Here is a 288,358-nt window from a genome sequence, read left to right as displayed (position 1 = left end):
GTCTGGGTTTTTTTCTTTTTTTAATGTTTTCTTCACATTATTCTCCAGTTGTACTACATGTACTAGAAGTATAACTGAAAGAGAAGAACTTTCAGATCTCATTCTTTTTTTCCACAGTTCTCTGCTGAGGGCTGCAAGTTTTTTAAATGCCCATGTTTTGTAGGAAATAATAAAGGTATGTGATATAATCTGTGTGTTTTCAAATCCAGTCTTTCAGAGGCATTAGAAGTTGAACAGCATATTATTCAATGCTGTCCACATGGTTTCAATGGATTTAAAGAGCATAATTCTCAATGAAGATAGAGATGCTCACTTCCACCAGTAAACAATTTCCCTTCCCTTCCCTTCCCTTCCCTTCCCTTCCCTTCCCTTCCCTTCCCTTCCCTCCCCTCCCCTCCCCTCCCCCTCCCCCTCCCCCTCCCCTTCCCCTTCCCCTTCCCCTTCCCCTTCCCCTTCCCCTTCCCCTTCCCCTTTCCCCTTCCCCTTTCCCCTTCCCTTTCCCCTTCGCCTTCCCCTTCGCCTTCGCCTTCGCCTTCGCCTTCGCCTTCGCCTTCGCCTTCGCCTTTGCCTTGCTGGAACATTCCCAGAACCTTCCCTTCCCAGAACCTTCCCGGAACCTTCCCTTTCTCTTCTCTTTGTCCTCCTTTCAGGTGGTTTTGGCCCTCATATCCCTTATTCTACTTGTAATATTTTTAATATCAATTTTGGAAATTTTTCATCTCACATTAGTAGTTTGAGGTAAGGGAGTAATCCTGGAAAAAGCAGCTCCTGAGATGAAAGTATTTATAAGACAGGAAAGAAAGACCTGTGTAAAGATGACAATTCTCATTTTTTGTGATTTAAGCTCCTTGCAATATAAAACAAATGTACTGCAAGGAATTTAGGAAGAGCTTAGGAAGCTAGTGAAACTTGAAGGAAAGTACCATAATAGCAACTAAAATAAAAAATACATCTGAGTCCATGAGTTCTTTCTTTGCATGACTGCATATGTGTGTCCATTCTTGTTTGCACGCATATTTCTTTATATATGGATGAAAAAGAAGTCTAGCTCTCTATCAAAAGTATGTTTTGGAATGAAAAATTCTTGTGCAACATTTTTTAAATTCTATCTTTTTAAAGAACTTGTTGACTTCACTTCATCATGAAATTGTCAGGGACCCAAACCCATTGTTGGGAAATTAATTTAAGTATTCGGCCAGAGTAACTGATTCAGTCACTCAGAAAATGGCAAAAAGGCCATTTTCTTCTCTTTGAATCTTTTAGGATAAAGGTAGAAATAAACATTCATCTGTGAAAAATAAAAAATTAGAATAAATCCAAATACAATTAGTTTTTGTAAGCACTATAAAATGGTGTTCAAACTCTAAATGGTTAAATAAACAACAAGGATTGTGCTGAGCTGGGTATAAAAAAAAATATTTTCATTCTTTCCAAATTCCTTTGACTCCAAGCTCCAAATGAAACTTGAATCTTAAAAAAACAAAAACCATTTTGCAGCATTGGTTGAAAATCCATCAAGAGGATGTAGCCTAGCATTAACAGGCTAAGTCTGGCACCTGAGGTTAGACCTTCAAAGAATAAACTATTGACACTGACAGCAAGAATGCAAAAGTGAATTTTCTAGTGCACAGGGTTTGAATTACAATTATTTATAAGTATTTTACTTAAAAGAAAACAGAAGAAAAATAATTTTAAAAAATATACATGGTGGACACTTTCACATGTATGGCATTTCCACTAAAATCTATATTTGTTTTCTCTTATTATTTTTTTTCTTAACTTAAAAGATTAAAGATGTTTTCAAACTTGGAAGTCAAGCGGAAAAAATTTGCTGTTGTCATTTGTTTGCTTTCATTACTAGCTTATGATGTCAAAGAGATGAATTGTATGTTTCCTTGATTTTGCCTGTTTACTGAAGTTTATTTCCTTTTCTTCTACATAAAACTCTACTTTTAGGCACTAATAAATTCAAAGAAAGATGGTCTTCTTTTACATAACTAGAATATGTGTTCTGCAATGTACTAACTGTAGCTTGCCTATCATCTGAAGGCATTAAAGGACACTCTCAACTATTTGTGAGTTATTTGCGGTCCCCGTACAATTTCATAGAATCATAGAATAGTTTGGGTTGTAAGGGGTCTTAAAGAACATCCAGTTCCAATCCCCCTGCCCAGGGCAGGGACACCTTCTACCACACCAGTTTGCTGAAATCACTGTCTACCCTGGCCTGGAACACTTTCAAGGTTGGGACACTCACAGCTTCTCTGGGCAGCCTGTGTCAACGTCTCACCACTGTCACAATGTTTGTTATACCTCATCTAATTCCCCAGCTCCTCCCCAGCTTTCTTGTAGATCTCCTTTAGGTACTTGAAAGCTCATATGAAGTCTTCTGTGGAGCCTTCTCTTCTCCAGGCTGAACACCAAATGTCTCAGCCTATCTTCATGGGAGAGGTGCTCCAGTCCCCTGATCATCTTCATGGCCCTCCTCTGGGCCTGCTCCAGCAGATTCACATTCTTCTTATATTGTGGACCACAGAGTTGGACACAGGCTGTCCTTCAGACAGGGTCTCACAAAAGCAGAGCAGATGGGGAGAATCACCTCCTTCAACCCACTGGTCATTCTATTTTTGTTGCAGCCCAGAACATGTTTGGCTTTCTGGGCTGCCAGTGCACATTGTCGGCTCAGGTTGAGTTTCTGCAGAACTAACACCCTGAAGTCTTTCTCCTCAGAGCTTCTCTCTATATATTCCCTGACCAGCCTATATTTGACCAGCTTGGGATTGCCTGACCCAGAAGCAGGACCTTAGACTTGGCTTTGCTGAACTTCACAAGATTGCACAGATCCACCACTCAAGCTGGTTAAGGTCCCTCTGGATGACATCAAGTCATTGACCACAACTCTTAAGTGTGACCATCCAGCCTATTCTTATTCAGTGGGTGTTTAATTCATCAGATCCTTGTCTCTCCAGTGTAGAGACAAGGATGTTGTGCAGAACAATGTTAGATTTTAGGAATATGGCCAAGGTATACCACTACTGTGTGTTGTATCACATTAATTTCTGTATTTTTTCTGTTCTTCATCTTTTTTTTTTATCATTTATGCAGTGCTTGTACTGCAAGGATGACATGTGGAATTTTGTACCTGAGTATGCTCCAGGAGCAGTATGTCCCAAAACAGCAGAGATCTTATTCTAGGTGGAAAGCAGTGATAATTCGAAATATAGCAGCTTCTTCAGTCTGAAAGTAGGAAGCAGTTTTTGTGCTCTATTTCATTAAGAGATAGAGATGGGCATAGTATTGCATCAAAAAGGTATTTACAGTAGATTTAGATAGGGGATTAGCTCTGTGCCTTAGCAGTCACTCTTTTTCCCAGCATCTCAGCTGGACAGCTTAGAGGGTGGAGTGTGGATGACTGATGGTTTTTGATGGTAAGGGCTCAACATGCAGAAATAAGGACACCTTTACTTGTTGTTTCCAGAAGGAATCATATGAAACCTGGCAGCATATAAAAGTAATGTGATGATTCTCTTTTTTCAGACTAAAAATATGTTCATCTGCATGCCTTTCCACAAAAACATACCCCCAAATAGTGATGAAAGTTCTCCTGGGATCTTTGATCTTTGGATTGTGGAGGCTGCAGTCAATTTGAGTAGTAGTTTGAGGAGCTACTTTAACTGTGGTGATGTTGATGTATTTTCAAAAGAGTGGAGGGAGGAAAAGGAGAAGAACTGAGTGTTTCAAGATGTTGTCTTCAAGCACTACAGTCACCAGTTACAGATATGAATCTTATGTTACCCATGGGACTTATTCCTGAACAACATCTACAATCTAGACTCTAGTCTATTTAACATGCACCAACAATTTCCAAATGGCTAGGAGCTTTGCTTTGAGCTTCTGTGTGCTTGAGCCATAGTTTATCAGACACTTATAATACAGAGCAGTATAACATCCTTTGAGCTTACTGAGGCACATCAGTGACACTGCTGATAGAACTTAAATTTCTCCTCTTTTGGTAGTTTCTGTTAGGGACTGAAAGCTCCAGCCATACTGAAGTAAATAATAGCCAAAAGGCAGAAATATCTGAAAACATTCCAGCTGTTTTCAAAATGACTGTGTGACTATGCCCTGAGAGAGCTGAACACATGATGGCAATAGGATGCTACAGCTGACTATGGATGGTGGAAATCCTGGACCATAACAATATGACTATTTCGGGTAGTTTAGTTAACTTATAAAAGGGGGATATTTGTGGAGATCCACCATCTTCTAGGAACTGCTTCTAGTTCTAGATCACAAGAGTAAAAATTCACATTAAGTTCATTGCATCCATGGAGACTTATTTTTAGGCTTGCCACCTTGTCCAATTTCCTTTTAGGACTGGAAGGAGAAACTCCTTCTATCATAAATAATGTGACTAATCTGATTTTAAATATTACCTGTGGAATTTCACAGGTGCTTTTCACTTCTTCAGGAAAATGTTACAAGAAATGAAAAATCACCACTTAAATCACCTTTTCCATCAAGCACTAATGTACTTTCTTTGACAGTCCTAAGGAGTCCTAGGCAATTTAGTCACATGTTATACAGCATCTGAGGTTCTTTATACCTCAGAATAATTTTAAGATCTTTCTCTCTATCCTTTTTCCTATAATTCTACTTTACAGAAAATTCACCTCTTTAGAGTAGAGTAAGCAGCACTGCAAGGAACTTTCCACTAAAATTTAAAATACTATCAAAATTTTAAATATAGAGTGATGGCTCACCATTCTAAGTCATCACAACTGAAAACCAGTCTTGTTGACAGGATTTCTTAATCTGTAAACCTCTTATGTGCTTGCTAAAGGGTCTGCTGGAAAAGGAGGAATCTTTCTGCATGCCTCCAAATGCAAAATATTCAACATGAGGTGATTTTCAAAAACCAAATAATTCTTTGCATCTAGACTCCTGTCACTTAGTCTGTTGGCTTCTTAACCATAGATTTTCTGCCAGATGCAAGCATATTTTTATTACCTAAATACAAAGACAAGGTCAAATTTTCTCATATTTAGAGAAAAACTTTTTAGACTTTTGTAAGACAAAAGTTTAAAATTTCTACCTACCTAGAAATAGGCTGCAGAGTTTTAATTAACTAAACAATTCTATGATATCTTTAATTGTAGACCACACAGAATTATAAACTCTGAGGTAACAAAAAGAAAATATCAAGAAACATAGAATCATAGCATCATTAAGATTTGAAAAGACTTCAAGTACAACCATCAATCTAACACTGCCAGATTCACCACTGAACCGTGTCCCTAAGCACCCCATTTTCATGAATTTTTGCTCTAGAATCTGAGGATCTTGAAAGACTTTAAGATTTGAAAAATCCGAGTAAGATGTAGCAGGCAGATACTACCAGATAAGGTGGCTGATCTGTGAGGCGCTTATCTGTTGCTACCTTCAAACTATTGCTTCCATCATGCTCAAATAAGCTCTAGCCACCTAGTTTTGATCTGAGACTTGGCATCCCAAAAAACAGTCTATTTCAGCAATAAGGCCAAATGAGCACTCCAGCACCCACTATAAGGAACTGTTTGATTTCCTTCTAATGAGCTCTGTAATATTATCAGTTCGTGTAAATGCCTGCCCAAAAGGTTGTCATTCTGAATGGAGAAATAGGAGCTCCTGGTTGGAACTTTTTTTAGCTCTCAAGCAGACGCATATATCATCTGGATGATACACATATATCCTGCCTTAAGGAACAAATAGTTCCTTGAGGACTGGCACTCAGGATACTTTTTTCCTGTTAAACAAAAGCCTGAGTAATCCTTTGCCGGTTTACAGGGTTTGTCTCAAGTGTGTATTCTCTAGTGCTTAGAAAAGAAAATGGTCCTACATTCACAGGATTTGTAAGATTCTCCCCCTGGTGCCTTATTGCAGTATTTCCCACAGTTACAGAATAACCAGTCTTGCTGCTCTCTTCCAGTTTATTTATGGACCAGTAACTCTAAGAGTTTCATTTTCTTCCAAATTTCCACTGTTACTATTCTAATTTGGTTCAAAATTTACCAATTTTGTTTTAAATTCCTCTCTTAAAAAAGTTTTTGAAGGCAAGCTCAGTGATCCTACAGAACCTCTTTCCACAAAATAACAGAATAAAAAATAGCTTTCCTTTAAGTTTTAATTTGTGTCTTATGAAAGCAAGACCACAGTTACACAAAATAATTTTATAATAAGTACAAACATTCTGCTAAAGATTTGTACATGGATTTCCAAAGCTTTTGGAAAGGTCCTTCTCTAAATTCACTTGAAAGGAGCCAAATCACCATGGAAAGGGTTTTTTTTCTGTGTGTAATTACAAAGGAAAAGTTGGGATATAAAAGATAGTATTAAAAATATCTGGTTTTAAAGTGAAAAGTTATCCCCAGTATACCTAGAAATTACTGCTGAGACTCAGATACTGAATTGCACATACAGAATCTGAAGTAGTGACAAATTTTTCAAGTCATGGAAGTCATGAAGATTTTTCAAACAAACTGATCAAGAACTATCTGACAATAATGAATGATCAGACAATGGAATGGCAGGTACAACCTGATGGTGATAAATCTAAAAGAGGGTCATAATCCTACTTATATAATCCAAACAATGTTATATTGCTTAATTACCAATCAGGAAAGAGACCTTGGTGTAACAACAATATACCTCCTTATTAAACTTTATGTGCAATGTTGCCCACTTTATCCCAAAGAGAGGAAGTTTCCTTTGTAGAAAAAGGACAAAGAATACAGAGAAAAGATGACTTGAAAACTTGTATTCAAAAGAAATACAGAGAATATTATACTTTGCTTTTAATTTTTAATATATTGCTTTTCATGTCACTAAGATTCCTTAGAACACTTGCTCAATTTCAAATGCAAGCTTATACTCATTTTTTTTAAGCCAGATAAATGCTTCTCTCTTTTCTTGGTATCTTCTGAATTCAAATATCTTCTTACCACACCAAAACTCACATTGGACTGAAGAGAGTATTCTCAACATGATATAAATACTATGCTTGATTACTTTCAAATCTAAAACAGGAGGTTTTCTCAAGAGAAGATATTTTGCACCTTGCTTTAATGTACTTTACAATACTTGTCTGTGGAATGGATTACAAATGTGAGTTGCATGCTTGGTCTTAAAGTGAATTATATTTGGAATGACAGATTTGGCTGCACTGGAAAGGTGTAAGTGATGTATTTAGTCCCTTTGTTTTTCTTAGGAAAATGAGGCAGGGCATAATTCAAGAGTGCGGAAGAATCTTGTCAATAAACTACTTAAAATTCCAAGTTTCTCTGCCTTATTTTCCTGATGACTTATACAGTTCTTCCAGACAAGAAAGACAGATTTTGTTCTTATGATCAACAGGGCAGAATATGAATGTGTAGTTTCAAATCTTGCCTTTCCCTGACATTGTTTATTGAGACTTTTTGCACAGAAATAGAGAAATATTACATTGATTAGCCAACAATCACGTTACTGCTTACTTCAGTCTTATAGCTAGGCTTCTCATACGATATTACAATGGTGAATATGATATATTCAACTGTCAAAAGTTAGACACAAATTTACACACATTGGGAAAATCTGTATTTGACCTGTTTCAGTTGTCTACTTTTGTACAATATATTTTGCTTCCTGGAAGTATATCTTTCTCTTCAGTGATTATAAAGGAATTGTAATTCATCATTTACCATACTCAGTGCTGCTTTCTACATTTGGTCAGAAGAATACCACCTTTATTGTCACAATCCCAGTTACTGAGTTAGAATAAGCAATTTGCTTTGAAGTTCCTAGTTGTTCTTAATTTTTCTTCTTCCTTTCTTTTTCTATTTCTTCTTCTCCATTTTGCTTGGGTTTTTTGTCTCATTTCTGTCATGTCATGTTACCACGGAATGTATTATATATATATAGTAATGTAATTAATTAGTAATTAGTATATAGTAATACTATTAAATATTAATTACAAGTGTTTTCAATCCCCTTCAATGTATGTGGTGGTCTGGAGCCAACTGGCTTTCTAAATCAAAGTAATATTCTCAAAGAAGACACAAAACTGAGTTTCATTACTGGAGTATAGCAGCTTTTCCTACGTTAAATCAGTGTCAAGTCTATTAAATCTTTAAACACTTAAATCGTTAAGTGAGTACTATTCAGTGGACTTTGGAACTATGGGACTATGAACCCTTTCCCTTCTGATTAAGTAGCATCCTATCCTCACTCCACTCCAAGGTAGAAACAACATCATCTTACCTTTAATCTATAATTAAAGTATTCCAAAATAACAAAACCTACGTAGTCCTTTCTCTAGTGCACATTGTGAAAAAAGTTCACAATGTGATTTATGCTTTAAAAATAATTCAGTTGTGTTGACTCATAGGCCAAAAGCTAGCCCATTGAATCTTGAACAGTGTGCTTTCCTAAAGTAAGCATGCTTAGTCTGACCATCCTGTAGGGAGATTTACCAGAATGCAAGGACAAAAATGATTGCTTTGAAATACAGAATACAGAAGTATTTGATGGGCCACATATGAAAACACAAAAATGGAAGGACTTTTCTATTTTTCTAATAGAAATTATTTCCTAGCTAATTTGCTATTCACTGTTTCACTTGATATTTGCCTAAATCCTTTCCCCTATAAAGGGAGCATTACAACATCTAATTTTCAATGTCATTTTTGGAGCAAGACCCTTATTGCTCAAAATTTCATGTCGTTAGTGCGGAAACAAACTCTTGGCTCTAAGTATAGTACAAACACAAGGGCCTTCCTGTTTTCTGTGCTATGCCCATTGATCACAGACAATGTCCTTATTCCCAGGACTTGTGTATAGTACTCAGCATCTTAAGAGGAAGTGGCAAACATCTTATTGAGGCGTGTACTTACAATTGTAAGAACCTACATCCTGACCACTCCATATCCTTTGGAGTAAAGCTGTTACATAATTCTTACAATTTCTTTATATGCATTTTCTCTGGGTATATTAAAGAAGATTACTGAGGAACTATATGAGCATATTGAATATGGACAGAAACTATAGCTTCTGAGGTACTAAGACAGCTGTTAGGCAAGTTAGGGAAGATACATATCCCTCTCAGAATTACTAGGTGGCAAGGTTCAGAGACAGAAAAATATGTCAGAATTCCTACCCTTACCAGCAGGGCCTTGCTTTACAGAACAAGATTAAGGATACTGTTTAGGATACAAGATTAGGATAATGTTCTATAGGAAGAACATTAACAGATTACTAAGACTTATTTAAGTTACTAATAGTAACCATAGTATTATCGTTTTTTACTTATCAGCTTACTAAAAAATACACAGCTCCCTGCTCCCATTTGAATTTTGCATGACATTTTAGCTAGAATTTGTAGACTTGCTCAGTTGAATAGACTATCATAATTCAAAAATAATTTGGGGAAAAGGTGTAGAGGAATTTAAAAAAAAAGGCCATAGGACTTACCTACAACATTCAAATGCTTTAATTTTTGCAAGAATGTTTTCAGGCAAGGCCTAGGAACTTGCTATCAGCAATATGGAGTGAAACCTAAGTATTCAGTAATGAAGAACTGTTTAAATTACCCAATGGCCTCTATGCAATAGGAGTCTTTTTTCCTCCACCGGCCACAAGATCCAAGATCCATTGTTGTTGGATCTTCTCCAGCTTGAAGGAAGTAGGGTGGGGTGAGGGGTTTTTTTCAGAGAAAAGACTGATTATTTGGATTATATTCTGCAATTAAAACAAGAGATTCTTGGGAAGTTTGAACTTTTCCACCTGCAAGAGGAGACAGCCTATTCTCAGGATTCCTATTCAGCCTGGCTGTTATGTGGCAAGCAGTTAGCCTGGCAGACTGCCAAAGATTTTGTTCATTATGCAAATACCAGGAAGGAAATGGAGATTTTCAGAAGGATTTGAAAAAGAAAATGGGTATTGTTAATTCTCATCCGAATCCAGGCATCATTCTGTGGGACAAAAAGGAGGAACACCTCTGAATTTTGGCTTTCTATCTGCCAGATTCTAAAGCCTTTTTACACATGGAGTGATAGGGTTTATGAAATAAGGTTCACTGGGGTAATTACACTGGCTTATCCTAGAAAAACCAAAAAATAAATAATTATCATATTTTTGTGTATATATAAGAGGCTGTGTTCAAGTGAATCAAATCAGCGAGACCTGTGGACAGCTCAGAAGCATTGCCAACTGTTGTTGATAAAATTCTTGTGATATATGTTGTTTTTTCTTATACCTCATTATATGAACTATTATGTGAAAATGTTGGATTTTGTTTAAAAACAAATAGGTCTTGTCATTGTAGCTAAGAGATTAAGTATAAAATATAACATTCAAAAGGTGAACTTAAAACAAAGGCAAATTAAAGAAACATTTTTTTTTTATTCACAGTAACCCTATACATTGTGAAGAAAGAGGCCGACTCACAATTTTTCTGTTCTTAGAGTTGACTATTCCTGTTCTATCCTGTTGACAGAATACATTACACATATACAAATACAGTGCAAAGAGTGGAAATTTCAGAACCTTTGTCTATTGCTGGAAGGCAATATGTGTCAGAAAATTGTGCCTGCTTTGTTTTGAAGTTCTAGTTGCATTCAGTTGGAATCCCAGGTTTGAGACTTGGCTTACTTTATAATTCATGAAAGCATTAAAATGATTTTTTAAAACTCAGGCTGAAATTTGCCCTTATACGGATGTCAAGAAAAAGACTTGTGAGTCTCTTCTCAGGTGATATGCTAATGAAAACGTTCCAAAGGGAAAGAGCAGGAAATGCTTCTTATATTTAATGTAATTCAAAGTGCTCACAAGTTTGTTTCTTAGTCATATTTGAAGAGGCAGTTTTCAGGAAAGCATTGGAACAAAAAATTCTGCTACATGTTATAATATGAAGTAAGTGAGATATTTGCCATTGATTTTGAAGGGACTGTGCTTTCTCTACTTAGGCCAATGGAAAACCCTTTCTTTTTGCACCTGGCAGTATGAAGCAGGTGGTGTTTTTTTCCTTTTTACACAATAGAAATAGTACATAGTACAATTGGTTCAGAAGTTGGGTCCCCAGTAATCCACTCCTGTCTTTACTAATACTGCATAAATGCTTCTGATTTTGTTCAGGTTTAGGAGCTTCCAAATAAAAAACAAAAAAAGAAACAAAAAAAAACCAAACAAAAACTAATAGCGACAATACATGTAAAAGATATCAGGAATACTGAAAGAGTTACAGGTATGTTCTTTTGCACTAATAATAGATTCAAGTCTAGAAGGGGAGATTAAGAACAAGCTGGTGTTCATTTCATACTCTTTTAAACCATCAATTATGCAGCTCAGAAACTGTGGTAAAATATGTACTTTATATATTGCCATTGGGCATCTGCCAGTTAACATGGACTGTCTGAGTAATAGTTCTAAGAATCACATGAAAGAAATCAGTAGAGGCCAAAATATTGAAACTTTAATAATACCTTGGGATCAGAATTGCCTTTGGCCTAACACCATGTACTGTACTTCTTGAGAAGTCATTGCATTTTGAGTTTAATGATCAAATGCATATTAATTTTTCTTGGTGTACTTGAAAAACATGGGGACATTCTTCTCCCAAGTGCAGGCAGTTTGTTCATCTTCCAGCAGTATCCTATTATAGTCACAGGGTTAGATTTTGAGGAGTTATTACAGTCAGGTTCCTAAGCTGCTTGAGTGATGCACAGCAGTTGGTGTTAAGCCTGTTTGCCATTCAACTGTTTGCAGCTGTTGAATTAGACATCTTAAAATGGGAGCCAAAAATTCCTAGGAGTCTGCCAGGAGGAATTAGAACTTTAAACCACTGATACTAAGCCAGTAAGAAATACTGAAGACAGGTAGAGAGGCAACTCAGGATCCTTAGACTGGAGTGGGAAAATTCCCAGTTATGTGGTTTCCAGTACTCACCTGGGAAGAGGGAATATAAGATTTCAGTCCCAGCTCCAAGTAATGCCCGAGTATTTTATTCAGTCTGTTTTATTCAAAGTGCATAAAGAGTTATAGATTACTTCATCACCAGACATCTCACACACCCAAGCTACCTTAACTTATTTTGCAAAGCAGAGAAGCTTCCAAAGAAAATGGAAAAGTGTAATATCTATTTTACCTCCCTTCTCTTCTCAGGATCACACCAAGCATACACATGGTTAGGAGACTCCAGAGTGTCATACAGGAGCAATTACTCAGTCAACAATGTTGTGACCTTATATCCTACTAGTTACAGTCTTCTTCTAGTGTACTGTTTGAGATCTCCAGGCAGGCTCAGTGTTGCAAAATATCTCAGATACTTTTCAAAGTGATTGTCCCTGTTTCAAGCCTCCTTGCTGACACTGCATGTAGAGGTCTGATTTTTGGAAAGAAGTGGTAAGGGAGCAGCTAGTAAAAAAATTAATTTAAAAAGTCTGCATTTTCCCACAGTTTCTTCTGGCCACTTGGTGAACATATCTGCCTTTTAAACTCCTTCATTTATTCATGTCATAGCATGTGGTTCCCCCCTTCATTCAGCTTGTCTCAGAGTATCATTCCTGTATATTCTTGGTCTCCATCCTTCAGGAAGTCTTTTTACCCATTCTTCTGTCCCCTTTACAACTTACGTCACATTTGCAGGGTGATCTGTACTGAAGTTCCTTTTTAAATACACTTGCCAGGGGTGTGTTCTCACAAGAGAACACCCTTATTGGTAAACCATTTGCTGGCCTATAGATCAGGAAGTAGCTATAAGGATCATAGAGATAGCAGTGCTTCAGATCTGCAAGCATTTCCATCTGAAGGTTTATGACCAGGAAGTGATTATAAAGAAAATCCAAAAAAGTTTATTTGAAATTATTTTGCCCTCTCAAAACTGAGCCAAAATGAAGTTTAACTCATGTCCAGCTAATACTGAGAAAAATAAACACAAAATATCCTTGATAGCTTACAGCCAATATACATCCTACAGACTCTACGTCTCATGTTAAGCAATTAAATTTGAATCTGCGCAGATATATATCTGCAGCATTACCTGCCTTTGCCACATCAACCACCTGCTTAGTCTTTTGCACAGAGGTATCCATAAAGCAGCTGTTTGGGCATCTCAAGCAGCCACTGGATGCTATTTGTGCAAGCTGCTGCATAGTTTAGATTTGCTAGCAGTAATAAATCATACAGGCCTTCTATCACTGCCATAGGAAAAGAAAAAGTTCAGTTGTTCAACATCTACAGCTTTTCTTCCCTACTCTTGCATTCTACCCAATTTTAATACTAGGCAAGACTGATTAGGGAATTTTAGCAGCAGTTGAGGCCAAATCACATAATGTCCACTAATCACAATGAATTTTTAACAATCTCTGCTTTTATTTCTAGTGGAGTTCATTTACTGGTTCCTGAGCTGAAATGTTTGGAATGCAAAAGTTGAAAAAGAATGCTCAAATTCAAAGAAAACCTGTTTTTCTTGGATTAATAGCCATTATACAATATTAAAGTTTTTACTGAAGAGGTGACAAGATGCCATTAAATATAAGCCCTGAGATACCTGACAACTGCCTTTGAAGTAAAATATTTTCTGTACAGACAAAACAACTATGGCATGAAAAATCTCTGAATTTCCATCACTGGGCATTCCTTTCTGGTTTTAATAAATTATCCCATGTATCTTGTTACAGAAAATTTGAACCCGCATTATAGTTATCAAAAGAAATCTGACTTGGGAGTCTTTGGTGCATTTTTTCCAGCATGCCATGTCTTCAGCAGATCTGTGATTAAACAAGAATATTTCACTAAAATCTAGCAGAAACCTAAGATGATTAATAGCTGCAAATAAAAATTTAACAGCCCTTTTAAATCTAGTAGATAAACAACAGGCCCCTCCTGAATTAAGAAGCTGCTGGATGATAGATGCTGAAGTGACCCTTCTCCAGAAATCAGTTTTGCCGCTAGATACTTTCAAAGTCTTGTAGGCAGACTATATAATTAGGCAAAATTGGCAGTTAACACTGAGGATAAGGCAATACTGGAATAGCAAAGCTGTTGTGAAGGAAGTGTACTGACAGAAGGTGTATGAAGGGCAGGCTTTGTTATAACCGACTTTAACTAATACACCATCTTTTGCTATGAATTTGAAGGTGCTAAAGTTCAAAGGGAGGTCAGGTATTGGAACAAGTTGCTCAGGGGAGTGGTGGAATCAGTTAAAGAAGTGTTAAAGCAAGGTATGGCTATGGCACTGAGGTACACGGTTTAGTAGTGAACTTGACAGTGCTCTATTAACAGTTGGGCTTGAAGCTCTAAGAAGTATTTTTCAACCTTAATGATTTCCTTTTTTTTTTTAAATCACTTTATTTACACACACAAAAACCTCCTGTGCACAAGGCTGTACAACAGGTATTTTTAATCTAATATTCCTCAAGAAAACTCCATGAGGAAATATTCTTGCATTAACTTACTAGACTTCTAAGACTTTCCCAAAAGCAAACAATGTGGAATCTTCATTAAATTACTTTTAATAAATTACAAAATGTTTTTTTCCTTGCCTAGCTAAATATTAAGATTCTCTGGTACTTTTTATCTGGTCCTAATACAGAGACATTCTAATTTATCCAGGGTATAGGCAAAACTTCTATTTCTCCTACAGTTAACTAAGCATAATTAGTTAATAATTAAGCACCTGAATATGGCTAGTCTTCTTTTTGAGGAAGAAAAGCTATTTTGTGTTTCTAGAGTTCCTGTCTATGGCAGATACTTGCTGAGGGTCACTACTGCTGAGGGTCAAAGGTTCCACGAGCCTTTCTGGTCGGCTTCAGCATAGGGAGAGTATGAAAGAGATGTCTCTGATATTGCCCAAGGAGTACTGACTAACTCCCAACGATTGACAGCAGACAGTACATAACCATATGCCAGCAAATGAAGCCCTGTTACCCAGCTTTAAGCTCTCTTGGATTTTTGGGCCACAGTCAAAGGACTTGGTGATCAACATACCTTCAGTGCTTCCTTTGCACTGACCCTCATATATCTATACACACATATATACATGCTCACATAAATGTATATGCAGAAGTGTATCAATGTGTATCTATACATGTATGAGTGTGCATGTGTACATAAACATATACATATACATATACATATACATATACATATACATATACACATGCATATACTTTTTTCTTTCAAAAAAACAACCAGAAAAGAAAACGCATTTTAGGATTATAATTGCTGTAACAAGCATATTTGAAAGGATCCCATCAGTCAAATCTCATCCTCTGCTTCATACTAAATCACACGCTTTTTCCATTAGACTTTATACTCCCTGCTGCAGATGTGGTTTGGAGTTTTTTGAGCAAGCAGAAGCAGTGCAAACTATGTATAACAACTGAGAGAAATCTGGAGTGAGATTTTTATATTTCCATTGAACTCTAGCAATTTTGAGTTTTCACTCCCATTGTTGGTAAACTGATTTATTTCTTGGTCTTCACAGATCTTTAAAGCAGACCTGATTTGGGACTTTTTTCAGGAGGATACCTTTATAAATAATCAGCTATTGTAGCTAAAATATTTTAATAATTCAAGTCCTATAGAAGGCAAAAATGCTGAAGTCCCTTCATCTTGCTGAAGTGCTTTGTCTGGCTGAAACCACACCCATGCCATGATGTAGGTGGTAAGAAATAAAAAAGTGATTGAAACCCCACCAGTGATAGAAACCCCACCACTTGTCTCCATAACCATGACAACCATAAAGTTAGAAGATTGAATAGACCTACACTATTTCTGCAATTTTAACTAACTGAATCTACTATTTGATTTTGAGAAAGCATTATGGGGTGAGGGAGGAAGGAGAGGAAAAGAAAGAAAGAAAAAGGCTGTTTTCCTTCTGTTTTTAAAGAAGCCTCACTATTAAAAACTGTAATATCCAAATTCCCAGATGACTATCCCTCTGAACTCAATCATGCTCCCAGGAGCACAGTGTGGTTAGAAGAAGGTCAGGGTACCAGAACCACAGCTGTAGTGCAATGCCTGCCTTGTACAGGAGCATCAGACCAGGCAGAACAGACCACTTGCAGGAGTGGTTCAAACCCTGATACCTTCAAAAGCAGCTTTCAGGCTTAGATTTTGGCTACAATTCAAAAGCAACTTTTCTACAACCATTTCCATAGAAAGATGAAACAAATTTTTTCCCTGTGCTGGTTTTGGCTGGGTGAAATTACTTTTCTTCACAATGTCTAGTATGGACCTATGTTGTGGATTTGTGCTGAATACAATGTTCATAATATAGAAATGTTTTTGGTTTTCCTGAGTTGCGTGCAAAGAGCCAAGGCATTTTCTGCTTTTTGTACTGCCATGCTGGTGAAGAAGCTGGAGGTGAGTGAGGGGCTGGGAGGAGACAGAGGTGGGACAGGTGACCTTAAATGACCAAACAGATATTCCAGTCTGTGTGACATCATGCTCAGTATATAAAGTAGCAGAATAAAGGAGGAAGAGAAGGATGTTTGGACTGGGGGCAGTATTACATGTAATGGAGTAGAGCCCTGCTTTTCTGGAGATGGCTGGAGACTGGCCTGCCCATGGGAAGTAATAAATTAATTTCTTGATCTGCTCTGCTTGCATGTGTGGCTTTTGCTTTACCTACTGCTGTCTTTATGTCAATACACCAGTTTTCTAGATTTTAGTCTTTCAATTCTCTCCTCCATCCTGTTGGTGGGGTAGTGAGTGGGCAACTGCATGGGACTTGGTTGCTGTCTGGAGTTAAACTATGACACCCTGGCCAAATAACTTCTGTTGACTCATAAGTTGCAATTCAGACTCTTTCCCAAATTGTCTGAACTTCTGCTGAAAGGGGATGATAGGGGATGATCTTGGCACTGCTGGCTTTATAGGGTTAGGAGAATTTAAAATAAGTACTAAATTAAAGTAAAATTTTAAATTGAAAATGTAACATATATTGTCACTGACATAAATACAATAATGTCCCCAAAAACTCTCTTCCTATTTGCATTGTAGTAAACCCTTTCCCTCTATTAAAAAGAGTATCTCTAGGTTTTAAAAAAAACCAAACCAAAAAAACCTACATGCGCTTACAAAACAACCATGCACAAAACCATGAGTTTGACTGTAAGGACAAAAATCCATTTGACAATACGCAATTGTCAGTCAGCAAACCACAGTGCTAGTCTCATTAAATTTATCCTCCTTTTTAAAAGACACAAATCTTTCCATTTACACTTGGTCTGGAAAACTAGAATGGTGAAAAGGCACAAAGGTCAGCAGCTGAAGGTGGTTTGAAAATATTTATGAATATTTTCTACTAGCCAGGACCTTTAGAAAATATATTTTTCAAAGGGCATTCACGACTATTTTGATGACATATGTACATTTTGGAAAAACTGTTAAATCACTTTTTCTATGATACTGTGTTGCAAAATGGATTTTACTTTGACTTTATTTTTCTCCTGTGTTTACACAGTGATAATGTATGGTGATATAACAAGACTTGTGGCTATAATTTTTAATTTAAATTACACATACAGAACTGTTTAGTTACAACACAAATAACAAAAAAAATAATTTAGCAAAATAAGCAAGATATTTTAACATAATTTAGACTGAGTTCTTACCACTTTCCAAAGTAAAAGTACTATAAAATAAATAGAATCAATTGAATATTATAGCATACTGCTTGACATCTGTAGTATGACATATCTTAACACAGGATATATAGTCACCACATTAATAGAAATGAAAATTGCATTTTAGTATCTTAAAGATCTTTTCTAAACTGAAACATTGCAAATTTTTTTTTGTTTTGTTTTTTGTTTTTTTTTTTGTTGCCAAAATTCCTCTTTGCAAGAATTGTTCAAATTGGAACTCAGATGACAGTTTCTAAATGTCGGTATTCCATGAAACAGAAAGTCCAAAAGGTCCCAATTTGATTTTTTCTATTAAGAGAGTTTTGTACAGTCCAACTTTATGGTGGGTGTAGTGGATGGTAATTGTCTCCCTGTGCAGAGAAACACTTCCCAAAAAATTATTTCAGGGTTGACTTTGAAACTCCCTGCCAGACAAAGAAATTTTAATTCAAATGTGCCTTCAGAATTAAGCACTGATTAATAACTAGCAATGATTAGCAAGAGACAAGCTTTCAGAGAGGATATCAAACATAAAAAGGGTTAAAGGCAAAATGTAGAAACGTGGCATCCTTCCCCACAGACCTGTCCTGAGTTTCTTCTGGTACAGCCAGAACTACTCATTACAAAAGCAGATATTCTAAGACAACGTAATTGTCCCTAGCTATCTGGGACCATCAAAGTGACTACCAAGACTGAAGTAAGTTTTTCATTTGCAACAACTTTAATTTGATGCTTTTGTAATGATTTGAAAAAGCAAAATCAGGCTTCCTGAATAATGTAAAATTTAACTTTTGGTAAAGATTTAGCGTTTAGAAGAAACTGAATTTTGGCTGATGTGCACAGACAATCTGACTATATAGCTGTGCATAAAAGCCTAATAGTTTGATTGTGACATTTATGTTTCCTGTTTGTTGTTAAATGCCCATGTCTCACTGTTGTTCTGAATTTCAGGCAAAATTCACTACTTAAGCTTTGCTGAGGTCTTGATCAACCTCAGGTTATTTTATAATCAAAGACTACGTTCTTTCACTGCCTTTGGCTAAAGTTTATCTTGCAGTTGCCAGCAAGATAAGTTGCCAGCAACGTCCAAGAATTGGGATCCATGAGACTTTTCTGATACAAGAAATCAAGTTAATTTAATGCTTGTCACAAAGGAAATCCAGATGTTCTGTGGAATCTGTTTCCTAACTTACCTGTATGTCCACAGGCTTATACTAGAAACATTACTATTTCCCACTCTGCATGTTATTGAAAATTTTACCTGCACTCATTCCATTTTTTTTCATTTCATGAACTCATTTGCTTTCATAGCCTTGCACTATTTTGTGTATGTATGACAAAGTAAGAACTACAATTAGGTCAATTTCCCTGAAGGTTTTAGAATATCATCACCAAAACAATCAGAGAAGCCTCATCCCATCCTTTTTTCTATAACTAGGTTACAGTTCTCACTCCTTGAGTCACCCTCAGAGCCACCTAACTTTTGTTTCCATCAACTCCCTTTTGCTTCTCAGTCCATACATGTAATTGAGCTGATGACCCACTTTGCACTCCTCAGGGACTTGTTTTATGGTGGCTTTTTTTTTCTCTTCTGTTTCTTCTCAAAGTAGAATTTAATTGTAGTAGACTGTAATTGGTGTTTCTCTTTTGTTCCTCTTACACTTCTTTGACAACCTTGGAGTCACGCTTTCTTATTCCTTTACCAATTTTTACACAACTTGTCTGTGGTTTATTTGCTGTGTCTTTCTCAAGGTTTGTTAAATTTGGTCTAGGCTTCCCAACAGAACTGCAAACACATGCTCTGCCCATTGAATTTTTCCTCAATTTTTTCAGAAATAACAGCCACTGGCAGATTTCGATTTCTGATAATCCTGGAGCTTACAGAGAGTTCTTAATTACTGAGATCTTATAGATTTTTTTCCCCAGAAGTGAAGATACTTAATTTTTGTTTATGTCTTAAAAAATGAAACCCTTCCAAAAACATACATCTTAGCCAACTTCTCTTTCAGAAACTCATTCGCGCTAGTTCAAAATATAACATCGGCAAGCAAAATGTAACTAAAATGCATTTTTTTATTCCTTGGTGATCTACCTTTTTGAATGAATGCCCAGTGTAGCCTACCAACATTAAGAACTAATGGCTCTTAAACAGAAGCTTCCAGAAAGTTCTGCACTGACAGGATATCTCCCTCTTAGAGGCAAATATAAATTTGTGGCTGCTTTCAAGGTTTCTCAATGTTTCTACTCTGTGCTGGAACAGAAAGAAAAAAATTGAAAAGTTTGGCAAGAATTATATTGTAAAGCTAGGCATTTTTAAAATGAAAACTGTAATTTTTTACACTTTGAAAATTTGTCATTCTGAATTTGTAAATCAGAAACCTTGAGCGGTCCTTAGGAAGATAAAAAGATAATAGATCCTTTATATAACAGATCATTTTAATTAGAGCTAATGTAACATTCAGGCAAAAAATATAACTAAATTTAATATTGCTATGTGGATTAAATGCATGTGTAAATCTTCCTCCAAAGATTGATATTATTATGAAACAATGTTGCCTTTATTTGGAAAATAGAATGACAAAGCCTTAATGATTTCTGATCATTAAGGCTGGAAAGTACTTGGACTAATAGTTTTACAGCTCTGGTCCTTAGCCCCTGACAATTATGGACCAATTTTCAGGTCATTCTAAATATTGATTAAGCAATTCTGGTTCATATGTGACATTTTAAAATTCCTGCTTTTATTATTCTATGCAAATTTATATCTAAGAAAGTTTTAGGTAAGAAAAAGATATTAACTTGCTAAATTCTGAATGGAACTGATGACTGGAACTGATGGTAAAAAGTGAATTACAAATATTGGCAACTCTTGGTTAGGTTTTTTTAACTGTGGATCTTCAGAGATTCAGGTATTGCCCGAGCCACATATTGAAGGAAAACAGATAGCTATGACTTTCTTTCTTAAAGTGGTTCTGTTTATAATAAAAGGTAGTGTTTCAAATTACTTTTTTTTATAAATATGACATCAAATGTAAGTGCTTAATTGATCTAACTACATGTCATCTATCTTTTTTATATTCCTAAAAAGACAGTACTAAGTAGTCTTCTGCAATAGTATGTAATAGAAATGGTTTTGTTCCTGATTATTATTTAGCAGAAATAGAAATACAAAAATATTTTGCACAAATCTGGGCTACAGACTATGCATTTTTCAGTTAGAAATTAAGTTACTAGGAAAATATCAGAGCAGTCTCTAGAAGTCTAGAATCTTTCTCTTTGCCATGTTTTTGAAGATCAAAAGAAATTTACCTCTGGCCTCTGATTCAAGCCTACAGCTACAAGTGCAGTGCACAGAAAACTAGGAAATGTATTCCTCTTTCATATTATTCAGTGCTAGTGACATGTAGCAATTATGAGTTATTTTCTTTTAAAGTCTTAGGGAATCTACTTCTCCATAAAAATTATTTGTGATTTTTATTGTAGCTTAAGATATAATCATTAGGTTATTCACAAATATAGGATTAAAGACAGTGAATTCAGATTTAAATATACATGAAGAATGTACCTTTACATGTACAAAGAATTGGAAACTATATTCTGCCTTGAGGCAACATAATAAAACAAATGCATGATTACAACAGCTTTTTGTTTATAGGTCTAAAAAACCCCATTACTTCACAATTTTTACTGTAGAATATAAAATACTTGTTTTTTCTTCTTTTTACTCAGATTTTCAAATATGGAAGCTTATTTCCTTAACTATTCCCCATAAAACAATGTTTCGTTTGTCTTTAGCCCATTTAGTAATGTACAGTTGGTTTGTTGAATTTTGCAAGTAATTACTTAGCTTAGACTTTTGGGGGATTTTTATGACTGTCATTTGTTCTACTGAAATAAAATTAAATGAATTTTTTTTCAAAATTACATGAGCGGCACTTGAGTTACCTAAATGGATTGGAATAAGCTGTATTTAGAGTAAATGATGGCTTTTAAACTGTAGTAGGTAGTGTTATTGCCAAAATAGGTGTGGAATCCACTGGTGAGTTTCGAAGAGGGTAAATCATTATCACATTTTCTGAGGGTTATTTTCAGCTTTTCCTGAGAGATAAAATTTCAATTAAAAACATGAGAATGAAAGGAGTTATGATTTTTTTAAACTTTAACTACAGTTACATAGAAAATACTGAATAATCATTGGCTGTTTGAAGAACCCACCATTAAAGTAGCCAAAAAAGCAGACTTCATGCCAGACAGCAAATTGCTTAAAGGTAATATTTAACAAGCTTGTAGTTTTGTTGGTATATTTTTCAAAAGGATTCTGTTGCTAAGAACTACAGATAGTAATTTTGGTGAAATATGCTCCTTTTGTGATATAACACAATGTGAAAAATTTTGTCCTCCTTCTAGCTGTCAAGCCCACCCATGCTTGCTTAGTTAATAATCAGCACAGTTCTCTAACATGGAATTTGTGAGTGAGCAGATACTTGCATATACAGGTGCTCATTATATAGATCATTCCGTATACATTAATGAGCTTCCTATAAGCAAAAGGGCACAGAGTCTATCTGGATACGACTGTAAGGCAGGGCCAGCATGCAAAGCAAGAGCAAGGCATTATTGCACTAAGAACTTGAACTGATTTTCACTTATCCAAGGCATCAAAGATGGGCTACATGTGAAATGCTGAAATGCTTGTTTCAGTTCCAAGGCTTTGCACAACTGTGACTTTTGTTTACATTTCTTCTCTCATATTCCCTAGGGCACCAACATCTTTTCTACCTGAGGTAGAGGTCCATTCTTTATCTGCTCCTTTTTCACCCTTTCACTCCCAAGTTTGCATCTTTCTCTGAGTTGTCCAGTTGCCTTGGAGGAGGGCAAAAAAAGAAAAAAAGAAAACCTAACATAAAACCAAATCAAAACAAAACCACCACCAACAACAACAAAAAAAGGGCAAATAAAAACCCTTCCCAAAAATCATCTGTTAGCCCCTTCCTCTCCTTGCTTTTAAGGTCCATGAAGTCCACCCGCTCCATGCAGCATCCACCTTTCAGTGTCCGTACCTGAGCGCTGTGTTTGCCTGGCTCATCTCTGCACCATAGACATTGTGCTGACTTGCAGGCTGCACACCTCATATTGGGGATACAGTTCTCTTTGACTGAGATCCCTTTTCTTATGATGTCAAACCAGCAGATTACTGATATTAGGATGATCAGATGGAGAATAAATTCTCTGACATAATATTATGTTTTCCAGGAGAGAAAAAGAATGCCACATTTTCTCAATGCTCCTTGGCTAAAGACAAAGAATGTAGCAGTTTTGGGGAGTGCCTATTAGGGCACATTACTACCTCCCCAGCTTGCCATGGCATGCATGAAATTGCACGGTGGAAGTTGTATATTTGTTTGCAAGGCAAGATTTTATTTTGGTGCACAGGCCTAAATCTGGACATGCTGCTTTTTAGGCTCTTGTGGTACAGGTACATGGGAGAGAACACATGGCAACAGACTGCCTATCTTGAGCCTGGCTGTCCATAGTAATCCAACATTTTAATAGTCTTCCAATGTGCTCTGTAAAGACCACAGAAACTGTATTAAAATTCTTTCAAAGGATTGTTTTGAACTGCTTTGAATTGCATAGAAAACATCAGGAACAAGGACACACAGACTCACTTTTCTGTGTCTCAGCTTCTGATAAAAATTTTTTCATAATTAGCAAATTTTTGCCCCTCAATGTTTTTTACCTGTCCAGGTACAGAATTCCTAAAATTCAAGGAAACCTACCATGAAGGCAGATCTGTTCTCAAAGAGCCATTATCTTACTGAAAACAGATTTAGTCTGGCCCAGAAAGCTGCTGTTTTTAGCCATACAATTTAAAAGTACTTAAGTTTATGAGTTCCTAAACTGTGTTGAGAGGATCCATAGAAATCTCAAGAGGATACTGTCAGCACACCTCTCTCATGGTGTGCTTAGGGATCTTGGAGAGCCTCCTTTGACTGTGTCTGTGCCACATCTAGGCAGTTACCTCTTGCTCAAGCTCTTTGATGCTGTTTGCTCTACTTAAGTTCAAAGAGAGTGTGAAAGGCAAGATGGTATAGGAAGGAGTGGGAGTTACTGTTGTGGAAGGAAGAGAATTGCCATAAAGCAAGAATTTTAAAGTCTGGATATTTTATTTGGTCTGGTACCAAACAGTCCTTGAAGATTTGTCCATAGCTACTTGAGTATTACTGACTTACTTAGGTTCCCAACTATTAATGCTCTTCCACATTACTTTCCTTTTCATCTATTGGAGAGTATCAAAATTATGCCCTTTTGAAAAGAGTGAATTTGAAATGGCAGATTAAAAGCTACCCATTGAGCTTTTGCGTAGTTTTGAATAATTTATTCCTACAGAAAAATGTAACACTTTCCTATCATACATCCAATTAGCCTGCTAAAATACTCTGTCTTGGTATACTGCCCTAGCACATGATACATTTAACAATTTGGTTAATTTAATTACATATTCGGAACTCTGAAGAACAGCATTGCCACCGACTTAGAAGTTTTATGTGCCAATTTGTCAGGAAGAGACGAACACTTTTTACATTTTGTTTACCTTGGAGAGTGTCTTATTTATACACCAGATGAGTTCTATTGGCCCAGGTTCAGGTGTCAGATATGCTCTAAATGCTGCAGAACCCTCAGGACAGTATCTTAATGATATCTCTGTTAGTAACGATGAGCATGTGAAGACATGCTTATATGTGCAGGTTTGTCTGCACATGTTGTATATGTGAACTCACAGTCATTCTTTTAAAAAATCAGACTGTTAAAACATTTTATTTTGTCTGCAACACAAAAATATCTGTGTTCTGTTTAGTTTCCTTCTCCATGATTTCTGTATTTCCAAAGAAGATCTGTCAATGAGACTGTGGCTCCATGGTCTTTAGTATTGGATGTAAGTACTTCTAAAATCTGTAGCAGTGCAAGTTTGACCTCAACTTCATGGGAACGCCCAGTCATACCTTTTCCAAATTAGCATGACAATTTGTGTACAAAGCATTCATCAGGGACTAACGTCTTGTATCCTAGAGCATATTTCGTCTACTTTAGTTAACTAATTTTCTTGGCTGCTTATGCTTATGCATAGGAATGTACGTCTATTGCCCTGTAGTGATAATTTCCAAGGTAGATGGATTTTTGGTTTTAAAAGGTTACTGGGATCTGCCACTGTGCCTGCCAAATAAGAATTTACAATGTGGAGAAGGCAGGTGACTGGAGATGACAAGATGTGTAGACATGGTCCTTGAGAGGGTGAGTTGAGCAAGTAAAGATGATTATTGTTTGCAGATCAATATTGTGCTGGGTAGTAAGAAACCAACCCACCCCATTTCCAGTCCAAGAAATTTCCCCTTCAAGCCTAGGGACCCCTAAGTAAGCACAGTTCAATGCTTTCATTGCACATGATATTTGTGGATACAGCGGAATCATGGACTTGTGCGGTTTCAACATAAATGGAGTGCTATTTTCCTTGCTCATGCTTAGTTCTTTAATCCTTAATGCAACAGTTGAGTTTAGAAGCATGATTCATGCTTACCTGTTTTCTGGAAGTTGCCAGGGAAATGGACAAAAGTCATTGAAATTTTCATTAAAATATTTTTGGAGTAGCAAATGTCAGATTCATCATCAGTGCCACCATTGGCATTCTGAAAATTGCTACCATCTAGTCCAAGTATAAGTTTGGAAGATGCATCACATTCCAGGGAATAGGGGTTATGTGGAGAAAGGCCTACTGCCATGATGAGTTGGGCCATGTGTGTCAGCCCTTCAGGGTTATGTGCTGTACCAAATGGAGCACTTTCCAGCAATCCAAGAATGGTGTGCTCACATAAAATTACTTGTCACACATCTACTTTCTGACATTGACCACTCAGATGCAGTGGTCTGAGCACTGTACTCATGTTTTCCACATTTTAGGAGGAGTGTATTGTCATTACACAAAACACAATCACAGGTACTTCCCAGAAATCTATCTGCAATCTGTAATCTCCCACCTCAGGCTGCAGCTAGGCTCCCTGGGAGGCAGAGGGCACTGCCCACTACAGTCTAGACAGATCTCAGATTCTTACTCTTTTCTTTGTGCTTGGTAATGAGTTTATAATAGGTGGAATTTCTGCTTTTCACTGAGGCACCATGCATGGATGCTTTCTGCAGAATCTGAGCAGGCCCAGTGCCTTTGTGCAGGCCAGTGGAGATCATGGCAAAATTTCTGACTGATCAGTGATGTTGTGTTAACTTAAATGCAATCATTTTTCAGATTTTTTTGAAGATCTGCATATAGAGAAAGAAGGATTCAATATGAGTGATCAGACCAAACAAAAAGTATATTACGCCAAGACAGTACATCAGTGGCATCTAAGGACAATGGTCTTAGAGGCAATAACATTTAAAAGACTAGACCGTCTTGAAGATTATGAGATAAATGCTGATTCACACAGCAATGAAGAAATGTCATGCCTACTTGGAAATCAATTCTGATGGACTCTGAGTAGCAGATTCAGAATTTTAAAATAACCATGATGGCTCTGTATTGAATTTTCAGTTTGCAGTTCATGTAACAGAATCCAACCTAAGCATCTCTACTAATTACTTCATCAGTAATTCACCATAGTCTAAAAAGTTGATCTTACTTACTTACCAGTATCAAAGTGGGTGAAACTGTTACAAACTGCTAAAGTCATTGCATTTTCCTTAGAGCCACTACAGGAAATGTTTTGCAGCTAGTACACCCCTGAAGGACTTCAAGTGAGATTTTTTTACACCATTGTTTAGAAATCAGTGACTAGAAGTGTGATTTCTTGTCTCAGAGACTCATCCTCTACTACTGAAATGTAGGTTTTCACATAAAGTCTTCAATATGTAAAATGTATGAGTGTGGGGAACTTCAAGATAAACAAGGCCACTATGTTGTAGCTACACTTGATGATAACGGCTTGTCATTGTACATTCAGATGTATGTAGTCTACGCTTAGTCTTCCAAATTAAGAACATGTTAACTGTGCCCTAAAGCAAGTACAATTCTATCGCTTTCTAATTTAAAATCACTACTATGAATGTTGGGGTCACTCTGTTTTAGTTGAGAACTAAAACAGCGCAGCATAAATTGAAGAGCAGTTGAAGTCTTACCAAGGGAAGATATTAAGACATGTACACTACCACCTTGTCTGTCAGGTCACAGAAGGTACACTATGACTTAAGGAATCAGGGGAAGCATCCCAAGTTCTGTTTAATGATAGTTTCTCTACGAAATCTATTTTGCCCTCTACCCAACTGAAAAACATTTGTTAAGTAGTTAGAAAGGTGGCTTTAAGCTACCTACATCCATCCCTCTAATCCTGAGCCAGCTGGGGACTGTTTAGTCATCTCTATAACTCAAAGAAGCCTAAGGCTGTGCTTTCTGCCCTGTGCTGACATGTCTTCTTCAGAGAAGGTGAAGAGAGCAGGTGGTAGGGAGTAGGCATAGCTGTGTTTGAATTCTCCTGTGTCTGGAAGAGCAGAGCTGCAGGGCAGCTCTCTGCCTGCTTTTCTGCTGTTCAGGCAAATATTATATACTAAGTGTTGAGTCTGCTCTGCATGGAGCAATCAGTTAACTTCATAGATTTATTTATTTATTTAGCATAAAACATTCTTGAGGGCTTCTGATCTAGATGGGTCATGAGTCAACAAATGCTTTACTTGTTCTAGTATCATATTGTGTTGCTGCCCTGGGCTTGTTTCTGATCTTAGGCGCTTTAAGTGGAGTTTCGATAACTGGGCAACATTCAAAATTTGCAGCTCAGACAAAAGAAGAAAACTAATGGAGTTGCAGCACACTCATTCAGCATAATTGTCTGACATCTGTAGCTGTTAATTGTTGGAGAGGTAAATCTCTGTTTTATGACTACACAGAGATCAGCAGAATTACAAGGCAGGGTCTGTTTCACATAATGGCATGGAACAGGTTCAAATTGATTTTCATTTGCACTGCAAATAATCTTTCACTTCTTTCCATAGCTCTTGTAACACAAGAAGTTTGGCTCAGACCAAGATTCTTTCAGCTTTTCTTTCTCCAACTACATAGGTTCAAAGTGGAAAGAATGAATAACCTTTCAAAAGAACTCTGCTTTAGTCTCTGACCAGACACTCAACTCTGACCAACCATAGTAACAAAGTTTATTTACAAAATAAACTTTGTAGAAAAAGTTCAATGATCTTAGAAAGTCAAGCAGGAAAGAGTAAAAAATGTGTTAATAGGCCTTTGTAGGAAGAGAAGTGTTGAAGCAGTTGCTTTTCTCTCTGCAATTTTAAAAACATCAGTGGCACACAGAACAAAATTGTGTGCTTTTTACTTTGGCTAGACTTCCCTTAGTATTGTGAAGTCAGCAGTGCTACAGGGCTGAAATGGTGGAGTCTTATCTATTGAAATCAATGGGAGTCTGTTCATGTATGCAAGTAGACTTGAGTTTGAAGAAGAACCAGGCACCATGTCTTGGCTATTATTCTCCCTCTCTAAATATAGAGCCTCCTGCTGTTCAGAACCTATGTAATGGGCTCACACAAGCTGGACAACATTCCATCTGATGCCAGTTGACCCTTCCATTTCCCTGTGTATACTCTCCTGGAAGTAGGGGGCATCTTTCGCTATCATATTCAAGATCTCTTCTCATGGCTTTGCTTTCCCTTCCTGAAACAAGAGTATTCTAAGGGATGTTGGACTGCACTGGAAACCACTGGAACAGGAGGCACGCAAGCTAACAAAGGCAGTATGTTAGCTTCCCCAGCCCAGATGTCAGGGTATGTTCATTATATACTCCCTATCCCCCTCATAGAAATTCCTGTCAGGCAGAGAAGTTGGAAAGGGGCCCAAGCAATTCCTCCAAAGACTATTCACAGATTGGTGGTCCCAAGTGTTCACTACTTAGAAATTAAGCATATGAAACCATGCAGTTACTAAAAATAACCTGTCTGGGCATTTATTTGTTTTTCATTTGGGAAGCCATGGCAGGTATGTGTCAAATAACAATTTTTTTGGATAAGCAATCTTTTCTTCAAAAGAAAATAATATGAGTTCCTCACCTAATAACTTGACTCCAGAAGCTGAGATGCTAAAAAGCAACACTATTCCAGTTAGGTTTCTCACAGGGCTGTAAAAATTGATTACTATAGTCATGGCTAGTGCTTCAGTACAGTCTTCCTTTGCCAGGCAACATATTAGTAGCGATTTTGCTAATCAGAAGAACAGTAATAGGAAATTATTGACTGCCCTTTTTTTAGCTAAGGTCTTGCATGTAGGAGAGTAGTAGACATACTTAAGTCACCACTAAATAGTTCAGTTTATGGAGAAGCTACTCTTCAACCCATTGAAAAGCCTACAACATAAGATTCAAAAAGTTAGCCAGAGAAGTATCATGTGCCTGACATGGGACACAATCTCATGTATACAGTATGTATATCTGTTCTTACAAAAAAATGAATCTATCTCACACTTTTAAAAATTTGGATTTGCCTTTTTTTTTCTTTTTCTGCAATGTTCTTATAACACATATTTTAAAACAAGGCAACAAAACATTCTTAAGCTAGAAGCTTTCATGCCTAACACAGTGTAAATAGACCATAAGATGAAATCCTTGATCCTGCATTTATCCTCAATTTTCTGTGTCCCAGATACCCTGTATGTATAATAGGTGGACTTTTATGCCCTGGAACAGGATCTTATCTTGTGCCTTTTGTCAACAGTCAAGGAGAAAGAGAAGTCAGAGAATTATTTATCTTGTGCTACTTTAGGTATGAGAGTAGGAGGAGTTTTCCTTTCATGAACTTCATTTCAGTAAGATCTATCACGTTGTTTCACTTGAGAAAATTCAATGAACAAACACAGGCTTTAGCATCTAGTGCTTTGAATGCAATGCTGTGATCTCAGTTTGCTTCAGAAGGATGTGGTGGCTGTGGTAAGTCCCTGTGGGCAAACAGAAGAGCTACCAAAAAATGCAGAAAAGTGAAAATGGAATAGGAAAACTGTGGAGAAGATGCCCATGCATTGTGGAGAAAGTTGTGTAATTTATACCGAAATAAGCAAAACATGGATGGAACTGGAGGTGGCATGTTTTCAGATGTGAAGATTTGCAAAATCAAGCAATTCTTACTAATATGTGGTGAGAGATGAGCATATTTTGAGGATCGATATATTAAAAAAAAGTCTTAAAAGTTCTTCCCATTGCAACATTGCTAAGAGAGAAAAAGTCAGGGCTACATGTAGCCTAGGAGGAGAGAAGAAAAAAACTCCAAACAACAAAATGGTAGAAATGAATGTATGGGTTTGCCACTTTCATCCAGGAGAAGAAGCCATCTATATTGAAAATATCCTTAGGGATAATGGCGTTTGGTCAGCAATCAGGCCACTGGCAGAGTGCCACAGAACAAATGATTGAGAAAGAACTCTCCCACTGGTGGACTCTATTTTTCTGCATCATCAATATAACGTATGCAATATGTTATGTGATTTTTATGTGTATACACCATCAGTACTGATAGCTCAGTATCAAGTGATATGGGGAATGCTCTACTTTTACATATACTTTGATAGTCCTATCTGCTCCCCCTAAAACCATCTTCTGTTCCATGAGCTCTACCCCTTCACCACATAGCATTGTTGCCATCCTCTTGCACATTCACAGGTACAATAAAGGGTAAAAATATTTTTCATGCAGAGCACAAGTTCAGGTTCCGGAGTTTTTCATTCTCACTTTTGTTTCTGCCAGCACTTTTCTTTATTTTCCCTATTCATTTCCTGCCAAGCCTTTTTTTTTCACACAGCCTGTGCATTAATCATTTTACCCAGGAGGTCTGAGAGAGTCCAAGTGGATCACTCAAGGTGAGCAAGGCCAGTTTTACCTGAACCCTCTGTCTACAAGTGTCTTGACATCCTTGTAGATTAAAAGCAGCTTTCACCCCCTAACAGGATGAACAGTTATGGCTGAAAATAATCACTAAGCAGGAGGCACGCATGCAATTAACCAATTAATCAATTCTTCAGCTTGCTGACAAAAATGCTAAGTATTTTAATTTACTGTTTAAATATTGTGAAATGAGGAGGGAGTTTCAGCAACTCCTAGTCAGCAGGTCTTCTATCACACACATGAACAAAATGTCACAATTCCTTCTAATTGGCAAGATTTCCTTGTTGAAAATCTTAGGAACTGCTCCAGGTAACATGGGCAGAGGAACTTGACTGTTATTACAAGAATGTGATATCTTGGTAGAGACATGTGGAAAGCTGTAAGTTCTGTCATCCATGCTAGTCTTCACTTGTACTTAAAAATCTTCAACCTCCAAAACAAATAGTGGCACAGTGAGAGGAACTTGAAAAAAGAGAAGAGAAAAAAAAATTGAATGGGCTATTTTGTGCAAAATTCATTCATATACTTGAGCATTGTTTTTTTTTAGCAGAGCATAGTGTGCAGTGTGAGTGATATTTTAAAGCTTGAGTGCCGAGTTGGAACACTATGCATATTTATTAATTTATTTATTTAGTTATGTTTATATTGATATTTGCATTCACTAAGACTTTAGGGGTAACAATTACTGAGCACTTCTAGAAATTAAACTATTTACTTGGCCACATCTTAAAACATCACCCTGCAATGACAGCATACCAGGTTTGGCAGTTAACCACATCACTAGACTCAGGTGGGAATCCAAAATCTGCTTCAAAGCCCTTGAATTTTGGATCAGGCCTCAGTAAATCCCAGGGAATCCTACCTGATATAGCACCTTCTTCTGCCACACTCGGCATTTAAATTAAACTAGCTTAAACTTGCTTGGGATGGGTAAGAATCCCCAAGCTTTGCATCCACTCACTGATAGAGATCTTGCATCCACTTGTATGTTGCCTCTCAATTTGGCCATTGAGTCAAAAGTAGATGCTATCTGTTTTAGTCTTCTGCCTTCTGGGATACTGAAGATACCCTAACAGAAAAGCAACATAAGGGAGCATGTAAATTAACCTAATGCGTAACTCTCAGACAACCAAACCAGACAAACCTGTCTTTCTGGAAAGTGCAGTCAATTTTTTTTTTCCAAGCCTAGCCAAATGTCTCAGATTGAAAGTGAAAAAGACAGGTGATAATTTTTGAATAGCTTAGGAAATGTCTGGTGATGCTATCAATACACTTTCATGGCTGATATACAGCAGGACTGAAATAATCACATAAATTCTACACATTTTGTATAATATGCTGAAATTGTTTTTGTTTCCTGCCAGCGTGAGCAAAGGAGGGAAGGTGGGGGGAAAGGAGAGGAGGGAATGCTGACTCAAGGCTGTTTTCTCAAGCAGTAGAACATGACTCTCTGAGGATTTACTTTGATATGTTCCTGTGGAAGACAAGGTTGTTTACTGTTTCATTTGCATATGGATTACCCTAGAAGCAAAGTATTAATAAATGACAACACAAAATCATAGCTAGGAAACTCTATTGGAGTTATAATTTCTTTTCAGAATGCATGGCTGCATGATGAATTATTTATTCAGCCAGATTATCTGTGATTTTGTTGCACGTTATGTTCTTTGAAGTGAGGAGATAAATAGTGACATAAAGAGCATTGATGATATAAAGAGTCATCATAATTCAACATCTGACCTGGCTGTGAAACAAGTGTGATATCTTGACCTTAGTAAATTCTCACTGAGAATTACATTAAGCCATCTGGCCTCATCTTTTTTTGAAAACAGTTTTGCAGAAACTGGAAAAAAGAAATGAAATTATTAGCTTTGCAGAATCTTAACCACTTTTAAGAAAAATACCGCTGTTTTCATTTATTTCAGCATTTAGGCTTACTTCTAAAATTAGAGAAATTTGATTTTAAACAAATGGCTGTCATCTAGGATGGATTATACCTTCTTTTCATTGTTCTTGTAAATTAAATGAGGCTGGCATGAAGTTCAAAGAAAAAGTTCATGTGGCAAGCTACAATTACATTATGGAGTGCATTAGAATATCTCTTTCTTCTCATATATACAGTACTGATTTTCACATAATATATTTATTGGAGAGGTCTACTTCAAAATCAGTGGCAGGACAGGAATTGCCATCTCTGTGGCAGTAGGAAACAACACCAGTCTCTTTATATTTAAACTCAGATTCTGGTTCTCACTAGTAGACAAGAGGTTGTCAAAGCAGGTAAATATAATACTACACATTAAGAATGTAGAGCTCATTGATTCAAATAAATCTTTATTTTTCCACTGCTTCCACAGCATGAATGGCACTGCTAGTGGATATTATCGAATTATTATGGTCAAAGTTAATATTATAAAGAAAGGAAATTATCACTATGAAATGAAAAATTCTTGGTGTACATTTAGAAAAGGATATCCGTAGCTATAATTCAAAATGCATACTTGTAACCAAACGGTTATTGAATTACAGCAAAATTGTAATACTCCTTATACTGAATAATAATGAATCTCAAATCAGACTTGTTGAAATGAATGGGGTGAGTTGGAGTAAGAGAAATGTGATTAAGCTCTCAAGTGTCATTAAGACTCCATGCAATGAAGGACAAGAACACAGAACTCCCATCAGATGTCTTCAGGTTGATTTTTTTTTTTTTTTTTTCTCACAAGCTCATGCCAGCTTTCCACCATTTGCCTTTGTACCATCTTCATTTGTTGTTCTAAACTCCATGTCTATTCTTTAGGAACATTAGGAATTTATTCTACAGGAACAGCTAGGGATATGCACCGCTGCTATTGGGGTTTAGTGCTGCTGAGGATATTTGAAACATGAATAAGTCTGTGTACATGCATGAGCACACGTGATGGAGACAAAAGGATGCCATATAGATCTGGAAAATTTGCACATAATTATCACTGAGATCTATAAAATTCCTAAGAATTTCAACTTTACAAATAATGATAGAATTTATTGATAATTTAAAGGTGAAAAAAGTCCCTGGCTAGTGGGACTTCCCCCGGCAACTAGTGACAGGTGAAGAGGAAATGGCCTCAAAATGCACCAGGGGACCTTCAGATTAGACATTGCAAAGAACTTCTTTACTGAAAGGGTTGCCAAGCACTGGAACAGGCTGATGAGGGAGGTGGGGGAATCATCATCCTTGGGAGTACTCAAGAAACAATTGGACATGGCACTTAGTGCTATGGCTTAACTGGCATTGACATTTAGTGTTTTGCTAAAGGTTGGAATAGATGATCTTGAATGTCTTTTCCAACATGAATGATTCATTAATATAAATATAACAAAGTTATCTCTTTGACCATTACAGAAATGGTTCAGGTAGAAAAACAATAGTGAATTTTCTTGGTCCTACACAATTCAGGAGCATGTGAGGGTCCCTGAACATCAGAGAAATACAGAAAGTTACCAATAATTCTGATCATCCAGATGGCACAGATAACCTTGGCCTTCAAGATATGACTAATGTCCTTGAGAAAAGGAGGACAACATTATATATCATAAAGGGAAATGAAGATAAAAACACATAACACAGAAGAAACTTTTATGAAGCAGCATATACAATGCTGAGTTAGAGGGATATAAAGCAAAAGAAAAGATTTTTCAATTATGGTGCAAAACAAGTGACGTGCCCTCTCCTTTTTAGCTGTAACAAGACGCATTTCTTAACATAGTTGTCACAGTCAAGTTTGTTATTATAGATAAGTTTTCTCCTTATTCTTTTTACTAGCAAAATAAAACTGACAATCTGTTGGTCTAGTGCTTAAACGTTTATCTGAGGGAACTAGCTCTTAGCATAATGTTGCAAAGCACATCTGCCTTGGCTCACAAGTGAAAGGCATGTCACCATGATCACATTTATGTCCAATCCTACACTACTTCTTTTGTTGAAGAATCAAAAGAAGCTGCTGTCCAACAGAATAGTCTTGTACAGATTGCAGTAAAAGAAAATAAAATGTGAAATTATGCGGGGCTAAGCTGACCCCTGTGCAAATATGACTATATAATGACTATATGACAATATGCCTAAAATTCAAGGACCCACAACATGAGATCAGTTAGAAAACTGATACATTAAAAACTCTCCAGATAATTTTTAACATTTGCCTTAAGATTTGGGGCATTTAGGATTTTACTTCTTTCTATTTTCTTCATTATCCATACAGAATGCATAACTTACAAAAACAGAGGTCATGAGTATATATATATAATAACAGATAAATCTGGGATATGGAAATTCTAGAAAGTCATGAACATGCTATGATCGCAAATTTTGAATGTGATGGGTGATTGATTTCTCTGTTACTGAATTAATATAATGGTTCTAGCTGGGATCGAGTTAATCTTCTTCGTAAGAGCCCATGTGGTGCAGTCTTGGCTTTGTGCCTAAACCAACATAACACACCAGTGTTTTGTCTATTGCTGAGCAGCCCTTGCACAATGTCAAGGGGTTTTTTTCATGCTCTGAATGCACAAGTGAGCAGAGCAAGAGATAGTCAAGAAGCTGGGACAGGATACAGCCAACACACCTGACAAAAATGGCTAAAAGCATATTCCACACCATTCAAAATGGTGAGGGCGTGGATGCTTAGCTGCCCAAGTCAATGAGCTAACATGATTTCATACTTAACTTTATTTTGGAAAGCAATGTCTACCTTATAAAATACCTTTTCATAAAAGATAACACTGGACTCAAGCAACTGAATCAAATCACTCTGAGTTGTATATGACTATCACTTTGGGTTATATATGACAAACTGAATTTATAGTAGGGAGAAGTTTTGAGAATGATTAAAGGTGGAAAAGGTGACCTCCTACATACTAAATTGATACTTTAGTTCTCAGTAGAAATTAAGATCATGAGGGTAATAACAGGGTATCTAATCAGGAATGAAAGGAGGAATGGTATTTTCATTATCATATTCAAAGCAACAGCAGAGTTTGGGCTGCGGACTGTGTGAAAGAAACGAAGGAGGAGTTGGAGGGAAAAAGGGACCAGCTAAAACACTAGAAGAATTAAACATGAAAATGCAAGTTCAGTAGCAGACATTTTTAATGATTTTATCAGTTTGGAAATATGTGGTGGAAAGATAGAGAACCTGGCCTTGGACTAGAGATAGCATATCTAATTACAGAAAGTTTTCTGGGGATGAATTAGTGAAGTGATCTAGGTGGCTGCACTCCCATCAGTTTGGTCACTTCTAAAGGAGCCCTTAGCATGTATTTTCAAAGTCAAAGAACAAAAAGCTGTGAAGACCAATGGAAAGAGAGCTAAACTGTAATGGGGTTTTCTTTAACAGAGGTGCATACTAGGTTAGACTGATATAATTTACATTCATCAAGATAACTTTCTTGTAAGATAAGAGTAAATGTAATGTTTCCAAGAGTAGAGATTATGGTAAATAATTCTGTACTTTATCACACAGGAATTTACTGTTTAAGGAACTCAGGAGGGGTGTCAGCATATGAACTGGAAGTTCAGTAAATCAAAAACTAAGCAGAAAGCTAAAATGCGCACATACTGAAAAGGAAGTTCCCATGATGCAATTATCATCAGTGATGTTTCTTACCCATCTTATCTTAGGGACAGATACTGCACAGTGTTGTCATTAGTGAGACAACAAGGTGTGTGAGATTCTAGCTGACTGTAAAATTAAGGTACTGCTGAAGACTAACTACACAGAAAGCCTGACCTCTGATACCTCTAAGATAGAGCCACAACAACGGATTTGCATAGTACAAGTATTGTACTATTAACAGAAAGTATTGTACTGTTGACAAAAGCATTTCCTAAAAAGTAGATTTTTGTCAGCTAGAGGTGAAAGAGAAGCTATATGAAACAGAATAAAATAGCCAAGCAAAGGATGACAGGAAGCTTGCCAGTGTGAGACAGCAGTAGAAAGAGGAAAAAACAAGTCCTGCCTTCTACATTACACAAGGCACCAGCATGAGCCAGGGTACAATATTTCACATAGTTCTAGTAATTTGTACTCACAGAAATGTATCTTAAACTGAAATGGAAACAAAAAAGAGCTATCAGAATAATATGGATAATGAAGAATCCATGTTAAGAGAAGAATAGAAATCTGAAAAAGGGTTATTAAAAATTTAAAAACCAACACATACACATGTAAATATGAGAGTAAAAGCTGGAATACTTGTAATTTTCTAATCACAAATTAAAAAAAAAAAAAAAAAACAAAAAAAAAAAAACAGGAATGAAGAAAGAACTGTACTGGATCCAGTAGGGCCTATAGAAACATAGGCTCTGTGTGAAAGCTCTGTGTGACAGTAAAGGGTGAATTTAGACATAGAAATGAGTCAGCCAAGTCAGTAAGTTCCTGACACAATGGTACCATTACTTTCCTAAAAGCTCTAGTGCTCAGAGCACTGGGGCACCATGCCAAGATAATGGTTAAACTACATCTGGACCCATGCTGGCTCACTTTCAGACAGTGTCAATACTTGCTAGTGTATTTTCCTATTTCCAGAAGCGAGGCTAGGATAGGAAGAGAGAGATTAGGTGCATCTACAGGTGAGAGGGACATGCAAGAAATATAAAAGGGATCAACTTGGGTTGCAATGTCAATGCACATTTGTGTTCCACAACAAACATAGACACAGAACGAAAGTGCTTTAATCTGAGGTGCTTCAATTCACCACTAGATTTGAAAACACTGTAAGCATATCAATTTCACATATTTTTCTATTTATCTGTGCTTTCATGAGCATCTTTGCATCCTGGTTATAACAATCCTTTCTCAGGCCTCCAGAAACATTAGGAACACAAAAGATGCACAGATTTTTTCTAGTCTGTATCAGCTGTATTCTCTCTGCCCACTTTTTGACGAGACAGTTCAAGAGATCACAGATTTTCCAGTTCCATCTTTCAGTGGAGGAAGAAATAGGCATGTTTTATCCTATTCTTTATCCTGCCTTTGGGTTTCATAAATGTTAAAGGGATTCCTTCTGTGGCTGCTGCAGTGAAAAGGCACCAAAGATTTTTTGATCTCATAGTATCTTGCTAAGGATTACAACTTGACTGTCTTTTGATTTACCTCTTTGCGATCCATTATACATGTTCTGTAGAAGTGTTTGTCCAAATTGCTTATTTTAAATGTCTAAGACTTGTAAGTCAAGCTCTTCAGACACATGTTGGGATTAAAACAAGTGAAAAAGCAAAAAAGGAACCTGGAAGTATTTGCCTTTAGTTTCAGAGCCTCTGGAATTCTTCCAGGACACAACACCAAGACAAAAAAGCTATAGGTTTATTGTTGCTTTTCCCATTTTTTAAATAAAAATAGAGTCTTGGTTAATCACTTCTCTAGAGGAATGAACAGTTTCAAATACAACATTAGTACTGGGACATTTCCAGATCAAACTGCAAAAGGTGGTGCTGCCAATCTAAATATTCTGATATTTTCAAACAGAAGGGCGAAGGCAGAAAGCAGAAGCATTTAAATCACCCTTGTGACTCTAGAGGGTAACAGGCAAAAGAGTAGAAGGAACTTGCCTAAGATGACAGGCTCCAGGAATGCAGAGCAAAGCCACCTCCATTCCCTTTCCATCTTGGCAGACAGCTGAAGGCCACGTAAGGGGAGTAGGGGGTGTGGAGATCCTAATTTTAAGCTTGCCACTGTAAAGTTTTCCTCATCTGTGATTTCAATCACTGCTTTTGTGGGTTGGCATTGATATGCACAAGTTGTGCACATTTCCCTTTAACAGGAACTTTTTGTAAAGGTCAGGTAAAGAGGGGAAATTGACATTTATCTTCCTCTCAGTAGCCAAAGCTTTTTTCTTTTTCTGATAGAAACTCCTCCCCTTTTCAAAGTATTTATGCTGTTCTAAGTATATCGCGGATATTATTACAGTATAAATGACATGCCTCACAATAACTTTTACACCAGTCTCGGAAGTAGGCTTCCCATCAGACTAATGTAATATTATTCAAACCTAATCTCTCAAAGTCTTGACATTTGCCATCACTTGTATCTATCTTTCTACACAGAACTGAAGCAGCTTCTCTTTCAAAACTGTAAAATCAATAAACTGAGTATTCAATTTATTAAGAAAAATGGAAGGGAAAATGAAAAATCCCCTATCAGCTGAATATGGAGTTACAAATATGAAGTTACATTTCTTCTGTTAAAACACTTACCTTTTATACTCAAATATTTCTATTGCCTACTGAATTTTTTTTGAGACGATATAAAAAATATGCCAACAACAAATTAGTATAAAACTATATTAATATGAATGCATGATCTTTGCTTACCCAACTATGTAATCTAACACTATTTTTTGTCCACTGCCACTGAGGATCAAGTACACTATGACCAGGTCTTCAGTTTTTCTACTACAAATAATCTAAATCTTATCCCAGTATTTTTTCTGCAGAATGATTTTAAGTGATCATATTATCCAACTAGTTTCAGTTGTCTTGAGAACCAATAGGCTGTAAGATTGATCTTTGTTAGATCACTAAATAGATCTTTAATTATATAACTGAATTACCTTGATATTGTATTCAGCTGACTTTCTGTACTTACATATATTTCAGTTTCATCCAGCAAAGGGATAGAAATACAGTTTCACACTTTTTAGATACTCTTATGCAAGTGTCCATCCTTATCTCAGTGCCATTCTCTTAATGATTTTAGGATTATTAAAATTATTCTTTTAATGATTAATTCTTTTGAGTTAGGAGCAAGGGTTAATTGAAAGAAACATGTAATGCCAGAAGTGGAATGAGTGAAGGCAAAAGTATTAACAAATTTCAGAAATGTAGATTTTATTTGGGTAACTTCAGCAAATAAACTATTAGGAATTTAAAAATAAGGTTTCACAAAGTTATAATGCTAATCCGTGCTATATATCTAGTGAACTGTTTTATTTCCCTTGGAAAACAAAGATAGTGTTGCAAGCACTTATGACTAATAGGTTTCATTTACATACATCTCTAAATTTTGTGTTACTGAATTGCAAAGGTTTTGGGGACTTGTAACGACAACAAATAGACTGTACAACCTGCTGCTTCACAGATTAAGATGGGAGGGATATAACGCTTGCCTTTCAATGTCTCTGGATAGGGAAAGTATGACTGTTACTGATCAATCACTGATTGGCAGGTTTAGCATTGCATGGACAGGTATTCACTGGATTCTCACCAGCATACGGGAGGCTAGGCAACAAAGGCAAAATTCATGTTTGCAGAAAATTAATTTACCAAGCTTAGGATGTCTCAAAGACTTTGATAAAAATTAACTAGGGACAGCTCCACATTGTCTCTTGTTGCTTTACTCACCAATTTACTCACCAAAAAGGCTATATATGGTCTACTGTCCATTATAAACACAATAAACATTTGGAGAAGACAAAAGAAATACCTGTTCTTGTCCCCCCAGTTTGACTCTAAATGTTTCCTAAGTTCATGTCCAAGTAACATATTTTTAAAAACCTTATGTTAATGTGTAGTTTACATTATCGTTTGCAAAAAATATCTCAACAGGCCATTTGCTTTTTTTTGAAATTTCAAGAGTTTTCTGTGGTTTCTCCACACCCTGTAAATTTCACATATAAATAACGGGAAAAAAGGCCAATCTTCTGTTTTCCTGTTCAGTGTTCCAAAGAAAACTGTTAGGAAAAAAGTTACCAATCACTAAGATAAATTTCTATGCCAGCTCATTCCAATCACGTCAGCTGGTAGACCTATATCTAAAAATGGCAAATACTTGCTGATTGAAAATACAGTTTAACTTAAATGTTCTTATTTGTGTAGATTAAGTTTAGATGTGAAGGGGAAGTGTATAAACCTGAAGAGAAACATATAAACTTACTCAGATTCCATTAAAGTGCCTGTTCCTGCTTTTTCCTATTAGCTAGATGGCTGTAGCTCTCAACTTAGACTCAGCATTCATCATTGAAAGTTTTCAAGAAGAGTGAGCATGTGTATTTTCTGCCTTTGTTTCTCATTCTTGAGGAAGCAAAGGCAATGTGCCTCTTCATTTGACCTGTTAATACAGCACACCTAAAATCAGATACCTATAATTTGAAGAGGGAACAGGAAATCCAGAGGAAAATGTGGAGTGATCTTGTACTTCATGGGAGTGCAAGTTACTACATTGCTTTTTAAGAATCTGTAATCCACCTAGGGTGCAGGATCATCTTGCTCCGGAGGAAACTTACTCCATCAAGTGATTAAGTGGAGGACTTAATTGCATGTCTGGCATGTGATTATGACCCAAAAATCAGGTTTTTTTACAAACCTTTAGATTTGGACAATCCATAAGAAAAATTTACAAACTGCATATTTGCACCTTTACTTGCCAGAATATGTTCAAAATTCTGAATCTGAACATGAGATTCAGTTACCTACATGATTTAAATGCCCAACTTTCATATTTGTCAAGGAATAGGATGTTGGCGCTTTTAAAAATGTGGCTTTTCTCAGGAGCTTAAATTTAAGTTTAAATATCCAAGTTCGCAAATCTTGCCATCTGATCTGTAGACATGCACATATAGTCACACACACTTATCAGGGAGAATGCTTTTGTTTAGGGTGTACTTGTTGTGCAGTGTTATATTACATGAAAGTTGTCTTACTGGCTTGTCTAAACAAAGTTAGTGATAATTATATAAATCTTTTTCTGCTTTGAATAATCATGCTACACTGAAGGCAGTATTGAAAGTGCAGCTCAATAAAAATGAAAAGAGATTACAGTGTACAATTGTAACATAATACTTAACTTTTACTGGTATAACTAAAATCCTTTAGGATCATTCCAGTTCCTTAAGCATTTCAATTTCTGTTCTCTCTTCATTAGTGCAATATTATGGAGAGATATCACCCATTTTGGCTGGGTGATGTCTCTTAGGAGAATGATTTGTCACCTCCACTGTGAAGCTGAGCATGGTAAGCAGTTATTGTTGAAGAATAATCAGGGGACTGAATGGGGCAGCAGATGGCCAGCTCGCTTCTATTTCTTTGAAAAGTCTCACTTAAGGCTGTAGGCATCTGCACAGGACGTTATGGTGGTAGTGGTAGATGAGACTACTTTCAATAATTTCTCTCCATCTGCTTTTATAAGTGATGTAGTCAAGTAGTTCACTGATTCTTCAGTTCCTGGGGAGGAACACATAAGTATTCCTTAATTCACTTTTGCCAAAATGAACCTGGTTATATAATAACCAGTTCAAATAACCTGAATTATATACGTCTTTGCTCTGGCTTGTGTTAACTAAGGTGAATTGCTCTTAGTAAATGCGGGTTCCCTACCAGATGTAAGAGTTAGTGTTTTCAGTAAAATGCAACTTACTACTGCATATAGGAGCTATGTCCAGAAGGACATCTATTGAGAGCCAAAATGTCAAAAAATGCCATTAGTTTAGAATTTAGAGAGAAAAGGCAAACACGTATCTCATTTACTGTTATAAATTAAATACTCTTGACAGAATTTAGTATATCTTTTTTCTCCAAGAAAAAAACCTTTGAATCTAGCCTTTCTAAATATGACAGTGGAGTTAGTGGAGTCATTGCCATATAAAAGTGGTGCAAAATGAAAACATTGGTATGTAATCCCCCTTCTTACTACAGGAATGTTTCAGCTAGTGCTTAAAGACCTATTGGACATCTAAAGCATTGCAACTTATTTAAAAACTGCATATAACAAGTGCCTTAGTATTATCTGCCAATTGGATTGGAACTGTAACTAATGGAGCTGAGCAAAGAGAATTATTTTTTTCTGTTTTGATTGTAATCATTAAGTCAACATTCTTCTGCTAGCTGTAGCGTGGATAAAAAGTAGATATTCTTGTCTCCCCTGTTCCATCCCTCAAAGAGATGGAAATGTTCCTCCTCTTTCACTAAATTTAAATTCAACTCAAATTTCAATTCAGCTTCAAAGCTTTCACATAAAGAAGGCAGAATGTAAGAATTTGTACATAGAAATATATGCACTTATGCATCCTTCAATCAGATTATCTTGGCACATTCTCCTTTAATTTTTTTGTTGTCTCCTTGAATACCCCTCTGCTCTGCATATCTCCTGGGCTGTAAGAGCTAGGATTTATCAGTTATACTTTACCTGTTTTCACTTTTCCCTCTGACTTACTTCTATGAAAGTAAGTTAGCTGCTGAGATTTTTGTATGTATTTAATTTTATTTAATACCTTGAAACCCATAAATCTCAGATGTGACTCAAAGATTAATTCAACATCTTGCTTTCAAAATTATTAAAGGTGTTTTTATTTACTGTTTTCTGGAGTGATTGAATAGTGTTCTGGCTCATAAAGGTGTTGTCATTATATTACAAAGGTTCTATTGTCATTTTATTGCAAGGATTCCTTATTGCTAGGGAGCAATACCTAGCATACCTCCTTGATGTTTCTTGTAGGCAGTCCCTCTAGGCACTGACTCTTCATTGTTCTCACAGTAGCCAACTGACTCCAGCTCCCTTCAACCAACCAATCCACTCTTTTATAACACTCTTCTTACTATTGGTAACAGCTGCAGCTGTTAACATCAGGCCTGCTCCTAATCCTTAATAATTAGCTCAGCTGCAACTCCTTAAGGGGTAAGATTACTTTCTATACAACCTTATATTATCTCCCCCTACATAAAGGTACAATCCATTGTTTCATTAACTGTGGCAAATGAAAAGAGTTGCAGTAGACAGTCCTTAGTTTTGATGAAAGTGTAATGCCAGGGTTAAAGTTATGCTGGAATCAATTTACTCAGATTTAACAAAAGAAATAGGCAGGATATGAGTAAAGCATACACCTTTAATGCATAGGCAGAAGAGTTCTGTGTAGGATCAGAAAGGAATTCTGTGAATGCTCTGGTTCAGATGGCACTAGGGTTAAGGAGGTGTAAAGGGAAAAATTTTGACTGTTATAGAATAAAAGTTCAGAAGAGGCAAAAAGAAGCGTGTCTAGTGCTGACCACTACTAGACATGAAAAATAAAATAGCATTTTGTTTTCATAGACTATAAAGGCTAAGAGCTCATATGGAAAACATCTCTTGTTTTCAGAAGAAATCTGTCTTTAGTGTTTGCTAGGCAGTTCACAGGGCTCAAACAGAATCACAGAATGGTTGAAGTTGGAATGGACTTCTGGGGGTCATCTAGTCCAAGCCTCCTGCTCAAGCAGGACCACCTAGAGATGGTTGTCCAGGGCCAAGTCCATATGGCTTTTAAATATCTCCAGGAACAAAGACTCCACATTCTCCCTGAGCAGCCTGGGGCCATGCTCACAGTCAAAAAGTGCTTCCTGATTTTCAGAGGGAACTACTTGTGATCCACTTTGTGCTCATTGCCTATGGTCCTGTCAGTGGGCACAACTGAGCCTGGTTCCTGTAAGCCTGGCTCTGACATCTTTGCAATCTCCCTTCAGGTATTTATATATAAAAATAATATTATAAAATTCTATAAAGAGAGAATTATAAAATTCTCTCTGAGCCTTCTTTTCTCCAGGCTGAACACACTCAGCTCTTCCATCCTATTCTTCATAGATAATCATATCTCTGGCCCTTTACTGGAATATCTGGAGTCCAGAACCGAACACAGTAATCCAGATGTGGTCTTACCAGTGCTCAGTAAAGGGGAAGGAGAACCTCCCTCAACCTGCTAGCATTTCTTGGCCTAAGGCAGATGAGGATACCATTCGCCTTCTTTGCCACAAGGGTACACCATCGGCTCATGTCCAATATGGTGTTCATCAGGACTCCTTTCCATCTGGGTAAAAGTAGGTGGACAGATGAGGCAGACAGAATGATGCATCTGACTTTACTGATATCAGAAGGCTAATTAATTACTTTATTATACTATATTATTCTGTATTATATTACACTACATCTAAATTGAATCTGAACAAGCACCCAATTCAACTCAACTGCCCAGAATTTCGTGACTGTCAGCCAACAGTCCTGACACACACACTTAGCCCTGACAGGCCAAGGAAACAAAACACCATCACTTTGGGTAAACAATCTCCAGATTGCATTCTACTTGCGAACAACACAGGCACAGCAAATGACATAAGAAATGTTTTGATCATTCTTTTCTCTGCTTTTCTCATGGCTTCTCTCAGGTTCAGAGAATGTGAATCCCACATTCCCACCAGCATATACTGCCATGAGGGGCTGTTTTCTGCCAGATACAGGACTTTGCACTTCCTACTGTTGAATTTCATGAGGTCAGCCCATCTCTCCAGCCTGTCATCTCTCCTCCTGCACATGGCAGCAAAATCCTCTGGTCTGTCAGCTATTCCTGCCACTTTTGTGTCACCAGCAAACTTGCTGAGACTATGCTCTGCCACATCATATAGGTCATTAATAAAGATGTTAAACAGGATTGGATCCAGTATAGATGTCTGAGGTACACTGCTAGTTACTGGCCTCCAGCTCAGGCTCATGACACTAATTACCATGCTCAGGGCACAGATATTCAGCTGGTTTCCAATCTACCTCACCATCTCCCTATCAAACCCCTATTCAACATCTTCTGTATAAGGATCTTGTAGGAGATAGTCAGCCAGAAGTCTTGCTGAAACCAGGTAAGAAACATCTACTGCTTTCTCCTCACCTAAAAGACCACTCATTTTAATATAGAAGGCTGTCAGGTTGACCAAGTATGACTTTTCTTTGGTGAAGCCATACTGACTACTCCTTACAATTGTCTTGTCCTTCATGGGCCTGGAAATCGTTTCCAGGATTAGCTGCTCAACAACCATTCCAAGGCTCAAAGTAAGAGTGGCCTGCAGTTCCTTGGGTCTTTTTGCTTGCTCTTCTTGAAGATAGGAGTGATATTTGCTGTTTTCCTCAGTGCTCAGAGTTACCACAATCAATCAAAGATTATCAAGAGTGGCCTCACAATGGCCAGCTCCCTCAGTGCTTGTAGGTGCATCCCACCACAATCCATGGGATTTTGTATGTCTCATTCTATTCTCTGATGTGGTACTCTTTCACTAAAAGTACATTTTTCTTGCTTCACTCTTCTTTGTTCTCTGGGGCCTAGGATCCCTGAAGACCGATCTTCCAAATAAAGATGTAGACGAAGAATGCATGGAGTACCTGTGTCATCAGGACCTCTGTCCCATTCATCAATGTGCCCACATTTTCCCAAACCTTCATTTTGTCATCTATGTGCTTACAAAATCCCTTCCTGCTGCCTTTGACATCCCTGGCCAGATCCAATCTCAATTTGGCTTTGACTTTCCTAGCCACATTTTTGTATGCTTAGAAAACATCTCTATAGTGACTTACCCTGGCTTTCACCTTCTGAGGTTTTCCATAATTTTTTTTTCTGTTTTGTTTTGTCAGAAGCACATTGTTCATCACTAGGATGGATTGCTACTGAACTTGGACAAGGAGACTCTTGACTGTAAAGCAGCCTTCTTGGTCCCCTTCTCTCCCCAAGCCCCCATCCTGCAGGACTGTACCAAGTAGATCCCTAAAGAGGCCAAAGTCTGCTCTCTTGAAATCCAGCACTGGGATCTTGATTTTTTCCCAGTTTCCTTTTCTCGGCGTCTGATATTCAGCATGGTCACCGCATTCAACAGTCCTGTCAACCTTCACAGCCACAAGGAATCTCTCCTTTCCCATTGGTATGTCTGCCCAGAGCAGATACCCACTGCACTGCCATTAATGCCAGTCTGTTTTTAAATCCTTACTCAGAAGCATCCATCTCCATGGAAAGATCTATGCTCTCCAGATACTCTCTCACATAAAGGGAAACCTCCCCTTCATCATCTTCCTGGCGTCCAGGAAGTTTGTATTCCTCCACTGCTAAACTTCAGTCATGGGAGCCATCCTACCACATCTCCATGATCCCAAGAATATTAAGGTCCTGCAGCTGCACCGAGATCTAGAATTAATTTTTTTTTATTACCCACAATATGTATATGAGTGCATAGGTGCTTTAGAGAGGCACTCAGGCATGAGCAACATAAATTGATTTCCCAGAAAGAATTTTAGGAACTTCCTCAAAATGGTGCCTTTTAGACACTTCCTAGCTTCTATGCAAGTGCTAGAGGCAGCCTTCCTTCAGCCCCATTTTCCTGATTCTGTGATCTCTTTCTGTCACATCACTCCAGTCCTTCCCATCACTTCCACTAGGGCTTCTGGTAATTTTCTCCCTCCATATCATTGCTAGTTTAAAGCCCTCCTTACCAGGTCAGCAAGCTGGGTGGCAAGGATGCCCAGAAAACAGCTTGAGAGCTGGCTGCTGGGCTGTAGCTGCAGTTCTCATCACAGAGAGCAGCAAGCACAACCTTCCCAAAGATTTTTCCTGGGGAAGGCAGTGAGAAAGCTCAGAGAAGAAAGATGAAAACAATTCTTATCTCTATTTGCTGCTCCTGTTGTTTGGCACATGTGGAAGGTGGAGATTATGGAGATTGTTTACCAAGAGTGATTTGTTAATTGGACACTGGTGATGGTTGTTTGGATTGATTGACCAATTGGGTAAAAGCTCTGTCTTGACTGTCGGAAAGGGTCACAGGGTTTTCCTGAGTATCTCTTTAGTATAATATCTCTTTAATATAGTATAGTATTAGTGTAATATAGTATAGCTTAATAAGGCAATTGTTCAGCCTTCTGAAATCATTGGAGTAAGAGCACATTATTCCCTGGCTGGAGGTCATCTTTCTATGATACTGGGCTTTGAAATTGTTCTATCACTTAAGAGAAAGAATATTGTTCATATGAAAGGGATGTACATGGACTTTAAACAAAAGAAAACAATTTCTGCAAATACTTCAAAAGCTGTTATTTAAGCATGCATATGTTAAAATATGAGACAGAATGTTGTCGTAGAAAGGGGACCAGGACACCAGGTGGTTCATCACAGGTCCAGTTTATTAAAGAAAGTATCAAACACTTATACAGCAAATAATAAGCTTATGAATATTCTGTAAGCCAAGCAATCTATTGGTTAAACTATACCATGAACTCTTCCTCATTCCTTAGGGGTTACACCTCTCTTTTCTCATGTCTCTTTCACTATTTGTTATTATACTACAGCTAGGCCCAAGGACACGCTATCTCACAGGTGCAAAACTTGGAATTAGCCACTGTCTTGTACTTTTCCATTCTTTAGCCTGCTACTTTCTCAACAGACACCCTGCCTGCAAAAAGGCCTCTGCCCTAGTTAGGACATCTTTACCAAACTAATTCGGCTGTGTCCTCTCTCCTCGAGCCACTCTTTGACAAAACTCTCCACAGAATGTGAACCTTTGTCAACTACAATCTATTAAAACAATGATAGATCTAACTCCTGAAAGATAAATATTAATATCTTTGTGTCTTGCAAGTCTTTAATGTGTTTCAGTTTTTTTAATGAACATATTGCTATTATGAAAGTTATTTGTTATTTTCTTGATCTTGTTCAATTTCTTTCTCCACACCATAACAGACAAATATATATGGTTATTATTTTGTTGTTGCTACCTTGTTGTCAGCAGAAGCATCGCAAAAAGTTTGAGAAGATGAAGGCCATCTGCATTCTGGACCTGCCAGTAAGAAGGATAGTCAGGTCAGGGAGGCATACATCAGGGAGCAACATAAAAAAATTATACATGGTTGGGGACATTGTGCTAATCAAATAATGAAGTGAACTGCCCATCTACATAAAGCAGAAGTCAGGCTCCATCTCAGTATCTCAGAGGAAGTTTAGGAACTCCCATTTCATTTAATAGTCAATGTAACTATTTCATTGAAATAATTTTTACTTTATCTTTCACAAAGTGCTTTTGTAGCTAATGGCAAATAGAGCTCTATGAGGACATTCCTCACTCATGTGTGTTAGTTGTATTAAGCTCTAGCATCATTAAGAAATCTCTAGACCTTACCTTCAGAGTAATTTTTCAAAGGCAGAAATTAAATAATTAAAAATTACATTAATTCAAATATAATAATGAAAATAATTAAAACAATTAAATAATAAGTAAACAGTACCACAATTTTTCTAGATCCTGCATTAATGTTGTTCTCAGAAACCTGATTAAAAGTCCCAGACAAGTTTCCAGAACCCACTGTACACAGTTTAATTGATCGCTTACAAGGATTTTCTTACTAGTTTTATTACTCCTATCCTTAAGAAAGACTGCCTTCATGGGATAAATTTCAGAAATAGATTGACTCTCTGGACACAGAGGTTCCAGTCTGTGAGACTGACTCAGACCTTCTGCTTTCTGTGGCCAGTACATGTGCCCATCATGCAATTCATTCCATGTACAGATAAGTACTAACATATAGGACAGGTATTAATACTTTTAGGATTGCAAATCATTGTGTAGCAGTGCCTTGAAGAATAAAACCCTCTTCAAACCTGCCCACAAAACTCAGACTTGTTTTTAAATCACCATTCACATAATTTAGTGGCCATTATAAAAGAAATAAAAGGTACACATTGTTTAGTAGCCATAGAGAAATAAAAGGCACATGTTTGATCCAGCCTGCATGCAGGTGAACTCATGCTGCATCTGCACAGCACACTGGCCACAGAACCTCATGCAGAAAGGCAGTATGTGCCCTTGCTCCTCTCTGTCCGAGGGCACATTATAAATCACAGTAGCTCCATTCAGAGCAAAAGGTTTCCAGTGGTGTAAAAGGAAGAATAACCAGGACCTTTTTGTCTAAAAACACATCCAGAAAAATCACATGGCTTGGCATGAAGATTGCACCACAGCTCAAATCTGGAAAGATGCAGCATGTTTCCTGAAGAAAGTTGCCCTTTCTGTGTCAGAACTCCAAATCAGAACAACATAAGTTGCTCATGTGGGAAGCCATGCACTGGTTGCTCTTCATTGGGTCCACTTAATTATTGGTCACTTCAGCGGAGGGGACTCCAGGTTTATGGGCAAACTGGAACAGTGGGAGCGGGCAGGGTAGGACCACAAAGGAGCACACCACCAGTGAGCACAGTGGGTGTTGGACGCAGGCTGCTGGAGCCCTCAGCACCGCCGCCCTTTGTGCCCTCCGCCCGGGCCGGACGGTGACCGCACACTGTCCCGCTCCCCCGGCAACCTCCGGCATCCGGCCAGCAGGAGGAGAAGGAGAAGGAGAAGAAGGAGAAGGAGAAGGAGAAGGAGAAGGAGAAGGAGAAGGAGAAGGAGAAGGAGAAGGGCACGCTTGCCGCGGGCTGCCGTTGCTTCCCGCTGCCCGCCCGCAGCCGGGCAAGAGCACAGTGCCGGCGCTGTGCCCGTCTCGGCGCGGCACAGCTCGGCACGACTGGTCCGGACACGCACCCTCCCCGCCCACGGTGCTGCTTCGCTCATTTGCAGCCCTGCAGGGACTTCCCCAAATGGGCCCTCTCCCTCGCACTGTCACTGCTGGGAGAGCACCTGGCAATATGGCTGCTGTTCGTCTCCCTGAGAGTGATTTTCCCTCTTCAGGGAGAAAGGATCTCTGAAAACTCCTACGTGGTACCAAAAGTGGGAAAGGTGCATGAATCCTGTGTTATTAGATGAGTTTTTTCTTTGGGAGATGACTGGAAGAATAGTGTTTTGACAAATTAAATAAAACTCCTAAACCATGAAATTTTTCAAGTGGATCCTCATTCTTCCACTGTCTCCACTTTCATGTCATATTTCTCAGTGTTACCAAAACATGTAATTCCCTATCTTAATCTCAATTTGAATGTATTTTATCAGGCACCCTGCAAACTAAAGCTTGTATTGCAAAGAAGTGAAACATCCTGATGTACTCTCCATCTAATTAATGTGTAGGAAACTCAGGCTCAAAGTTTGGACACCAGGCTGCAGCTGGGTACGAAATGTCTGCTCTGGTATCTTCCTCTGAGACCACCTGCAGCTGAGGCTGCAGTGACAGCATAGCACTCCTGACATTTCAAGGTATCATTAGTGCGGTGGAGAAGATCTTCAAAAGTACCCCAAAAACCTCAAAGCAAATGCATCTGTATGTTTCTACATGTATGTGTAAAGATAAAGTCTCAGAAAGCTGAGCTCAGTGCAGGTCTCAGTGAGTCCTCAGAGCCTGAGAATATCTTTACTGGTGAGGACCAGAGGTCTGTCTGTGTGGTTTCTAAGACTAGAAATTGAGTTGATTCCCAGGAAAGAGTGAGAACAGAACAACTATATGTGACACATCTTCTGACTGTTCTAATCTCTGGCTGTTTTTAGCTCAGGGGATTTTCTGTAGCTCATGTGGTTTGGCTATTCAGCAGCCCTCAGTAGACCTAACTTCCAAGTGCTTGTCCGATCTGTCCTTGAACTCATGTAACCCTTTTGCATGCAGAAAAGTCTAAGTCTGTGTTTATACTATTAAACTAAACAGAGACAGTTCACAAGTCCAAGCCTTGTCCTGTGGTTCTTTATACTGTCAAATTGTTACTAAGGGCTGTGGTACAAGCTGTTCATTTCTCTACCAAAGACTAGGTAGTCCAAAACATCAGCACACTGGTCTCCCTCCTGTCTGGGGCAGCAAGGCAAGTGGGACCACTGGGACCACTCCTGAAACTGTAATTTCAATGAGGGTCTGTGGTTATGTGGTGATCTGAAGGAGATATATTTGGCAGTTTGGATGTGGCTACTCTGCTTGAGGTTATAGGAAAGCTTAGCACTGCAGACGTAAATCTTGTCATACTAGTTAATCCCAGAGACAGAAAATGGTTTCACTTTCTAGCACTGGTATAGCTAGAGACTGGCATCATCTTTTGGGCCACAAAGGTGCTTAGAAACTCTCTTGCCCTAGAGCCAGGAGCAGGATATATTGTCTTAGAAGAACACATGTATTGCAAGCATCCCAGTTTTCACCAAATCCCAGAGACCAGTTCTCTTGATTCTTTAAGGTAAATAAGAATAATTTCTTAATCTTAGTAACAAGCCCTTCCTGTTAAGAAATGAAATGAAATTGTCAGTGGCTCTAGTGCAAGGAAGGAGTGAGGTATCCTGCTCAGCTTTGTTGGTGTTTCTCCTTGCAGTAACACTTAGCTTCTCAGCCTCCAATCCCCTTAACTTTACTCTTGCAGTCCTCTGTGTGGGACCCCAAATAGGGGGTGTTAAAGAAGCAATCACTTGGCTTTCTTGTTGCATCTTTTAATTGTTTTATTAACCGAATGTTAATAAAATACATAGGCCTTCTTCATACCTTGGAGAGATTGAGACTATTGGTGGAGACTCTTGCATTTACAAAAGAAAGGAATCATCACAACACTTATGCCTGAGTGGTATGGGAAGTATCCTGTAGAAACCTGGGATCCCAGTGGCACAGGGCAAGTACCGCATATGGTAGCATCTCTTTTTTTTTTCTTTAACATGAGATCACAGCAAGAATGAGAAAAAAACCTCACTGTATGCATGCAATGTTTGTTCAGTGTTACGATATGCCAACAAAGATGCCTGTCAGTTTTTTGCTACATAGATGTTTCTTAACTAAAATCTGAACCTTGTTGAGCAGCAGCTCATACCCCATCTGGCTTCATGCTGCCATCAAATACTGTAGCTTTATGCCTGTCAGTGAAAGATTGTGCAAACAGAAGTCAGACTATGACACTGTGCTAATGTAAGACAGTATTTTTGTTTAATAAAAAAATTTCACACATTGTGGCCAATACAGCTTTGCTAAAGAGAACCCCTGCTCTCATCACAGCCATGCTGACAGAAGGCAGCTTTTGTCAAATCAGGTTAAGTCTTTGAGAGAGCTTGTGTAATTACACTAGCAAAAAAAATTCTGTTCTGGGTTGAGGCATTTTAAAAAATACATATATATATATACACCTACCTGCCTATATTTATATATGTATAAACTGAAGATGGATTTTAACATTGCAGTCCCCCTGGGAACAAAACCTCTTTATGAAGCTCCTACCCCAGCACCCACAGTACAGTTTGCTTCCCCTCACAGCTGTACTGTTGAAAATGATGGCAGCCCACCATGTAAATGGTACAGCTGCTTTGACTGAAGCTGAGTGCCTAGATAGTCTAATGCCCCCAATCTAGTCGAGCAAGATAATTTCACTAAGCCATTTTGTAGTGTGAAGGAACAATTGCATCTGTGCTTCTGACCTACTGACAATCCACTCTGCTCATATAGAAACAATGCCATGCTAAGAAATAGGTCAATTTTCATATAAGGAAGAAAAACTTTGCACAACTGTGCAAAACATTTACCCTCTGATTAAGAGTTTGGAGGACTCTTAAAATAGTGTACCACAGGCAACCTCTTTAACTTTTCTTCCTTTTGCTTGCAGAAGGAAGTAGAAAGCCCATGGCAAGGACTGTCTCTTTTCTTATGTTTATACATGCACCCATCAAAACCAGCCTGCCTGCTTCCATTTCAGAACTGTTATTGTTATGGGAATAATTATGATGCCATTATTACAATATCATGTACCTGGCATGATAAGATTAGGTTGAGCAAATTGCCTTCCTTTTAAATCTCTCTCTTGTTTATATGGAAGTCATAACAGACTCTTGTTAAAATAATCTTATATTTAAGATTATGCAATTTGTAAATAAAAGTTCCAAGGGTTCAAATTTTGGTACAAGTATGAAAATAATGTGGTGCAGAAATTCTGTCTGAGGAGTCAATTGTCTTTTTCTAATGATATTTGTGGGCAGGAGCTCTGGAGCTTGTGGCAGCAGCCACAATAAAGCATGAAGAAGGTAGTTCAGCAAATGCCATTTTATTTATCCTATTTTAAAGAATCCATGGACAAGAAACACTGACAGTTTCATCTTAATTACATTGATCACAAATAAGCTGGTCTAAACAGCACATGCTGACTTTTCACAGCTTTTTTTTTTTTTTTATGGTGTAGTAGTTCCAAACACAATGTAGGCAATGGAGGTTACTAACCAATTTCATCTGCACATTGGGTTAGAAATTCATGTGATTTTTCTTAACAAAATATTGTTATTCTCTCCGGAAATGTCATATGAAGTCGTCCAAATTCAAAGAGCCATCAGCAAATCCAAAATACATGAAGCAAGTGGCCTTAACATTAAGGAATTTCTCAAGAATTCTATATTTTGCCAGCTATTTATAGGCTTAAGCAGCAGAGAGATTGTTTAAAATTGGACCTTAGTGGGCCAACTCAGGGTGAGATTTGTTTAAATTTATGTAATGTGACCATAAAATTGTACACTCATCTCCATTTATGCCATATGCTTCTATTGATACCCAGTCTAAAATAAATTACATGCATGAATTACAGACCTATATCAATTTGATCAGAAGTCTTTCTAAATATCTTTCTGTATTTAGAAACATTACCATGGACTCAGAACTATCCACTTTCTTTGATTAAGAGAAAAGGGAAAGGCACAGCCTAACACAACCTAGGAAAGCCTGATCCCCCATCAAACAAATGTTTAAGTACTGATGCATTGTGGCAGGGAGGGGCTGATTTTGTAAAAGGAGTTAATGGGCTCTAGGAAAAATAAGATACAATTTTCAAGACATGAAATTAGTCACTTTTGAGTAGCTGATTATTTGGTAGAAGGTTAATTGGATTTGTGGGTTAGTGGTTTTTTGGCTGGCTGATGATTTTTATTTATGAGGCCCATGGAACTAAATCTTTTATTCTTTTGGAGTTTTTGCATACACTCCTGAAAAGAAGCAGAAAATACAATTTTGAAATAATCTGTCCTTCCACTCACTGTACCCAGTTTCCATACAGCATCATTTTCTGCCATTTAGGCTGCTTGTTTTGCTTCTGAGCACATGCCCAACTCATTTGTTTGTGTTAAGCTCCTGGAGAAATCCCTCCACCCACACAGCTAAGCATCTGACCAGCCATGCATGTGGCCCATGTTTTGGGTGGTGGCTCCCTATTACTCCAACAGTTTTGTGGACATTTAACTGCTCCTGGTGTGCACCCTGACAGAGGGTAACTGCTGCACTCAGCAGCTTTAGCTACATTTCATTCAGTGGTAACAGTATTTTCCATCGCAAGTAATGCAAGGATTATTTGATTTCTAATGCTTCAGCTTGTTGTTGGTCTTTTATAACAATGGAATTAAATGATACTAAAAGTTTAATCCAGCTCCCATTTATTTGGAGTAGTGTAAGCCTCTTTATTCTGTACTGAACTATTGCAGAGTATAAACAGTATTTATAGTATCTAATCTTTGCTATTTAAAGTAGTAGATTATTAAGAGGGCTATAATACAATAAATTAAGGAAGGCACAATTACTGTAGCAATCAGTATTATAGTATATCATAATTGAGTGAAAGGTATTGCACCATATGGAGATATTAATGCCTCCAGAAGACAAAATACTGCCTTCATATTACTACTACTAGCATATTTTTGATGCATGGTTGAAAATCATGGTGCTGTTGCTTTTGAAAGTGCAAAATTCACAGTTTAACAAATTATTTCCAAATGTAGATTTTTTCTAAGAATGTTGTGTTACTGTATCATCTGTTATTGCTACATCTTGTAGATCCTACAAGATCTACAATAGATGACGTAGTTCAAATGATTCTTTATTGTTTTTAATATTTTTAACATCCAAGGAGGGAGATGAGTGGTATTTAAATGTTTAATAATTTCCAGATTTCTAAGCTGCTAGTCTGTTCAGTTGTCTGGAAAAAAATCTAATGGCTATTATTCATCTTTTTCAGTCAAAGATGATTTTGGACCTCTGGTTAGATTATTAAAGCAAAACTGCTACATTTTGTAGAGGCATATTTCACTTTTTGCTTACCTCTAAGAATAATGGAAAAAATGTTTTTTAATAGTATTCCATTGAGATCTTTCTTTTGGTCAGACATGTGGATATGGAACTTGCTGTGTGACTCACATTTTCTCGTGGAAAGTTTAATATATGTGTCTAACTTGCATACATTTGTCAATATGGATTTTTCTATTATATATAATCATTAGTGTATTATATATAATAATATGCTATTCCAATAATAATAAATATTTTGTGTGTCAAGTCCTTAGATTTATAGAGAGGTAACCTAGCTTAGAAAACCTTAGAACCTAGTCTCTCTAAAAAGTGGCTTTTAATTAACTTCTATCTAAGCCAGTTCTCAGTGTAGATTATTATAAGGCATTTCAATCCTTAAGCAGATTTAATTTTTAAAAAGTCAGTTGTAAAGAAGAAAAATTAAAGTCATGCACCTCGTTCAGATGGATTTGTTTTGTGCAATGCTAAGAATTAGGAGGAGCAATGAAGATTTTCAGGAGAGTATATGCAGAATGAAACTGGTAGTGTTAGTGGAAGTCTTAAGCTATTTTGGAATATGTTATTAACAGCAGGACTGCAGTAGGTCTTTTCTTGAACTTAGTACTCTCATAATTTGAGAGACCTTGTCTGTCAATAAACATTTAACATTTGTTTTAATTATAAAATGCTGCAATTGTATATGGGGTCCATAGAAGGCAATTTTCAGGCTGTACTTTCCTTTGAGAGTAATTTATGAACTAGAAGCAATGTAAGGAAATTAATTAAGTCGGTTAAAATGAAGAGTAACATTTTAAATATGAACATAAATGAGACAGCCTTTATCTTTAGCTTCTTCTTCTTTAATTCAAAATAATAAGAATTCTTGCTAGGAAATTTGATTGTAGATGAAGCCAGAAATCTCAGGAAGCATCTGCTTTAAATCACTTTTTTAGCAGGTTGAAACAGTTGTACTCTGTAAAAAATGTACTTAGGAGAGACATAGCTGCAGAAATAGGACTATTACCTTTGTCAGTACAGCCCTTTCCATGTCCTACTGTGATAATAAAACTATATATGAGTATTTAAAAGTATATATATATATATATATATATATATATATATATATATATACATGTGTATATATCAGTAAAAACTGCTGCAATCATCATACTTCTGACCAATCTGGCTGAATTCAATGAAGATTTTTAGTGCAGAAATGGTCTTAAGTGTAGACTAAGATATAGAAGCCAATAAGGACAGGGATAGACTCATCTTTCTGCAAGTGTGGGAAATTTTTTTTGGGGTGGGGAACTGCTGTGCAATGAAAGAAGTTACATCAGATTCTGTCAGTTTTCATCCATAATTTAGAAGTTTTCTAAGTCAGACTTCAGAATTGAATTCTGGTTTCAAACCCAGCATCCCATACCTAACAAGTTCTTGAACAGGTTACATTTTGAATACCAACATATAATAATAATGCCTAATGTCCTTTACCTTTTCTAGTAGGGGGAGAGATGTATTCATTCCTTTAATCTCCTAGTGAAGAGTTATGTGTCAAGAGTTACTGCCAAGTAAGGTATGATATGCAGGACTTCATTCTGTTTCCCCTCCTGCCAACTTTCCAAAATTCTAGCTCCATTAATTCTTATCAATGCTATGAAAGGGCAATCAAACCAGTGGGAGTACAAGGTGAAATGGATTCCACAAGGGGCTGTCCTAGACTACCTTCCTAAAAGTAACTCCCCATGAGAGATTATTTAACTGAATGCCAGTAGTGTTTCTTGTAGATGTTCTCCACAATTACTTCTGTTCAGATATCATAGAATGATATAATCATTTAGGTTGGAAAAGACCCTTAAGATCATTGACTCCAACCATAAACCTAACACTGCAAAGTCCACTACTAAACCATGTCTCCTAAATGCTACATCTACATATTTTTTAAATGCTTCCATGGTGACTCACCACTTCCTTCATCAGCCTGTTCCAGTACTTAAGAACCCTTGTGGTGAAGAAATTTTTCCTAATATCGAATTTAAATCTCCCCTAGCACAACTTGTGGCCTTGTCCTCTCATCCTAAATTTTGAAGTGAACCCCAAAGGCCCATATTTTCAAATTACTTTAAATATGATGTTCAATAGTAAATAGACCACAGTCCTTTTCCTCTAGTAAACAGCATAACATCTACTGGGATGGTGTTGTTACTCTGGGTGCCTATAAAAATCTTCATGATCAAGTAGTTTGTTGAAGGGATATCAGATCAGTACGTTGAAGAAGTGAGCACAGAAGCTCCTGTTTCTACACTGAGTGCACTTCAAAACTCTGTTTTGTACTAGTCTGCTAAACCTAATTTTAAAGGGCCACTCATTTGTTCAGACTCAACCACTTCTAGGTCATCAGGAATATTGTCAATGAATTCAGCAGCAAGAAAGGGATTTGATTTAGTCCCCTTGTTTTCTGGTCACACCCATATGTATAAAAAGGAGATGCACATACCTTTCCAGCATAATTTGTGACATTTATCCTTCTGAGAAACTACTTTACACAGAATAAGCAGAATGTTTGTTTATATGCTGTGATTTGACTTTCAAGATTTTCCTAAAAACTGACTGAGTTTGTGACTCAGAGCCAAAACCAAGATAAACAACACTCTTGTGAATTGCAGAGATAGGCTTTGTGCAATGATAAATGTGTTGAAATTTTAACCAGACTTACCTAAGATCTGTTTAAAAAGTCACACTAAACTTCTAACTAACCCTCAGGGAGATGGAATTTTGAAAAACAGAAAAACAACAAGAAGCATTAGACAGCAGGTGATATTAAGCATGCATTAGCAAATATGTAGTATGTGTTTCTGTTCTCTTTCTAGGTATGAGTTTTTTTCAACAAAGTATTTTTCTGTCATTTTACTGTGAAATTCTTCCTTTCAGTCTATAGCAAATCTTAGGATATTTTTCTGCAGTTTCCACATCCCGAGGAGAAATTCATGCCCAAAACTATGCTCCAGCTAGAGACCCTAACTAATGGCTTCTAAAAGGACAGAGATTCCCATTATACTTGATGGATTTAGGATCAGATTGCTCGCAGTGGTATTACTGCACTGTGCCAATCTTCCGTCATCAAGAGATATTGCACTGTTATGAAATAATTTGAATTTTCTGGCAAGTATTGTTACCTATGGTTTGATTTTTTTATTCCTGTTCTGCTTTGGGACTAGGTAGAAATGCCCACTGAAGAGGTATTTACAAAACAGCAAACCATCTATCAAACAAAACCTTCTTGTGAGACAAGCAATTAAGAAACACTTACCCGTAAGAATTTCTCTTATATTTTCAAGTGACTACACTAATCCTAATAAATGCAGGAAAATGAAACAGGAAGTTACAGTTTTTGTACTCTGATTTTGCTCCTTTATAATTCTGTGCGTGGTCCTGCACAACTCTTTTTGGATGCCATTGTAAAGAAAATAGACTGAAAAACTAATGTTGTATTGCAGCAAATAGTTTATGTAGTTGTTGTTTTGCACTGGATCTTGGGAAATTTGTACTGAGTATGGTATGTCTTGTAGATAGTTATTTCCCCTCTCCCATGTCGTGGTGTTTCCCTCATGCATCCCTCTGCTGTACACCCTGGTGGTCTGTTCCCTGGTTACCCTCCCCTTGCCCCTCCTCAATGGTATCCCATTGACCGCGGTCCTCTTCCCCTGCCCCCATCCCCTCGGGTACAAAAGTCCACTGCAAGACTGTCACGCCCTTCTTCCCACCTGGGTGGTCACTGGAACTGGAAGTGTTCATTCCCAAGCCAATAAACAGGACACTCGTTCCCACGTGGAGAACAGCGCTTCTTATCTTTTATTTTGTCCATGTGGGCCAGAGTCCAGAGCTAGCTGGATTGGTCTCATACAACAGCCCGAGATACATGGATTCTTGCAACCTAACAGGCTGGTTGGGCACATATTGTGCAATATACATGGTGAAGTGCATAAAGCTTCTGAATATACAAATTAGTATATTTTGTTGAAATTATGCCCTGCACATCCAATAGAACAATACTATTTCTGAAGTCTTCTTAAAAATATGAGCCTACATTGTAGAAGAAAAAGAAAAACTGTGAGCCTACATTGTAGAAGAAAAAGAAAATTTTAGAGTTAATATCTGAGCCATTTTGAAAGGGTCTTGCTAATCAGAAATTATGTATTACTTGTTCTCTGTCAGTGTATCCATGATGGACATCAATTTTGTGTAATTAATTAGTAGAGGTGCTCAAAATTATGAATGGGTTATAAAATGGAAAGTATGACTACTACTGTCTTCCTAGAGATTAAAATCCTAGTTGAAGAAATGCAATAAGGAAGTAAATTGAAGCAAAGTGGGGACTGATGGCAAATAATGTGAGTTTCCTGGTACTAGTGGCGTATGTTAGTTACTTATAAAAATTATGTGTAATAATTGGTTATTTAAAGATTGTTTCACTTTCTTAGGCATTAGCAGCCAGAGGGTTGAGATGCATAACAGTAGGCATTCAGATGGACTTGCCCATTGTAATCAACAGAAAGCTGGACCTTAACACCCGTGAGACCAAAAAGGCTTTGGGTATTCAGTGCTGCCCAATACTGGACTAAGATGCATAGTCTGACATCCAAGATAAAACAAAACAAAAAACTAGAGTTGAAAATACAGAAGGTATGACAAATACTGACAATTTGCAATCAATAATTCATCAACTGGGGCAATATATAGGCTGTTAGAGATACCATTCTCACCTGGAAATGGTTGAAATGTGTGATTTGGACATGTGTAATGAATAAAATGGACTTCAGACTATCTATCATTTTTTGCACACAGATTGTCCCAGAGCATTTCATTCTTTTTGTTGGAGGAAACTTCTCAACACAACTCACAGCATATGCTTTTAGCTGTAACAGTAGTCTGTGATAGATGATTTTACAACTTCGTTGTGGGAACTCAGCACATCACTCCGGATGTCCAGAGTTACTGAGAGAACCCTTAGGGGGCTCGGAAATCCTGGAATGTTGCCAGAAGCGCCTGGTGGTTGGATTTTGACCCTGCAAGGGATGTGCCACCTGTTTGAGGACAAGAGAGTCACTTGGGGATGAATGGTGTAAGAATTAAGTATTTACAGGGTGAAATATACATTTTAGGTACAGGGGGGTTATGGAGACAAGATGGAGGGATCAGGGCGTGTCTTGCCCTTCTTCCTTCTTCTTGTCATCCATTTTCTGTGGTGATGTTGGCACTTTGGGATTGGTCCATGGTGAAGGTGCACTTGCTAATATGGGTGAAAGGTATTGGGAAATAAAGGTAAATATGATGTACGTAGTTTTTAGTATAAAAATAGACGACCGCCCAGTCGGAGGTCAGAGTGCCCTTGGCTGCCTTGCTGGTCAGACCTCTGTCAGGCAGAAAGAAAATTCTATAGATAAGAAATAATAAACAATCCGAAGACTGAAAATCTGAAGAGTCCAGACTCGTCCTTTGAAGCGTGGGCTGTCCCAGAGCCATCCTACACGTGACTGTGAAGAGACGAACAGCTGGAGAAGTCACTTGGTATTTTTCTTGCTTGACTTATATCCTGAGAAGTTTTTAGGAGTGTTTTTGTCCTATTCTGAAGGCCACCTGGTAACAAAGCATCTAGATTTACAGGTATTAAAATTACTGCCTTTTTTTCTATAATATATAGGTGACATTTTATAAATATGAGATATTCTTCTACTGAAACTTCATGTCCTCAAGTTGTGAGACTGAATAGAGAAAAGAATGCACTTGTGCTAAATTAATTTATCACATATTTTTTTACACTTTTTGTCTTCTGATCGTATGTAAATGTATCTTAACATGAGGTATGTTCATGTCCTTCTAATTTTTAGAATGACCTAAAACATAACCTATTTATTCAAAATCAAATATGCATAAAGGTCAGTTCTCCATTCAGTCCATTCACAGTTTTAGCTGTATTCTTCTTCCAGTAATCTAAAGTCTTTTCACTTCAACACATCACTGAGATTTTAAGGTAGGATATGATTTTTTATTAAGGTTGTTTTGGTTTTTTTTTTTTTTGTATTTGTTTTTGTTTTTTAACTTGTGGACAGAAGTTCAACAGTGTCAGTAAGTCTATCTCCAGCAGACAGAAGCAGCAGCATGTCTCCTTTAATCTCTTATGACATCTGCATTTTGGAACGTGCACAATACCCAGATTGCTGACTGCAGTGTAAGTGTGGAGAACATCTGGTCAAGCAGTAATCTCTTTTTATGAAGAAGTCCTGCAAGCTAGATATTTCCCTTCATTTCCTCCTCCTCTAATCTCCCTGTTATCTTTAAATTCTATAAGATTTTTATTGCCAGATCACTATATAATGTCTAACTAGTACATAAAAGATATGAGCACATCTCTGGGTAAGAGCTTCGTAAAAGGAAACCTATCAGCTATATACCTTTCCTCCAAGATGCCTTAGAAAAGGGAAGTGTTTGGTAACTGTTTCTGTAATACCATCAATATGTATTCTTTCATTATGTATGTCTCTAATAGCAAAGAAATGACTCAATTCAGTTGACTTCCCATCAAAGCGTTCATTATTTCTCCTTTGGTTTCCTAATTTTATCTGCTTTCAAATCCAGTTTGTTCCATCACACTCAGTTCAGATTGCCATACTCAGACAAGGAGCACAGTACCTGGTAGCTGGCTACCCTGGTAGCATTAGTGAGGAATCCATTAGAATTTGTTCTTTGTAAGCCTGCACACCCGGCATAAGAGTCTAAAGAGCTGGAAAACACCTGAAGTGTTCATGTCTAGCCCCAAACCAGAAGGAAGTCTGCAGGAAATTTTCATTAAGCTATGCTTTTACGGACAGTTGACAAATAATGCTGAGATTTTACTCCTTGCCTTTGAGAAAGCAGTGATTTGTGAAGTGGGTTTTCAATTAAGTATTATATCAGCTGGCATCATTGTAAATCTCAGTACTCTTCCTCTGAAGAGCAGGAACATATTTAGGATATCTGCTTTCTCTTTACTTCAAAAATTTATTGTACATAAAATTTCAAGGTTGGCAAAGAGAAGAGCAGAGATACCAAAATAAAGAGATGCTTTTTAAATGAGGACTTAGCCCTCAACCCAAGATGAGCCATGTATCTCTAGAGTTCTCTGAAGGTTTTTCATTTGATTGCTTTTGGTTTGTTTTTGTTTTTCTTTGTTTGTTTCATTTGGTTTTTGTTGTTGTTGTGGGTTTTTGTTTGTTGGTTTGGTTTTCTGTTTTGCTTTTAAAAGGAAAAGGGTTGTGAAGTAACAAAAGTTTTAAAATGGTATTATAAGGGAAGTTCACATTCTTGACAGTTACATTTTGGGTGCTATAACCACATGTACTACAAGGAATTACACTAAAAAGTTAGGATTGCTCCATAAAGTGACCATGAAGCTGAAAGTAGGGCTACTTCAACCACAGTTCTATTTTCCATTATTTGTCCCTGTAACAAGCACAGATACCACAAAAACATACCAAAAGGTATGAATTCAGCTAAGGCACTAGAGAAGAGAGCTGAATATGAAGAAGGTGTGAGGATGAAGTAGAGGGGGAAATAAAATACGTTCTTTTTGTGCTTCCATAATATGGGAGGACATGGAATTTGTTGAAGCAGTGCCTCTCAGTTGTTTCTCTTCTGCTTTCTGTTGTTTAGAATTGACTGTAGAGATTCAGTACATGACTTTTGTCTCTCCCTCTCCTCCCAGTAAAACTGAATAAGCAGGAAAAAAATGCAAAGCCTCTAGGATAAACAGTAGATGTAAATATGAATATTCAGATTCTGTACAGCTTTATAAACATCACTACTTTGCATATTTCGAGCTTGGTCTTTTTCAAGTAAAACAGTTCCATCAATAATAGTGAAGTTTGGGATGTAAGTGTAATTCAACTGTTAGCTATAGGTGCTGGGGTTTTACCTATAGGTGCACATTGAGGTTTTTAGTTTTGTCTTTTTTCTTCATAAATTTCTAATGTGGCTTTCCAGACATATTGGTATCCATCTTGTTATTTCCAAGTACAGCTCTGAACCAATTTCTGTCATTCATATCACTGTAGTGCCCATTGGTTAAGACAGTGCAAACTTCTATGTTTTTAGCAGAAGCTGTTAGACCCACCCGACCTCTGACAGATGACTGGCTTTCTCCTTGCAAAGGTGATCCAGGTACATATTTATTGTGGTTGATGTTTCATTTACAGTTCTTTTGGTCAAAGTGCCATGATGCTGCATTAATCTTCATTAATGCTATTCAAAAATATATACTAAGTTCAACAATTGTGTATTTTAAAAAGGGCATTTGCTTCTATTTTGTGACAATGAAGATATTTGGATTAACAGGACTTCAAAATGGTGCACCACAGCTTGTGGAACATCATTAAACAAAGAAGAGAAAGGAAAAAAAAGTCTTTCTGATTGTGAGAATAAAAATTCAGCTTGATGAAAATGCTCTTGCCACAGTCTGAAATACAAGTTACACTGATATTAGTGTGTGAGAGGTATACAACCCTGGTGAAAGAAAAGCTTGTTCTCTTTCATTCCTCCCATTCCCTTTACCCCATTTTACTTACATTCCCTCAGCATTTCCTATGCATTTTTGTTTCAGTTTTGAAAGTAGCATGCTATACAAGCTCACCCCAACTGAAAAAATACCTGTACACATACAGTGTGAACGAAGAAGGCCTCCTCTTCCTGCTAGACCTAATCTGATACATGCTGTCAAACAGCCCCAAGGAGTTTTGGACTTCATCACCTACAAACAGTTATTAAAACCAAAATTTACAAAAAAGTAACAGCAAGCTTTCCTGCAATAGTCTGGGGAAAACCCAAATCAAACCAAACCAAACTAAACCCAACCAAACCAATCCAAAAAACCAATCTGAAACAAAACCTAAAAATATCCAACCAACCAACCAAACAGAAAAAAACCAACCAAACAAAACAAACAAATAAACAAACAAACAAAAAAAACTACCCCAAAACCCCCCAAAAACCCCAGAAAACCCACCGTGAAACCAAACATGCAGGATATAGGGTTTGATCAATTCCCCCTTTGTAGATGGGCCCGTGCAGACAGGGAATCTGTAATTCAATCCTGGACAACCTGCGACCTCTTTTGGTCAATTAACAAAATGAGCACAAGGACAAAAGAATACTGAAAAGCCTTGATAGTCACCCATCGGGGAGTTAAGCAAGGCTGATCTCTCTTCTAAAGCATCTTTAGTTTCCCAAGGACAAGTGTCTACTCTTACACCAGTAGTAGTCATACTTTCCATATTATTCACATACAAAACCAGATATTTTTTATCCTGCTGAGTACTATGCTACTTTCAAGATGTTATTTGCAAGGTATAAGTACCGAATTAATAGAGAAAACTGAAAAGATGATTCTAATTATCTAAAAAACATGTCTTGTAAAAAGTACAGCTTTCAAGATTACCAGTATTATGGACAGTACCTTGAGCAATAACATGTATACTTCTCTCTTCCGCTTGAATTTTGACACATTTGAACAGCTGATGTATTGCTGAAAGATGAGCTTCAGTGTTACTGATGAAGGGGTTGAAAGTAGAACGGTAGTCTGGCTCATAATTCCCACCGCAGAACATATTTGTATGAATCAGTAACTGTGAGCATTGTTGTTTTTATTTTTCATGAGGAAAGCTTCTGACTGAAACACCATATATTTGTCTATGTATACACCTCACCCACCATCCTCTTCCTGAGAGTGCAGTAGAGCTTCAGAAAGAATGGTCACAAAATTTGGCACTGCCAATTCAGATTCTTTCAATCAAAGTTAAGCCAAGTTAACAGGGGGAGCAAAATATGCCTAGCAAAATGGAAAGAGAATTTGCAGTGGCCTGAAGACACATACATTGTGCAAAAATCCATGTAGAATTTCGATTATGGGAGTTTGGGGAGATGGATTGCTTGTCTTTTTTATCCTACATTTGTGAGGACATTCCAATGGAAACTGTTTTTATGTATGGAAGGAAACGTTTCAGGAGTACAAAGAACTCTTAAAAAAAAACGTTAAGGGAGGCACATCCAGGAAGATATGGGGCAAGATATGGACCGAGTGCCGGGCCAGAGAGCAACATCTGAAACGGGGCTGAGGTGCCTGACTGTGTGGGTGTGGTCTGCACATACATTTCCCCCCAGTTTTCCTCGGCAACGCAGCTGTCATGTGAGCTGTAAGCCGCTTTCAAGGTATGCCCCGAACCTACGGGCGGGCGGGTGCGAGCACATGCGCACCTCGCCAGGGCCGCGGCTCTCAGCACCAAAGTGGACAGGATTGTAGCTAGGAGTCCAAAAAAGGGCACTCTCCGCGAACTTCTCTCGCCTCTCTCGGTGCCAAGGAAACACACACGGTCACGGGGAAGCGCACACGCACAGAGAAACCACTTTTTCTTGAAACTAGAGACACACGACGTGGTCCTCTCGTCAGAGCCCTACCCCTCACGGCTGATTTCGAAGAAGTGCCTGTAAACCCCCGGCAGCGCGGCGTCCCCCGGCTACTCCCCCCGCACTGCACCGCCCTCACAAACCCTGCGTGACCGAACCCCGGATCCGCCGAGGGCCGGCTCTTCCTGCCGCGCCGCGCGTTATTCATGGCGCGGGGCGGGCCGGCGGCCGCGGCGCTATATAGGGCGTATGGGCGGCACGGGGGACAGCTGGGTGCGGAGTGGCGGGGAGTAGAGCAAAGCAGCGCGGCTGGCAGGCAGCACGGGGAATAAATCGAAGGGAACTTCGGTTTTTCTTTCCCCCACCTCTATTTTTCCCTTCTCGGTACTATCTCCTTTTCCGAAATGTTTTGGACTAAATTCTAAATTTTCTTCTGACCGTCTGGGCTCAGCTTTTTTTTTTTTTTTTTTTTTTTTTTTTTTCCAATTTAACTTTTGCAAAGGTTTTTTTTCCTTTTTTTTTCTGAGTGTTGTGTGTGGCAAAAAAAGAGAAAAGTTACTGTCGAGCCGAGTAATTCAAGCGCTCTGCAGGGAGGAGGGGGGAGAAGAGAAGGAAAAAGTTGCTTTTGTTGCTAGAGAGCTTTTGCTGCCTTGATGTGACTACGGGCAAGCGGCTGCAGAGAGGGCCGGCGTGCGAGTGCCGGCAGCGCGGCTCCCTGCCTCCTCACGCCGGCAGGCTCGCGAGCGCTCGGCAGCTCCGCTCGCCTCGGAGGCGGCTCGGGCTCCGCTCCCTCGGCCCGCAGCGGCGTGTGATTGCCCGCGCGGGATTCTGCCCGTCCTGGGCCCGCGCGGGGGCGGCTCCCGGCGGCCCCCTCCGCCGGTTGCTATGGTGCCGCGGCCCGGCGTGCTGTGGGCAGTGGCGGCGACGGCACTGGCGCTGCTGGTCCGGCGGGCGGCGGCGGCGCTGGCGGGGCCGGTGGTCCGCTGCGAGCCTTGCGACGCGCGGGCGCTGCAGCAGTGCAAGCCCCTGCAGCCCGACTGCGCCGAACGGGTGCGGGAGCCGGGCTGCGGCTGCTGCCTCACCTGCGCCCTGCGCCCGGGGCAACCCTGCGGCGTCTACACGGAACGCTGCGGCGCGGGTCTCAGCTGCCGGCCGCGGCGGGAAGAGGCGCGGCCGCTGCAGGCGCTGCTCGAGGGCCGCGGGCTCTGCACCAACGCTACGGCGGGCAGCAAGCTGCGGGCCTTCCTGCTGCCGGGACCGCACGCTGCAGGTAAGGGGCTGCGGCCGGGGTGGGGAAGCGAAGGGGTGGCTTTCCTGCGCGCCGCTCTCCCTCTTACCTGCTTTCTTGCTGGGATGTTTTTTTTTGTTTGTGCGTTTTTGTTTGGTTTTCTTTTGTTTTTGTTTTGTGTGTGCGTGTGTGTCGCTTTCTTTTGTTTTAAGTTACAAAGAGAGCAGCATGAGCGGGAGGCGTGGGCGAGCTCACGGCAGAGCTCTGTCTCCGGAAACGGCCCTCGCTCGCTGCCGGCCCGGGGGCGGGGGGCTCTGCCGGCAGCCACGTAGCCGAGCTTGGATCGTTTGGAAGGAGCCGTGCTTTGGCCGAAGGAAAGGACAATTTGCCTCTTATAACTTATTTATGTATATACTGGTTTTCTTCAACGCCGATGCTGAGAACTAGCTCCTCACAAAAGAGACGGAGCTGCTTTTTCTTTTTTTTTCTTTTTTTAAATAAAAAAACAGAGAGAGTGGGGGAGGGATTGTATGTGGCTTCTGCGGGCATGGGTCTGGCAGGCTACAGAGCCTGGATGGAGAGAGAGGGTGGAATCTTTGCCGTTTGTCCCCGGTGTACCTGGAAACAGAGTGAGCAAATATAGAGTGTCGTCTAACTGCTGCACTGCAGCGTGGGTAAGTCAGGGAAGTCTAAGCACAGAGAGAAGACAAAAATCCAGAAGACAAATTTAAATATCCCTTTGGCCTGGAAAAGTGGTTATTCAGAACAAAGCGTTTGTGCACAGTGCTCAGTTGTTTTTTTTTATCTATACTGCAAATAAATCCTTGGTCAAACGAAGATTTCTTGTACCTCTTCTATGCCTCGTAAGCGAGATGTTCACAGAATGGGTTTTGTTTGAAAAGGAAGGGATGGTTGAAAAAAATTCTGTTAGCATGCATATTTTAAAACTTAAGGAAATTTGGGATTCAAATCGAGAGGGCACAGTCCCTCTATGCAAGCATTTAATTAAATTGTTTGCTAACCATCAGCGAGTATGTTAACATTTGTTTAAAAGAAAAGTGTGTCAAAAGGCTTTCCACTGTTGGCATTTTTAAAAAGCTGGAAGATTTTCTGCCAGGTTGTAGGGACTCTTTGACTGGCCATTCCTTAGCTGAGAAAGAGGCACCAATACTCCAGTTAACTGCCTGTTAGAACAACAGAATAGAATAATGCCTTATTATAATTATTTATGTGCGGCTTCCAAGCTGTGACAATTTGAATGAGAGTTTGGAGGTATTAACTGAGATTTTTAATCTCCTTGGAACAACTAGTAGCTTCCTTCATCATGTGAGCTTGGCTCCCTGTTCATCCTTGGAGTAACGCTGGAAACAAGAATCATCTTCTCGGTGCTTAGGACTTGATGGCATTTAATCTAGGGGTAGTGCTTTCAACATTGACTGTTAGAGAAAAGGAAAGACAGAGTTGTACTTAGCTGAAAATCTTTCTATTTTCAGCTGAATTCTTATTTCTGTGTTCTTGGCTGAGGAAGAACTCTGATTTTGAAATTAGTAGGAGCTTTTGATTCCTTAAAAAGTGCATAGTAGGAGCCTTACAGTTCACATTCAGGGAGTGAAGCTTGCAGACCTGGTGTGCAAGAAAGAATCTACATGACACGTAGTGCTCACTTCCTCATGAGGACCGCTCCACTCCCAGCTCTCAAGCCAACACTCTCTGGTATACACTTCTCTGAGAAGAATCACGTAATTTCCTTTACATGCAGCTAGGTCCTGCATCACATGCTAATCTGCTAGTCCTTCCTAGTTCACAGAAATTGCTAGAAGTTTGTATAGGGTAGAGTGTATTACAGTAGCATTACAACAGAAACTGTAGTAGGCCACTGACTTTCCAGTTGTTGTTTTGGACACAAGTGTTGAATAGTAGTGTGCATTTGCAACTCTTTTAATCTCAAAAGAGAATGGGTAACTCTCATGGCAGTTCTGTTTCTCTTATGAGGATGTAAAGCTAGCATGGCACTAAGTTTTGTGAAACTGAGTTAATAAAATATGCTTTACAGTTTAGAATGTGGCAATATGACTGTTTTAATCTGAAGTGTAAGAAGTGCTATTGAGCTATAGTGGCCTTTCTGAACTGAAATGACCAGAAATGGTCATGGATACTCAATGCATGTTAAGACTATTTTCTACTTATTTTTTGGTAGAAGAGAAAAACTAATGAACTGGACTGATTGCAGAAAACCTAGATTCAGGTTTATAACATTTTAGTGGATCATTTCTTGAAAATTTCATTTAGAATGTGGGGGAAAAATACTGCTGTTTCAGAACAAGGCACTAAACCACCAAAAATATGTTCAAATACCACTGAGAGTCTGAGTTAAACCCACAAAAACCAGGAAATTTGGACTTAGTACTTAAACTTCCTTAATCCATTTGCACTGTGATTTGGATTTTCCTGGCCAATTATGTCCATTGCCAGCAGTGGCTTGTGCTAAAACCACCAGTACCAAAATGTTAACTCAGAACCCTCTTCCTCTTATGTTCTTTTTCCCTTTCCTGTGTTTTGGCAGTGCCACTGCACTCCCTATGTAGAAATATTTAGCATTAACAATCTATGTGAACATGGACTTCTAGTACTGAATTTCTCAGTTTTTGTGAATTTTTTTTTAGTGAGTCATCAAGTATAATTTTAGTATAATTTATAATTTTACTGGATGTTTGATCCTATTGGATCATTGTCCATTCCCAATAGGATTTCCTTAAAAAAAAAAAGTGGTCAGCAGCTAAGACAGCAACTAGAATGCAGCATAAACAGATACCTTAGAAGGTACAGGAATGCTGAACTTAGGGAGTATGTTAGAAAAATGTGCTTCTTCTGACTTGTTGTGGATGGTAGTTTGAAGAGAAGATACTTTGAAGCTCAAGATGAAAACAGGGTTTGTCCTTGGAACCCCTACAGAATGAATGATGGTTTTTGTCCATTACCTTTAAAATGTATTTTGTACACCAAGATGTTTTTTTTATTTTAATAGCAGAGAAAAGAAAGTGTGCTGTTCTTTTTCTTCCCCGTTCTGTGTATTGAATAAAGTAAGGAAAAACAGTCTAATTAGAACCAGGAAACTCAGCGACCTAGTGTTGATAGTATTAACTTCTTAAAAAAAAAAAAAAAAGAAAATTACGGCCCTGGGAGAGGCAGAGCCACGCTGCAGCCCGTGACTGCCCCAAGCCGGCCGCGTTTATCTGGAGTTGATGAAGTCAGCAGTGGCGATGGGGAGGGATCCGCGCCGCTGGGCTTGCGGCGGGCTTCCCTCGTGCGGCGCAGGCCTGCCCCCTGCCGCCGGCGGGCGGCACTGCAGCGGCAGTCAGGGGCCCGCGCCGCCGTGGCTCCCGGGCCTGCGGCCGTGGCTGCCGGGCCTGCACAGGTGGTGCAGCTGGGCACTTTGCGAGGCCGCGCTGAGCATGGGAATGCTTCACTTACAAAACTTAGCACGTGGCAACAAAGGTGCTGACACATGGGGAATGCTGCATAGTTCATCTTTTTGTATATTGCTATTTTGTAAAAAGGAAAATTAAACATAGCCTAATCTAGTGGCTTGTTTGAGGAGAGACCTCATTGTGCTCTACAGCTTCCTTACACGAGGAGGCAGAAATGCAAGCACTAATATTTTCTTGCTTGTGACCAGTGATAGGATCTGAGGGAATGGCATGGAGCTGTGTCAGAGGAGGTAAAGGTTAGATATTAAGAAAAGGTTCTTCACTCAGGATGGATGGGCTCTGCAGGGAAGTGGTCTCACCAGCAAGACTGACAGCATTCAAGAAACATTTGGACAATACTGTCAGGCACATGTTTTGATTCTTGGTGCTGTCCTTTGCAGGGCCAGGAGTTGGACTGGAGGAGCCTTGTGGGTCTCTTCCAACTCAGGATATTCTGTGATTCTATGTTTCTATGCCCTTGCAGGCACAGCTGGCAGCCAACTAACATTGTTTCTTCTGCATTTGTTCTTTTTGAAGGAAATTTCAGTGATTCAGAAGAAGACAGGAGTACCAGCAGTGTAGAAAATCAGGCCATTCCAAACTCTCACAGGGTGCCAGATTCCAAGTCACATCCACCACACATCAAAATAGATATCATCAGGAAAGTGCAAGCCAAAGATACACAACGCTATAAAGTCGAATATGATTCACAGAGTACGGATACGTTGAATTTCTCTTCTGAATCCAAACAAGAGACTGAATATGTAAGTATTTTTTGTAAATGGGAGGGCATTTGCTAGCCTGTGAATGTGTGTGTGTATATACATATGCATGTTGTGAATATAAAAAGATAAATAATTACACTAAATAGCTAAAGGGTGGTAATTGTTGCAGCCTTTTAGGACATTCTGGCATTTTAACTGGTAAATCTATTGACTCTGCAAATACATACACAATCATCAGACCAAGAAGATTGTGCTCAGGAAACACATAGGACTAATGTAATGCTGTTTACATCAATACGAGCATGACTTCCACTAAAGTTTCTTAGAGGCCAAAAGTTCCTGTTCTTCCCTTTAATTGTCACACATTTGTTTGAGTGGACTTGAAGTGCCATCATTAATCTTGGTTGCAAACTGTGTAATTGAATTGCAATAATGGAGAAAAGATGTTTCACATTGAGTGTAGTGGCACTGTGTTCATACGTTGCCTGGTGCAAATCAAAGGAGATAAACTTAGGCTGAGCTCAGGATTAAGGTCTTGACTAGTCAGTCACTATATGATATGCTGAGCATCACCTCCACTTGCAGTTGCTGTAGGTGCTACTGCCTAAATCCAAAGTCTTGTGGTCACATGAGCTGCCATTGCATCCTACTGACTGTGTCCAGTGAATTTGCAGGGCAGTCAGAGTGTGGTTAATCTGAGGGCAAGAATAATTCTCTTCCTGGACATCCAGTTGATAATCTGTGCCTTAGGTCAGATGGCTTGAAAAACGCATCTGGATATGCTTCCGCATTTTATCAAAACCTGCATGGTAAAAGCAGATGTGGCTTCTCATCTTCAAAAGAAGGTTTGAAACTTGTATGAGGTGAAAACCTCTGCCTGAACAGAGTGCGGCTTCTAAGAGTAGCTTCATTTTTAGTTTGTCACTCATGTCCAGCCATCTAGTTATATTGCTTCAGTAGCTGCCTTCCAGTGTGTCTTCCTCCCAAAAATGTGAAGTAAAAGTGCCATCACTAAAAGAATGAAGGTAGGTTGCTTGAGGAAATAGATTCTTAACTAAGATGAGTAGTGATAGTTGGGTCCATGAGCAAAGGTATACCAGTTTACCAAGGCTGCTGGTGTCTTTAAGAACTTGAAATAAGTCTATCAGGGATGGGTCCCTTTGTCAGCAAATGCTCTTCTACTTGTGTCTACATGTTGGCTTTTGATACTGGTCTGGCTGACTTTGCAAGCTTGCTTCAAAATAAATTTTTTTAAAATCTGTTGATCTTTTTATAGGCCTAATTTGGGATCAAATCTTTAAATATCTGTCACTTGCAGTCAGTACGTTTGACCAGTAAGAGAAGCCATTTAAAGCCCATGCTTAGAACTTACAAGACTGGTTCAGAAAGAAAAAGTGAAGGGAACAAAGAAGGTCTTTACTGGCCAAAAACCTCCATTTTAATCTCCAGTAGTACTATGGAGATTGTATGCTTTCAGACACTCACATTAAAAGGTACTTTACATGAACAAACTATTAATACTACCACTTGAAAGTATGAATGTCATTACTTCACTAATTAAAAACAGCACCAAATGAGTCTTTGTGTCAATGTAGCAATTTTTAAATATTTTTAAACCATGAAACCAAAGAAATTTTTTCATGTCTCTGCTAGAGAAGTGGGCTGGTGGTGCAAGTCAGTGTTATGCCCATATAGGAGTGTAGCTAAGCACAGAGTTTGTAGGCTGTGACTCTTGAATCCTGATCCCACTGCTGACACTGACTGCCTTCTTAACCTCTGGCAAAATGTGAAGCTCTCTGCTTTTGATTTTCTGACTTCAAAGTGGGGCTCGTCATGCATTATTCTCCCTACCCTGAAGGGCTGCCGTGAGATAAAATTAGTTGGTGTTTGAGACATTCTCTTAGAAGTGCTTCTGGAAGCTCTTTTTGGCTCATTGTCCTAAGAGCTAATCCTCACTACCTTGTTGTCAGCCTTTTTCAGATGAAGAAAAAGAGGGAAAAAAAAGTGATATACTTATCTAATGAGACTGCTATGTGCAACTGGTCCTCTGTATGATTGCATCTATTTGATTCCGTTGAAATTGGGAATTGTTGTCCAAGCTGAGGTATTTTATATATACATTATGCCAAACCACTTATTTTCAATTGAATCAATTTAATTTAAGCTTTCAAATCCAGCAGAATCACAAAAAAAATTAAATATCATTGGGGAAGACCTATCCTGTAATGTATTTTCAGTGGCTTACTTTCTTCTTTTTCCACATGGTACAAGGCCAGCTTTTCCAAATTTATGTTCTATGTGACTGATTTACATACCGGTTAAGCCTTCCTAAAGGTATTTGTGACTGCGATTTTAACTGCCACTATGTGCCTCAGCATAGCATAAGGCCTTTAATCTTTAGAAATCAGTTTATCTTGAATAGAGCAGAAAGTCAATTTTTTTTTAATGAATTATCTGCTTTTATTTGTATTCAGCCCTCTCTTTGTTTTAATAGATTTGTTTGGATTTGTGCTTTCTTTTGCCCTTTAAAAATTTATTAACTCTTGAGTGAAAGATGGAATTTGGGAGTGAAGTTTCATTTGTGTTTTCTAAAACATGCTTGTCAACAGGGTCCATGTCGTAGAGAAATGGAAGACACTTTAAACCACCTAAAGATCCTGAATGTCTTGAGTCCCAGGGGCTTTCATATTCCAAATTGTGACAAGAAGGGATTCTACAAGAAAAAGCAAGTAAGTACAGAGTTTTTAACATTTTAATAATTGCTGTTCACCTTTTCTGCATCTTTGTTGAAGGATCTTGCCAGCAAGGTGCATTATATATAATTTTGCAGAGGAACTAGCTAATTTCTAGTTTTAGGACCTGATCTGATAGTGCTGAACCTTGTCACGTGGGGATAATATTTTTATTTTTTGTTGATCATGACAACAGATTCATTTGAGAAACTGCATACCTAATCACATATGGGTTGACTGGTGTCCTAGATACTAATGCCCTTTGGTTTAAAAAAAGCACTGCCTCTACTATAACCCACAGAGCTAATGTTGCAGTCACCATATGACTGCAATAGATCAATGCTTTGAATTGTAAATAGCTGCTTGAGGGTTCCTAGAAGACACGCATGGGATCATATTACATAAAGCAACTTGAGAAATGTATGTAACTGTCCTTTATGTGCTACACAGGTCACTTCCAAAATCCAAGTCATGCTATCGTGAAAATGATACTTCTAGTAGTCACTCTGCAGCAAGGATGGCTTCTCAGCCTTTTCTGGTTCTGGGGTTGTGACCTTTCTTGACAAATGCCAACCAAAACTGTGGGTATTTATGCTTTAGTTGTGTTGGATTGAGCTACAGCAGCATTCTCCATTCAGTGCTGCCATTGAAACTCGTTCAGAACATGCAAGATGTGTCAGGTTCTTTGTTTAGTGTGTGCATCCTATTTAATTTCAGTGTTTAGTTAGTGGCCTGCCTCCAAATATATATTTCTTTGTATAGTTCCAAAATTTCCTGAATTCAAAGGGATCTATAAGACTGTGCTGGTTTGGCTTAAACCATGACAAAGACTTTTCTCAAGGACAGATTTTGTTTGTGGATCATCATGTCTTTCCCTTCAGTTTTACACAAATTAGCCTCTCTCTTTCTGGTAACCAAAGGAGTGGTTGACTCTCTGTTGCTAGCTAATGCAGTTCATTGGTTGGAAGTGAAAGATCAACCTCTGACTAGGCAACCTTATTTTGGGAATTGTATCTCTCAATTTTTTTGGCTTTCAGCTTTCTTTGAAACAGTCTTTCCCTTTCTAGTATTCTGTGGAGCTCTGCGATAAGCTGTCAGTGTCAGGTGGGGCATTTATAAGAGGAATGAGATTTCCAGCCTTCCTTTTTGCCATCAGTCTGGCATTGACATTGCTTTTTGACCTTTGGTACATGCTGCTGAGCTTTTCTATGCTTCCCAGTTTTCCTGAGCAGGTGGTGGCAACTCCCAAGCAGGGGAAGTTTCTTTTTGTTGCCTGGAGCTTTGAGAAGCCTGCGTCAGCCATGTTGTGCTGTGTGTAAACTAGCAGAGAGCAAGGCTCACATCTCAAGCTGCTTGTTTTCAGAAAATGCATTGGACTTCTATGCAGAGTGAGACAAGGACTGTGCTTTGTGCTTGTGTCATAAAAGTATTTTCTTAGCTGCTTTAGAACAGCAAATAATTTGGCTGTGTTCAAGGCACTCAAGTGTGCCATAGCCCTTTTCCTTCTCTATGTATTATAGAAGACTGAAGACTGGTATTTACTTTGTTCAGTAGATCTTCCTTTCATCTTTCTTCAGACTCTAAGATTTTTGCTTTGTGTGCAAAAATGTGGTGGTTTGCAAGTAATCTCTGGCATTGGGTGTAGTAAATTGGATCCGCAATGAGCATGTATTAAAGTAGCTTACTTGAAAGGAGGACTGTCCTTTAAAGTACAGTCATAGTTCTATCACCAAGGCAAAAAGAAGGAAATAGAAAGAGAAAAAAAAGGATAGACAGATAAAAGTCTTACCTAGTATCAGTTTCTAGAAGTTGATTTATGAGAATAATCTGTTGGTACAAAGCAAATATACACTTTTGTCCTCTGTGTATTGTCTGTGCTGCCTGGTAAAATTTCTTTAGGAAAGGTTCCTGCATTATGTGCAGTATCCCAACTGGTCAGCATACATAGAGAATGAAGGGACACTTTCCTGCCTAGCCAGCCTTGTCAAGCACTGTGCCAATTTACATAGGTCCAGTAGTTTCAATGGTAGTTTGAGATCACTCAGGGTCTTGCAGGAGATGCTCACAAAGGGAGCTCACATGAGTAAACGTTCTACATGATATTCACGTGGGTTACTGAGTCTGTAAAAGAACCTTGATCAATCCTGGGAACAAGCCCTCAGAGATGGGACTTACAGAGGCAGCCTGCTTCTCTCACCAACAGAATACAAACCAAAAATATTAGTTGCCCTCATAGAATTAACTCCTAGGGAAAAAAACATGAGTTTGAGAAGTGTGTTAGTCCTGTCCAGATCAAATTAACTGATCTGCAAGGAATTTTGACAGTTGTGTTTGGGGTTTTTCTTGAAGCATCAAAATCTAAGTCTGATATTTTAGATACTGTGAGCAGATGTCTAATCTCATTAACAGAATTCTACGCTGTTTTAGTAATTCCCTTCATGCCATTATTAGCCATGTTCAATCTGTAATTGAATTATATTCTATTGTCACAAAATTCAGAATAGTAGGTTAGAAAGTAGACAGTAAATCCATTAAAAATGACTGCAAGCTAGGCGTTTTGAATTCTAGAAACAGTTGCCAAAACCACTGTCTAGGATGAGAATGTAGTAGATTTGGGATTGTAGGAACCTGGTACATAATGATCATGCTGGTACCATTAAAACTCATTCAGGAGGCACTCTCATATTCTACCTTCCTGGTCATCTGGTCTTCCAGCCAAGTTGAAAGCACTTATTTTTCATGACATTTGTAGATATCTAGAAATTTACTTTTCAAGAACAACCATGAAGAATAAATTGCATCTGTGAAACACTTCTAAGAACATAAATTTATGTGTCAGGGTATAATATGAAAAATATTTCATACCTTTTGTTTATATATAAATTTTAAAATCAGACCTGTTTAAAGTTTATAATTCTTTGTCTTAATCACACATGTAAGATTGTACTATTCAATTGTGCGGCATAGGTATATTTATGCATAATTAGTTGATACAGGCACATTCCTACCCCAAGCATGGGAAAAAGGTTTTGATGAAATTAGAATTATTATATGGGGCAATTACTAGAATTGCCCCATGTTTGTATACTGGAGCCAGATACTCACCTAAATGTGAGCTGGCATCGTTCCACTGAAAACAGAGCTGGACTTGCCAGGAGCTAAAATGGCCTGAGGTACACGTCAATGTTGTCTGCAGTCTGTTCCTGAAGACCATGGTTGTAGCTCCATGGAGCCCTCTGGACTGACCAGGAATTCAGTGGGATACCATATGCTTTGCTGTGCCCCATAAATGCATCTGCAGTATTTCTTTGTGGAAGGGAGAGGAGCAGGTGGCATGGAATTGGCAGCTGCTGTTTCTATCAGAAGTAATTAGTCTCCACTGCTTGGGCAGTTTTCCAACTTTTTACATGTATAAAGTCATACAGAATAGCTGGGCAGAGCCTAGAAATGTATGTGGAATACAAAATTCGTAAGAGAAAATATTTACATATATATTTCTCCATATGACCTGTTTACCACTTCTGTAGAGAGTATTGGCTGTTTCCGGATAAAAGCATCACTTTTTAATCACAAGTGCTTTACTATTGACAGCATGGCTGAGTAGGTAGGAAAAAACACCTGCAAAAGGTAAGTTGTTTTCTCATAGAGTGTTGTTTCAGCTGTAGAATGATCTAGGGGTTTTGCTTTTCAAATGGATTATCTAGAGGAAGTAAAAAAAACAGTAGCTGGGAAGGTGTTTCTGCAAATTAACTTAATGTAGTAATTACTTCTGAAAATTGATTGTGCAACTGTTAAAAGCAATCAAAGCCTCCAGCAACAACATGAGACCTTTAATCGATCATTTGTTTTGAGAGTGATGCAAGCCTAGGAATCGGTGAGAGTTGTGTAATATGCTTCATATACTTCTAAAAGGGGAGGCTATGTTACTATTATTAGCAGAAATGTAGTTTCATTGCCAGAGCACGAGCCTGGCAGCCAGAAGCCCTATGCTCTTTGGGCTTCATCTGTGCCTACTTTGTTGGGAAAACAACTCTAGAAGTGCTGGCTCAGTTTCCTTTTTGTGCAAATTAAATTGTGCAAATGATGTTATTAATTTCTCTGTGTTAAGCATGAAGAATTTAAGTCATTAAACGTTAATAATACTTAAGCTGGAGTCCAGTCACACCAAAATTGAAGAAAAATTTCCCTTGACATCAGTGGATGTTGAACAGTCATCCATGGAAATCCTGGAGAATACATGTAAATTCTAGTCAGGTTTTTGAGACAACAAATACAAGTTTTAGGACTTATGTTTAAAGATTTAGTAACAGATAAAAACTGAACTGCAGGTAACCATTTAGTTCAGTGAATTATTAATGTAGCTATTCTCTCAGTAGGTTTGAACTTCTTTACCCTCTTCTAAAACTAAGCTGATATGTATGTTATGCTGGACCTTGTCATCCTGCTGCTGTCCATTTTCATAGGGCTAATGCAGAAGGACTGCGGATTTGTAGAAAAGAAGACATTGCATTATTTCTGCATTGGGCTTCTTACTCAATAATATATCAGAAGGGTGGTTTAATTTGCAGTTATGCTGAATAACATTACTTAATTTACAGTAAAATAAAATAAACAAGATAGTGACTTGTCTGAAAAAATTTATACCTAATGTGTGACCTGCTTCCATCTCTTTTGCAAGGTCTTAGTGAACGCTGTCTACCCTATTCCATGCTGCCACAAATTAATTGTCTCATAGGCCAGTGTGCTGGTGCAGGCTGTTCCAGAGTGTTCTGTATTCCAGAACTCTCCAGTTCTGTCCAAGATAGCACTGTCACCTGAGATACTAAACTAGACATGGAAAGGATCAGTCACTACAAGCAGCATGTGAAGCCCAACACTTGCTTCATGTTTTCTTCTGTACCTGCACATAGAAAAGGCACTTATGTGAGCCACTGCCATAGCCTCCTGAGATATTGGGCCATGCCTATGAGCCTCTGGAGAACAAGAAGTACAGGGATAATGGTGATGTTTACCAGATTGTACCAACCTGATCTTCTGAAAACTTCAGTTACTCTGAATGTGATCTCAGAGGCAAAAATTGCTCTGCCTGAATAATAGACTTGACAGTGTTGAGGAACATAAGTAGCACCAGTCCAGCCAATCTTCCTTCATAGTGACAACAGACAAAAACACAGGAAATTGGATGTGCTTGTGTCACTGCCACTTTTGTGAGTATGTCCTGAGTAAACAGCCACCTTTATTTGCATTTGAAGCAAATTCTGAATCACCAGATCTCAAAACACGAGCTAACAGGAAGGCTATGTCTTAACAGTGAGGCTGACCATTGCAGACCTAGTGAGATTCTCGATGTATCTTATGAATGGGTAAAACCCTTGCAAGGTCTTAGTGGTTCATGGTAATGTAACAGTGTCCAGGGTTGCATACTGAATGCAGCCTGCAGCATGTTATCTCCTTTAGTCTACTTTTTGCCATTCTTGGTTCCTTGGGAGGAGCATTACTTGCTATGTGGTAGACTTTATAATGCATATTTACTGCATTACTGCTTCTAAAGAGGTTCAGTGTTATTTCCTGTGGTAGTTTCAGGTTGGTCAGCATTGCTGGTGAATTCTAGCAGTTAACTTAAAGGTAACATGCTATAGACTACTAGATACACAATTTTTTTAATAGGAAAATACACATGTAAAGTTCTAGTCCACCTAGCAGGTTTTGCAATAACTACACTGTAGAAGGATTATGTATCTGTTAATAAATGTCAGCTACACTTTTAAATTTCTTTCAGTAAACAAGTGCATACCAAGTGTGTTTCTTGCTGCAATGGTTGTCTTTGACAGACCTGTGCTTTAGTGTAGAACATACCTGCTAATTTTTTTTTTCTAAAGATGGGTCCCAGTCACTAGCCCATACTATTGTATTGTATTCAAAGGGGCCAGCTCTGCTGCCAAATATGATAGGGAGCAATTCATAAGTCTATTTTCTAGTAGTTTTCAGTGTTCTCAGTTCTATTATGTTAGATCCAGAGGGATTGATGGAGTGAGAAGGCAAGTTTTTATTGAAATGCTTCGTAGTGGTAACAAAATACTCTGTTTGATTCTGTCAGATATGGTCAGGATATTGAAGTGCGGGTATCAAAAGAGCAGGAATCCCTGCTGTCTAATACAACAAGTGGTGAAAACAAAATTCATGCTAACTGGGTCTTTTATTATGTTTCAGTGTCGCCCATCCAAAGGCCGAAAAAGAGGTTATTGCTGGTGTGTGGATAAATATGGACAGCCACTTCCTGGGTATGATGGGAAGGGAAAAGGAGATGTCCATTGCTATAACTTGGAAAGCAAATGAGGACTGGGTGCCAGCTCTTCTAGCATCTGTGCATGGCCACTGGACCTCACAGAGACCTTGGAGGGGCTGGGCAAACACTGTGGGACTGCACTGTCTGTGGAGTAACAAGCTCTGCTTCCTGCAGCAGATGGGGAGTTGCAGCCCCTGTGGATGCTGCTGCAGCTGCACCCTGTCACCAACACACATCGAGCTTCCTATGGGATGTATAGGGAGCTCAGAATTCCCATGTAAACCTGCACTATTGATACCCAGAGAGAGAGAAAAAAAAGGCACTTCAGAATGGAATCAGGGAGTCTCCACTGACTTTTTAAAGAATGGCCTGTGACCAATTTGATCTCAAAAGATACTGGTTTTTTTTATTTTAAAGAATTTATAGATGTTAAGCTTGTAAAAGTATTAAAAAGAAAAACTAAACCAAAAAACCCACAAGGATTTAAAGGTAAAGCTTTCTTTACAGGTCTGATGGGAAACTTGTCTTCACGGGTAAAAAGTTTTATAAAAATCTCAAAGAACTTTTTAAAGAAATGTATTTCTAAGATAAAGACATGGCTATTTTTTCTGTAAAATATATTATGAATATTCTGTTAGTCTGTATTAATATAATTGTTTTTTAATAAACTTTATTTAAATGTAACATGTGAATACCAAATATTACACAGTAATTCTAGTGTATACATCTGTATGCACAGAGAGAGTAAGGTTATGGAATGATTTATAAATACATTTAAGTCTCTATGCATACACACTGATCTGTTCTAGGTAAGAGAAATGAATTTTTGGAGCAAAGGAAGTGTTTCCAGAAGGGATTGAGTTTTATTATTTGCTATAACTACAAATGCCAAGATAATATTTTTTTAAAATTATTTTATTGATAATTCTAATGTACCCATCACTGACTTATGCCACTGGAAAGGATAACAGTCGCACTGAAGCTCTTGGTAAAGCTTTCTTTTGTCTGTGCATTGCTTCAGTTTGTGCAACAGGGCTTACATTTCCTTCATTTACTGCTCACAGAATATTCATGGACAAAAAATTGCCATTAGAGTACTACTCTTTGTATTTGTTTATTTATTTTGAAAAGGTGTATCTATTCTTTGTTGTCTTGGTACATTCTACCAAAGCACTTGCTCTGTATGAGGAACTCCTGTTGAAAACAATGTCAACAAGATGGGGGGATTGTGGACCCTGGGTGTTGAGACCCACGCATTTCATTTATGCGCCACGCATTTGCTTTGACTATGGTAGAAATCATTTGCCTGCATCTAAGCATAGAAAAAGAACCATTGGGTTTAAATAGTTAAATTCACTGTCTGTCATGGTGTTATATGTCTTTTTAATTGGAAGAGAAGTGATTTGGTTTTGTTGTGGTATGTGATGCTTTCACATAAGGAAGGCTTTGGCAACTTTTTTTTTTTGTTGAGGCTGATTGTTTTATGTACTTTGTGAAAAATTCTGTATGACCATGAAATCTGGAGAAGGAAAGGTGGCCTGTGAAATGTATAATCTCTCTGGAAAATAATGCCATATTTTGTATATGTATTTATTTATATATTTTATATAAATATTTTATATATTTATATAAATATATATTCTTATATGTCTCACTATAAATGTTTAATGTCACTGTAGAAAAAAGAAGCCATCAACGCTGTAATTCCTTGTTGGGTTGGGAACTCCATGAAGACTATGGACATTGGGTTTTCACCTGCTGGGGCTAGGCGTTGTGTGGATGGAGGAGAGGCTGTGGTGCTGAGGAGCCCATTCCTCTCCCGCTGCCTGAAGTACAGCCATGCATGTTCCTTGCCAACAAAGGCAAATGTCTAGCAACTCTGACATGGAAGGATTTGGACATGCAGTTTGCCAGGATTGCACCCCATCACTATAACTCAGATGTCTAAAGTCTTACCCTGAAATGTATTAGCTGAACAGCACTGTGAGTGTTCTCCACATCTTTCCAATTTCTGTCTGATGAAATTAGTTCATATGATCATTAAAGCTGAAATTTTATAATCTCATGGTAAGAAAGAAATTGTATGTGAAGTGATGCTTACTCCAGGCTAATACAGGTTTCCTGACACAAAGTTACAGAAAGCTTTGTGAGGTGAAAATTTATTGCAGTATTTTTATTACTAAAGCACATCTAATGCCTGCAAAGATTTACAATTAAGGCAAAATAATAAATGCTGGGCTTTTTTTTTTTTCAGAGTTGTAAACCAGTTCTTATCAAATAATTTCATAGAGAGAAGAAAGTTGTATATACACCAATATTTGGGTATATAATAATTTTCTTATCATAGATAAGAAAATAAGGGCTTGATTCATTGAAGTGACTTATTTTGCCTCTTTTTTTTTTAATAACTATCTGGTGAGCCTTCTGAAAATAAAAATGAGTTTCTTGTCAAAAGTGATAGACATGTTTTGCAAGGCATCTGTCTATCGCTTAGATCACATACTTACATTTTGCAAGTATGTAAGGTGTTTTAACAGCCTGTGACAGGCTTTATGATTTGGGTATTTTGTCAAGTATTTCAATTTTTTAATGTTTTATCCTACAATTAAAAAGAAATAAATATAGAAGACAAATAAATATATAAGAAACTGGCTAATAAAGGTCATTAAGTCATATATTATGAAAAATCCCCAAACAAACTACATCTCAAGGAGCTAAATCTGATTTAATTGTGCAATTTGTCACATGAATATTTAAGAAGGGGCATTCAGCTCCTTTATTAGTACTAACAGTCTTTAGTTATGTAACAAAGAAAACATACAGCCATAAGGGGAAAGAAAAAAGATGTGTATAAATCAGTTTTATTTTGCTCCCAACAAATATCTTTAAAAGAGAAATTGTGTTTTAAAATAGCCCCAAAAATAAAAGTCTCACCTGTCATTTAAAGCTGCAGCCTTTTCAGAAGTTGCCTTTTAAATATATTTTACAAGAACGGTTGCTTGCATTAGTATTGGATACTTGCCATTGTCAGTCTGATGTGCCTGTTTAAAAGAGATAACATTTTTAAAATTAAAGAATCAGTGGTGCCTTTTTCCTTTTTTCTTTTTTATTTTTTTGGCATTCCTATTTCTGTGAAGACGAAGGTCCAATTCAATAGACAAGACTACTTGTCATTCAAAGGTTTTTCTCATGGCTAAGGGCTGCAATTCAAGCAAATATATGTATTTGTGGTCCACACCCAAGCAGCAGAATGTGGGCAGCACATAGAAAATGTATGGGTCAGTATCAGTTCAGAGGAAGACGAGTTACCTCCAGGTGTAGGTTAGAAATGATTCCTGCTAAGAGCTGCAGTAAGTGGAGAACTTTGGATTTGGTGACAGAAATTAAACCAATGCATTAGAAAAATCCCTTATGTCTTCGTGCCTTCACTGTGTTCAGCTTCAGTATTTTATTAAGTGAAGGTCAGCTTTTTTCTAGTTTTTATAAGCTCTTTCAAAAGACTAAGGTGGTTTGTGTTAATATTAAGAAGCCTCAGAAAAAAAAAATTGTAACTTATTATTTGCACCTCAAATATTTGCATGGCAAGGCATTATAAAAGATCAAAATATGTATTGCGAAACTTGCTGATTTTTCCTTGAGCGTGTTTTGTCTCTGGGTAGTACATGGGTACCATATGGAGCCCAGATGAATATTATAAGTATTTATTTTAGCATGTGTAATACATAGCTGCATAAATCCCTATAATTGACCAGAATACAAGTTAAAGCTGCCTGCAGACAGCTCTATTATCTTACAAACTCTGAGAAATTTCCCTTTTTTAATACATCTACTGTGCTATATTTTTTGGAGCCCAGAATATCCTTTTCCACCTCTTTGACATGCCTGCCTTTCAGGGCATAGTGTTAGCTATTTGTGCACGAGGGAAGGAGGCTTCATTGAATAGCAAAACCATGGAATTAATTCATTTTTAGTACAGTCTGAACTTTTTTTGACTAAATTCCATAGCAACCCTACACAGCATAATTCCTTACTGAACTGAGCCCTAAATTTAAGTAGTGATTTTTCAAACTATTTGGGAAATCATCTTTGTATATCTCTAGTCACTCTAAAACTGTGTAAGCAAGGATGACTCCACAGAGATTTCACATATTAGCAATAGGAATTTTATTTAAAGTGAGAAAAGTACTGAGCAATTTTCATGGAAGCGAAAGCATATTAGTATCCAAAATGAAATGTTTATATATGTAGCTGTTTTCTCTGTGGTCCTGCTGTGCCTTTAGAAATCCTTCAATTCTATTAATTTCTACCAGAAGAATATGCTTGTTTCCTCATTACAAAGGACTCCTTTTTCTTTCCCAATTCCCACTTCTTTGATTTTTTTCTGAGAGATCCAAAAAGGATATCAGAGTATTCCAAGGACAAGATTTCTGTGATCAGTATCAGTAATGGCTTCATCTGCAAGCATGCAAAATAGGTTCAAGGCCTTTAGAAGAGAAGTCGTTTGGTATGTCCAGTGAACCTGGGTATCTTGGAGTCTCCATCCTTGGAGACACTCAAAAGCCATCTGGACACAGTGCCACGCAACCATTCCCTGGTGGTCCTGCTTGAGCAGGGAGGGGTGCCCCAGGTCATTTTCAGAGATCTCTTCCAACCACAAACATCCTTTAAGCCTATGAGCCTGTGAGCCTAACAGTAGAAGTTTGGTGTCCCAAGTTCCAGAATGTGAGATTTTCTACTTTATGCAACGTATTGATTGAGAAGATGTTACAACATTTTTTGCCCAAAAGAAAATTTTCTGGTAAAATGGCAAGTAGTACAAATTCATTGTTCATCAGAACAAGCTTTAGTCTTAAAACTCTGCATTTTCTTTACTTCTTCCAGTTCAGATTTTGCAGAAGTAGAAGCATATATACCAGCCTTAGAGAAAATCCCATTGAAAAAAAAAAACTTTCTTTTTGCTTTTACCCTGTAAATATGTTAAAAAATGCAATTTACTTCAAGGCAGAATGTTGTTGCTGAAAAAAATATGGAGACCAGGTATTAGCAAAAGCAGAGGGTAGGGTTATGCTGCAAATCTCAGATTATCTTTGCAGAATTCATGTCCTGCTACTGTATGCATTCTGGCTTTCTACTTCTGCTGACCTATCCAAATTCCTTAAGAGCCTTTCTCTGTCAAGGCTAATTTTACCCCACTGCTCTTCCCATGAGTGGGGATGGAACAAAAGGTAGCAAAATTATCTCTGCAGAACAAAGCTGAGGTTTCATGCAGAAAAATTGCCTAACTGGAAAGTTCTAAAGAAAATGTCGCTGAGAAGAACCGCTTCCCATAGCCATTTGTGGTAATACCTTCCAAAAGTGGAACGACTTGCTTACAAGAGCCAGGTTGAGAGTGCATTTCCCTCATTCCTTGCAACTGGAGAGCAGAGGCTATTTTTGCCTGCTTATGCCTCATCGAGAACATTCAAGGTGAAACTTGTTTCCTATGTCTGCTATGTATCATGTAAATTGCACTCAGTAAGGCCTAACTAAGCTTCTACAATTGATTATTGTTTTATCACAGGGGTGCTGCACGCAACCCTCTGCCTTCAGATGCTGCCATACATTTCTACAGCTGCTATTACCAAACTACCAGTAATTTGTTGCTGATCTCCTTTTTCTGTTCCCTTGCTGGGGCTAAATGGTAATACTTTAGCTGCCAAAGCAGCAATAAACAGAAACTGCAGGCAAAGAAAAAATATAAAAGATGATGACTGTTATATCCACCATTTGCTCTACACCTCCACAGACATCTCATACTAAGATGCTATTCCAAAGAACCTCAGCATTTCCACATCAGCTTGGTGCGTTCACCACAAAGCACTCAGTGAGAGAGAGAAAAAAATCACCTGTCACCATTTACATGATTATGCAAATAAAAGCTTCAGTATAGGCACAATACTGCTGCTTTTTGTTAGCTTATGTCTATGTTGGAGGAGACTGAGAGCAGGAGGATGACTGCCTATGCTGTACTCAGCTTAGCAGAACTGTAGCAAAAAGGCTCTGCTGGAAGAGCTGTGTCTGTTGGTCAGGCCCTCCCCCTGATGGAAAATGTGGCTAGGAAGGAAGCAGCAAGGAGTCAAGCATAGCCCCTGCCTTCCCTTGTGTACCCTTGTCTCTGCTGGGCTGCCCATGCTGCCACTCAGACTTGATAATCCAAGAAGGTGTCTGAAGAGATGAGCAGAAACTTTTTCAAAATAAAACAGCCATGATCTGGAATGGACTAAATTTTATATTTAACCTTACCGCAACATCCAAGAGCACCCTTGCTCCCACATCTTCCTCGTGGGATGCTATCCCTCTCCCTGTGCCCGCACAGTAGCTTCCTTGCATGAACTTTGCTCTATGGGGGCAGTCATAAGTCAAGGGAGGAGAAAAGGAGGGAGAGATGTTTGTTGGCAGAGCTATCATCGGAGCTATTTCGCAAGTGCTGGTATGTTTGGGCTCCTGCTCCACTGCTGGTTTTATGGTACTAACTGGTAATATGGAACGAAGTGGCTGTATTCTGAACAGATCCTCTCCTTCTTTGTTCCCTCCCACCTTTAAGCTAAAAATGGCTAGGTAATATAGGGTGTAAGAGAAGCCTTCCACTCCCACCAACTCTGCTACTGTTACTCAATATATACCACCTATCTGAACCTCGGAGTCAAATAAACACAATTAGGTATTTGCTAAGATGTTCATACTCTACTTTCCTGTGCAGTCTGGATATCTTAATGCAATGTACAACAATTGGTCCATAAATGCGAAATGTGTCGGCAAACAGAAAACATGAGACCTGTCTTCAGTGCAGCCTGGGAAGACTGTTTAGGCTAGTGGTTTAGCAGTGGAGTGACAGCTGAGAAAAAGTAGACCAACTTCAAAAGTGTTGTCTAAAGATACATATAGAACTTGACCACTCATTTTGCAGCATGTGCAGCATGATGAGAGACTCTAGCTTGGAGTGAGTAGTTTGGATAGTTTTTTTTTTTAAAGGCATTTTTTCTTTATTATTTTATTTTTAGTGTGCTATTATTATTATTATTATTATTATTATTATTACTATTATTCATTATTATAATGGGTTGAGCAGGGGCTAGACATCAGTGTTGTTCTGCAATAGCAAAGCAATGATGTGTGTAGAAACATAATTCTGAAAAGTCAGTGCTGCTAAACTGCTGGTAAAGAACACGCATCTTTATTTCTGACTTTGCAGAAAAAAAAACTGCTCTGTTTTAGCATTTTTTTAGGATTCCCTTTTAATAACTAGTGCTATGGGAGCTGAACGCTTTCCAGAAAGGCAGTAAATCCTATGACAAGTCTCTGCCATGTGCCATTCCTTTCCATCCCACTTTTCTTCTCCCTGAGGAAAGAAAGCTATATATGATGCATTTTTCATTTACCTATTAATTTTTTTCTGTGTTTAAGACTAACATTAGCAAGTGCAAGATCAAAGGAATATGTTTGTTTGTAAAGTAAAAGGCTAAATTTTCATATGCTTAATATCTTAAAATGCATTTTGGACTGGGTCTGCAGGAAGTTGTTCCCTAAGTCCTTCTTTTCCAAAGCATGTGTTCCTGTGGTAGAGAAGTGACAGAGATGCTGATGATCTTTCAGTGTTAGGGTTGCCTACCCTTCACCACCATTTCTGTACTCCTTTCTCTCCCCTCACTTTCTGCCAACTCTAGCTGATACAAATGTGTCTCTGCTGTACACCAAAGCAATGAGCAGAACTGACTCAGTATAAGCAGAGGTCAATACCAGGTGATTTTTGGTTGTCTTTGGACAGCTTTAGGGGAAACAATGGGTATAAAATGAAGTACAGAAGGCAGTGACCTCATTTCTGTGCTATGAATATTTTGCAGCTGGCAGTAGGCCATGGGCAGGAGGAGGCATGGCTGGAAAAAACCCTGCTGCAGCAAACCTGATGGTTTTGGCAAGAAGAAATGCAAACTGGGTAGGTAGGGCTCTCAGATGACATGAACCAAACATCACAGATGCTCATCTATGACCTTCCCACCAGCTAATTTCTTTTTAGGTAGAGTAGGAGAAATGCAAGTGAATATGAAATAACAAGGATCAGTACATCTTCTTTACACATCCAGCTACACACTTGAGCTGGGTGAATATCCTGTGGCACCTTCCTTGTTTGCCCACTCATTCCCACCAGCCTTGGCTTGCCAGCACAGGAGGAACCATTGCAGCAGGCACACACTGAAGCCAGCACTGCCAGCTGACACATGGAAAAGAAAAAAGAGGAGAGGAGAGGAGAGGAGAGGAGAGGAGAGAAGAGAAGAGAAGAGAAGAGAAGAGAAGAGAAGAGAAGAGAAGAGAAGAGAAGAGAAGAGAAGAGAAGAGAAGAGAAGAGAAGAGAAGAGAAGAGAGAAGAGAAAAGAGAAGAGAGAACTCAACTCCAACAAAACAAAACCAAAACCAAACAAACAAGCAACCACTAAAACAACAAAACCAAAGTGCTCCACAAACAGAAAAAATAAAACAGAGAAAAACTGAAGACCTTTGATTTTTCACCCTGATGTTTGAGGCTGATCATAAAAATTAGGACAAAGCAAGGTGTGTGTCATCTATGGTGTAAATGTAGTCTAAGCTCCCAGCAGAATTTTTATAGGGAATATAAAATTTGCCTGCTTTGTCTCCTTGTATTAGTCCTAATCCCAGTATATGGAAGAGTCTGGTTCTAGTCCAACAGCTCTACTCAGCAGCTCGAGTGTGTAGCTGGATGTCTGTCTTTGTGAGTCCTGGCGAGATGTCATAGGAGGCCAGATTGCAGATAAGGAGGCATTCCTCCCCTGGCACTTTCAGTGGGAAGTAAGGGGCTAAACACTTCTAAGAAATTGGCCTATCATTCCTGAATGTTGTACAAAGTGACTTCTGCTTCTGGTACTTAACAATCAGAGGAAAGAGTATCTCCTAAACCCCCGTCCCCACTGAAAACTCCAATTTCTTATAGCTAGGATGGGAACTTTCCACCCTGCAATACATCTGAAGTAGTTGTCCACTGGATTGCTATTCTGCAAATAGACTATTACTACATAAACTAATAATGTTTCCCCTATATGTATAATAATCCCAACAAAAAGAATCAATTTCTGCTCTTTAGAGATAAACCTTTACACAAGGTCTGTGGTAAGAGCAGTCAGAGTACTCTTAAGAGTGTGCTGTAACTGTGACACTATGTTTTCCCCTCTTTTCTTCACCATTTTCACTTGGCAATGCCATTACAATTGTTCCATGCTGAGTACACTCCCTGAAAAGAACTCCAAAACTTGCTACTTCTTCATTATTTTGATACAGAGACTGCCAAGCATTTGGATATAGTGAATGTGGTGCAGTGGTGTAACACAGTTTTAGCCAAGTTTCACAGCAGCTCATCACGGGGCTGTTAGATATTAGTTAGTTACAATACCAATACCATCGACTGCTTTTTTGCAGTGCTTTCGTTGGGAAGATCTCAAAAGACTTCACAAAGGAAGTCAGTACTATATCCACACTTTTACATCTAGAGTGGTTTAATAGACCCTCATTGGATTGGCAGACACTGTCATGCAGATACAACACAGTCAGCAAGTGCAATGTCTGAAGCCACAGAAACGTGACAGGGAGAGCAGAGATCACGCTTTCACTTTGCAGTTTCAACAAGCAGCTTCCCTCTCCCATTTAAAACTCAGTTTGTGCCAACAAATGGCAGGAGAATTTTAGGCTTTCACTTCTGCCAGACTCTTAGAAAATGTTATCACTATCCTCCCTGGCTGTTTTCATAGGAAGGGCTGGTGCATACTGTTTTCACCTGTGTGACTTGCTTAGTCCCACACCCATTTCGCCATGGACAAAATCAACTTGAAGCCAGAATGGAAGTCACTTGCATTCTCTTGTTCTCTGCAATCACTAAGTCAAAGAAACATGTAGGGGAGGGAAATGGACTGTACCCCAAGCCAGGAGCACCCTCTTCTCTGCTTTCAGAAAAAAGTGTGAGGCTGTTTTTTTCCCAGCCTCCTTTTTATAACTTCTGATTTATGTGCAGGAAATGGCTCTTTCTAGTCTTGATGTTATCTTGTAAATGCACTAATACTGCTGCCTTGGGCATTTGAGTGGAGAAGGGCATTCAAATTTCCTCTCTAGAAAATCTTTTAATAATTTCCCTTGGAGGCAGCTGTTTTGCCCAAGACAGAGGCTTGCATGGCACAGCTGGGACTGGAGAGGAAAGGACTAGGGCAATGGGGCAGGGAGACCAAAAGAAGGAAACTCATTGAATGTAAAAGGAGCATGGCATGCAAGAGGCAGATTTGCAAGACTTTTGCCTGTTTTCCTGCTGAGGTCAGACTGTTGAAGGGAAACAAACAGAAAACAAGAGACAAGGGCAGAGCAGAAGACTTTAAATAGCTCAAGCTCATTTTAAATAATATTGTCAACATTGTGAACGACTTACATCGTCAAAGGTGGTGCAGAATATCATATTGTGTTTTGCCATTTACCCAGTGCATATGTTTAAAAAATATACAAATACTGTCCCATCAGGAGCTTCGGTATATAATATTTATTTTTTAAGAAACAGACTGGCATTGAAACAGAGGTGCAAAAGTAACATAATATGTTCACAAAACATGTTTTAAATAAGTTTCTAAGCATGCTTTCTACTGAAATCTAGTTTTAAAAATTCAGTTTTACATCTATAAATATGTAGTACAAAAATGCAAGTTTACAAGCCATTTTTTCCAATAGCTTTGCCATTTGAATGCTTAAATTGCAACATTCCTCCAACATTTAAGCGCAGTAATATTAAGTATTTAAATATAAAGTTATGAAGTGTTTGAGAATATAAATTAGTAACAACATATAGAGACAAAAATACATGCAGTACAAAATAAATAATTCATCAGCTTTACATATGAGAGTATATATAATATTATACAAACCAAATATACAAGATTATAGGATTTGATCTTGAAGTAGCTCACATTTGTCACTTAAACATGTAGGCAATCTCAGGGCAGTAAAAATGTTACTTTATGGGGTTACTCATACACTCAAAATCAGGTGCACAAGACTACCTTAGTGAAATGGCTCCTGACTGGAATGGTTCCTGACTATAACAGGCCCCACAGAAAACTTGGTGTCAAAAACCTCGGGGTTTAGTTTTATTCTTGTGAGCTGAGATACTGTTGGCATTCTGAGTCTCCTTTAATTGCTGGAGATCCGGGAATTCTTCTGCCGTTTTTTGGATAGACACACCAGCATTCAGCAGACTCTCCATTCAGCAAAGTTTCACACTAGAATAGTATTAGCAAAAAAAACCCCAAACACAATAAGTAACTGTAAGATTACCTGTGAGGTACTGCCAGTAGAGGTGATGGACACAATTAGGATCAGAAGATGGGGACCTGCCATGCATAGTCTTGTTTTGAATGCAGTGGTCTGCAGAGCCTCTAAACAACACACTCGGTTAGGGAACCAAGACCTAAGCTCAGCTATCACAAGAGCAACTTCAGATTTAAAACTGTCCAGCCCTTGGTGAACAGCAGCAGAAAAAAGCAGTATCTCCCAGTGCCAGTGTGAGAAATGAAGGATGGCAGAATATACATTCTCATAGGGTGAGAGCAGTGATTGAATTTTCTGTCTCTTCACACAAGGAGACAAAAAAGGTGATATGTTTTGGGTTTTTTTCTTGAGGAGGGGCTTAAACCGGTTGATTAGATCCCAGGTCACAGTGTTATGTGAGTCACACCGTGATGCTATGCCCAAAACCAAGGAGTCCTGGTGACACAGAATTATGCAGACCTACTAAATTTGTGTGCATGACCTGTGGTTACAGGGTGTGGCTTGAGGTTTGGAGCTTTAGTTAGTTTTGCAGATTACTCTCACTGTAACTTGCAAAAGATTTTTTTGAGGGTATAATGGAAATGAGCAAATAACCTAATCCATAGGCAGCACAAATCAGTATTTTTGTTAGGCTTTCAGAAGGTTAATTTTACTCTAAAGAGTTTTTTTTTTCCACTGCCTGTGTAGGTTTTCTGCTGCCTGTGAGCTGAGAGCCCTCTTTTTACATAATGATTATTATATATTCAATGGGTTTTGGCAGGTAGTATGGCAGATCTTATGAATTAATGTCAACTGAATGAATGCTAACAAATCAGGTACATGGGAGCAGATAGGGTTAAAATATTTTGGAAAAGGCTTTGAGTACACCTGTTTTGTGAAGGGAAAAGACTTTTGCCTCTATTGCTGACAGTCACTAGCATGCAGCTCACCTTGAAGAGAAGGACAAACCATCTGCTCTAAGTATCCCCGTTTTCACTACCAGCTGCAAACTTGTGAGTTTGGGAGCAGAGGGCTGTGAAAGGGTTGGCTATATCAGGCTAGTCACAGCACTGCTGTGAGCAGAGAGGGGGGGAAAAGGCACGCACCTGTTTGCTGTGGTAAAATCCATTCCTGTTGCAGTTGGGCAAGTAAAATTTGTAAATCTCCCCTCTGCTTCTCTGAGCCTTCACCAATTTATACAGGGCTCTGTAAAGCTCCTTCTGACAAGGACTCTGCAAGAATACCAGGAGAGTGAATACCAAAATCACAAGTACATCAGCTACATAAAAGGTGATGAGAATATAGGCAGTAAAAACCTGAAAATACTTATTAGGCAAAAAGTCTACACTGGACTGTTTTGCATGTAGTTTTTCTTTTCTTCAGTAGAAGCACACCCAGAGAACTCTGGTGTTGCATTCAGACCTTTGTTTTTATTCTTTGAGGTTTTTTCTGTTCTATAAACATGGAGATTTTAGTCCTTAAATTGCCACTCAAGAAAATTTAACCTGTACTAAGTAAACACATTACTGCTTAGAGGATACAATCTCTCCTCTTACAGGGAGGTGGAAGTTAGAAGACTGGTACATGAGATTGGTCACGTTTTCCAGGTTGCCATGGCTCATGCTGTGTTGATATATAGAAGATAGGTAGGAGACATACAGAGATGGTGCAAGAACGTTTTTTATCTTTTGTACAGGACAGAACTGTTGCCAAAGCAACATGGAGCCATTCTATAGCTCTGGGACCAAACCCCAAAGCTCTTGGAACTGGGAATGAAGAACTGTTTGCAATATTCACTGTTTTCACAATTTGCTGGCTCTCTTTTTCAAAGTCACAATTTCTGTACATCAATAGTACCTAACACATTTGAATCAGTACAAGAAAGCAAAAGTAACTGAATAAATATTTCTACTTCTGAGTGAAACCATAAACTCTGCTTTTGCAAAACCTCCCATGTTAGCCCCTCATATAAGCTGTCATATTCCAGTCTGTGGGTTTATCTGTGGCTCAGGGTGAGAAAAGCAGAAGCCTTAAAAATCAGAATTGCCGCTAACAGCACATGTACATATTCAAACTCAATCAATGATTAAGTCCTGTTCTGGATATGGAATGAGGCTTCCTAAGGTAGGGTGGTGATTAGTATATGTTTTCTTTTTCTTTTCCATTTTGTCAGTGACCATTACGAACCAAAGCTTCTGTGCTGCCCAACTAACCCATCTCCATAGTGCAGGGGTGCGGCTGCCGCCTGGGACCTGTCTAGCCATGGTTCTCTGGTGCTCTCAAGCGGAACACAAACCTGCTTGCAAAGGCCATGCATTCTCATTACCCAGAAGGATTTTGCAGTGTCGAGCCTCACTTAAATTGTTGAGGTTTTTTTCTTTCTACATGAATACACTTAATAGTGTTTCCTTGTGGTCAGAGTGAATCACATTTTGTTTTGCATTGATGTTTCATCAATAACTTCATAGGACTCCCTTTTATTTTGCTGTGTGTTGGACCAGTGAAAAATGCCTTTTCTTAACTAAAACTAAAAAGGAGTCCAAGAATTTAATATAGATTCTTGCAAATTAAGGGGGCACGTTATAATCTGATTGTAAATATGGTGAAACATTCAGCCTCTGCATGAAGTCTGTTTAGGACATACCTGATGCACACATGTTATTATGGCTCCAGACATTTTGTCATTTTGTCTCCAGACATTTTGCAAGTCTCTACTGAAATGGTCTCTGAAAGTTTTACAAAGAAAACCCACCTGCTCTTTCCATTTCTTGAATTCAGATATTCTCTTTGCTTTCATGTTTTCATACGCAGTGATGGAATTCCAGGGAATTGATTTATCCTGGCCTATGGGAAACATCAACTGATAGTTAAGCAGCTGATCCTGTGTTATTTCAGTGCTTTCCAGAGGCATATCATCAGGTTCTATAGAATCTGGAAGTGATGATATTAAAGTAAACATCTTCAGTGAAATTTGGCACTTATTTCTCAAAGTTTAAAAAGGTGAAAAGAAAGATCAACCAAAAGAAAAGAAAAAGTAATATCTAACACATCCATTACAGTAGATCCTGTAGGAATAAATTACATGTGCAGCATGGCAAATTATACTTTGATAATAAATTCATAGAAGGGCTCAGCAGCTATGCTCTAACAAGTTGTTATTTTATGATCCTTCAAAATTACTTGAATCCCAAAGATGAAGTTGCAGCCCATCTGTTAGAAGTGAAAAAAACCTTCTCGACTACAGTGGGTTGTAGAAACTTGGCTAAATGAGAAAAGATTGATGTTAAACTTGTAATGAATTTAGATTTTTGTCAGCGTGATGTACTTCAGGTTTTATTCATGAAAGGAAATGGTCAAGACCTCATCCCATGGTATCCTGTACTGTGCTCTTGCCTCATAAATAAGAAGGGGCCAGAAGTAGCTCCTGCTGACCTGCAGTATACCAAATAGCAAAGAACTGGCAGAAAATATTTGTTTCTGCCTGATCATGGCCTTCATACCAGTGCCTAAATCAGCATGTGTGAACTCTTCCACTGAAAGCAAGAGAAGCTCTTTGCAATTGCAGGAGATTCATCATAAGATAAAATTTTTATGTATCTATATTACTTGCTGGATCAAGGCTGTAAACAGGCAATAGATTGATAATGTTCAAGAAAAAATGAAGGTGAGAAATTGAGGAGGCAAGGAAAGGAAGAAAGAAAGTAAGGAAGGAATGAATCTAGCAAACTCTGGAAAAATCAAATCAAATATAATGCAGGTAGATTAAATACTCAATTTGGTCACTGTTCTCTGCCTTCCCCACCCCCTCAACTACGAGAGAAACTCCACTTACTTCTACTAATGGCTATTGTTATTATGAGTCAATGATGATTATTTTTGTAATGCTACCGAGTTACCTTAATAACTACTTCATAGACATAGCAGTAGTGATGATGAAAATAATAATAATAACAATCATAATCATTATTATAATAATAATAAATTGAAAAATACTAAAATAACACTGAAGAAGTTCCTGCCCATCATAGAGTCTAAGATGCTTGAGATGCCTTTTTGCCTCAAGATAATTTGGCTAGCACTCCATTGCTCCAGGTACATTTTATTCCCAGGCACAAAGCCTTTTCATTCTCTATCATGACTTTTACAGATGGACATAACCAAAGCCTATAAAACATTTGTCCTACTCCAGCTACTGTCTGCTACTAAAGAAAAATTGTCTGCAGCCTCCCAGATACTTTATTGTAGTTATTCTTCATTGTTCCATCATTATGTTTTAGGGTTTTCATGTTTTCAGATTGTAGTGTACTAGCCTGTTGCGAACATCTTAGGTTCGGCACCAGGATGCATCTCAGCTGGAACAGGTCAGAGCACGTTTCCCTGGAAAGTGCATTCCAGCCTCCCTATATTTCAGACGCCTCCCTAACTTCGCTCATTGTTCCCAGCTTCTGGCTCCCCTAGCCCGCGTCGCGCCTGCCAATTCTTCCGCCCTCGGCGAGGGCCGTGCCCGCAGCTCCCGACCGGGCCCGTGAGGGGACGCGATGGCGCGGTACCTGCCGGCTCTTCTGTACGCATCTCTCCGGCCTCGCTGGCGGGCAAGCACGTCCCGTGCCCTTGGATGAGGGCGGAGAGCGGCCGGGACTCCCCTGCAGGGATGCGGCAGCGGAGTCCCAGGCGGCAGCGGGCGGTGTAGACCCCACAGGGCTGCCCCGGCCCGAGGGCGCAGATCTGACAGCAGCCGCAGCCCGGCTGCCGAGCAGCCTCCGGGCAGTCGGGGGGGACGGGCGGGCACAGAGCGAGCCTCTCCGGGGTGCAGGGGGCGCAGAGCACGGGCTGTGCGCCGCGGGCGAGGCGGGCGGCCTGCAGCAGCAGCAGCGCCCGGAGCAGCAGCGCCTGGAGCCAGCCGCGGCTCAGCGCGCACTGCGGGCCACTCATGCCGCTGAGCAGGGGCCGGGCGAGGGCAGCTGGGCGGCCTGAGAGCAGGAGGCACCTCACGTACATTCGGCTTGCCCGGGCCATTTATACATTTATGCTTTGCCTGAGTATTAATCTTTAACCTCGAGTTAATTATTATCTGAACAGGGGGGCCAGAGAAGCGTCGTTTCACTGGCCGTTCAAGTCCCTGGCCGCTGTTCCCCTCCCCTTTCACTTTCCTCTTTTATCTATTTTCTTTCCTCCAGACATGCAGGAATGCTTTTATTCCCTCACTCCCACCTCTTTGCCCCAACACAGTTAACGAGGAAAAATGTGGTGGGGGCTGGAGAGAGAATTGGCAGAAGGGAATGGATAAGTGGGGGCTATCCCCTCCCTTTTTGCTTGTCGCAAATGTCTCATGTTCTTGACTTTTCATAAAAATGTAAATGTTCAAAAAACAAGGGGGGAGGGGTGGGGGGAGGAGGGAAATCCCATTGAAACTGAAGCAACTGAATTCATATTTCCACAGCAGCAAATGCAACAAACCCTTGTTTAATTTTCGTCATGTGGCTGCAGGTTAGGAGTACACTGACATACCGAAGAGGAGGCCTCAAGGGTAATAAAGCCATCAGGATCTTGTAACTACTGCACATACGCACGTAGGACTCCTTGCATTAACCTCCGGGGGTGGCTGTGCAGCTGAAGCAGGATCTCGTGTGCCTGGGCTTGGTTTTGCTCCTGGGGTGAGAGAAGGATCAGTCCCCAAAACATGCACTTAAGGGAAACCAGTATTTTGTCAAACAGTTAAAAAATAAACTAGATACCTGCTTTTCTGTCTGTCCTTTTAACTCTTTCCATCTCCTCATGTACCACCTAGGGGAGGTGTAGGTGGGAAATCTTTCCTTTTCTGCTTCGCCTGCAACAGTTGTCACTCTAGTAAAAGTACTCATACTTCACTGTGCTGAACAGATTATTTTATCCTGGTATTCACAGTATGTACCAAGCTTGAAATAGCACATTCCACTGCAAAGTCATGTAATGCACCATAATTTTTTGTTTACTTGATTTTTTTTTGTTTTTTTTTTTACATTTATTTATCTTGTTTTGTAAACACATCATTTATGTGAAAGAAAGTGAAGAACTGCAGAGCATGTTTAATATTGTTATTCACCCTATTCTTCAGTATTGATGACAAAGGTTTTATTGATAATGTAGTGATCTCTCACCCCTTTATACTCATAAGTCAGTTCTCAAAAGAATTCTCGTTGATTACAGACTTGAAACATTGTCACTTAATTACTTTTTTTAAAAATTCAAATACTTTCAGGCATCTCTAGCTCTATACACTAAAATTGATACTCATTAGTATTTTAAAGTACTTTAAAGAAACCTAATTTTACAGATTTTTAAATAATTCTCTGGACTTCACATGTTTGACTAGGAGTAAATTTTGGCTAAAAATGTAGAGAACAACAATTGCAATTAGACTTTTCAAACTATTTTCCCACTTTTATTTCTACTTTTTCTTGTGCATCTGTCTTGGAAAACTATGACTCTCTTACCATTCAAAATGAAGTGAAAAATATACAGGAATGTGTCTATTTCCTCTCCCAAAGAGAAAAAGGAAACAAGGCAAAACAATGTCTCTTTCATGAAGAGACATGAAAAAAACCCGCAAAAAACAAATGGAAAGTAGACCAAGCTGTAAAATGGCAAAGACCCAAAGAACTCATATGCATTTGTATATGTGTATGTGTGTATTCATCAATTTATCTATGGATTTTGCTGTTTAGACAGCTTTTTATGAACTGAATTGAGGATCATTGACTGACTGCTTAACATAAGCTACTGGCCTCTGAAATTATCGTACTCCAGCCTGACACTGTCCTGACTGCAGTTTTTCTGTCTAAAAAAACTGAGGTGAACTGAGAGTAAACTGCTTTAAATGATATAAGTGAAATGATTTTTCATAAGGATTTTTTAACTCACCACCATCATTTTAAGTAACGAGATAAAGACACAATGCAAGAGGAGCATGCTTGTCTGATGTACAGGTCTACTTAAAAAAACTACCATAAGTTTCAAAAAAAATCTCATTCTTCCCATGCACCATCATGTTTTCAGGTCTTTGGCACATTTTTCCATGCTGTCAGGCAGCTGGCAGTATCTGAACTGCTCAGGCAATTCCTAAGAACTTGTAGCCTTTAACAAGTCAGAATTTTTTTCAGTGTGCTCAGTAAGAGAAATGAAAGATAAACAACACTCCTCTCCACCAAGTGAAAAGTATTTTTGAAAGTGTTTTTGGTCTGTTTCCTTCATGGTTCCGGGTGCACTTGAAATCACAGCCCAGCCCTTTTTTTCACTTGCTATCTTTTGCGAAATCAAATTGAGGAAACCTAAAAATCTGCCGAAGCATTTTGTGAGATGTTCTTCTGTACAAAAGGTAGACTCATAAAAATCAGTCCCTTCATATTTTATTTATGTAAGGAACATATCTTAGAACAGTTTATAACTTAGGACAGTATCAATCAACTAGACAATGCTTTCATTTAGGCCATGGGACATCAATGAAGTGAAAGTAGTGTTTATGTTTATGTAGACTCTGATGTAATACTACAACTCATCTACCAATCTCCATCTCTGACCCTGACATTTCTTTAAAGAACACAAGCAGATAAGAGCCAGGAGGTGAAAAACAGTAATGATGTAAAGTTGTGTTTACTGAAGAGTTTTGATGGTAATTTTTAGGTTTTCCAACTGTTGACTCCTAACTTGAACCACTTGTCAAAAGACACCACATGAATCTCAGGCAAGGTTTACTTTTTCTGCTAGATTTTCCCGTTGGTTTCTCAATAATTCTTAGTCAATGACTTCACTTTGAATGATAAATAAAGTTTGGGATTTTTTAAATTATTTTTCTTTAAAGTCATATGGAGTGACTCACTCCATATGTAAAGTTCTATATACATTTGGGTACAAGTCATTTTTATTCACCAATCACCAAAAATTCAAGTAACTTGCCAAATCATTTCCTACTGAGACTGCTTATCTGGATATGTTTTAAAAAACCCCAACTAAACAGTGGAATATCCTCATTATCTTTTTTTAGGTAAGAAACTAATTCTAAATTTTAAGTATAATATCTGTAGTGGTTTTGGTTTGCTAATTTGAGATTTCTTGGCTAATGTGCTAATTAGTGTGGGTTCAGTCCTGGCCAATTATTAATACACTCACTAGAATGTACTTACTTATTTCTTGCTGTGAGATAGGATTAGGAGAGAGGCAAAACAGGCTCAAAACTTTAAAAGCGTATAAAGAAAAAATTATTAACAGTAACTAAAAGAAAGAGTAATAAGAATCAGAACACAACCTTCAGAACACTTCTCCCCCTATAAACATTTCTTTCCCGCTGATAATGTAAAGAAACAAAACCTAAAATTTCCAGTCAGTTTACCACCTCTAGAATGGTCTTTCTTCAGTTCACATAGGGAGAGAAGCCCCTCTTGTTCCTATCATAGAGACTTCTCCACAAGAAAACAGTTCTTTCATGGCTTTTAATTTCCACGAATAACAACCACCTGGGGAAATCTGCAATTGTGAAATCCCTCCTATTTTCACCGCATCTCCCACAGCTGTGTTTATGGGCCATGCCAACTTATGGGGTACAGTTTTAAAGATGAGTTGTTTAAAAGCAAAGGTCAATCTCTGAAACCATCTTCATCTCTAGGAACAGAGATCTTCTCTTCCTGGGGGCACAGGATCTTCATCACTCTTCTCTGTTCAAACTTCTAGTAGGACTACAGATACTTTAACATCTGTTTACTTTAGTATGGGGGCCTTTGCTTAGTACCTACAATTTGAAGACTTTCATCTCCCCAAACCTTCATGCATTACAGGGAGAAAAAGAGTCCTACTCCATTGCTTTGTAAGAGGATTTCAGCCTAAAACTAAAGGCTCATCCCTCCTATCTGGGACTTGACTTTTTCTTCACTGACCTCGGTGTTTTCATGTTGTTTATTTACGTGTCTACACTTCTGACATGTTCTCTCACTTGCGGGAGGATTGAAGCACTGCAAGAGTCAATATCTTGCCTGGGGCCCGTAGATGGCTACGCGGCCCCGGCTGGACTCGGTAGCTTGTGGCGGGAATGCGGCTTGAGGAGGGCAGCAGCCAGGGTGTCAGCGGGCAGCACGCCAGGGTGTCAGCGGGCAGCACGGCAGGGCCGCAGCAGCCAGGGTGTCAGCGGGCAGCACGGCAGGGCTGCAGCAGCCAGGGTCTCGGCGGGCAGGGCTGTAGCAGCCAGGGTGTCAGCGGGCAGCACGCCAGGGCTGAACAGCCAGGGTCTCAGCGGGCAGGGCTGTGGCAGCCAGGGTCTCGGCGGGCAGCACGGCAGGGCTGCAGCAGCCAGGGTGTCAGCGGGCAGCACGCCAGGGTGTCAGCGGGCAGCCCGGCAGGGCTGAACAGCCAGGGTCTCGGCGGGCAGCACGGCAGGGCTGCAGCAGCCAGGGTCTCGGCGGGCAGGGCTGTAGCAGCCAGGGTGTCAGCGGGCAGCACGCCAGGGCTGAACAGCCAGGGTGTCAGCGGGCAGCACGGCAGGCCTGCAGCAGCCAGGGTGTCAGCGGGCAGCACGGCAGGGCCGCAGCAGCCAGGGTGTCAGCGGGCAGCACGGCAGGGCTGATGCCCTCTCCTCTGCCCCTGCCCAGCAGCCAATGCGGGGGTCCTGAGGGCGTCCTGCGGCAGGGGCAGAGGAGATAGGGGCCGAGATAGGGGCCCGGCTGGCTTTAACTCTTTGCCAGTCGGGAGGGAAAAAAAAGGAGTTCCTGGGTTTCTTTAGTCTTTAACATGTGTTTTTCACAGAAGCATGTATAGCTTTCCTATGGTTTAACAGATTATCAATTCTCAAAACCAGCTACTGATTGGTTTCCAATCAGACAGAAGAAACTGCTAAGTCTCTCCCAAAACATCACTTCTGTGATGCAAAACTAACACAATATCCAAAACCACTATGATGCCCACACACGCATACCACAGACAAATGGCATCAAGCGTATGAAGAGAAACAGCTATGATACAAATATAAAACCCCTAGTTTCTAATCTGAATTTATTACATATAAAAGAATGCTTTATTTCAGCTGTGTGGGTTGTTATCAGGAATTCCAGTAAATTGATTTTGCTTAGATTCTTGATGAATAATTTGATTCACACATGTTTTGATTATTGTAACTTTATTGCAATGACATATAAGCCATTTGGTCTTATTTATCTATTCTGATTGGGTAAATATGACTTTTAGAATGAAATTCTGCATGCAGAGAAGGACATGTTCCAAGTTTTTGTTGCACTAACTTTTATAAGCAGACTGACTTTTGCTATTTTGCCCCAGCAATTAATTTGGCTAAAATATGGGAAATAGCTTATAAATACCTAAAACTAAAACTAGAAACTCTAGTGAGAGGTTGTCCCATGGCAAGTCTAGCTAGGGAAGGCTTCTATGGATGTTCTGCATTAAATCATGGGTCATGAAACAAAAGAAAAATGTAGTTTCTCTGTTTGGTGGCACCCAAAGTGTCTGGGCACTGAGTAAAACACCTTGTTTGCAATGATGTGCATACATAGACCAGCCAGAAAACTATTTTCTACAAACAGTTGCAGTCATCTGTCAAGAGAGGTTAAAATCCTTTAGTCATCCTACCACAGGCCAGCTACTTTCTCAGTTTGCCTAGCTGGAAAAATAGTACAGAAACATTTTGACTTACTGTGGTATGACAAAGCTGAAAGTGTATTACAGAGTATGACTTCCTGTGTGGACAGTTAATATAAAAAAAACCCCTTCTGCTATAGTCAGCATTACTAAACCCAGGTAGGGGTGTTTCTGTGACCAGCCATGGAAATAAAGGCTTTTCAGTGCCTACTACAGTGAGCTATAGCTTAGAAGGGACTTTCAAAAATGTAAATTACCCCTTCAGCACTGGCTCCAGGCATCTAAACCAGGATAAGCTGTTTAAATATCTTTGTATTTTTCAGCCACTGTGTCTTTCCAGGCCCAAACCAGAAAAGAACCCCACTAACCATACAATATGCCCTTTACTGCAGTCCCTGAAGGCTGTAGGTGCTGATAGAGTGAGACTCCAGCCCTCACCACCATAAGGTTTACTTGCTGAAGTTGTTGCTACCTTATGCCAATGAAAGAAAAAGCAAATTCCCCAGAGGTTTACTCTTAAAACAATTTAAACATAATAGCATTTTCAAATATATATTCAAGCATCTCATGTGAAGTTTGAAGAATAAGACTACCACTTACTTTAATGTGTGGGTCTGTCACACAGGTTAAATACCAGGATTCACATGAAGCTCCCCTTTCTCCCTGAACTAGCACATGGCTTTCCAGGAACAAGCATTTCTACATGTAATGGGGAGAAAAGTAGACAGTACTGATAGAGAAAAGGGAGATCCAGACCCAAACCAGGGCCATCATAGTCACAGCCAGTTGCACCACTTAGAGGGAAAGTGCCTGGAGGACAACAGCCAGCAGTAATTAATGTGTATTGTTTTCTACCTTATCAAGTGCAACAGTGGATATTCTCTTTGACAGTAGACAGACTGGATATTGAAAGAAACTTACTGCTAACCCAAAACTGGAGGAGTCCTTGATGTTTCAAATTTCTGATCTTTTCTTCTGAGGTTTTATGGAGACTTTTAAGCTCTGTGAATATATTTGGCTCTTAGTACTTAAATCTTAAGTGCCATTCTTTGATATTTTAATTTTTAAAAAATGCTAATAAAAATAGGAAAAGTCATAGGACCCAGACCAGAGTAAGTCAAGGGGTCCCTTTTCTCTGGTCAACTGTCCCTTGAAGTAGGAGGCCAAAACTGGTGACAAACATGCCAGAATTGTGGTTGCTAAAGGAGCAGGGCCTTGCCTGCAGGCAGAGCAGAAGACAGTAGCCTGGAATTCTTAACAAGGGAGCAAACAGTGTGATAAATGCTGTTAAGACAGGAGGACACATTTCTCTCTATCAATTAAAATTGTTTTTCACTTTTTGGCTATTCAATTCTGGTTCTTACAAAAATAACACAATTTCCCAGCTGCTTTTGTCAGGAAATCTGTCCTTGCCTTTTGTTCTGGGGCATTTCTGATTTCAGCAGGAATATTATTATTATTATTATTATTATTATTATTATTATTATTAGTAGTAGTAGTAGTAGTAGTAGTAGTAGAGTAATATCAAAAGTACTTTTTTCACGTTTCAGAGCCTCTACTGTTTCCTCAGATGTCATGAGACAGGACTCTGGGACTTCAGTCAGTTCTAGAGAGCCTGAGGCTTGCACAGATTGCTGAAATCAGGTAAGCCACTACTGGGAATCAGGTTTGCCTAAGCATTAGTGTCTGATAGTGTTGGATTTCACACTGGCCAAATGCCAGGCACCCATTCCCCCTCCCATGCCACAGCTGGGCAGAGGAGAGCAAAAATTAAAGAAGGGCCCATGAGTCAAGGACCAGCAGAAAACACTCCAAGGGCAAAACAGGCTCAGCTTAGAGGTATAAAGTGAATTTATTACTAACAAAATCAGAGAAGGATGATAAGAAGTAAAATAAGTCTTAAAACCACCTTTTCTTTCCCCCACCCCTCCCTCCTTCCCACTGAGAACACAGGAAGACAGGAGGTGGGGTTTTGGTCAGTTCGTCCCATGAGATCTTCCTCTGCTCAGGGAGAAGGGTCTTTCTCCTGTGAGACTGTGGGGTCCCTCTTACAGGAGACAGTTCTCCAAGAACTTCTCCAACGTGGGTCCGCTCTCATGAGAAGCAGCCTACCACACCTGCTGCAACATGAGTCCCTCCCACAGGCAAACAGTCCTCCCAAAATGCTGTGGCGTGGGTTCCTTCCTTTCAATGTAATTTTCTACAAATTCATGTAGAATACATTTCCCCTATGAACTGATATTTTTTGTCAGAGATAACTGTCTTGTGAAAAAACCTGTTTTACAGACTTATTAAGTATATGCAAAAAAAGCATATAACCTGATATTTTAAAATATCAAGTTCAAGACTTATTTTCCTTTAACTCACTGATTTTGCATTCTGAGAAACTATACTAGGCAGCAGACCTTTGTGGTGTCATGAATCTGTTAAAGTGTTTTTACTTCTCTTATTATTATTCGTCTCTTCTCCAAATGTAATCATCATAGACTTTTCATTTTGCTGGTGTTACACAAAGAATTTGCTCTGTGACTTGTTTTCTTTTATCAATTTTTATCATCTCCCAGCTGTGGCTAAAAAATGTTCTACTGAATGTACTAGTAAAGGTCAGGATGCACTGTTGATTTGCATGCTTGCATCATAACCTTTGTGGTATAATTGCCAATCTTACAGCCTTAGTGAACTTTTTCTCAGCTACCCTGAGGTATTCAGGATGCCATACAGCACTTCTTTCTCCACTATTCCAGTTCCACCCCTTCTTTCTTCTTTCTAGCACAGTTACAATTATAACACATATCAACAGTTTATTTACAACATATGTTTTGTAAATAATTTTTTTTATTGTACTTGCAAGCCTTCCATCTTATTGCAATGTCTTCCTCTCACAGCTTCCTACTATTGCTGAGCTATGGTTTGTGCAGGTTTTGTGGGTTTGTGTGATATTTTTCTTCTAGAGGAGTAACACATGCTAAAGCATCCATGACCTTTGCATGAATACTTTTCACACAACACCAATTTGATTTAAGTGCATGCCATAAGATGCGATTAATTGTTTGTGGTCTCTTGGCTGCCTACTTTGAAACCCATTTCACCTGGACATCTTGTAAGTGCTTTTTTTGGATCCAGTTCCTCTCCGAGTAAATTTGTCAGCAATCCTCTACATACTTTCTTTCCCATATTTGAGTTTGCATCAGCTTTCCATACTATAGAATTGAATTATTCCATTTCTATGAAGAGAATCTTCATTTTCCTCTCTTAGAGGTGTGAGATATTTCTTTTCCCCTATCATTGCTGGCACCTCCTCTTTAGGAGAAGATGTAAGCTTTAGGAGGATTATGGTATCTGCTTGTGGAAGAAGGTCACTACAAGGACAAACGTGCAATGACATGAAGAGCTGAAAGCAGAAGACAGTTACAGTAGGAGATGTAGAGCTAGGAAAGGCCAAAAGTATGAAGTGGAGAACAACAAAAGGGAACAATATGGCAGCAACAGTAAGAAGCAGAAGAAATATGAAGGATATTTTTTCCCCTTTCTTCTTTCCATTTCTGCTATAAAAATGAAGAAAAACAGGGGGAAAAAAACCACAAAGAAATCCACAAAGAAATAAAACATCACAGATGCAGGACAGTGAGTGACAGAACAGTGATGCAAGTTCAATCTTATTTTTAATAAACACTTAGGCAACATGGAACTACTTTGACAGGTAACACTTAAAAGCACTGACTTCATAGTAAGGCTAGAAACACTGCCTTACTGCTTTGTGAGCCAGGACATTTGGTTTCAAGCTCCTGCCTCACATGAGAAGGGGATTTGAAATGCAATCTGTACTTCCAGAGTTTTGTACTGTGGGCTGCTATTGAAATCAGATAAACAGAACTCCTATCTCACTGCTGTCTGCTAGGCATCTTCATGCACATGTACTATTTCATGATGGAGGGGTTGGGCTGCTGCATGTACTGCAAAGCCACACGTATGAGTATACCCAGGAGACTGGCAAATGTCAAGCTCTACAGGATTCACATGCCTGTTGGGACTGGCTGCACTGCTAAGCACCATTTAATTACATAGAAGCATTAGGTAGCTAACGTAGTGGTAGAGAGCCTGAGCAAGGTTTGGGCAGGGTGAGGGTGAGCAGCTCAGTTCCGCATCCTAAAGGAAATGGTAAGATCTCTGCCTAGTTCAAGTTTTTGTCAATATTTGAAAATGTTACACAATTGCTCCTACTGCTCTAACTTTTCTAGGTGCTACTAGGCTCAGTGTTTGTTCATTTGTTTCTAGTAAGTTGGAAATATTGAGGAGGGAGCTGTTTTAGTAGGCATGGTGGAGTGCATCAACAGATGGAGCTAAGGGAGATCTGTGTGTTTGTATGTCTTATAGAACAAAACACAACCAAGTACAGGTCAATGACACTGTTGTGTGATTTATTACTCAGGGTTTTGTCCATAACAGGAATGTAACTATGTTGTAACTTAGAGGAAAAAAAAAACCACCAAACTCTTTTTATTTAAAAATTTCCCACTTTTCTTAGTTATTTTAAAATTGTTCAGCTGTGATGAGCAAAGGAAGGACCTAGTTTCCATTTGTCTGTTACATAAATCTAAAATATGTCAAATACATATGCTAAACATTTTTCTCTTCAAACTGGCCTCCTACAGAAGCACTGCAGCTGGGCAGAGCACTCCCAGCTCTGTCAACAAGAGTACTACCATTGCTTCAGTGGGAACAAGGCCGAGCTCATAAATCCTGGGTGAAGACATTTCTGTCTCTTCCCTCTGTTCTTGGTAATGTTTTTGTTCTTCTCCCTCTAACATCATGCTTAGTCACCATCAGCAGGTAGGTTGTGTAATATCAGGGACAAGTGTACTGAAAACAACTCCATAGGTCAAGGTCATAGCTTCACTCCAAAAGGAAAAATACTGCCCTTAAAGAACACTCTCAATGAGAAGGCTGTTCTGAACTTGCAATTGTGTCCATGTTGCATATGAAAGTCAGGACAACACCAAAGCTCAAGAGCATGTTGCAACTCTGATTCACATTCATTCATGCAGGAAAAGGGCTTTTTATTTTACAGAACAGGATGTCCTAGGGATTCTCTTCTCATAAGGATCTGGTGTCTGTAGCTGGTAACCTGTTTCAGCCTCAGCCAAAATCCATACTTAGGGTCTGTAATAATTAGGAAGACTTCTTTTTTAGGGGCATTGGATTTTACAGCTCCCTTTAAGAATTTTTTTTTTTGCACTGTGATGATATTGTAATATAAATACTCATAAAGCAACTTCGTTCATGAAGAGAAGCACTAACCAAACAGTAATTTTGCCATTGTTTCCACTAGAGGATGAACATTAAAAAAGAGTGAAACTGCATACTAGTGGTGCTCCTCCCAAAGTCTATTCCTTTCAAAGTATACATACATAGTATGACAGAGAACTAGCCATGTCATTTAAACTTAAAAATTTAATTCCAGTAGGTTTGTGAGTCTGCTGGAGAAATGAAAGGAAGTTCAAGCTCTGTAAACAAATACAGAAAAAAAAGAGTTTGTTTGGTGGGGTTTTTTTAAATTTTTTTTTCCCCTATGGACATTCTTACATGTGAACTATAGTTATAGCAGTATAGTGTTGTAAGTGCAATTTGATATATTTAGTTTCACATTTTCTAGCATCCTGAATTTATAAATTAGACACAAATCTTTCTCTGAGAATACCATTCACTAAGGTCTGTACTATATAGGGCCGGTTGAAATTCCTTGGGATTGTTACATGCAATTAACCATTGATACTGTGGTGGCAGAATGTCAGACACATGTTGGAAAATCCCTGAAGAACCAGTTGATTGTGTTGATATTCTCATTAAATTCCAAAAGCGGTTTTATAACTTTTGCAAACTCATGAACCCTAAATTATTCTAAAACAAATATCACATAGTCTTTTCTATTTATTTTTTAACATTCTGGAGAGGAAATAGAAGTAGTTTGCAAAATCATGAGACCCCTTGGTTTTTTACATCTATTTGCCTGATAGAGCTTGAAAACTTGGAAAGACCCAAAGTCAGTTCTGTGTTACCATTCGGTACAATTTGTTTTCCTCCACTGGGATTTTATTGGCACCAACTAGCTCCATGAACCTGACAGGGTGGCACCCTTGCTCCCTGATAAACCTTCCCATCATTTACTGTGTTCTGAATTTCAGAAGTTTGCATTACACTTGGAATGAAGCCAAAGATACCTGAGACATTAAGTAGCCATATTCCCTGGATTAATCTTGCATTTAATGTAGCTCAAAGCAGGATTTTAGAAGGAATTTTGCAGCAACTACACCCCTGGCCTCCTAAGGTCTGGAACTTGTCCCACACAACCTTTCCACTTGGCCTAACATCATGGAGGGCATCAAGCTAAGTAGACAAAGCCACTTTGGGGTGTGACAACAGAGTCTGAGTCTTGGCAGAAGACCAGTGTCAGATATCAGAGGGTATCAGATGGGCAAGGAATCTAACAGTGAAGAGCAGGCACTAAAGACAAAAGACATCGATGTCTTATAAGGAAGGAAAGAACTAGAGACCAGACTGGGGAAGACATTAAATGAAGACCTTTGAAGACGGAGAAACTGGATGGACAGGAGCCAAGATTGACTTTGAGAGGCAACAATGAGAAAGAAAAGCAGAAACAGTATCAAGACTTCCTGAGACTAGGATGAGAAACCTGAAGAAGTAGCAACTGGAACTGACTATCTGGGAAGGTACAAATAAACAAGAGACAGAACTGGGTCATTTGGATTAAGTATTGGGTCATGCAGCCAGACTAATCTGTGCTTTTCCCAGGGGTAGAGGAGGGTTTCACACAAACCTTGCACTTGCCTGATCTTAGTTCAGCCCCTGGCACAAATCACAGATACTGATGAAATGCCTGCAGGCTCAGGGGGAATAGCAGCACATCTGCAACCATGCCTATTTTATCTCAAAAACAGCTTGGAATCTACACCAGCCAGGAGCTCTCTGGTTGCCAGAGGAACCTGTGGAGGCCAGACAAGCAGCCAGGGTAACACACACAAACAAATTCCAGAACATTAACTAAACTTGAAACCAAGTGAGCGTTACTTGGCTCATGAACTGAAGGACACCATCACCCTGGCTACACAGAAAGCCAGGTCTGAGGATAAGGCTGTTCTCCTGAGAAACTCTGAAGAATTTCACTTCCAGAATCATTAGCAAAAACATCCTGATTCCTTTTAAATCCTGAGAGAGATTGTAAAACCACAACTCCACTCTTTTATTTTGGAGTGTAACACCGATGCTATCGATTGGCCTGTCTCATAATGTTGGCATGGGATATACTTCCCCTTCTCTGCCACTTTGGATGTGAGATACTACAAGTTACAGTTTGTGGAAAGGAAATGCAAAAGTATCCCTTGCGTCCATTCTTAACTGGCAGCTTCTTTAAATGGGACCTCTCCCCTTTGGGGTAGCTAGTGCCTGGAACAGCTGCAAAACCTGTATAAACCAGAAAAGTGCACATGCTACAGCCACACAAGTGCAGAAATATGTCTATCTAGGTGGTAAATCTGTTCTAGATTCCTGCTGCTGACACTCCATAGACAACTTAAAAATTTCTAAATAACTTTAGAAACTCTGCCTGTATAATCTAAAGATTAAATAACAGCAGTAGAAATTAGCATGAATGTTGTGCTTTTTGCATCAAATTTTGATTGATGCTTCAGAAAGTTTCTTTGAGTTAAATTATCATTTTGACAATACAGCTATCAGGTAAGACACCCTTCTTGACCTCCATGCAGCAGCTCCAGAGGGAAAAAAGCCAGAAACCCCATACTTCCTCAAAACTCACAGCCAAGGATTAAGTATCTCCAATACAACAGTGAGTTGAATTTACAATCTAAGGCTGGGACAAACTGATTTTGAACCAAAACTTCAAAATAAGCGGTCATTACTTAGTAATCTCTAAAGAAGGCCTCCATCCTTGGTGCCTCTCAGTATTTCCTCATCTCACCAGGTAGCAGCAAAAACATTCCAGATTGTGTCAGCTTTGAAAGAGATTCTCCTTTGGCTAACTAGGATTACACTCTGTGTGGCCACTAGGACTTTGTCTAGTGACTTCTTATTAAGAAAGATAAATAACCCTATAAGACTTAAATGCTGCATGAATGATTAAGGCCAGGGAGGGCTGTGGCAGGCTGAAGAGTGATTCTTAAACATTAAGTTCTTCCCCCCTTCTTTATTCTAGGCCTTTTATCCATTATAAATTAACATTAATTCTCCTGTAGAGACAGTCTCTTCTTAACTCTCATCTTAAATTATACCTGGCTACTCCAGGATTTAAGAGGAAAGAATGACAAAACAAATAAACAACAGCAAAAGATCCTTTTGGAAGAAAAGAGGAAGCCTAACAGGCACTATAACAGAGTGTGATTTATTGGAACTTGCCATTCCCACATGATGGATGTGACAGCACTTATCCCACATGTAACCCAATCAAGCTTCTTCAATTGTCAATTCATGTTTAGTTGCCTCCTCAATGTTTTTAAGTTGACGAAGCAGCCATTCTCTTTCTTTCTTTCTCTGTTACAGAAGAAAAAATATTGTTTAATCAAGCTAATCTATTCAGATACAACCTGCTTTCAAAAACAAACAGCCTACACAAAGGACTTATGACCCAACTCAATTTTGGCTGGAGTTTTCCATTTGTTTTAAGCAAAGAAGCTTTAACTCTCAAAGCTGTCAAGTTTTCTTGACACACTCAAGAACAATATGATACAGAGAAAAAACCAAAGCAAAACAGAATTCGACAGCTTCACACTGACATGACAACCTTCAAAGTCTAACTCTGCAGCCTTCCTATCCTTTCTATGGGCTTTCCACAAGCCCTTGGCAAATAATTAGAGTTTCAGAAAATGGAGTTTTCTGAAACAGACAACCAACACCTGCAGAGCATCTGTTAATCTAAGCTTTTCCCAGAAAACCCTACATTAGTTAAAAGGACTTCTCACAAGATCCCATTTGGAATGACTGTTGTTCTTTTGGATTTAACAGAAAAAGGGGTAGATTAGTTGTTTCTTAAGTTTGATCTGACTTGCTAACATTAAGAAACTTTAGAATTTCAATTACTGATTTCTTCCTATTCTTAAATATCCTCTAAAGAAATATATATTAAAAGATATACTTTCCCACTTGGGTACACAATGAGTCATACGAGCTCACAAGCTGAAGAAAAAATGCTAGTTTGGAAGTTTGCATGGCATCCTGACTGTAATTAGGAATGGTATCACTGAGTTTAACAGGTTATGATGCAATTCATAAACAGATGTCCTCACTGCTAAAGTTATGGAAATATTCCATTAGTAAACTATTTTCACTTTACTTGAAATAGCTGTATATATTCTGTGTTGGCAGAAGTTTGTGTAACTTAGCTATTGAATAATTAAATGAAAGTCTTTACCTGAAGAGTTTTATTAATTTTCTTCTTTCTGGGTTTTGCCACTGGGGGGTCTTTTATCCCTGGTATTCCGGAAGCAAGACGTAAGGGTTCAGTCTTGGGAGTTACTGCAGCATCCATAAATGCTCTGGCGGTAGCTTGAGTTTCTATGTTTGGGACAATCTTGTGAGCTGGCTCTTGATTTGATTCATCAGAAGCCAACACAGTGGAAAGCCTCCTTCTAGAAAACACAAGCCGAGAGCTCTGGCTTTTCTCTTTATTTACTTCTTGCAAATCAAATGCTGTTGAAAGCGGTCTTGGGGACATAGGAGGGATGTATACATCAGCACGTACTAATGTTACTTGAGATAATGATCTACTTAGATTTGATTTTGGCATTGGAGAGCCATAAACTCTCTTTGTGGCATCTTGGTCCTTGATTGACTGATTTGTCAGATCTAAAGAAGATGGAATTGTTCTTGAGAACACTGAGTCCACTGGGGTGCTGTGTTTCACCATTCTCTTTTTCAGAGATCTTTTAACATTCAGAAAAGAATCGTCTTCCTCTGACATCTTGAAGTCAGGTTTATTGCCTTAAGAAAATAAAAAGTTTGTGTCATTGTTCACACTGTAAAAGATGCAATGTAAGCTGCTTTTTAGCAGCAAGCTGTTAAATCAAATCTGAAGTGTTTCTATTTTCATGTCTATATTCTGTCTTTACGTGGAATTTATCCTTTATATAGATCAGTGTTCAGGCATTTAGAAGAGCCATATTGAAAACAGAACATGAGAAAACATCTGGTCACACATCCAACACTTACTACTCTTCTCTCAGCCTTCTGCATGAGGAGCTCCAAGTGTGCTAAAATTTTTAAAGATCTTTAATTAACTGCAACATCATTAAGATAGTGTTTCCTCCTTCCAGGTGTATAAATAACATACTTTTGGGGTTTCAGCTGCTAACACTGTATATGCAGATGGCAGAAGGACTGCTGTTGTGTAGCAAGAAATCAAGTGCTCTAAAGAGATGGGCAGAGAATTTCTGGATTCACCAATTATCTCTTAATCAAACTGCTCTTTTGTTTCCCTTAATTCCTTGAAAAGGGGCTCACAAACCTCTAATTCCCTTCTATTTACTTGACAGTTTTCTTACTTCAGCTGACCCTAAGTTTGATTCTAAAAAATATATGTTCTTTGCAAGTATATTTTCAACTGAATTTACAATGGCAAGCTTGCTTTTGCAAGTAGCATTATCCCTATCCATTTGCAAACCCCCAATAAAAAGAAACTCTGCTTCTTACACTTGCTGCTTCTTGGACAGAAAAGCCCAAGATAAAGATATCTGATTTGAGATATAGTTAAGATAAATATCTAAATCAGGTGAGCAGTTAAGTACTCCTAGTAATTGTTGTAAACTTTGCTTTCATTAGGTTGTTCAGATATTTCATGCAGATTGATTGCCCCATATTTTAAGCTGTATGAAGATTGCGGCCTTGGAAGGGCAAAATAGGACTACCATGAAGCTGGGCACAAGAAGACAGGGAAGTATTCTTGCTGAAGTAAAAGGTATTAGTTCTCCATTCTTTGTCAGTGTTTTGCACCTATGTAGTGTCTAAGTTTTCTAGTAGAGTTTCACATCCACTTTGTGTTTCTAAACACACAGGAAGCAAGACATAGGGCATTGATTCTTCAATACAGCAGAAGTCAGGCGTTTATTTGTTTTTGGTTGGGTTTTTTTTCCCTCACAAAGAGGGAGGTGTACTCCATAATAATTTTTATTTGGATACTCATTTCTTCTCTCACTTCTTAGAAGTGCTAGCTTGTGTGACATAGGCAGCACTCAGCCTACAGAGACTGCCTTTTTCCTTTTCTGTTTAGACAGATTGACTTCCTTTAGTCTTTATCATAGAAGTGTAGATGATTAAGCTTAGAAAGGGAGTAAGGAGGATTTTACAGCCCAGCACTCCTCCACCTGTCCTCAGCTATGTATTTTAACACTTTCCCCTTCATCATTAAATGGTCAATTAAAAGCTATTTCTTTCTTAAAGTAGTTTTTAACAATTTTTTCAACCAAAGCTTTTGTAGAAAACAACAATTATTTTTTTTATTTCACATTTCTCTATGTTTTAGAAAGATAAATATGTCTAAGCAACAGGTTTTTCTGCTCCAACACCACTATAGATAAAAGAGAGAAGTCTATTAACAACAGAGAAATATAAACTATTTGAGAATATCAAAGTGTATCACAGAGAATGCATTTTACAGGAAATTTGACAAAATGTAGCAGGCTTACCAGACCTACCAGGTTCTAGCTGATATCTTCCTTCCTTCCTTTTCTAAGTAATCTAGCTTCAGCTGCTACTTCCCTGCTTATAAACCTGTTCATCCTGGCTACCCTTTGCTACAAACACTCCCTAATTAACACATTTAGCATTTTTTGGGAGTATCAACATTGCTTCTAAATGAATAAATAACTAAATAGAAATCTAGGATTAATTAATCATAGGAAAATGGGCTAGCCAGCTTATCTATATGGTATATTTATTGGTATTTAATCTCTGCTGTATGCTGCCTATTTCAATCACAAAAATACTCAAGTGGTTAATTGGCTTCACATGGCTGTATAAGGCACATTGAGGATCTGCTGCAAGATGGATGCATGTTGATGGAGTATATTGCCATCTTGATTTTATTTTCTCACTACTTTTCTCCTTCAAAAAATAAATGGGAAATTATTGTTAAAGCTGCCATGAAAAAGCTCTCATTTTAGGAAAATAGGAAGTGAGAATAGCTGAAAAACTGTAAATTTCAGTGTGAATGTCATGGTGTTTGCAGCTAACAGCTAATGACAGCATTTTATCTTGAAGCTTATGTTTTCAAAGTATCAGCTCTTAGATTAGAATTCCATTGGTTTGGAATGGTATGGTTTAGGTGGAGGACTGTAATTTTTATCAGCTGAAAAGCAGCTGGACTACACCAGTCCTGAACTGCAAGTCAGCTCTGTGGTAGCTGACAGTAAACAGCTGTTATCACAATGCTGTAGAGCAAGAACAGGTGTGAGGGAGCATGTGCACAAATCGTGGGGTGGCCCCTTTTGACAAAGCACGACCTGTGGACCTTGAAGCTGATGAGACAGACCTAATTTCACGGTTTTATGTGGATGACCTGGGTTTGTAGAGTGCATCTAGCGCAGACAGAGGGGCAAAAGCACTGATCTCACAGGAATTTGAACTTTTGGTTCCAGGCAGTCTGGGTATTTCAAACCTAATCATAAACCACTCTCTCTTGCCACATTAATAGTTTTACTATGAATAGAGAATTGGAGCTACCAGTTCAAAATTTAGAAGTAGCAGTCTGTCAGTATATGGATAAAGTTGCTAGGCTTAAGTTATGTGCCCCTCAGGAGCTGAAAGAGAGCTTGAGAAATGGAGGCACACTACAATCACATGGATTGCATGAGTAAATATCTTGGAAATAAATAGTCTGTCCAGGATAAGCTATTTATTTCCTAAACTCCCAGGGGAAGTTCCTACAGTTACATTTTGAGAATTAAACAAAAACTATTTTGAGATACTTGTGGCTGGGAAAAAAAAGTCTCAGCCCTTTATAAACACAGACTAATCTTTACCTCATTTTGAATATTTGTAGTTAGTTTTCATACCTTGTGGCTTGGTGAACAAACCCACCAGGCCAGTCATTCTGTACCTTGCAGGTCCAGCAAGCCAGTTCCTTATATAGTACAGAGCACAGCGATGTCTTGACATGGTGTAACAATGTTTGTGCTGTCCTGCTGTACTGTGGCACATAATATCACCTCTCCTAGCAGGGCAATGATGCAGACAACACTGAGCAGCATGAATCTGCATGAGAAGCTTTTTGGGGTGCTGAGAAAACTGACAATTTCGCTGGACTCCTTCAAAACCACATGGCCTTGCCTCCCAGCTGGTGCTTGGCACTCCTTGCTGCGCTTGTCCTCACTTTTTGTGTCCTTTTCCATGGAATCTCACAGTCTGCAAGTGCTGTCGGTAGCTGCATCATCTTTATGTCTACCTTCCATGTCCATTTCTGCAAAACTCTTTAGAAACAGCTTCCCCCTTTTCTAAAAAGCATTTTCTTTCTCTTTTTTTCTAGAATCTTGCTAAATATTCTCAAGAGACAAGTTCAGATATTTCTAAATTGTTCTTTCTGCTAATAATGGTTTATCTTATGTCTTACAGATCCATCTCTTTATCAAGTGGTGGCAGGATGTTACAAAGAATTGGAAAGACATAACTGTACAGAGATAAGACAGAAAAGAGTCCAATATTAATTTAAGAATCAGAGCTCAGTAGAAATCTGCAGTGATGATATTACCTTGGTCTCTGTGTATCTGTAGCCATATTCTATGTCTGAACAGGAAACACGAAAACTTGAGTGGCTTGAGTGACACCTTGAAAGCTTCTTGCATCTTTCAAAGAATGATGCATACTGTCTCCTGAGCTCAGACCTATTCATTATAAATAATTCCTTCACTAAATTTACATTCCTTGGAATGATCATCTTTATCCTCAGCATTGTCTACTTGATATTTTGAACAATAACTTCAAAGGTTTGGATATAGCCTTTTGGCCTATATTTACACACAATTCCTCTCATTTGTTGCATAAAGCAAGATGGCATGTAATTCTAGCAATAGTAATATATATCTTCATATATATTGTATCAAACTCCCACTGCTTTAGGTTTATGTCTTGAAAGATCCTTTTGTTGATCTCATTTTAGGAGATAATTTAATCTTCTTTCTAAATTTATTGAAAAAATACAAAACATGCTTAGGTTATTGCATTCCCTTAAATGAAACATTTTCTTAAATTTTTTACTTCCAAAACCATCAAAAGTGGGTCATATAAAAACAGGATAATATTTTGTTCAAATTTCAGCCCCTTCATTCCAGTGCAAATACTTCAATTCACTTCAAAGAGATGGAATTTTGGGGAGGCTTCATCTGGAAAAGGGAAATAATAGAATTATTTTTCAGTTTACCAAGGAATAATACACACAGAGGGACAAAAATGGACACCTTTCTCCCTTTGTGTTCTGGTTTGTTTTGAGAAACTGCAATTCCTCAATTGCTGCTCTTTTAATTTCTTAATTTTCTAGTCTGAGGATGTTGCCAAAGAGTTCTCCTGAGGGGAACTTGTATTCTGAACCAATCCTTAACTCATATGTTTCCCTAACATATTTTCTTGAATTGGATGTGAAATCTAATTTGTAAAGTCACACATCTTGCATAAATCTCCAAGCTAGGTGCTCTCCAAGGGCTAAGTGCAGTCTTTCCCATGCAGAACACTAAGAGGCCCTCTACCTGCTCTTGCAACTAGTCTGATGTTTTTAGGCACAGACGGTGATTCCAAGTACATAAAAAGAAATAGGAGCTGGTAAGTAGAACTCAGCATTCTACTCTGTCTGATGACCCATAGTGGAATGCCGCTTAAAGCATTATAAGGTACAAGGAAGAGCCAGAGGAAGCATGGAAAGGGTGGTGATGAGCAAAAGGAGAATGAAAGGAAGAAATTAAGAGAGGGACACAAATTTGATAATGTTTTCCTAAATTTAGACTCGCATAGAAAGAATAAATTAGAAGGAAGATAAAAGGAGTGCACAAAACAAAAAAAACCCAAACAAACAAGCAAGCAAAAAAAAAAAAAAAACTCAAACCAAAAAAAAGCAAATCAAAAAAGCCCAAAGAAAGGGAAAGGATTTAAAATTGTTTCCTAAGTGATTTAGAAGACTTGGGCCCAAATTACAAGCTATTTATGGATGAAATTCCATAAAAATACAAATCTGATTCAAATCCACATAAACGATCCTTCCTGTGTCTGAGTTTGTATATAGGCAAGTCAATCAGGAGTCCTCTAAGAGTTGCTGATCAGACCAAGCTCTGATAGGAAAATAGAAGTGAAACATTTTAATTGCTAATGTGAAGTCTAAAATGAGCAGGCAGCCTCATCATGAACTAACCTCTGCAGAATAGTGCCTCCTTTGGGACTGGAAAGCATTATGGTACAGTGGGCAAATGGAGAAGTGATTCTGTCTCAGTAAGCTCCTTGGGCAGCCACAGATGTTGAAATGGAAAGACTGCAACACATTCTGTGGACTTTATCTCTTCAAGTGTATAAAGCTGCACAGAGGGAGCCAGTGAAACTGCACTAACTTTACAAAAATGCCTCAGAGCTATTTCCACTTATTTCAGTAGGAATTACAAGTCTGCACACCACTGAGAATCCTGAGTTTTGTGATAGGGTAAATAGGGGGAACTGGCATTTTATCTATCTATCTACTCTACACTTTAGAGTAGAATAGAAAACAGATTAGAATAGAAAGGAATAGAATATTTCAGTTGGAAGGAATCTTTAATATTCATCTAGTCCAACTGCTGACACTTTAGACTGACTAAAAGCTACAGGATGTAATTAAGGGTAAATGACTCTGAATGACTCTTAAACACTGACAGGCAAAGAGAATCAACCACCTCTCCAGGAAGTCTTTTCCAGTGTGTGACCACCCTCTTGGTAAATAAAAGCTTCCTAATGTCCAGTCTAAACCTCCCCCAAGGAACATGGCTTTGAGCCGTTCCCCCATGCCCTGGCATTGGATACCAAGGAAAAGAGATTAGGACTTCTGTCTCCCCTTCCTCTCCTCAGGCATCTGTGAGATCACACCTCAACCCTCCTTTTCTCCAGCCTAGACAAAACCAGTGTCCTCAATGTAGCATGTCTGCCAGCCCCTTCACCAGCAAAACCTTTGCTGAAACCTTCAGAAACCAAGGACAATATGAATCCTTTGTAGTCTGTTAAACAAACTTTTCAGTGCCTGAAAAGCATTATGTACAATCTTGTTCTTCAGCAATTTTAAGGTTTTTGCCATTTGGAACACTTTCTTCACATGTTATTTATATTGGTAATGTGAAAGTGGTACCTTTGCAAGTGTTGGAGGTTTCCATTTTTCAGTGTGGCAATGACTTTTTCCTGGACAGAGGCAAGATCAATGTCTGTCTACAGTGTCCAGGAACAGACTTACGTACAGCATAATTGTCATTCAATCTGATCATAGGAGCACCTCATAAGGAGCCTGAGAGGAAAGCTTTAGGGAATCCTGGATAAATGGGTGTAGCGATTTAATAACCTCTCAGTAAAAAAATGGCTTTGAACTAGCAATACACTGATGTGTGCTTCAGGTTATATATTTCTACAGGTTTTGGTTATGACTGTTATGACTGGACAACAAATCCAATTTTGTGCATTCAAAACCATGATTTTGAACTACTTACTGGGTTTCATGGCTACTCATAAAGTCAAACTCTTATTTAAATGTCTAAATTATCTTCCATATGATTCATTTCAATAAGAGTTTAAGGAACAAGGAGACTTGGCACTTTGTCTCTGAACCATTTCAAATAGTCTTAAAAGCTTGTTATATGGGTGTCAATATAAATTTTTCACTGAGGTCCACCAGTTGCCGGGAATCGGAAGTGGTATTCTAACAGTCAATTTTTTTTTCTGATTTAATGTAATAGTAGGACTGAAGAAACAAGTTCCTTAAGGAACATACCTTTACATCTCAGAGAGAAGTTCAGTGCCACGTCCTCCCTCAGTTTAGACCAGCTCTGCCCTCAGATAAAGTCCCTTCCTTTCTATGTGAAAGGAAGATTAGTTTGTACACATAAAAAGATGCTACAATATGAAGATCAATTATGAAAGCTTAAAGCATTGAAAATTGTTGTCTCTCTTTGTTAAATAAGGTTATAATACAAGTAGCCAGTCTAAAACCATTGTGGGGGATGTCAAATTGAAAAAACTTAATTTTTTTATATAGAAGTCTGGAGGATCAATATTTAACTTCAAAAAATCTAATTACCTCTGTAGTAAGAAGTCAGGTGTACTTTACTAGAAGTAGAGATCATTGACCTTGATAAAATCAATATGTTACCACTGCCTTTGTAATTGCGTCAATGATTCCTCTTCATTACACTCTTTTCTTACCAGAATGCCACTATGTGTTCTGTCTGCATGTTGTTTATTCACTAGTCAGTGTCCTATACACTTTCTACGTCTTTCTACACCCCACAAGTCAATCTGAGTTAATATTCAACTGAGACCTTTCCTCAGTAACTTGCTGTGTCTTTTCTGATACAATTGCTCCTTTTTAATTATGGTGGCAGAGCTGCTGAGGAGCACATAACAGTATTGCCAAAGTTCAATAAACATACAGAGTAACTATAGAGTTTGGGGGAAAACAGTCTGTGCTGCTTTCCTGACCTTTGGCAATAGTATGAGCCCAGTTTGGCCAAACAAACACCTAGCTTCAAATCTCTCAGCAACCAGAAAATGATGGATTTGTTTTACTTTATTACGTCAAATAATAAACTAAATGTGCCGTGTTTGTGCAGTGCAGTAGCATGTCCAGACTGAGTATAGTCCTGTGCAGGAAGTAAGGCCAGGAGAATATAAATGGCTCTTTCTTGCCACCTTAGAATTGTGCAGATGAATCTCCAGGTGGTCTAAGCTGGGGGTAAGCTAATTAATCAATCAGAGTTCCTCTGACTTAGTGAAGCAGAGCACTTCTGATAGGGAAGCTCATCTGCTTGGTCTGTGATGGTGTGGTAATTTATGTTACACCATCTCTATGAAAGACATCATTGGCATCTTCAGAGTGTGCCTTGTAAATGAAAAGCTTCTTGATAATAATGATTACTTCATCACTAGCTTCTTCCTTTCTAAGTCTTTATGGCTAAATCTAATAGCAGTTAACAAATGTCTGGTTAAAAGTACAGGACCAGTGTAAGCCTGGGAGACTTATATTAATGTAATATTAAAAACTAGTTTCTATCCTGAGCTTTGAGCCTGGAAACCTATGCAAACTACTGCTAAAGTTGACAGCAGAAAAAATCTACACAAGAATGAATATTAGGATCAGACCAGGATTCCTAACCAGCCTGACTATACCTCAAGATCCCCATTCTTAAATGCTCCCTTGGCAGTTCAGAGGGTTTCATAAGAGCCAAAAATGTCACTGACAATCTCTAATACATGGCTCACTTTACAACTAGGACTCTTTTTTTCCATCATAATGGCCCAAAGAAGAAGATGGTCCATGATTTGACAACTGTATAATTGCTTCCTTCCATTGAACATCATGTTCTGCCAGCAGAAACGGCATTAGGTGACCCACTGCTCTAGGGAATGGCTGCAAAACTGGAAGACTTTGACATAGATACAATGGCAATGCACCAAGGTACACAATGGACAATGTACACAATGTTCTCATTTTCTATTCTCCCCTTCTGCCTATTTGAAGTTGACAATGTCCTCCGGTAATATTTTTGGACAAGAACCTCAGTTTCAGTCCTGGGTGGTTTATGCTATGGAAATGCTGTCTGGAATTCCTCATGTCCAAAAGTGTTACCAGAGGGGTAACACTCTAATACTGATCCTGCCTCATTCTTTAACCAAAATGAATTCTCATACTGTCTCTGAAGTGATTTGGTTGTGTAATGAGACATGGCAGAAAAAAAGTCTCCAAGTAATGACCTGAGTCATTAACATATGTGCCTGTGAGTGTACATATTTCATACATGTGTATAAATAGCTCTGTGTGTATTCATGTGCATAGAATTCCCCGAAACAACATGCAGAGGGTTACACATTTATTATTAAGAGAAAACCTTAAAATACCAATGTGGCAGAATAGGTACAGTGAAGGTGAAGGACAGATTTTCAGTTTATTTATGTCCTTTTGACTTTAGTGAAGTAATTCTGATTTACACTTAGGAAGGTCTGGCATGTCTTTCAGAAGGGAAGGAAAAGGCAAAAAATGGCTACATAAGGCCTCAAACATTTCTCACTAATGTAAGGTCAAACCAAGAACAGTTCCATCACACTCCCTCACAGCACTGTAATTCTGTACAACTCGCACTGTGCTCTCTAACCTGCAAGAAAAACAGCAGGGGAGACTGTCTAGCATTTAGATTAAAACTCCTTGCATCTGAGCCCAGGCTGTTGTACATCACAGGGGACCCTGCATTTCTGAGGTATCTCAGGGCATATCTTCATGGACAGCAATGAGGCACCTGAGCACCTCTGCTTCTGCTCTGAGCTGGCCAGATGGGAGTCTGCTGTCATTTGGAAGTGGTACAGCAAATTACTTTGAACTACCCAAATTTAGCAACTCTATTGTGAGGCATATTCCCTGACAAAACTGTATCAGTTTTAAAATCAATTTTAAGTTAACCTATGCAATTTTGCTCTCAGGTTGGCTCTGTATCTTGCATAACATAAAATGCCTACAAAATCTACACTTGTCCTAAATTAACCAATAATTTCTGCCTTGTGAAAAGGGAGAGATACGCTTCCCCTCACTGTCTTCTGGTCTGTGTGGCTGGTGTTTTGCTGGTCATTGCATATTTACTTTCCTCTGCTTGCACAGTGAATGGTACCCTTGGCCCAAGCTGGCTTACACTGTGGTCAATGCAGAAAATCAACGAAACTCGTAAGGGAGCTGAATTGTTCTCAAGAGATTCTTTAGTTCAAAGCAATTCTGAAAGCAGATTTGCAGCATTTCTAGAGGCATGTTCATAGCCTGACTGAGAAGCTGTAGCTGGACCACCTGAGAGGCAGCTTGTTATATAATAATGAATACAACTTGATTTAAAAACAAACAGAAAAAATCCCAAACAACCTCCTGCCCCAAAGCCAAACTGAAACCAAAACAACAATCTCATACAGCTGTTTATTCAAGCAATTTTTTCCTTTATTTTTAATTTGATTCCAGAAATTATAATAGTGCAAACACTCAGTATAAAAGTTGCAATAAGAAATTTACATTCACATTTAACATTTCAGTCCATTCACTTTTTAACATAAAAATAGGACAAATATTCAATTGCTCTTCTCAATTTAACAATCCTGAAAAAGACTGGAAGATACTCTACAATAATATATTTACATAAAAATAGACCCGTATTATTAATGAAAATTTATCATTAGAAGTTACCCAGTGTTAAGTTATTGTATTGTAGTATGTATATACATATACATATATATGTAGTGTATAGCTTTAAAGATCAAAAGATTATTTATAGGTTCAGTGGGCTATAGAAGTTGGAATAATGACATCTTGACTTGTTCACTCCTTAAAGTTAGGACTACCCATTTTACCTATGTAGATGTTTCTTTTGTGATAAAATAGGCTTCCTCCTGGTCCATTTGAAGTCACTGGAAACATCCCATCTGACATGGCAGAGGAATAGACAGTAGAATAAGGCTTGATCAAAAAATTCAATAATTGTTGAATTTCATATTTTCATTAATTTTACTGTGCTGTAAAAAAACCTAAAAATTCCACTGAAAACTTTTATAACAATAAATACAGAGAAGAATACCTTGGTTTTCCCATGTGTCTACCTGATGCAAGTAATGCTTTTTTCCACTAAGTCTAAGCAAATACTCAAGTTAGTCCAGAAGCAGGGCAGAATTTGCTGCAAACATCTGCAGATTAAGTAGGTTAAGATTCCTCTTTCACAGTCTTCTTACTGAATGTTCCAATTCAACCAACCTAATAGTACTCCCAGCCTGTATCTTTCCTCTAATATTTTAGTAAAGACTGGTTTCCAGACACAGACAACATGACTGCTCTTGAAATGGGTTTGCATGTTCTTGGTAAACTACTAGGGAACATGAATTCTACACCACTCTTTCTTATCTGTGTCTCTTCTTCAGGCCCTTGAGCAGAGATGCTGCCCTGTTTGCCGATGGCACACTGAAGCCTTATTGCCCAGCTTGCTGCCAGCTGCTGGGGCCTGCATTCCCATCACAGAGTATGTTTACATGCCTTTTCAGGTTTGTTGTCACATGTACTGCTTCCTAACGAGATTTTGTATTATGTATTTAAATCCCCTAAACATCTATTATGTATAAAAAAAATCAATTTTCTTAAAATGTATTTTCTTTTTGAAAAAGAAATTTGACAACTATGTGACCGAGTACCTGCAGAGGGAGATGGTAAGGCTGGCCTGAGTGTACAGTAAACACCTCAACAAAAATATAATGGCATTGAACAACTGAGGGTGAGTTAAGGGTAGAATGGGTAGCAGTTTCTGAAGAAGCACTATTTTATGAGCTGTAGGTCATATTTTACATGCAAAGAAGACTTATGTGGTGTTAAGAGGCAGGCAGGTATGTCTAGCTTCATCTCCTCTTATTGCTATGATATTTATTACATTTTAATATTTCTAGGATGCTTAAAATTATGAATAAGCCTGTAATGGACTCTGTCATTATGTGTAGGCAGACTAATTTTGTTTATAGAACACAAGCCCTGTGTAGTCTTTTGCTTCCTACCTTAGGCTGCTGAACATTAATTATAAAACACTTCTACATCTTTTCAATTAACAGATTGGAGAAATGCTGAGCATCTTATTTCCAAGCAGAGCCTATGTACATATGCCAGCAGGGCAGAAGTTAACCTCCAGACAGCAGAGAGTACAAGGACTTACCAGCAGGATACAATTCACACAGATGTTACTTGCCACACAAGTTTTAAAGACAGGCATTTTAAGAGATGGGTCAAATATGACTGAATCTGCTTGAAACTGTGAAATGTGTGTCAGAATTTAACCTCTGTCAGAATTTCACAGAAAATAATATCACTGTTCTAAGATTCTTTGTATTGAGTTAATTGTACTAGAAAAGGCAGCTGTTCTTGGATCCTAGTTTTTAAACAAGTAAGCATCGCTTTCATTCTTACTGTATTCTCTAGTATTTTTCAAAGCTACTTCTCTGTAACAACCAGGAGTTTGAATGCAGAAAAGAAACTCTCTGTTTGCTCTAAGTTCAGCTTTGTACAGACAGTTATACTTGCAAATGGGAGCAAGTTATGCAATAACTTGCTCTTTTCTTCTTTGTTTTTCCTTATTGAGCCTTAGTAATGTTACTGTAAAGAAAGCAGAAATTCTAAGTGAAGAAGAATCTCTACTGTAGCAATTAAAAATATAATTATCATGAAGCAATTTTGATGGAACAGATAATTCTTTTTCATTTACATTTCACTGAAAATTCTTGATATATTGCTTGAATGGCATGTGAAATCTGTCTGAAATAGACAACCTTTGCACCCATGTGCACTAAGGAGCAAAAGATGTGAGAAATCACCTAAGTAACTTCAATGTGCCAGCTGAAGGTTTTCATAACTGATGCCACTACAGACAGGTCTTGGATTAAAGCAGAAGGTCAGGCACTTGAAAGTAAGACATGATAGTGTGCATAACCACAGTAATTAAAGCCCACTTTAGCCCACAGCAAGAACCTTTTGTTAGCTGTTTTACCACCAGCAGGCTAGCCTACATCTAGCAAATCTGACAGTGCAGTTACAAGGTGTTTTGTAGAGGAGAGCAGCTAGCTTTGATAGGAGTCCCAAAATATCTGAAAATATTTTCTGCAGAATTCAGCTCACTGTATGTGCTGAGCTTTCTAGGAAACCTACTCTTCTTCAGCTTGGGCCTGCATATACCTGTGTATGGCCTCCCTCCACAAACAAATGGAGCACTCCTTGCATTCACATAGCTGTACTGGTAGTAAACCCAAGTAGGAAAGGAATTAATAAAAAATCTTCACAGTGATGCAGCACTTTTTCTTTCCTTCTGTTTTATGCAGATGTGTCATGTCAGATGCCACAGAAGGCATACAATGGGGATCCTAATATAAAGAAGTAGATCCTCCAGCATGCAGTAAGGCACAAGCTAAACCAAGTCCTTTCAGGACTTACACTATTTATGTTAACCAATGCTAATTCAAATTCCAAGGTGCTTCCTAATGATCAAAAAATAGATATTAAAGGTGACAACCCCCAACTACTTCTAATAATTCCTTTTGAAATTCTAGAAGTGGTTCACCAGGACACCTGGAATATTTTTGTAAATGTGACACAAAACCTAAGAAACTGATTTGACCATGCAATTAAACACAAGCCTTATTTTTGTAGCACTATGAATCTGGTTAAGTTCTTCCAGGTCATACTTCAGACTTGTTCCATGTCACTGAGTTTTACCACTGACTTCAGAAGAGTATTGGCTTTTCACCCTTTTCTTTCAGCAATTGCTATCTCACAGGCTACTTTTTTTGGTTTTTTGTACTCTTGCTAACTTTGCCCATTTTTTTTTCCTTCTTTACTTCTTTTTATCCTTGCACCAATCAGATCATAAATCACATCAGGCCACCCAAGCAGTGTGATATTTTGAAGAGGAATTAAAGAGCAACAGGCAGCCACTCCCTTATATGTACTTTTCCCATTATTGACCTTAATATATTTATTAATGATTTAGATTTGGCCTGAGAACTCAGTGACAGATGGGATTAAAATGAACAATGATCTAAAAATTGCCTATACAGAGTTCTGGAAAGCGGCAATCATAAACAGGGTGGGGTACAAGAGAAGTGTCCAGATTGTCATTATTCACAACAATTACACCACACTGAGATGTAAAACCCACCGAATTTGAGATGAGCTAGTTTATGACTGTTAGAAACCCTTAACTACTATAATGAAGACAGTCGTCAGTACAAGATAGTGGTTTTTCTATGCAGGCAACAAGGATATATTGTATGAACCTGCCTATTAATTTAGGATTACAAAAGTACTTGCAGAAGCTGTACTGCTTAGTTAACCCTACAGTCACCTGATTAAACAAAAAATTCAACAGATTTCTGAGTTCTATTATAACACTAGCTCAAATTGTAAAATGCAAATCCTTATCCAAAGCAGAAAGTATTCACAGTCTACACCCTTCTCCCTTTGCCACAAGACTCAGTGTTATGCTCCTCAAATACTCCTTACAGCAATTATATAAGTAATTTGAGAAGTAATCCTGAGTTTTTGTAACATGGATATGACAACTTTAAAAAGTAAGTGTGCAAAATACTTTCAGAATTTTAAGTTTTCCTTCAGAATTTTAAGTTTGTTCATCAGCTTTATGGGAAAAAATCAGACAGAAAATTGGAAATTGATTTCTTATTTCAATGTCACTAGCTGACAACAGCATCAAGGTGTGGGCTAGGCTGTGATGCCTAAAGGAGGCATCTCTGGAAGTATGGAATCAGCAGAGAACTCAGATGGCTCAAAATCAGATAAATGCTATGAAGTTTCTCTGAATAGTTTTGTTAAATACTTTCTGCTTAGCAATATAAACTATTTGAAAAAATAAGTAAAAAAATCTGACAGAAATAAGGCAACAAAATTAATTTATATATATGTATATATTTATATTTATATATGCACACACACACACACACATATATATATATATGTGTGTATGTATGAATCCAGGAAAACCACCTATTTGAATTAATGTACTTTTCATATACAATAACTTATTATCCCATTAGAAATACACTCTGGGTAACATGAATGGGCCAAATTCACCTTCTTTGCCTTCCATAGTGTTGCACCTGCACACAGCAGAGATGGATTTGACACCTAGTCCTTCTTGATACATCAAGTGCAGTATCAGAGAATAACCACTGAATGTCAGATACTACACCATTTTGAACTAGAGTATTGGTTTGCTTTTTATATTACAGAAAGTAGTTTATTGCTTCTAATGACCAGAAGGTACCTTATGAAGACAGCTTAGATATAATACTTTTCATATGCTGTGTTATGGATCTTGAAACACTGAGGTTGGCAGATCACAATCATGAAGTGATTTTTCTTCTTTATTTGCTGATTGTATTTTGGTTAGCTGAATGCACATGCAACTAGTGATTTAACTGTGCCAGGAGTGATATGTCAAAAACATTTAAGGAAACATACTGTTTTGTTTTACTGAAGTCAGGCATGAATGGCATGCAGTAGATTGCAAGGAAAACCAAAAAATACATCAATTTTAAAAGGATATATAATCTCCATGCATATGTAAAATGCCTCTTACAAAAATCATTCATTTTTGTTAAAAGTGTGCCTTTTTGCTTCTTTTTTTACAAGTGTACATGCAACTACCTGTTCCAGCTAAAACTATTTACAAAATTTCATAGTACAATACATCTTTTAAAGTGAATAATACATGAAAGGCCAATGTTTTCTGTTGCTTGTTTAACACTGTACAAGATTAAAAATAAGGCATTATAATACAGGTTTATCACAAATTAAAAAAATTGGTTGGTTTTCACTGTAATACAAAACTCTAACTTGAAAGAATATTATGGCTAAATAGTCCTCCTGCCTGGGCAGAACACATACAGAATCTGGACTTGCTGATGTAAAGAAAATGCATTCTTTCTGCTACAAGCAGGAATCCAACACAGGAAAATTATTCACGCTACTTATTAATGTATTCAGACTCTTCAAAGCACTGAAATGGCACGGGTCATATACTGTTTCCATTCAAATAGTGACACCCAACTACTTTATTTTGCCTGACAGATAAATTACAGGCAAAAGTGTGAAAGAGATTTCGGTGCATGACCTACTCTTGTTTACAGTCCTGTAAAATATTCAGTTCAGTATTGACATGAGACATTGCTATAACCCAAGGCAGAACTTGGCCTACAGAAGCTCAACTCCTGACCTTTACAAGCAACTTAAACTGGTGATTGCTGCAGGCCTTGTGGATACATAAGGAGATGCAGATTCAGCTCTAAAAACCTGAAGTTTTTGGCTCTCAGTCTCACCGAGGGAAAGCAAGGGAAAATTTGTGTTTGTTTGGTGAAGATAATAGAGTGTCACTAGCCACAGGGCAAAGCAGCTACAAAAAATATGCATTTCACAGGCTGGGTAGATTTCTAGTCAATGTAAATGGAATATGTTTGGAAATATCTAGCCAGTAATCCAATGGAATGCCAGTTTGCAATCTCAGCATAGAATATGAATTTAAAAACCACTTGAAGATCAAGGTAGTATAGGAATACTTAGAAATTACTTTTTTAGAAATTAGCTCTCAAGACTAAAGATCTCTGACACTTATATGTTTATATAAAGAATTAAAGACTTCTATTATTACTATTATCTGAAAGAGAAAGCATGCAAACTGACATGAAATATTGTGCTTGCTATTGACAGACATTGACATGCCAAAATGGCACCACTGCTTTTTAGCGCTTGTATCTGTTAATTGTTTCAAGCTAACAGCTGCACAAAACAGTGAACAGAAGTACAGGAGGCAATTCTGCCTGCAAATCAACAAGTAACTGTCCTCAGATGAACACTTGGGACTTTTGGTTTCTGTGGGACAGAGACCTTGATGGGGCTACAGCAAGCTTACCTAGGCAAAAGGTAGAGTGCTTCACCAGAAAATTAATATATGCAAGACGGGAAATACAACTGCATGAAGCACAACAAAAATTCCACAAAAATCCAGGGAAATCCTTCTGATGATTTTCAGGGATATTGGAGTGGGCCACATACCATCTTAGGAAAATTGCCAATAAAAATTTTGCTTACAATCTGGCAGAAAATGTGCATTTATGAGGTTTTCAGAAGTATTACTTCCATGTTTATTTTCCCTCTTTCCAAGTATAAAACTTATTAAACATGTCAAAGAATAGAGAAGAGCTGAGGGATTAAATATGCCATTTAAAACTGTCACACAAGAGCTGAAATTAAACAAATGTGGACAGAACAGGAAAGTGGGGAAAAACTATATAAATAGGGAGGGAAAGCATAAAGAGAAGAACACAGTTCATTATATCATGATTTCAATGGGCACTTAGCTTTCATTGTTGAAATGGCTGCTGAACCCTGCCTATCATTTTTACATTGTATTTGACTAATTTGTGCCTTAGATGAACTTTCTTCATAAATTTATACTGCTCAGTCCAGGACTACAAAGTAATATATCCTTTTCCCCATGGTAAAACCAGCAACAACATAATACAAATGTTGTATTAAAGACAGGATAATGATGTTAATGGTAATGAACTTCATGAGAGTGATGTTAACATGGTCTATTGGAAGGCTCATGGTCCCTGCCTATGGCAACAGGGTTGGAGCTAGATGATCTGGCAACAGGGTTGGAACTAGATGATCTTTAAGGTCCGTTCCGACCCAAAGCATTCTCTAAATCTATGACTTAAAGTCTGGAAACCAACTCCAAATATACCATTATTGATTCTGTAAGGTAGGAAATACACACCAGCTTGCCTGCAGCACTAAGAAGCCATCCTGATCCACTCAACTGCTCTAGGAGGCAGAGACGTCCTCCAAAAGCACAGAATGAGAAGCTGATGTTGGACTGTGCCTGTCTGGTCCTTTCCATTCAACATGGAAAAGATTTTTACAAAAGTAACATTCCTTATTTGGAAAAGAGGATTAGGCTTTGAAAATCTTTGGGCCAATTCTAATTAATTATTACCTGCTAATAATTCAAAATGTTAACATGAATAATCTAAATTTACCTTGCTACATGATCTTCCACTGATATTACCAGACTGGGAATGGTCTGGGAAAAAGAACAGTCACAAAAATATTCGCAGAGGGGAAAATTCATTTGTGCTCACTGTCCACTCAGTAAAAGATCAAAGGAACAATGGCAAGATGCCTATATCTTGAGCCTAATAAAAAGAATAACAAATAAGTAATTTCACTGAAATAGGCAAATGGGTCTGTTTGGTCGATGTTTTCACATACTACCAGGATGTAGATCCTACTTCTAGGATCATCTAGAAGATGCTTTTATTTCATTATTATCAGTGAAATTATACCAAATTCATTGAATTAAAAATTTATGTAGAATGGGTTCTGTGAGAGAGGAACTGAGTGATTAATGCTATTGCATATAATGCTTTCCAGCTTGGTTAAATGTTTGACTTTCCCATGTGATTATTTAGTTCTTACAAACCTGTTAGGGAACATAACTGTGCAGTGTGCTTTACATGAATACTACTTACTCAGTTTATTTGTAAATATTTCTTCTTTTAAATCTGTGTTCTCTACATGTATGTATATTTTTAAAATTATTTGAAACTCTCAAAATCAGAAATAAATTATTCTAGAAGAATATCTGTGAACTGGGTAGCTCCTAGAGAGATAAAGAAATGCAGTGACTTTCTTCAGCTCAATCAGGGAGCATATTACCTGTACAGTACAATTAAGAAGCAGTTCTCAGGTTTTTACAGTCACTTTAATCATAAGACTAACTTTGGCAGCTTTGTAATGAAGCACCCAGCAGACAGTGTACATAAAAATTAATTTAAAACTCTGCTGAAAAACACTGGAGTCCCACAGTATCCTGAGTGGAGAACAGAAATTCCTGCAACATTTCTTTAACCATTTTCATCTATTGACAACATGCTGTATATACTTTTAATGCAAAAAATTACTGCTCCAAAGCAAAAGCTGGTAAGAGGGGTCTCTCTCAGAACTTTCTTTCCACTGAAATCTGCTACAAAATAGGCCCACCAAAGGGAAGTGTGAAACTTAGCACATGAAAATTTTCTGTTGTACAATCTGTATAACTTCTGCATTCTGGAGTGAGGTTTTTGCTTTTGTGGGTTGTTTTTTGTTGGTGTTTTTTTTGGCTTTAGCTGTTGTTGTTGGTTTTTGATCTTGGTTTTTTTTGGGGGGAGTGGATTGTTTCGCTTGTTAAAAGGAAGTTTTGCATGTTTTTAGGCAACGTAAAGTTTTACTTCTCTTTTGGGAAGCAGAGGTGGTTAGTTAGCCTGTGAATCCCCATCAGGACAAAATGGCACATGTCCATGGAGTACATGTCCCTCAGCAGGATGATTTCAACTGCTCCCACCTTGACTATGGAGTTGCACTCTACATTTCACATCTGGATCATCACTTCAGTATGAAACCATAAGCCATATGATTTGAGCAGTAGTAGAGAAAAAAGTAGCCACAATATTTTCCTTTTTATGCAAATTTAGAGCAGGCCTCGCTCTCCTGGCACATTTACCAATGCTCCTCATTTGGCAAAGTTTGACTGTGCTTGTTTCTCAGAATTACAGCTTTCTATAATTGTACAGCTTTGAAGAATGAGTCTGGATAGAATAAAGGTGTAATAAAACTGTGGCATAAATTTAAAAATCAATTAATGTATAAAACTATGTTGCCAAACATACAAATGTCACAAAACTAGCAGCAGCATGTTTGCCGCCAGTACACAGCTGTTCCTTGAGATGTTTAGAATGGTAAATCCTGGACTTCAGCCACAGGACTTGTGCTATTTCTAAAAGTCTGAAATAATACCATCCTTCTGCTCCTCAGTAAAATCAGCACTGTACATACAGGACTGTTTCTATATTGCAGAAGCATATTGCTGTGCTTGCAGGGTGGCTCCTCTGTCTTGCACAGAGTCAAATGACCTACAAAAAGGCGGCAAATTCTATGCTTTACCACGCTTGTATTTTTTTTTAATGGAAAGAATATATATTGTTCTTTTGCCTAAACTTTAAGCTATGTGATTTATCTACTTTATATCCTAGTGTAATGGTTTAACTGAAAGTTTTTGTAAGTTTTTGTAAGTTTCTAGAGCATGCAAAGAGAACTAAAAAAAAATATGTAGGGTTCTGTAATTAGCTGAATCCAGTTTTCATTAATCCTCCATTAACAGCTCAATAAACACTGTTCTCATTGTATTAATTCATACACTGGGAACACGTTTCTCAAAGTCTTACTGTAGCCCTGGAGAGTCTTCAGGTGTTCCACATTCCATGGTTAAATGCAGCTTTGCTAATCCCAGGCCCAACAATTCTGGCTATGACAGAAAGAGAAATCTCTTTGCTATGTCTCTGCAGGTGGATGTGTAAATAAATACATATTTTTATGTTCATTTCTATAAATCTCTATTAAGTCTACACAGAACTGTTTGTATGTGTGCATATATGGATTAAAACATGTATATACACACACACATAAATAATTGCTTGCACATTTATCTATTCTTTTTCACTTAGTGTTTAAAAATGCCAAGAAAATATGCCTCATTTCCAGAAAATCTCATTTTGACTTTTCATAACAGAATTGCTAGCCCTTATATGTTCCATCCCAAGAGTTCATTACACAGTCCCCAAGTTCTCTTTGGTTGGGTTGTAGTGGTCCTTGGTTAATGACATGGCCTATGACCTCTGACTTCTTAGTAAAAATTCAGGCATTGCTCTCCAAGTTCACTGCAAGTGACACAACCAAATCTCCTTTGTTCTATGCCTCCTTCACAGCTGGCACAGAAGGAAGATAATGCAGCGTTTGGTTTGTGTGAGTGGCAGATGCTTGACCTGCTCCAAGACCAGGTTTTACAGGAAAGCTAGCAACTGAGGACACCGATGGACAGCTGGTGCCCAGTTTTGTCTGAATGTTTGCTCTCCCATAAGGGTACATTTTCCGCTCTAAGTTTAATGACCGTGTTTGGGAATTATTTCCATCAGCCTTTCCTTCCAGAAAATAGGTCAACATTTCACCTTTTCCCTTTACACTAACTTTACCCCTGCACACAAATTCATAACTGCATCTTTTTAATATCCGCTGAACTTCTTCTGTCACCTGAAGACAGAAAAAAAACCAACAAACCGTTACTTTTTTCTGTTCATGTAGTTGCCCACCCCTCTCCCTTTTACTTCTTAGTCATTAAATATTAATAAAAGAATGGATTATCACCTACAGCTGCCTTTAGGCTCACTTAGAATTTTCTTTAAGAAGTAAAGATCACTGATAAAACTGGAATCTGAGCAGCAGAATTTTTGGTCTCGAGTTAAATAAATACACAGACAGATTAAACTCCATCCAACAGAAATATGTAGCCAAATTGTAAGCTGTATAAGTTCTAGTGATGTTAATTTATTGCAGAAGACCTTTTGGTCCCTGAAGATTAGACAGATATTTTGGATAAGTTACTGCAGGTGTTCACTGAGCTTTTGAGAGGAACACCATAGGTTCTGGTAGTAGAGCAACTATGTTCTCTGTCTGCATCACCTCTCCAATCCAAAGTATCCAAGCAATTTTTAGAGCTACTTAAAATGTGGTAAGATGAAAATGAGCCTAGATCCTTTCCTGGTAGGTCTTATTTAGGCAAAAGTTCTACAGCACTAAGACCAGCAGTGTTAACATTCCCAGGCTTACCTTCAACTGTGTGCAATGAAGCAGAGAACTCTTGTTTCTTTTGATGGGAAATTATTTATTTGAGGATTTCATTGTCTCTAAGGAGTGAAGTGTATAAGACAGAAAACAACTATATTTCTGATGGTGAGTCGTCTGGAGAGTATCGCCCTCTCCATAAGAACAAAGAGAGGCTGTGTTTTCTTAGTGTTCTTGAAAATTTAACCACATATAAAACAGGAAGTATGTAAAGTTTGCAAAATTGTCTTGGAAAGCACTCACCTGAATCTTTCCCTGCACTCCAGTACTATCCATCCGGCTGGCAACATTCACAGTGTTCCCCCAAATATCATACTGTGGTCTTCTGGCTCCAATGACTCCCGCCACTACCGGCCCAACATTAATACCTAAAATTAAAAAATTAATTTGGTTTTCACTGCAGCATATTATCCCAAGGAAACATGAATCCTGCAAAACAGATTTGACTTAAGCGTCTTAGCATTTTTTTTTTATAATACAGTAATATATATTAACATCATAAAGCAGAGTCAAGGGAAGTTTAGGTTAGGTGTTAGGAAAAGGTTTTTCACCCAAAAGGGGACTGAGCACTGGAACAAGCTCTCCAGAAAAATGATCACAGCAACAAGCTTGACAGAATTCAAGAAGCATTTGGACCATGCTCTTAGGCACACGGTGTGACTTTTGGGCTGCCCTGTGCAGGGTCAGGAGTTGGGCTTGATGATCCTGATGGCTCCCTTATATACTCAATGATGTCGTAGCATATTCATGATTCTATGACTAAATTAATGCAAGTGGACTTCTGCATTTGTAAAAGTCTTAGAAACACAACAAAGACATTCCTTGGGATATCTTATTAGAAATGTAATTTGTGATTACAAATGTGATTGACAACATTAAAAATATGATTCTTCTGTGGATTGTTTAAAAAATCCAATATTTGCTTAAAGAAAAGAACTAACCACTAGTAGCACAGAGTTTAGCTGAAAATGGGGCAAACTGTTAAAGATCTTTAATTGTTTCCTATAACTTCCACTGCAGTTGCATATATAAAGCCTTTTAATTGAGGTTTTAATGGAGATTCTCCAAGTGGAACAGAAATAATGGTCTGGAATACAAAAAGGTTGGGGTAAGGGAAGTGTGTCATGTTGGATGTTAGTACTAGACAACTCAGATCCCAGAGACAGTAGAAGAGGACAAAAGTATGTGAAAATGGCTCGAGCATATTTTTTTTGGAAACTGCAGAGCTCAGTTCTACATTTCTGACTGATTTCAACATCTGGTTTGGAATATAAAAGAGGATGTTTCTCCTGAGTGTTCTGAAGAGTTGCAGATACTGAACCCTGCATGAGATTCTGTGCAAGGGCTTTTCTAGACAATTTATGCAGAAGAATGAGGGTTAGATATTTGATCCTTTGTGAACCTGGAAAGACAAGTTATAACAGAGTTCAAAGAGAATTTGGGGTTTATAATTATTAGGATGTACAGGAGGTCAAAGATATATAACTCTTCTGTTGCTGCCTTTGATGTCTTTGGTCTTTTTCAATCTTCTGCTGCTAGCAACCTCAGTTTTCCTGTAGCCCAGCTCATTTTCACAAGTCAGCCATGAAAATATATAGAGAAAGAAGCTGGAGAAAACTATTAGTGTTAGAATATGCAATAAAATGAGAACAGCAGTAGAAGCACTGCTGGAGAGGAGCGGGATACATGAAGAAAGGGAAGCAGGGAACTTGATGTCTAAGAAGGCTGAGAGAAATGAGTGGTATGACATAACATGTAAAGGATTGCATGGGAAGGGTTTTGTTGTGCAGACCAGAGGATTTGATTTGTTGGAGCAAACAGGACTAGTTAAGGTGATTTGGTGTTTGCAGAGAAAAAGCTCCCATTGCACTTTTAATGCCAACAAAGATTTTGCAGATGCAACTTAACATAATACAGTAAGACTCAATTTTCAGCAGCTTAGCAATGTGTCTCTCAGCAGTGTTAATTTGCAACTCTAAAGCCCTTTGGCTCTGGACAAGCTTGTTTAAGTATTTTTTCAGTGCTTGGAGTAGATTCAATTGTCACTCTGCCCAGAGGCAAGCTATTGTTTCAGCCTCCAAGTGTAAGCCACAAGATTGGGTGCACTCATAATATTGTATAAAATTAATGGTGCACTTTCCTTTTAGGGGTGCATAGATTAAGTAAGCACATTGGAATTGGAGGGAATTACAATTCTTAATACTAATGCACACTATCCAGACTGCTGACCTTTTACATGGATGTGACTCTCTCAGTAATGGAGAATTCTCAGTTTTAATCATGAGTGCAGGACAGGTAATCCTTCATTGACAGCACAGGGAAAGCCAACAAAAACTGATCTTCTGCTTGTGTGATAATTGTAGAAGCGTGACTTACCAACTCGTAGGACAAAGTCATTGTAAGACTGATAGTTGATTTCATCAAGAACGTCAAACATCTCAATTGCAAAATCTGCCAGTGTACTCAGATGGGAATAAATTGATTTTTTAGCCTAGAAACAAAATAGTGTTGCACATTAGATTTGTACAGTACTGAGATGCAGGTTAAATACTAAAGTGAAAAATAATGAGAAGTTCATACAGATGTCTTAGGAAAAGAATCTAACCAATTTTTTTGTTTGTGAAGGGAAACTTTAGATGGTAGCTGCAGCACATGCATTTTTTTCTTCTGCTATTTTTTTGTTCTTCTCTCTCTCCTTTTGATTTCTGGGAAGAATGGAAAGCAAAGTTCCCATGGTAAAGTGGTTCTGTTGCTAGAGAGCTGCAGATGTTTGTTTTGAATGTGGCAGGGAATATAACCTGCTTTCTTACAAAACTACTTTGCCTGATGGTTATTAATAACTACAGTTTCTGCCCTCTTCTTCCTTAGGGGATTGTGCTAGCTCCCAGCTTCCATGGGGTGTATGCTGTTCCCATTGACAAAATTCCTGTTAGGTTTAATCCTGTGAGGTGCACAACAACCGTGTTTTTTCTTTCCAGGCAAGTTGAAGGGAGCTGTTATCAAATGCATCTAAATGAACTAATGTTTTTTCTCCAACAGAGATCAAATGAAATGGTGAAGTATTAACTTGTAAATAAAACCCCAAACATAAGATAATAATTTTTACCAATTCAGTCTTATTAAACTGTGCAACTAATTTCAGAGGATATTGTAGATTCCAAAACTTAGCAAGCTTCTAACATAATTCTAAAGATCATGAAAGAAATATTTGCTACAAAGTAGTAAAAATCTAAGCAGCATATTATTAGAAAGTGGAAAAGAAAGGTTTGCATATTTGTTTTGTATCACATGCTCTTCCCCCAGGATCTAACCTTGGTTAGTTAAAGACAGATTACCAGAATAAATCTTTGACTCAAGTCAGTATGACTGCTCTTATGTTCTGCTCTTATTTGAATATGAAATATGAATTTTTAAACAAATTTGATAAGTGAAAGTGGGCTAAAGGTAGGATATGGTGAAAGAAATGCAGGGTCAGTGGCAGCTTCAGTAGGGTGTTACACAACAGGACTGTGCAAGCTGGCATGAGATGAAAGCTTGCTGAGTTTTGCCATGATAGTGAGATTTTATAAATGCAGTGCTAAACAATGGCTGAAAAAACTGAGAAATGGGTTGCTATTTCCTTCATTCATCTCAGTTTGAAAGGGTTGCTTTATGTGGCTAGGAAATTTACAAAAAATTATTAAAGTCATCCTTGTGCCAGTCCCAACTTTTGGGAAGGATATTTTTATTTACCTGCCTGAATGTCTGGCATTCTGCTTCTTTCACTGTGAACTAGATAGTTCTACTCTTTTCAGAATCACCAATACATGGAAGAACAAGAATTAAGCTTAAAGAGCTAATGGATACATTTCCAACAGAGAAGGATAAAATATTCAATGTCTGGAGTAGGGGATGAGCAGTGCAGAGTTTTATTTGATTTCTAATCTTTATTTCCTCTCTTCCATTTATTTGCTGTCTGATGAATGTTCTGTTTTCCTACAATGCCCTTCAAGGTTGCAGGAGAAAGGACTGGTGAGAAATACTGAGTGCACTGCAGGTGACAGATACCTCTCAATAGGATTAGGGCAAACTTGAACCTGCACTGAAGAACACAAAGTTAGGACCCTGGTGAAGTCAGGATCCTGGCGAAAAAGAAATAAAATGAATTTATATAGTGCAAAAGATCTACAAAGAGTTTGGTTTGTGTGCTGCCCTGTTGATAGAACAAATAATTATTTATTTAAATATCAGAGTAGTTACTGGAAAGACTGCTCAGAGCATCCCAGCAAAGTCACTGTGACAGAGGCAATGAGCATTTACTGTAGTCACCTGCTGAAGTCAAGGTGCAGAAACAAGAATCCAGTAAAATATGGGATTTAAATATTTAACTTCATCACGGTACCAGGCTCTTAAGTACATAAATATCCTCAGTTAAGAGCGCAATTAACCCCACCCACTGCTTTCTGTTCATGTCCAAATCCTAGTGTGAAATTAGTGATTCAAAATCAGAGGCTGTGCCAGATTTTCTGTTGAACCTGGAACACTCCTGCCAGAGGGCAGACCAGAGGCACATATGACTCCATAGGATAGCCCAGGGACTGTGTGAAGCTGGCTGTCATTGTCTGTGTATGACAGACTAGCCAAGATTATCAGATTTCTAATATACAAGTGTATGATGAAGAACTACTGGGAAACTGGCAAGAGGATGTGAGTAATTTCTATTAATCTGCATCACATGAACAGTAAGTAGACATCACAGAAGAGCTGAAACCTTAAGTTAAATAAAAATTGTTGTCTGTTTTATATGACAGACAATTTTTATGCAATACAGAATTTTAAATAAATTCTACATATATAGAAAAAAATCAATATCTTCCCCAAGATTTAAAAGGAAGACAAAGTTCTGTACAAAATTTTCTGCAGTGATTTAAAATGCATTACTATAATAAGTTCAGAACAGTATCTTCAGTACTGGACTAACTCAGTTGACCCTTCACTCAATAACTATAAAATACAAGAGACAAACATGTTTAGGTTTTGGAACGTATGCCAAAGTTACCCAATAACACACTTGTTTTGAGGATTACAGTTCAAAGAGCATTTATAGCAGACACAAAAGTATGCCACTGCCTGTTTGCCTCAGATCACACACTGAAAACATTCTAAAGATCAGTGTTTTTTAGCTGTCTCAGAACCCATGAGTCAAACATTTTAGGATAAACATATTTTTAAAAATACCTCTTTTTTTGGGTAATGTATAGATTTCTAGGAATGATACAAAGGAAGGCATCAGCCAGAAATACTTTGCAGACCAGAAGACTAGTTGTGTAATATACTCCAAATAATTCTAACCATTTATTTAAATGTGGTCTTGTTATTTATTTACTTAAAAGGGATAGTTGATGCTAAAAAGTCCACAGGACATCTTCTGTTTTTGTTTTTTTTTTTGCTTTTTTTGGTATTATTTTGTGCTATTTTTCAATCCTAAACCATATGTAATATTGTATTCAACATATGTCTACAACATATGTACATGCATATCAGAACAAGGGAGAAATATCTGAAAACTCGAGGCAGATGAGGTGAATGGATTGCTTTAATTTTCATACTCTTCTTATATTAGTAATTTTATAAAATTTTAATGGTTTAGTTTTATTAGTGTAATTACTAACATGCATAGTGCTCTGTATACTATGCATATAATATGATGCTCACAGGTTTTTCTGGCTTTTCAGTTGCTGCTTGGAAATCTAGGAAATCTCTGTTATAAGATAGTAACTTAAGATAAGAATAATACTCTAAGAGATAATCATAAGAATACAGAAGAACTGTGACACAGAGACAGTGGGTTTGAAATGACTTCGACTTTTTTTATTGCTGAGTAATTAAAGTGGTAAATAGAATGCTAATGGTGGAAAGAAAGAAGAGCTGATTTGGATGGGCCAGGTACAGTGCAGCACTGTACCTAGCACAAAGTTCCTGTCCATGATGGGGGTTAGGAGAGGGTGTTTATTTTAGTTATAGGCTACATTCAGATTTCAATATTAAAAATATATATAAAAACTGCATTTTAATAGTCTTCTGATAGTTTTGCAGCAATTCACTAAACCTAGAGTCTACCTTTCCCTGCATCTTACATCTAAGATACCAGGTTTAAAACACTACCCCTGATTTAGAGCATTTTATACACCAACTTGCAGGGAATTCAAAGCTGCAGACAATGAAATCACAAGAGAAGCCACATAAGCAAGTGTGGCAGTTTTCCTTTCTGGCTCCAGCTGTTCTTTGAATTTCAGGTTCAAAATGTAAAAAAGTCGTAAAATTTATCAGTAATCGCACAGAATTAGTTGTGTTTCTGATGTTCTTCTGGAAATTGAAGGAAAATGGTTCCTTCATATAAGACTGTTATGTAAAATCCTCTCACCTTAGTTCCTGAAGTAGGTACGAGTCCCACAGCTGCCATATAAGTACTTCCAATTGTCTTGATCTTTTCGATATCCTTATAATATTCTTTGTCCATAAGCTTTGTTTAAAACATAAAACTGTTAAATATTACATAACATTTTAGATAAGCAACCATAGTTATCAGACATTATGTGCAAGTTCATTAAACCATATCATATTTGCTAAGTTGAGTCTTGCCCATTTTGAGGTCAATGAAAAAAGTCATTAACGTTCATTTTTGGTCCTCTTCCTATATAAGAGAAATTTTAGGTCAGAGTCATGTGCCTAAAAGTACAAATTTGGCGCTTTAGAGAAGACCAGTGGACACAAACTATGATTAAACAGGAAGTTTATAGTATTGTTTTAGTAAACAGTTCAAGATACACTGATTTACTTCAGATAATCGCGTTGATAGTTATCTGATAGAACTGGCATGGTCAAAAGACAGTGTTTAGACCTTACCTCATCAAAATCAGCAATAATTTCATTTAACAGGCGTAAACATTCCACTCCCATATTATTGCCATCCAGTTCGATGTAGAAATCATTGAAATTTGGGATGGAAGCAAACATCACTCCCACTTGTGAATATGACTGGTAATAAAGGTCCTGTAGTTCATAAGCAGATATAATGTTTATTTAAAAAGATTAATCTAAATTTAACGCCATTATTACATTAGTAGGACAAAGGCCATCAGTTTTTCTAGAGAGAAAACCAGACTTCTTAAAATAATGTTGAAAGGTATCTTCACTTAAGACCACAATATAAAATTAACACCTAAGGTATTAAACCAATTTAAAACAACGGAGAGGTTTTTTTCTGTTTAGACATAGAAGCAGTGAGCCAAAATTTGGACAAAGTTTTAACAATAGAATTATAGAATGTTTATTGTACAAGAAAAATAATTACGTTTTCTCAATCTTGTTTTATAAGCAAAATAAGACATGAACCAATTTTATCCTGTGGTCGATAACTGGCCTCACTCCTTCAAGTTTTTCTATGTGTTGTGGAATATAATATAATATAATATAATATAATATAATATAATATAATGTCATATCATGCTGTTCTGTATGGTAAGGTTTCTGCTTAAAAATTTGGATGACTCAAAGAAAGCAAAGTAACTCTTCTGTGGTTCAAATACTTTGACCCAAAGTCTCAGTAATGGTATCATGGATATTACAGCTACTCCAATGCTGAAGGCTTTCAGATGACCAGAAGGACTCTCATAAGGCCTTCTTGAACAAATTTATTGAGTCACTGCAGCCTTGTATGTTAATCTGAGTCTTCCTTAAGCATGTAGAATTCTCTGTTTTTAACTTTAAATAGATGTTTTTCGTAATGGTAGCATACTTTCCAGAACTAGAGTGGTTAATACATAAATGTCTGGCAGTTCATGCACTTCACCATTCAGAACCAAACTGAGCTCATGCAATACTGTGATAAATTCCAATATCCTACATTGACTGGGAAATGAAAAAAGTGATTTACATGCAGGTACTTGGTTACATTGATATTGAATGACAACTTTCCCTTATTCTGAATTTTATTAAAATTCTTCAGAGAAGCAGGACCATACAGCAAAAGAAATAATCTCAAACTAATTCTTGAACGCAAATTTTTACAAAGCTACTGTTTTCACATGAGCAAAGTTTTTTTCCAAGCCGTTATTGAAAACATACAAGTGTAAGGTGGCCCAAGCAACACAGGCCCATACAGCATGTATTTAAATTTTATCTTGCTTTACCATATTTCTTGGATTAGACATAAGAAAATGCTGTGCAACATGGGCTGGCAACAGGTTGAAAAGAATTCTTTTATTATCCAGCTTGACTCTCTCCATATCATCTCTCTCTTCTTCTGCCTGTTGGAATAGATGAGAAGAAAAACCTTTACAAAAACCAAAAACTTAGCTGAGCCTATTTATATTAATTCATCCTTTGGAATTAAAATGAACAAAATGTAGAGTAGCAATCTAGATTGAGAACAGTTCTCCTGTACCATGCTTCTACATTAGGCAAAATCCCTTTAAATCCTTAGTAAGGTAATGTCTCTCAGCTGTTTTCAGTGTTTGATCAGCTGAGTGTATTGGTATCTTCTGTAGTTCTCTGTTCTTTTAAATAGAAACTTGATATGTTTACAGAGTAAATCAGAATAATCCAACTTAAATCACATTGGCCTTGGAGGCCAATTACTTCCCAGGTAGTTCAATACAGTGACAGCAGTATTTGATCCATCTTTCAGACAAAAGAAGCCAATGAGAATCTCCAGTGTTTAAAGCAAACCTATGCACTTTGCAGTAAAATTGAAACAAATCTGATAAGACTATAGATTTAACAGAGAAAAAGATTTTAAAATTGACCATCCTTAAGAATGATGTACAAATTAAAAATAATAATATAAAAATAGTTAACATTTCTAGAGAATGTTTTAGTTATGCTGATGTTTGTCATGAAAATATATACAGTTCCTTCACAAGAGAAATTCTGTTACTGATGTGAATGACAGCATTCAGAATGAGTGCTTAGGAGTTAAGACATCTGAGGTCCTCAACCCAAGATATGGGCATCTTATTACAAGTGCTTGACTTACAGTGTTAGTGTGAGTCATATAGGAGGAAATGATTTTTAAAATCAGACCCCTTATTTGAAAAATATTGAATATCTAGGAATATCATTTGGGACTTCTAGGTTTGCAAATTCCAGCCTAGTCTTTCATAGATTCATGTGCAAAATTACTTTACTGGCTTTTGTTCCTTGTTCTTAGAGTGACTTTTGGCCTCACACTGATTTCAGTTAGAAAACACTTGATCAGTATCATATTCATCTCACAGAAATCATAGCTTATTTTTTGTTCCTCAATCACACACACAAATAATCTACTGTGATCCCAATGTGATTTTCTTTATCTAATTACAGTCAGTAGAAGACTGGAAAGTCAGATTCTCAGGCATTGTTGAGAAACCTCAGTCACATAAATCATTGATGAACCTGTTCTAATCTTTCTTGGTGTCCAATTTATATCTGAAATTTGGTATCCTGATCTATTACAAAGTCCACATAATTTCTCAGTATCCATTTCTATCTAAGTAGGAGAAAAACAGTCACCTCTTGCTTTTGTATAGTCTAACAATATTATTTAATGTGATTTTTTTTCCAGGTAGCTAAGTTTTGTTTTCCATGACGAAACTTAGGAAATAACCTTTTTTCTTCAGGTTAGACAGTCTGTTTAGCCTGCAGTTTATTCTGTATTTTAAAATTTCTTTACAAGTAGAAAGAGTTCTGAAAGAGAACTGATTTCATAAACAAATTCTTCAGGAATTGTTGCCTTTTAAAATAAATTCTCAGCTCCTATTCTAATTTGGGTAATAAGAAACAAACCTATTCTAGAGGTGAAATATCAGTAAACTTTAAATAGCAATTAAGTTTTGCAAGAAATATACCTGAAGCTTTTATTCAAACTATCTATTTCCTGTTTGTGAGCCGTTTTCTTGACACTTATTTCGCAGTTTAAATTTCACATGCTCTTTTCTTAAAATATCCTTCCCCTATTTGGTGGTATAACTCTGACTTACTGTTTTCTATAAACATGTGAAATGGCCTCTGGCATTTAGTTTGACTGCTGGAATTTAAATGTTTTAACAGGAAAAATAAAAAGGTTCTTCAGCTGAAAATCCAAACCAAGCTTGCAACTCCATTTTACATCACACTGGAACAAGGAAAATTTTATTCTGACAACAGCAAATAGATTTGGGAATCGAATTTATGATCTTAATAAAATATCCCTTCTGATCTTCCTTATCCATTCCTCTATTTTTTGAACAAGAAATTTTGTTGTTGCTCTCTTCCTAGGAGTGTTAAGGTTCTCATTTAACCTACCCATACAGTATGGGCAGAATACCTTCCTAAAGAACAATACTCTTTTGAGTCAAGGTGTGGAGATTTCTGCACTAATCAAAGGAATCAAGTAGGTAAGTGGAGTAATCAGTTTGATGCATTGTATGGGTAGTAATGTTGCTCAATCACTGGCAGCTGTTGTTCATTTCTGATGTGGAAATGTGTGATGAAATCTGCCTTGCCCAATTGTGGACCAAACTGTTCATTTTGGAAGAAATTATTGAAAAGATTCTCCGATACATCCATCATTATGTATTAACCACAACAAAAGTTTCAGAGTAAAGAGCATCTGTGACTAAGAAGTAGAGAATTGAACTCTTGAGTGAAGAGCTAATGGCTCAAATCAAGCTATCAGAGTCATGTCTGGGGTGGTGGCAAAATCATCTAAGAGCAGGGAAAGGCATTAATGATGCCACTGTTGCTAATGATAGGATGCTACATTTTCAACACACCTAACAAGTGTCTCTTCCCTTTTTGGATGCAAAACTGTTAACTACAATTTTGGATCTGAGAGGGTTCAGTTGCCAAAAATGAGATTGTGGTGAAAAGACTTGACCTAAAATTCAAGATAACAGTATGGAAAATATAAGGTGAAGTATGGTTGCTACTCCCTGGATGGAACACAGTCAGCACACCCAGTTTTCCATGCACAGTACAATCTAGGGGGAACTAAATGGAGAGTGGAGTGGAGTGGGATGGAGTGGAGTGGAGTGGGATGGAGTGGAGTGGAGTGGAGTGGAGTGGAGTGGAGTGGAGTGGAGTGGAGTGGAGTGGGACACTGCAACCAGGCTCTGTTGAAACCCTTGGAGAACACGGTACTTGGTGGTACTTTTTAGTTAATAAGCCACGCAGCAGCTGGAAGCCTAGGGAGATAAAGGAAGATGTCCTGCTATTGAATCAGCAGCTATGGCAGAATTACCCTCCTTGGATTGACATATATCCCTATCCCAAGGTTATGTCAGATGCTACACTGATGTTATCTGCCTCCAAGGCATGACCACCCCTCACTGAGTAATATGTATGACTAATGTCACTCAGGCTTTGCATAAATGTAAAGAAGAATTAAGAAAGGAGAGAAGACTCCATTGTAACTGCTGGGATTAGGTGGTAGGCTGAACCTCTCTTCTCCTCCATATGGACACCTAGGGGTAAGAAGTGTACTCTATGCATGCTGAATGATTATCTCTAGCGAGCTCTCACTGGGGATTAGAGCTTGTCTGTACATTGCTTTGAATACATTTTTGCAGTCAGATACTGTCACCAGCAACCCTAAACCCTCACGTTCTCACTACTGTTTTTTATTAATAGTGTTGTCTGCAAACACTCTGTGGATTCTTCAAGGGTGCTAGCAGCCAATGGCAGTGGGTTAAGGTGTGGAGACCCATAAGGTGGTCTCTCTTTTGGCATGTGACCCTGAACAAATGAGTTGAACTGCACTCCGATCTAGCAGACCACTCCGTGAAAGGTCCCCATGGCTGGAGGTGCTGGCAGACTGCTTAAGCAACAGGATCTCAGCTTTCCTGCGTCATGGTCAGACTAATCAAACACTAAGGGTTTGAGAAAATCTTCATTTTCACATGAAGAACTCCTAACATCATGGAAAGTCCTTGAATAATATCATGATAATTCTGTGATTCATGGTGGGTAATGATAGGAAACCCAAATTAGAGGAAAAATATGCTGACAGAAGAACAAGGAGAGTGCTATTACTTTTTTGTTCCATGAACTATTTGAGGCCAAGCACCTCCTAGCTAAAAGAGAGAGAGAGAGGAGTGCACTCTCTCCATGTGTTCCGGGAGAAATTTGTGCTGATAATGCTTAGGTGGGGCAGTGCAGTGTCCGGTGGACAATACTGAAATTTCATGTCTTATCTGCTCTTACTGTCCCTTGGAGAAAGTGCAGAATGGTTTTAACAATAGTGACGATGACTAGATACTTTTATATAACTTGTCTCTAAGAAAACAGAAAAAGTCCATATTTCTTCCTTTACCACTGTCCAAGTCCAGGTCTGGTCTTTCATTAGAAAACCACGCCATACTCCTGTACTCCAATTTTTTAAACTGTTTAATTGCTAATTAAAAGCTCAATTAAAAGTATGAATCTTTAATCAGTACTTCCATTAGGGATGCACAATTTGCCATGCAAGTTGCAGTTGCTGAAATGACGAAAAGTATTTAAGATGCTGGAACTCTCTATTGTTCCACTGAAAGGTCACAGGATAGCAGAACTGGTACATTACTGCACTGCTACTCTATTTCAGGGCTAGGAATAACATACAGAAGGTTTTGTATTAATGGATCAGATGGCACTCACATACTTCCACTGTGTGCCAACCCATATCAAATTAGAGACCATCCAACAAAGCAGGTGCTGAACTGAATTTCAAAATCAGGCAGTCTTTTTTTCCCTCTGCAAATTGTATTTGGCACCACAGCAAAGAGAAACTAGTATCACTTTATCCAAAACAACCTTCTGAGGCTGACATTCACAGCAGTTATCAATACTGCAGGTCATAGGACAAAACTTAAATTGAATGATCACACTCAGTTGAACTGTATGGAGTTGAGAGAAATTATAGAACAAGATAATCTTAAAGCATAAAAGAAGGGAACACAGTCTTGGACATCAAGTCAAACAAGAAACCCCCGCACAGCGTAAGTGCTACATGGAAAAACTTTTCAAGTAGAAGACAATAGAACTAAGTCATAACTGATTTCTCCATTTTATGTAATACAGTGGAGCCAGGGATATGTTCCAATCAACCAGTAACCCATGTGTTCCAGTCTTTATGTCATGTGTAAAAGCAGGCACTGTAATGATTTAAATGGTCCTCTTGACAAAATAATTAATGGGGTGAAGGTGAGAACAGGTGTGTAAGTTTGGAAAACCTCCAAATTCCACCAAATAAACTTACATATTCAACTTTCTCCTTCTCTTGGGAGCGAGTGTAAAACACTTTGGAGGTGGGAATTGGACTGCTGAGAGGTGTGACAGGAGATAGACATACCCTGATGACCATGTCATGGCTAATATAATTTCTATAGGTTTTTGCTCTGTCTATGATAGTTAGGAAATACATTTTCAAAAATGGTCTCTGCATTTGGTTTCTAAATAAATTTCTGATCTTCCTCTGGGAAAGAGTTCCACAGTTTCTTTATATAATACAGGTTTAAATATTTCCTTTTATCAGTTTTACCTGCTTCTTTTCAATTTACCTAAATATTGATTTACTCCTTTTTGTAATATAAGATAAAAATTCCCACGGATTCAATTTTTTTATCTCAAATTTATATTGTTAACAGGTTATTCCTAATGCATCTTAGATATAAATATATTATTTGACTAATCATATACTGGAGCAACTGCTAAGAATCAAAAAAAATCACTTCTCCAGGAAAAATGAATTGTGTAGATCTGTGGAAAGAAAGCTGTAAAATAATCTTTCACTGAGAACCCCAAAAGACATGAAACAATTTGTGTCTGAGTCCAAGTAATTTGTTCTGAAAGTATTTGAAAACCGATTTAAAAAGTCAGACAATATTTTGTGTTCATGGATACTATGAAGTCCTGTGATTTACCTGCACTGCCCAGAGGTAGTCCAGACGCAGTTTCAAGTCCACCTGTCTTGAATGCAGTGCTAAAGCACAAGAAAATAGCAAAATAGCTAGTATTGGTTCATAGCCACGCATGTAAAAGGAACCGCCCCTTAAAAAGAAGAAGAAAATAAATAGGTTATTCCAGGTCTAATACCTAACACTGCACATTTAATATCAGATCCATAGTTTAAAACACATGGGTACCTCCTAATCACTAGGCTCATCTGGGCAGGGAGATGGGTGAGAGTACATCTGATTGCTGCATCACACCAACATGCAATTCTTGAGGATTTTTAGATGCTATGCATTATTGTAATGTGCATGCATGTTTTTAAGTAGATAATATAAAAACATGGAAAAGCTCAAAAGCTTTATTGAAATTGCAATTGATTGAGGGCTGCTGAAATATGGCAGTTAAGTTTTTAACTATGTTTTTTGATTCCATACTATGGCTAGACTGCAGAGTGTTCAGCTGGGGTACATTAACATAAAACTACAGAACAATGGGGCAACAGTTGCTAGCTCCCAAAAGCTGCTCCCCTGTTGATGGATGTTACTAGATCCTACAATTGTTGGGGAAAGGATGACTGATGTGTTTCTTACGCTCTACTCCTAGGCAGCACTGAACACTAGAGGACAATTCAGAAATAAGTAGTCAATGTGTGACTATCTATAGAAAATTACCCATTGCTTAATTTTGCATGATACCTACCCCACTGCTTTTCTGTAACCACTGAGTTCCAGAATAAGTATGTACAAAATTGTAACAAAAAGCAGGAGAATAATTTTTGGCAAGGAAGATACACGTAGAAATATTGCCAAGGTGAGAGTCCCCACTACACAGGAAAGGAAAGCATAGTGGGCTGTGTCACATGGAAGTTCATTCATTGTTTTATTTGTTCCACCAGGAGAAATTATAACTATTGAGCTGCTGGAATTGGTATTCCAAACCCAAGGCATGCAGCCAACCTAGAAAAGACAGGAGAGGTGAGAAGGGAAAAATGTTAAATATGAAATAAACAAAAATGTAGTTGCTATGGAGGCTGACTGTAGTTCATTGCTAATTGGAAAAAATATGCCTGTGGAGTTCCCACTAAGCTCAATGCTGTATTAAAATCTCCTTTTCCTGTAATGCTCCACTGAGTTTTAGGGGAGAGACACAATTTGTTAATTAGATGCCAATAAGGGGCAACCAATTGAAGTGTGGGCTGAGTTGAATAGTTTCCCTCTCATTGCTCAAACCTAAGAGATTCTCAAGCCAGGATATTCCTGCAAAATTAAGGGACTTCAGTTAACATTTTATTTGGTCATGCAGGTGAAAAAGGTTCTTTTACAGAGTACAGAGATAAATTATTGTTTTACTGACTATGTAAATCACATAAACTTCAATTACTTAAATACAAAATAAAATATTTTATTGAGTGAAAAACTAAACATAACATCTTTTCCCATGTCACAGCTACTTCTGCTGTAACATATGTTTCAAATACAAGCACTCATCTTTAATTACCCCTGTTATTTCATTATCCAAAGAGTTCCATTTCCTTCTTATACTGGGAAATAATTTTTTTTCATATATCTCATGGGAAATTTGGGGAAATCTAACCTGCTTTTCCTAAAGACAATGTCATGTACAAATCTCAAAGCTGTTACCCAAGGAAGAGAGGAATTTCTGGAAAATAGTGCAAGTCCCTAGAGCTCCAGTTTTAACTGCAGTCCAACCTTCACCCCTTACAAAGGAAAAGGATAAGAGTTAGTATAAGTAGGGGAGAGTGGAATTGTAGTGTGAAATTGATCTAACAGGCACCATCACATAAGCTCTGCCCTGTACTTAAACATCTCTTTTGAAGTGCATTATAAGACCTTTTTATTTCATCTCGACCACTGAGAATGAAATTTTATAGCATGTTGTAAAGTAACTGACATCCTGAAGGATGATTAAGCCATGTATTTTAGAAGGGGTTGTATTAACTTAAAAAGACGAGACATAATACATAAACAAATGTGAGTTAAACTCATAATAGGTAACACTATGAAATGAGATTGGGAAAGTGAAATGAAAAATCCCTTTTAATAGGATTTTGTTCAATATCCTTAAAAATGCTTTCATAAAATTATCCAAAAACATACACATGCATGAGGGCTTCATCAGTAATCTGGAATCCACTCAGGAAAATATCATCTGTTATACAAGCAGTAGTGCAACGTCAACACCTAGCTCTTCTGACAGATGACAATTCTAGAGGCATTACTTTGCAGGAACTAATAATTTCTACTGATTAAACATTTCTACCTAGGTTATAAGTTATTTTTGTTGAGGAATGAATTATGTTCTAAGTTGTAACTGAATGACCATTCCCTTATTGGAGGTCAGAACTTCTGAACTCTAATTTGTCTTCCACTGTTGTTCAGCACTGCCTTAGGGCTTATGATGTCTATTTCTCATTCTCACTACCTTTAAGAGGCAGCAATGGTGCTTGTTTCATTTGGTCAAAGTAAGGGTCAGATCTATGGAGGCTGATTCACAAAGGTTTTAGCTGTCACAACTTTCATCTCAATTCCAAAGTCAGATACACAGAATTTGCTGAGAAGCTAGCCTGGAATCACTGCAAAGCTCTATGCATTTTGTGCTCCTATCCGCCTTAGGAAGGATATATGCATCTGTGTGCTATTAGGGCTGTGTGTTACGCACACAGATGATGTTCAGGAATTCCCAGAAATGTCTCAACATCAGCAATTCTTGGTTCCTCTCAGGACATTGGAATCCACAGAAAAGGGACCGTGTGCCCAGTCAGTTCATGGGGATAAGCCAGTTAGTATGTTCTCAGGGCAGGTCCAGGGACAAGTGAATACACAAAAAACAAAGTATGGGGCTCGGCATCTCAGCACTGAAGCTCATGTCTTCTTAATGGTCAGAACACATTGTCAAATTCCTGCAGAGAAGCATAATTTGGAATATCTGCCTCCTCAGCATTTCCAGTTGTGTTTCATGTGCTATTTTTATGTGGATCCTTTCCTTTGAGTACTCTAACATGTTTAATGCATTAGCATTAGCAGCCAAAATGCTAAAGATGAGCGCTAGGAATTGGTCAAGGCAACTGACTGACAAATACTTAGGAGGAAGTTTGAAGACCATTTTAATTGAAGTTGACCATGTTGAACTCTCTGCTATTCTACAGTAAAGGAAGCTCAATTTTCAGAAGTATTGAGCACATTCACTTCAAATAACAAGCTTTTTAGAAATTAGCTATGAATGGATCATATCAGGAGCACAATGTAAGCACCTCTTCTCGTTACACAAAACTGTCAATATTTTAAGATCTCTCTATCTTTTCTGATCTGCCTGGACTAAAAATATCCCCATTATTACACAGAGGTATCTTCTATAAGGTGTCACATAGAAATAGTAATCTTGTTTTGACGCCATGCCTTGTCTGTCCCAAAATATTAGCCATTGAACTAGTAAGCAAGTTGAACATTTAAAAAAGCTTTTCCCATAAAGTACATGACATCAGGAGTCTACATAATGCTAAAGTTTGAAATACAAATTTATATTGGTTTTGAATAGGTATTATCTGTGTAATTTGCTAATGGCTTTGCCATTCCTAATTCAATACACTGTCTCAGGCCAATGAAAATCCCAATTGCAGCAAAGGGGTTTAATTTTGAAGAAGCATGCTCTGCAAATATGAAAAATAAAACAAATAGGAATTCATCAGATGAGAATATGGTATGTATTTAAGGGATCTCACAAGTATGTTCTTTAAACACAACGCTTATTTAAGTGAAACTTGATTTAAATACTCACCACACAGCCTTGAGCCACAGAGTATATTAAGATCACAATAAAAATACACAAAATGGTACGAATTTGTATTGTCAGGCACCCTGGAAAACACTAAAAAAGAAAAAAAAAAGTATATTTAAAGTATTTTTAAAGTGGGGTTGTTATTTTTTAGTAGTCTATAAAGAGAAGTGAATAAGGGATACAGAAATTTCACCTGTACTGCAAATTATGAAATTGCAGTTATTGTTGTGGAGTAACTGTAAGTGTGTAGGTGTATTTTAATGTTAATTACAGTTTTGGGGATAATAAATGTAAAATTACTATTGCTATATATTATTTCTCACTATGATTAAAACTTAGAAATTTTTAGTTGTATGTCTACTCATGATGCAAATAATATTCTAGGATGGCATTTGATTTTGCTCTGGTGGGGAAAGTACCCGGCGCAACTTTTGCGTTGCAAATTTTCAGCCTCTTTTGCCTTGCAAATTGTGATCCAAGAGAACATACTGTGATAGCATAGAATTTTGGAATGGTATATGTGTCTTCTGCTATAATAGGCAGGTTAAATGCCAGAGTAGTTTTAATTATTGTGACTCATAAAAATATTGAATTTTTCAGAAACAGCAGTCGACAACAAAAATATCTGGTGAAATGGAGTCTTGAACACATTTTGTTTATCTCCACTTTTAGCCTGATTCCATTTGTCACACTATTAAGTGTAAGTTCTTGCTGCTATGAAGCCTGTGGCAGAATGTGAGAGAGGAAGGGTAAGTCTGTCAGGCTGTGCACTTTGGGCCTGTTCCAGTCAGTCTGATCAACTCTGCTTCCAGGTAAAGCTGCTTTCCTTCCTTCCCTCTTGCACTAAGAACATTTGGGGCTTCTATTATCTACTAGATGTATCTTTCAGACCACAGGACTTCTTCTAGTGACTTCAAGGGTCAAGGATACAATCCAAGAAACAGTCAGATTTAAAGTGGGGACTATCCTATGTCCTTTAAAAGGAGGAAGCTCAGAATTATCAAGGTTGAATTTCACTAAAGGTTAAATGGAGCAAGCAAACACCTGATTTTTGGATGAAAGTCAACAGTTTTGAAGATAAGCTGTTCATTTCACCAGCCTCAAAAACATAGCTTCCAGCAGGCAGCCTAGCAGTCAGAGAAAGACTACTGTAGCCTTCAGAATACAGCAATTACAGGAAAAAAAAAAGTAAGCATGAATCTACAAATATATTCTGGCTTCAATATAGGTTAAGTCCATGTAAACATAGGTGTGGAGCAATCAACATATTGGTAGTAGATTTGTATTACAAATCTGAGTTAATTTTCTACACCAGTGTAAGTACTAGCATCAATAAAATAGATTGGGATACCTGAGGTATATCACCTTTAATAAAACTGAGCATATTGAAGAAAAAATACCTCAGATTATAGGAATCTGAGATTGAAAAGCTGTGTTTCAAGGGAGATAGAGCAATGTCCAAAATTACACTATGAAAAAAGACTATTTCTGCATTTGTTCATCACTATCATACAGTTCTGATTGGAAAGGACTTCAGGGGGCTCAAAAGTACTGTCTGCCTTGAACCTCAGAGTCTCAGGGCAATTTTTGCAGAGTTGGTTACTCCTCCTGTGTCATTGCACAGCATTGTTTCTTCTCAGGACCTGGACTTTGCATTATACATTCTATAGTTATAAGATTCCTGTTTGCCCATTCTGTTAACCTATCTAGGATCCACTCAATAATCATCCTGCCAGCTGTTCTCACAAAGTTGTATTCATTTGAAAACATGACATGAGTATTTGCCATGTCCTCCTCCAGGCTGTTGATAAAAATGCCTGACAGGACAGGATCCAGGATAAACTCCTGTAGTATCCCACTTACGCTGGTTTCAAGGTTACCATAAAGTGCTATGCTCTGAATGTGATTATCCCCATAGTATTTTACCCATCAAACTGTCCACTTAACTAGACCAGAATCCTATATCCAAGTGAGGTGGAACATATGTGGTTTTATCCATATAAATAAAATACAAAATAATTTTGCTTGAAGAAAAAATGTTTATTCCATTAATTAAGTTTGCAACCAAATAAGCTGTCTATTGTTTATTAAAGAGATAATACCCATGGTTTGAAGATAATGCTGGATGGTTAATAGGGATAAAGAAAAATATGGATTCAAAGATCACGTCCTGACACATTGCACAGACAATTTTTTTGGTCTATGTAGCACATACATGTTTTAAATGTCGACATGCTAGGCTATTGGGTTAAAATGGAAAACAGACCTCTAAAAGACAAGGTATGAGACATGTCTAAATTAAAATTCTGACACTATTAAGATTTATACTTCTGACTTTACCTCATTCTAAATTGTATTGGCACTTTTATGATAGCATAGAATTTTGGGCTTCATTTTCTTTGTTTTATTTGTGAAATTTTTTATTAACTAAATAAGTAGTGTCAAATTACCAAAATGTTAGGTAACGGGTGCAGTAAAAATATTATGAAAGTAGTTTTATGAGTGAGGTGTTTAATGCTAAAGCATGGAGAAGCTGAGTCACTTGTGCAGTGTAAAACTGATTAAAATAGGGGAATGATTGTTTTACAATTGTATATCTATTATCCACATTATATTAATTCTAATTATTATAAGACTTTTTTTTTGCCATAAAGTTTTAAATTGTGATATTCTAAGGTTTTATATTTCTTTATTTTTCTAATGCTGAATTTGATCCTGTATAGTATTGAATCTCTGGAGGAACCTGGAATAAATACAAATTTTCTTGACTGACAAAACAGATGGAGTACTTCTTATGTTTGCACTAGCCCCAGGTAAATTGTATAAAGAGAAGTAAATTGCTACAAATTTAATCTGTATTTCTATGATCTATACAGAGAACAGATGATAAACTACTCTGCCCTAATAAAAAAAAGAGATCATCAAAGTTACTTGCAAATAATTTTTTAAATTCATGAATAAGGTTCTTTTCAGCACCTGATACTTGGCTAATATACTATTTATGTTCCCATGAAAACACATGTTTTTCTTCTGCCAAAGGGCACTTTTTAAAACTAAAATTAGTGTGTCCAAATCAGAAAAGCTCATTAAATGAGTAGGTGTTTTTTCCTGATATTTGTGTGAAAAGACTAAATTTATATTAATCAAGTAGAGATTTCTTTCATCAGAAAATTAGCCTGTAGATGTTGTATTCTGGTCTGGCAGACCTATTTCTCTCCTAAAACAACCAAATGTCCTTCTGCATCATTACTGTTGTGAAAATATAATGCAGGAGAATTAATCATTACTTAAGGTCTTGAAAAGGCCAAGGATTGTGTGTGCAAAACATTGTGCTTTACCATCAAAACAGCTGCTGTTTTGGCAGGAAAAATTTTGAAAACAGAGGGGATGTTAGCAGGACTTTATATCCAGACCAGCTGGAATGAAAGTGAGAACTATTGTGCTGTGTAGTCAGAAAGGAGTAAAAGTCAGGTTAAAGCAGTTGATTTAAACACAGTATTTAGTCCTAGGTGCTCAGGGAAGATATAGCAAAAAACAAAGTGTAGAATTAATGGCACTGAATGCTACACTGCTGTAACTAACAATTACTCATGTAAAAAGTCTACTTTCAGATTATGGTCTTTGGTTTTCAAGTATCTAATATATTACTTAATAAGGAACTTTAAACACATAAATTTCAGACTCTCTGAATCTGTGAAGCATACACTGATGGCTTCATATTCCAAAGAACAAACATATCATGGACACCAAAGGGAAGAATAGTCACAAAATCTTAAATCACTTACTTGTACTCGTGTGACATGTAGGTACATAATACAAGCCACTAGGAAGCATATGCAAAACACCAGAAGAACAAGAACTACGGTACTCCTAGAATCAAAACACAATAGAAGTAATGCAATGCAACTCAGTAACACATGAGGACAACCTACAGTTAGGGGTCCTTCTAAAACAGTATTTATAAATGGTGGAGGATGTCCTCCTCAACCCTGATGTTATACTAACCATCATAAGTGCAAATTAAGCAGTGATGTCCACTGGTCTCAAGACTATGAAATTAGTAAATGCTCTTTTAAATGGTCCCCGCTCTGATGTCAGAAGGAAGATCAAAGAACCTCAAAAATTCAAATGTATGGTAGTCAAGAGAGACACTTTCTAATTGTAGGTTAGTGCAGAATATTCAGCATGATGAGTCTTCCAAGGAGAATGTGTAACTCAATTACTTGACCTTGGCAGTGGTGTTAATAGTTACCAGATACTTTTTCTGTCTCATTCCTCTTTCTCAAAGATTCAGAAATCAATGATCATATAATTTAGACACTTAGGAAGTCAAATAAAATCAGAGAAATCTGCCTTTTAATGAAACAGAAAAACTCCCTCATTTTGAGTCTTCCTCAATGGTTAGACAAATCTTATGCTTCAAAAAGATGATTTAATAATTCTTAAATTTTAAATCTTCCCTCTTCTGATCTATCAAAATAGGCTTGTTCTGAATGAGAAGAGGGGTGCAAACCAAGATCTTTCTACAGAAAACTTCTTTTGGAAAAGTACCTTATGGATGTGAGCAAGCTGACAGAAATTAGTCCACCAGTGTGGGTGCGTTTGATTTCTGCTCAGGGACAGCCTGGCCCCATGCCAGGGCTGTATGACAGCAGCATAACATGATCTTCACACCTTTTTTCTAACTTGTGAGGATAAACCAGTCAGTCCAGAAGCCACGTGAACAATGGATTCAGGCAGTTATGTATCTGTGCTCTTAACGATTACTGGAAAAAGATTGTTTTTTAACAGCAGAAGTGTGAAGTTCTCCTGTAGAGTTTCTAACTATTTGACTTTGATTTCAAATTAATGTAACAGTCTGTACTGATACAGGAACTGGGAGAATTGTGTGGTGTACTCTGTGTACCCAGAATGGGAAGGTGACTCTGGCTGCTTTTAGTGTGGACTCTGAATACAAGTATTAATCAAGGTAGGATCTCATGCCTTTAGAGATTTCCCTTGTATCCAGGATGCTAGAAATGAATGCAGGGGACATGCAACAACATCTCGTAACATAGCCATAGCTGACAACTGACAGTAGTGCTGAGTGGCACCCTGACAGACATTCGGGTTGGCATCTAAAAAGGGCTACATTGCTTTTTTGAAAAGGAAACACAGAATCGGACATTAGAAGGGTTCCTAGTCAGGGCTTTTAGTGGCTACACTCTCTATGTGCCTCCATAATTGGACAACTTAGGTTGACAGGAACGTAGCCTTATTTTGACCACCTCCATCTGGGAATAGAAAATGTGTCTTTAGTTGAGAATCTGTTTTGCTCAAAAGATGATAAGAATTGTGAGAATAGCAAGTCTATTGATTTCTGTATATCTATGCAGTAATTGACTTTCCTACAACATTTTCTTGTCTAGATGACCATTCTCCTCCTTGAAATATATATATATATATATATATATATATATATATATTTATATAAAACTTCTCCCATTAGGGTAGCATATTACAAGCCTTGTATTAGCTTTTGCATTCTCTTGCCACGCGTATAACTACTTTGGCAATCTAAATAGCAGCTTAAAGCTCCAAACTCGGGAAAGAGGGGCATCTTTTTCCTATACTTCCAAAGTTTTAATTTAGCTCATGTGTGCATCTGTGTCACAGCAAGGGAAGAGCCGAAGAAGATTTTGGCTATATGAAGCCACCACTCAGGCACTGGAAGAAAGAACTTAGGAGCATTCAGTGGGTGGCTTTTTTAACCAACCCATTCCATCTTCATTACCTTCTGTGGTGATATTCTTCTGGAGCTTGTGTGTCTGTCAGATCACTACTTAAACTGACGCTCTGCCCATCTGTTTTAAAGTGACACTAGTTTTTCGAAAGGCTACTATATGGTTCTTAGAAATTCAGTCTAGATTCAACTACACTAATACACTTTGTTTCTCCTTGTTCAAAACTGCTATGCACTGCAGCTGTGGCTTATTGAAGAAGAAGGTGAAAGACTTCTTAATCATGCTCCAATTAGTCAGCAGAGTCATTAGTCTGGAAATGGTGTAAATGATGACTAAGTTACTTTGAATTCTTTAGATGAAAGATACTATATTACAAATTAGTGTTTCTATGTTATTAATATGAATAAACTGTTTTTCAATCTTTCAACTAAAAATAATAGAATATAGAAGTATTATTCTAACTGGGGACTTGTGAATAGAAAGGACCATAATTTAAATGGAATTTTCAAAAGCATTACCCTATAGCTAGTTCTATTCCCCCTGAAGTAGTTATAAAAGTGAGTAAATTTTATTGTTAATGCTTTGATATTCTAATCTGAAAAAAGTTCATTATTCATAATTTTTATACCTTATAGACAATTCTATCTACCTCTAGATTTGAAAGGGGTGTAATTATTTTTTATTTAGTAAGCACTCACATAGAACTGACAATATCTGAGGTAATCACTAATTAATCACTCAACAATAGGCATAGGACACCTCCCAAACCCACCACTTGGTTATGTTTACTTAAGTACAGTCAAGGCTGGACTAAAAGTTATATATGCATGGTCAAAATACACACTAGACAGTTTATGTAGGGATAGTGTTGATACCAAAATCTTCAATGAATGTTATAAATGCAGGCCTCAATGCAGCTGGATGGGTACTTTCAGTAGTTCCCATTAAACTCTGCAGGGTTTTATCTCTGTTGCTATCAATACCAGTACTTAATCCAAAGTAGCACAAGCACATTTAGAAAAGCTGCCATAACACCTTTGTTTGTAATGCAGAAATACTTCAAATAAGTTTAAAATAACCACTACATTTTAAATAAACACTGAAATGTATCTTTTTCCCCTGAGTGCACACTACTACAAAATAAAAAAATATAGTGAAAAGTATCTCCTGTAAACAAATTAAAGATATAACAATTAGACTGAAGGGTATACTAACAGAGAATCTCCCATGTGAAGTCCCCATTCCAGTTCCAAAGACTTTAATTTTTGACCTCTGCAGGAGGTCTGAGGATGTTCCACTTTGAGTTATGATGGCAAAAGACAGAAACTTACTGTGGTATTATTAGAAGGTAGACAAGGCCAAATAAGGCAGCTAGAATTAGTGAGAGAACTACAGCACTGGTGAAGTACTCATCCTGAAGCTGGTGGTACTGTTAAAGAAAGGAAGAAGTGAAGACAGTAAATATTTCATGTATACCCGGACATCCACTCTTGTCCATTCCCAGTAAGAAAGAACTGTATCCTAAAATAAAACAAGCCCCTACTTAGTTAAAAACATGATGGCTTAATTTGCACTGAAAAAACAGATGAGGGAAGTCTACATAAGATTTTCCTTGACAGACTTCTCTTTCACCTTGTAACTAGTCAAAACGGGTTTAGGCTCAGATATAAGTTCATCTTTTTGAGAAAAAAAATCAGCCACTTTGAACCAGAAGTGGGTGGCCCTCCCTCTGTTTACTCATCATGATAAAAGGCCATAGACTCCTTGCTGCTGCTTTCAAGAAGTTCTTTCACCTCAGCTGCTCAAGGACAGGACTCTAATGAGTGGACTTGGAGGCAGCTGCTAATGAGATACATGGGCTCAGTTTGGGGCAGCTACTGTTCCTGATTCCACTAAGCTACAGTATTAATGAGAGAAAGCTTTCCAGGGGTTGAAAAACAAAAGTGTTTTCTCAGAAAGACCCAAAGTTCAATGTCATTTACACCAGAAGACTTTTTATTTTGAAACAAAAAAAGTTATAGCCTAATAATAAATTACTTTGGAAACTTGAACCCAAAATTTATACTTTAAACCTTAAAAAATTTGGATCCAATATGGCACACAGCCTTCTAACTTGAAGCAGTAGTGACCTGAAATCTTAGACTATATTGTGACTTACAGTGGAAAAATAAATATTACTGCAATTAATGAAAACCATACTACTTTTGTTTTTTCAAACACATAAAGTAAAGGCTGTAGATACAAATAATTTGTATTCACAAAAAATACTCCTTCAAGGTAGGAACAATTGTTTACTGATATGCATGTTTGTATGGTCCCTGTAAATCCCCTGCTTTCAGCACAGCCACACTGGTATAATATTGCAACCTTGTCCCGAGATTTAATGTTTGGGGTTTTTTTGTTTTTTTGGTTTTTTTTTAATATTTTCTAGAATTTCTGGATCAATACTTACCAGGTTACCTATACATCTTCTTGTGAATACCACTTCTCCAAAGCAGATGAGTGAGTAGGCAGACACATTGCAATGAGACAACATTAAACAAGTGACTCAGACAGTTTGGAGAAGGAAAAGAAGGACCAAAACACAGGATAGATAACATTGTGTAGGATCCTGACAAGTAGGACAATACCTATCGTGGCAATGATGCCCTGAACAGGGAATAGTGAGCACTGACTCCATGATTGCACAAGGCTGATCAATTGCTTTATTATGCTATACTATATTATACTATACTCTTAGAAACTTGTAACCCTTACAGACTGTCCAATACAGCTTATCCTAATTAGTCAATCAATCCAAACACAGTGTCCAATTAAGACATCACCCTTTGGTAAACAGTCTCCATAACACATTTCACATGTGCACAACAGGTGCAGCAAATGGAGATAAGAACTGTTTCTCATTCTCTTCTCTGAACTTTCTCACAGCTTTTCACAGCTTCCCAGGAAAATCCTGGGTGAGAACTATGTCTCTCTCTGTTCAGAAGATACGTGATTACCACAAATACCAATCTTTCTTTTTATCCCCTTCAAGTGTTTCCATAGAAGGTAGAAATAATGTCACCCTCTTAACCGAGAAATAGTCCAGTGGAGTATTTGAAGATAGTGCATAGAATTTAAACATTGCATGAAACCCCAACAAAAACCCCAGTGCTAATTGGCTTATGGTCAGTGAAATCAGTAAAAATAATTTTAAACTCCCTTACTTTATTTTCACGCTCAATTTGCTTATACTTCAGGGTAATGAAGTTCAAGTCAGCCATCTCAGACTCAGTTTGCCGGGCCTCTATCAAGCGGCTGATGTATCTGTTCACTCGAGTTCCTGGAGTGCTGTATACAATATTGTTAGAAAAAGAGGAGCGATTCCTGAGTTTTTCAGAGGCTGTCCTTAATGCTCTCCTCTGTAATATGGATGAAGAAAGAAGCACAGATTTTATTAGCACTGAGATTATGCATTGCTGTTCATATTACTTCAAGCTCACAGAGAGGACGGGGAATTCATTAAGCAAGCAACTACAAAAGACAGAGTTCTTATCTCTGTGTGAATGTCACCTTTTAAAAATTCCTTACCTGAAATCCTGATGTCATTCAAAGCAAAGAGAAAACGCCCAATTCATTCCAAGATTCTAATCCGGAAATTCTTTTCACATATGGCCCTGACACTCCTCTGCCACTGAGGGAATTATCAGTTTGTACCCAGTAGAGTTATTTTACCTTGCAAAATGGTTTTATATTGGTTTGTTTTCTTGACAGAAGACATGGAGCTCTGGACATCTTGAAGACAAGATAACCAGGCTCTTCATTACACAAGAAAAGTCCTACTGTCTAGGTAACAATACATGTTTCAAAAAGATATTTACCCTGAAGTCTTGGACAATGACCACATGTGACTACAGAGGGTCTGAAATCTCAAGTGCTATCTTTAACTCACCCAATTGGCTCTCTTGTTAAGACCTCTTGAGTATGCCTCAAATGACTTGCAGATCCAGATGGAGCCATCCAACAAATTATCAGAACTAAACTAACTGCCTAACTGGCTCCTCCAAGGCTGAGATAGCACAACTATAAGATAATTATTCATAGTCCTTTCCAGTGGAAAAGATTTATCACAGAGCATATCTGAAGGGATTTTAAACAAGCTGTCTCACTTTTCACAGAGAGCACTTAGGAGACAGTGATGGTGGGAACCTCCAGTTGAGGGCACTTTAATCTAAACCATTATGGCTCAATCTGTTCTGTGACTGGACAGGGGTCAAGCCGACTTCCCAGAACAGTTTTGACAACAAAGCTCAGACAAGTTCTACTATTTCTGTAAAGTTAAAGGAATATTTTTTTATCTAGCATCTGGAGAGTTCAAGACAGTTCAAAAGATTATGAAATAACAAGTCTATGCAGGATATAATAAGTAGAGTATGTCAGAAAGATGTAAAAGAAGAAAACAAAATTTCTCTCTTCAGAATACTCAGTCCTAAATACCCACTCTAGAGGCTGTACAACAACATATCCTTTTAATCCAGATGGTTAAAATGATGGTGATCACTATCTAAGTAATCTTGCAGGAATAGCAGTTTCCTTTTGAATTTCACAAGAAATTCTTAGGAGGACCTCATCAGTGAACAAATTGGGAACTCTTGCAGATCATTACCTTACATAGCTTATTATTATTATTATTATTATTATTATATTATTATATCTAAATCCTTATGAATAGTGAGAAGGGTTATCTGCTGACTGATATCTTGGTTTTCTGTTTGTGAAGAAAAATGGACCCCAGCAAAGATAAAGTAACTTTTCAAGTCTTGCTTTGCTGGCTTTATATGGAGAGAGGAGGCTACACCAGCAGTAAACAATTAAAAGGTTACATTTTTCTTCAAGCTTTCAGATCCCATTACCTGGTATATTGTCTTTTGGTGTAAGAGCTAATAGTTTCAACATGAAAACTAATCTTAAGGACATACATTGATTAGAGAGTTTAAATTATCAGCCAAACAACTATTTTCAGTGTTTCTAAACTGAGAGGAATTTGTTTTCTTGAAGAAACATTTCTATCAGTAATTTGTAAGGAAATTGAGTGCTTTTAGGAAAATAATAGAAACAGGAATTTCTGTGTCAGAAATATACAATTTTGCTCTCAATAAACTATAATTAGTTAGCATGTGTATTGCATTAGTTGCAGCAGAAATACATCTTCAAGGATTTTTTACAATTCAAATTTAAGCCTATAGTATAACAACAGGGGGGAGGAAAACAGTATTTAAATAAATGTTTGTTTGCATCGAAACCTGAAATGAGGGTAGATGAATATGAGTGTTATTCTGATATATGGAATAAATTGTATTATTTATGCCACTTTGAAACAGGGTTAAAGTTTCTATTCTTAATTGAAAAAGCTGTTTCTTACATATAATTATTTCCTCTCGGTCTCCTATTTTTATCTCTATTATTATTTTGCCACATTAGACTTCCATCATGTCCCACATATGATCAAGATCCAGTATTTATGTTTCTCAGAAAGGCACTGGATTCAAAGCCTTTAAAAACCCCATGTGATTTACTTTATTTACATTATTTGAGTACTGAAAACTCTAAAGAAACCCTACATTGTAACACAGTGTATTTATATTCGTATAATATAATACAAATCCATGATGCGTTACATAAAAGTTACAAAAGCCCAGAACGGCAGTTTCTGTTACTGATAGCATTGTAGAACTTCACTGCCAGTGTTCCGGCATGAAAAAAATTCCAACAGATCACTAACAAATCCACATGGATGTTTTCTGTGTATATTACCATATTTATACATACGTGTACACAAGACACAATGCAAAGTTTTGCATATCCTTCAAAGAATGTGTGAGTTATTTTTTAAAATACTCAAAGATACACTAAATCTCAATTGGAAGGCCTTGTACATGGCCAATTTAAAAATCAAATCTGGAGTTTCGGAAAGTCTTCACAGAAACTGTTTTTAAAAGGAACTAATTGAATTTTTTCCCCTTTTTCTGCAGAGGAAACACAAGCACGTATAAAACTCAAAATATGAGAGTTTGAATGCTTTCTGAAAGTAAGATTTAGACTGAGTCTTTAAGAAAAGAAAAGAAAAGAAAAGAAAAGAAAAGAAAAGAAAAGAAAAGAAAAGAACAAGTGAAGCAATCAGTCAAATTGAATTACTGATTCCAGTGCTCGAATGCTGCCACTCAGTGGTGGAGTGACCTGTGTAATGTTGCCACCTGCTGCCAAAGAAAATGGAATTAGCAACTCTCATTGTGTTTATCCATAAAGTTACAGGTAGATCCATATACAGAAAAGAAGCAAATCAGGCTACTAGTATGTAAAGAGTTTTGATTTTTGGAATTACCAGGCATCCAAGAAAGCAGAATTTATATTTGTATTAGGGACTTTTATGTTCAGGATTTTTATTATGGACAAAGAGGGGTTTTGGCTAATCAGTTGCCTTTCCTATTTCAGAGAACCATCTAGGGAAAAAAATTATTCTGTTGGTTTGCATTTGTGACCATCAAATTCAGACTGGGATGGAAAAAAGATGCAAAAGAATATATGTTTAAAAGAATGGAAACAGCCTCAGAAATTCCAGTTCCTGTGAAAAAAGCCCTTAATAGAAGGCACAAGGACACCTATGCTGGCTTTTCCAAGGGCAGCTCCAAATTTGAGGACTTTTATTATTAAATTTGGTTTTTATTTACTGTGGGAATTAGATTTTTCTAGCTCCAGCAGGAACACCATAAGCGCTTTTATCAGTTTGTAACATCATCCCCTTTGTTCTCAAAGATGGTCTGCTTGATGCAGTCCTGGAATTGATGCCCAAAGACTGCACTTGGCCCACATGGACTACCTTATCATCATCCTCACACGTCATGACGTTGGAGAAAGGGATCTCTGCTTTGAACATCTTGCGACAGTGCATGAGCTGAACAAGCAGATAGCAGACGGTCTTGAACTTCATTCTTTTGGCAGGCTTAATGTCTGAGAGAATCAGTCCAGGAAATATCTGTTGGTCAGAAAAATAATATTTAGAACCAAGATATTGCATTCCCATGCAGACATACATACTTGCAGGCATTTGTGCCCCACCATGGCCAGAAAATAATACTCTAGTCAAGAAGCAATTCTTTTTGATAAATATTTCACATTTGTATCTTTCTTCAACATGAGATGTCAAGAATCTATCAAACAGGCTTTATGTAAACTCATTCTTAACATTTTGGGAACTGTTCTTTTCTTAAAAATGTGAACTATAAAATGTGCATTAATGACAGACTCATAAAAAAGGCAATATTTGTATTTCTTTAATATTAAAATAAATTTTTGAAAATACAGGGAAAATAAGGAGGCAATTAGCATTCTTATTAAATGACGTTAAAAAATACAATTTCAGTCTTCTTTGTTCCTTATTTTTTTACTTCAGCCATAGGAAGTTCATTAAAATCTGAAGAGAGTAACTTTTGCTTTAAAGATATATATACATATATATGCACCTTAAAAGAAGTGTTTGAGGCATTGAGGTTATAACTCACATCTTATTTCTACAAAGCAAGAAATGTTATACTGCACAGAAATACTCTCAGAGGTTTAAGTATAATCTATTCCTTTTACTACAAAGCTCTTTGTTCAGCAAGGACATACATTTCCTTGGTTAACCCTTAAGCATGTATTTCACGACTGCTGACTTTAGTAAAGCCGTAGCACATACTCAGATGCTTTCTCAGATGAGGATATTGTATCCTCAGTGTTTATACCAAACTTATTCATCCTTCTGGCATGTGGAAAGTGTTAATGAGAAACATGGCAGGACCCTATGCCTCCTCAGTATGGGAATTCAAGCTTGTAAAATTAATTTCTTCTGGATCAACAAAATAAAGAAGCACAGAGGAAATGGTCCTTAGTTTTCCTAGGTATAAAAGATAGAAAAAATCACTTCCAAAAACTTTACTCAAATCCTATTAAAGTCCACAAATGACAATGAGAATTTGCTGTGCATTATTCACAATACTATGATTTACTAGAGAAGTTTCTTCAATGATCAAAGAATGAAGAAAAAACCTGAAAGCATTTGTTTAATGAATGTTTTCTTGGACAACTAAATTTAGATTGGCAGGGCAAATGACATTGATTATATTCTGAATGGCATCTCGAATATTGGCTTGTTGTTATGTTTAACACACACAACCATGCACTTGCATTTTCTGGAAAATCAAGGTTATACATTATTGAACTTTCAATACCTTGTTTAGTCAGTTACACACTGGCTATGAAACACAATAATGACCAGAATGTTGCACTTGTTATTTTTCTCCTAGCAGCCATGTTCTCAACATGTGAGGGGCTTCAAATGTGCAAAGGTGCCTAGGTGCTTTATTGTACACTGGAAGACTGGCTGAAGCTAGTTAGCATTACTGCGCTGTGTTACACTGCACAGTCAGCAGCTGAAATCTGAAAGGACATTTGCGTATCTAGTGCAGAGTCACTTGTGTAAGGGTAGTTTAACAATAGCCTGCGTGAAGAGATTCCCAATATGAACCGTTTCTTTCAAGGGCTTTCTGGCTGAAGACATGCCACCGAAGATACTGTACAAGGATATTCACATACTAATCATCCTTTAGGTATTCCTAAGGACACCAAGTAGATAGTTGTTAGGCTTGAGTATGGCAGATATGATCAATTTTTGAGCTACAATTCCCAAAAGCTAAAACATACTTTTTGGAGAAGTATTCCACTTGTAATTCTTCCTAATATAGCCATAATTCCCCTAGGAATATGGGGAGTCTCTATCAAGTCTCTCTATCAACACTTTGATACAACAAAAATGAGCAACTTTCTTGAAACTCCCTCCAGTTTCGCATTTAATTTTATTTTCAGAAATATACATGTAGACGATATCTCAAGAAATCATTACCTCATTGCTCAAACCTTTCACAGTGGACATTGCATTAAGTCAACAATTTTGATGACTTTAAATAAATTATGATTTTAAATAAATTCAGAGACCCGCAGAAACTTCCTGGCAGCCTTCATTTTGGAAATGCCACAGTGTAGATGCAAGAGTGGCAAAGAATAGGTAGAGAATCTTGGTAGCAAAAGATCCAAGAAGGCATGATTGTGAAAGGTGATCATATGTGCATGACTATATCCTCCTACAAGGATTTGAGTTCCTATGAATAGAGAAGAATTTAGACTTTCCTCCATGCAACTTTCTTATAATAGATGTGTTTCTGAGAACAACCTCCAACGTGAAAACTTGGAATGCACTCTGAACTGTGGCCCTGCCACCAACATAACTTTTCTCCAACCATATGTTTTTATTGAGTTTCTTGACTTTATCTTCAAATCAGTATGTAAAACAGTTTTAGCTCGTACCATCAACTGGTTTCTTTTAGCTTAGAAATCTTACAAGCAGATAATACATCAACAGTATGCACCCTTTGTGTGTTGGAAATACAGTGAATTTTTCTAGCTGTTTCAGAGTTAAATAGAAATTTCAGCTCAGGTCTCTGAAAAAAAAGGAGTAGTGTGAGATCCCACATCAAAGAAAAACAAGGACAGACTGGAATGAGTTTAGCAAAGGTTCACCAAATAAATTAGGGTTTTCAAGTATATGACATACAAGAAGAACCTGAGGGAATTTAGCTGATTTATCTGGAAGAAGAGAAGGCTAAGGAGGGATCTACTTGCTTGTCTTTAACCACTTAACTAGTAACTGCAGAGAAGACAGAACCAGAATAATACTGAATACTACTCACAAAAAAGAACAAGATGCAATGGATAGAGTCTGTAGCAAGGGAAATGCTGATTTGATACAAAGAAGTTTACCTGTGAGGATGATCATGCCTCAAGAGGCTGCCAGTCAGGGAAACACACAGCACTTACTCAAAGGTGGATCTAACTGCAAAGCCAGCAAAGGCCCCATCCAAATTCAGCTGGTGTGCAATGCTATGGATATAGTACTGTGTAGCTACTGTACTTCATGGCTGGCCAAGAACACAGCCACTCAAAGGACACTGCATACACACAAGTTGGACACACTGACAGTTCTCAGCAGATCCATATAATTTTATTTATAATTTTGGTTGATTCATTGAGGTGTTTTTTATTTGGTTTGTTTTCGGTTTTTTTAACCTAGTCATTTCAGGACATATAGATTCTGCACTTGGACTGAGGATTTTTCATCCCACTACTATATATACACAATATCTAAAATTAAAAGGAATTCTCTCTCATCTTCGTCTCATATATCTTTTTTTTATTCTTCCCTTTACAGCAGAACAACACTTTTGACACAGTCAACTCAGTGAAATATTTCAGTAATCTCAACTTCAGCTCTAAGTCTATGACAAAATCAGGAAATGCAAAACAGTCTGTTAAAACAGACTTAAAAAATCCTCTCCAAATGAATGAACCCAACCCCAGTGTCTTTCCCTTTGCTTTTCCTCTGATCTTGCTCCAGGCCAGCATTACAGGAAAGCTGGACTGCAGCATTCCCATTCCAGCTCATTTTGTCAATGCATTTTACTTTCACATGTTTTTTTGATCCTTGGGATCATCTCTAATTCTGTTCACTGTTCATTTAGCTCATAATTTCAGGAAAGGTTGGTTGTTTGCTGCAACACAGCTGACAAATAAGGTTAAGAGCTGGACTTTTCTAGCAGAGCACTCTGAAAGTGGCCAGGACTATATACAGCTTTGTGAATGCAGAAAACAAACAAGCACTGATTCAAATCATGGTGAAAAAACCCCAGTGTTTGAATGTCATGTAATAGTCTGATAAGTACTTAACTGGTGCTCATCTGAGATTCTCAGAAATGTCAGCAGACTGTTATTTCCCTGACTATATTCAACCTCAGTGCATAAATTGGCAAGGAAAAGAAGATACTTATGTAATTCAAAACACATTTACAGAAACCATAAATGCTGTAGCACTGTGTCTGTATGTGTTTTCTATCTTCAGGCAGGCAGGACCATGTCTCTTGGTGGTTATATTTGTTCCATGACTATCTTTAAGATATTTTGTCCTAAGATAGATGAGCACATTTTTTTTCCTTTTTTTCACTCTTCTGATAGTTAAAATCATGAGATATTTTTTCTACTGCCCTTATGATACATTTTACTTATCACACCTCAGCTATCCAATAAGAAAGTGTATTAGGTATTTTACCAAAAAATATAGCTTCTGTAAGATTAAATTTTAAAATTCAGAATAGTGTAACCACTTCCTTGACGCAGATGTAGAAAGTTTTTAGCAGTTGTAAAGGCAAAACCAATGTCTAGGAGATCAACAACAGAGAAATGTCTTCTACCAGTGCCCTACATCTTTCCTTGTACAGATTCCACATTTATGGAGGAAGAAAAAGAGAGAATGATACTGGAGCACATAACTAATTCTATCAATGACAGCCCAAACTGAAGGCTTTCACACTGATGATGATGCACCAGCAGCCTCATAGCTACAGCAGGAGCAGTCCTGAGGATGTAGAGCAATACACTTTGCAATACAGACATTGTTCTTCTGTTTGTGGTTGCTGGGTAGTAACACAAGCAATTTATTTCCAGTGTTTAGATTTGTTTATTCCAACAACTTGAGCAATGCAAATTCTCAGGCACAGAACAGCCCCTCTCCAGATACAAGCTAGAGCTTCCATTAAATGGCTGTGTGCCTGTTAAATCGGCTCTGCTAAGGTATATCTAGGGTGTTAAAATCTGAAACACTCAAATTATGCATTCAGATCTCTAATTACATTCCTTGGAAGAAGCTGTGACCCACTGAGCAGAAAGAACATCCCTGGACTCTCACAGTCATGGTGGCAGTGGCAGCTACAGGTAGCTGTCAGTTTGAAAGAAGAAATCTTTAGTTTGTACCCAGATATGGACTCAGATGCCTGATTTGCAGCATTTCAAATTAGAAGAATTTTGTCAAATACATTTTTGCTTGCAATGTGCTATAAAGGAAAGAGTTTTTATGAGTAGTGGGTAAAGCTTTTATATCCCCTGCATTAAATGGGAAGATCTCTTTTTCTGTCACTACTTAGAGTTTAAGAGTCAGAGCTCTAGCACTCCATAAGGGCTAGTAAGCATACAGTCACTTAAGTAAAAATATAATCAAAATCTATTTGTCCAGAAAATGCACAACTTGCAAGAACTATAAAAAATTCCTTGAAACAAAGTAAACAGAATATTTTTAGAAGAGTCAGATGCCAAACAAAATCTTAGGGATCTGTTAGGCATACAGGTGGATTTACTGGGACATAAGCGCTCTGTGGAAAAAACCAAATTTTCCAAGATTGGTAAAAGAACACAATATGAGAACTGTGTAGTATGTTCCCTCAGACTTAACCAGAATGATTAAATCAAATTAATTTAGCAGAGAAAGAAATTTCCCACAAATACATATGGAACTTCATTTTGAATGGAAGTAATAAATTAAAAAGATTAGGTACAGCAATTTTAGACCTATCATATCACTCAATTACTTCCTTCTCTAGCCTTCTTTTTCTTCTTTAAATCAAGTCAGACAAAATCCAATACATTTCCATCAAAAACTCCTAGTAATACATGGATTATAGGCATAAAATTCTTTCACTGTTAAAAGCTCAATTAGAGTATTATTAAGACATGATAGAAAGCATCCCAAAACCCGTGAAACAATATAGTTGCTAACAGTAAATTAACAATAAAGTCAAAAGACAAGCACAGGCAGTTACTATTCATTTCATCTATACAAAGCAAAAATATCATCATGAATCTGTATTGTTTTCTGTCTGCTATATTGCATAATATTCATTCCATGCTGGGGGGAAAAGAATTGAATCAGCCACAGGAAAGACATAAGCAGACAAAAGCTGTTGGCTGGTGATGGAGAAATATAGAGCCTAGTAATTTATTATAATATAGAAGGCAAATAATCTGCTTCATGCAACAAAGCTACATTGATTATCAGTAAAGAAGACTGTACTCCAAGAAAAAAATACTGTCTTTTCAAGAAGACTGATGAAAAATTTGTTTGTTTTCCTGCTACTCTGTGGTGTAAGGACTGCAATGCAGGATGCTTACAATCTCATGAGTTTATGCTAGATGAAACAACAAAATATTAAAGTCATATGACAGCCTTTGCCACTTTTCTTGCAGCTGTGGCATGCAAGTTAGAACAAATACAGAAGGGGTGACTGGGCATTGGAATGGGCTGCCCAGAGAAGTAGTGGAGTCACAAGCTGTCAAGGTGTTTAAGAAAAGACTGGATGTGGCATTCAGTGCTGTGGACTAGTAGAGATAATGGTGCTTGGTCATAGCTTGAACTTGATGATCTCAAAGGTTTTTTCCAGCCTAGTTGATTCTGTGTGATTCTGTGTGAATCTCAATTTTCTGAATTTCTCCCTGTTTTGTCGTGAGTCAGAGAAATTGTGATCAACCTTTTGAGCTTTAAATCCATCTGCAGTTGACAATAAATTATATCACAGGTGTGTATTGTAGATAATTCCTCCAGAGAATTCTGACATATCAAGATTTTTTACATTTTAAGTAGAATTTTCCAAAGGATGCTGTTAAGCTACATTTACTTATTTAGTCATCAGTCTTTCAGCTAATTTTCCCTGAAATTTAAAAGACTGAAAATAGTAATTTCCTCTTTCTGAAACATTGCTTTAATTACCCTTTTTAAATATACTACTGTTTTGGTTGTGGTTTTTTTTGGGTTTTTTTTTTTTTTTTTTGCTATGATTAGTTTTTAGGCAAAAATAAAACTGTGGTTTTAGCCATCTGAATTGGAATGTTTAGGGCATGATTCAACACAGCAAACCAGACAGGACACAAAACACCATGCCTCTAACCACCATCCACTTCCCTCTGGCTGGATAACTAAATAAGGATTCAGAAAAAAAAAGTGGTTTTCACCTGGATTTTCAGAGTGGGCATAGTATTGCTCAGAGACTTCAGATAAGAAAGCAGGGCTATCCAATCCACAGAAAGAATTTACTGAGACTGCTTGGCCTGGCATTGTATGTACACAGTAAGGTAGGAAAAAGTGTCAATCTCTTCAGAGAAAAATCTAGTTTCTGAAGGGCAAACAGATATAGTACTCACTTTCGTGCATTTTTCACGACTGTCCATCTTTCCGTGCTATTCAAATAGTAGGTGCAGATAGCATGTGATTTACACTGCCACAAACAGAAGACGACTAATATATTTGAATACCCCATTGTGAATAACTCACTAGTGCATTAAAAGAAATTTTGCAGACGGTGCTTTGCAATCTATTGGAAGGCAATTATTCATTATGTTTGAGGTAGACTGTAAAATCCAAGAGACACTTATGAAGACACAGGAATAATTTGTAAATTGTATCAAGAGTACTTCCCCATGATTTTTGCACTCGATGACCTCCATTCCTGGACATAGCTTTATTGCTGTTCATGGCACATTATGGGGAGGCAGCTGGGCAGTGGAGCAGAGAGTACTATGGAGATGGTGGATGGTGTGGACATCTTGGCCCTTGTAGGCCAGAAACCATGGGAACATCAAATAGAAATGTAAAGGAGGAAGCTAAAAGAAATGTGGTTACTTTGTTTTAGGGTAGTCATGTAAGACTGCACCTGTAAGATTGTGGTTAAGCAATAGTGCTAAGTAACATTAATAATGTGATTATTGCTTGGCAGTGGAAAATTTTATTCAAAGCTATGAGAATATATAAACCGAGCTTTAGATAGAATAGATGAATTCATGACTTCACAGCTTTACAATAAATGACTTCTTGCTTGCACCTAAGTGGAGCCCTGTCTCACAATTGCTGGATTAGTCAGGTGGGTTACCAAGAAATCATTAAGAAAGAAAAAGTTATTTAACTGGTCTAAACAGTTATAAAGTTCTTGTAAGGGGCTCTGAGATTAAGAGATATGGTCTAGATTTTTTTTTTTTCTTGAAATAAAATCCATATAAAGTAATATTTACTATACTTCACAAAGTTAGAATTTTTTGAAACGAAGAGAATAATTGTGTTTCACAAGCATGAATCTTGTGAATATTTAATATATTCAATTTTATATATATTAAAAAGAAATATATATGTTTTTCTATCTGGATCAAATCTCCTTTAAAAGCCCAAGGCATTCATGTATATGGTCAGATCTGCGTTTACTTACATAAATCAAAATTTTCAAATTTTCTCTCAAGGCAGTATTTTTGTCGTGTGATTGTAAGTATTAATATCAAGAAGATATAATCAAACTTTACTTAAGAGAAATGTGATGACTTTTAAAAAGCTAGTAACTTTATCATGGTATGTATCAGGGAACATGTAAGAAAAAAAGCACTTTTGCATAAGTTTTTAACTATGAAAATCAGCAAAAAAGATTTTTTTAATTAAAAAATTCTGCCTGTGGAAATCAGATTTATTATATAAGTGTGTTTAGAAGCTGAATGTAATCCAGTCAATTATGCATAAATATTACCTAATAATAACAATAATAATGGAATCATAAAATGGTTTGGTTTGGAAGGAACCTTAACGATCATCTAGTTCCAAACCCCTACTGGAGGCAGGGACACCTTCCACTAGACCAGTTTTTAAAAGCCCCATCCAAACTGTCCTTGAACACTCAGGGTTGGAGCATGCACAGATTCTCTGGGCAAGCTGTTCCACCCTCACAGTAAAGCATTTCTTTCTAACAAGTAACCTAACTAACTCTTTTTCAGTTGGAAGCCATTACTCCTTGTCCTATATCTACAGCTCCTGCTGAAGAGTCTCTCTCTGGCTTCCCTGTAGGCTCCCTTCAGATACTGGAAATTGCTGTGATGTCTCCACACAACCTTCTCTTCTCCAGGCTGAAGACCCCCGACTTTCTCTACCTGTCTTTGTGGGGGAGGTGCTCCAGTCTGCTTGCCAACTATATGGTCCTCCTTTGGACTTGCTCCAACAGTTCCTTGTTGGAGGATGGAACTTATGATGGGGGTACCAAAACAGAACTGCAGGTGGGGTCTTACAGAGCCAAGTAGAGAGCCAGAATCATCTCCTTTCACTTGCTGGCTACTCTCCTTTTAAGGCAGCTCAAGGCACTCTTGGCTTTCTGGGCTGTGAGCATATACTACCAGCTCATGTTGAGTTTTCATCACTCCCAAGTTCTTATCCTTAGTGTATTCTCAGTCATTCTCACCAACCTGTAGGTGTACCTAAGATTGCCCCAAGCCAGCTGTTGCTGGCTTTATTGAGCTTCATGAGGTTCACACAGCCCCACCTCTCAAGCCTGCCCAGGTCCCTCTAGATGGCATCCCTTCCTTCCAGTGTGTTGACTGCTCTACACAGCTTGGTGTCATCAGCAAACTTGCTGGAGGTGCACTTTCCATGTCATTGACAAGGATGATGAACAGTATTGGCCTCACCACTGATCACTGTGGAACATCCTTTTTCACTGGTCTCCAGGTGGACAATAAGCTGTTGACTGCATAGATAATAATAGACTAATATATTCTTTACCAAAATAAAAACTGTAACAAAACAAAAAGAAATTTATTCCTTCAGTGGCTGCTTAGTGGTGCCCTCACACTAAACCAGCAAGGAGATCAGATCACAAAAGTTAGCTAATTCAACGAAAGATTTAAAAGATGGGAATAATTTATAATTTTTTCATATTTAAAATGTAACTGGTACATGAATCATTCATGTTACACTGTTATTATCATTCTTGGCTAGAGTGACAGGGATGAAAAATTTTCCTGTCAGACCAAATATAGAAGAATGTGGGGCATGTATCTTCTGAACAAATAATGTTTAACAAAACTCCAAGTGGTCTTAGTTTTGCTTCAAATTCAACATATTCTTGGTCGTCTGTTGCTCATAATATTGATTTTCATTCCACTTGGTATCATACCCGCCTGAGTCAGCTCGTGTTAATGTCAGAGATGATATATAATAAAAATTGCATTTCAGCTGCCGAGGTTCAAGAGGAAGGAACACAATATTAAACCAGAAGATACCTACATTCGCCAGGTGAAACTCTGTCTTGCCTGTGCTTCATGGGTAGCCTTCTATTTTTATGTCTCTAAAGAGGCAGTGAATGAATTGAGCTTGGAGGGAACAGCAGATGTTTATTTAGAAGGCAAATATGCTATTATGTAGCTTGTGGTCAGTGATCAGTATGCAAGTGTACAAAGACTGGGCATAGCTGTGATGGACTGTGACAAGCAGCAAAGTGGCATGCTGATTGACCTGCGAGCCCAGTGGAGAAACCAGTCAACACCAGTAAAATTCATGAAGGGTTTTTCTTGGCTGACACGCCATTGATGCATGCTGGAGAGCTGATGTTAGCCAAGCTGTGGAGCAGCCTCTGCCATTTCCACAGACTCTTCAATGGCACCCATGGGTAAGATGGCATCTGGATTTATGTAGCTGATGACAAACCAAGCAGTCCTTTCTCACCAATCACTAGCAGTTTCTCAGCGATCTTGCAAAGACAAAGAAATGTGTGCTCTCACAGCAGTACACTCTCACTCTTGTACATTAAACATGCATTGACCTGGCTTCCTTCCATATGTGATTGTCAAGCTTCTGTTCCTCAATCACTGTTTTTTGTAGCAGAATTGACACAACACAGTTTTTCTATGTAAAAGTTACACTAATTCCCTTTTGTCTCTTCTTGTCTTTTTGCACCAATAAATGGAACAATTTCCTGAAATTCTACTATTTATTTCCTTAATATGAAATAAAACCTGATAAATTATAACATAAAAATGAAATTATACATGATGCTGAAGGAGTGAAAACAACAGAAAACCAAGACAATCTAGCAGCAATAATACCTTGAATAAACTCTTCCTTTCATTTTCTTCCTTATTTGGATTGATTAATTTAGGAAATACTGATTTCCTAAAAATGCTAGTACTGAGTTCAAGAAAGCCACCAAAAACCAATCTCACTGACTGCCAAAACAGAATTTAACCCACAGTTGGTTTTCCAATGGTTTTCTTTCATATTATCTAAAACTGAATTTAATCATATATACCAGAGGAACAAAATGTGAAATTGCACGATTTTCATAGTGCATGAGAAAACTCCATCTCTCTAATAAGAAGATGCTTCAGACGAAGAACATAAAATCACTCTTGCAGCAGCCTTTCCAGAATAAAACAATGGGATTTTCAATCCCAGGATCAAATTACCCTGGTGACTGGACTCCCAATATTTTCATGAAAACTCAGATAGTCCTCAAATTAAGGCCAAAAAATCTGATCGGAGATATGAAATTCAAGATGACCTGTTTCTTTGTGGTTATGTTTTTCTCAGACACTTGATGGTTAAAACCCTCAAATATGGAGTTTTGACAGCTTAAAACCTGGTGTGTATAAAGACGTCACTTTAAAACCTGACCAATACTTTCAGAATTGGGTAAAATAATTTTCCCCTTGAAGGGTAAAATCCCTGAATTAAACTTATTTGCACAGAGTTTCAGAAGATAAGGATTCAAAAATCTGTATCCCAAATTCTCTGGTTGATATAAAAGGCAATAAATTTTCTCTTGGCCTGTTATCATGTTATGATAGATAACTTCAAAAATAAGCCTTGTGATGTAGAAAAGGTTTACCAAATTGAAAATGTTTAAACAACAGTTATAGACTTTCAAGACTCCTACTGCAAGAAGGAGTCTTGAACAAGAAACATTTTTCAGTAGAACAAAAGACTGCACTCAGTAACCAGTTGAAGAGGAAAGGTGTGACTTGTAGTCGCACCTGTTGGAAAACCACTGTCACCACCTCACCACATGCTGAGATTCAAAATGCTACCATTTTGAGTAAATGGTAACTGCTGGGCCTTCAAGAGTGCTTGAAGAACTTTCAGGAATAAAAAACAAACAACAAAACATTGTCTCTAGCACTGTCTCTGCTTTCAGAATAGCACAGAACAGTTCTTAAATTATGAAAACATATCACTGAATAAGCATACCTTCCTACGATGGGATGGCACAATAAAATACGTTTCAATATTATGCTTCTTCAAGAAACTATTCCTTTCATGACCGTATCCTGGTTCTACCTCGTAGTCCCCATTTAGGCACTCTAAGGTGGTCTTTGTAATGTGAACTTTCCTGGAGAGAAAATTAGACATTATTGTTTAAAGCAAAGATTATGAGCTTCTTGCTACCAAAATACACTCCTGTACAGAAGTTCATAAAGAGATCAACAAGTCAATTTACATGCAAGACCATAGGTTTGATGAAAAAAAAAAGAGTTATGTTTTGTACTTTTAGCCAAATTGAGCATAGAAAAAAATTCTATTACATGCATTTTCTAAACTTAGGCAAAGTGAACAGAAAGATAACAGTTGACTATCCAAACACTTGCAGATTTGCTGTTTTGTAGAGTGTCTGCACATGATCTTCTACATTGTGTGGCTTTCTTAAGTTTTTACTTCAATGGCAGCTTGGAAAAACATCCTGCTGTTTGAAACTTGTGACATCACAATCCAAACCTCTCTTGTGTATAAAGCAGAAACTTTTTCTGTTTCACTTCACATGTCTGACTCATATTATTCATCCACTCTGTTTCAGAGGCATCTTTCTGACTCACTTTGTTTTGGCAATACACAAATCTTTAATATTATTTTTGAGTTTTCTTATACTGAAAAAGTTTTAACATTTTCTCCTGAAAGACCCCATATATTTGAAATGTCTTCAGAAAAGGTATCTGAAAAAATTTTACTGCTTTCCTCTATAAACATGTGTTCAGATTTTTTTCCACTGAGTAACTTTAAGATAATGTATAAAATACACTGCCAAAATTATCTAAAGTAGATGTATGCAATAAATTAATATTTATCATTATCACTAAAAAAATTAATTGGTTCCTTTGTCCTTCTGTATAGCAATCAAGATCTCGCAAAAATCAAAAACAGTATAGCAGGTCCTAGTCCAAATGTGAGCTACACACAGAACACCCACGCACCTTTGCAAGTGTTCACTGTGTGTATTTAAATTGTGTCCAAGGCTGTGCAATGAGTACTTCAAGTTCCAGGACATGCCCCATGGGTTGGCTGCAGGTTTATGTGCTACTGTATCATTTGCAAATGTCATCAATATCTGAGTTCATAAACTGTTATGTCTTTTCTGTACCATACAACTAGTGTTGGGAATCTGGCCATGTAAAAGGAGCAAGGCATCCCCCTCCCCTCTCAAAGTATAGAGGTGTGTAAGGGTAAAAAATTCCTGGAATGGCTACAGGGTTTTACTTTTGTAACATGAAATGATCAAAGTCTAGCATTCTTACATTCATAATATTGTCTCATTCCTACTTTTTAGATTCAGCAACTTCTAAAAACAATTTTGCTTTAAAATGTTTTACTTCTAATCTAACATAATACTTACAAAAATATCAAGATCATTTGGAAAATTCCACAGGATAAATCACATAATACATTGATTGCTCCTGCCAAATACAATCCTTTTCCTCAACAGCAATTACCTTGCAAATGCCTTAAAAAATGGAAGAAATTCTTCACCCATAGAGTTTTATATTTTTTTCCTATGTTTTTTTTTTTCAGACTTACCCAGGCAGTCCTCCAGCTTCCATTACATTAGCTAATGTCACATCATTTGACCAGACATCATATTGCCATTTTCGGAGACCCAGGACCCCACAAAGCACCCTGCCTGTATGCAATCCAACTCTCATGTTGAGATCAACCTCTGTGGCTTCTGCAACAGATCTGTAATGGACAGCATCAGAATTAATATTTAGATGATGACTGCTCTTCATTTTCTCTTTTCCCAAAATTAACAAATATATTTATACATGACCAAATAGAAAGGGTCTTATAAACCTGAAATGGAATATTCAGGTACTGTTCTCTACCTTCACTAGTTTCAAAGCCTTAATTGCAATTCCAAAAAAAAAAAATTATTTGTTATATTTTAATTACTGTTGAACCAAAATATCAATATTTCTAAATTTCTTGACCATTTCTGTGAGAAAAGAAGCACTAATTGAGATTGTCAATGTATAAATAATTATTTCCAATCTACTATGTTCTAATTGGTTTAATTACCCAGTTACTAGAGTACAGGACAAAGAAAATGACAAAAGTAATAAATTATTGTAAGAATAGCAGAGTAATTATAAACACTAATATCTTTCCAAAGCTCCTGTAAGAGTGGCACCCAAACAACTTGTGACTAGTCTTGCACCTGTAAATTAAATTTAATGTTCAGAGATTTTCACTGTATAGCTGGTAAAGGATGAATTAATCCGCAAAACTGTTATTAAAAGAATATTTTTTTGTGCCACAATAAGGAAAGATTATTCATTTCTGTGAACGAAGGGCATGCTATGACTTGCACTCTGCACAAAGTTGTGAACACTGAAAAGGCACTTTGAAATGAACATGCTTAAATATTATATGTTATTTAATAACACTGTAAATAGATTTTTTTCAGCTCTTTCTGCTAGACAAACACCTGTCATTCTACAGTGCAGTTATTGTCCAAAAAGCGATACTATCTCTGAATAAAGGAAACTGACTATCGCTGTAAGAATTTATTTTTATTTGACTTTCCTAATTTGAATTTTCCAATGCATTTAATAGAAGATGACCTTAAAACAGGACTCTAGCTATCACTTCCCCTTGGCCTTCATTGACCAATTTTTTTTTCAAGTGTCATCCAGTTACACTGGATTTTGCAGAGATGCCTTTAGAAAGATTTTTCAACTATTTCAGAAGTTGTACTTGTTTAAATAAAATTAACAGAAAGGTGAGCATAGATCAAGATGTGGGATGTGCAGCAAAGATACTTGGCCTCAATTTAAATAAGAAACCCTTCACCTATGAATCTACGTCCCATGTCAGCCATCACTAATGTCAGTAACACGGAGATCTCTTTTATCTCCACAGGGAATATTGGCATAACATATTTTTCAGTCATATTCTGTGCAACAGCACAGAAAGGCTTATGCACAGCTTTCTGAAAGATTAAATATTTCCTTGTCCTATTCCTACTCACTGCAAGTCAGCTCTCCCTCACTCAGTATCTGTTCCCAGTCAAGCCTTGAATATGACTTCAAGGAGTCCTAAAAGGATTCTAGTGTTACAATGTTTTGTTGTGCACATGATTTGACAGATCTTTGAAGAAATTAAGGACCCTAATACCATAAGCCACATAACAACAAGCGACTGCACTTTATATGTTCACCTGAGCATGCGTATTGTGTCATTAACAGATTGACCTTACACCAAGCCCACATCTTGCCAGACAAAGTCCTTCAGGATTACACCTTCTCTGCCTATGTTCTCCTGCATAATTAAGAACCTATATAATAATCTTAATTAATAAACCTGCAAATGTTTGGGTTTCTCTGTTCACAAATGAGTGTGGGTTTTTTGTTTGTTGGTTCCCTCCTCCACCATTAAAAAAACCCCCAAAACCTCAGACTAAATGTATGTGGAAAGACAGTGAAATCCAGACACGGATAAAGTTCACTCAAGGCTTTGACATTTCTTTGTCTGACTGGGGTAAATTTAGTCTCCTTTTAGAAATGTTAATAGAATAACAAAAAGTAAATGAAAAAAAGATGAGCTGAGAAATTGAACATGGCTGATCATACTCCTTGTTCGATAAGCTGAACTGTATAATGCAACAATGAACCATAAATGAGAACCTGAAAGAACTTTATGTTTTCAGCAAAAACTTTCCATAAATAGTCACTTAGTCAAAAATATAAACTGAGAATACGTTTCTACATCTTCCTCAGAAAATGTGTTTCAGAGATGCTTTTATCATTATTAAATTTGAGTAGGAAAATAAAGCTCATGAGAAGTTCATTACATTTTTTTGAGTTTATCTTGTAGACCTTTGTGCTCTTTATGCAGATAACTTCCATAAATAAACCCCACTGAACTATCAGAAATGAGGAATATTAGGTAATATTTAAAGAAGAGGCTTCAAATTTAAATTCAGAGCAGTAAAATGGCCATGTTTCTAAACAGCATCAACATTTCTACAATAAAATATCACAAAAATGTCCAGTAAGGTATTTTAAATTATAAATACATTTCTGAGACAATATCAGCACTTCACAAATAAACCAGGAACAGGAAAAAGGAGTTTTTCAAATAAATTATTAATTATAACTTATTCTCTCATAGGTTCCTACACTTAAGTTTTCCAAGTGTTAACACAAGAGTAGGCCCAAAACCAAATGGAAATAAAAAAAAAAATTTCTTTTTAAATAAATTGTGTTCAGAGTCTAAGGAACTGACTAATAAAAAAGGCGTCTACTCTGACAGCTCAAGTATCCCACAAAGCCTTTAAATTTTAGTTATCTCCTTAACTACAAGTATTTTATGTGTTGCTAGAAGGCATGAAAGTAATTTAGATTGCCTGCAGAACAGCTTCAGACCTGTGCTCCTGAGCATTTTGTTTGAAACAAAAAAACTCTGCATGCCATTTCTTATAATTACTTAGGTCTTTTCCTTAGGTCTAAAAATATCAGCAGAAATTAATGTTTCCTGCTTAAAGGCATAGGTATAATTTTTGGTTCAATTACCTAGACTTCTGCAGAGTAATGCTCGGCTGCTGCAGAGCACTAGGACAGAGAGGCAGGGCTATTGAAGGGCTGCTGGCTTGCTCTGGCAAAGGTGCAAGCCGATGAAGCTTTTACCACTGGTAGACAGTTTCTTAAAAATGCAGCTGCTGGTTCTCTAAAAACTTGACATCAATTCACTCCTGCCAGTTCAAACATTTCCAGGCCCTGGACTTTTGGATGACCAGGGGAAAAGCTTCAAGAGTGTTGACATTAGGGAAGTTAATAGTTCTGTCTATTTCCTCAGACAAAAATCACACAGGAAATCTTGATATTTCCATTGGACTTATGCAAATGGGCTGCTATAGTTCCTCTCCCTTTCCTGGTGCTTTTGGTCAGCCAATGGCCAAACCCATTAAAAGGGGACAGTTCAAGCATCAACCTCTCAAGTGCAAAAATTTTCCCAGGTGCAAATTTGCCCAGCTTCCATCTGTGAGATTTTACATGATGACTGGTGGAGTCATTCACATTAGGTGGAATGATGCATTCAGGATAAAATCACCTATGTGTCACAGAAAATAGCTGATAAAACCCACTGGATTGCCCAGTTCTCAAGAAGTAAAAGTTCATGGACCTCAGTTTCCTTCAGACCTCTTCAAAGCCCACAAGCATTCAACCAGAAGGTCAGATGATACTTATTCTAAAGTAACCTTCCTCTCCTCACCACAGTATGTGTAGGTTGGACTAAAACAGTCAGCAGCAGTTGCTGTGATCCACAGATGTGCTCCTGCAGTGCCATGCTCCCTGCTACTACACACAGTCAGTGATGCAGCTAATGATGCAATTCCCACTGAGTCAGTACTAAAATGGCATCCTACTAACGTTTTAACAGAAGAAGCATCATGAAAATGTACTGTGCTTGTGACAACAGGAATGATTATGGATTCCATTAAAGTTTTGAAAAGTTTATGAATGTTAACATGAGTATTTTGATCCAGTCCAAAATATAGTATTTACATACTGCTCACTCAGAATCTCTCTTTATTTTCAGTTGGAAACATTACAGATTATCTCTTGCTCCACAACATTACTGAATGCAGGTAAATAGGTGTGTCATTTCACCACATTTCACCATCTCCAAAGAGGAGTTGCTGTACTGAGCCAAAGAATTGTTTAATACAATTTGTATCTACTGATGAAGTGCTGTCTAAGGAAAGACAAAACTAGGAAGAATGTGTAAAATTTCCCCCATAACACTTTCTTAAAACAGAACTCTAGACAGTTTTTGGAGAAAGGGAGGGAAGAGCTTTGTTAGCTGAGCATAACTTTTCTACGTGGCAGTTAGCTAACAAATACATCTATTTAGAAGGTAAAACATTGTAGTACATGAGAATGAAATTTCACATGTGGCAATCAATTTAAGCAAGGTGAAGAGAGACTTCGCCTAACACAATGTTCATAACCAAGGTGAAGACATTGGCCACATTAGAAAAACACATGACATATTAGAGGCGCTAATGAATATAATCATTTTAATTATATTACTAGCAAAAGCATGACAATCAAAATTCCTATGGTAGGAGCAACATTGGTGGTATTGAACACTTCACTCATTGCCGTGGCTGTTTAAGTGACTCTAAAATAGAACAAATACCTGACCTGTACTGAGGCACTGAAACAATGACTGCAGAAGTTCTTTTGGAATAAAATCAGAATATAACACTATCTGTTTTGTCAGTTTTTAAGAATAAAAAGTTTCTCCCATAATTATTTTGGTTATGTTCCCTTCAAGAAAACACTTTGCGGAAGGTGGATGAAATTGTGAAAATTATAATTATTTTATGATACTTTGAAAATTATGTTCTCAGATGAGAGAACATAATTTTCAGCACCATATTGAAGGATAACAGTTACGCAGAACATTAAGAGAATGAAATGTATCAGTTTATGTGAACACATTCAACTCAGTTCAATCACAGAACCAACAATCAGCTACGGAAGTTTCTATTCCTTGATTTTCCAGAAAAAGAACCCATCTCTTGTTAGTACATATCTCTGGAATGGACACTTTTGACAGATCCATCCCATGAATCACAGTCCAAGTGATTTTATTTATTTATTTATTCAGCCCAGACAACATGACAAACTTATCACTAGGGATGACAAATTCCAAGCATAAATTTATAATGCCAAGACCTGAATTTTATGATAAAGTGAATGGACTTTAAAAAGACTACCAGCTGGCATCCACCTCTGCATGAAAGGGGCATGTGACTTTCTATCTCACGGAGCTGATAAACAAAGCTTAATAATCATACCAATACAATATAAAATGCTTTCCAACTTCACTGTCAGAAGCTCCTGATTTCTCTTTTTCATTTACTAAACACATTTTAAAACTAATTAGTCTGGGGAATCTATCTTCTAACTTCAGTTTCTGGGAAGGAAAGAGACTAATTGTTCTTATGCACAAAGAATGCAGAATATATCCCTGCCATCAAACAACCTTAAGTAGATCTGGCATTATCTTGAAACCTTGCCTCTTGCCCATCTTGCTCTCCACCATGCTCTGACCACTAACTACACAAAGGACCTAAAATTTATGAATTCTTAAAAAAATTAGATCTGAAATGGCCAGTTATCTTCTACTATAACCTGTGGCTAAACATGCCTAGATAACATACTACAGCTCATCCACATAAAATTGCAAAGTTGCTGATGCTGATAGGGGCTCTGGAAATCACCTAGACCAACATACTTGCTCAGAGAACAGCCAGCTACAGAAGGATGTCCACAACTGTTGCCCAGCTGGGTTTAAATCTCTCCCAGGGCATAAATGCCACAACTTTTCAGTGGAATCTCTCGAGTATCTGACTACCTGCACAGTAAAAAAAAAAGCTTTTCTCTAATGAAATTTAATTTCTTACACTTCAGTTTGTGCCCATTTCCTCTCGTGCTGGTGCTGGATGTCACTGAGAAAAGTTTGGCTTTGTCCTCTTTAATCCTTCACTCTAAGTATTTGTCTGCATCCATAAGAACACCTCTGAGCCTTCTCTTCTGCACACTGAACAGCCCCAGTTCATTCTTTTCTAATTCAACTTTTCCAAGTTTGCATTATCATGTGAGTAGCCAATAAAATATACCCTAAAAAGGGAACATGTTCACTTCTAATAGTAAAACTGAAACATTCTAAAGAGAAAAGTTCCAACAGCTATACTAATACCTTATTTGTATACATGAAATACAGCACAACTAATGAATTAAAGATCAATGCTAGGTTTAAAAGAGAAGGACAGCATCATATATTGCTTTCCAGAACTTAAAAAACCCCAAACAAACCAAAAGGCTTTTGAAAAATGGGTACAAGTCCTGTACAACTAATTATGTTTCCAAAGATTAGGGCTTCCTTATAAATGGAGATACCATATACTGCTGAAAGAATACACCTATTTTTTTAGGATTTTATATTATCATAGACTATCAGAAATTATAAATAAAATATTAAAAAGTATTTTGTCAATTTTACAACGCTTACAAATGTGATGAACTTGCACTTAATAAGGGAGAAAATGAATTAATTTACCCAACTTTCATGCTCTGTATGTTTAGCAAATGAAAAGGAGAAGTGGGCAATACAGTAGTGAAGAAATTTTCCATCTTAATCCTTTCTCTCCTATGTAATGAAATAGACCTCCAGCTTCTGCTAAATACTCATTCACACTTCTCTCACATCCATATTTTTTGCCTTGGCAAAATAATGATCAATGTAGACCTCTCAAGCATAAACAAAAATCTGAGCAGCAAAGTAAATTTTGTGTTACATTTCTGAAAAGCAGAATAAATTAAAGGTTTAAACATTACATTAAAATTGAATAATCAACAGGCTATGATTCTGAGACTGCAAACACATATACAACAGGCATATATCAGGACTTGTTTTGACTGTACATACTGGTGTGCAAAATGAGCAGTGTTTACCACTGAAAAGCCACACATTTGAGTCCTTTCATTGTGACAATAGGGTATATTTTCTTATCTCTAATTATCTTTTTGCCACCTATTCAGTACACGTATGTGCCTCTACATACTCAATTTGCACACTTACTTCTTATAGTGATTAAATGGAGTGGAAACTTAATGTCTAGAGTGGCCATTCCTGAAATCAGGATCCTGTGGCCTGAGTGCAAGAGTGTGACTTGCCAGGTGAGTAGTGCTAACAGACATTGATGTCTTTCTAAGAGCACACTTCCTGAACATCACATAGTAGCTGTTGCAGCACTCCTGTCTGGGTTCACCATGCTTGATACTTACGTGATAGTGTCAATCATATCCAGTCCCATTTCAACACAGCAATGGGCATGATCTGTTTTGGGCTGGGTCAATCCTGATACACAGTAGTAACAGTCTCCTAGGATTTTTATTCTTCTGCAATGATTTTCCTTTCATAAAAACAGAATGGGAAAAGTTTTACTATTCATATAAATATTTCAATATTAACAGGGTAAAAATCTTCTCTAATACTATGCAATAATTCAGAGAATCTTTTTATGATCAAATGAGGTAATTTACAGTTAATGAAATCTCAGTTCCCAGTGCACAACAGTTGACATGCATTTGTTAATTTATTTATAAATAGACATATATATGCTGGACATCGGCCCTGCATTGTTCAGCACACATGGGTTAACACTGCTTAAAGATACAGTTCTGAGCAAATGTTATTGCCTTGCCCTTATGCTAGGTTGATATAAATTCAATATTTGCAATGAGACTTCATTTCTATATGAGCCCAAACCAAAGGACTGGGGCCAAAACACTGCTGGATATTGGGAAATGCTTGCATTCTGAGAAGCTTTTGTTTCAAATTCAGTTCAAATTCACCAGGAAAGATGATTTATTTATCTGTAAAGGTATACACATTTTTGCATTACCTATTCATAAACCACAGTTTGCAATACAGCATAATCAGTATGACAGACTTGCAGATGAGAAGATAGTCAGTTTGCATTACAATCAAATTTATCTTCTATTTGCATGAAGTTTAATTTCTACAGCCAAAGAACTCTGGTAAAAACTCTCCCATTAAAAAAAAACCCAAAATGATGGCATGTGATAATTGCTACATCCATCTGAGCAGAAAGTTAATTTCTAAACAGAGAGTGCATAACAAAAATGCCTTTAAAAGATCAGTATCTTTAACTAATAAACTATGAGAAGACATGGTGAGATGGTAATTATAACTTATTCTCTCATAGGTTCCTATACTTAAGTTTTCCAAATGTTAATACAAGAGTATGCCCAAAACCAAATGGAAATAAAAAAAAATAGACTATGGCAACTTTTACCCACTTAGAGTTTGGCACAGAAAAGTAAAAAACCCAATTAAATTAATCCAATTTACAAAGCTGGGATTATTCCAGTAAGCACCATGAAAAATTAACTGTTGTGAATATGATGGGAGTGGACCCACAAAAGTCTGATTCTTTTTCCCGCAGTGTGCAATATAGACTTCAGCAACACAGGAAGGGAAAAAAAAGAGAGGGCGGTGATAATGGAATTTAAAATTTCTGGAAAAAAAACCCCTAATCATAGAATCATATTCATTCAGCTCCTCATGCAGACATGTATTTTCACCCAGTCTCATGCCTACAAGAATTAAGCCTTCCTGAGCTGACCACATCATTACCCACATTCCAGCTCAGATGCAATGCTTATGCCTACAGTGATCCTTTACTCTCTGACATATCACCATGCATTTGGGGCTTGTTGCTACACACACTTCCTGCTGAAGGCTTTCCCATGTGTCTCCACTTGTAAATGGTACTCAGTATTGAACAAGTACTATAAATAGGAATTACCTCTGCTCATGCATGGAAGAAGACACAGTTTGGGAAAGCTGGTTTGTCTACTTCTTTTTATAAATTAAACTGCAAATTCAGATCTCAAATCAAAGAGGAAACCTGTCTTTTTGGGAATGCTTAAGCAGTAGGCTTTTCCAGTTGTCACTAGTTGATATTTGCTCTTCTGTACATCAGGATTTTAAATATTCCACTAATTATCATTGCTAATATATATTTTAATGAATACAAGCATAATTCTTTTAGAAGGACTATCACCAGGGCCCTAACAGTATTCCTGCAGCCTATAGCCAAAAATGCCTCAACAATTTTACTCAGACTTTTTTGAAATCCTTTGCTAAATGTAAAAAGTAAATAAGTAAAAAATTATTGATGTGCACAAAGTAATATGCAGATCTCAAAATCTTCGTTGATACAGAACAGTCCTTTTAATTCGAGATCTTTGGACATGAATCATACATTTTGTATTGGAAACCACAAAGTTTTTAACTAGATGCCATTAGACTATACTCCCAAGAAAAGCCTTCCCCCATCACTCCTCAATTTTGGGCAGATCTTGAAGCACTAGAGCATACTCAGTAGTTCAAGCTGAAGCCTGCTTTCCTAAATAAATTCAGTTTTGGCCCATACTTCAAAATCTTTTATAAGGCCCTTTTCATCTTTCAATTTGGTATGTATGATTTGTGACCAGGCAATGGCTTTATGACCTTTAGGAAAGCTATTCAGAAAAGCCATTTCAGTAATCTGAGGTGAACAACACATAAATGTTAATCAATCAATCTCTCCTATTAGTGTCTACTTCACAAATGGCTCATTTCTAATGACTTGATAACAGCCTGGTAGACAATTAAAGAAATAAAATTTAAGAACCAAACAAAAAAAACCCCAGAGTTTACTCCATTACCACTTTTCTGAGTCAATTTCTTATTTGTGCAGGAGAAAGACAAAAGAAGTAAATAAGTGCAACAGTATTTTCTGGAGAGATATTTATCTAGATGGAAGACATATGGCTAAATCACCTGCTGGTTTTGAATCACTAGCCTGTTTGTTCCTTATCAGATACTATTCTCACTGTCCTGCTTTATTAATTAATATACAGTAATCTCTAGAAAAACTGTTCTTTCCTTTTTCTTGACATGTGAGGCACACTTCCAGGAGAGAGCCACAGTGCAGCTCTGAAAAAGCCATCTTTTTAAGGACTGATATGCAAATTGATAAAAAACCCCCATCACTGTCTTTGTTATATTCCCTCAGCAACTTCAAAAAAATCCTTTTCTTGTCAATACTTTTCACATTTGTGATGCTGATGAATTCATGTGTGATAGTTACTAATTCCAGCCACAACTGACACAAGCAATGTCTGTTTAGAAACCACAGGTAATTTGGTTTTATGGACATGATAAAAAGTAGTAGAGATTGCCAGCACTGCATTAGGCAGGCAGCTTGCCCACCTGTGGTGCCTCAGGCACGACTGTCAGTCACAGGGTCAGGCAGTGTGCAGTGGAAGCCAAATGCAGAAAGCAGAGGACTTTGAAGTTACTGAGAGCTTTCTTCACACTTTCAGGAAAGCACTTCATAAAGCAGATTGTTCTATCTATCTGTTATGTAAGACCAGAGAGAGAGGAGGGAGCTACTTTGTTGCAAACAACTCTGAGGTTCTGTTGTTGCTGTAGTTCTTTATTTAATACATTTTGCCTAAAGAATGAAGTCTGTCAACTCAGACTGAAAAACTGAAAATTCAGAACATTGCCTTCACATTCTTCTACCATACATGACAAATCCTCGATATACCCTGGATAAGAATATTTTTTAATAAAAAAGGGAAAAGATTTTACAGTTTTTAAAAAAAAGGTTATACATAAATACATATACACTTATATATGTTGTCTCAAAGAAATGATAAAGAAGGTGTTAGACTTCTCTCAGCAAAACACATAAGAATGACAGTCAGATGTTCTCTAGAACAAAGAGATTGTATTGAATAAGTGCAAAGTCTTTTAAAGGAGGATCTTTCTCACGTGTCAGATTGCAACAATCCTTATTAACACTGCTGGAACTTTGTTTTTATTAATAGACTATCTGAGTAAGTAATTCTTATGTGAGTAGATTCAAAATCAGGATCAATTTTTGTTGCTTGTAACTCTGTCTGGTAGGAGAAGAGTTTCTTTAAAGCTTTCATTTATTTTGGAGATGGCAGACGCTAATCCTGGAATGAATCCCTGGTCTTCCTTCTGTCATTGCAACAATCTATGTATTTGTACATAGTCAAGTGTCATTGTGGCATGTGGTATCTCTAAGAGTGAGCGAAAGAGGAAAGTCAGATGGACTACAGTTTTAAAACACAAGATTTTAAAAGGGTAAACATTGAACTCTGTCTTGTAACTCCATTGACTGCAGTGGAATTGTGCCAAGGCTGAGTCTGATCCTGTGTAACTTAATTGCAATATATTTAATGCTTATTATATTCATCCATTTTTTTGTCTGCAAGTCTGAAAGCAATCTGATCTGCAAGTATGCTTTTCAGACTTTTATTATCCTAACCTCCTGGAATCACAATCTATGAGCAGGCGTGACTTTAATTATCCATAAATTAGAAAGACATTTTTTTGTCATTCTTAATAAAAACTGCACCATCTAAGGTTCAAAAAGTTTCTTTACCATATCCAGCCAATGTGGATATGCTCATGCTTCGCAGAGTAAGAGAAAGGGTTAATAAGGCCTAAAAAGAGATGCATAAATAGTGTTTCCTATTTCCCCAACTCAGACCAGACTTGCAATTCCTCACAATGCTATGGACTTCAGAAATAGAAATATTTTGTTTTGCTTAGCCTACATAAATGGGAACAGGAGTTTGATCGCTACTTACAACGCTTAGTGATTGTAAAATTAGTTTGTCTTAAAGAAAAAAAAAGGAAATAGGAAACCAAAGCCATGTTCATATTCACCATTTAAATGAGGAAAAAGGGAGGAGATTTATTAGGCCTGGACTTACACATGGCTTTATGGCTTCAGGGAAGGCTTTGACATCCTCACTCTATGTCAGACTTCAGCTATGGTGAGATCTCTGGATATTGATTTAGCATAGCTGCAAATTAGTACAGGACCAGCCCTACATGCAGCAGAAAAGTGGAATGAGATGTATGCACTGGCAGCACAGGAAACACTTCTGGAGCTCAAAACCCCAGCATGCCTCTGTGGGGGGAAAAACATTGTCCTACTCCCTCAAAAAAAATTTGCTTATTTTGCACTATTTTCTTCACATATTGAAGAGAATCACGAGAGGGGGAAACTATTAAATGCAAATTTCTGATGGCTCAGTTTTCACTGTACTAGAAAACTCAGGGCAAAACGGTGAACTATGACGGCTGAAGAAGGAACACAGATTAGTCTTTTAGCTCTGATGTCAAGTGCCATAGAGAGGCATGGTCACCTTCCCTTACAGAAGTTCAATGAGACAAAGGAATATCAGTGACCCTCAGGAAAGGAGCCTTCATGGAAGTATTTGTGGGGCTTTTTCCCTTTGTATTTGTCTTCTCTATTTCTTTCTTCTTGGATTATCAGTCACTTTCATTCAGAAAGAGCTGTTCCAACAGCTTCCTTTGTTGGAGGAATCCTCTGAATTGTCTTTATCAGGTAGGCACAGGGGATCAAATTTTCAATCCATATTAATCAACACAGCATTATGTGTTTCAGGGGAACTACATGCATTTATACAAGCTGTCCCTCTTATCCTCAGAGACCCAAGACATAACTCAATAATCCAGGCTAACTGCATGACAGTAACAGAACTTTCTTAGTTACTACTGTATAAAATGACTACTAGGGGAAAATACTCAAAGCATATCTAAAACTCCCTGAAGACAAAAAAGAATGATGAAAAATGCATTCCTTATTTATCTGTCTTCACAAACCTAGAATTTCATTCTGCTTCCAAAGAGGTCTTGAGAGAGGACAAAATAAGATTTACCACTGTTACCGCTGCATCTTATTTGCAATGTTATAGCATGTGCAGCATATTTAATATTTATAGCACTTTCTGCCAAAATGCTATTAATCTCACTAGAAAATTGGATTAGAAAGCTCTGAATCACTCTAGAAATTATCATTTATTACAGATGTGTGTGCAAAAGACTTGTAGAAAGGATTGTACCTTCTGCTACATCCTCTGAATATGAAATTATGTCTGTATTCAATTCCATTACAGTTGTTTATTAGGTTGGAACAAAAATCATAAAATCCTATATGTTAGCTATCATACAGTACAGATGTATGCATCCATCAATACATACATGAAGATGTGCATGTATGATATGCAGATGCACAGTTCTGCAAGTTTACCTATATCATCTTGCACACATACACAGCATACGGAATAAAGGAAAATTTTAATATTCATTCTCAGCAGTACTAACCAAAGTGGCTCAGCCAGATACCAGTTTTGAGCTCCCCCCTTCCAAAAGATTTGAATAGAGACTGGTAGAAGATATCTGGGTGTTGATAACTATTTCTGGCATTACTACTCCACTCCTTCCTTTAAGCAGAGATATGAAGACTGTCTTACTGCTCCAAGTGCCTTTGGGACAACACAGTACAGTGTTTGGCTGTTATGGAAATTGTGAAGAACAAATCCCCCTCTTTCAATGTCTCAAAAGAAATGGCATTGAATCGGATGGTGTTAGTTGGAAGGCTATATAATGTAACAAAGCAATGCTGTACCAAGTTATTAAGTTCAGTGCATGATGACAGGAAGAGATTCTTCGTAAGTAATCACTTTACAGTTTTTGTCATTTGCACTTTCTTAATGTATTTCATTCTCTTCTAAAGTGAAACATAAAAAAATATTTCTATTTTTTTCCCACAGCTGTAACAGTTTTGTGTATCAAAGAGCTTTAGGAAAAACAAAACCTAAAGCATTCCATGGAAATTACAACCGAGTGAATGTCTTCTAGACTGTAGCAGTATTCTCAAAAGACGAAGCTAGGTGCAGAAAAAGAGGAAAACATGGTTTTAGATTGACATGAAAAACTCTTTAGAACTCTACCTCAATACCCCTTTGAAACTTTTAGTTTAAACCCTTTTGCCCCTTTGTCCTATAGACCTTGATATATTCCTCTCTGACTTTGCATTAAGATCTCCTGGAAGCCTTCTACTCCAGGCAGTGCTCCCAGTCTTTCTTCACAGGAGAGATGTTCCAGCCCTCTGATCATTTTTGTTACTGTCTTCTGGACCCACTCTAAGAGATCCTGGTCTCTCTTGTGCTGAGAGACCTGAGCTGGATGCAGTTTACTCATCTGCAGTTACCATCTGCAACTTTCATTAATTACAGACAATTTCAATTATAATATTTTTTTTTGTCAGTAAAACAAAAGAGATCTAGCAGCATGGTTTTCTGAGTAGCATCCAAATATATTTTAATAATTGTATTGAATGTGGTCCACAATATGAGAGATTATTGAAGCCATCTTCTCACATAAACTTCATAGTCAAATCCTAAGTGTTGTGAAGTGACAAGGACATTACCACCAGCTCTATTATGTTGTAGTGTGCCAATAGTGATAATATACTTATGAAAGTTGTCTAGCATATTAGAAAATTCCATTGAACACTGCAAATTACTACATACATATTTTACCATTTTTCCCTCAGGTTTTGAAGTGTATGTTTAAAAACTGAAACAACTATTTTAATAACCTTTTAATTTAATAAATCCTGCAAATAGTAGCTTTGAAACCAACATTAGTTCTTTTACATCTGCTAGTCCCAACATGAAAAGCCTTGAGAATGAGCTAACTACAATACTCCATAGAGTTCGATTTACCAGAGTAATGGAGACACACTTATTGCAATAAGGGTTAGTATAGACTTCAAGAGTTTCTACAGTGGCAGAAAATATGAAAACCCATGCAGTATAGGAAGTATAGGAAGTGCCACAGAAAATTACTTGATAGGCTCTGACTGGGGAAAGCTGGCCATCCCCAGGTGAGCATTTGTAAGCTTTTAATTTAGTATTGTGTTTGTGAAGTCATTAAAAATTATCTTCCATCATGGGTGCCACATTATGCATGAACAAATGTAGAATCATTCAGGACAGCTATAAAAAGGATGACATTAGTTTCAAATGTTTTCCCTCAATTTTATTGGCAATTATGTATGCTGACCTAAAATGACCTAAATTTTGTTTACATTTTCATTCTTACAATAAATTCTTTCCTTACTTCACATGGAGTATAATTTTACAAAACTAGAATATTAAAATGTTTTTAGTTCTGGAGAGTGAAATCATGTATATTAATTTACTTGGAAATGAAAAGGGATTTTAGCAAGAATATTTTATACAATAATGACTAACACACATGCTTGTCTCCTTCCTAGGTTTTATTAAATATCCTTTCAGATTCTGTCTATTGATGAAGGTATATTCCAGGAGAAACAAGCCTAAACCAAATATGCTGAAAAATTAAGCTCTAAATTTTAGAAAATGGTTGCTTTACCAGACTCTAGAAATACTTTTCTCTATGCTAACTGCATTACAGGTCAAAACAATAAGTGGCCTACACTTCAAGCACCTGAGGCTGATTGAAACAATCCAATACAGTCCTATACAAAGATGGAAATTTCAGATTTGCAGTATACAAACTCAGGAACAATTTGATAATTTACTATAAGCATATAAATTATGAAAAGAATTGTGACAAAGAATTAGCATACCAAGTACAATATCCTCTTATCTAAAATAAATTCTAAAATAGGCAAAACCTACTCTCTGGGGTACTTGCCTATTTGTATGTTCCCACTGTATTTAAAGTGTATAATGTTAATTTTTTCCCTTGAAAATTGTTCCTAGACACTTACTTCAGCTTCAGTCATGCACACATCATTATTCCCTGATCCTGTAGAGTTACAGGCATATTGTTTGAGAACACTTTCCTTTAAGAAAGTTTACTTCCTTAGGTCTCTCCAGGAGACATCTCCAGATGGCTGTCCAGAACTAGGTTTAAACTTATGTGGTGATCTGTCTCAGTGGGATCCTGTGTCTGTGCTGACTTTCAAGGGAAACAGAGGAGACAAGTCTCCTTAGAATCGGCATTTATAAATACCCTGCCGCCTGGTGCCCAGAAATTTCCATAAAGAAGGGTTACATGCTGTAAGTTTATACTTATGTTTTTCAGCACTAATTTTACAATCTTAAACAGTCCAGAAAACTTAGTTTATTTTTTATTTTAAAAATACATCATAATTATCTTAATATAAACTAAAAGCATTCTACAGATGCAATATAAATGATTTTTTAGAGTGATTACTTCTAGGAAAATCTAGTTGAATGCTCAGCAAAGAACTAACTGTTCTTGACACAGTTAAAAAACACACAAGCTGATTACAAATATTATCTACTGTTTCTTTGCCTAAGGCTCAGAAACAATGTTTTTCAGTTCAGTATCTTTGAGCTTGAACTGGTAGCAAGAGACACTTCAGTAATGTTGAAATATGCAAAGTAAAAATTGTTAAATGCTAAGGAGACAATCAGGGAAGGATACTAAATTAAAATGGAAAGAAATAAAAATAGATTCAGCCTGAGAAAGCCTGGACGTATACACAAATGTAAATGGAAAGAATAAGGAAGTAGTATCAGTCTACCTATTAGATGAGAATACCAAAAGTAGCATGAAGAAATAAGAACTTTCATTCAGAATATTAAAACTCTCTTCTAGTGATATCCTTTGAAAAGCACCTAAAATTCCTTTATCCTTGTCAGCTTGTAAATGAAAAGTCTTAGAATTCCCAAGATCCAGAAAGAGGGATGCTGAAAGGGAAATATTTGAATCTCTAAAGAAAAATAATTAATTCTCCATGTAGATTAGATGCAGAAAGCATGTGAAAAAAATATATCAAAGAAAAAAGTAGTTAAAGAAAATAGAAACTTCTCTAAAAATCAAACCTTTTTCATTAAAATTCAGGATGCTGTAGAATTGCCTCCTCTTTTATATTAAGATGACATATTACAAGTAAAATATTTGGGACATGTCTAAACTACATCAAAACATAATAGAACTTTGACCATGACAGCATAATGCAAGTGATTATGTGTCATTAAAATTTGTCACTCTTATAAGTAAACTGAAGAATGACAAACTGAAAACTAGCCATAGTATCAAAGGCTGATTGCACGACATCTGAAGACCTCTTTGAAAGATCAGTTACTTGAAGCATTTTTTAATAATATGTAATGCAGGATGACCATCAGCAGATCCAAATCTGGGACTGCACAAAGCTACTCTTGTTTAATGGGAGGAAACCAAAAAACCTTCAGAGTAACAAACAGAACTAAGTAAACTAAGCCTGAGCAGCAGATAAAATCCAAAAAAAATCAATCCTTTCAAGTTGAACTATTCATGGGCCTTATGAGAAACTTCACCAACTCTATGTTCAGGAAGATGCCTTGTTACTGTTATGTCCCAAGGGAATCCATGCAGGGACAAGCTTACCCAAAATGCTTGTATCAGAATGCCTAACGACAGTCACATTACAAAACTTCATTAACCAGAAATACAAATGAACCCTGAGGCATTCGTAACAGTACCTTCCCATGTGGATTCTCTGATGTCGGTCTCGGATGAAGTCACACTCCTGCAAGGATACTAATATAATGACACTCATTTTTGGTTATATTTTTTGAGACTCACATTCCTTCAAAGTGATTGAAGTTGGCATTAGGACTCAAAAGTTACTGAGGAGACCACAAATCCTACATGAAATATGATTACCTAAGACTGCTTCTTTAAGAAACCAAACAGTGCTATTGTGAAAAAGAAAACAAAAAACCATGCCATCATTTTCAGGGAGCATCTGGACAATACTCTTTATCATATGGTTTAGTTTTAGGTAGTACTCTGAGGAGCAGAACTTTTGATTTGATGATCTCTATGGATCCCTGCCAACTCAAGATATTTTATGATTTTAAGTAATGTATTCAGATAATCTCTTCCCTAGCACTCAAAGACTCAGTGATTTGCAAGGTAAAATAATGCGTGAAAGATAAGTATTTAAAAAAACTTTCTCTAGAGGTGAATAGATATGAAAGGACATGATAAAAGTTCAAATGAATTCTAGGAGGAGGTAGTAAGATCAGGATATTTCCCCCTCTCCATTAACAGAATGCTAAAGAACATTTTCAAAGGAATTGAATGGCTTTATATTGAAACCTAAGGTTTGCTTTTAGAACTCCCTATCATAAGTTGTAACTATATCTGAAGATATTGTGATTAAAAAAAAAAAAAGGTAGCATTTCAAAGAGAGCAAAACTATGTGCCTTACAAAAAAGCCCAAAAACCCCCAAAAACTACACGCCAAAAAACATCCAAAGAGCTAGCACATGGAAGGAGAGAAATAACTAATATAAAAAGCATAAACCAGCTTCCAAATGCAAGAAAGACAAATTTTAGCAGAATTATACTGTCAAAAAGCAAAGACTATTTCTACAATGTGTCCATGTGTCAAAATGTCAAGATTCATCTAGAGGCTCCCAGCAAATATATGCTGTCTTACTACACTTTCCACAGTGGTAAGGGGGATTCTTTTAAAATTCTTTATATTTTTAAGAAAGACAAATTTTTTCAAGAAAGATAGTCATAAACTGCACCTCACCTTCCAGGTGGCATTGCTTCCCAAGGAACAGCAGCACACGAACAGCAGCACACAACAGGCACACTCACAGATTGCATTTTAGTAATCACAGGGACCCTACCTATCACTATTTCTTTAAAGTCTCTGCAATTTCCTCCTTAATCATTCTGAATACACAAGCACAGCAGTTTTAAAATCAGCCCAGTGCTCTCTTTTGACCTAATAATGAATACCTAGAAGCTGCTTTAACCAAGAGAATTCTTCTGAAAACCTGTATTTCTCAGCACATTTCTCTGACTGCACAAGACACAACTACAAGTCTCCCTTAATCACATCACAAGGTGATAAGGAAAGCTTGTATGTCTGTTCTTAACCACACCTCAGTGAAGAACAGTCTAAACTAGAAGTACTCCTAAGTAGCAAATCTTCCTCACATACATGAAAGAAACGGTGAGAATTTTTTTCCTGTAGATTTGAAAATGAATCCTTGCAGGCTGAACAGAAAAACTAAGGTTTTTTGCTCTTCTGCAATCTCCAAACTGCTTCTTCCATGACCAACAACCGACCTTGCACCAAAGGCTGGCATCTGCCTGGCATCTTCACTGGCAGCACACGGCCATGGCTAAGGAGCAACCATGGTAAGGCATTTCCCTGGCTTCAGGACCATGACACATCTTAGGCTTATGTATTTCTGTGTGCACACATGTGATCTTGTGTTATATTACAGTACTTCCCTTTTGTTACATGGCTCCATATTTCATGGCTATAAAGACTCCACACATGACAGCATGGAAAGTTTTAAATGAGCTTATTAGATGTTTGGTTGACATATAATTAAAATGCAATCAAAGTAAGAAGGATATTTGAACTTAAACCATCTAAACTCTTGCAAATGACTATCTGAATGGAAGTTCATTTTTATTTCTAAGGCAATATCTATGAAGTACTCTGGGCTGAGGACCTGTGCTCTCTATGACATACTGCCAGTAGTTGCAGTAATGAATAGGTTACAAAAATTCATGTCTAAACCCCCTAGAATTCCATTGCATCTCTACTAAGCATCTAAGCTAATCTTCTGCTTTTCTTGGAAAAAAGGGAACACACAAGTTTTTTTCTATTATGACTTGAACATCTAGTGCAAATCAGAACATAGCCCTCCATCAAAGGATAACCCACTTAACTAAGAATAAGACCCTTAGCTAAGGGTCTTTCTCAACCCTAGGACCTTGTGGAGCAGAAGGTTTCTTTCTCCTTGGGTTTCTTGAGAGCTGTTTATAAAGAGGGAGATTTAGATGCAAAATGTCCACATGCTTTAGATCTCTCAAGTGAAAGACTAAATCAAGGAAAAGTGAGTTTGGACTGAAAAAATGTGGATGCTATTTATGTCGAGGACCTAAACAAATATTATTTTAAGCTGCTGCATGGAGTCTGAAGACAAAACAGCTACACAGTAGAGGAGTATAATTTATGTGGAAGAGTAACTTCTCAGCAATGAAGGTTTTAAGGACAACTGGCGAATAAGATACATTTGACGAAGTTCTGATTTGTTCAGGGGAAGACATATTTTCAACATCTTGTTAAACATATTTGAAACAAGATGTGTGACTTTTTCTGGCACAGCAATTTCTCTCATTTCCCATCCAATGGTTCTTATCAAATCAGGTTGCTTGGAGTTATAGGCAAGGAACATTTCTCTCATTTTCTCTTCCTTGAGGAATGAATCTAGCACAATATAAGGGCAACAACAAAAACATAGGCATCAATTTATTATATCTATCCTATTTGGCCTACAATAACCTCTCTGAAAAGCTGCCATAATTTCTGTTTTAAGGAGTGCTCTCTGTGAAGAATGAATTTTACTCTCCAGCTTCCTATTATCACAGAAAGTTTTATGCCATACTGTCAATATTCATACTTTCCAGTGTTCTGATTTTTTTGGATGAAGAATAAAATTGTAAATATTGAAAAAAATTTCTCTGTTTTGTATAAACAAAACCAATGAAGAACACTGACGGACTGCATGAACAGGAAAGAAAAGTATATTTAAAAATAGCACTTACATTTCTTTCCTAAACCATTAAAAGAGATTGTTTTTTCTCTAGAATATTAAAAAAAGATTGAAGCTTTAGAAATTCATGACATGTGGGGCCAAATCAGTCTATTACCGATTTCTAACACGTATAACTCATGAATCATTTTTCAGAAGGAAATGTAAATTAAATTGAAATAACAGGGTGGTACTTACTGTAGCTAATTCATCAAATTTTCCAAAAAGTTCATTCAGCAGCTTCACCAGCTCTTGGGCAGTACACTGTGATGCCAAACTAGTGAACCCCACAATGTCTGCAAATAAAATACTGTAAAGAAGTAAAGAGACATGGACAAATCAGTAGAGATCTTCACATTCTTGTTACTCTCTTTCACAGCACAAATGTAACCCACAGTACAAACTCCTGAAATATTATCAACTAGTTGTAAAAAAAATGGAAAACATTCAGAAAAATAGGCATTAGTCGGTGCTGTCAACTGTTTTAGAGAACTCTCAGACACTTTCAATTGCTCCATACCTACCTGGCAGATGAGGCAAAGCGTTTCATTCATAGAGTGCCCAATGAATAGTCTAGGAAGATGATGAACAATTTATTCTCTTTACAGCTAGGATCTCCTCAGCTAAATTGGTTTCAGAGACAGATTTACACTGCTAGAGTTCCATAGCCAAACAGATAAACTTTGCATGAGGTTTACTATGTACTGAAAGACAGGGGTTAATAACTTCAGTGCAGTAGCTCTGTGATGTGGCCCTGTGGTCTGTGATGATGCAGTAACTTCCTGTGAGGAGCTAGAATCCATTCTCTTCACTGTACTGCCTGGCTCAGGTAAGTGTCCGGCTTTATCCAGTATTAGCAAGGTTTTAATGCCCAACAGTTTAATCTGCTTTAACAATCCCTGCTAGTCAGTGTTCATCAAGTGAGATAATTAAAATAAGTGCAGGTACCATTGTGACTGAGAGAATAAATCACAAAATGTGTAAATCACAAAACTCAAGAGAATATGGTGCTGTGATCCTTTCAAATCTTTAGATTCCTTGCATTGGTAGAAACACAGGATCAGCTGCAGGAGCACACTGCATTTATCTCCAACATCCAGACTAGAAATGTCAAGTAATTTATGAAAGCACTAATAAAACACCTCATGATTTTTAGCCTAGGTATAATTGAGGTAGTGTAAAACTGAGTTTGCTAACTGTATGTTGAATTAAACATTATGTATTCCCATTCACCTCAGCAAAGCTTCAGTCTTAAGATAAAAAAGAAATACTAGAAAAGCAGGCCTAATAAGTCTACAGTTTTCCATTCTTCATAAGCAAGTCTCAACACTCCAAAAATGGCAAATACAACTCCTGACTCCCACCCTACTTCTGTAGTTTAATTTAAACCAGTGGTTTAAATCCCTTGTCCACCACAGCAGGTAAGTAGAATACCCCAGCACAAAACCAACTCATCCAAAGTGCAATGACTTTGGTCTACAAACAAAACCTTTATGTTATCATTTTAATCCTTGGGGAAGTGTCTTCACTCAGTACTCCTTGGAGAATGCCTTATGAGAACATTGCTCAAGATGGCCCTGGTTCAAGGAAAAGATAGTTGTTCCATTCCCATGCTGTTTAAACATAACAAAAAGGCCAGTTACAATAAAAAAGACAGCATTTATTTATGGTTCCTGTCTCTGCTATCATAAAAGTGAACCAGTCAAGTGATGGGTAAAATAGAATACATTAAGAGAGTTCAGTAACACTTGCATATTTTCCTTGAAAGATCTACTTAGTCTATTAATTCTTTATTGACGTCCTTGTTGTTTGACAGCCCCAGGTCTTTCTGGAAATTCAGAGTTACCTAAATTCCTTGAAGATTTTCAAAAGCACTCAAATGTGCATCAGTCTTTCATACATTTTGCTTTATGGTTGTTTTTCTTTATGGCCTAAATTCACATCAGAACTTATAAAGTTTAAAAAGGCACAGAGGAAAAAACAAAAACTAAAATTGTTGCACTACAGTACATCGTGTAGTTTCCTGGTTTTAATTCAATACTATCAGTATGGAAGGGGAGTGTGGATGTTATTTTATAATAATAGCCTCTGATAGCCTCTCTGCCATTTAACATCTCATCTATTGTACACATTTTACATTTTGATTGATTTTACTTTTCTATTTCCATTTTAAATATGGCAGTCAACTTTTTTTCACTGTCTAACCACACATAGAATAACAGTAATATTTCCGGCAGCACCAACAATGTCCATTTGCATAAAAAAACCCCATGGAATTGGGAGGGGATTAGGCCTTTAAGGTAATAACAATGTTATCTCATTTCCAAGGTCTAAAGCAATGAGGAACATCTAAATACATACAAACCAGAGATGTCCTGTGTTTGTGAAAACTATGTCTTAACAGGTAACAGAGCAACCATCACAACGCTAACATGTACACTAATATCAAAACCTCTTTATTAGTGAAACACAGGGAATAGGAAACAGGTTCCTATGTAATCATTCAGTTAAGAAGAAAGATGTTTTACATATGGGTACCTTAGTAGGTCAGTATGAGATCCTTGCTAATCCTTTAAACATTTAAAGAGTACTTAGTCCTCAGCACTTGATTCAAAACATTGGTCATTGTACAAAAATGTGAAGTCTGTAAAAGCACCCACAATACAGAACTGAACACACCATTGAAAATCTAGGTAAAAATAAGTAATTATTGTGTGCTGAGAGACCGATGTTCAATTATGCTTGTAAACTTTTTAATACGGTAGTTAACTACTGGTATACATTTTAAACCTTATGGAATAGGTTAGGTAATATGATCATTATTACACTTTGTGGTTTTTTTACTAAATTCCCAACTCTTTTAATACAATATTCTTAAAATATACAAAGTATAACTCTCATGTCTGGACATGGCACAGATGGGGAAATGCTGTGAGTAGAAGTTCTGCCTTTTATTAATGAAAAATCTCCTTTTTGCCACCATGAAATCTTACAATCATAGTAACTGCTGCACTTTGTTTGAAAGTAGGCTGAAATGCCAGCAACTAGACCTGATTTTGCAGCAACAGTGGTAGGAAATAGCCAGTGGAGGAGCAGGAGATTTCCCTCCCCAAAGTGCAACTGGCACTGCAAGCCTGCTGCTTCCATGGTCTGTTCTCAGGGGTGGCAGTGCTGAGGAGAGCACACAGACAGAGCTCTACTATTCAAAAAAATGGCATTGAAACTCAACAGCTGATTAGTTTTATCTTAGCTGGTCAACTGACCAACATTATCTCCTCTAACTCTTCACCCATCTGTGTCCATCTATAGCTTCTTCCCATACTACTTGTACTACAAGTATTGTGGGGCAGCACCAACACACACTCTCATTGTACTACATGAAAAAAATTAGAGTAGCATCTTGGGGTGATGGAGAAACCATCCAACTGATGCAATAAAATTTTTTACCCTTATGTTCTGCTCAGTTTTTTGGAAAGTAAAGGTCAAGAAGTCCTTTACGAGGAGATGGCAAAGTCAGTCATAGGGAATGACAACAGAAATGAGATTTGAATTCTTGCTATGGCCATGAAATCATAATGGTACTAAAGAGAGAAATTATAAGATATACAGTGCCAGAATTCCAGTCATAAACCTGAACTGTTTCCATGGCCAAATGTATTCAAATATTCTCAAAGTCTAAGTCTCCACATTGGCACTGAAATTCCCTTTCCTCTATTTTGGATATATTATTCACACAAAAATACTGAAAGCTTTAAATTTAGGCCATGTCTAACATACTCAGAAAAGTTAAAACAAAGCAGCTACAGGAATGACATCAGTGTTAAAGCACATTAATCACTCCTCCAGATATACTCATTCAAGAGCAAAGTAGTCTTGCTTCACAGTAACTTAATCTGAAATTGCTATAGAGGTTCACATCCTCAGAGAGGATTAAACTAGAGTGAAGTATTCCTCATAATTTTATGGTATACAAAGGAACACTTCATAATGATTGCCAAGTAAATTTTTTTTTAAATGTAAATGCTGGCATATATAGAAACAAGAAGTGAGAAGCTGCCAATTAACAATTGTTTCTCTTAATGACCAAAGAGGGATGAAACTCTCCCTTCTTTCATTCCACACAATTAAACAATTTGATTCTACAGAATTAATAATACCATTGGGCACTTTGGTGAAAAATCAAAAAAACCAATCTTCTTTAAACTACAACTATTAATGAAAGAAGAGAAATGAAAATTAAAAGAAATGGGGAACAAACAAATGTTGCTTCTGCTCACTCAGCACCATAATTTGCACACGATTCAAGCACTGCTCTTCCTTACAAGCGATGTGAAGATGTTGATTGGGACAGCTAGGTAGCTCTTACAGTGTTGCAGCTGGTGCTGCCTCATAACCCAGGGCTCAGCAATGCTCCATGATCTGGCATGGCACAGAGATGAGACTGACTAGACTATAGGTCTTCATATTTTCTGCTTTCCCCTTTCTAAAAATCAGGGTTATATTCCCCTATTTCCAGCCATTAGGGTCTCACTCACTTCACCTCACTGACATAACTTTTCAAATATGATAGATAGTGGCTTAGCCGCTATCTGCCAGTTCCCTCAGAGCTCACAGATGAATCTACTCAGGTTCCATGCACATTCAAGCTCCTTAGATGGTCTTGAACCTGATCCCCTCCTGCAGTGGGCTCAAGGTGTTCATTCTCTCAGTCCCTTTATTTGTCTTTTTTCACCAGGGAGGCATGGCTGGGGCACACGCTGTTGAAGAACAAGGTGTAGAAGCTGTTGAGAACCTCAGCCTAGCTGAGAAGAGAGAACTTTTTCCAGGGTAGCCAGGTCTTCTATTTCCTATTGGTGAGAGTCGAAGTTTCCCTAGTCTTTCTTTTGCTTGAAATATATCTATAGAAGCCCTTTCTGTTATCCTTAATATCCATGGCCAGACTCAATTCTATCTGGGCCTTGGCTTCCCTAACCTTTTCCTAATTTCCTGTACAATTCCTCTGTTTCCTTCCCAGGGTATCTATCCTCATTTCCTCTTCCTGAAAGATTCTTTTTTTGCTCTATGTTCTCTCAGCAACTCCTGAACCATCCATGATGGTCTCCTAGCATTTTTGCCTGATTTCCTCCATGTTGGATGAATTCTTCCTGAGCTTGGAAGAGGCGATCCTTGAAATTCAGCCAGCATTCTTGTGACCCTTTGCCATCCAGGGCTCTATCCCATGGGACTGTACTCAACAAGTCCTTGAAGAGGCCAAAGTCTGCCAGGGAAGTGAACTTGCAGTGTACCCTTCTCACTGCCTTGAGATTCTTGAATCCCCCTATGTTGTGATCACTGTAGCCAAGGCTGCCTTGGAGCACTGTATTCCCTACCAGCTCCTCCCTCTTGGTAAGCACAAGGTCCAGTACAGCACCTTCTTGCTGGCTCTCTTTAACTGCTTGTGTACAGAAATTGCTGTTGACACATTTGAGGGATTATGCCCTGCTGTGCTTTCCCTCCAACAGATATCACAGTGGTTGAAACCCCCCATGAGGACCAGGGCTTGAGACCACTTCTGTCTGCCTATGGAGGGCTTCATCCACACCATCCTCCTGATTGGGTGGCCTGTAGCAGACCCTCCTGTAACACGCCCTGTCCTTGCCCTCCCTCTACTCTTCACCAGCAAGCTCTTCTAGGAGAGATCCTTATCCTTCCGTGGAGTTCCATACACTCCAGCTGGTTATTGACACGGAGGCTACATCCCCTTCTCATGTCCCTTGCTTGTCTTTGCTAAAAAGCCTAAAACCTTCTATTTAAAAGCTCCAATCGTAGGACCCATCCCACCATGTCTCCATCATGCCCATGGTATCATATCCACACAGGCCTATGCACATCTATAGTTCCTCTTGTTTTTTTGCCATACTACTTGCATTTGTATAGTGTTGTCTGAGCCAGTACCTACATAAAGTGGACTCACTGGCTGGAGTATCTGGAATGCCTTTGCACTGTTCCAGGTATCTATTAGAGGTGTTGACACCTGAATGTCAGGACTGGAAGGGATAGGTGCCCCCATCCCCTGACTAATCTGATTTAAATCTCCCTGCACTAGTCTGACAAGTGCCTGACCCAAGATAGTTTATCTCTTTTTCTGATGAGCCCTAAAATCCCTTAGTAAACCAGGCCTGGCAAACTGAGTCTCATGGTCTGAGTAAGCAAAACCATGACTTACCGCTCCTACCAGAATCTTATCAGTAAATTCACAGGATTAGGAAGTTTGGCTAATCTGGTAAAAACTGAAATCACTTTGGTTTTTAGACAGACAAGTTGTTAGCAATTGTAAGTTGCAACAACACAATAATATTCTAATATATCCTAAGGGAAAAAATAAGCAGTCTTGAGCAGAGCTTTCTCAAATTTCTGCAGTGAACTTGATTTTAAAGTCTGTGTGATGACATTGTGTTTTAGGAGCAGTGCTGTCTTGAGTTAGAGGCTTGCTTGCTCCTACTGCTGCCTGCTTGCTTACAAAAACTGAGAGAACATATACTGAGTGTTACTGAAATGCAAGAGAGCAGCAGAACAAGACTAGTTAGAAATATTTCCTTCTGTTTGCTTTATTTGAGATGCAAGGCACACTTTTTTCACTGGTTTTCTCTCTCAAGGTAAAATGGTTACTCTTTCAGTGACTTTAAATCTCCATTGCTCCTCTAACACCTGCTCATGGATAACCTCAATAACCACTTGTTGATATGGCTACACATGGATTAGTATTGTCTTTCTTCTTCCGCACAACCATAGCAAGACTGAACATTTACTCTCCAGTCTTACTGCTCTTACTCCCATCTAGTAACAGAAGTGTAAAACTACTGGAGTTTTTAGGTTTTATTTGTGTGATTGTATTTAGTTATAATTTTTTAAATCAATTTTTAATTGATACCTAGAGTGTAGCTTAAATTCTCCCCACTAAAATTGTGGCCTGTTTTTACATAGCCACCTTCTACATTTCATAGGAAAATTAGTTTTCACAAAATTATTTTTCACAAAGCAACCCTTTTTTTTCATGAATAATATTTTATATACAAATAGATTGTTTTAGTTATCAATAAAACAAAATGATCTTAAAATAATTATAACCCAAACATTTCAAAATATGCATAATCTGAAGAAGGGGATTATGGAACTGCAAAAGTCAACAATTTCACAAATAAATTTCTTCAGAGGAGTTTAGTTTGCTGTAGAACATTTCTTGTTGCAATGTGCTTGTCCCTCTGATCTTATGATACTTCCTTCCTTCTTAATGAAATTCATCTAGATTTCTGAAAACATAAAGCTTTTAAAAGAATACTGTAATGATAGTTCTTTCAAGTAAAGTGTTACAAGGAATTACATCTACAGTTACCAATGAAGGGCTCCTGCTAAACACTACACACAGAAAACACATAAACTAACTAAAACATAAACTAAATTAAAATTGATACAAATTTTGTATGACTGCATTCCCCATAGACTACCGCAACAAAGCACATATGATAGATAATGTGTAAATATAGATTTGTAATCATTGAAATGCAGTGCTTTTCTTTTGACTGTTCATTCCACTCTTTACTTGCTAATGACACAGATAGGGAGTTAGTGCACCGTCTACAAGTTTGTGAATGACACCTAGCTGTGTGGTGTGGTTGAAAACATTGGAGGGCAGGGATGCCATCCAAAGGCACAGGATGGGCCAGAGAGATGGGCCTGTGCTAGCCCCATGAAGTTCAACAAGGTTATGTGCAAGGTTCTACACCTGGGCTGGGGCAATCCCAAACATGGATACAAATTGAGGCATTAGTAGATTAAGACCAGCACTGCTAAGGAGGGCTTGGTGGTACTGGTGGATGAAATATTGGACATGTGTCAGCCCTGTATGCTTGTGGCCCAAAAAGCCAAATGTATCTGGTTACACAGTAAAGGAAATGTGGTCAGCAGGTGGAGGGAGATGATTCTGTTCTCTCATGAGACCCCAGCTGAATTTTCAGTAAAGGAAATGTGGTCAGCAGGTGGAGGGAGATGATTCTGTTCTCTCATGAGACCCCAGCTGAATTTTCAGCACAGGAAACACATGGACTGGTCAGAGTGTTGTTGTTCAGCTGGAGGAGAGAGGGCTCCAGGGAGACATACCAGCCTTCCAGAGCCTAAAGGGGGTATACACAGAGCTGGAGATGGACTTTTTATCAGGATGTCTGCTGGTAAGACAAGTGGGAATGGTTTTAAACTAAAACTGGGTAGATTTAGAATAGATACAAGGAAGAAATTCTTCACTCGGAAGGTGGAACAGGTTTCATAGAGAAGCTGTGGATGCCTCATCTTTGGAAATATTCAAGCTTGGGCCAGTCAGGCTTTTGAGCAACCTTATGCAGTGAAAGATGAACCTGACTCAGGCACAGAGACTGGACTGGATGATCTTTAAAGGCTCCGTCCTACACAAACCATTCCATGATTTCATGATTCCAATGTTTAATGGAAGTTTCCTGAGGACTTCTTTTTCAAAGTTACCTGGACTATTTGTTTGAAACACCAACAGCTCTTTCTAACCTGTTCTATTATATAAATTCTGAAAAAAAGCCAAGCAGCAGTACAGTGAAAGGAAAGGAAACCGTATAAACAGACATTTCTCTCCTCTGTCACAGAGACAAACTGGTTCAGCACTGGCATATGAGTTACATACATCATTATCTCATACTCTTTGACAATCTGAAACATGTCTGTGTTAACAAGCCCAGAGTTATTACTCCAGGACCTTCTGTATTCCTGTTTTCTCTCACCATGATCCCTGCAGGCAGGCATAGCCAGCACCTGAACAGTGACTGCAGCCCGCAGCAGGAAACAGCTGCACCTGCTAGAATTGAGTGCAGAAAGCCTGCAGCTTGGTTTAAAAGGTTTAAGCTGCTTCCCAAGTGTGAATGTTGACAAAGCAACTCTTTTGTATGTCACTCTATGGGGCATTCAGGAGAAGTCCTGCCAAGTTACACAAGAGATTTGACAGCTTGTAGGTAGTAAATGTTCAGTTTCAACAGTATTCATTCATGTGCTTTGTGCACTTGAATAGTCCTGCTGTTTTCAATGGAGCCACTTATATAAACAAGTACTCTACAAAATAAAGAGGGGTTGTATGCCCTGGTTTTTATTTTCATTTGGGCCATTTGTTTAATTAAAGTACAACTTCCAGTAAAAATGGTATTTTAATGGCACATGGCACCTCAGAAGGTAACCTGTAGGACTCCTTTTGCCTCAAAGGTGAAACATAAAGGAAGTTTATTAATAATTTTATGTGTGACCCATTTCAATATTTAAGAAAAAAGTGCTCTCTAAAATTAAAGAGGGCTGTAAAAAAAAAAAAACAAAGGGAGGCTGTGTTTTTTACATAATAATAATTTACAAAAACTAGTTCACTGTGAAGTTCTACAAGCTCAGAAAGACTAAATACAGAAGTCTGTCCACAGGCATCACAATCACAGCTTTTTAAAATGTTGGAATGGTTAAGTTAAATTAAAAAGTTATTTATGGTCTGATGTTTTCTAAAAGACAGGATGGACCACAAATATTTGCTCATAAATATCTGCAGATTGTGTTCTGGCTTCAGATTGATTCTCAAGAACCTCTAAAATGCCACAAGGAATCTTTTTATTAGTAGCTTTGAAATCAGGCAGTGTGTTTCCTAAAATTAATATCTCTTCTTACAAAGCATCCAGTTCTATTTCATGCTTGTAAAAATAAGGCTAAATGAAACTGCTGTACCTGAGGCCCAAGAAATTTTTAGCTGTTCAATGTTCACTTTCTTTTTATCTCTTCACCATTGTTTGAGTCATAGAATGAAACAAGAAGTTGTGTGTTATTATAGGAAGCCAGCCATATAAGAATATGAGGATTCATCCATGAGTTGAAACAGGTTCATGAATATCTAGCATCCATTCCAAAAGGGTTTCCAAAGGTTTCCATACAGGGCATATATTTGAGCTGAAACTCAATTTGAAATTTTCGTAATTTTCAGGGAATTATGGGTCCACGGAGACATTCAGTCAGGACTAGTGAGTTTTTACAGTGGACACTGCACCTACATATGTGATCTGTAAATTTCTCAGCCCTGTAAGAATAAGGCAAGAAGGAAACATGAATCTTAAATTTCTTAACCTAATCTTAGAAAAAGCATGTCTCCGTGTTACAAAACATATTTCTGAGCACCACTGAAGAGCTGGTCTGTTGGGTAGCCTTTACGTGTAACTTGACATCTGGTTCCCACATCTTTCATGGTGTCCTTGTCTGGGACTACCCCAGTAAAAAACCACGTGTAGTGTAGCCTGTGTACTGGAACAGCTTGTGGACTGTATACAGATTATTTCCTTCTGATAAACCACAGATATTTTATTTGTTGTAATTATTTTATTTTTCTTATTGTTGAGTTTATTGTCCTCACTGGGCTAATGCTATATCAGATGTGTATTTGCATATCTGGTTTTGCAGAGTGCATTTGCATTAGGTTATTGGTCTTCATTTAAAACACATGCTCTTATTTCTTACCGCACAGCAATTCTGTTCAAGAACTTTACAAGGTAGCAAATGTAGTGCAGAGCTGGAAGAGCTGATCAAAGCATGACACATTCCCCTCCAGAGCACAGTGAGTTGCAGGCAGTCATTCAACAGCTATTGGGTAGTTGATAAAATATTCACCAACTAATTTATAAACCAGGGCAGTTGCCATGGTTATCTGAAATATGCCAGTACTTTTCCCTAGTCCATCATTCACTTCTTACAGAGGTATGTGTATCCCCACTGTAACGTGCTTTTCTGGGAGGAGGTAAAGAAAGTAGCTGCATCAATGTCTTTTTTACACATGTAAGATTAAATATTCTTTGCCCTCTTTTTCATGCAGCTTTTTAGAAGAATGAAAGAGATGCTTTCTGATATTTATGAAGGTATTTTTTTTGCTGTTGGTTTTTCAACAGATAAGGAATGGAAAAATCATGTAATCCACTAATTGCATCCCTGCTTTCTTCAGACTATCTTTTCTGAAGAACAGTGCTCTGATACTACCAGGTATTTGCAGGGAGAAAAAGAAAGCATTGCAAAAGGAAAAGTGCAGCTCGTTTTCTATTTTCCACTGTGTAGCTTTGGAGTTAAAAACCCCTGGAATATAGAATTATAGTGGGACTTTTTGTTGGTTTATTTTAATAGCAGCACTTTACAGAACACTTGATGTGAAGAGGACAATTCATAAGAATATAGGAATAATCTCTCAGGTTTACCTGAACTGTTTGACTGAACTGTCACTACCCAGAAGAAAAAAAAGTTGTTTTCATCTCCTTAAGAAAGTAAAGCAAGTACTTACTATCGTACTAACCATCAGCAGCCCCGCCAAAGGGATGCTGTAGTGCTATTCTTCACACTGATGTCAGGGCGGCACCTGCTGGGAATTCTCCTTCATCCTTCAGATCTACACAGTCACAAAACTTCTGGGGTGAAACTCTGGCCTGCTGGGATGTGCTGAACACAGAGTGCTGGATATTTATTGGACACAATTTCACCCCATTTTTTAATCATTATTATAATTATAGTTTCATTATTGAAATAAAAGGCAATAGAGTTTCTTATAAGTACAGATGGTGAAGGGAGGTCTGCTATTTTCAGTTCTCTTCCCTCAGGATCTTACCTGTGACATTAAAATGACCCCATCTTACTTGGTCTTCATTTGCCCCAAAAGTACCTTCTTAATGTCAGAGAATTAATTCACCTCTCCAGACAGGGTGTTTTGATTCAAAAGCTTTCATGAACTCCACGCCAAAGGACTGGATAAGCCACAAAAATTTTAGCAGTTATGTGAAAAAACATCATGTAGGAAAAAAGACTACTCCTGAGGTTGCATTTCAAAAAGATCTTGGCAAAAGAAAGGACTCAGAAGCACTATAATCTGCAAAGTAATGCTTTCTAAGATGACTCTAAACAGTGTAATGAATGCAGAGATTTGTGACACATACAAGATATAAATATACTAATCATGACATAATTATCAGTCTTACCTTGACCCTGAATATAAGGGCAACCAATAGTAGCATACATGTGTTTTATAGGACTGTGAGGACATAATTTTTAAAAACAAAAACAAGTTTTATAAGTATATTAAGGATTATGATCACCAAAGGGTCAAAGTAGCAGATATCCAAGCATCAAAACCTAGCATACATGAGACTTGATTAGAAAAGCTGACTGCAAATATACAGACTGGTTATCATTCAAAGATGGAAGACTAGCAAGAAAATGAAAAAAGTGCAAATGGTGTTGGCGAGGAGTGCAACAGAATGAAACCACGTGACATAAACAAAGGAAAGTGAAGGAGTGAGACAGCTCATTTATATTATGAATGTGTCCTTCAGGAGCTATCAAGTCAGACTTTGACAATTGAGAACTATCAGATACTGTAAACAACATCATAATTTTCAGCATCAGCTTTGGAGTAGTGCACACTTAGAACCAATTTTAAACGATTGTTAAATACCAAGTTTTGTAAGCAAACTGATGAGATTAATATTATGCAAAACTTAACCATTAAGATGAAGTAAACTACTAATTTTTAATTCAGTTATATTAAATTTTACAGTGTAAAACTGACCTAATTTGCCAGTCTTCTATCCCATCACAGACACCTCTGATTGCCTTAGTGACAGAAATGCTTTTAGTTGCAACAACTTAGTCACTAGGAAGTGTTCCTTGCATATGTCAAAGCCAGCTCAATGGGAGGTAGACTAAATCTTGAGAGAAGAAACTTAGCAGTGGAGGAGAGAGATGAAAAGGTGCTGAAATTTACTCTTTTGCTCCATGAGTACACCATGCAAATCAAGGCAGCTCTGTGGCATCATTTACTAACGCTGCACCTTGTTTAGTAAAAGGGTGACACCAACTGAACTTTTTTGCTGTTTTTGATGTGGAAGCAAGGCACTTGGCAGTAGTGTGATAAAACGCAGACAAGTTCTTTAAGGAATTTGTTCTGGAGGCAAAGAAGAATAAAAACTAAGAATGCACTTCAAGAAAAAGCAGTATGACAGCACTTGCACACAACTACTGAACTAGAGCAAGAAGTAGAACTGAACCTTAGTCAATAATCTCTGGGGGGTAACCCTCATGTGATGTGGATAAATACACATTTCTTTATGTTTGCATCACACTTTCTTTCTGTGTTTCCATGCTATTACCCAGGAAAATCTATTAATTTAAAAGGAATTAATCTTACTATCAAAAAATATAAATGTGCAAAACTAGCGTGCAGAACAAATATTCCTGCTCACCCAAAACATAATGCAGTACAAAACCAATGACTAGTCGTTTGGAAAAAGCTGTCAGTCTCCCAGCACTACTATTCTAAGACAGTTATTGATTCAGGCTTATCTCCTGAGAAGATTAAATCTTCCTAGTGCACCCATTCTTCTACTCTGTATAAATGATAAATCTTCACTTTATTGCTTGGTTTTTTACCGCTGAAACCTGAGTGCAATTATACATCACTGTCCTTGTACTAAATATTCCTAGTTCTTTAGTTTATTTCATGGACTGCATCAATCCTACCTAACATTGTCATGCCTTTGAATGTAAATCTTGTGGAAAATCCTTTCAGGTGGCTTCAGGAAGTCTTCCTTCATTTCCATTGCAACATTCCTGGGCAAAAGGCTCATCAAGAGACGTTCCTAGAAGAAAATATAAGCAACAACAGTTTTATGGTATAGTGTGTGACCATTTTTCTAAGTTTTAAACTAGCAAACCGGACAATCTTCTCTTAATCTGCTTTCTTAAAATGTCTGCTGCATAAATAATATCAACCATTTCTCTCTAACTCCTGCAAACTGTGTGGGTGTCTTCTTTTAAGTCTTCTACACTAAAAAAAAAAAAAAAAATTAAAAAACCACACCAAAAAAAAAACCAACCCAAAACTAAAAAACAAACCCCCACAACAAACCAGAAAAAGCAAACCAAAAAAGCCAGCCTCAAGAGCATATAATTGTCCATATTTTTATAATTGTCCATATTTTTTATTAACATTACAGTTCTAATAATAGCAGCTTACTTTATTCTTAGCAGCATTTTCCTGTCTGAGAAAGACTTCCCAGGATCATTTGCTATCTTTTTGTGTGTTCTTTTTCTTCGTGGATATAATGAAAGTGTTACATTACAAGGACTATGACAGCTGGTTATTAAGCAGTGAGAGTAGATGATGGATTTATCCACTGTCAAATTCAGTGGAACAGTAAGCACAGTTTTAATGGCATCTTAGCCAGTGTGGCAATGTCTTTAATGAACTGCATCAGTACAAAACCCTGGCTAAACACATCTTCTTGCTATACTCACTGAGAAATTTTTAGCTCGGGTCACTGACCTGCATAAAAAGAGTCTCTAATATTATGGATCTTGTCAGTATTGGCTATAAAAGTCCATGTAGTTTTTCCACATATTCTGACCCATTCACAGGTACCATCTGGAAAACCTGCAACTGCTGTTCTTAGGTGTTGTAAGGGGTCCATAGATACCTACTCAAGATACCTACCTACATGCATACATTCATTCATTGTATTTTCACCCAGAAAATGCTCGCCATTTAAAATGCATTTCCAAGTTTATCCATCAGACCTGCTAGTTTCAGCCATGGCAACAGTCTGAATGAATTCACATAACCACATCTGATCTGATTCAGGAATCTTGGGTTCCAGACAACAATGGATGAGGCTAGGAGCAAGGAAGGTGTACCTTTGATGGAAAAGGATTAGGTCAGTGAATAATTAAGTAAACTGGATAGATGTAAGTCCATAGGCCCTGACAGGACACATTCACAAGCTCACTGAGTGAGCTGTCAGATGCTACTATAAAGTCACTCCTAACAGCGAAACATGGTGACTGGGAGAAGTGATGCAATACTGCAGAAAGAAAATGTCACTTCTCTAGACAAGAAGGAGGATGCAGGGAACTGCAGGGCAGTCAGTTTCACCTTGGGTCCTGAAAGTGATGAAGGATCTCATCCTGGAAACCAAGGTGGTCAGACCACATGACTTCCAGAGTGCTCTTCCTGCCTCAACTATTCTGTGATTCTGTTATCTGGCTGTCAAGAACCACTGCAATGGCAGCTACAAGATGTCACAGAAGTGCATATTTTGGCCGAACCTCATCCTCCTTTTCTTTAACCAATATTAAATAAATAAGGAGCAAAAATTAACACTGAGAAGAGGGTATCAGCAAGTGCTATTATGTTGCTAACATGCCCACATTCACCAAAAAAAGCCATTAAATAATACTCAAAGTTTATTCAAAGGGTTTTTTATCTTAACAGTTTCTTCTGGAAGACACATTGAAAAAAGTAAGAAGTTAAACTTTGCAGAACTTCTCTGGCGAACTTTGGACTAAAGTTCTGTCGTGTTTGTGGTGGTCACATTGTCTTGAGGCTAAGGACTGTTAGCTAACTCTATTTCCTACTTTTCTTATATATATGTAGCAGAACATTCCTTCCTGCCACAGAAGAGCTTATCTGTTATGCCATCAGCTGGTGCATAGCTCCGGACATTCTCTCCCTCACAAGAATTGGTGGCATAGCCCAGGCTGCACAGATGTTGAGCAGTGAGTTATCTCTGGCACCAGGGAGGTGAGATCCCCAGTTGACAATAAATATCTCTTCTTGAGAGTGAGATGTAGGGAGATGAGCTAGGAATTCCCAACTGTGGGACATATTACTTTGCTAACCATAAAAGCTATAAAGCTATACAAATTTTCATGGAGGTAGAACGTCTGACACACACCCTGGAAATGTGCAGGACTTCCACAAGTTTGGATGCAAGTTCTGCAGTTACATTCCTGGGAATTGAGAGGAAGGATCCTATGTGTGCCCCATCAGCAACTGGATGGTAAGCTACATGGAATCTGATCTATGCTATTTCTTTGCCAGCTGTAATATCAGGTACTTCAGTTGTGCACTGTGGTTATCTGGTAGTAGTGTTTCTTTTGTTCATCCTGTGTAGTATGCCATCTGTTAAAGTTTTATGTCTGTTAAATTTGTGTTAAATAAATAAATAAATAATTTTGTAATAGACCTAACCTTTTACATTATTAAGAACTTGTGAGTGAGAGTGGTCTGGGCTGCAGGCTACTCCCAACAGAGCTACTGCCAGAAATCTGAGTCTAAGGCAGGGCTTACTTAAGCTCTCCTCTACATTTGTAACAATGTACACCAAGAATATGGCAAAGAATATTATGGATTTCAATATTTGTTGACACTTTACACATATAGCCATTTCCAATTAACCAAAGCATTTCACATCACTAAAAAATGGTTATTCATTCTAAATTTTATGCTGATTTAATTAAGTAAATTTATATTCCTGCAGCAGAATTGTATTTGGGTAACACAAATTTTGGGTTACAATCCAAAACAAGTGTTTTGTCCATAGTGGATCTTATGAAGCTCTGTTGACTGCAACTTGTATCCTAAAGTTGATTTACTGTGTTAAGAGAAATAAACTGAGGTTATAAAAGGAGATGACCACCTCTCAGGCAATAAAGAGCACATACAAGAGAGGAATTTGGACAGATGGTTATATTCTCTGATGCTTAAGACTGCAAAATGATGCTGGAATTTCATAAGTATTGCTCCGGGTAAGAAATTTACAAGGTCTGATAAGGATTAAATGTTCTCTGGAGTTTCTCTTGCAGTGAACACATTAAACAAGTTCTTCACCATTTTGCTGAAACGGATTAGTAAAATCTAAAACTGTTAAGGTGAGACTGGGTTTAGACTTCTGTTTCCTAGAAAGTCAAACTTAACCAGACAAAAAAGCAAACAAAAATTATACTGACAGACTCCTCCAGAGAGCAGTGCTAACTGAATAGTTCTTCTGTGGCCTGCAAACACAATTACAATACGTGAATAAAAAGCTCACAGATAATGTCTGCAGTGCATGACAAATAACATGCAATCCAGGGAAGTAATAAGAATCATTACTGTGAAGGCAGCATTGGAGAGCTGTAGGATGTAGCACCTGACTGCATTGCAAAGTGCAGATGTCAGATGTATTAAGGGCGGCTACAACAATAATGATTCTTATACATGTTAGGTTGACTATAACAAGAGCTGAAGGGAACATATGAAAATCCTCTATCATATTATGATGGCTTGCTTTTTTCATTAGAGATGAGAGTGAGATGGAGATGAGATTAGAGATTAGATTCCTCACCAAGTGAAGAAAGATGCAGTTATGGCTTTCTCAAAGGGCAGCCACTGCTGACCTTTCATATCAAGAAGGGAAACAGCAGCATGACTGTAAGCAGCATGACTGCATGATTTGTCCCTTAAGGGGAGACTGGAAAATGTAACCTGCAATGCAGAGTATCAAAACACTGAAATAAATGAAAGGCACTGTCCAGCTCTCTAGAAAGAATATAAGAAAAATCTCTCCTATTTACAGCAAAATCTCATCTATCAGTCAAAGCAGTATTGCCCTTCAGGTCAGACAAAGGAATGCTGAAGGACTCAGAGTTTTGGAGCAGCAAGAGTGAATTAATGTACACAAAATATAGCTGTTGGTAGGTTTCGGAAGGGGCTCTGCCTAGACCTTTATTCAGCAAGTCCGACAGTTTTTGTCCAGTTTTTTCATTTGCTCCCGTATGGCTGATCTGATTATAAAAATAATCTGTAAACCAGGCTAAAAGGAAAACTAGGTGTGAAGGATAGTGCATTGAATGCAACAAGTGACAGAACCAATGGAAGATCACTCACATTTATGGTGACATTCTTGCTTGAGTGGTTGTTGGCTCCAACAGGAGTGGGTGATGACAGGAAAAAATAGAAAGAGTAACACAGGGACAACTAATTAATTAGCAACACCTTTTACCAAAATAAAACACCACTCATGTTGCAAACCTTCTAATTGGTTACAAATTATTTTCTGTTGAGGTAGCCTCAACTTGTGATATATTCCTAATCACAAGGTCTAGTAGAAACAAGATGTTTCTACATTTTATTCTTTCTCAATGGTTCACAATGTTTTTTTATGATTATTACAGATGTTTTCAGAACATTACATTTTTTTCCACACAACCAACTTACACTATTTTAGGGATTGGTACTCTCTTCTCAAGCAGTAAATCTTTACTCAGCATTAAAATGATCTAAAGTGAAATCACATGCTGAAAAAAAAATACTTTCAGAGACTGTAATTGTCAGTCAATGATTTTGCATTCCCTGCAGAAATCTCACTAAAAAAAGAAAATGATAGAAAGGATATACATCTCCTTCATTCACAACACTTTATATTCCCAGTCTTGCTCTGGGATTTCAAATGCCCAATTTAGCTGCCTCTGCCAATGGTATCATCCTGATTAATAATGGTTACTGGTCTACTAATAAAGATAGCTATTTTTGAGGAAGATATTCAATTTAGAAAAACATTCCAATTTCTCTCTCCAGCAATGGAGCATCACTAGAAGACAGAGGAGGAACAAACATTCCTTTTGACTCCAAGGCAAGTCAAAATGTGCATACCAAATGAATTAGGAATTGCTCAGTGTTACATTGGCCCTATTCAACAACTAGTACCATTATGCACGTGACAAAGAATGAAAATATGCCAAGGCAGAGAAATGGATAAGAAAAAAGTGTTTCCCATTGTTAATGGACAAAAATACCCTATGTTACTGCTTAGAACATCCTCAACCCTATTTACAAGTACATAACCCTGGACTACAACTTTCTTTTTGGGTTGGACCCAAGAAAAAACTTTAAGAATTATTCAAGACTTGAGTAGACAAAGTCACAGTTGACCAGACCTGGTGTCGCTGGCAGTCCTGCTTTGAAGGAATGGCTGGGCTCGATGGTGTCCAGAGGCCTGCTTTGACCACTGTGTATCCAGGTGTCTCCTTTGGTACACAAGGACCAGGAGAGGCAGGTGCCTGAAGCCTCCTGGGAAGCCCTGAAGCCTTCTTGCTATCTCATCACACACAGATGGGTCTTCTAAAACAGAAGAGGAGCTCAAGGCTCAGCACTCTCTAGGGGTTGTGTGATTTCTCATTTCTGAGAAAGGAGATGAAAGAAGCAAGCAGACACTATTGAAGAAAAAATCCCCATCATCTGCATGCTCTACTCTGCCCCAACACTCTCTTCAGATTTCTCCAGTTTGGAGGCTTCTCGCCCCAATTCTCTCTTCTATCCCCATCCCTGCCCTGGACAATGCCTCTCCCACAGGCATCCCAGTTCTGCTTTCCCAGCTCTGCTTTTATGGGAGTCCCCAGTACATATTCCTAATACATTTCTCGTGCCTGCCTCCAAAAGAAGATGCCTGTCCTCTCCCATTTTGAAAATCATACTCTTTTCTCATGTTACTTCTCATTCCAAACACTTATAAGTTACTCAAAGTCCTTTAAAATTTTCACCTTGATTTAGAATCATTCCATGCAGTTGTCCAAATATTACGCAGTTATTCATATTGTACAAAATGAATTTTTTTACATTTGTATGGGAAATGACTCTGATACATTTTTGAATTCTTTCAGGAAGCTGTAAATGAGTCCATACTCCCTTCATCAGAAAAGAAGGCTCAAAAGCACATGAATATCTTAAATGTTCCTAGCCAGCATTCTCACAAATTTCTATCAAAAAACTTGCTGTGCTTCCCCATGCTAAGTTGTATTCCTGTATTTTATCATGTGAGATATAAAGAAAACAAAATGGAAATACTATTTATAGTCAGAGCAGACTACTTTATCAAAAGAAACAGCTGTCATTTTCTTCTGAGATAAGCAACCAAGCTGAGAGAAGCAACCAAGGGAACTGTTGGACTGAGGATTGAGAAGGATTGAGAAACATGCAAAGTAATACAGTTTTCTACATGGCCCTTTCACAGCCTGCAGCATTGCCTCAGAGCTGCAGGCTGTGGAAGGGCCATGTAGAAAACTGTATTACTTTGCATGTTTCTCAATCCCATGAGAGCAGGGCTGTAATGCATAGAGCTCCATCTCTTTCAGCCAGCTTCATTAAATTCCTCCTGAACTGCTCCTTCCAGCCAGCAAGCTGGCACTGCCTTCACTCGTCAGGGAGTCTGAGCCCCACACCTGGATGGCAGAGAGCTCTGTCTAGTGGAACTTGCTCTAAATGGGACTTGGAGGTTACCAATTTCATGCTGGGGAAAGCAATAAGTCTGCATGGCACTCCAGATCCTGGTCCTTTTTCACCCTCCCTAGGACTGAATCACATTATTCAGGATAGTCTTCATGCCCATGTCATATTACCTTTTTTTTTGCATTTTCATAGCAACTTTAGGAACGAAGAAAGTAAAAAAAATTAACGTGACAAAACCAGGTTTACATATTTGTTTCTTGGCTGATAAAACATGAATATTTTTGTTTTCTATAGTAACTGTCCAACAATGATGACAAATAGGAAAAGGACCTCAAAAAATAAGGAGATTTTGATCATCTACTCTACAAAATTCCTTTACAATATGGAACATGAAATCTAACCCAACAATTTTTGCAATCTATCACAGATCTTCTTTTGTTATTGCTATACTTAAGAGGAAAGTGCCATCATATTTTAACACAAAATTTTCTCCCTAGAGAAGACAAGCATCAGACATGCATGTAAAACATTAATGAGACTGTTTCAGAGTCAACTCATCTATATAATTTTGAGATTCAGTTTCTAGTTAGTCAGCAGGAACTCCAAAATACATCCTAAATATTACCACCTGCTACCTAATATGACCATGGTACCATGCTCAATTTTGTACAATTTTAAAAGCTACATCTTAGTGGGTTCACAATCTCTGTCACCTGTACATTACACTTCAGAGCCATTTTAATTCACTCTAAGGAAAAACAAAAAAAGGAGAGTGAAAAGAAGCTTAATGCAATGCATGGAAGAATGATTTTGTGTCGACTACTAGGATTCATTTATATTTTTGTAAGTTGGAAAACAAAGGCAACAGATTTCATTAGTGAACTATTGGAAATTCAGCTATGCTATGCCCTTTCTTCCATCTAAGTACATGAAGTAGCACTGTTAAAGACGGTGAACTTCCAGACGCCACAAGGTGGCAATGTTTCAGAACAGTCCCGAGATTTCTTGGAAAATCCTATTTATCAGCAAGTCATTGCTACAACCGTAATCATAAAGGACCGTCCCTAAAAGACCAGATACCTAATGCACAGGTTTTGAGTAATAAGAGAATGGTTAACAACACAGTTATGGCAGATGACCAATACACAGTTATGGCACGATGCATTCAGTCTGAGTACACCTATACCAGATCAACTTGACATCTTTCTATGGTTAAGTGATTATTTTTGTTTAAATAAAGGAAAGGAAGGATTCACCAGAACAATAGTGTTTAATGAGGCATTGGTAGTTTCCACATGGAACATTGTTAGTCGCAATGGAGATGGTAAAGCCTTGGGAAAGAAAGGAGAACATGATGTCTTGGCTAAAATGGAAGACAATGGGCTGCAGAAACATTGGTATGGAGAGTGGGCATAAGGAAACCATAAAACTGCTAGAATGTACAAAGTCCATAAGACAGCATTCAAGAAGTAGCATGATAAGAATGAGAAAAACTTGGTAACACATTGTACTTTGTAGGTACCATCCACAAAAACGCAAGCTAAATAAGTGTAAGGGATTGAAGTGGTTAATAAAAAATTGCTATGAAGGCATTTTACCTATTATAGTAAAAACTGTATAAAGAAGCTAGAACCACAGAAGCCCACCCCTCCTTGAAGATGCCTTTGGACTGTGACAGCTGTCCAGATAAGATAAAGGGGACACTACTGTTTAGTCATCTCAGGCTGAGGGAGAAGAATGCATCCACAAGAAAGGCAACACAGCAGCTGCACTGAGAATCATCTCTCTTTTTGAGTTTGGGTTGGGGGACTCCTCCTGCAACTGAGGGTGAAGGAAGAGGTGTGTGGCATAACCTCTGCTCAGAAGGCACTGAATACCCATCCTCCCTTATACAAATCAGCCCAGCTGTGAAACCTCCAACCCCACAGGCCACATCCACAAGACACTCACATAAGAGGCAATTGAAGGGTGTCACAATCCATCAAAGACCCTCCCCCAAGGTGCTCCCCAGACTTATTCCTGAGACCCTGCACCACAGTACTGTACGTGATGCAAAGTGATGCAACATATCCAGAGTCTGCTGCAAGAGACTGCATCAAGCTTCCCCCCACAGAGGGGAGGTACCTGGGCATTACCACCTGGTCTGGGCATATCTTTATTCATCGGATTCTATGCTTTTCAGAGGGACCTTCACCACCAAGAAGAACAGCTAGAGAGGATCAATGGGACGATGGTGGGATCCAGAGAGTGGTGGTATTTTCTTTTTTCTGTCTCTGTTATTTCTGTCCCCCCCCACCTCTTCTCTATTTCTTTGTCTTCCTTTCTCTCTCTCCCTCTCTGTGTCTCTCTTTCTCATATTTGCTATCAAATAAAATCCATACTATTTACTTTGACATTTATTTGTACCTTAATTCAGGCAGAAGAATTTCTAATAATTTTAAAACTGGACAGTAACAATGAGTTGGAAACCTCTGCATGTAAAGAAACCCCAGGTACTCCCCGATCAAAGAATATGTATATGACACTATCCTAAAAAGGCAAGTGTGATTCCTGAAAGAACGAGAAGATTCATAGAAGGCAAAGTTGAGATCAACTCCACAAATCTTGTTCAAATAGGAACAAGAGCTGAGAAAGGTTATGAGAATAAACAAGAAAACTGAAAACATAAAGAGCACAAGCTGTCTTCCTAGTTATCCTCATATCTATTAAATCAGAGTGCTTTAAAAATACATCAATAAAGATTAATCATCAGAAAGGCTAGCTAACAGTTGATATCAGATACAAACTGGCAATGAATAAATTATGCAGTATCCAAACTACTGCTAGTCTTTTTACTTTCACCTTTTATCATTAACATTTACTCCCTCTGAAAAGTCACTGGCAATATCCAATAGGTCTACAAAACTATTATAGAAACTTGACAGGACAAAGTTTATACTCATTTCAGTTAATAGAAATCTTCCTACTGGAAGTGAACTTGAGAGAGAGGAACAAAATAGCACCTTTATAGTTAAGGCATAACTTGAAAGCTTCCTTATGCTTGGCCGGAAAGAAGGAAAAGCGTTTCTGCAGTACATTGCCAGGGACATTTCTCAACTCCAGCAGTGTTAGCTTAACAAATATCTTTGTTTCAATCGTGCTTCAGTAGGATTTTAATAAGTAGGTTCTTTAGGATATATCAATGAAGATGAGACTTTGTGTGGCACAGAAGAGCCACTGAACATACTTTTCTAAATCTTCCTATGTGGAAAGAAAACATTTTTCCCCCTGTCCTGCAGAGTCAGGAAGACTCTTTTTCATCGTCCAGTGAAAAGATCCCTTCATGGTAGCACTTGACTGTATGCAAAGGTAGGTGGAGTATATATGTTAAAAACAAAAAAGGCACACTTAAAGCATAAATTCAAAAATTATTATTTATTCTTCTATATTAATTATAAATTATAATTTATTATTGAAAATATTTTCTGATTAAAATAAAGAGAGGTCTTAAAAATTATCACAAAGGGCACCAATCATCTGCTAATGTCATGAGCAGAGGGAACACAGAAGCCCTAATTGCAATTCCTAAGCTGGCCTGCAAATGGGACATCTGTGAGCTCAGATTTTCTAGAGGCTTAAGTGCCACACACTGTCCTGTGTTCCATCATGAACAGGACTGGGACAACAATCCTGTTATTGTATTTCTTCTTCCAAAATTTAGGCAGAGGGACTCACAAAGCAGCATCAGCTTTACCAATGCTACCCCTTCCACGGTAAATGGAAGAGTAGACAAATTTTTACTGGCTTGCTCATGGTGTACTAAGTTTCATCTACAGTTACAACAGCACATCTTTCCATTCCACAGCCATGTCTGGTTTGTTCCACCAATGTAACATTGAAAATCTTGATTAGGCAAGGATACATTCCGCAGGAAGGGAATGTCAGAGAGCTTAACCTTCGGCAAGACGGACACATCCCCCTCTTCTGCCCTCATTAAGGCTCCAACCCTCAACTAGTGGAATTTTTCTTGAAGAACATGCTACATGTTACAGCTCAAGTTGGTTCTGGGACTGTGTCATTCTTTAATTTTCCTCCATCCCATGAGTGTTGCATATAGGTAAAGCCTTATAAAATAAGAACCTTGGTTACCCTTGTAAAATCATGGCTCAGGCCTTCTACTTCAGCGAAGTACAGCTAATAGCCTAACTTTCCCGTGAGAAAGTAATATGCACCTGTAAAAATAGAGTCTTCTAACTGTGGGAATGATTCTGTACCCTCGAAAAAAGAATGTAAACATCAATAAAGAGGAAAGCTTTGACAGTCACATACACTAGCAACTACTAACCAATGAACTGAATTGCCATAAGTAAATAACCAATTAGAGTGAAACACAATGCCTTTAGCGAATTATATAAATATGAGCTGTGAAGAATAAAGATTGGCTGTTGTGGATGACTTGTGGGTTTCTACTGCGACACATGAGTTATGACATTCTCCTTCCCTGCTCTCCTCCAAAACCCACATATCTCCACCAACTCTACATAGATATGCGGCTAATCTCTGTGATCTCCTCTGGCACCTGGTTGAGAAATGGAGCCAACACAGGGAAGCAGCAAGAGAAAGACTACTAACACTTCAGTCTTCTGTTCTTGCTGGAGCCAACGCAATCTGTAGCTGAGAGTCCAGAATTAATGGAACTTTGAGGACACAGTGCTATGCTAGTACCAATGGTTCACACAACTGCTACTGTCTAATACAGCATCACACACTTTCATTTAGAGTTGCGGCAGCGACTCATTATCAGCACGTGCTCTTTTTTAGTACAGATCTCTGCTGGTGGCAGAAAAAGCATGAAATCTTCAGGTGAGATAAGTTTTTTGATTGCTACTGGTAAGTACTGAGCCCACTAGTGGGGTGTAAGCAAACTAAGGAATGAAAAAACCCCAGGAACCTGAAGTCAATAAAAGTAATTTTAGAACCTAAGAAATACCTATTCCATGGCAAGCAGTTAGCATTTCCTTTTTCAAAGACTGTAAATGCCTTTACTATAGCAATAGGAAAGAAAATCATAGCATAAAACAATAAAATGGAATGGATGTCTGAATCTCCAAAGACTAAGATATAAATATGGTTTGCTTTGAAAAATCTAGATGTTTTTCTAATTTATATTAGAAAAATCTAAAAGCTTTTGTCCTTTGCTTCATTTTGTCTTTCTACAGAGCAAGGAAGCAAGACTAACCCATAGGAGAAAATCTCATTGCCTTCCAGAGTAGAAGAACAACGACCAATCAGTAATATGCTAAGGAAGCAAAGAATGTATTCACATACTTAAAATAGCAAGTGTGACTCCGATTTAATTCATTTTTTCCTTGTCAAACTGGGAAATTCCTAATCAAATGTGAATGAAGGAGAGCTAAACTCCAAATGAAATAAGTTTGTACTGAAGAGGTAATGGGGAACAGAATCTTTGGAAAGAATTTAGATCACATGAAAGACAGAACTTCATTTAGTATGGCAAACCTGACAAAAATACTACCTTAGAATGTATTTCTTTTGCCAGTTAATGGAGTGTAATCTAGCTATTTTCCTCCCTGGACAGGTGGCCAAAGGAAACAGGAAAAAAAAATCCATAAGAATACGTGTGCCAGCAGCATATACTTTTTCATATATTGGAATGAAAGTAAAGTGCCCAGCTTAGTATTCTGTTCAAGGAGATAATCTGTGCTCAAGTGGTAACATATAATTTGCAAACTGCACATGTGGTGGTGCCAGCTGCTGTGACATGAAACACCTAGGCGACAAAACAGTTTATGGTCTATGGTGGAACTACCCTGTGTTTGAAGACTGGCACAGGGAAAGTGTCAAATTTGTGTAACATGTTAGATAACTTATTTATTACAGTCAAGACTGTTCTAGAAGTGAAAAACAATAAAAATACATGCAAGAGAACTTTTCTAATGACATTTTAAAGTTTTCTATGAATTCCTGCTGCTGAGGGAAGAAAATCAGTATTCACTATTGAGGTTGCTTTACTTCATACTGTGGCATCCTACTAAAATGCATAACAATATTGTAGTAGTGTTTATACCACACTTCTGTCATGGATATTACTCTAAATTTAGAAATCAACTCTAAGAGACTCTTTTGAATTATTTGTCTTACAGTTGAACTTCAGAATCTGATGCACTATAGCCAGTGTGCCTAATTATGATAATTTGCCTTGGCAATTGTCATCCATGGTGCTATCTGCTGAAAACTGTTATCTGCTTAAGACTGCATGGTTGTGTGTCTTTAGTCATCTAATAAAGACAGGTTTGTGTGAGCCTGTTCACCCTTCCTCCTTTGTCTCTCTAATTGAAGCTACACAATGCAAGTAGGAAAAATAAACTGAAAAATTCAGAGTAAAACACTAGCATATTTGATTGACAGGTGCTTGAAAGAGAACATATTATAAATTTTTCATTATTTATTCCGAAATTCCTAACAGCCAAAGTATTAACAGGTTTAGAATTATATAACTACCAATTTTTAAGTTATCAATTTATTGCAAAATCATCTAGATTGGAAAAGGCCTCTGAGATTACCAAGTCCAACCTCTGGCCAGGCACTCCCTTGTCAACAAAACCATGGCACTGAGTGCCACATACAATTGGTTTGTTTGAACACATCCAATGATGGAGACTCCATCACCTCCCTGGGCAGCCCATAACTATGCTTGACAGTCCTTTCCATGAAGAAATTCTTCCTAAGGTCCAACCTGAACCTCCCTTGGTAGAGTTTGAGGCCATGTCCTCTTATCACTTGTTACCTGGGAGAAGAGACTGACCCCCACCTGGCTACAACCTCTTTTCATGCAGTTGTAGAGATCAATACAATCCCTCTGAGCCTCTTTTTCTCCAAGCTAAACAACCCCACCTCTCTCAACACCTCCTTACAGGACTTACTCTCCAGACCCATCCCCAGCTTAACTGCCCTTCTCCGGACACGCTCCAGCCCCTCAATGCCTTTCTTGTAGTGAGGAGCCCAAAACTGAACACAGGATTCGAAATGTGGCCTGACCAGTGCCCAGTACCTGGGGACAATCACTTCCCCGATCGTGCTGGCCACTCTATTGCTGATACAGGCCAGGATGCCACTGATATCTTGTGACAAAAAATGGAATGGCTGATAACCAATTTAATTTACATATTTAATTTGCTTTCTTTTTACACAGAATTATAGAGTTAATTTTCTTCACAGTGGCTAGTAGGGTGCTGTGTTTTGGATTTGTGCTGAAAACAGCATTGATAACACAGGGATGTTTCAGTTATTGCTGATCAAAGTTTACTCAGAGCCAAGGGATTTTCTGCCTCTCACATCATCCTGCCAGTGAGGAGGCTTCATATGCACAAGAATCTGGGCGGGGCCAGAGCCAGGACACCTGACCCCAACTAACCAAAGGGATTTTCCATAACATATGGTGTCATGCTCAGCATAGAAACTGTTAGAAAAAAAGAGGAAGGAGGATGATATTCATAGTCATGGAATTTGTCTTCTCTAGTGACCATTGCATTTGACGAAACTCTGCTTTCCCAAGCATGGCTGAACACCAATCTGCCAATGGGAAGCAGTGACTTAATTTCTTGTTTTGTTTTGCTTGCATGCATAGCTTTTGCTTTAGCTGTTGAAGTGTCTTTGTGTCAATCCATGAACTTTCTCACCTTTGTTCTTTCTATTCTTTCCCCCATCCCACCATGGAGAGAGAGAAGGAGGAAAGAGCTATGTGCTGCTTAGCTGTGCTTGGGATTAAACTACAACATTTACTAACATCAGAAAATTTTCAAGGGATGAAATAAAGTTCAACCAAATAGTTATAGTAATGACCTAGACTGTTCTTATATGTTGTTTTTTAAAATGTTTTTATAGACTTTCCTTAAGTTTTATTTTGTAAAATAAAGGCATGAAGCTAGTGTAATAAAATTACAAGGTAACTAAAATATATGAACTTTATATGATTTACAAATATGTGTTTTTATTCTATGTTACCCATTTTGTTATTTATGTTACACTTTGAAATCACAAGTCTAGTAGCAAGGTGCATCTCTCTCTTATCCTACTGCTGTGCAGCCCTAAGTTGTGGTGTCCTCTTTTAACCACTCCCAAAGAAAAAACCTCATCTTCTGTTTTAACAAAGAGCTCAGGATAGAAAGGTTGAACTGCCCTTGGATATGCCTGTTACTATTAGGTTTTACTGCCTGTAGGTTAAAGGGTTAGACTACAAGCCTCACTTTTACTTGGCCAAAGTCAGATAAGAGGAGTCATGGTGGTATGCCAAGCAGTGTAGCTTCTTGCACTAGCTGGATTCAGATAAGATGTTCATTCTGCAAACCAAGAGGCGCAACAGATCTGTAAAATTAAAACACATTTATTTGTTTGCTGTACCTTTCCTTGCAGGAGGTTACAAGCAACTCCGAATGACTTCAGGTTTAAGCTAAAGCCTTAATCTATTTAATCTGAGTAGTCCTCAGTTTTATTATTTGCTCTGTGAAGGATAGACACGTGCACGATTATTGCAGGACTGGAGACTAACAGGTGCTGGTCAGTAGAAAGCTTCTGGGCAATTATTGCTTCGTGGGAGACAGAAATGTGCCTCCATATCTCTTTTTACCTGAGAAAGGCAGAAGATGGACCAGGGATGCCATGTATTTCTTTTCTGTGTAAGGATCAAAGCAGCCAAATGGGGCAAACGAAGCAGACACCAAGATAATTTCTAATCTCTGATTTGGCTAAGAGACACTGGTGGTCAGCCTGCACAAGTGGGCCTGAAGTCCAGTAGTTCAAACTGACAGCCTGAAATTGCAACACTCCTTATTTCTTTTTCTGCCTGATCCTAGTAAAGAACAAATAGATTTTTGAAGATAGAATTTCCTGTGTAAGACTGTAATTTTATGATGGAATAGATACAATTTTAAGCTGTTCTGCAACATAGAACATAGTAGCAATGTTGTACAGGCTCACCCTGATAGCTAAAATTAGTCCACCTATATTTTTCAAAGATCATACTGGCTAGCTTTTGCAGAGGACCAAGTATCGCCACATACCTTGCACTTTGTGCAAAACCAGTATCACTTCCCTGCTGCATCATTTGACAAGAATATGGTTTTGCATCCACACATGATCCATGTGAAATTTTTGCTGCAGGGTGATTTGCTGATGCATTCTGCCAGTATGAATGGTTACAGAAACAAGGACTGTATTAATGATAGATTTCATATATTATTCTGCACTGAAAAAAAAATTCCAATATTCTGAGAACAAAAAGTATGGGAAACATGAGGAGAACCTGATAAGCGTGATGTCAGGCACTCTAGAAATTACTTCTGCCTGGGGCTGTGCAAATAAAAAATTCCTTCGTTTGGTTGCTGAATTGAAAAGCTAAAAATCTCAGCAAACTGTTATCCACTACCAAAACAAAATCCAACACTATTTGCTTTATTCAAAGTTAATGTAATTTTTCCCTTTCTTCATAAGGGCTTGAAATTAAACACAACAGACAAACGCACTGGAGGGCTTCTGTAGGAGTCATCTTTTTACTCAAATATACAGGAGGTGGTACAGACATCCAAAATGCAAAATGTCTAGATCAAATTGTTTTAAAGGGGAATGAGGCAGAGAATTCGAAAGCAAGACACCCTAAGCAGTAGTTCAAAGTATCATGCAGTGAGAGACATGTTATCTTTTGTTGACACCTTTTCCGTTTCTATGAATAGTTATTAATCAAACCTTTGACTCAGCGGTGACCCAGTTACTACATGCAACATTAAGGACATTGCCCTGAATTGCAGAAGACACTTGGAATGCAGACACATATGCATGCAGATATTTGCACACAAAATTCAGCACTGCACAAGGAAAATTTAGCTAGCTGCACATTATCTGGTGAACATGTATGAAGGAACTGCAGACCATCACCAAAGTTCTAGTCTGTCTCCCAGAACCAGTGCTATTGCAGTAGCATGGTGTTGAACAACATTTCAGCAAATCTAATTAGTCTAGCTGGAGTGGCAGTGTTGTGGTCCTGAAGCTAGACACACAGCTGGCTGTCTCAGCCCCAAACTTCCTAAATCCCAGTAATTTTTAAGTGCTTCATTCGGTTTCTTATATTAAATAGATTAAAGTTTCATGCATTGTAGTGAAGTACACAACTATTTCTTGTAAGACCAGTGTCACCAATAAATACATTTCTCCAGTCCAAAAGGTTTGAAAAACTAGATTTGATTTCACAATTAGTTTTTAAGACAGCAATTTACCCATTCTGGATACTTTACTATTTTCCAGTTGATTTTCCAATGTCAATTCTAATTGTGAGGAAGTACAAAAATAACATTTAGGTTGGAAGGAAAGATCTAAACAAATGGCTTGAAAGAAGGCTTTATTGTGCAAATATACTTGCATGTACTAATGAAATTAAATAATCAGTGAAGATATTTAAGGTAGTTTTGTGGGCTTTGAAGGTTTGCATGAAGTTAAATGTTTTCCCGGCCTTCCTTATATGAAAGCAACAGGCACTTTTCATATCAATCTGTGCTATAACAAGTGCGTTTCACCAAGGAAAATTATGTGTTTTATTCCCAAATTTAGTGTATGAATATGCATCAAAATATTCTTCTTGGCAGGGCAAGAAAAGGAGGGAATGTGATTAAGATTCATTATAAGGTTGGCAAGACTGGGCTAGGATGTAGCTTCCATGCATCAGGAGACCAAAGATATGATGAGCCTTCACCTTGGAGAGAGAGATGAGCAGGGTTATGAAAGTCTACAGTGTTGTGAGTGGCATGGAAGAGGTTATGGCAGGATGATTACCAATGTCACAAAACAAGAGCTGGGAAGCACAAAATCAATTCATCAGACAAGTCCATGACAAATAAAAGGCAGTTGTTTTACACAGCGCATACTTCGAATATTAATTAGCACCCAGTTACAGTGATGACCACAAAACTGTGGGGATGACAAAACTATAAAGATGCTGAAAGAGACACTTGGAAAATGAGAGTCTTCAGGTCTTTGAAGACAGTGGTCCAGTTGCTTCTCAAATTAAGATAGACTCAGAGGAACAATCATATCTCTTCCTTGGAACACAGCTCCATTTCAGGAGCTACTATACCTGCAATTAATACACAGTGAGTCACATCTTCCTTATATTCTCTTTTAGTCAGATGGCAATCAGTTGCATCAGCAGCAGACTCCTTTTTCTGTATTGAATATATCCCCCATTCCCCATCCCTACTTGCTCCTTTCTTTCTTTCTTGGGAAGGGGTGAAGAACTGCTGGGATGTCTTAAGACCAGGAGTCCTTCAGGGAGCTAGGTGACAATGCTTTTTTTGCTATACAGGCAAAGGATGATGTGGAATTAAGGAAGTGGACACAGAGAGATGGTGCAGTGGGAGTGAGGGGAAGTGCTCACATGCTCTTAAGGAGCATGAACAGAAAAAACAGAATTCCAGGGAAATGGACCCACCTCACAATAATTATTCTTAGCTGTTTGCTCTGCAGAGGATGGCTTGCTGCTGAGATTTATAGATAACAAGAGAAAAGGTTTATCCCAAGTGAATGATTGTAACTATTTGCTCATTATCTAAAACTTGGTTCTTGGCCTTTGCTTTTGGTGGAATTGCAATCCAACATTCCACAATACAAGAAATGGATGATGCTGCCATGAAAGCCCGTTATTCATTGTGACCACAGATAATAGATAACAGGGTGAGCCTCACACTGAATATTAAAATAAACAGAATCTGTCTGCTCCCTTTCTCCCCAGCAACACTTTCAAGGCTATTTGCATGAATATAAAAATGCGCCAACACAAGATATTTACTCTTGCTCACAAAAATAGTTTTATCAAAATTATACTTTGGGGCTCTTACTACAAATACATCCCATGAGGAGAATTCACTGTAAGTAGGACACAGAGGAAGAAATCTCACAGCTTCATCTGTGGTGTCTGTCTCACACAGTCAACACTTCAACTCCAGGAAGCTGTGTCTGTTCAAAAGTCAAGACCATGTTCTTTCCTTTCCAGTAAGAGACTTGCACAGAAATGTCAGGGAATAATTTTACCATTTTGGGTCACAATTCTCAGTGTTAAAGGGCTATGTTTTCTAGGGCAGATCATTTGGATGAGATAAGAAAGTCTGATGAAAATATTCAGACGTTTTTAACATGCAATGTTGATACTTCAGAGAACAAAAATACAGAACTGATCACAAAAATTGAACTAGGTCAGCAGCATTTCTTCTCCTCTCAAAACACTCTTGTGTGGTGCCAGCTGGAAACTCAGAGTATGTTATGCCACAACAACTGCAGCATAATTTTGTAGCCTGTAATCGTATTTTAATTCTCACTCTGGTTCTAGAGCTATGCTAATATAGTGTGAGAAGAGCCACAGAAAGTATTTTGGTGGTACCTGTGACAACTAATTAGCATATTTCACAACTGCACTGAGTTTTACACTGTAATACATAAAATTAATTTCACAAGTGTAAGAGAAAAGTTTATTCTCTTTCCTGACCTATACACTGCCTTAGAAAAACATTTGCAGGATTATCTAGGTACACTATCAACAATAATGGCAATTATGTGTGATGTTATTGCTTTTGTTGTGTTTCTGCATGCATGGATAACATATAAAATAAGACAGATTGCTAATGTGCTTTTTTTTTTTTTTTTTGCTAAGAGAAATTGCTAAGAGAAACACAAAAAATCAATTTTGTTTTCATGCTGGATCCCAGAAGTAGGTTTTCAAAGACAGAAATGACAGGCTTGTTTAAATCCCATAAGTGAATTTATGACACATTTATGCCTTTAAGAAGTCTGCAGCTTTGGATTACAAAAGACCAGAATTAAATCTAAAGGCTTTGATTATAACACCATTTTTACACAGCCAGCAAAGACATGCAGTGTTCAAAGAGATGTCTACTTATTAGAGAGTATGTTCAGCTCACAAACAACATATTCACTTAATTCATAACAGAAAGTACTTATGGACTTGTGTTACTCCACACATAGGAACAGACTTGCTAAAGAAATTGCAAATGAGGGACAGTAAAATTGAGTGAGGTACACAGACTTTGAGGACCCTGCCATCTTGTTTGGTCTAAGTAACCACCACACATCACAGACACATTTTCTGAAAAATCCTTTCCTTAGGATTTTTTTCTCCTGAGAAGCTGAGAGGCCTCAGGAACAAAATGTAAACAATGGTTATCTGCTGCTGTGGAATGCAACAGGTGGATCTGTGATTGGTCTCATGTGGTTTTTTCTAATTAATGGCCAATCACAGTCAGCTGGCTCAGACTCTGTCTGAGACACAAGCTTTTGTCATCATTCTTTCTTTTTCTATTCTTAGCTAGCCTTCTGATGAAATCCTTTCTTTTATTTTTTTAGTATAGTTTTAATATCATATGTATCATAAAATAATAAATCAAGCCTTTTGAAACATGGAGTCAGATCCTCGTCTCTTCCCTCATCCTAAGACCCCAGCGAACACCATCACAACCACGCCACAGAGGTATTCCAGTGTCACTCTCTATTATCACCTATACAGAAAGAAAAAGCTAGTCCAAACCTTACACACCAATAGATAATAGCAGATTTAAGCTATAACAGGTTTAAGCTATAAAAGACAAAGACTGTTGTCTTTTTCCCAACCTGGAAGTGAAACTTGAGATAATTTTAGCTCAAGGAGGTAATATAAAAGGGGAACTTTATTTGAAGGCCTTCAGAAGCAGTTATGGAAAGATGTCCACAAAAGCCCATCCTTCTCCAGGGATAAGTACATTTTTAAAGGTTCAGAAAATTAGCATAATTGATAAAAAATACCAATTAGGCAGACAAGTGGTGATGCAATTCCCTCCTAAGGCCAAGTCCCTTCTCTGGAGCCCCGCCTTCAGCACTTGTTGTACTTTGTCCATGAGATGTATCTCAGAGAGTTGTTCTGAGCCTTGGTTCCCAGGAGGAACCAAGATAGCATGAAGCCTTGTACCCTCCAGGGCTTGGAGCTCTGGAATATGTTTTGTCTTTCTGCTTAGGGAAAGGCCATGGAGAAATACTGGGAAAAGCCATGGAGAAATACTGGGGAAAGTAGCTACTAATAAAATGGAACAGAGTTACAAATATTTGTGTGAAAAATATAGAGAACATATAAAGGGAAAAAAAAAAAAGGAAAACCCAAATGGCATGAAGATCTGTGAGTAAAAACAGCAAGGTTCACAATAAAGCATTTTCTTTGTCTATTGTTTCCAAATATGCTTGGAAGGCTGACTGATAAAATTGTATGAAAAAAACTATCAAATAACTGAGGTGATTTTTGAGAAGAGATACTGATTGCTATTACAGTTATTCTTATTATTAGTTGTACAAAAACATAATATATTCATTCTTGTTATCAATTATACTTATTCAGTTACCAGTGCAGCTCCTTGTGCCCAAAATGTTGACTTTTTTTATCGATGCCATGAAGTCAAGCAGGTTATAGAACACTTAGCGAGAAGAAAAGTACTTACAGTGCATCTAACACCCACCCAAAAACATCCAAAACATCCATACTGATAAATAACCACAATCTTATATTACAAAAGTGTGTTGACTTTGATTCAGCCCTAAAATAGATCCCTCTGGCACTGGAGCTGACAGTAGCTGTGGAGTCAGCCTGTACCTTCTCTGAGCTCTGCAGATGAAGAGTGAAGACTGTGCATCCTCTGGGGAGGAAGACCTGAAGCAGATAGGGGAAGGCAGCATTTCCTATGCAATGGAAATGCACACATGCCCTAGCATACATTTGGCAACAATGTCCTGACCTATGGTTCACATAACTACAGTCATCTCAGGAGAAACAGAGAAAAATAAGTAAGTTTTAGAAACTGACCTGTTTTTCATTTTCATCCTCCAGTCTCAGCCTGTCCTCAATGCAGTTCCTGGCCTGAAGGAATGCCTTCCTTTGAGCCCTTTCTGTCAAAATCCTCACAAAGACCCCATACAAATTTACACTGACAAAAAGGATTGCATTGGCCACAAGCTGTAAGAAAGAAACAAAAATAAATGAATATTTTAAAATACAGATTTTCATTTTACATTTCTGCTCAGCAAGGATATATTAAAAAAAACTTGTTGAAAACTGTGCCTTGCTAGCCACATCACTGATACCCCTTCCTGCACCGAAACAATTACAGCAGCTATCACAAATATGGAAAAGCAATACTGCATAATACAGAATTTTGCATCTGTTGGAGTTAATTTCTTTTAGTTTGTCATCTTCATTCATCACCATTTCTTTCATCAGCCCATTGGCAGATCTGTCCACCTAATAAGGAGAGTAATATCATCAGTATTTGTTCAAATATACCCTGAAAACTGAAATAGTTTTTCTATGCCTTTGTAAAGAAAATATATTATTGTCCCTTTTTTAATAGTGGAGAAGACAGGGATTGACAAATCTGTGACTGCAAAAAACGTGTGCCTAAGTACTCCAAGCTTTGATATTGTGTGGTTTGCATTTAGAAAATCTGTTTCTCTTCCCCTATTCACTGTTAGCAACCATATTGTACTATTTGAGAAATCATCCAAAATATCGTTGATGCTATCCTGCAGCAGATCTCTCAGAAAGTGCTGAGTCCTTTCAGATGATGGCCCTCAGCCCAACCCAAGGCCCACCACTATGCAATAATCAGTGACCACAAATTACTTTGGAACTACTTCTATGAACAGTGTTTTTGTGAAGGACACAAAAAGACACAACTGCCTTTCTGGGTTTTTTAAATGTTTTAACAATATGTGATAAAGTTACTTAACTAACATAAATAACTGAACAGTGGTTTGTACACAACTTCCGTATCAAAGGCAATTATGTCCAAGTTTCTCACCATATCCCTCAAACATGTCTTCAGATTATAATTTCTGCAATGCAATGTCTATTTAGTTAGGAGAAAGTGGTGCCTTTTTACCCACTATCTTTTCAGTCCCAGTATCCTTCTATACCCTACAGCCTTCAACAACATCACGATAAGGATTCATGGGACTCACAAATTCCCAAAAATCAGAAATGAGCTGGCATTTAAACCGGCCAAGAAGGACCAAAGTAAGAGCACAGAAAGACATTACAGCAAGTAACACAATTCATGTTAAGTTCCTATCCACCTAAAATAGTTGAAAAAGACCATATAACTGACATTTGTTTCCTTTTTCAAGGTATACATTTCAAGGTAATACACCTCTACTGTTGCATGATCTACCAGCATAAATTGGAGAGCGGACAATTTCTTTTGATTGCACATTATAAGAAGTCAAAATGTACCAACAACATAATCAAATTTTAAGAAAAATAAACCCACTGATATTGTTGTAGAGAATGCTTCCTTAAGAAGACTAGGGTTGAAGGGTTTATGGTAAGCCATTATGGTAAACAAAGATCCAAAATGACATCCCTGATATCTTTGGACAGACTTTGGGAAATGTTCCACTCTGCAAAAATCAGCAGGAAATTTCTGATGTGCAGAACTAAAGGTAATAAACATCCTACCTATTCACTCAGCATAGTGGCAAGAATTGAAAGACTCATTCTGGGTCAGTTTTACAGACCTTGATGGATTCACAAGTCCTCTTTTACCTTCAAACCTGGTTGTTATTAGTCAACAGCACATCAACAACAAATTCCCTGCAAATGTTCTCACCAGCACAAAATCCAATGATAACCTGTCACAATAAAAGGAGCTGTGTCTAGTGGTACTTTCCCCCTCAGATCTCAAGAAAGAAACAATTATCTCACAAGAGCTAAAAGCAGTGAGGAATGGTGTTATAGCTTCCTCCCAAGAATGGCAAAATGTAGGTGTCACAGTTTGACGCTGGGACAATGCCAGTGCCTCCATGAACATATATGCTCCCTGTTGTCTGCTGTGAAATGGGACCAGGAATAGAGCAAAGCAGGTTCCAATTTAGGAATAAAGAAGAAAAACTTTATTAACCCACAACTATATATAAAAAGAAACACACACAGAACTCAGAATGAAAACCTTCCAAAAACATCCCTCCTCCCTCCACCAAATTTCCAATACATCACAGTAAGACAAAACCTTGGATTCTTAATTCAGTTACCATCCCTCAGATCACCAACTCTTAGTCCATCACCACCCTTTAGATAATCAATTCTCAGTTCATCAAGGAGAGAGGAGTCCTTCTTGTGCCATAGGCTTCCCCTGGAAACACAGTTCAGACCTCTTGTGTTTCCTGTCACAGGTGGCACTGCCCGGAGATCATTTGCCATCCTGACATCTTCCTTCCATGTCCAGTGCTGTCACCACTGCGCATAGACCAGAGCTGCTTCTAGGGTTCCCCATTTAAGGATGCTTTTCCCAGTTCCAAACAAAGCACAGTCTCTCACTTTCGGGACACCTGTCCCCCCCAAATTCACGCCCTGGGGCCGAGGGGTCTCGAGAACAGAGATCTTCTTCTTCCCTGAAGACGGAGGGCACCACCACCCTCCTCACCCATTGTCTCTGTTCACGCACTCCTTCACAAAACATCACTGCACTCTCTTGGTTCCAAGCCATTGCCTCCCCCTAAATGCAGTCTCTGTGTCACAGGAAAAATGGTTCTGTCCATGGTTATACAAGAAAAGTCCACCTGAAGGCCACTCCATCATCCCTTCTACCAAGACAGTTCTCAACTACTCTCATGGCCCATTTCCTCTTATCTAATCTCTATCTCTTTTCTCATTCAGCTCCAGGAGGATTAGCATTTGTAAGGTTTCCATCATCCAAGAAAAGGGTTAAAAATCTCAGGGTATGCCTGTCCAGAACTCCCATGCTACCCTGCAGGGCACCTTCTCACCTGCACCACCCCTTCTCCTTCTCGGCCAGCTGCTATCAAATTTCAAGGTGGCACAAGCACAGGCACCTGCTCTCTCTCTCTCTCTCCTGGTGGGCGAGGGGGTGGCTTCCCGATGCCTCTTGGTGCTCCTCCACCCTTCCATCCTGCAGGGGCCTTCACCTCCCTTCTCTGTCCAAGGCCCGGCCTACCTCACCGGGCCGCATGGCTTCCCCTCTCCCTCCCAGCTCACAGCCGGGCAGGGGAGCTCTGACCTCCCTCATGGACTGGATAGCACCCAGGAGAGCTTCCCCCTGCGAGTTCTCTGTTTTTAACCCCCTGTGTTCTCAGAGGTGTATTCATGTCCTCAGTGGCCACACCAGGTGCCAATATTTAAATCTGTGCGTCCATTGGTTTGACCACACCATCCCAAAAACCCATTCCTTTTCAAACCAGGACAGCAAGTTCATCTGCATTCTGATGAATTTTAACCTCACAATCTCATATACCACTCACTTATATGCTACTTCAGATGACAACACAGATAGTAAAACTTTGAAGATGAAATGCAGTACATGAGCATATTATTTCATTATACAGGCTGAGCATAGCCTGCAATTCCCATTCTGCTTCACTTTGCATGATCACAGAGAACTGTTTGAGGTATATCAATTTTTTATCACAAGTTAACACCTTCTAAAATGAAATAACTGTAGAAATTCCAGAGGAATCCTATTTTTGGAGACATGAATATGACTACACTCACCTTATCCTTGCATTTTATCATGTCTAAGTGTAGTGTATTTTAAAGCTAATTCTTCAAGTGCAATGGTATAAAAATAGAAAGGATTTTTAAAGGTTGTATTCAAAGACAGTGAAGAGAGCCTGCAGAATGAACAGAGCTGACAGGTACAGACAGTGCAACTACTTGACCCTGTCCATATACAAAACAGCTGGTAATAACACAGGGTGAAAAGCTATCTTTTTGTGCTGATATCAGAGTGGCTCAACACATAAATAAAGTGTCTCTACAGACAATAAAAAACAGCTAGTTCAGTTTTTGGATTTCAACTGGAAGCAGTAAAACACCATACATTCTAACAATCTGCCAACTGTTCTGGGACTATCATTATGATTTCACTCAAGCAACAGCGATCACCCGGTCTAGGGGTAACCAGTAGGTGGGTTCCTGCTACTTTCAGGCTCAGCAGGGTAAGTAATTTTCTGACATGCTTTGAACAGTTTAAGATAAAACAGAGGCTTAGCTGTCAGCTCTGGCCTGCAGGGAATCAGGAAAGTGATAAAGCAAGTAAAAGATTCATAGATTTCAAAATGTGAGAAAATAAAGTAGGGCAGATTGTCTCCTGAGGTGAGTTCCTTTCCTCTACAACCTGTTTCTACTTAATTACTACTTTTCCCTCAGTTGCAATGAAATACTAGTCTTTTTCTCTAGGTTTCTCAAATGTGCTATTTTCCAGTCTATTCATTTTAATATGTATCATTTTAACTGCACACATATATACATATATGTTATATATATATAAAGAATATGTATATATTTAAAAAATAAAAAAAATAATACATTATTTCCTATAATTCCAGGAAAGATTGTGAGACTTGCTGTTAAAACTAAGGAACATTGAAAAGGTACTAAGGCATTCAGAAATATCAAGGATTTTCATTTTAGGTCATTCCTATATTATTTACTATATTACTGCTTAGTGCTCTTCAGGTTTCACCATCACTTTCTATTTAGAGAACTACCAAAAAACTATTTTAATCGATGAAACACAAAATGGTTCAAAGATAATTTTATGCTGCAAACTTTAAAACAATGTTATTCTTTCAATCCATAATGAGATTACAGGTCAGCCAAAAAACAAAAAGGCTATTATGGTCACGAAAGCGGGTTTCCAAAATTATTTTTAGTCACTGTCAGTGAATCTGACATCTGCATTCTGCTTATTGCAGCATTTCAGTATGAACATTCTGAGCTTTAAGATTCTCAGGTTCTTAGTTGGTTACACTCCCTGCCAGCGGATGAATTCTGGCAACGTTACTTGTGTGAGGGTGTTAGCAAAGGCAGACTTCCAATATAGTTAATCTTTATGGGCTGCCTAGAGGCTGGAACCTCCACCAGCTGTTACGACCAAATGTCTGTCTCTCTCTCTTGTTTATTTCTCTATTGCATTTTTTGGGTCTCAATTTACTTTTGGAAAGGAACCTGAGCAGTGCAATACAGCAACACCCATCAAGGAGTGAGTAAATAATTCTAGCAGTAGATATATGTAACACGCTTATGCATACACAGAGCTTGAGGAGTTTAATTAAAGATCTCCTTTTTATTCCCCAGATTCATCTCCCTCTTCTTGAGTCTCCCACAGGATTAGTTGAGAGACTCTTTGAAGAGTCTTTTGAAACATTTTTCCCTGTTCCAGATAGGATTTATTCTCTCCTTTTTCTTTCAAAGCAAGAATGCTCATGTGTGCTTTCATGGGCACACTTGCTCTTTCTCAATTAAATGGTGAAAAATTCTTCTACATAATATTATTTTTATTTTGAGAGGACTCTGTTTACTCAGAAGACATTCAGTTCTCAGGTTAAGAGTTGCATAGTGGATGGTTCAAAATTAAAGCTGTTTTTTTAGTAAAACAGAATAATTTTGTAGTAAAACAGAAAGCTGTTTACTACTAAATTATCTCAGAAAAATGTGGCTGTTTCAAAAAAAAAAATGTAAGTGACTTCTGGATCACAGAAAACCTTTTTACAAAGTGGTGCTCATATGGATGATTATTGAAGTGCTCAAATAGTCTTAGGCTAAATAATAGAAAAAGAAAACTTGAAGAAACTCCCTCAGAATTTCACTGTGCTTTCTAAAAGGTGGAGTTGTGGTGTAAGTAAGACTTCAATAGTTACTACTCTCAGAGTTATAATTTAGTAGCTAATATCAATATTTCATTTATTTTCAGGAGCGTGAGTTCTCATGACAACTCATGAAGTAGAGTGGAACATGTAGGAGATATAGTCAGCATTTCCATATGAAAATTGAAATTTGCTGGAAAAGGAAAGATCAATGCAATTTCTGTGTACCCTAATCCTTAGATACTTGATGAGCGGTATGGTATGTCTGAACTCTACTTCCAGTTTTCTCCAGTAATTGAATTTTACTGCAAGTGATTTCGGTGCCACTATTGTTGCTCCTGTTAGGATAATATAATATTTACTCATTCTGTCAAAATACTTTGACAATGTAACATTTACTCATTCTGTCAAAATACTTTGAGATGCGGCAATGCAATGCATTACTTTAAAATTTGAATGTCTATTTGTGAGGAATGTCTCTAAAGAAGGAGTTGTGAACAGCTTACAAAAATGACTTAGTCCTTCTATCACTAAAACCCTTGAAAAGCAAGGCAAGACTGCTCTTTATGAAAATTGTTGGTATCATGAACAAGAGTTTAAACAAAAATAGTCTCTCCTGTTATGGCAAATACTAGCATTAGAGCAGTGGTTTATTTACAGTGCTAGACTGTGCAGAGGAGAATGCACAAACAGCTCTTGATTCTGACATGGTGTTGTTAAGTTTAGAAATTAATTTAGTCAACTCACTTTGAAATGTTTCGAGCATGCTTAATTACTAAATCTGCTCCCTCTGATCGCTGAAGCAGTGTAAGACAGGAAAGAGAACTTCTCCCTAGTTCCTGAGAGTTTCCAAAAAAGAGCACCCTCCTACCAGAGGAGGCAGCTGGACAATTTTTCTCCAAATAAATGTATTCTCATTTTGAATAAACATCCCTCTATTATTTTGGTAAAGTTTAGGTTCCAGCTGGCTTATGTCATATGCTAAGGAAATGCTGTTCTGCTGTGCTATTCACACGGTTTCTGCATTCATTTGTAACCTCCTTAATCTACAGCATACTCTAAAAGGAGATTAGTGTACAGTTATTTCAGTGACAATGAGGGCAGGAGTCACTGTTAAGGAAAAGACAGTATCACTGGGATGTCTATACTGTACAAATAAAGAGAAATTATTAGGATATCAAGGATACTAAGTACACTAACCACATCCAGTTTTTCTGAAGTGTGCACACACCATGTGTAATTACAGAAATCCACTTTGTGTCTCCCCCTTTGTTTGCATACCTGTTTGACCTAAGTAAAACACATAATTTAAAACATTTTTTTAAAGTAAATGCCATATACCTTTGTAAAAATGTTCCCTCTACAAAAGCAGAGTTACTGAGAGCCATCAAATACACCAGTCTTAAAAATTTCACTTGATCCATCGTTCTTCAAAGGATACGCTCTTTTAGCTTGGAAGCATGCTCTGGAAGAAGTTAGTGAACCTCCCTCCCACGTTATAGACTGTTGGCTGTTTATCCTGCCCAAAGCATTTACCTCTGAAATCAGGTAGCCAAGACTTATGATGATGGAATAGCAGAAGTAGAGCTGATTGAATCATAAATTTTGAATCCTAAACCTTGTGCAACATGGAAACTTAAAATGATTCTGATAAATGTAACTATGATTATGCAAGATACCAAATATTTATTGTGCTGAAGTTGCAAAATGGCAGCTTTCTCCTAATCAATACCCTCATTCAGGTATATTATGTGAATCTATAACATTAATTTTGGCCTCTTTTTTTGAGATTCTTAAATTCTGTGCCTTTCTTATGGAATTTCTGAAAGGAACTCACAATTCCCTCATTTTTACCTCTCCCAAGAGCAATAAATTAAATCTTTGTTTTGATGTATTCTGGGTTTGGGTTGAGGGGTTTTTTTTGTTTGTTTTTTTTTGTTGGTTTGGGAGTATTTTTTTTTGTTTTTATTTGGTTAGTTTTTTTGTTTATTTTTTGGGGATTTTTTCGGTTTGGTTTTTTTGGGGGGGATTGTTTCGTTTTGTTATTTTCTTGTTAGAAAGACAGAAAGCAGCACTTATGCACAAGAATTTTTGTTCTTTCTGCTTTTTTAATGAAGAAAGAAATCTGATTTTTAGGGAATTTGAAAAATACTATACAAAAGACTTACAGGTAACCTATAATAGAGAACTGATGTATGAAATTTTAGATAGAAGAAATAAAGGACTGGATGGAAAATACAGGCTGAAATGCCTTTGAGTATAACTTCTAAATTACTTCAAACTTTTCCAAATAATGAATGATTTCATAAAAGCTGTACTTCTGGGAGAAAAAAAAAGACCAAAGCATACAGCAATATTCTTTTACAAATGGCTGGCAAAATTGCAATAGTATTGTTTGAAGCTTTCCAATGGTATGCACTGGGCTGCTGTACTTCAGATATATAAAAAAAAATTTAAAATGGTATTATTTGTCTCCACCTGATCCCTGTTTTTTATATATAATGTGTACTTACTGATACACGTGTGTTACTGACATAATGTGAACAATATTAGTTATTTCTTTTGGTCTCATATTTGTATGCATAAGCCCCACTGATGTTAGTATGAACAATCTTCCCATATATCAAACTAGAGCTTCAGGTAGATAACAGGAGGTTACTTCTAGATAACAAAAACTCTCTCCAAAGTCCACAGAAGTGGCGCCATTCAAAAGAGAAAAGCTGAAGAATATTACCTGTGAGGGAAAAAATTTTCCTAGTCATCCATATTACTTTCTGGGTATACAAGAGGAACTGGCTTTCCACAGTTTTTCAGTATATGAGAGGCTATGAATGGCTCTCAGAGAATATATGAAAGATGTGATACCTCAGCTATAGCTTTCTCTTGCTCTTATTGTGTACTGCACTCCAGAGTGTAACAGGTTCATGGAACAACACATACCTTAAACACAATAATATGGTCTCAGTCACTTCCATCTGTGGAAACATGACACAACAAGCTACCCAGAAAAAGACAAAATATTCTTGCTAATGCCTTATGTGTCACATCCCATTTCCTACTTCTGAGAAGATACAGGCAAATGTTACTGATATGGTTTAGGAATGGTATTCTTCAATTTAGTGTTCTCACCGAAACACTCCAAACCATGCAAAAATAGTCCAAGCCATGTGTAAACTCTCTCACTCCCTCCTTCCCCTCCCTGTCCTCCTGTAGCAGCTAGAGAGGAGAACTGGAGGGACAAAAAGCAAAGATCATTGGTGGAGATAAGAACAGTTAACCAGAAACAGCAATAAAATAAGCATGGTAACAGCAGCAATATCACTGACAGAGTGCAGAGGAGAGGCAAATGATTCAGACACAATTGTTCACCACCAGCAATACCCTGAGCATGGGAATACTCCTGCCCTGGCAATGATGGGAGGTGGTATAGGATAACCTCCTGTGGCTATTGCCACAAGCCATGCCTCTTGTGGCTACTGCAAATGTTAACCATTTCCTAGCTGGAACCAGGGCAGTTACTTATATTCCTTTCCTGGTTTAGCTGTTGCATTCTTTTGCAGTGTTTTTTTAAGCCATTATAAAACAAATAAGCCCTCAGTTCTTCAGTATACTGGAAGTGTACTAGTATACACTTCTGTACACTGGGAAGTCTGCTATGGGTTTGCGGGTTTTGGACATTGCAATTGCTCCCAAGCATGAAGAATAGCTGCTATCTATCACAAAATATTTGGAATATGCTGCCCAAGTCATTTCAAATAATTTCTATAGAAATTGTGGCAAATATTTTTATTTATTTATGCATGCCATTAACTTCACAGAGTCCACATCACCAGCCTCTGAAGTTATTCTATATCAACCCAAATTCTCAGCTTCCTCCCCTTTTCTTATTAGTTAGTATAATGCTTATGTTTTGCTATTAGAGCATAGTGCAGAAATCTTTTGTCCAAAATTTATTTGCATTTGTTGTATGGAATACATGGTTCCTTTCCCCCACAAGAATCAACCTATCTTTTTTTTTTAAGCTGCAGTAATTAAATACATCAAGATTGTGGGGATATACAATCCAAGCTAGTTTGAAACCTTTAGTGGTACCATAGTTGCTAGGTGACTGGAACTTCAGATCATAAATGAAGTCTTTTTTTCGAGTCCTGTGCATGGTTGAGAAAAAGCAGGTAGTGGCCTCAGTCTGGTGCCTGGCTGCTGCAGACAGGAAGCATTTCTTATCTAGAGTACGGCTCTTAGACTACAGATGCAGAATGAGGCCATGGTGTCAGTTCAGCAAGGGCAGGCACATTTTCAGATTGTGCCTGTAACAACCCAAAGAGGATGACTGCCCAGTCTGAGTGGGACAGCCTCTTTCCTGGGCTCCGTGCCATGCACCCTTCGCAACCCATTGTGTGGCCACACCTGGAGCGAACTCACTGTTGCCTCATGCTGCTGTGGCATGATCAGGTTACACACATAAAGTATACTCCACAATGTCCCCCTTGCAGGGCCTGGTGTTCTAAAGAGTGACAGTTATGTCTTGAGCCCCTGTATGTTCTGACAGCTGGAACACACTTCCAGCTTTTCACTTAGGCCCTCTCAGTCAGCAGCTTTAATTTAGTTTTCAAAACATTTTCTGTGAAAACTCAAAAGTGCTATATGAAGTTTTGCTGGTAAAACTTGCTGGGGCAGAGGGCTATTCTGCCAGCAAGTGATAGAGCTGGTGACACAACATGAGTTTTCTGAGTCTGAGCTCTGTTCTCTAGTGTTCAAGCTTGGAGTTGTCAAGCCTTGGAACTGTGCTGCTGAGGATGAAATACTATCCCCAGGCTTACTCTATGTGCTTCACAGCCACTGAAACATCAACCTGGTACTGAAATGGTGCTCTGCGCTGTACACAGTCTATTTCCAAAGAAGACTTGAGTTTTGCAACTGGAAAGTTGGGTGCATAAAACCTGGGAAATGCAACATCAATCCCTAAAACCTATAAGTACCTTTTTTGAATTCAGCTTCATGGTACTTTTTAAAGGTCTGGGAAACCGCCATGGATGCAATCAGGTTCCCAAATCAGTGTGTGTCAGTTAGATATAATCACAGATATATCACAAATGAGAAAATAAACACAGATTCAACTCAAGAAGCTGTCCAAATATTATACTGTAATGAAGTCATCATCAAGAAATCATTCTGAAATGCATTACTTAAGATCCTGCATAATAAATTCAAGTAATTTTTGGTGACACAAGCAGTGTCAGGTACACAGTTCCATACAAATTTTGGAACTTCACATTTATTTCATGCCACTAAAAAAAGTTTGCTCCCAAAATGTCCAGAAGTATACAGAAGTCTTCTAACAAATTACCTCGAAATTAAATTGAATTACTAAACTATGAGGACTTGGTGGTGAAACACCTGGTCCTTTAGAGGATGAATGAAGCCAGATGGAGATAAAGAGAGGGAAAAGGGCATGTCCTGTTGTCCTGGCTGTCTGTGCACTGTTAAAATGAAAACATGACTGCATCAGTACTAAACTAATCTCAGTCAGTTTCCCCTTGCACCAAAAAGATTGCCTGCTAGACCTGACAACTGTCCTCTTGTATCACTTTTTTTTGGTCTCCATGCAGACATTTGATGCAGTGGGTGAATGATGCCACTTCTGGTCAATTGTCCTGAAAAGATGAAAGGGCTTGCCTTGAGGAAATCATGTTCTATTACACAGAGCCCGGTTACTTTTCTCCCCATTGTGCTTTACAACTTGCAAGAGCTGTCTTTACAGATGATACGATTTTCACTCTGCAGGGTCATTTAACCTACAGTGTCTTCTGTCAGTGTTGGCATTTGAGAGCTTTAATACTGTCAAAGTTAAAGGAGCAACTTAGGAAGAGTTGCTCCTTCAACTTGAACAATAAAATGGCTAAAATTTTAGAGAATTTTAGCCATTTTATTGTTCAATTTTGAAAATTATTTTTGCAATGAGAAGCCAGCTATATATACCATATGTCACTAAGAAACTGATTAAAAAGGGGATTGATAGCAGATTTAAGAAAACAAATTCTGGTCACATTTGCACTTGATGCACAGGCTGATTAGGACCACAAGAGAATATTCCTCTGTTTAATTATTGTAATTAACAATTTAATCAATCAGTCAATTTTTTTCAAGAGAAGCCAAATAAATTCTAAAGATTTAGGATCAAAGGACCAAATCCTACTGATTTTCAGTTACTGATCCTAAAAATCAAGTTAATTCCTGGAACCTCTATATGGTAATGATTAAAAATAGTCTGTGTGTGCTATAAAATGGAGGCACGATTCCATAGTTGGGAGTTCAGGTAGCATTCCAAACTGATTAATACAAACCTCATTGCTGGATCAGGACCTTAGAAATAACAATCTGACAATTTTGTGAGCAACAGAATGTTTTGAAAGACATATCATAAGGGCACAAGACTAATAAATTCTTGCATTACATGATTGTCTTGTTGTGTGTACATATTCTGGTTCTGTTTTAATGTAACATCATTTAAACGCAAAACAAAAGATTCTGGGAAAAAGAATATTGTGAGTGCCAGTCATATAAAAAGACAGAGTTAAACTGTGGAAATAAAGTATTAACTCAAAAACTTGAAGGTGTAACAGGATATAAATTAAGGGGTCTTTTAGTAGAAAAGAGGATGAAATGGCAGAAAATGCAAAATAAAGAAAGGAAAAACGAAAACAATTAAATGGAACTGAACATGCCTATTCTGAATAGAAGAGTATAGGAGTAATAAGAGGGCTAAAATGAGAGATATGCCAAATTAACACAGTCTTTAAGACTGTGCTTTTTTTTTCTTTTGTTTGATGTGCGTTACTTTCCTTTTTTTTTTTTTTTTTAATGTTATATTTTGGTCTGCCTCGTAAGAGAGGGGTTTGGGCTATCCTTTGTTGAAATGAAAGAAACAGGTAACGATCACAGAATGCTATTCTTTGAATTCTGAATAAGATGCCTTTCTGGTTTGGTTTTCTTGGGCTTCTATAGCTATCAAAATACTCAAAAACTCACCCCAACTTTCATTTAATTTCTTCCTGCTTAAAAACTCTCTGGTAGGTCCCTTTTCTGCTTTGAATGTCTTTTCAGTTCTGGTTAGCTTAAAGTTGTCCATCAAATTAAGATTGTATGATCTTAAGAGAAATTATGCTATTTCCATGTACATATTATAAAAGATTGCAAATACCATAATTTTATGCTCTGGAAAAGACAAGAGTGATATTTAACTGAGTTATTGAGTATTATGAATATTTCTTTTTCTGCTCCAAAACAAATGAGAAAGGAGAGATAATAGGTTGAGCCCCAAAGTAAACTCTTCACTGATAACAAGATAGTAAGAGTCAATTGTAACTACTGTAATATGTCATATTATGTCATATTATATCTTCCTTAACTGTACAGAAATCCTCTCTTGCTGATTGCTCTCTTTATGGCACAAATAAAGAAATAATAAGTTTAGAATAAGACATGTATAGTACAGTGTTGCTGTACTTTTGCCTTCTTTTGGTACCGGGTCTGCTTGTTGTCTGACCTCAAAGCTACAGAATAAATCCAGGACTGTATTTGGCTACATTTACAACAGCAAGCAAAATGCCCAACAGGTGTGCAGTTGGAAAGAGGAGGTGCTCAGGATGCCCTCAATAGGTGCATTTTGGAACAGGTTACTTTGGACCAGCTCTAGTTTTCCCAGTTTCCATTGCAGTCTCTGCTCTTAAAGACACAAGATGCGTTACCAGCATACAGACAAGAGATTCGGCCTTTTCTTCACCTCCACCCTCTTCCAATACAGCAAAAAAGTAGATATCACTTTTTTAAAAGTCTCTTGCCCCACAAGTCTCAAAGGACTTGTGTCATAAAGACTGCACAGGTAGAGAAGAAGATGATGCATCACAAAGCTATGTGCTGAATCATGCTAATGTAATTGTGTTTAAGAGGAGTTCATAAGAAAAGCAAATATAGTACTATTGGCTATACTATGTGTGTATGAGAAACCTACAATATACAGAAGAGCCTGAGATATGTTAATTACTCCATGACAAAGCCTTGATTCCTAAAGGAAGATTAAGATACTTCTTACCTAGTCATTTAAAAACTTGTCAACCATTTTAATATTTTCTAATGTCTGCTGATAACAGTAGACTCCTGAAATAAGTAGTTCCTAAATCATTATATGATGACACCAGAAACAATCTTGGAAATTACAAGTGTGCAATAGGGGATTTAGAAAAGGTATGTGATACTGAAGTAAAGTTTCATTATAATTATGCAGACATTTAGAATATTCTAGACCAGAAATGTAAATAAATAAATATAATTTCACAGTAAATAAGAGACTCTCCATTTTGCTTTTTTCTTTTCCTTTCTGTACTTAAGAATAAAAATATATGCGAATCATACATTCTTACAGCAACTGCATATTATTTACATTATTTTTTATGACACTGAAAAGAATTTTGCATATTAGATTATTCTAATGAAGACTCTGCTTTACTGTTATCATTAATAGACTGTTTTGATGTATCTTTTGAAGTGTAATTAAAAATAATTTAAAAAATGTTTTATGTCAAAACCTTCAAAAATTTTCCTGTGTGATTGTCCCAATGGTTTGACAAAGTATCCACTTAAACAGTCCATGAACCCTTCTATGAAAGATCCTAATTTACAGATTCATTAGTGATAGTTCTCCTGCCTTCAGAACTGAAAATCAGTGATCTGATTCTAATTTCCTCAACAAAATCACCTGAAGTTCTTCTTAAAAGAGCATCAAACATTGAATCATGCAGTACCTGAAAGTTGAGGAGATAGTGTAAGTTCAGTGAAGACCCTTAAAAACTGGAGGTGTTGAGTTAGTGACTTTGAAACAGGATGAGTTTTTGCAAACAGGATGAACATCAAAGAAATAAAAGATGAGTGGAAACAAAACAAAAGAACCCGGGAATTTTGCCTATGTGGAAGACCACATAGCTCATAAGCAAACATCTTTAGCAGATGAAGTAACAGATTACTTCAAGTAAGAACAGCTGCAGGGAGAAACAACAAAGCAAATTAAACAATAAAACCAATAGCTTGATTCAGTTAAAGTTCCATCTAAACCCTGTAGAAAGTAGGTAGTCAGACCAAATGGGTGTATGCTTGTATGCCAATACAGAATGGGGAACTGGGATGGATTAAAACCAACTAAGAAAGACCATATTAGAAGGCAGAAGTGGCTATTATTATTGGTTTTATATAGGAAAAAGTGACAGAAAACTATGAAGAACAACCAAATCTGTAGGTAAGCACAGTCAGGGGAAAGGCAACACAATGCTTAAAGGAAAGTTGTGTCTGTGAACATGAAGTCTGTCTCTGTAGTATTTTTATTTAAAAATTAATCTGAACTAATAGTAGTGAAAATCACAGGGTCACTACTTCTGTTCACTTTTAGGCATTTCCAGCAACTTCTAGCTCCATCTAGAATTTGGAGTGTCTTTCCTTAAGTCTAAATGCCAGTTAAAACACTAGTCAGAGGTGAAATCCATGCTGTTCACACAAAGTTCTGTCAATTTTAGAGATATAATCATACGCTTTACAATACATAAATAACAATTGCCCCAGTGCAATTCCTTTTAATAAAACCCAAATGCACAGTCTGTAATCAACTAAATATTCTATAATAAACTAAATTTTGACAGTAGTCACTTCACATGATCTGTGTCACTTTTGTATCTACATGAAAGCCAGAATGATAGCAGGCTTTCTGCTTTAATAGCTTAGGTTTCCACACTGTGTTCTAAAGATTTAGTTATTATAATTATATTATTATTGCCAGGCTAACTACATGTCTCTAATATTTTGAAAGTTATTTTAAATTCTGGCTTCTATTATGTTGTATTCGCTATGTTGCCTTGCTTTGGCATGTTGAAAAAACCCCCAAACACTTTTAAATGAAAGAGGCAAATTTTTGTATTGAGCAACTAATGGGTCTATTTTGATATAATTAACTAAGCACAAGAACTAAGATTCAAGTTTTAAAGAGAACTCTAAATAACTTTATTAATGTTAATATGTCTGTAATTGTGTTCAGATTACATAAATTATGTACAATTCTACCCTTAAGACCTGTGCTAATAGGGATATTGAGTGAGATATATTTCCATGGTAAGGCATTGTGTAATGAATTCAGTGTAGAAAATACACCAAGTAATTACATTTTTGCCTGCCTGAATTTCCCCTATAGGGTCAGTGGATTGTAGGAATATGCCAGCGGTTAAGTAGTAGCAGCTTTTCAGCAATCTACTAGGCAAAATAACTCCTCTAAATCTGTAGTCTCAATGCTATCAAATGGACTAATATATCTAACTCATCACCTGTATAATTGCACAATTAATGCAATCTAGTGGTTGCTGCCTCCAGTAGTACATTATACAGTACTAACTTGCAACTGCCATCCTTTGAGGTAGGGAACACCACCAGTTCTCTGGGGGTTTTTTAGTAAGCAGTGAATGCACACAGCATTTTCAGTAATCAAAACAAGACTACTGATAGAAGTAAGATACAAGTGAAAGAATAATTTGATCTAGGAAAGCAACATTTTAGCAAAAATGAATCAGTTTGTTTAGAGACTTTGCACAGTCAAGAGAGCCAGTCGCCACTAGCCTTCAAAGGTGTATGTCAAAAGGTCGAATGCTGCTTTATCTCTCCTGAGATTAGCACAGTGCTACAAGGACAATACCTTCTGAGCTCTGAAAAACTCTATCCACGGAATGCAATCTCTCTGCCCAAGAGACTTGAAACTCTCTCTTATGGGGGTTTATCCTTCCAGGTGCAGTGCGGTGCTCATTTTGCTTCTGGTTTCAGTGTTTGAACAGATTCTTGAAGCTGTGTGCTGCAACGTCATTAGTACTGCTATGAGCACATGAAATGGGGAGTGAGTGGGGGGAGGCACAAAGGCAATGTGAGCCAGCTGAAGCAGAGACTGCCCTGATGCTACTTTCTACTGATTCTTGTTCCTGTCCCGAGTCAGCAATCACAAGTTTAACTGGCTTGGAGAACTCATCTGACTAAAAACAACCCACTATGTACAAATAATCTTATTTTTCAAAGTTGTACCCCTTGAGGGATTACATTCTTTTCAACACTTAGCAACATGAGAATCACCACTGCATGAAAATATGTTCCAGCTAAACCAAATGAATTAAGCAAGATGCCACAGATATTGCTATTAAATCATAAAATGTTGGCCATGATTATTTTTTCCACTGGGAAGCTGGTAACAGTGATGAAGATGACGTATTTAAAGATAGACATTAAAGACGATGTATTTAAGTTAGTTGCAGTGGTAAAAGAACCAGGAAAAGGGCTTCAAATGTCTGGTTTATTTAACAGTACAGGTGCAAAATAGAAGAGTGGAATGAATGGCCTTTGCTAAGCCTCAGCTCTATCAAGAAGGCCCTCTTCAGAAGAATAGTCCAGAGTGTCTTAAATCAATAATAAACCTACATTCTGAACCTGGCAGAGATTTCTTAGACATGTGCTTCCCTGACCACACAGCTCTCATCCATGCTGACCAAGTAGAAAAAAGTATGGCAGGTAAATACCTCCAGTCTCCAAAGAGACACCAATTATGGACTAAGTACAGTAACTGTCTCCTGCTGCTATGTTGCCTATGGAATAGGAAAGTTATGGATCAGCTGCGCAGGATCTACATTCTGAAAATTTCTAAAGGTTCTCTGGCCAGAAAGATTGTAATATGCTGTAATCACAGACTCACAGAATGGAAAATAGTTAAAGAGAATGAACAATTTGTATCAGAGGTGCAGTCTGAATGCTACAGTGGAAAGCTTTGGGAAATGACAAAGAACTGAGGGTACAAGGGAGAAAAACTTAGATTTCCTTACAAAAATGTAGATGCTTCTGTGAAGGAAGCTCCAAGAAGAATGTTAAGCTTTTCGTTTGTGAGGAGTTTTTTGTTGGTTTGTCCAAGTTTCTTTTTGTTTGTTTTTTCCTTTTATTCCTACTTGAAAGAAAAGGGAATTTTATTACTGGATTTCAACAGAGAATACAGTAGGGCCCACAGTATTTGAAAGCTACAGAGACTACCATCAAGTCTGGAGTCATGAAGCCACAAGTAAAAAAGTAAAAGAGATGGTTACAAACAAAAAATGTTCCTGTCCATGCTCAAATCATAGATAGACAGACAAGCAACAGACAGCCTGCCCACTCCTACGACCTAAAGACAGGTGGACAAGAGCTCCCAACGCAGCCAAGTGGGATACTGCCAGTTAGCTGTGTTCATTTGAAAAAAACCCCAAACCAATCAGGTAACTAAAATCCGAAACCCATAAATCAACCATCCAATGTAGATGATGGAAACAGTATTAGTATGAGTCAGTTAGGAAACAGGGCAAGCCAGCCACCCCTTTCTAGGACTGACAGAACTGAGCAGAAGACCAGCTAACCGCAGTACATTTTGACAGACACCTAATCACTGCAGAGATCCCACAAAGAGTTAAGAAGTGAAACAGTCAAACCCACAATTCCCAGATGGAGTAATTCTTCACAAAATATCAAAGCCCAAAATCAATGTTTTTAGCAGTTGCTGAAGGTTATGAGTATCATGCAGTATTTTGATGACATTTTTCTATTTAAATAAGCACCCCAGGAGAAGAGTAAAATAAAACAAAAATCAAATGTCTCTTGCAAAGATATGTCACACAGTTCCAATTCAGCAATATTTAATTCAACTCCTGCAAAACATTTATTGAAAAAAAATCCTCACTTTTTTTCACATCTCCAGCTTTCTTCATCAAACAGCAGTTTGCTCTGAAAATTTTTACCATGCAGTGGCACTCTGGCAAACTTGGTGAGTAATTCAGATGTGTTGTGAAATAGAGCGTGGCTTGGAACTATTAAGAATGCTAATGTTAGGTCCATCAACTGTGGCATTAAAGCTATTGCACAGGCTGTTGGCTGATCTGGGGATGCAAGAAATGGCTGATGCACACTGGTGGCTGAACACATCCAGCCTGTGTTTCATTGCACAGAGAGGTGTGGGGCACTGCCTCTGAAAAAACAAGTGTGGTTTCACAATGTTTTGTACAGCCAACCTGATGTTTTCATATGTACAAATATATGATAGAATTCTGAAATGCCACTGTGAAACACTACATGGGAAATTACCAAGACCAACACCAAAAAGAGATCAGGGAGAAAGAAATTAAGCAAGCCCTGTAACCCTGTCAAAAGATTTGAAATAGCATAGTAGGAAATCCATAGGAGTCCAAATCCCTTTCATCCCATACAGTTATCCCTAGTTACATACCTGGTTTTGGCTATTGCCTTTCAAGCTGTGAAGGCCTAGACACTTTGTTGCAGAAATTAGAATTTTCCTGGCTATAATATGTGAATTAATAATTCTGAGTTATCTAAAATGGAAATTAGACTGTCAGATATGTCCCACTAATGATCCTTTTAAAGTCAGAACAGCATTTTCAGAAAAATTATTTCCTCAAAAATGTAGGTCACTGTATTTCACTGATCAGATAACTCAAATATCTAACCTACTTAAAGGAGTTCAAATTTAAATTTCCAAAGTCATCCATTGCAAAGTGATATGTCTCTGTGTGACTCTGTGTTCTGTGTATGTTATCCATAAATGTATGTTTTATATATGTATATTGTCATGGTTTGATGCTGGTGCAATGCCAGCACCCTCATTAAAATACATTCTCCCTGGTGTCTACTGTGAGACGTGACCAGGAATAGTGCAAAGCAGGATCTAGCTTAGCAATAAAAGGAAAAAAAAACTGTATTAACTTACAATATATAAAAGAAACACACAGAACTCAGGATGAAAACCTTCCAAACATTCCTCCTCCCCCCACCAAATTCCCAGTACATCACAGTAAGACAAAACCTTGGATTCTCAATTCAGTTACCATCCCTCAGATCACCAACTCTCAGTCCATCACCACCCTTTAGATAATCAATTCTCAGTTCATCAAGGAGAGAGGAGTCCCTCTTGTGCCATAGGCTTCCCCTGGAAACACAGTTCAGACCTCTTGTGTTTCCTGTCACAGGTGGCACTGCCCGGAGATCATTTGCCATCCTGACATCTTCCTTCCATGTCCAGTGCTCTCACCACTGCACATGGACTAGAGCTGCTTCTAGGGTTTTCCTTTTAAGGGTGCTTTGTCCAGTTCCATACAAAGCACAGTCTCTCACTTTCGGGACACCTGTCCCCCCCAAATTCACCCCCTGGGGCTGAGGGGTCTCGAGAACAGAGATTTTCTTCTTCCCTGAAGATGGAGGGCACCACCACCCTCCTCACCCATTGTCTCTGTTCACGCACTCCTGCACATAACATCACTGCACTCTCTTGGTTCCAAGCCATTGCCTCCGCCTAAATGCAGTCTCTGTGTCACAGGAAAAATGGTTCTGTCCATGGCTATACAAGAAAAGTCCAGCCAAAGGCCACTCCATCATCTCCTGCCACCTAGAATTCTCCTCCACTTCTCTCGGACATCTTTCACTTGCACAAACTTGCATCACACTTGCCCATTTCCTGCTATTCATCCCTATCTATCTTCTCATTCAGCTCCAGGAGGATTAGCATTTGTAAGGTTTCCATCATCCAAGAAAAGCGTTAAAAATCTCAGGCTCTGCCTGTCCAGAACTCCCATGGCTGCCCTGCTGGGCGCCTTCTCACTGCATCCCCCCTTCTCCGTCTGGGCCGGCCATGCTATCATATTTCAGGGTGGCACAAACACAGGCACCAGCTCTCTCTCTCTCTCTCCTTGTGGGTGGGCGGCTGCCTGATGCCTCTCGATGTTCCTCCACCCTTCCGTCTTGCAGGGGCCTTCACCTCCCTTCTCTGTCCAAGGCCCGGCCTACCTCACCGGGCCGCATGGCTTCCCCTCTCCCGCCCAGCCCACAGCCGGGCAGGGGAGCTCTGAGTTCTCAGAGGTGTATCTATGTCCTCAGTGGCCACACCAGGTGCCAATATTTAAATCTGAGCACCTATTGGTTTGACCACTGCATCCCACAAATCTCACTTCCTCTCAAACCACGACAATATATATACACCTATATACTCGTAACTCCTATTTACCATGACATTCTAAATATTATCATATTTATAAACATACAAAATACAAACTATCAGTGCAGTAGCCCTTGATTACTTCTACTTACTTTTAATTACAATTCAACCCAAATTTTCATGCTGCCCTGCCATATTGCCCAATGTTTTACAAATTTGCAAGTGAGCGAGAGATGCTAATGCATTCATATACAATACATTTTAACAAACTTTATTTGGTTTTCTATTTAAGTGCTTAGACAATCCATGCAGCAATAGGAACACATGTAATATGTTAATGTGAGTGTACATCATGATTCCCTACCCCTGCAAATGATTCCTGCCTTCCTGGAAATATACATACTATGCTCCTAAATGCAAATGGTATTACTCAGAAAGGATTGAAATTTTTACAACAGGGTTTTACCATTTTTGTCGACATGTTTCTTTGTTTGGTATTAATTAAAAATAGGCGAAATAAGGGCAGTGTGTGCCAAACTAGAAATAGAAGAAATGCAAATCTACAATTTTTACACAATTCTGCTTTAAACACTTACTCAAAAATATACCTATTGCCAAGGGATTGATGATGCATCCACCATTAAACAAAGTCCAATTTTTATACAGCAACCATTCACACATTCTAATGTACAATGACTCCTAAATTCTACGCTTGTTTCTAACATAAGAAGCCAGAGGATGTCTAGTCCTCCGTAGCAGGACTAGCTACATTATAGCATTGTAGAATTGTCTACACTCTATCATCTACTTTGAGGTTGTTGCATGTGGTGTTGGTCCTTCTTAGACCTTCTGAACTAGAACAGAATACAATTCACAGTGCAAAAACCTAAGTTCACAGAATATTGAAAATTTGAGCTCGTTTGGTAGTCCTTGAAGCTGAACCACTACAGGACACAGACAGTATCTAACCCACCACCGACCTCCCATCTCAGGGGCAGTAATGACTGTGGTGAGCAATGTGGCACCATGGGTCTGATCATAGAATTGCAGAATCATGGAATCACAGAATCACAGAATGGCTTGGGTTGGAAGGGATGTTAAACATCTACTTCCAACCACTGCAGTGGGCAGGGAAGTGGGCAGGGAGACCTTTCACTAGACCAGGTTGCTCAGACCCTCGTCAAAACTGGATTTGAACACTTCTGGGAATTGTCCTAATTTTGTTCAGTACAGGGTTAATTTTTTGCAGTAGCTGGGAGTGGGACATGGCTGAGGGGGCATGGCCAGGACCCAAATGTTATTTGATACCACCTCCTGTCATTGTCAGGGGCAGGGGAAAGGGACTTTTTGGCTTCAGAGGAGAAAAATGGTGGGTGAAAAAGTTCAGTAATGTTTTATTTTGCATTAAATTATTTCTTTGTCTTCTTTGTTACTAATACTGTTGCTGTTCATTTTCTTACCTCATTACTGTTTCCAGTAAGTTGTTCTTAGCTCAACTTGTGATCTTTGCTTTGTGTGCCTCACATTGGAGAGAGGGGGAAGGGGAGCAACTTGTGGTCTTTTTAGTGGAAGTACTAAATTAGAGAGTACCATTCCTAAACCATGATAGGCATCTACTGCTTCTCTAGCAATCTTGGTCCAGTCTTACCACCCTCTCAATAAAGAATTTCTTCCGAACATCTAATCTAATCTGGCCTTTCTTCAGTTTAAAGCCATTGCCCCTTGTCCTATCTCTACATGCCCTTGCAAAAAGTTTCTCTCCATTTTTCTTGTAGGCTCTGTTAAGGAACTAGAAGGCTGAAATTAGTTTACCCAGAAGCCTTCTCTTCTCCAATCCCAACTTTCTCAGCCTTTTCATAGGAGACATGCTCTATCCCTCCAATCATCTTGGTGGCCTCCTCTGGACTCCCTCAAAGGTCAATATCCTTCCTGTGCTGGGGACTCCAGAGCTGGATGCTGTTCTGCAGGTGAAATTTCACCAGACCGGAGCAGAGCAGAGCATCTCACTCGACATACTGGACACACTGCTTTTAGTGCAGATGAGGATAGTCCTGCTCTGCCCTGCTCACCCTGGCACTACCAGCACCAGTGTGGCCAGTCTGCAAGGGGAATGACAGTTCATTTTAATTACTGAATTGTATGGCCAGCACATACAGTCATACATACATACACAGCATATGGTCACTTGATGATGATTATGGGCAAGATTATCACCAAACCTGTAATTTCTTGCAATTTAATGTGCAGAACCATAACTGCATCTAGTTTTTGCTACTGTGGTAGATCAAAGTGCAAGATTTGCCACAACCTGACAAAATTCCAGGGACTTGTATGAATTTCATTGACAGATTATCCCACTATGATGTGGAGAGAAAAGGAAAAGAGAAAAAAAGGGAGTGGGAAGCAATTTCCAAAACCTGCTACCAGGAGTATGGATATCAGTAAATTATCCAGGAAAAAGTTCTATCGAAAACAACACTGGACATTGTGTTTAAAAAAATTGGATGTGGCACTCAGTACCATGGTTTAGTTAAGGTGTTAGGGCATGTGTTGGACTCAATGATCTTAAAGTTCTCTTCCAACCTAGTGATTCTTTGATTCTGGGATTCTGTGATTCACTCAATACTAGGCATAGTGAAGCAAGGACAAAATTGTAAGTGGGTAATAGGCTGTAAAATAAGAGTTTCTTTGATAGGTAAGTGTACCATATTCTCCTTGCCATCATATGATGGCAACTGTGATACGAAACTCTAGATATCCAAACATATATCCAAAGAATACTGACACACAGAGAAAGTACAGTTTCCTGTTCTCTGAGACAGGAGTAAAGATCTCCCTCAGCTGTTGCATGCAGTTTACACACCTGAGCTGAGGTTCACTTCATCTCAAACAGAAAACCGGCAGAGCACTGCAATCATCCCCTAAATCAGATGGTTTATTGGATGCTTCCCTTACATCACCCATTTTGAGATCAGCCTTCCTTCTTTCTGCTACAATCCTTCTACACTCTATTTGGCCTCACTTTCTGCTGCATAAATCTTTTTCTTAGGCAGCTGTAACCATTCCTTGAGCTGCAAAGAGAAGTTCTTTTCCTGGAACAGATCAGTGCCAGAGAGATACACATGCACCAAACCCTTCAGCAAAACTATCAGTACTCTGCTGAAGTGTCCACTAACAAAAGCATATCTTCAGAAGGTGAGGGACATGGTGTCACAGTGACTGATAAAAAACTAAAAAAGAATTATTTCCAAAAGACACAGGAAGCTTTTAATTGGATGGAACAGTTCCTTCCTTCTGTGAAATCAGTCCCATTCTACATGAACATATATTTGCCTTAAGGAAACATGGATGCATTAATGATACAAATACCATGATAATTTGTTATCGTGGTGTTTGCCTTATTACTGTTTGCCACCAACCACAAGAATAAGACATTTATCTGTGATGAGGCAGAGATATGTAGGAAGAGTCAATGGACCATTTTTCTGGTTTTCACCAACACACCTCCCAGTTGCCCAAAATTCTGATGTGCATCTTTGCTGGGGAATTTTTAAAATTTCTTTTATTAGGTTTTTGAGAAACAGTGCTAAAGAGGTATCAAAATAAGGAGAGTAGATTTTTGTGGGGATTGGTTTCTCTATCTCATTAAGATCTGTCTGATCTTCTCTTCCCCTTTTATTTCCTTCCTGGCACTTATTTGCATAGGGGTTACTAAATGAGGGGCAGTGCTATATACAGCTGAGTGGGACACAACTAAGGAACAGCCTCTATTTATTTTAAAATAATCTACAGTCTATGTTGTCTTTCCTCTATCATAGTCTGAGAAATCTTCTCCTTTCAGGAGCATACAGGTTCTAATGCTGCTTCCAAGTGGAGCCAAATAAAATTTTAGAATAATTTTTTCTCTTTTTCCAAAGGGAAAACATCTTCATACCAACTTAACTCATCCAGACCTTCAGTTCCCACCATAGTGTCTGACTTTTTAGCACAAAAACTTAGCATGTACTTCTCATATGCTCTGTCTTCTTCCATTGTTAATGATCTGGAAATCCCTGCCCTTGATGCTGTATTGCTTGTGCTCATCAGTGTGATTAAGAACAAAAGAATAAGCTGTGCAGTTGCAATCACATGATAGCCATGTCACAACTCTGCTTGGTAGAAAATATAGTACTTATCTGTGTGATTCTGTTTGATAAAATATTTCTTTCCTCTCTATATGACCTCAACAGAAAAAAATATATTGTTCTTTCTACTTAGCATATATAAAAAAAAAGTCTTTAAAAATGTTTTCAGTGTACTAATTCATTGTATTCTGGGGGTATTTGATAAATAGTTACAATCAAACATGAAGCTAAAGTCGCTGGATGGATGGGGGTAAGTGTACTCTGGATCAGGGAATAAAGGTAAATGCTTCATTATGCAATGCATAATACCTTTCTCTTCTGTTTCAGTAGGGTCTCATAATTAATGAAGCACCCATCACTATGTTTTTACTCTCGCTGCCTGAGCAAACACTTGTTCAACTATGCTGGTACCATTTCAGTATACATGTCTGATTGTTTGGTACCAGGGTTCCCTGTCTTGACCTTTGAAACACAACATCTTACTACAGTCTAATAATTAACAAAGGCCAATCACAAACTCAGTAGTTCCACAGTGCACAGCCGGTGCTCATGTTCACATTAAGGGAATCACCAGCCTGTGGTGCTTACAGAGACACCTGTGGGGACTGCAGTGTGGCCCAAATGGCAATGCAACATATATCCAATTTCAAAAATTGATGCTTAGAGTTACAGGCTTAATTCTACCAAGGTCATGGGGAGTTGCATGATGAGGAATCTTTTGGATGTTTTGGCCTAACTGAATTCCACAGGCAAGCCTTCTTCAGTGTGCAGTCTTAAAAGGTGCTCCTGGCACAGCTGGAGCATTATTGTAACACCTCAGGTGCAAGTAGGAAGATCAACTTTTTTTTTTGGCATGGACTTCCTTCTACAGTGGAAAGGCAATTAAATCCATTTGTCAGAGTTTAACCACCTTTGCTCTGCTGTGCCCATTATATGCCTTCTGTAATGGGACACTGGACCATTTCTATCTTCATCCATTTGTACTACACAGATTTTATGTGTCCCTTCTGATGTGGAATCTGAGAAACAGTAAGTGATTCCTGAGCTGACATTTAACAAATGAATAAAAAAATGATTTCCTGCCAATTCTTGGCATTTGCTTCCATGTGAACCAGTGTCTGTCTTTATCCAAGGTTTTCTAATTGTCTGCTAGTAAAGACCTGATTATGGGGAAGTTGTATGAACCAGCTGAAAGCAGTCAGCCATGTGTTGACTTGGGTGCGAAACCACACATGCCATTGGGTGCCTAAGTGTCTCAAGATCATGTAGAGGCCTTAATCTGTGCCTTGCAGTCTAAGTCTCATTGAATGTATGAATAATGCGGTATTCAATATATGATGTAGTCAGTGTCATGTCTTAAATTATTTCTAAAGGGATATTTAGCCTTCAGAAGAGTGAGTAGAGGATACTTTTACAAATTTATGCTTAAATGTTTTTACATTTACTGACTAGTTTGGAGATAAAACCTGAGCATTGGTCTGCCTCTCTGTGAGAAAAGAAGCAAAGAATTTGTTTCAAGACTCAGAAATTAAAATACTTTAATCCATGAAACACTGCAAGCAGTCAGAAGAGCAATTATTGAAATCAGTACTTTACTTTTCCTTAGGCTTTTCTAGTCAAAATCCATGACACAGAAAACATTCCTACAAAAGGTCACAAAGTGTAGCCCTGTACAATTTTATACAGATTTTCCAATGTGCTAGTCTTGTGTTAATCACCATCTGAGCAGTGTGTATGAACAGAGTGAAATCAACTTTTGTACTGAGGGAAGAAAATAAATGAAGACAATAGCTAATAAGTTTTTTCTTTCTCCGATCGCCATGCGGGGTAGGGGGAGGAGAGGAGATAAATATGGAAAGGGAGAATCAAACTAAGAAAAAGTGAGGAGGAAGAAAGATTAAAAAATTAACAAACAAACAAACAAAAACCTAAAGAAAGCAAGAAATTAATGGATAGACAGATAGAAAATAATGAGAAAACAGTGAAGTCTCTAAATCTGTGTGAAGTAACTTCCTTTGAGGCAGTTGTCTTAACAAATAAGCTGAAGTTCTCACCTCACTTAATATTAACAAAAAAGATTAAGTAACTCTTTAAAATTTACTAATGAGTATACATAATTAAAACAACCTTCTAATCTAGGTCATTGTTTTGTATAGTACTTGGATATACATGAATGCATTTGATGCAGAAATCAGGAAGAGGTATGCAAATATAGCTGAGGACAAGATCTGCTTCATTTCCCAAAACTACTGTGCCTAAAAGACCTCTTTAGTTGCACAAGAAAAATAATATTAAAGTTACCACAATGTTTACCGTGTTCTCTAAATCTTACCAAGACTAATCACACTGCAAGTACTGGAAATACATTACCCAAAGTACAATTAGAAAGTCACTCAAATAGATTATTTTATCTCTCTTTTGGTCTTGACTTTTAATCTATCATATTTTAGTCTATCATTAAAGTCCAATTGAGTCAATTAGTACACCGCTCATATGCTGCATTGATCACACCATATAAGAAGGGTAGAATTTATACACTGTCTATTGGTGCTGTAGTAATAATTAATTAGCCATGCAAAAGCCAAGCTTGTAATGCTGTTGTCACATGGAGTAGTGTGTCACAAAAAGGCAGAACAACAACAAAGGATTCAGAGCCCAAAGGCTGCAAATGCTTCTGCTCATCACAAACAATTAAATTGTTCAAAGAGGATGTTAGTCAAGTGGTGTATGACTGCACATGGAGGTTGTGAAAAAAGGTCATCAACACAATCACCTCTTTCACACAGAAAGTAGACATGTTGAATTCAGTAACAATGCCTACACTTCTTCATAGCCAAAGCCCAAATATATTTGTTAACCAAAGAAATCCCCCTTTCCACAACTGAATGGCAATCAAAAGCTGTTGTGAGATTCAGCAGTGATCTCCCAACAGACAGGAGTGGCAAAGCACATTGCGCTGAGAAGGAGCTGTGTGTCGGTCCCTGGCCGGGTGATAAAGGAAGGCTACTGCTGCAGCACACAAGGAACTCTGACAGGTCTCTTATGTCACACCAGTCATATTTACAGCCCAAACCTCACCTACAAGTGCAGTTGTGCCATATATTTCCATGCCTTTCAAATAGTCCAGATCTGAATGAAGATGATAGTGGTACGTTTGCACAGGGGTAATATGATTTTGAAATTAACATGCTGAAGTGTGAAATAATCTTCCAGCAGACAGACAAATTCTTCTGCTTAAGAGAACAGTGTTTATGAAAAAGCAGACCCTTTGGTTGTCCTGGAAACTATATTTGTAAAGGGCTGTAACTTATATTGTCCTGGAGGATTTTAACACCTGCATTAAATCTTTGGAGGACAAGAACTGTCAGAGAATATTTATTCAGAGAAAACCCAAACTTCACTTAAAGAATGTTGAGTGATTTATTTCTTTCCCCCAGCAATTGATAAATGATCTTTCAAGAAGCAAACCAAAAACCTCAAGAAGTTTGGTATGTTTGCAGAAAGTCACAAGCAACCAACTTAGGATATTACAGCTGCTAGCCAGGGTTACACAGAGAACTTCAAACCAAACAGAAGGCAAAAAGAATTCATAAAAGGAATAACAAGAATTTAAATATTTTCAGCATTTTATGCTTACTGCTGTTCAGTAATGACCCTCAGGTTGCATCCAGAAACCTCCATCAGATTACGACATACTCTATAATCATAGATTTAAGAAGATCTCCTTAGAAATGAGATGCAGAAAGCTAAAATTAAATATTTTATTTCAAATACTTAGTGACAAAATGGTCTTTGTTTTAGGCCCAGAAGCGGCCTAAAACAGAGTGCTACCCACCCTTTTTATTTTCCAAGAACTGTGAAAAATGCCAGTCTTTCAGCTATTATCAAAGCTTTACAAACTTACCTTGTACAAAACACCTTGCAGAAAGTGCCAGAACATTTCCTATTGTTTTCTGGCCTTAAATACAGCTTATAAGGCAGTCTTGCTTATATTTAAGCAAACCCACCACTAAAGCTACTGGGTGAAATGCCTATTGCAGAATGAAGCAGAACAGTCAGAGAGATACTATCTGATTTTTCTCATTTCTGCATCAATTTCTCTTCTTGAAAAATTTAAGGAATGGAAGCTGCCCCCTTATGAATCATCTTTTGAGGGTCTTGCATAAGCAGGAGTTGAGGATAACATGTAGAGATTTATATTTATGACTTGCATAAAAACTCGGAAAATATATCAAAAAGAGAGACCTTCCTCACCTTCCTCTAGTCATAGAGATGCTTAGAGGGAAAATTTTTGAGAGAAAATTTTTATGAAGTCTGTGCAAGACACTAACAAGGAAAAGAGACAGACAGAATGAGAAATTGAGAGTCCTCTGAATCATTTCCTTTGGGAGAGAAAAACTGAATAAGGAAAGAGAGAAAACAAAAACCAGGCAGGATACTTCTTTCAATAACTTTCAGAATAAACATGCTTTGTCTTTGTGTAGGTGATTGTGCACTACAGACCATTTGCAATATTCAAATGTATTATTCAAATAGCAAAGAGCAAGCACAGTGAAATTTTCACAAATGAAACCAGACAAAGAGAGGAAAATTGTATTTTTTTCATAATATTTTATAAAACAAAGTCACTTATATTCCTCACAGCACAAACTTTTAATATCTTTTTGATCATTTTGATTTTTGTGCTAAAGTAGGCTTCAACCATGTGCTGCCAAGCATACTGACACAGGTAAAGGTCTATAATGTACATGGCCAAGTTCTTTTAACTCACAAGATTTCTGAAGCTGCTCCTGGGAATTATAATATTTTAGCAATGGGCTACAGAGCAGCCTGCCTCTTCTGTTTTGTTTGACTAACTATTGACTCCCTCAAGCTTTCTGTCAAGTACACCCATCTTATATCCACTTCTTATATGTTGTGGAACAAAATGAAGCCCAAATCCTCTGCGGACAAACCAGTGCACTGCCTCCAAAATGCCTGCTAATAATTCTTTAGAAATGGCAAACAGAAAATAAAATAATGAGCATTTAAGGGCCATTTGAATTTTGCAGTTTTTCCATTGCTTAATGTACATTTCTTACCATTATTATAATTAAACTACAATATGCTCTAGCATAATGCCATTCATCTTTATCACAGTCTATTTTGTACAGAATTATAATAGATATTATATGTATTAAAATGTACAAATTATGGATGTTTTGTTCTAGAACCAAGATAAAAATTTATTCAAAAATATATTTGTAATTTCCAAGGGAGAAAAAAAATGAAATTAAGCAAATTCTATTGTTTTTGGAAAATATATAGATGAATAGCTCTTCTTACTTGTGTACAATCATGTCATTGCTTTGGGTAAACAAATTCAACCTTTCATTTACATGTTATGCAGTTATTAACAAAGTCACTGAAGCAAATACATTGAAAAAAAAACTTAAGTGGCTCATAAACATGCTCCATTTAACTGTAACATGAAACTCCTCACTCTTTTATGAACATCCTGCCCCGAGTCATGCAGACCAGAGGAAAAGCTTCATGTCAGAGTAATTGAAAAGAAAACATGACAGTATAGCTTAGCCCAGAGGAAATGGAAATATTTTAAACTATTCCTGGAGGCATTATGATGCTTAAGATGATGTCGTTACTTATTAAATTCTTGTCCCAGTCAACTACAGCTGAAGTCAGGACATTTCCAATCTAATCTGATTGACCTCTGAATTTTGGAAAATCATCTCACTTCTCTTCCTCTTCACCTTCTTCCTGTTCTTTCTTTCTTAGACATGTCTAGTAGACCAATAGGAATTGCCTGTTACTTTTGCACTTGGACAGCAAGTAGTGAGTTCAGAAGCTCATCAGAGTTGACACTTGTAGCTATTACCATAACATCAATTATTAAATAAGAATGAGATATAGTGAATTTCAGCCTAGAATTTGATATATCAGGTTTGTGAGCAATCCCATGTTTGTTTTGTGTTGGTGTTTCCTCAGCCGCAATGAGAAAACAGTCATTGGGAAAGAAGCACCTTAAGCAAGTAGATCTTCCTGAAACACAATTTTAAAATAAGACTAGTTTCAGGATATGGTGCTAGTGTATTTTGTAGCACTGCATCACTAATTTTCAGCAAGCACTCTTTTGTGCTTTCAATGAATTTGCAGCAAGACATCTTTATTTGAACACGGTCAACAATATTACTGTGCAAGACCTCTTCCTGAAACAGATTGCAAGACAAATTTAAATAGATTGTAAATCTTCAGCTCCTGATGTGACTGGATGCAACAGTGCTGAAAAGCATAGATTATTACAGGGTATCATCGTGCTATCAAAATTAAGGCCTTCTTTGAGGGTCTGCTTTGTAACTCAGGTATTGAGAAAGAAATATAGCCAAAGCAAGAGTATAAGACAGAATCTGCCTATTTTGTATGGGGAGAAGATAGTTTTTGTCCATTCTGAAAGAAACATTCACATAACATTTCCAAGCTAACATGCAAAGCCTAATGATTTCCCATATCAAAATTCCATATAGTATCTTTGGTACTCGATACCAGGTGCATTACCTGCTCCAGAACAAACTTATTCCATGACTCATTCACTGAGGTCAACACGCTGGTTATAAATGATCCATTTCTTTATGGACACTGATGCAATTTTTTAAGTTTTGTGGCATTTAAAGAATACCTAGCAGCAATCCAAATTGTTTAATCAACTTTATTTGCTTCTAACCATTTTTAAATGCAAATTCTTTTTTTTTTTCAGTATAATTTATCAAATTGGTTCCTCTATGTCCTGCGGTGACACTGTATATACATGGTTTCAGGGGGAACCCTTGAATTGCTTTTCAAGTGTTTTTGAAACATAAGAAAATAGGATTTTTGGTTGTTAACAGTAATTTATGTTTTCAAATTGTTTAATAAGGTTTGGAACCTAAGCTTAGAGTGGTTCCAGGATCCATCAAAGAGAGTAATTGTTTTAACACCTATACTAAATCAACCAACATTTAGCTATAACACCAGTTTAAAGTATTTTCCAAAAATCTGTATATAATTAAGGCATACATGATTAGGAATAAAGTGAAAAGTTAGGATGCATTTACAGAAGATGTAATTCAGGCTAACACTATTCCTGCTGAAATTCATGCAGCAGTAAATATAATGTAGCTGTTGTTATATGAGGACCTAAACTGACAGAACAGTAAAAAAAAACATTTCTGGACCTTTTTTTTTTCACTGATTCCTCATTCCTATTCCCAGTCTCTTCCCACCAGCACAGAAGTCCATGCAGGTGCGACGATAACTTTGGAAAGCATCCATCTGAAAGCTCATCCTACTGGCTGGTTCTAATTCACATTAGCAGCTTCCCACTCCACTCAGTGCAGGGATTCAACTGTTATTGCGTGGTAAAAACTGGTGAATAAGGGGGTGTATCCACATGCATGAGACTACTTTTTTTTTGTGGTAATGATTTAAAATATTCATTCATACTAAAATTAGGCTGTTAAAAGTTGGTTTCTGGAAACTCATAAAGAAACAGCTGGTCTTTTAACTATTGTTTAATCCAAATCATTCACCTATGAGACTTCCTTCCTACTACACCTTAGATATCTGATATTCCTGGAGTCTGGGCAAAGTCTAGACGCTGTCTTTCACTGTTAGAGATTTCTGATTCCTATTCAGAGGACATTACTCTCCTTTTATCTCATCCGTGTGTTAGCACTTTAATGTCACTTTGTCATCCACACAGATAAGAGGTTCCAACATAGAAGGCTGTATTGACAAAATACACCTGGCTGTGTTACAGAGTTTCCAAACTCACACGACTAAACTTGACTGACACATTGCCAAAAGCTGGCCTTAGGTGGGGCAGTACAGAGTGCTACCCACCCTTGGGAAAGGCACCGGCACAATTGACCTAGAACAGGAGTGACTCCCCAGTGCAGAAAGTGAGTGCACCCAGGTCTGTCACCATGTTTCTCCTGAATGTAAAGAATGGTGCTGCAATTTTCTTGAGTCAGAGGAGAAAATGTATTACCTGGAACTCCTGCTCTGTTTGCATACACTATAAAACCGGCACAGTTGGAGCACCCAACACTGCAACAGTGTGCTTCAGATTCTGAAAGCATCATTAACAGGCTGGTGCAAAATGCAGTTTGTTTCTTGTCTTTAGCATTATGTTTTACCGACACTGACATTTCAAAGTGTCCAAAACCTAAATTAATCCTCAGAATGGATAGTGGAAGCAAGACTGCTGTTTATTAATTGTTAAATGGACGCCTACTAGCCATTTACATGTCAGTAATTTGGTCTTGATAAGAATTTCCTCCATTCTTTGTGTACCAGATTAGAAATTCATTCATTTAGTGAGGGCAAGAGAAGTGTAAGAAATGAAACATCCTATCTGCTGGACAAAGACTGAGAAAGCTAACTAAATCCCACTTTTCCTATGGTACTCCTTTGTCACATGGAATTCCCCAGAGTTTAACCCAGAAACTGCTCAGACTAATACCAATTAGCATCTACAATTGTTAATATTGCAATAGCTACGTGATACGGTCATATATTATTATGTCCAGGCCACCAGTAGACCTCTAACATCGACACCAATCCTAAGAACATTTTCAACTGGAGTTGTTTTAACCAACTCTGAAAACAACTGAGATATTTTCAGATGTTACAGAGAGAAATATTTCTCTTGAGGATTAGTAATCTGACCCCTAATGGCTTTCCATTCTTCTTCTACTCTCATACAGCCTGCCTCGTGCCAGCTTTCAAACTACTATACCTTCTTGTTTTCAGATAGCTTAAGCATTCCTTGAAGAAAAAAACTCACACCCTCTAAATACTCTGCATTTAGTGCCATATTACACAGAATTAGCTCTTACTGTACCCAGTGTCTTCTTACATGTTGCACTGCTGGCATTTGCTGACAGGTCAAACCCATTTGCTGACATGGTCAAAGCCACATGACGCTAAATCAGTCCCATGGGTTTCCATGGGACTGATTTAGCGTCAATGTGGCTTTGCTACTGTAAGAATAATAATATTTACCCAATATGTTAAGAATCAAATATGGCAGCAGATTCTATAATGCCCTGGAAGTAGATTGCCTTACTTTCTGTTGTTATGCATGCTAATTTTAGGCGCAGGGGTCCTGTGAACTTCCATTGCTATTCCACATAAGACATACCTATTACCTCATGAGCAATCTAAGCAAAACAACATTTGTGTTTGCCCACAGACCAAGGAAACAACTTATAGTTTGCCAGGCTTGCTGAGTTACCAACAGTGATGGTATATAAATAACTCCTATTCTCATATCAGAAACTGGACTACTGGTGTCAGTCTTTCTTACACATTTTGGTACATCATCAAAATATCTATAGATACTAAAGAAACTTGAACTTTACAAACCTGAATCTGAAATATGGCTCTAAAGAAGAGAAGACAATTCCCTCATACACCTCCACTCTTGAACCCCAGTTGCAATAAGGAAGAAAAAAAATATCTTTTCCAAGGTTTGTACCATTCAATAGAGTCATCTCTTTATAGGATTGCTCACGTTAAGATAAGTGTAACTCAGCAGTATATCAGCTTTAGAAATGCATTTTTTTTTAAATTACAACTTCAGAAAAAGGTTTTCAGCTGTACAAAGTAGCTGTAAATCTTTCATTTTCAGTTTTTTTCTATTTTTATGAGTGGAATGGCAGCAACTATCACACACAAGCGAAAAGGAGCTGAGATATCTGATATCTCCCTGTGAAGAGAATTTCTTTGAGAATGTTAGTAATGGTTTATTTATATGTCAAATCCTTACATTTAAAGAGGACCAGAAAGTCTTAGTAACCTTCAAAGACATCTTCAGGGGCATGTAAGACATTTTGTAGGAAAGACAATTTCTCCCAACTTTAAGTATTACATCTTCATCCCAAGAGAATGAAGAATCTTTATGATCAGTAGCTAAGCTCAGTTTTTCAGTATATAATTGTGCTGAAGAAATGAGACTTCTGCAAACGATGGCAAAGAGATTTGGAAGAAAGGTACATGACTGCAGACTCAGTAATAGACAAGAGAGACTAGGTCTTGGGGCTGAATATTGTGTACCTTTAGGGGAATTAGGAAAGATTCTTCTCCTTTCTGCAGAAATCTGCCTCCCAGAAGGATGTTCTCTTTTTTGCATCTGGATGATGCTCCTTTTTTGGGGAAATTCAATAGAGACTACTACACCAAGAACTACAGTAATCAGCAAAAACCTGACAAGGACGGGTTGCAAAAAAGCATCAGCAGGAAAAGAAAAAAAGCAAGAAAGCAAAAAAAACTTAAATTCTCTGATGATACACTAGATCACTTAAAGATAGAGAATAATTCATAGCTTTACAAGTGGACATTGCCCATTTCAGTATTTCTGTTCATGCCAACTGTAAAATACAAATGGTTAATTTTTTCAGAGTATCCTTCTAAGACTCAAGAGTAAGAAAAATACGCTTTTCATTGCCAATAGGTAAGCTAAGAAAATCCAGAAAATTATGCCCACTTTTTCCTCTTAAACATCACTATCCTTTTCACTGATGGATACACCATAAACTGTTATAAGAAGAATAGGCAGTGTCAGGTAGAAAATCACACTGCTCTCCCACCAAAGTATTTCAGCCATTGTGTTAACATTAATCAGTATTGTGAAGGGCAGTTTAGAATAGGAAACTCTCTTCAGGCTGTGGTCTCTTCAAAGGCAAAAATCAGACTAATGTTTTTAATAGTGCAAGCAAGAAGAAATGGACTATTGATAAAGCAGTTTATTTTGACTAACAGATGAAGCAAATTAACTCAGCTGCAATCTCCTCAATCTACTGCTGCCTAAAATAGAGAGAACTGCATGGAGAAGGCCAAATAAGCTGCTGTAATCTTTCCATCTGGGGGAACTCAAGCATCTATCATTCACCACTCTCATTTACATAATTGGTAAAGAGGAAACTCACATGCTGAACATAGAGATAGTGCTCAGTTTGTTCCTCTGTTTTGAAAAGCAACATTATTCCTTATATTTCAAAGCATATAGGAATGACAGAGCATTCATCATAGCTAATCCAACTATGAACTTAAAATAGGGTTCAACTCCCAGAGCCCCTGCAGTGACAGCTGATTTACACTAAACCAGCATGGATCAGAAGAGAGATCTGCATAACAGCTTGCAGGGTGGAGTACCAGGAATCACACAGGACATTAATGAGGGGTAATCCTCACTTTCCAGAGCATAGCATCACAGCTCTGGGATCCATAATACCAAGTGAGAGTAGCATTCAAATCTTTGATAGCCATAACAGCAGTGACCATGATTCTGCAGAGCAGACTCCAAAGACAACCTGCAACAGCGGAAATTTGATCCTGGTAGAGCTTCTGTCTCTTGCATGCTTGTTTGGTCAGAACTTTACACACCATTACTACTTCCATGTCATTTCACAAACAAGCAGATATTGACTTTTTATATGGTTCCCATTAAATGATGTACCTGTTTAGTTAAAACATCCTGGGAAGAAATTATTACAGGCAAGGAGAATTTTTGACACATCAGGTAATCTCCCTGAAATCCACCAAGATAGTTTTTGGTGAAATGAGGTTCAGTCCAACATCCTCCACCTTTGAATGAACAGTGAAACAGCGATCAATTTACCTCAAAATTAATTTTGCTACATTGTATTTTATACAGATTAAGAAAAAGAAGGAAGGAAGGAAGGAAGGAAGGAAGGAAGGAAGGAAGAAAGAAAGAAAGAAAGAAAGAAAGAAAGAAAGAAAGAAAGACCATCCTTAGAAGTCATAGACCTCTTTTCAACTTCTTGTGAACAAATTTCATAAGTCCTGCTCAAGCAAAATATTCTTTTTCAGCCTGATGATACTCAAATTAAGGATATATTTTATATATATCTATTTTTAAAACTGTGTTTATTAGTGTTATTTCATTTTCTAATTTTGTATGGATAGATAATTGTTTTCATCTTCTAAGAGGTAATCATAAGCAGATTTATGGCAATTGACAGACATTTGTACACTGTAGTGCTTGAATGAGTAACCTTTGAAAAAAATCCACAACAGCCAAGTTAAGCACTCTTAATTTTATGTGCTAACCACTGTAAAAAGTTAATTATGTTCAAGTTGTACCAGAGTATGCACAAATATTTGAACCCAATAATTAACATCTTGCTCCAGAACAAATATATGAAAGGTGATGTTAAAAGTGAAATATTGCCCTATAAAATTTTTCATACTAGCCACAAATTTCTTCAACACACATGTCTGGATGAAAAAGGATTTCTATAGTTCCTGAACCACGGCTAAAGAAGTAATTGTCTTTTTGGAGGGTTTTTTGCACTTTATTGCTCACTTTAGAGCCACACACTAGATCCACATTTCTGGGATTTTTCACTATTTCAAATACTGATGGAGAAAACAGCTTTTCTGTATATAAAAAGTGCTTGGTGATTTTATTTCAGGAATCAACTTGTGGTAAATTCATGCAGAATATAAACAGCTGGACAAAGCAATAACTATGTTGTTTCCTCATATTCCTGTAGGTATGTATCTTAAAAATTTGAAGCAAAGCAAATTTCTTCCATGAAAATTCCCCCAGAGGAAAAAATTAAGAAAGAAAATCACATATTTTGGAAATTTTGTAAAAAAGAAAAAAAAAATTCCATTCTACTCATTGATAGTCTCTCATACCTATTCATCCATCTGCCAGAGACAAAGTTCAGCTCAAAAACTTGAATCAGTCTCTTCTGCTGGCACTTTTTCCTCACCTTCCCAACAGCAAGGGTCTTACAGGAGTTAATACTGCCTGAGTTCTTTCTGTCATAAAACACAAACATTTCAAGTCCTAGATGAAATTTTCCTGTAACATTATGAATTAATCAGAACATGAAGTCTGTGTGAAGCTGTGCCTTTTCCACATTCATAATAGACTTTCTAATAATTATTCCATCTTGACACCACCAAGAGCTTACAAGGAACAAGAAACAATGCTTTTCTGGCTCATCTCTGGTGTTCCATACATGCCACCTGCATTTAGTTATGTTTGCACCACCTTATGGTAACAGAAAAGAGATGTAAAGCGAGGAATATATGGCCTTTTGCATCTGAGAAAGTTAAAGACAATAACTAACCATGATAGACAGACAACATTATTTTATGTGAGCTAATGTTTTTTGGAAAGGCAAGAGAAGAAATGCACTGCATTGAAACTGACTGAATGAGATAAGATGCTAGAAAGAATATTTCTGCCCTAGTTCATAAGGCCCATGTACAGACAAGCACACATTCATGGCTGCGCTTAAAGGAGATGAAAAGAAATTGAAATCTGCACTACCTAGTTGTTATATTACACTGGTTCTGTCTAGAAAAGCATTGCACTATGCTAATAACTGGGGAAAACAAATTTGGGAAAATACTTAGAAGCCTGAATGGCAGAACACATCAAGAGCAACTACTCCCTACAATTAGCATTTTCTCATAGAAGTTTAGCTCTGAATATATCCAAAATTACATGTTCAGGAAAAAACAAATTAAGGAAGAAAGGAGTAGAAACCTTTGATAACTTATCCCGTAGAACCACCAAAAATCTTTAACCCCAATTTGGCAGCCCCTGAGCTCAAAGCTGCACAAACGCTGAACACTTTGTGAAAACTACTTTTCCACAGAGTAAGCATGTAAATTAAATACAGTTCATAATGACTAATATTACATGCAATGTTTTGCTATAAACTAGGATCTAGGAAACAATATTTTAACATTTTGAAATGAAAACACCCTTGGGCTCACTTTAATAACAGTAAAATAATAGCAGTAGTAATACATGTGGAGACAGTCTAAACCACACAAAAGGAATGCCAGAATATAGCCCCGTAGTACTGTATTGCCATTGTTCTTACTCTATTGCCACTGCTATATAAAAAGCTATAAGTTATGCACTAATTTTGCAAGGCCTCCAGACATGTCAGGCTTTTTCTGGGCTAAAAGTTTAGACTTCTCAGGCTGAATTGTTTTTTTTAACTTCTGCACACATTGTTTCACTTGGTTTAAACATTTTTCCCTAGTTGACCAGATCTCTCTAGTTCATTTATGTTACTTTTGCTTATCTTTGTATGTTAGCACAACAGTTTTATGACTAAAACATAACAAAACTGTACTATGCAGAAATGTAGGCCATGGAAACACAGTACAAACCTTGAGAAGGGGAGACCCAGGAGGTACAAGCATGGTATTAGAAAAGGTGCAGTGTAGAAGACAACACCCACAGCTATAAAAAAAGAGTCCCCCATGGTCAGCTAAAGAAATGTGAACATGGAGATGACCAGATCTGGTATTAGTTGAAACAAAGAGAACAAAGAACAAGTATTTAGCATACATAAAGGAAAACCATTTTAAAATTTTGGATGAAACATGGAGCTGTAGAACAACAAAGGAAGAGAAATGACGATATCAACATTAGCATGAACATCCCCTTCCTTCCTGTGAAAGACTCCAGATGCTGCCAATGTAGGCAACATTTCCAGCAGAATGAAAGACACCGCCCTTAGAAGTTGGAGAAGCAGAACGGACAGCCTAACATCAAAGAAAGTAGGTAGTAACTGAGTATACAACAGTATTAGCTGTTTTTTTAATTATTAGTTTTGAATACTTTTTTGAATAGAAGCCCTCTTTTTCTTCAGTAATGATGGGATCTTGCCTACTAATACCAACTAAACTTCTCAGATAAACTGTCATTGACTATGTCTCCAAGTCACATGATTCTCGACAAGGCTTCTTGTTTCTCAAGCATGCAGAACCATCAGCATGCTGTTAATTTTCGGAAACCCACAAAGAGTAGCAGTGTCAGCATCTGCAGACTCAGGAATTCAAGAGCATACTAATCTCTATGTGGAAAAAGATCCTGAACGCTACATTCCATAGAAAATCCTACACTTCAACCCCTAGATAAAATTACTGTGGTCAAGACCTGGCAAAGCCTATGCCACAAATTAAGATACCACTTTGATCAGAAAGGAGTAAAAACCCCAACCCCCTCCCAAAACTTTTAACAATCTTTCAATATGGACTAAATATGAAGTGAAAATCAGAGTTACGCACAGATATTGAAAAACTCTTAAAACAGTATTCCCTATCTTTGGAAAGGGAGGAAAATAGTGAATTCAGACATATTGTTAATGGATAGGTATGCCTGAATTCTAGAGAATATTACAGATAATAGAATTCTAGATCAATTCTTGATACTAGTATTTGGAAAGCATCATAAAGACTGAACTAGTAGAGTCCCTCACCAGTGTTTTATATGCATGAAGGAGAAAACCAGAATTTTGCACTGAATAATAATGACAATGGAGCTAAGCTGTCTTTGATTCACAAGTGCTTTTGTTCGGCTACTAAACTCTGCCTTCTGTGTAAGAGACAAAGGTGCGGAGATTAACAGTTCTGCCAGTGATGTGTTCATTAATTTTCTTTTAAACATTAGCACAAATAAGATTAACTTTGGCATAACAATTCCTTGTGATATTCTATAATATTATCACACTAACCTGCAAATAGTTGAGATTATAAAATAAACTTTTAAGTAATAAATTAATTATTTAAAATAAATTATACCAATTTCCCTCCATTATCCTTTACACAGCCTATCTAATCCCAGCTAAGATTTTGGTACTTGCTGAATCAATAAAAGTGCTATCATGCATGCAAATAAATATATGCATAAAATCAGTTTTAAATGCAGGCCAAAAAAAAAAAAAACTAACGAAAAACCCACAAACCCAAACAAACCAACTGAAACCTACATTTGTTTCTTCACACTTCCAAAAAAACATTTGTGTTAGTTTATGAGAGCACTATTCTTTCTTCTGCTCTTTGTTATTCATGCTGTAATTCTGGGTTTTCTTCTGAAAGATTTGCTCTTTCCCAAAGACTTCTGTGATGTGTTAGGGTACTTTGGTGGTGTATGATTTGGTTTTTTATTTTCTGGAAATAAAAATGTATTTTTTAAAAAAGGGACCTAAAATATTTAGAGGGCCAAAAAAAGTTATTTAATGTTAAGACATGAAACGGTGCATATGCCACCACTGAGTAATTTCTATGAACAGCCTTTGCCTTCCTTACCCCATCTGGTCCTCATGTCTTTAACACCCACACACTGCATTACAATAAAAATTATATTAAGATCCTTCGGGCAGAATTCTCTATTTCTGTAAGGGCTCTGTAGCACCTCACATATATCTGGAATGTGTAGAGGGGAAAAAAAGAAGAAAGAAAAAAGGAGACAAAAGTCCAAGTTTTTAAAACTTCATTTGTAGGTTCAGCCATCTGTGGATACATTGTCACCTTATATGGCAGGAGCATTTTGTTCCATGATTCTGAAGGAAAAGAACGAGTCCAAGTGACATGATCAATATACTACTGGTTATATACACCACTTAAGTCCTTATCACAATGTCAGAGAACACATGCAGTATCAGCTGTGAAGTCAGCATGTCTTTGACATGATCCCATATGGGATCAAGGTTGCCCCTAAGTACTGTGCATATTTTTTAGATTGCACTTATTTTTATATATATATATATAATCTATTACTATATTTCTATCTATAGAAATGAGCAGGACATATTAGTAGTTTGGAACCTTTCATTTAATGAACAAAACACTTACTGAGGGGAAAGGTTAAGCTCAAGTTCTGCCACATTACTCCCCTAACTCTCATTACCTCCCTGTACTTGCTTTCCTGCTCTCCCTTTGCTTTTATACATACCTAAGCCTCACCTCTGGCATGGCATGGCATGGCATGGCCTGGCATGGCATGGCATGATCTCCACAGACATTACTGTGCTGCCAGAAAACTATCACTTGCAAATTAAATGTGCTTTACTCAATAGAAGTCATGACAAACTTCTGCCAAAATGAGCATTGGTTTTACTATGTAGAGAATTTGTACATTTAAAAGACAGCATGTCTTAAGCATGACATGGGGCACACTCAGAGTCTGATCTGTCACTATTGAAGTTGGTGAAGCGTTTGGCATTCAGAGATTTGCAAATGGAGATTCCTCAGACTTCGTGAAATAGATGATGCATATCTAAAAGCTCACTTTGGGAAAAATCCCTTAACTTAGCTATGCCTGTTTTTTAATGGGTTGAACTTGGAACAATATGAATTATTTGGTTGTGCTGACCAATTTCCAGTTTAATGTAAATGGAAGATTACTAGATCTGCAGTCTCCTAAAGCTCAGGCTAAACAAAAATAAAATTTATTCCTAAGTTGGTTCCTTGCCCGAATCACAAAAAAAACCAAAGAGGTGTTTAACAGAATATCAATCTCAGTGATTAGTGCAGGCCTTTCTGCATTTTCAGGTACTTCAGATATCTGTTTAAAAATTTAAATTCATCAACTTGCTTGGGGCTAGGGAGCAAGGGGTTGGGAGAGAGAGCAGAGCCTTTCATGCTATTGCAGCTCTGCAGAGAGCAGTCCTGCTTCCCTGACATATCAACGGCATGCTGTGTCTACAGGCACGGGGGCCATCATGACAATATCTAGTGTCTGGGAAGCAGATCCCAGTCATGAGGAGAAGTCCACTCTAGCCCTTACAAAAAAAGGCTCAGCTACTCTCAGGCCAAGCAAATAAAATTCAGATGATGCAGCCTTTACATATCTTTAAACTTCCAATCATTGCAAAGTTGTTCTTTGGAAAAGAAAAAACTTCTTTGTAAGGGAAAAGTCTCTTCCATACATGGAGATTGCCTTCAAGTCAGAAGACTCATTCATTGCCAATATGCCACAAATCAGTGTGCATTTTTGTGTGTCACAAGTTCACAGACCAGTTCTATTGCTTGGCTCTGAGCTGGTTTCTGCCTCCTGTTATCAGTAAAGAATACTGCTTTGGGGACTGCATATAAACCACTGAAATTACACTGGCTGGGGAAAATGGTGATGAAGAAGAAACATAGATATGTTACATCAGATCTTAGTCAACTATTTCTATGCATTTTCAAGCCAGTCTCTTGCCTGATGAATAACTGAGTTAAACTAGCGTGAAAGGACAGAGCCAGAAGAGTTTTTCTTTTCAAAACATTTTACATTCACGACCTTGGTTAGATAATTTAGTGAGCAGACGTTATTGTCATCTTCTTTATGCTACTCATCTAGAAGAGCAGATGCCACACTGAGCTGCAGCTTGGCATCAAGGAAAGTCTGTCTGTGTGTCAGGGTAGACAGGATAGCCTGGACTCCCATAAGGACTAATTGGTGCTCCAGTAAAAAGAGCTATCTTCAGCCCTATTCAAAAAGAATATTCTAGTGTCTTTAACATCCTTCCAGATGCTTTTTAGGAATGCTCCTCTCAGTGCACCTGCATTTTATCAGCTCTCCCTCCCATGGAAACTCTAAATCACATATTTAAAAATAGACCATCAGATTATCTGGGTAAATCATAAAGCTCAGCTTATCTCTCTCTTCCCCTTCAAAATATACAATTTATTTTGTCCACCAGCTCAGCAGCGTGAAGCCATCAATAATCCTGTTTGTCTCAGTAACCCCACTCAGTGATTGTCCCTGTGTATCTCTATTCTGTGTGTGCATGTCATGCTGGGGTATGTGTGTCTGTGTGAGCACTGAAGAAGGATCCAGGAATTTACAGTTCTTGGTACAAAGGTGTACAATCCTGCTGTATTTATGCCCATGTCAACTGTGTACGTCCTAGCATCATTATGGAGAATAATACCAGCATTTTGCAGAAGTAATGTACTAAGTACTTCAATTATACATTAAATTGGTGTTGTTTAACACCAATCTGGACGACAGAAGCCGTGTGCTTCTCCTGAGGGCAGGCATAATCAATTCACGCAAGGAAAGACACAAAAATTTTCCAATTCCTCTCTCCCAGTGGCTCACACGCACCAGATAATAGAGCCTCCAGTGGCAAACCCCGACTGCCAGCCCCCACGTTTCCTATACGCGCATCTCCTCATCCTCCTCCCCCTGCCAGTGCGGCCCATCAGGCCACGAGAGCCGGAAAAAGCCCTGCAGGGATATAAATAGCTCCTCGGGGGAGGAGGGGAGAGTGCAGCAGCACGTTTCTAAAGATGCTTGCTGCAGAGGGAGGTTTTGCTGGATTAATTCAGAAGGGAAGGGGAATCGCTGGGAAGTTCACTGCCACAGCAGGTAATGTCTGTGGAAAGAGGGCAGCAGCTGCCCTGGGGAAGCTGAAGGGGGAATGCCCCGCTTTCTGGGAGAGCAGCGAGGCGGGGTTCCCATTCTGAGCGTCGCACCTATTTCAAATCGTTTTCTCAGAGCCCTCCCCGCCCCCGCAGATGGGCTGTGTATAGGCACGAACGGCCCACGGCTGAGACAGACAGCGAGGATACGATCCAGCTCGGTGGAGGTGTTATTACCACACGCAGCTTATTGTCAGTGCCAAGTTTGTACAGAGCCAGGTGATGTTGCTGGTGCGCGCTGTATTGCACCGACTGTGCATGCGATGCTCTGAACTCGCCCCATGAGCGGGCACACGGTAGCGCTGCCTTCCCTGCCCTGTCCCCGGTTTTCCTTGGAGAGACAGACAAAGCCGAGAGGTTCCGTCTCCCCAGAGCCGCCCTATTTCCCCCCTGCCTCCAGGAAACTTTCGGGAACTACAGACACAAACGCCTGAGGCACAGGTGCGCGCTCGCCCCTTCCCGGCCGGGGACAGCCGGGGCGCTCCTCAGCCGCAGGATGCGCGGGGGGCCCGGCGCCTCTCCGCGCCCCTCCGCTCTCCCTCCCCCCGGCGGGCCGGCACTCGCGGCTCTGCGGTGCTGCAGCGCCCGACCCGACCCGGCCCAGCCTCTCTCACCGTCCTCCAGAGCCGCTGCCGCTTGGCACTGACGGAGGTGGCGGTGACGATGAGGTGGGAGACGGACACCACCAGCCCGAAGACGATGGCCAGCAGCGTCCGGACGGGAAGCAGTGAGTAGGAGACGAAGGTTACCAGCATGAGCTGCCACATGCCCTGCTCGGGGGCGCTGGGCGGCTCCATGCCGTAGGCGCCGAGAGAGAAGGGGCAGCAGAGGAAGGAGAAGGTGAAGCTGAAGAGCAAGGTGAGCTTGACGATCTGCTGCAGCTGGGTGACCTGCAGGTACTTGACATTAGTGACGATGAAAAGGGAGAGGAAGATGATGCAGTGCACCGGGTGCGAACCTTTGGAGATGGTCAGGCTGGGGCCGGAGAGCAGCTCCACCAGGGCTAGGCTGGCGGTGAGCACGATGAGGACGGCCAGCGCCTTGAGGGTGGACGTCTGCTCCAGCTTCAGGTTGTAGCTCTGGAAGAGAGCCTCCAGCTCCTTGCAGTCAAACTCGTCCTCGCAGGCGATGGCATCCAGCAGCAGCAAGGGAGGGGGGTCCCCTAACCCGGCTCCCGCTCCCGACGCCGCGGCAGCCGGCGGGGAGCAGCAGCAGTGGCAGCACTTCTTCCTCTTGGTCTTGACTTTCTGAAACGGTATTTCCTCCATGTCAGTGCCATTCATAAACCCGGGCAAGAAATACTCCTCCAGGTGTCCCCCGTTGCCGCTTTGCCGCCTCGCTGTTCATAAAAGAGAGGGGGGCTGCGCGCAGGAGCCGCGGCCGCTCCGCGGGCGCGGGTCCCGGGCACTCCCGCAGCCGCCGTCCGCAACCCGCGCCGGCAGCCGCCCTCTCCGCTGCCACCCAGGAGCCGGGGGTGGCTGGGACGGCGGGAGGAGAGTCTCACTCGCGTTAATGTGCCAACCTTCCTGCCTGCAGTCTTGCTTTCCCCTCCACCCTCCTCCTCCTACTCCTCCTCCTCCCCTGGTGCTCCAGGGATGCTAATCTCCTAATGACACCAAAACACCACCCAAAGGTTTGGAATCAAACAGAGGGAGGGGTGGGGGCAAAGGGTGGGTGGAAGCTCAGAAAAGGGGAGACAGAGATAATCAACAGGCGGCTTTCCCTTCAGATAACGCTATTTTGGGGAGCGGGAGCTACAGAGGAAAGCAAACGGGCTCCCGTAAGGTGGGCAATATTAAAAAATAAAACAGCTAGTAGGAGGAAAAAAAATTAATCCGAGCCAGGGATGTGGAGGAAAAGTGCTGCAGAGGGGCCGGAAAGAAAGCAGCAGGCAGGGAATGGGAAGGCGATTCCCCTTCCCAGGTCCGAGAGCATCTCACCGGAGCTGGGGATTGAGAGGCGCCTGCGCGCTGATCGCTTGGGAAGCCGGACACGTCCCCGCCGGGGCTCCGCGACTCGGGAGCGGCCGAGTGGCCCCTACACAGCGCCCGGCCTTCCCCCGGGGCTCGCCCGGCCCTGCGGGTGCGTCCGGCACCGGCTGATGGCTGGCCGCCCCGCGTCTGCCCTGGCAGCTGCTCATATATGTATAGATACAGAGGTACATACATATAGAGAGATGTACACACACGCACTTACATACATACATACATACATACATACATACATGCATACATATATATGTGTGTGTGTGTGTCTGTATAAAAATATACAAAATCTACATATAAACACGTAGAAGTACATGTAAATATAAATACATTTGAAAAATATTGTAAATATATAAATATATATGTTTATATAGATGTTTCCTTTCAGAAATAAAGTCGTATCTGATTGAATGAATATTCTGATGTTTCTTGTTTTTGCCTAGCTCTGGAGCAGAGCAGTGGGAGAAAGTGGTGTAGTGAATGAGAAAATTTTCAAGATAACACTCTTCTATGAGCACTTCTGCCTGTCTGGTAGTACGAATCAATCAGTGGCTGTGGAGGATTACTCTTATGACAGTTGAATATCACCCCACTCAAAATTGTACTTTGTGCCTCATCAGGAATTTGAATTTGTTGTTTTGAAAAAAAAGCCTCTATTTCTGCCTATAATGCTGCTATCAGATACTATTACCAAGTTGTCACAAAAGAATACACTGAAATATGTTTTTTTGTAATAATTGCATCTAATTTTGGGATTATGAGACTGATTTCAAACTCACCAAAGAGTAGGAAAAGGACACCAGTTTTCTTTTGGTTTGGGTCAAGCATTTGTAAGATTCAAGTCTAGGAAAATGTCAAAATAAAAAACTAAGGTTGTGAACAGTTGGCTTTTCAAAGGCAGGGCAGGGATGCTTTCCAGAATCAAAGCAAAAATCCTACTATCATCCATAGGTTGAACAACTAATCACTGATTTTTGTATTAGTGATGTCAGATTCTGGTCTGAGATTTGGGCTGAAGAAGGTTAAGACCAACAGTAGGCAGGGATTCTTTAAGATTTGTTATGGCTGTGAATTATGTTGGCAATTCACTCCTGGATAGTAAAGTAGCATTAAAAAATTCTCAGATACATAATCTGAGGCAATCGTTTTTATATTAATATTTTAGTATTTGATGTTCCTCCATGCCCTATAGACTCGGTATGCAGTCATTCTTTTGAATCTGGACAGACCTCATCAGGAAAAGAGAATAAATCAACATTGCTGGAGTTTGTGTATTGCAGATTCAAAATATTCCACACTTGGGAAAATGACTGTTACGTACTCTGTGTTCATGGGAAACAACTCATGGTGATTTCCTAGACTGTGACTTAGACCCTCAAACACTGCAGAACTGTAAATACAGCTGATATTTAGACTTCTGTAACATCCTTCCAGAAGAAATTAAAGGGGTTGGATTTGCTGGCCCGAGTACTGGAAACAGGAAGAGATGTTTAGCTGAAATGAAATTAAACCTATGTTTAAACCTAAATTAAAATATGTAGACAAACAAAAAGAGGCTTCCTTCATTTTATGGGATCTCTAGTGTGTTTGAAAAGCTTAATAAATTAATCTCCTTATTAACTTTGGTGCATAAATTCACTTCAGTCACACATATATTCGATAAACACACACTGTTGTGCTTTTACCTGTCCTCAGCTTTTTTTCTGAGCTCCTATATCCTGAGGGATAAACTAATATTTCACATCTCACAAAGTATAAGAGGTGGCACTGAGTTGGCCAGCCCTAGGGGCTATTCACTGAAAGAGTTGTCACACTAGCAGTTATAATTTCTTTCTTCTGGCTCTCAGCTTGCTGCTGAGGAAATGGAAGGTGAGTAATTCCCTACAGGGCACCCTGTGGTTTAGATTATTTACATGCTTCTTAGAGTCTCAGGTTGGCTTAGTTAGTGCATACATAAAGCAGAGAAAGATGCTGCATATGAAACACATACATCTTCATTCTTGCTAGGTCAAGGGGAAGCAGTGAACTGTTGAAGCCTCATCTTCCTTAGACACTCTAGGAGTATGGAAATGCCACACAGTGATTAATCAAACTCTGCCATCCTTTATAGACTGTTTCACATCACAGGGCAAATACTTCACCATACCCTCCATAATGAGGAGCCTAAATTTTAGCACCTGATGTCACAAATACAAAGAGGAAACCTCAGAGCCTTTGTCTGAGACAGACATATTATTAAAGCAAATGGCCAGCTATAAAACTGCTGGAATGCACTTGACACAGGACCATATTTTCTGACTTATCTGTTGTAGATGACAGTATCTGAAATAATCTAAATCTTCCTGGGGTTTTTGAGCTATTAACAATACTTTATGGACTGTAGTACACTTCTGGCTCATTTTTAGGAAAGATATGAGGTTGGTTTTGACAGCTATTGCCCCCCAAAATTCTGGAACCAACCCAGTTCTTGGTTTTGTATGCTTTTGCATTTGTAATCAGAAACTACTCTGGGAATGAATGTAAAATATTGACAGGAAAGAGTATTGAAAGAAAGGGTGATTAGAATCCAGCTCTTTCATCTTTAGAACTGCAAAACCTATCTGCTTTTAATTTTTTTCTAAGAGGCAAACTGTCTTGGTTGTTTGAGTCACTGGAAGTGAAAAACATTTTTATGGAGAGTCAGGCAGTATGTGGATCTAGGTTACACTAAATACAAGTCTCACTGTGTTTTACTAGACTATAGTATTGAATTAAAGAGCTACTCAGGGTTTCAGTTCCCACTCACTTCCTTCTCTCCCAGTCTATTTTTATTTACTATGTGCTTGTAGATTCCCCACTCAATAATTATTTTTCACTATAATCTTGTTTTACTTTACTGAACTCAGTACTTGCTTTTTTTTATCTCATCTTCTATAACAGTTTCAAGCATTCACTGCCTGGTGCATTAGGTGGAGATCATCTTTAAAAGCAATACCTTTCACAAAACTGGGGCTCTTCGGATTCAGGACAATTTTAGAAGTAGGCATAATGGATGTTTTGCATTGATAGACTTTTTTTTCCTTCTGGTAATTTTTGTCCGAGTGAGGATTGCAAGGATTTTCATCTTTTATCCATATTTAGTATTGCTTACCTGTAACAGAATGGAATGCTCTATGATCAGAGACAGGGATAAAAATCTCTTTTTCCTCTCATTGTCTCTGACAGTAAGACTAAAGACTCTGCATAAAGCTTTTGAGAAATTTCTGCAGATTCATTCTATCAGGCACAGCTTGTTAATGCCACCACAGAAATCTACTAGTGAGAAAAAAGCAGTGATATGGGCAGGACAGAAAAAGTCCAGCACAAAATAGTAGGAATGGCCAAGTTTAAATATAAAAATTGAACAGTGTTTTCCTCCTCTCATGGATCTCTGAAATAGATTCCCAACTTCTTCTAGATTTTGGGAAAAGATTTGAAAAAGTGAAAGTATGTTTTTCCAAATCATGCACAGATTTCATTTGAAACTAATCTGGGGACTCCATTCACAGTGTTATTTCAAGAAATGTAGAATAGATTTCTGTGAGGCTGCTGAAAAATTGTCTGAACAGGTCTCCCAAGCATTATAATGACTTTTCCTTAATATTCTTTGTGATTTTAAAGTTTGACTTATGGTACATGCATTTTGATGGAGAAGAAATGAAAGTGACAGTTCTGATACATTACCACTTCCACAGTTAAACAACTATCTGCATGTTTGAATTCATCTAACCAGAGCATTTCTTCTACAGAGCTGAAATAAACTTTGCCCACCTACAATGAGTGAAAACCTCACAACACCTACAAGTTCAGTCATTAGGAGACATTGGTTCTAGCCTCAGCAATGTTGTCTAAAATTACTTTTTGATTTTATCTTTTTCTTTGTGATTCTTCATACAAGAACCAGTTTTAAGAGAACAAAGATGAGACTTTCAAGGGTAAATTTAGGCTGCAGTACTAAACCCAGTGACAAACCTGTACCTTAGCTTCTGCTCAGGTCTAACAGTAGCAGTTTTGTTCCGTTTACATTGGACTGCACAGCATTTTTTCCACTCAGATTATTTTAATCACTATTCTATCTGTATAGAAGTCTATCTAATTGTGTAATCTATTGGAAAGAAAAAAAATCAGATGAGAAAAAATTTATATTAAGGCCTTGACCTCAAGTCACTTGTCAGACAAGACTGATGCTGAAGCAATTAGGACATTTGACAGAAAAATAATATGGCTAATTTGCCAGCAGAGAAAGGGGATGGGTTTTCTCCAGTCCTCTGCTGAGCAGGGATTAAGAGCATTTTAATCCTTTACCCCTCTCTTCTATTTTAAGCCATACAGGAGAGCATGAGACTTGTGTGACCTACTGAACTTCTGTATTAATACTAATGAACATCTTCAGTGAGCAAGCAATGTGCTTTCCAGACACAATGGACACCTAGCAGGTCAGCCAGACCCTTCCAGCTTCTGACCTGGCATTAATTTTCTTCATCCATACTGTATCAACTCTGATTTATTTATTCTTCACCTAAAGTTATGCCATCTAATATCTATTGTAAAGGCAAATATTCAGGAAAGAAGGTCGCTACATTTTTATGAGGAATTAATTCATTGTTTCTGTCATGGTCTCTAGTAAGCCAGCCGCAGTTCTCAGGATGTCTCCCAAATACCACAACCCATCTGGCCATGCTTCTGTCTCATCTCTTCCTACTTTATCCTCCCTGTTACCTCAGAGAAATGTCAGGATTTTTCCTTCATGAGTCTGTGGATGGTAGGAGGGTGGAAATGACACAGAAAAGCTTTCAAATCTTCTTTTAAACAAATTGTTGTGTACTTTGCCAAGGGGTATACAACAGTGACTGATTAAAAAACTGATTAAAAAACATCAGCAAAACAAATCACAAACCAACTGCAAAACCTACACAGCACTTGTAGCACCTGCTTTTGTTTCTTCATTTTAGATGTGTACATTCGAGAGTACTCTTTTTCAGCAGAGAATGCCATAGTGCATGTTGCCATAGTGCAGCCATGAATGCTTTGGTACTCCCTCATTGTGCCATGGGACTCCACGCAGAGAACACCATCTCAGTTGCTGACACCCATGTTGCCAGCTCAGGTTTCATACTACATTTACATGTTTGTGCATTAACCAGATCTGGAGACAGCTTGTTCAGGGCTGCCACAGGATCTTTGCACTGCAGTCTGGAGACTAGAAATATCATGTTAGCCTTCAACAATAGACAACCTTTACTCTGCTTTCCTTTCAGTAAGGTAGATCTTTCGATACATTGGTTATCTTCAGAATCACAAGCCTGTCCCAGGCTAAGAAATCACACAAGAAGATGTATGGGTTTTCTCTAGTAAGGCTGTTATTTTATCTTTCCCAATCAGCTTGGTTAACAAACCTTTTCTGAGCCAATTTCACAGTCAATATATAAAAACACCCAAACAACAAAACCCAGCCCCCAAAATTAGCTGGATTGGTTCTTGGGCAAAATACAAATGTCGCTGAGTTCCCGCAGACTTCCTTTTGCAAATTGTTTCAGAAACACCAAGGAAAAAAACCAAAACTGAACCCTTCTTCCCCAATATCTTAGTACTTGTCCCTGCAGTCGAACAATGAAAATTTCCCAAACCAGTTAGCAGATTTGGTGGAAATTTCTGTTATGCAGATGATCTGATTGACCAAGGCATTCTTAAAAGTCCTTTAGCTGTCAAAGAAACTCAGTAAAATTCAGACCAAGGTCAAACAGTCCATTCTCATGGATGGACTTTTCTGAGAGTTCTGCAAATGTCAAGCATCACGGTCCTAGCAGTGGGAATGAATCTGATTCTGTTCCATGAAATCAGATAAAGTTTTGATATTCACTGCAGCTATATTAGCCCTGGTATTATGGCTGTGCTTATTTCCCAAGGAAGGTTTCTGTTCCTCTCCATATTAATACTGCTGTTGTCTAAGGTAGAAGTATGGCTCTGTTCAGAGCTTATATCATTCTTGTTTGCCTAATGAAATGCAGTTTAGATGTATTTCAGAATGTGTATAAGGACAGATATTTTGGTTAGTTTATTCCTTGAATTTCTTGAAAGAGAAAGACAAGATGTACGCAAAAATAAAGACAGAAATTATAGCTGTTTATAATGCACAGTTCACTAGTAGCCATTTTTCTGATATATCAAATTTTTAAAAAATATAATAAATAGTAATTAATATTCAACAGAGATGTTTTCCTCCTATTTTACTCATCTCTATGTTAGTTAGCATGCATGTTCTTGAATCACTTATACTATGGCATGGTATTTGTCCTGGTTTGAGAGGAAGTGAGTTTTTTGGGATGGTGTGGTCAAACCAATAGGTGCTCGTATTTGAATATTGGCATCTGGTGCGGCCACTGAGGACATGGAAATGCCTCTGAGAACACAGGGGGTTAAAAACAGAGAACTCCCAGGAAAACTTTCTCTTGGGCTCCGGTCAGTGAAAGGTTCAGAGCTCCACTGCCCGGCTGCTGCCGGCTGGGCGGGAGAGGGGAAGCCATGCGGCCCGGTGAGGAAGGCCATGGACAGAGACGGGAGGTGAAGAGGCCCTTGAAGGATGGAAGGGTGGAGGAACATTGGAAAGGCATCGGGAATCCCCTCCCCCTACAGGAGAACGAGAGGGAGCTGGTGCCTGGGCTTGTGCCACCTTGAAATTTGATAGCTGGCCAGCTGAGAAGGAGAAGGGGAGGGTGAGGTGAGAAGGTCCCAGCAGGGCAGCCATGGGAGTTCTGGACAGGCAGACCCTGAGATTTTTAACCCTTTTCTTGGATGATGGAAACCTTACAAATGCTGATCCTCCTGGAGCTGAATGAGAAGAGACATAGGGATGAGATAAGAGGAAATGGGCCACGAGAGAAGTTGAGAAAAATCTTGGGTGGGAGGAGATGATGGAGTGGCCTCTGGCTGGACTTTTCTTGTATAGCCATGGACAGAACCATTTTTCCTGTGACACAGAGACTGCATTTAGGGGGAGGCAATGGCTTGGAGCCAAGAGAGTGCAGTGATGTTATGTGAAGGAGTGTGTGAACAGAGACAATGTGTGAGGAGGGTGGTGGTGCCCTCCATCTTCAGGGAAGAAGAAGAAGATCTCTGTTCTCGAGACCCCTTGGCCCCAGGGGGTGAATTTGGCAGGGGGCAGGCATCCCAAAAGTGAGAGACTGTGCTCTTCTTGGAACTGGGAAAAGCATCCTTAAAAGGGGAACCCTAGAAGCAGCTCTGGTCCATGTACAGTGGTGAGAGCACTGGACATGGAAGGAAGATGTCACGATGGCAAATGATCTCTGGGCAGTGCCATATGTGACATGGAAACACAAGAGGTCTCAATTGTGTTTCCAGGGGAAGCTTATGGTACAAGAAGGACTCCTCACTCCTTGATGAACTGAGAATTGATTTTCTAAAGGGTGGTGATGGACTGAGAGTTGGTGATCTGAGGGACAGATGTTTTGGAAATTTGGTGGGGGGAGGAGGAATGTTTTTGGAAGGTTTTCATTCTCTCTGTGTGTTTCTTTTTACATATAGTTGGAGGTTAATAAAGTTTTCTCGTCTTTACTCCTAAGTTGGAACCTGCTTTGGTCTATTCCTGGTCACATCTCACAGCAGACACCAGGGAGAATGTATTTTCATGGGGCACTGACATTGCACCAGCATCAAACCGCCACAGTATTATAATCTATGAATTGAAATTTTAGTAAACAAATTTTTTTTTTCTTTTTCTTTTAATGAAGCCTATCAGTTGCTCAAGATTTTTTTTTAATCCCATGTTTATTTTCATTATGTCTAGTTTTCACTATTGATAATATTCAGCATGTGCTCTGCTATGATTTTTCATGGCAGTTCACTCATTAGAAGTTCTGTAATAGCTGCCCTAGGTGCCAGACAGGAGGCTCCCTTATGGACTTCTGATTTGGCAGAACTTCACACCAGTATCATTTGGGAGTTTTTCTTAAGTGTTCTGAAAGCCTGCATATTTTCATCATTTGCAGAGTCTCCTGTCAAAGATTGAAAAGTACATTGACAATATGAATTTTATAATAACAGTAGAAATAAATATGTTTGTAATGACTTCCTATTGGAGAAAAGAATTGCTCCTTTATAATAATTTAACGTTTTCTGATGATAACTATAAAGCTAACAATAGTTTCAAGACATAGCATACTACAGACAACCAGTGTTCTCTGCCACTTAGTACTTGTACTTCATCACTTGATGAATACAGATATAGCCCTTTGCTGTTTTTTAAAAACCCAAGGAAACCATCCCCAAATCCAGTGGAATTAAAAAAAAAAACCTTAATGATGCTTTTCAAATAGAAAGATAAGCTTGTTACAGAAGGCTAAGTCACGAAAGATACTTATTAGAGATTCACCTCCTCTAACACTCTCTTGCAAAGAACTGAGTACCCCAAAACAGCATGTATCAGACATTAAACTGCTGCTCCAGATTATTTCCACCAAGGGCCAAGATTCTCTTTATTTTATTTCTAATCTATGTAATGGGATTCTTCACGTAAATCCTGCAACTAGCAGAACTAATTAGGTCAAATTAACAGGACATATGTTACCGGATCTATTTTGAGTTTAACTCCTCAAGATGGAGCTACCCTCCTCTTTAAGGTAACAACTACTGGGTGTTAAAAGTGAAAAGACAATGTTGTTGTGGTGTGTTTACTATTCCTTTAGTCAGAGCCTTGCTCAACATTAAGACAGATTTCCGGTGGACTTCAAAGCTATATTTATTTTCTTATCACCTGTGCGCCCCCTTCATCCTAAACAATTTGCATAAGCCTGCATAATGCTTCTTAGCTTATGCCTCACTGCTACTATATATAGATGAACTGGAAATTCAGCTTAGTAAAGCAACTTAATTATTTTCTTGTTCCTTTCTTTCTTCCTGCCTACACACTGTGCATGTGTTTTTGTGCATGAAGGTGTGAAAGAGATATCATGTACTCAAAAGGAATTTTAAGTGTTAAGTGTTATTGTTCTTATTAATTATTGGTGGAAACAAAACTTTCTAAACTGATGCAAAAGTAGGAGCCATAAGAACAATCCCAAATATCACAGGGATTCCAGCATATGTGTGTAGACCTCTGAGTGTGA

The 288,358-nt window shown here is 38.0% G+C and overlaps 4 protein-coding genes across 6 annotated transcripts; 1 reads left to right on the top strand and 3 right to left on the bottom strand.

Annotated features, from left to right (window-relative positions):
• Window positions 1-66,588: 66,588 nt before the first annotated feature.
• IGFBP3 (insulin like growth factor binding protein 3) lies at window positions 66,589-80,384 on the top strand. Its single transcript, XM_054273821.1, has 4 exons — window positions 66,589-66,973; window positions 70,936-71,162; window positions 73,733-73,852; window positions 80,066-80,384. The coding sequence occupies exons 1-4, from the start codon at window positions 66,589-66,591 to the stop codon at window positions 80,189-80,191; spliced, it is 858 nt and encodes a 285-aa protein (XP_054129796.1). The 3' UTR covers window positions 80,192-80,384.
• A 10,207-nt stretch (window positions 80,385-90,591) lies between these two features.
• Window positions 90,592-96,485, bottom strand: IGFBP1 (insulin like growth factor binding protein 1). Its single transcript, XM_054274093.1, has 4 exons — window positions 96,020-96,485; window positions 94,222-94,400; window positions 92,576-92,701; window positions 90,592-91,441 (listed from the first exon to the last, which is right to left on the bottom strand). Exons 1-4 carry the CDS (start codon window positions 96,483-96,485, stop codon window positions 91,310-91,312), a joined length of 903 nt encoding a protein of 300 aa, XP_054130068.1. The 3' UTR covers window positions 90,592-91,309.
• A 14,073-nt stretch (window positions 96,486-110,558) lies between these two features.
• Window positions 110,559-112,071, bottom strand: CCDC201 (coiled-coil domain containing 201). The gene is made up of 2 exons (XM_054274075.1): window positions 111,523-112,071; window positions 110,559-110,645 (listed from the first exon to the last, which is right to left on the bottom strand). Exons 1-2 carry the CDS (start codon window positions 112,069-112,071, stop codon window positions 110,559-110,561), a joined length of 636 nt encoding a protein of 211 aa, XP_054130050.1.
• Window positions 112,072-129,531: 17,460 nt separating this feature from the next.
• On the bottom strand, window positions 129,532-279,302 carry ADCY1 (adenylate cyclase 1). Of its 3 annotated transcripts, XM_054273247.1 has the most exons (20): window positions 277,848-279,302; window positions 233,051-233,200; window positions 211,647-211,765; window positions 198,276-198,387; window positions 184,863-184,990; window positions 177,583-177,741; window positions 175,984-176,125; window positions 163,900-164,055; window positions 160,250-160,444; window positions 158,375-158,472; window positions 155,106-155,190; window positions 151,321-151,410; window positions 148,225-148,481; window positions 147,495-147,621; window positions 141,768-141,884; window positions 140,482-140,628; window positions 140,000-140,098; window positions 135,973-136,087; window positions 133,840-133,964; window positions 129,532-133,005 (listed from the first exon to the last, which is right to left on the bottom strand). In XM_054273247.1, exons 1-20 carry the CDS (start codon window positions 278,514-278,516, stop codon window positions 132,667-132,669), a joined length of 3,429 nt encoding a protein of 1,142 aa, XP_054129222.1. In that variant the 5' UTR covers window positions 278,517-279,302; the 3' UTR covers window positions 129,532-132,666. The 3 variants fall into 3 exon arrangements, with proteins under 3 accessions (XP_054129222.1, XP_054129223.1, XP_054129224.1); XM_054273248.1 differs by lacking the exons at window positions 155,106-155,190; window positions 158,375-158,472; XM_054273249.1 differs by lacking the exons at window positions 129,532-133,005; window positions 133,840-133,964; window positions 135,973-136,087 and having other exon boundaries at window positions 140,005-140,117.
• Between the last annotated feature and the right edge of the window lie 9,056 nt (window positions 279,303-288,358).

The sequence above is a fragment of the Melozone crissalis genome, unplaced genomic scaffold (genome assembly GCF_028551555.1).
Source record: "Melozone crissalis strain CALT ecotype California unplaced genomic scaffold, PUWL_Pcris_2 ptg000016l_1, whole genome shotgun sequence".
Taxonomy (NCBI): domain Eukaryota; kingdom Metazoa; phylum Chordata; class Aves; order Passeriformes; family Passerellidae; genus Melozone; species Melozone crissalis.
Note: the sequence above shows the minus strand (reverse complement) of the source record. Positions and strands in the feature narration are given on the sequence as shown.

Bases quoted from the DNA above. Each gene is read 5' to 3' on its own strand.
- CCDC201 (XM_054274075.1), bottom strand. From the start codon at position 112,071: ATGTCAGAGGAAGACGATTCTTTTCTGAATGTTAAAAGATCTCTGAAA. The intron at 110,646-111,522 runs GTAAAGACTTTC...CTTCTGTAACAG, and splicing joins AAATTAATAAAACTCTTCAG to AGAAAGAAAGAAAGAGAATG.
- ADCY1 (XM_054273247.1), bottom strand. From the start codon at position 278,516: ATGAATGGCACTGACATGGAGGAAATACCGTTTCAGAAAGTCAAGACC. The intron at 184,991-198,275 runs GTAAGTACCACC...TTTTTATGAAAG, and splicing joins AATTTGATGAATTAGCTACA to GAAAATCATTGCAGAAGAAT. The intron at 177,742-184,862 runs GTAAGTATCAAG...TGTCCATTACAG, and splicing joins GATATGATTGACACTATCAC to ATCTGTTGCAGAAGCCACAG.
- IGFBP3 (XM_054273821.1), top strand. From the start codon at position 66,589: ATGGTGCCGCGGCCCGGCGTGCTGTGGGCAGTGGCGGCGACGGCACTG. The intron at 66,974-70,935 runs GTAAGGGGCTGC...TTCTTTTTGAAG, and splicing joins GCCGGGACCGCACGCTGCAG to GAAATTTCAGTGATTCAGAA. The intron at 73,853-80,065 runs GTAAGTACAGAG...ATTATGTTTCAG, and splicing joins GATTCTACAAGAAAAAGCAA to TGTCGCCCATCCAAAGGCCG.
- IGFBP1 (XM_054274093.1), bottom strand. From the start codon at position 96,485: ATGGCCCGGGCAAGCCGAATGTACGTGAGGTGCCTCCTGCTCTCAGGC. The intron at 92,702-94,221 runs GTGGGTTTTCTT...GTATTCTTGCAG, and splicing joins TCAAGAAATGGAAAGAGCAG to AGTCCTTGTCAGAAGGAGCT. The intron at 91,442-92,575 runs GTGCGTGCCTTT...ATACTATTCTAG, and splicing joins GATTTTACCACAGCAAACAG to TGTGAAACTTTGCTGAATGG.